This window comes from Hydractinia symbiolongicarpus, chromosome 14 (assembly GCF_029227915.1).
Source record: "Hydractinia symbiolongicarpus strain clone_291-10 chromosome 14, HSymV2.1, whole genome shotgun sequence".
Lineage (NCBI taxonomy): Eukaryota > Metazoa > Cnidaria > Hydrozoa > Anthoathecata > Hydractiniidae > Hydractinia > Hydractinia symbiolongicarpus.
Genome location: NC_079888.1, coordinates 12,112,766 through 12,401,123, shown reverse-complemented (window position 1 = coordinate 12,401,123; position 288,358 = coordinate 12,112,766). Strand labels below are relative to the sequence as shown.

General features: G+C 34.0%; 14 protein-coding genes and 2 long non-coding RNA genes across 38 annotated transcripts in view; 7 read left to right on the top strand and 9 right to left on the bottom strand.

Moving 5' to 3' along the window:
- Positions 1–31,836: 31,836 nt before the first annotated feature.
- On the top strand, positions 31,837–34,217 carry LOC130626049 (uncharacterized). Its single transcript, XR_008981799.1, has 3 exons — positions 31,837–32,919; positions 32,953–33,117; positions 33,316–34,217. It is a non-coding gene; the product is annotated as an uncharacterized LOC130626049 (long non-coding RNA).
- Positions 34,218–36,586: 2,369 nt separating this feature from the next.
- LOC130626048 (L-rhamnose-binding lectin CSL3-like) lies at positions 36,587–40,742 on the top strand. 2 transcript variants are annotated; one of them, XM_057441159.1, is made up of 5 exons: positions 36,587–36,962; positions 37,202–37,265; positions 37,791–38,094; positions 38,823–39,098; positions 39,501–40,742. In XM_057441159.1, exons 2-5 carry the CDS (start codon positions 37,208–37,210, stop codon positions 39,817–39,819), a joined length of 957 nt encoding a protein of 318 aa, XP_057297142.1. In that variant the 5' UTR covers positions 36,587–36,962; positions 37,202–37,207; the 3' UTR covers positions 39,820–40,742. The 2 variants fall into 2 exon arrangements, with proteins under 2 accessions (XP_057297142.1, XP_057297141.1); XM_057441158.1 differs by having other exon boundaries at positions 36,589–36,962; positions 37,176–37,265.
- A 38,502-nt stretch (positions 40,743–79,244) lies between these two features.
- On the top strand, positions 79,245–110,781 carry LOC130625016 (uncharacterized). 6 transcript variants are annotated; one of them, XM_057440098.1, is made up of 34 exons: positions 79,247–79,539; positions 79,622–81,883; positions 82,511–82,681; positions 83,978–84,137; positions 84,454–84,643; positions 85,705–85,764; positions 86,940–87,794; positions 88,022–88,057; positions 88,516–88,561; positions 88,653–88,724; positions 88,969–89,000; positions 89,091–89,123; positions 90,744–90,803; positions 91,341–91,391; positions 91,541–91,570; positions 91,969–92,019; positions 92,151–92,180; positions 92,733–92,786; positions 92,898–92,930; positions 93,257–93,331; positions 93,569–93,634; positions 94,024–95,098; positions 95,194–95,736; positions 96,020–96,079; positions 96,159–96,221; positions 96,670–96,732; positions 96,878–97,003; positions 97,486–97,515; positions 97,638–97,733; positions 97,925–98,253; positions 98,324–98,428; positions 108,413–109,613; positions 109,986–110,095; positions 110,464–110,781. In XM_057440098.1, exons 3-30 carry the CDS (start codon positions 82,558–82,560, stop codon positions 98,065–98,067), a joined length of 4,257 nt encoding a protein of 1,418 aa, XP_057296081.1. In that variant the 5' UTR covers positions 79,247–79,539; positions 79,622–81,883; positions 82,511–82,557; the 3' UTR covers positions 98,068–98,253; positions 98,324–98,428; positions 108,413–109,613; positions 109,986–110,095; positions 110,464–110,781. The 6 variants fall into 6 exon arrangements, with proteins under 6 accessions (XP_057296084.1, XP_057296083.1, XP_057296081.1 ...); XM_057440097.1 differs by having other exon boundaries at positions 79,247–81,883; positions 108,413–109,065; XM_057440096.1 differs by having other exon boundaries at positions 79,247–81,883.
- Positions 110,782–111,064: 283 nt separating this feature from the next.
- On the top strand, positions 111,065–124,294 carry LOC130625505 (uncharacterized). Of its 6 annotated transcripts, none has more exons than XR_008981728.1 (4): positions 111,065–111,125; positions 119,318–119,359; positions 120,307–120,415; positions 121,327–124,294. It is a non-coding gene; the product is annotated as an uncharacterized LOC130625505 (long non-coding RNA). The 6 variants fall into 6 exon arrangements; XR_008981729.1 differs by lacking the exon at positions 111,065–111,125 and having other exon boundaries at positions 112,329–119,359; positions 121,327–121,519; positions 121,856–124,294; XR_008981727.1 differs by lacking the exon at positions 111,065–111,125 and having other exon boundaries at positions 112,329–119,359; positions 121,327–121,580; positions 121,856–124,294.
- A 3,568-nt stretch (positions 124,295–127,862) lies between these two features.
- On the top strand, positions 127,863–142,045 carry LOC130625784 (cubilin-like). 8 transcript variants are annotated; one of them, XM_057440889.1, is made up of 17 exons: positions 127,863–127,910; positions 129,424–129,628; positions 132,964–133,194; positions 133,655–133,693; positions 133,881–134,018; positions 134,611–134,848; positions 134,918–135,042; positions 135,183–135,419; positions 135,677–135,805; positions 135,917–136,062; positions 136,352–136,432; positions 136,879–136,998; positions 137,385–137,547; positions 137,840–138,175; positions 138,881–139,072; positions 139,202–139,375; positions 140,973–142,045. In XM_057440889.1, the coding sequence occupies exons 2-17, from the start codon at positions 129,553–129,555 to the stop codon at positions 141,092–141,094; spliced, it is 2,547 nt and encodes an 848-aa protein (XP_057296872.1). In that variant the 5' UTR covers positions 127,863–127,910; positions 129,424–129,552; the 3' UTR covers positions 141,095–142,045. The 8 variants fall into 8 exon arrangements, with proteins under 8 accessions (XP_057296872.1, XP_057296871.1, XP_057296873.1 ...); XM_057440888.1 differs by having other exon boundaries at positions 127,864–127,984; XM_057440894.1 differs by lacking the exons at positions 127,863–127,910; positions 129,424–129,628 and adding exons at positions 129,646–131,551; positions 139,859–139,905 and having other exon boundaries at positions 140,976–142,045.
- Positions 142,046–142,674: 629 nt separating this feature from the next.
- LOC130625787 (DALR anticodon-binding domain-containing protein 3-like) lies at positions 142,675–152,999 on the bottom strand. Of its 3 annotated transcripts, none has more exons than XM_057440898.1 (15): positions 152,433–152,999; positions 151,515–151,774; positions 150,224–150,462; positions 149,442–149,474; positions 148,746–148,819; positions 148,132–148,230; positions 147,480–147,541; positions 146,147–146,205; positions 145,958–146,058; positions 145,618–145,729; positions 144,543–144,601; positions 143,750–143,851; positions 143,560–143,628; positions 143,312–143,377; positions 142,675–142,864 (listed from the first exon to the last, which is right to left on the bottom strand). In XM_057440898.1, the coding sequence occupies exons 1-15, from the start codon at positions 152,658–152,660 to the stop codon at positions 142,811–142,813; spliced, it is 1,617 nt and encodes a 538-aa protein (XP_057296881.1). In that variant the 5' UTR covers positions 152,661–152,999; the 3' UTR covers positions 142,675–142,810. The 3 variants fall into 3 exon arrangements, with proteins under 3 accessions (XP_057296881.1, XP_057296882.1, XP_057296883.1); XM_057440899.1 differs by having other exon boundaries at positions 145,958–146,040; XM_057440900.1 differs by lacking the exon at positions 151,515–151,774 and having other exon boundaries at positions 152,433–152,594.
- Positions 153,000–153,137: 138 nt separating this feature from the next.
- LOC130625789 (selenide, water dikinase 1-like) lies at positions 153,138–157,864 on the bottom strand. Its single transcript, XM_057440901.1, has 5 exons — positions 157,710–157,864; positions 156,999–157,435; positions 155,875–155,965; positions 155,280–155,592; positions 153,138–154,149 (listed from the first exon to the last, which is right to left on the bottom strand). The coding sequence occupies exons 1-5, from the start codon at positions 157,818–157,820 to the stop codon at positions 153,995–153,997; spliced, it is 1,107 nt and encodes a 368-aa protein (XP_057296884.1). The 5' UTR covers positions 157,821–157,864; the 3' UTR covers positions 153,138–153,994.
- A 495-nt stretch (positions 157,865–158,359) lies between these two features.
- On the bottom strand, positions 158,360–159,653 carry LOC130625794 (uncharacterized). Its single transcript, XM_057440905.1, has one exon. The coding sequence runs from the start codon at positions 159,474–159,476 to the stop codon at positions 158,763–158,765; it is 714 nt and encodes a 237-aa protein (XP_057296888.1). The 5' UTR covers positions 159,477–159,653; the 3' UTR covers positions 158,360–158,762.
- Positions 159,654–159,796: 143 nt separating this feature from the next.
- Positions 159,797–167,869, bottom strand: LOC130625793 (C-factor-like). Its single transcript, XM_057440904.1, has 5 exons — positions 167,491–167,869; positions 162,448–162,499; positions 161,756–161,949; positions 161,355–161,504; positions 159,797–161,057 (listed from the first exon to the last, which is right to left on the bottom strand). Exons 1-5 carry the CDS (start codon positions 167,611–167,613, stop codon positions 160,833–160,835), a joined length of 744 nt encoding a protein of 247 aa, XP_057296887.1. The 5' UTR covers positions 167,614–167,869; the 3' UTR covers positions 159,797–160,832.
- Positions 167,870–168,014: 145 nt separating this feature from the next.
- LOC130625791 (C-factor-like) lies at positions 168,015–172,160 on the bottom strand. Its single transcript, XM_057440903.1, has 5 exons — positions 171,984–172,160; positions 171,701–171,752; positions 170,274–170,467; positions 169,009–169,158; positions 168,015–168,868 (listed from the first exon to the last, which is right to left on the bottom strand). Exons 1-5 carry the CDS (start codon positions 172,104–172,106, stop codon positions 168,644–168,646), a joined length of 744 nt encoding a protein of 247 aa, XP_057296886.1. The 5' UTR covers positions 172,107–172,160; the 3' UTR covers positions 168,015–168,643.
- A 1,088-nt stretch (positions 172,161–173,248) lies between these two features.
- On the bottom strand, positions 173,249–180,659 carry LOC130625790 (C-factor-like). The gene is made up of 5 exons (XM_057440902.1): positions 180,457–180,659; positions 179,979–180,030; positions 179,122–179,315; positions 173,676–173,825; positions 173,249–173,572 (listed from the first exon to the last, which is right to left on the bottom strand). Exons 1-5 carry the CDS (start codon positions 180,598–180,600, stop codon positions 173,348–173,350), a joined length of 765 nt encoding a protein of 254 aa, XP_057296885.1. The 5' UTR covers positions 180,601–180,659; the 3' UTR covers positions 173,249–173,347.
- A 3,865-nt stretch (positions 180,660–184,524) lies between these two features.
- On the bottom strand, positions 184,525–195,275 carry LOC130625786 (TBC1 domain family member 25-like). Of its 3 annotated transcripts, none has more exons than XM_057440896.1 (5): positions 194,876–195,275; positions 194,536–194,699; positions 189,746–189,852; positions 189,251–189,408; positions 184,525–187,092 (listed from the first exon to the last, which is right to left on the bottom strand). In XM_057440896.1, the coding sequence occupies exons 3-5, from the start codon at positions 189,826–189,828 to the stop codon at positions 185,759–185,761; spliced, it is 1,575 nt and encodes a 524-aa protein (XP_057296879.1). In that variant the 5' UTR covers positions 189,829–189,852; positions 194,536–194,699; positions 194,876–195,275; the 3' UTR covers positions 184,525–185,758. The 3 variants fall into 3 exon arrangements, with proteins under 3 accessions (XP_057296879.1, XP_057296880.1, XP_057296878.1); XM_057440897.1 differs by lacking the exon at positions 194,876–195,275 and adding an exon at positions 194,842–194,861; XM_057440895.1 differs by lacking the exon at positions 194,876–195,275 and having other exon boundaries at positions 194,536–194,835.
- An 8,511-nt stretch (positions 195,276–203,786) lies between these two features.
- On the bottom strand, positions 203,787–214,886 carry LOC130625849 (uncharacterized). The gene is made up of 2 exons (XM_057440963.1): positions 214,279–214,886; positions 203,787–206,626 (listed from the first exon to the last, which is right to left on the bottom strand). The coding sequence occupies exon 2, from the start codon at positions 204,763–204,765 to the stop codon at positions 204,172–204,174; it is 594 nt and encodes a 197-aa protein (XP_057296946.1). The 5' UTR covers positions 204,766–206,626; positions 214,279–214,886; the 3' UTR covers positions 203,787–204,171.
- Positions 209,604–213,021, top strand: LOC130625848 (uncharacterized). The gene is made up of 5 exons (XM_057440962.1): positions 209,604–209,934; positions 210,178–210,406; positions 210,944–211,212; positions 211,704–212,249; positions 212,689–213,021. Exons 1-5 carry the CDS (start codon positions 209,820–209,822, stop codon positions 212,943–212,945), a joined length of 1,416 nt encoding a protein of 471 aa, XP_057296945.1. The 5' UTR covers positions 209,604–209,819; the 3' UTR covers positions 212,946–213,021.
- A 27,339-nt stretch (positions 214,887–242,225) lies between the features above and the next one.
- Positions 242,226–243,539, bottom strand: LOC130625174 (uncharacterized). Its single transcript, XM_057440241.1, has 3 exons — positions 243,408–243,539; positions 242,856–243,366; positions 242,226–242,743 (listed from the first exon to the last, which is right to left on the bottom strand). Exons 1-3 carry the CDS (start codon positions 243,537–243,539, stop codon positions 242,226–242,228), a joined length of 1,161 nt encoding a protein of 386 aa, XP_057296224.1.
- Positions 243,540–285,253: 41,714 nt separating this feature from the next.
- The window catches only part of LOC130625852 (macrophage metalloelastase-like), a 6,471-nt gene continuing 3,366 nt past the window's right edge, over positions 285,254–288,358 (top strand). The window contains exon 1 of the mRNA XM_057440966.1: positions 285,254–285,602. The gene's annotated coding sequence lies outside the window, so the exon portion shown is untranslated. The remainder of the gene's footprint in view (positions 285,603–288,358) is intronic.

Below are 288,358 nucleotides of genomic sequence, written 5' to 3'. Positions count from 1 at the left end.
TTAATACTTATTTAGTAATTAGTGCCCTGTCCAAAAATTTTTAATTGTTTTTCCAATGGTCCATCAGTTACAGTGGTCCATACCAGACCAATTACAAGAAAATATTTCACTCCAAATATAAATGCGCACGTCAAAAAGTTTTTACTTTACGACAAAAAAAATATCAAATATCTAAAAAATGCAAATACCAAGATTGTGTCTCTGTTACTTTTCGTTCTTTTTTTCGCAAAAAAAGAACAATCCATCGACAATATCGCCTTGTTATATTTGGCATGGCAAGTTTTATTATAAACCCCAGAAGTTTTTCAAACTACACTTGACACTCAACCGTCTAATCTAATTAAAAGAAATCTCACCAATTTATTTGGATTGTGCTGTTCCTCACTACCTAGTTGTTAGAGATTGTTTGTCTGGCGAGCCTGGTGTTTCCCGGAAATACAAAGACGTAAATAGATGAAGATATTGCAATCGGATTTTTTCATTGAAGAATAACAATACAGAGATGCATTTACGTAAACAAATACGTGATGTAACTGCTCAGCTTTTGAAAGAAGTTTGTAGAGACGTACGAATTAAACCGTTGCTTGCTCCACTACAAAACGAACGCTTTGACCAGAAAAGTGCAATCACATCCAATGAAGCTCGATTAGATGTTAGCGCACTTGGTTTCTGGATTCCTGGCCAACGGGTATTCTGCGATGTCAGGGTCTTTGACCTTAACGCCCAGAGGTATAGGAATACAGAAATCAATGGTTCAAGCTGCGTTAACTGGATGTCCCTGCTGTTATTCTGAAGAGGTGATGGTTCAAACTTGCAGCCTGTAGTTTTTTATTAACCCAAAATTGCGGTGGATGCAGATTATATAGAAATGTTGTGGCCGTTGTTGTTGAAGTATTATCTCCTTAAGATGTTAACGTAGTAAATATTGGTGCAGACATTGTCGAAAAATTAAACATGATAAACACAAAATAACGCATAATAAAGGCTTTGACTATGGGCATTAATAATATTACTCAATTTCTTATAATTAGCCTAACGACATAAAAACAAAGTATTTATTGGCAGTAACCCTACTTTTCTTCCATGGTCAGAGCTCAAATTTTTTTTATTAAACCTCAATAAGAGCGCTGAACAAAATAAAGATTTATCACAGCTCAAATTTTTAAGAACTGCAGGTAGTTTTCAACATGTTTTTTCTTTAGTTTTCGCAAAAAAAAGTAATACATACATTTTTTGTTATGAAAGTCGTACGCTTTCGTGCAAAATATTGCTCTTTAGTCCTTTCCTTTATTCCTCTTCCAAGAAATAAAAAAATAAAAAAACCATAAAGTCGATTTTATCGTATATGTACTTTTTATCGTAAATTTACTTTTTCTATAGTGATAATTTAGGGCCGCCAGATAACGATTTAGGGTGAGGGGGCCAAAATTGCAAAAAAGGACCTTAATATATTTTGTTTCACTATGACTTACAACTCTTTCTCGGGGGATGTAGATTCCTGACTGATATTATAAAAGTAGAAAGTCACAAGAATGATAATAATTGAAATGGAGTAAAAAGTGAAAGAAATTACGAAAAAAGAAAAACTTCTTAAAATGATGAAAAGAAACAATCATTTATGGAAAAAAAGTGCCCCCTTTTTTCCGACATTTTACTTTATCTTTCACTTGGCATTGTGAACTGCAACGTTTTGACGTTTTTATTTGGGACAGATTTTTAAGCATTTACTTCACTTTGTAATGTTTCTAAGCTTTCTCAAAATAAAGTATTTTCCGAACTAAAGTAGTGCATGAAATTGTTTCTTAATGGTTAAATTTCTTCTTGCTTTTTTATTTCCAAAAAAGAAAGAAAAAAATATAATTGGCACTTAATTTCGAACAAAATGACATTAGAAAATACTTCTTTTATGGAGTTTCGCCACCCTCGTTCCCAGTGTTTTTTGCCTTTTGTTATAAGATGCTTTAGCTGTTTGAGATTGAGGGACTTTTATTTTAATACCTTTGTGTTCTTGCTGGATGTCTTATAGCTTCAGTTACTTTAACTCTCCAATTCGTAGAATTCTGCAAATTCTAATAGCACATCACTATAAATCTAAGATGTAAAAAATTGTTAGTATAATCGCATAGAATCACTATTTGGGTTAGTATTTGTGGAGTTAAGAGTTATTCTTGGTTTTGAACGAAATTTTGATTAGTTGGACTTGGTTTCCGCTGAATTAGGACCCCAGTGAATGCAACAAAATGCGGAAAAATTTTCTTTCAACAAACCGATAACATAAAGACACATAAAAAACGGATCTGCTAAATGATCGTGACCATCTCATACACTTTTTCCAAGCAGGCTTATATTTACTTAACGTGAACTGAGCAAACGCCGATTGGATCACCACTGCAAAAGAAGTGGCAAGACTGCTTAAACGAGGGTTTTAATTGATTCTGTTTTCTTTAATATGCCTCGCTGGAAAATGCTACCTAAAGAAATATAACAATGAAGTTAATAATTATTAATAACACATACATTCCATTTCTAAATACTTAAATTTGTTGCTGGCGCTGGCTGCTGTAACACAAAACAATCCTGTGCAAAGTAATAAAAAAATAGAATCCACGCAAGAGCTTACGGAAGGTGGCAATTTACTTTTTAGGAGACGAAAAATTATTGGCTAGGCCTATAAAACGAACTGGTTTTCCATTTCGGAGGCAAGAAACTTAACATTTATCCACATACACCCAAAAGGATTTCGAGAATTCAGAGATAAACCAAATTTTTCAGTCATGCTAAAATACAATATGTCTACAGCATTAGCCCTACACGACAACCTTTTAACGCTTTTAAATACAGAAGAAAATACATTTATTTACCAATCGCAACAAACAATCGTTTGATTTTGAATAGTCACATGAATCTATAGCTAAAAAATTAGTATCAGGGAGCGTTGCAAAGTTTGGAAAGAACTTTAACAGTTTCCCTTCGTGTTACACGTAGTAAAAAACAATTTTTACCCATAATTAAAAGAACAACCACCTTTTCAGCAAAGAAGGATACATCTAGTTAAGTCATTCTTATTTTGTTGTAAGCACCATAATAAATTTTCTGAGCGATTAATGTGCAGTGGAGGTCATGTATTTGTAACCCTCATTTGTTGTCAAAAGGTAAAAATTAAGGTTTAGTCATAATCCAAAGATTGCTAGATACAACTTTGTCCTTAGGGGATCTTGTATCTGTCTGAAATCCGGGACGGTGTCAAAGTGTCAAAAAGATACAAGATCGCTTGGGATCGAGGTTGAATGAGACTAAATACATTAGCTGGACTATTCGATACGACATAAAATTTGAATCGTCGCAGATCCCTAGAGAATGTAATATGTTGACTAACAAAAATAGACAACAAAACATTTTCTTAATGGAAAGTAAGTATAGCAAATTCACGGTTGACAGATTTAATCATGATTTAAAAACTGTAGCAAAGTTTAATTTAAACTGTAACCAAGGACGTCTTGCGTTAACTGTTTTGCTTAACCATGGAACACGGATTTCAAATAGTTATGCCCTCCAACCGACCTTGTTGGCCGAGTTTTCCTTGTACCTGAGAATTTTGATCTGCAAACACCGAAACGTGCGTCGTTAATTTTTTCCAATACTTCCAAGTATTGCTTCTGATCTTTGCCTTTCTTTTACCTTTATAGATATTTTTTTAAGAACGCGTATTTAAGAGAATCTGTGTCAACTTTTATAGCATGAGGAACAACCGTTGCGTTCGTCTTTGGTTGTTAAATGTTGTAATTGTGATTTGGTAAAGGACGACTGCCTTTGATTCTTTCAACAAACCGAGATCATGCAAGTTTAAAAACGTCCCTTTTAAACGTGTCTTTACAACGCATGCAACATTTCCTTGGTTGATACTACGCTCCCTCCCATGGAAATGGAGAGCAACTTACTACTCTCCTGCGTAGAGAAGGAAATTTTCCTTTTAAAGTACTAACTAGTTTTTATATTTTGTCTTTGCGTTCAAAATACCATTGTTGTTATCACTAGTGACGTATTCCCTTGTGTATTTACGTCATTATTGACAGCATTAACAGTAATGCTATTTTTTGGAGTATCGCGATTAACAATTACACGTGTTTGATTTTTCCACAGTGTCTGGCTGGAATGCTCGGCTGCGATGACAACTTTGCTTTTTTCTGATGGTATATGGTATATAAGTAAATTTTTCTTCAGTTTGTAATCAGATCAAGGAATTTAATTATAGTTTTATCAAGTTCTATATAAGAAAAAAATATGTCACCCGAAACTTTATATATGTATATATATATATATCATACAAATCAAACATTGTCGGAGAATTAAGAAAATACCGTCCAACATGTTATCAACAAGAAGACAATTGATGCGGAAAGTTTTCTTGCAAAAAATTCCAACTTTTTTAAAAAAAGTAAAAACTAGGGACCCTATAAAATGTATATCTCAGTTTATTATTTACTACTACAAAAATGACATCAAAATGATTGATAGCGCGATGTAGTTTAGCATTCTTTATTTGCTCAATTATGGTCAATAGAGATATACAGCTAAAGAACATAAATATTGCAAAAAATATGCTTGTCGACCTAAATACTATATTTTTCACAACCTTCCAATATACACAGCGTAAAGCAAAAGTTGTCATTAAAAAAGAACAAAATAATGTGTGGCCATTAACTGTACCATTAAAGCAGCCAGATGCATAGGGGTTTCTGGCAGCATATGACTGTTGTGATAAAAATGGTTGCTTTTGTGAAAAATAATGTTTAAAATTAATGGGTGACTCAAAAACGTCGCCTTATGTTCATGGTCGTCCAAAACATTATATTTGACGTACGCAATGTCGCCATAAACTACAAATAGGTATATATATATATATATATATATATATATATATATATATATATATATATATATATATATATATATATATATATATATATATATATATATATATATATATATATATATATATATATATATATATATATGCATATATAAAAATTAGTGGGCACAAAATAAAGCCATCAAGAAAGGGCGGTAAAAAATATCGGTAAAAAAATATGTTTGGTACAAAATAACAGGCACTAAGCCAAAATTTGGTCCATCTTTTTACCAGTATAGATTGAGCTAAAGCCTTATTGCGTAATTAAGCGTAGCAAGTACTGGTACAAATGTGTGACCTTGCTATAACCCCTTAAAAATAAACACGGCAATTAGGACTGCTTGCAAGTGTATTCCAGCTAATTATCTCACTTTTGTTAAAGCAATTTTAAGAGCCGGAAGACGGAATAAAAAAGGGTTATTAAATGTAATATAAAACATTAGCAAAGTATTAAAATATAAAGCGTAAACAGTAGGTTTGAACGTTTCGTTATTTTTAATTAAGAATAATAAGATCACGATCAGTTGCTAGCATATTTATTGTATGATAGAAATGAAATATTTGAACGCACAATACAATAATTAGTTACCAAGTCATTAGCTGAGAGATAAAGAAAACGTTATGACAACTATAAATGGTCGATTCGTGGTTATTGACAACTTTGAGCCATTTTTTGTCTGAAAATGATGAAAAATTTGTTAAAATACATATTTTGATAATAAGCAACTATTGCCGTAGGAAAAGTCGCCAATCGAATAATTTATGATTCAATCATTGATCGTTCAAGCATTGATTTATTTTGTTTTAAACTTGACAGATTTATCTGATTGGATTAAATAATTTTAAATGATTAAGGCGGGAATTGTGTAAACTTCTACAAACCCATTTTTTATTTCTAAAAGCAAAAAAAAATCGATTTGAAAAGTGTTTGTTTATTTTACATAAACTCTTCTTATTTTCGAACCTTGTTCTCGATTCAATTTTCCGCTTTTTTAATATCGGAGTGAGGCTGCGCGAAAAAATGACTCTGTTCTTCCATTTGGTTGGTTTCTGAAATTCTCGTTCATTATGCTACATGTATCATAAGATTTATACATATTGACCATATCTAAACGAGAAAATTAATTTATTGATTCAAACTTTTCTTTTAAGGTGAACAATACTGGTCCAATTACACCCAAAACATGTGTACAATCGGAGAGGAATCCTATGTTGATTATGTAACAGACACAAGAAGCTTAAAAAATATGTTTTCATAAACTGGAAAGGTTAATAATCCTGAATGTCATTGTATGTTTACATGTATGTTCAAAAACTGTCTGCAATAAGATGTACTAGCTAAGACCCAGCATCGCACATGAATATGTAGACTACAGAATAAATGTATTTTCGCTATTTTAGTTTGTTCTTCCCATTTTCATGAAATAATTTCTCTCATGCATAAGTCAAGGTTTTCATCAGTAAAGCCATAGTGGTCATATCATCGTAATAGAGCGTCCCCAGGCCTATTTTATCACTATTAAAAATTCAAAACTTAAGTACAATGAGGATTGTTGACTTGAAGGTTGTTATGGGGTGCTTTTAGAACGATGTAAAGGAATAAGCATAGAAATAGTTTCGTATTAGCTATACCTTCCGAGTTCCAGAATTTAGGCCTTTTAAGGCTGGACGAAAAGACTTTTCTAAGAAAATAATGGATTTTAACCGAATAAAAAAAATGGATGCAATTTATACAGCAAAATGATGTTTTTAAAGCCTGTGCATTCGCTAAGAAAATTTCTGACTAAATGAGTTTGCCATTATTTTTTAGGCTAACTGTTGATTAAACTCAACCTGATACATTTTTATATTCCACAACACAATATGAATATGTTTATAGGGCCTGGCATTATAAGGAACATTACATTCATAGCGACTATTACTTTTCGAAGGATATCAGCTTTTCTCTCTGAACACTTTAACACACAGCTTATCAAACATATGATACTCACGATAATCTGTTAAAGATACTCAATAATTGTCATTCTACGAAAAGAGAGTGACCGCAAAATGTTTCCAGCCTTAATTGGAATAAAAACACAGACTGTCATGCTTTTGATTGGAATAAAAACAAAGGCTGTCATGCTGAATATATTTGACACAATGCGCTGCCATTTTTAAAACTATTTATCAATACCCATGAACTGCTATTTATGTCAAGTTATCAATACACTCAAATGTCTGCCTAGCCTCATTTAGTAAAAGTAGTAACATCACACATCTGAGAATTCAGTTACTTGTTTCTAGCTAGCTATAAGCTATGCTTTCATCAATAAAATTACGGGTAGTGATAATAATAAAGTACTATGTTTCAGGTAGGCTTTCAACGGTATGAAGGTGCAGAATAATTAGAAAAATAAAACGAAAGTACCTTTTTAATTTGGTCCCTAGCTTTAGTTACCTCAAAACCATAAGACTTTTTTATAGCCACGAGGTGAGCATAAAAAGTTGGAGCTACCTTTGCTAGCTAGCTAACTTTTGATCATTTATGTACGTTGCTGAGCTGATTATTTTTTTGGCTAGGATCATATCAAAATTGTTTTGCATAAATTATAGTAATATGGTGATCTCGGCAAACTAACAAATCGACAAAAATTTCTATAAATTAAAAATCAGCACAAATCGTTAATGGAATTTGAGAAACCAATCATATACAGAACGGACAAGCCTGGCCCAGGGTCATTTTTTTCTGCCATCTCGGATATCAAAAAGCGAAGAATTGGCCCGGGAACGAGGTTGGTTATTGTCTTCTTTCTTAAGAGGCTGTTGGAGCATACATAATAAAACACATATTGCATGGCCTTTCTTAAAATATCAAGACAATATTTCTCTCGAACACACCACATGAAATATTATTTACCTCGACTGGATAAATCTTGTTACTACCCGGGTAAAAGGGCGGCATCAATATTTCTGAAAATCGCGCAATGTGATTGGTTGGAACTTACGTCACAGCGGGCAATGTTCCACGGTATTGCCCGCTACCATAGCAACCGTGTTTAAAGTTTAAATATGGTAGTATTAAATGTAAATAAACAAAGAGAAAAGTAAACAAAACGCGAAACAGAAGTGAACCTTACTTTTATCTTTTAAAGAATTCTATGATGTAGCTACAATCAAAACCTGTAATGTTTACACGATATTCGATTTAAAAAAAATATATTTTTAGTTCGAATGTACGTTCCATATGGGAATAGTTTCTATAAAGACATGGTTTCTACATCCTGCTTAAAATGTTATATTTTTTGTCGTAAAATGCAGTACCCGGATAATAATCCATATTATTATATACCCGTAAGCAAAAACAGCCATTGAATAAATAATCGTATTCCACCCGTATTATTCAATGCTTGTGACGTAACAATAGTTTTGACAAAACATTCGTAAACGCATGTTTTGATTTTATCCTTTCCGCCTCATTAATTTTTATCGTAACTAACTGTGATTGGTTGTTTCTTAGTGGTCCGTTTTCTGATTGGTCGATTTCCAAACACGTGAAATGGCGGGAACTTTTTTGTCGAGAAAATTCTTTTTACAAAAACATCGATTTCACAAAAAAATGTTTCGATCTACACTATAAAATGAAACGAAAACAAGAAGCCCTGGGGGCTCTAAGAATTTCCGCGCGCTACCAAAATATTTGATGAAAACCTGCTAATTCGTTGTGTTATTGTGCTAAACATTTGAAGGGGTTTGGTGCATGAACCTCTGAAGATAAAGCCCATCAGTGACATTATATCTTAGAACAAACGCAAACAAAACGAAACGTGTCATAATAAACTCACATTTTAAAAGAAATTGCTAACAAAAAATACAGCCTATTATTCATGGTTGAAAGTCTTGCGATTGAAACGTTTATGGTCTTAAACGGCATTAGTTGACAAAAAATCAAAATTTTGATGTGACCATCATTTTCAGCATACTTTTTTTATTAACTGTGTCAATTTTTGTCGAAAATAAAGCAGTTTTAATTTTTGGATAAATGTTGGCCTGAATTGACATTTAGGTGACAAAAACCAAACTTTGTACCATCATCATTTTCAGCATACTTTATTTGTTAACTGTGCCAGATTTAGCCGAAAATGAAGTGGTTTTAATTTTTGGACCAATTTTGGCCTAAAATAGCATTTAGGTGACAAAAATCAAAATTTTGATGTCACCATTATGTTCAGCATACTTTTTTTGTTAACTTTGTAAATTTTTGTTGAAAATGAAGTAGTTTTAATTTTTGGACCAATTTTGGCCTAAAATGACATTTAAGGTGGCAAAAATCAAAATTATTATGTCACCATTATGTTCAGCATACTTTTTTTGTTAACTGTGTCAAATTTTGTCGAAAACAAATACCAATTTTGGCCTGAAGCGTCAACAGTAGTTAAGGAGCTTGGGTACGAAGTTTACATCCGTGACGGAACAACGTGAAATCCCAGGGTCGATTTTTTCTCAAAAAATGCTCCGAAAGAAAAAACGACGGTTTTAAAGAATTTCCTACGCCTTCGGGCGCGGAAATTCAACAAAACAAACACAAAACAAAATAAGTAATATTAATTATAACAATCTCTTTTGGGTATATAATAAAACATATATACAATAGGTAAACATAGGTTATTGGATTTATTAACCCTCGGTGATATTATATTCAACTCCGCTGCGCGTCGTTGAATATAAATCACCTCGGGTTAATAAATCTCAATAACCTATGTTTACCTATTGTATATCTACTTATAATAGCTGTTTATTTCGGGCAATACCTTCGAATATTGACCTCTGTCACGTATTGCCCTCACAAGCTCGGGCAATACTTTGACGTCGGTCAATATTCTCCGGTATTGACCTCATAAACAGTTATTACAGGGTTATTATTATCCACGCATAAGCAAATTAATCTGTCGAATAATTTTTGGCGGGAAAAAAGAATTGATTGTTAAATTTGTTGTGTTTAACATGAAACTTGTTTATGCATAAGTCGTCGAAGTACAATATCTGGTTAATTAATATTCAACGAATGAGCATTTAATATCTGTTTATTAGTCGCCTTGTTGTTACTTTAATAAACTTTGGTGTGTTGCTAAAGCGTCGGAATAATCCAAGTCAAGTCAAGTAAAAACATGTCTAACTTAATCATGCTTTTCGAGTATTTCTGGGCAGAAAACGAGAAAGCACTGGATAACCAAGCTTTTGTGTTCGATTTGTTCGATTCGTTTTCTTTGCTTGTTGTTGTTTGTTTTGCTTTAACTTTGAGATTTTTATTTCTTATACCGGTTGTCACTTAAAGACAAGTATGAAACTCATTCAGAACGAAATCCAATTAAAGAATTTTTAATTACAATTGTTGTAATAAAAAGCCGTACTTCTGTACAACACATGTCTTTCTTGAAAAATTTTATTTATGCGATTTTTTTACGGTACAATATAAACAATTTTGAATAGTGAAGGTGATTTCATTTGTGGAAATAAACACATCGGTCAAACGAAACTTCAACCAGCGCTCTGGGATTTGCGCTCTCTTCCAACTGAATTATAGCTTTCAACATTTAATAAATAGCCGCAATGGTCCGAATCACCAATTGTGCTCGATCCGGTGAAAGGAAAAAGCCAGCTCATCTCACTATCGGAAGTATGATAACCTTCTATCAAAAATTTAAGTCAACATTTTACAACCAGTTCTAACTCTAGGTAAATGATGTTGTGTCCAGAAGCATTGATCAAAAATCAAATAATCTTTTTACATTGTTCACCATGTTCTTATTTCAAAATACCTTATCGGGACATACCTAGGATTTGCAAAAAAAAAAAAGAATTTACTACTGCCCAAGGTTTTTGCAAATTGTAGTTTGGTTATAACAAACAAAAAAAAGACACGTTTAATGTTTAGTACAAAATACAAAGACGAGATAAGAACGTCTAAACTTTAGCTAGAAGTGCTCATTTTTTAACTAGCACATCTTTACAGTACTCTGGAAAGGACATGGATGGATGAGATACACGTATAATCTAAACTTTGTGTTTTATTTGAAAAACAGTCTGATTTACAGACGATGCTTGATTGTAAAAAATGGAAGTTCAAGCTAAGTAGGTTCCTAATGTGTTCTTAATTTTTAGCAAAATCTTGCCCCGCTGTTCTTACAACTTAGGATCTTTTTATGAAAAAGAAACAAACAAAAACAGGTATAAACAAACAAAACAGTTTTTATTCATCTCGCTTATGCCTTTAGCGCAAGTCATAATATTCTTAAACGTCAACTCGCTCAACCAAACTTCATGCCTGATTGGTTTTATAGTTTTTCTTAGTGTTCATTTTAGAGGTTGTTGCAAAAAAAATATCTACACAACCATTCTATCACGGACCAATCATATAATAACAAATCAGCGAGCAAAACAGATAACTTACCAATTGCATATTTTCTTCGTACAGAAACATGTCTATCGATCATACTGCATCATGTGCTCATACTGTTCAACAAAAAGCGTTCACATTAACGAACATAAGAAAACGATAGATTAAAACGTTTAATCTTATGAAGAGATTAGAAGAAATGAATAAAAGAATTTGGAAGCTCTTATCATAATCCACAAGGAGGTATTCATAGCGGATTACGAAATTAAGTTATTCATACTTATGTAAATGAAGAAAGTAATTGCAAACAGCTTCCAGTGTGCACACGTTGTTGACATAAACCACGATAGATCAGAGTAAGGAAAACATTTTTAACACATGTTCGTCAATTAGCCACCGTCATTTTTTTTGTCTCTTGAATCAATCTTGTACGAAAACAAATAGGCAAACCGCTTTTTTTCACTTGTCTTTAAAATGCACAGTCAGCATTAATTGGCCAAAGATCTAAATACTCCAGGCGTAGCTCTTGCAAGAAAATCGCATTCAAACTATACGCACTTTCGAGACAATGAACCCAGGACCTGAGAGGCATGCCAACTGTTAAGAATTGGACCTGACGGTTTAATTGTCGGCGTCACACCTCTCCTCTTAACTACTCGTAAATTTTAAAAATAAAAACGTTAAAACGACTTTTGCGCGCATTTAAATTTGTGAATTCGACTAAGCTTAAACATTCATGGCTTGTTTCTTGTCATACTAGCTACATTTTCAAAAAAATTTATTTTCTTTATCCGGTTTTAACTGTTTATGTTTATTTCACTAAATTATTTAAAACGTTTTTTGTGACTTACAAAAAATCTAATTCGCTCACTTCTGTTAGAGATCCTTGTTCAAAGTTTCATCTTGGTGCAGTAACAACGCATTATTTTTGATAAAAAACAGTTTATCGCCTTGGTAATATATTTTCTGTCATCATAACCAAATGAACTGGTTTATTTATTCGTTCACAATTTTGGGAGAAGTGCGGCGCCCTCTTCTCTCACACTCACCAAATAGATCAATTGTAATTGTGCTTTTGCTACTATTTGTCCATTCTTGTATATACAAAAATATTGAAAAGAGGAGTTAAGAATAGCTACATAAATACCAAAAATATCAAGAAAATAAAGAAAAAAACATTGTGTCTGAAGACATTTAAACAGATGATACTTTAAGAAAATGTGAACAACTATCCTGTAAAACGACTTTCTTTAGATGCGCATGTAAAAAATGCGAAGAAACACTAAGAAGAAAAACGCACCAAGAATATATGGATTGCGGAGCCAATAGCACACTTTCAAATTCCTGGCGGCAAGTTTATTGGCGGCTTCTAACAACGCCCGTTAAGTTGCAAAACTTTTATTACGCTAAAAATTTTCCTTGATAAAGAACCTACCGTTCAGGTGCCTACCTTTCAGGTCAGAGCTAATAAAATGCCATGTATGTAGGTTGATAAAACGATAAAGAAAGTATAATAAGATTAGTGAAGCCATTGCATTGCACTTTTAAAATTAAGGCAAAATAACTTGGAAACGAGTGGAAATAACTGACGTCATCTCATGCGTAGGTAACCTGGGACCACTTTGGGTAAGTTTCCCAAACCTGGGTCACCAAATCCGTTTTGGAATGGACGGGTTGATGACGTCACCAAAAAACCTTTAAACCCTAATATCTCTGCAACCGTTTGTCAAAAATATGCGATACTATACATTTTCTTGATCAGCATTTCAAGACCTAAACAATGAAGGCAGCAGGTATACAAATTTTTAAAAAAAAATTTTAGGGGGTTTGACTGGCCATTGTTGACGTCAGCAAAATTTTAAAACCGTTATATCTCATTAACCGCTTATCAAAAAGACACGATCATATACATTTTCTTGGTCAGCGTTTAAACCTCTGCACAGTACAGGCAACGAATAAACTAAATTGCGCCAAAAAATTTTGTAATTGCACTGCTGACGTCAGCAAAAAATCTAAAACAACCTATTTTTCCATTGTCCTTCTGCCTAAGTGGATTTTTCCACGGGCCTTATCGACCAGTATTATTAATATTTATTCAGAAATTTTAATGACGTCATTGCAGTATACGTATGATGACGTTGTTTTCCATCTGCTGTTGTTGGAAAAACAAGGGCACAAGCAAATTTTATACTTCAAGTTGTTTAATTTTCGCGCGGTCTATTATTATTATTATTAATAGACGTATATTTCAAGTATCCATGAATTCCAATGGTTCTTAATGCTGAATGTATGTGCAAACGTAAATATAAATTCAATCAATAATAAAAACAAATTGAACATGAACATGAGCAAAAAGAGCATAAGGAAGCAGTCAAATAATCATACGAAAGCTTTGAATTGTGAAAATGTATTGACAGCATTAGGATAAATAAATATTAAATAATTAAAGCTAAAACAGGCTTAGTAGTCTAGATAATGCAAATTAAGGAACAAATTAAAGTATCACGAAAGAAAAAAATATATGCAAATAAATAAAACAAAGTAAATAAACAAGAAAAAAAAACATCTTAAAACTAACAGTTTGAAATCAACATATTGTACTGTCCTTAATAGTCACGCAATTAGGTGATAAAAAAAACTGACAAATGAGAAAAGGCTAAGATAAGACAGACAAATAAAAATCAGAAAATCTGGTTGTTGCCTTATCAAAAAAATATTTCACTAAGTTATTAAATTTATTATTATTTATTTCTTTCCACTTGCCAAAGTTGGGACGGAAGGTCGTTAAAGGGGAGGGCAGCAGTGTAGGCAAAAGTGCCCTCAAAATTGTTGATCGTTTGGTTACAGGCAAAAAAGATAGTGTCGGGTAACTTAGCCAACTTTCTTTGCTGAACTGTGTGTAAGTTTTAAAAAAGAAAGAGATAATACTTTCTTCCACTGGACGCCATTGTAATGTTAGCACGTCATGATCACTGCAATGACGGCGGCAAAAGAAACGTACTTTGGTAAATTACTGAAGATGGTATTACAATAATATATCTTTGTCAAGATTAAGCTCTGTGCTAGCGATTTTCGAAGATTAAAATCTCCTGCACGTTTAAATTGATGTAAAAGCATAACCACTTTTAATAATTGCGTTCACATGTAAATTCCATGCCAAATGTTCGCTAAAATGTACTCCAAGTATTTTAAAGGTATTAACACAACCAATACATTTATAAGGTAACATCATAATCGAACAAATTATGCTTTCGCGACATTTGATTCGTTGAAAACAGCAAAGTTTCGTTTTACTGACGTTAAGACGTAATTGAAGCGTAAGAACCAATCATATAATATGTTCCATTTTCTCTTGCATTGATAATATGCCATCTTTCAACTTGTCTACTTTAACATGTCGCTGTAGTGTTGCATCGTCGGCATATTGAAGGTAAGTACTTGGCCAATTGTTGCTTAACAAAGCAAGATACAGATTAGAAAAAACAAGACCGAGTATGCTACCTTAAGGTACTCCAAACAATTTCTGCGATACTTTATCGTCAACCTGCACAAACTGGTATATGTTACTGAGACAATCATCAATCTAATGAAATGTTTCGAGAAACCTAATTGGTGAAGATGACCGATCAAGGTAGGTTAGTCGACGGTGTCAAATGCTTTAGAAAAGTCTGGAAATATGGAAACCTTCTTCATCGGATGTAAATTAACATCTTTCAGTTTTAACAAAATGGTAGTCATAGAGTGTCCTTTTCTATATCGAGATTGTGTCAAACAGTAGACTGAGCTTTTTTTGATAAAGGTCATGATTTGCATTAATATAATTTTCTTGAATAGTTTGGACAGAACTGGTAGGACACTTATTGGACGGTAGTCATTTAGATTAGAAGGATTTGTTACTTTAGGGACCGGGTAAAGACGACTAATTTACCATTGCTATGGAAAGGTGGAATTATTAATACAGCAGTTAATAATATGTGTTAACGACAAAGCAATATAGTCAGCAACATATTTTATATACCTTGCAGGAATATAATCAAATCACGTTGAACAGTCAAATCGTAACGATCTAATTGCATTTATAACATCTTCGAAAGTAGCGTGTTTTAATTGAGTGAGCTTTATCAGTAAAACTGTGTATCTGTTGATGTTGAGGTTGTTCGTTTTTTCCGGTTGTTCTTGTTGGAATTCATTAACGGCATCAGGATCTACATTGACATTTTACGGATTTGGGTGGAGGATTTTGTTAATGACTTTCCACACATCTTTTGTGTTTTATTTTTAAGTTGTTTTCTCAGAAAAATTAATTTTGTTAAGCTTATCTTCTTTTTAAGCTTGTTACGAATAGCTTTTAGCAGATTCCACTGTACGTTGTTTGTAGCCCCATGTACTTTCTTCCATAGACGTTTCCGTCCAAAAACAATGAAGGAAACATGGCATTGTATTTAAAATTAGTACACATGTTGACTAAATCATTGAAACATCATTGGGAAAAAAATGAATGACGTCATTCTGTCAGCGATGACATCATCACAAATTTCACCAGAGTAAACAATATCCTCATAAATGATTTTTAATGACTGGTCAGAAATGATGTGATCAATCATAGCAACATCCTTTCTTGTTGACTTAGAAACTTATTGTGACATGTTATACGGTTTAAGAATGTCCTCATAAAGACGGCTTTCGATTTATTTAAATCTATATTGAAGTCAGCTGTAATGATAATTGAACATAGGAACGATCTGAGACAACAAGTTATCAATTTTTTCTACCCATGATAGTTTATCGGCAGGTTTACTACTTGGCTGATACACTGTACCAAAAAGAGTTAATAAATTTTTTGCATTTACCAGAAATTTTATTCCACTGATGCTCTATTGTTTTGTCAAGTTCATGAATGTCTTTCCTCTCCTTGAACTTGATTGACGTTTTTAATGAAGAAACCAACGCCGCCACCTTTTCGTTTATCACAAAATTTGGGATTTACGCATATTTAAGAAGGTGATCTTCTTTTCTTTCAGCCAAGTATCAAAAAGTGTAATCACGTCAAATTCGTGACTTCTCAACATTGCTTCAAATTGTGGAAAGGTTGATGTTATACTCTGAGTGTTAAGATGTGCTACAGAAAAATGGTTTCGGTGCTGGTTCAATCTGTTTATGACATCTGTTGTGAAGGAGTCTTCTGAAACAACTGACATACTCGTGACATGAGCATTATAGAAGGGAAATACAGAAATAGTACACTTCGAGCATGTATAAGTTATACACTTTTTTGTCCAAAACAGCTGTTCCGACAAAACCACTTTTGAATAATTCCAATAAGTCATGTTGTTACAACGCGCACATTAAAGTTTCTTACTGTTTTTTCGCACTTTTTTCTCGCATAATTGACAAGAAGGTAGGCAAATAAGCTAAATTATCTGTCACTTTTCTAAGAAACTTTTTGTTGGCTAGAAAAACATGCAGATGACTTTTATCATGACGGGTGTTGTTTATAACCCTTAAACTTCTTACGCAAATCGACAACCAAAATAATGCAGGCAGTATGTCGTGAAATTAAAATAAATCTTACATGTAGTTTAAATTTAAAACACATATCAGTAAAAAGATGCTAGTAGCCACAGTACAAAAGTTTTAAACAATAAATTGACTTTATTCACTTAAGGTCTGCATTTTATTTGCCTGTTAATTTTTAAGATTTCTTCCGCGCATGCGCAAGAATCTCGTGAAAACACAAACATTGGAACTCGTCTATATAAGTTGCTTGGTAAATATAATAAGCTTATTTGATATACTATCCAGATCCATGGAATGCACATTAAGTGTAGCACTAAAAGTTGAACTGTGTTGGGCTTTTTTTAGTATTGCCTTTTAGATGAAAAAAGCTCTCAGAAATTCTATTCCTACTTACATATATACTTAAGGATAGATATATAGAATGGTTTCAGAATTTGAGCAATTTAAATGAGGTCGACAAACTGTAATTAAAGTTTAAATCTAGACCAGATAAAAACAAGCAAGTAAGGTTTTCTAACCAGTTAATTAAGGTCAACGTATCATACTGAGAAAATTTACCATCAAAAGGTCCTATTATTATATTTTAGGTCACCAATTGATTATGCTCCACCAGCCTATTTTCACATATATGATTATTGGAAGAGGCTTTATTACATTTTAAATTTTATAAGAGTTTGACAGTAATATTTAACTGTAGTGATCCATTTTCACTGCAGTTGATTTGTGTAGATATTTCATTGTGAAAGATTAAATGTTTTACTACTAATAGGGTCGTTTACTAGGTATATATACTTGAAATTGCATGTTTCCATAAATTTGGAAAATTTGTGTGCAACGCAACTGGAGTACCCAGCTCTTCTTCGCCAAATAGTAAAATAGTAAGATTCTGACAATTTTGCTTTGGCCAGCGTAAAATTTGTATTTCATTATCTTTGAATTTTAAAAAATGTCCAGTACATCTTGGCATTTTTGTATCACGTGACCAGCCTGTTCCAGGGTCATTGTTGGACACTCGGAATAACGGCTCAGGGGCAATAGACTCTGGGGAAGAGGATGATTTTAAGTGAACGCGATTTAGCTTATACTCTGTTAATTGCTGTGAAAATTAGAATTGTTAGTAAAATCGCTTATTGTAAAGCCTTTTAAATAAATCAAACAAACATTCGCTTGAAACGTTAAGAAATATCCGCCAACTATAGAGCAAAAATGTGTGGCGAAAATCAAAAATAATTATTTTTATCACTGGACATGAAAAAAACGTTGTGCTCTATTATAATAAGTGGTTCTTTACCATAGCTTCCCAAAATTACAATCCTTTCACCTTATAATGAAATGTTTATAACACTGATATGTTTTTTTAACCTCGATAATCTGGCTTGTAAGCTTTGTTCCCATACATTTTTCCATTGTTGCATCTGTAATCACTTGTGCGATAGATTGAGGATCCACAGTAACCATAGTAATCTCGCTTGTACAAACGTCCAGCATGACAGATGTACACGTTTTGTCGGTAGACACGTCCACCACAGACTGTCCATACTGATTTATTGTAACATCATCCTTTCCAACACAGTTCAGTGCTTCGGTTGCAAACGTTCCGTTCACAGATTCTGTAAACTCGTCGAAGGTAGCAGGTTCCCTTAAAACAAAATTAAGATCGTCGGTTGCAAACATTTTTTCCACAGACTCGATATACTCTTCTGTTGTAGCATTTTCCTGTGAGACAGAATTCTTGACCTCGTTTGCAAACATTCCATCCACAGATGCTGTAGACTCGTCGGTGGTAGCAGGTTCCTTTGAAACAGAATTGACTTTTTCGGTTGCAGACGTTTCGGTTTCCACATACTCGGTACACGCTTCGAGAATATACGGTTCCTTTGAAACAGAAATGTGTTTGAATGTCATAGATGGCGTAACCACAGGCACGGTAGTATTTCTTCACGTAAAGTTTTTCACTATGGCAAAGATGTGTGTTGACATTATATCCATATCCTCATATTGTTATTGACACCATTTTCGCTTTTTTCGATTTTTGAATTCGCTCTTGTATCCTAAAATCAATTAAGTATATTTTTAATGTAGTTACTCACAGTTATGTTTCCCAGCTCCAAGAAGTCTGCTTCCAAGATGTCCATTTCCAAGATGTCCATTTCCAAGGTGTCCATTTCCAAGATGTCCATTTCCAAGATGTCCATTTCCAAGATGCCCTCCATGATGTCCAGCGCCTGTATAACCGTAACTGGGATCTTCTACATCAAATTCATCTTCAAATTGTTCTTCAGCAAGTGCTAAGGCACTGATGCCAACAAATGCAATTAATAAATACAGCTTCATGTCTGAAATATAAAATAATAACTTAAATGAGTAAACTGGACCTATAATTTAAAAGGGTAAGGGTTGAACATTTAAATGTTTGAAATTTTTGGGGAGAATAAAGAAGAACTCTTACCGTCTCTTTGTTCTGTGTCTGTCCTGCAGTGAACAAGTGATGGCTGAATGTTGTAAATTTGCTCTCTTTTATACTATACAGTGTGCGTAAGAGTGGGTGGTAAGGATGTGTTCGGTTTAATGCCATGGTTTTTATTTAGCGTGAGCTTTTGTAATAATCCAATGCAACGTGCTTTTGAGAAATAAATCATCTCGTAATATCATACATTTAAAATAGGTTCGCCAAGTTAAAGTAATTAGTCCGTGTTGTTTTTAAACGGATATTCTAATTAACGATGTATTATATGGCCTGTTAAGAGCGTGGCTGCTTAGTGAAAACGAAGCAATCATGCCTACAATGTTTTGAACAAGTTGGAATAAGTAGACATGCTATCTCATATGATTCAAATGAATATTGAAATAAGTTAGAAATGTTGTTTATTGCTTTGTTTTGTGCTGAGGAAATCATAGATTGCCTCAATAAAATAGTATTTCCTACTGGTAAGAAAAGGGCAGGGAAATGTTAAAAAAAAGTTGTTGAAATTTTTTTTGCTTTTTTAACACTAAAATATTTTTCACTTGCAATTAGAACCATCATCTCGCCATTTTCATCGGTATGAAGTGTGAGTTAACATAGCGATTTTTAAAAGCAAAATCTTTTCACTTCTGTTAATTTGGTACTTTAGAAGCAAACAGTTGTGTTGCCCGATATCTGCAAAACGAATTTTAAATTACTTTTTATTCATAAAGAAGCTGCCTTTATAGCGAAAAAGACGATAATAAATTATAATAAATTTATTTTAAAAAACTATATACTCCTAACATTTTTTATTTTACGATGCTGGCAATGAAACAATCAAATGATGCTGCGCGTTACAGGTTTTTTTACATAGCCAAAATATACATACTAACATGTTAATGTGGTTAGTTTACAGACAATATAAGTTTCTTTCAAAGTAGTGCAAAACAAGTTTTCTACCTTCATTATTTCTGAAATTAAGTTAATTAACTTGTTAAGTGGGCTAATGTCATTACCGTTTAGTAAAACAAGAACAAAAAAGGGGATAGAAAATGGAGGAGAATGTTGCAATAAAAACAAAATTCATTCTTTGATCATCTTTTTTTATAGCCAATATTTACCACCTGTCTCATCTGTTATTCACTTAAGGCAAAATATCTTTGCAAGTTAAACTGGCTAGAGTTTAGGAAATTTAATTCAGAAAAAAAGAGCTTTTCACAAGGCAGTTTGGCCTTCTTCTTCTAAAGGTCGAGGGACACACGGATTATTCATTAAATAAAAATAAGATAGAATGAAGTGGTGGAAAGAAAACAAATAAGTTTTTTTTACTACTGCACAGACTTACTTTGCATATATACTGCTCATGTGCATATATACTGCTCATGCGCATATTTACTGCTCATGCGCATATTTACTGATTATGCGCATATTTACTGATTATGCGCATATATACTGCTCATGTGCATATTTACTGATTATGCGCATATATACTGCTCATGCGCATATTTACTGATTATGCGCATATTTACTGATTATGCGCATATATACTGCTCATGTGCATATTTACTGATTATGCGCATATTTACTGCTCATGTGCATATATACTGCTCATGCGCATATTTACTGCTCATGCGCATATTTACTGATTATGCGCATATTTACTGATTATGCGCATATATACTGCTCATGTGCATATTTACTGATTATGCGCATATATACTGCTCATGTGCATATTTACTGATTATGCGCATATATACTGCTCATGTGCATATTTACTAATTATGCGCATATATACTGCCAATGTGCATATTTACTGATTATGCGCATATATACTGCTCATGTGCATATTTACTGATTATGCGCATATATACTGCTCATGTGCATATTTACTAATTATGCGCATATATACTGCCAATGTGCATATTTACTGATTATGCGCATATATACTGCTCATGTGCATATTTACTGATTATGCGCATATATACTGCTCATGTGCATATATACTTCTCATGCGCATATATACTGCTCATGCGCATATTTACTGCTCATGGGCATATTTACTGATTATGCGCATATATACTGCTCATGTGCATATTTACTGATTATGCGCATATATACTGCTCATGTGCATATTTACTGCTCTTGCGCATATATACTGCTCATGCGCATATTTACTGCTCATGCGCATATTTACTGATTATGCGCATATTTACTGATTATGCGCATATATACTGCTCTTGTGCATATTTACTGCTCATGTGCATATTTACTGCTAATGCGCATATTTACTGATTATGCGCATATTTACTGATTATGCGCATATATACTGCTCATGCGCATATTTACTGATCATGCGCATATTTACTGATTATGCGCATATTTACTGATTATGCGCATATATACTGCTCATGCGCATATTTACTGCTCATGCGCATATTTACTGATTATGCGCATATTTACTGATTATGCGCATATATACTGCTCTTGCGCATATATACTGCTCATGCGCATATTTACTGCTCATGCGCATATTTACTGATTATGCGCATATTTACTGATTATGCGCATATATACTGCTCTTGTGCATATTTACTGCTCATGTGCATATTTACTGCTAATGCGCATATTTACTGATTATGCGCATATTTACTGATTATGCGCATATTTACTGATTATGCGCATATTTACTGATCATGCGCATATATACTGCTCATGCGCATATTTACTGATCATGCGCATATTTACTGATTATGCGCATATTTACTGATCATGCGCATATTTACTGATTATGCGCATATTTACTGCTCATGCGCATATATACTGCTCATGCGCATATTTACTGCTCATGCGCATATATACTGCTCATGCGCATATTTACTGCTCATGCGCATATTTCCTGATTATGCGCATATTTACTGAGTATACGCATATATACTGCTCAAGCGCATATATACCGCTCATGCGCATATTTACTGATTATGCGCATATTTACTGATTATGCGCATATATACTGCTCATGCGCATATTTACTGATCATGCGCATATTTACTGATTATGCGCATATATACTGCTCATGCGCATATATACTGCTCATGTACAAGATTCATGAGTTGAAATATCACTAAGTTTGCCAAAATTGTTCTGTGCAGAAAATTTTTTAACAAGGTATGTACTTATAAAAATGTAAAAACGTAATTCGTGGCTAAAATATAAGAATAACTTCAGTTAAAAAAAATCGAATTTTTCATGAAAATATTAACTTGAAAACTTGTAACACATATAAGTATATTCTATTTTTCGAGTTTGTTTAATAATCGTAACACACGTAACACGGGAAATATTTACAACAAGCGAATTTCGTGGACTTTTTTTACGAGCGAAGGACTTGTAAAGTTTTGAGCGGGAATAGGAATACCTCAAAGGACTAGTAAATTAATTATCAAGTCATTTAAATTTCATACCACATTTGAGGTGAATAACTCGCAGACATTAAATAAAAAATTATCAAATTACCATAAAATAAATCTAAATTTTATTTCATATAAAATTTCCATACAATTTAATATTGGATAATCGAGCCCATTCTGCCTCATAATGGCACCCTGAGTGCCGCTCTGCCTCTTTCGACTTATTCCCGCAAGCGAAGCAGACGAAAGTTATTTTCAAAATTTTATCTAAAGTTATCTCAGCAATTATTCCGACTACCACAATGGAAGATAATGGAAACGTTTTATTGGAAATTTCTTCGGAGAATAGTGGTGATTTAGACCACGAAGTCGGGGAGAAACATCCCCTGGAGCATAGTATCCAAGAAGATACTGATGACTACGAACCTTGCTTTAAACGACAACGGTTTGAAGCTTTATCTGATGAGAGGATGAATGAATACGAACTGCCTATTGAACTAGCAAAGTATGCTAACAAATACATGCAGCGTTTCGTCCCAGACAGGGACTTGAAAGACTGGATGAAACTGGATGAAAATCCGGTTCCTACAAATATCATCAAGCCAAAAAAATTGGATATATTCTGCAAAGAATTGTTAGAAGAAAGCAGAAAACGTATTGAGTTGAATTTGGATGAGGGATTGCAGCGAATCCAACAAAAAATATGCAATGTTATGGGGCCTTTGAGGCGTACTTGGTATGCAATTGAAGCGTCACTTGGTGCATTCTGGAAAAACCCTGAGCATATTTCCTGGAAGGATCTATCTCAATCAGTTGAGCAAACTGTACTGTTATTGGGACAAGCTTTTAATACTGTTTCATATCACCGAAGATTAAATGTATTGTCGGCTATCATGTCAGACAAAAAGAAAGCGAAAGTCACGTTGAAAAACGAGTCGCAAATTTTGGAAATTCCAACAGAAGACAATCTGTTTGGGAAAAAATTTCAGGAGCACGTAATCGACACTGCAAAGACAAAGAAGAAATCAAAAAAAGTTTATGGTTTGGCAAGAAAGTCCTCATCATCGACTTCAACAACAAACAGTTTCAAACGGCCCTTTCGAGGGAAGCCCTCATTGGACAAAAAACAATGGGGTCGTTTCAAGCCGGCCCCACGCCACAACCAACAACAAACCAGTAACTTCAAGCAGACAAGTTTTCCAAGACTTGGAGGTAAGAAATCAAAATTTGAGGGAGACCTTCACCAGGTTGACTCCATTGAGAGCAATAAACCTGAAATTTCCAGAAATAATTCCTTTAAGGATTCTGCAACACGTTCATCCCTCAGTGAGGCATTTGTTTCCCAAGAACAAAACGCTGAGTCTCGAAAATATCAATTACCCATTGGCAGGAAGACTAAAATTTTTTGTAGACAACTGGGAAATACTAACAAAAGACCCAGAAATTTTGGAGTATGTCTCAGGATTCTTTTCATGGAACAACCAAAACAACAAAAAATACCTCAGAACTTCCGAACGAATCAGAAGGGAGTTGCTCTAGTGAACGAGGAGGTGGAGAGCATTCTGGTGAAGGGCGCCATTCAGTCTATAAGTCATGTAAAAGGGGAGTTTTTGAGCAATGTATTTCTAGTTCCCAAGAAGGATGGGGGGGAACAGACCTGTGATAAATTTGAAATATCTGAACAAGTTTGTACCTTACCATCATTTCAAAATGGAGGGACTTCATCTGATACAGGAAATAATACAGGAAGGGGATTATATGTGCAAAATAGACCTGACAGATGCTTATTTTTGTGTCCCACTTCATCAGAGGTCAAGAAAATATGTACGGTTCCAGTGGCAAGGAAGCTTCTACGAATTCCTCTGCATGTGTTTCGGACTGGGGCCTGCTCCACGGATATTCACCAAATTGATGAAAATTCCAATTTCAATTTTACAAAAATCAATGTTCGAGTAATCATTTATTTAGACGACATGTTGCTTTTAAGCCAGTCGAGGGAAAAATTGTTTCATGCAAGAGATACTCTCATTTTTCTTCTACAAAATTTGGGATTTATCATCAATTTGCCCAAGTCTATTCTGGATCCAGTTCAAAAAATAGATTTCCTGGGTGTAGAGATAAATTCAGTGAACATGAGCATGAACTCGCCCCAAGAAAAAGTGAAAAGAATAGAGGAGAAATGCAAAGAGGTACTGACAAAACCCTCAACGACTGTGTGGGAACTGAATAGTCTGGTGGGCAAACTATCCTCAACCTCCCCAGCGGTCATTCCAGGAAACTTACAGATAAGATATACGCAAAAGTGCTTGATAAAAGCTTTACAATTAAACAAAAGTTACCAGGCAGTTGTTCATTTAGACCCTCAGGCTCTATGGGAAATCCGGTGGTGGCGGAACAATTTGGCACTGACCCAGGGAAAATCATTATTAAAATCCCTCCAGGGAAAATAATCCAAGCAGATGCATCCAAACAAGGTTGGGGAGCAGTTTGTCAGGGAAGGAATATAGGGGGGCAATGGTCTCTGCAAGAATCCAACCTTCACATCAACATCTTAGAATTAAAAGCGGTCTATCTAGCTACGCTAACTTTCTACAAAATGATGCCCCTAGAACATATTCACTTCCAAATAGACAATATGACAGCGCTAGCTTATATAATGAAAATGGGGGGCACCAGGGACCCTCGCTTGATTCAGTTATCGAAAGACCTGTGGACTTTTCTATTATCCAAGGAGATCACAATTACAGCAGAACATCTACCAGGGAAGCTGAATGTGAAGGCAGACTGGATGTCCAGGAACTTTGTGGACTCGAGCGAATGGCTTCTAGATCCTCGAATATTCAAGACTCTATGCAAAAGGTGGGGCACACCAGACGTAGACCTCTTTGCATCAAGACTTTTTCATCAGGTACCGAGTTACATGTTTTGGAAACCAGACCAAGGTTGCTTAGCGGTGGATGCATTGCATCCATACAACAACCGTTGGGGAACCATTACCCGTATGCATTTCCTCCGTTTTCCTTAATAGGGAGAGTGTTAGCCAAGGTCCGAAGGAAAAAAGTGTGTATGATTTGGATAACTCCTGTTTGGCAAACACAGACGTGGTATGGTCCTCTCCTAGAAATGCTAGTGACCAATCCTCCACTCCTGCCACAAAGCTTGTCACTTTTAACAAACTCTCAGGGAAAGAGCCATCCACTTCTGGAAAACCGAATTTTGAGGCTGGTGGCTTGTACAATTTCAGGAAAATTTTGGAGGGTGAGGGAATATCAGGAAAAGCTGCAGAGCTTATCACAAGTGCCAGAACAGAGGGCACACTCTCTAATTACGAATCGTCCTGGAAAAAGTGGGCTAGCTGGTGTGGTCAACAACAAGTTGATCCCGTTAAATGTTCTTTGAATTATATTTTAAATTTTTTAGCTGAAATGTTCGAACAAGGGTTTCAGTATAGCACTATTAATGGATACAAATCAGCTATCTCTGCATTTCATGCCCCTATTGATGATTTTTATGTAGGCAAACATCCGAGGGTGTGTGAATTAACCACCGGTGTGGCAAATAAGAGACCTCAACAACCCAGATTTGTGTTTGTGTGGGATGTTCAACAGGTCTTATCTTATTTAGAAAATTTTTCGGAAAAAGAACATCTAACAGATCGCCTATTAGTTTTAAAAATTGTCATGTTGTTGACATTATGTTCAGCTTCCAGAGGATCAGAACTGAAACTATTAGATATCCGCTACATGGTTAGAACACAAACTTCGTATATTTTTGAACTTTTTGAGAGAACAAAAACTCGGAAAAAAGGGAGTCCCCCCACCAAAAATTGAGTATCATGAGCTTTCAGAGAACAAAAAATTGTGCATTGTTTCTTGCTTCAACCGATACATTGTAAGATCCCAGGGTTGGCGTTGTAACCGGCAATGTCAATTGCTACTAAGTCCAGTAAAACCTTATCGTGAAGTGGTTCGCAGTACTATTGCAGGTTGGATCAAGACTATAGTTAAAAACGCAGGGGTAGACATCAAACTTTTCACGGCACACTCCTGTCGATCAGCATTTTCATCTAAAGCAAAGGTTTGTCCCTGGAAAGTATACTTGATCGGAGACAATGGTCTTCAAAATCTTCAACCTGGCAAAAACATTATCATAGACCTATTTTGAATAAGGCTAAAATATACCAGGACAAAGTGTTTGAAAATAAGCTTTGAACTAAGGCAGAGCGGCATTCGGGGTGCCATTATGAGGCAGAATGGGCTTGATTATCCAATATTAAATCGTATGGAAATTTTATATGAAATAAAATTCCCCAATTACGTAAGGCGCGTAGCGCCACAATGTAATTGAGGTTTTATGAATATAAAATTGAAATACGATTTAATATTGCCCCCCCCCCCCCCCTCACCAGCCCGATGCTTCAAATAGACAACCTAATGCATGATTTCTTCCCTTTATCTTGTTAGGTAATCGTTCAAACTATAGAAGGTGAAACCTGTGGCAGACCTGTCGTCTGTTCGAAGTCGTACACTTGGTTTTTATTGACGACATGCTTTTGTAATATTTGTATTTGTAGAACATAGCATTTTATCAACGTTTTTTATTTGGTTCTTAATTGTAACATTAGCTTCACCCAGGGTGCCATTATTCGCGAGAATGGGCTCGATTATCCAATATTAAATCGTATTTCAATTTTATATTCATAAAACCTCAATTACATTGCGGCGCTACGCGCCTTACGTAATTGGGGAATCGTCTCTTGAGATTTAGTTATAAAAGAAAAACCGGAAATCACCACGCTATTGCGGGTTTTTAAGTTTCACAGCACTTTGTTAAAATTAGTAACATCGCAATTATGCCGTAAACTTAGTTAGCCACTAAACTTCATCAGCTATTTAAGATCTATTAAATTCCAATGCAAATCAATGTTAATGGGGTTCTTCACGTGGTAAAATTAACAATACAGCAATAGTAGAGTAAAAAAAAAAAGGATTTTGATAAATAAATGATGCTAGAATAGAGATTACGAGCGAGCAACTGCACAGTGCTAGCTCTGTTCTTTTTTAGTTACATGGTTCGTTACTCATCTCATTGTACATGTGCGATCGATATACATTTCGGAGATTTACCAAGAAAAATTTTGGGTAAATTTAATTGACTAAAAATATGCAATTCCAGTGTCTTTTCCTAATATTTTTTTTATGAAATATTTTCAATTTTTCCGTCTGCAACACACTTTTCTGCTGTAAAGATTATTAATCTCCAAAATATTTTGATTAGCGTAACTGTACATAATTCCTGTAATACACCTTTCTCGAATTTCCTAAATTATTATAATTATGACGTCATCTGAAATTTTATAATGGTTTTATGCTATTATTCAGATCGAAAATCAAATTATTATGACAAAACCGAATTTTTTTAGCAATATGTTATTCTGGTTGGACTTTATTTACATTTGAAGACTCGTTTCTTTGACCGTAACTTTTACCTCGCAATTGAGGCACAACGAACAGAACTATGTGCGAAATGATGTTTTTTGTTCTACCTTTTGTAAGAAGTTAGGGATGACAATCATTTTTAGTACCAACCTCTTTAATTGAGTTTGGCATAATTAGGAAATTCGAGAGAGGTCTATTGGAGGTAGTATTTTATAGATGTAACTATGCCAGTTTTGTGATAAAGGATGACCACGTGTGATGGTGTAAGAATTTTAATAAAGGTCAACCATGTACACTGCACTGTTCTACAATAGTAAAATCTTACATATTTGTACTAGAATTGTTTTTTTCAAAGAAGAACCTTTCCCTCATATTTCGAGATAGAGAGAGGGGAGCAAAAAATTGCATGGAAATCTGCTTTTATTGTAATTTATGTTCACCATTGGTAGTTATATATATTTCATAAAGAAAAAAGTAGATGAAGATATTGTATCAGTTTGTCTTGTCGGTGTTTATATTATTATTCGTTTATCTTTGCTTGAACTTTATAGATTGGGGTTCCTTTCTTAATTCCGTCTCTTTTTATCTCCATAGATTGAGATAAAACAATTTTCTGTATGGTGCAAAAACAAAAATATTTGTACAACTTCGGTAAATACTACATATAAAGCGGTTCGTAACATTTGCTCAGAGTTCTTGCCAAACCTTAACCTTCTTTAACCAACTTTTCAAAATGACTGAGGACAAGACCGAGACTGCTCATATTTGGTACAGTTGGGTAACCCAATCATACAAAACACTTAACCTGGTCCTTAGGAGATATGGCAGTTCAACCCTTAAAATTTTTTTTAAGGATTTTGTCAGTTTTTTTGGCGTAGCTGTAACAATTAGCATCTATTATCCGTGAGAGAAAAATAGTTCGAAAGTTACAGAAAGGAATAATTTTTTTAAGCACAGAAATTTCTTTTTAGTTTGTTTGCATCAATGAATGTTCTAATGCGAATACTTTTAGAAAACCTGTTACGGATACAAAGAAAACTTGTGATATACCCACCAGTGGAAATACGCACAGGAACTCACCCATCGCTTTTCCCAGCTACAATTTTAACAAGCATTATAATATAATATTATAATATAATATAGTCGGTCAAAGTGGAAAAATCCACGGGGTCGCCGTCTTTTATATATCGTATTTTGTGTTTCCGTACCACGACGTTGTTCTAGCTTGGAAATTTTACGGAAATTTGCCGTCGCATCACAGTCGATAAAAATTGCATTTGTTATTTTTAGCTCATTTATCTCGTTATGGCCGACAGACAGACAACGGCAGGGATTATTCTACTGAAATAACCAATTACAAGGCAAACTAAACTAAACTAATAAATAACATTTCTGATATAAAAATGTCAATATTAATTTGAATCATAGATAACATGTCAACTTATTTTCTAATGAAACCTTGGTAAGAGCTTGTTAGAAATGATTGCCTAGTTTTTACTAAGCAGCCATATTCTTAGAAGGCAATTTCACACACGACTTAATTGCAATATCCGCTTCAAAATCACCAGAGCAAATTACTTTATCTTAGCGATTGCATTTGATATGTTTGATATTAGAAGACGATTTATTTCTCAAAAGCACGTTGCATTGGACTATTATGAAATCTCACGCTGAATTAAACCATGGCATTTAACCAAACACGTGTTCCCCGCCCACTCTTACGCACACTGTATAGTATAAAAGAGAGCAAATTTACAACATTCAGCCATCACTTGTTCACTGCAGGACAGACACAGAACAAAGAGTCGGTAAGAGTTCTTCTTTATTCTCCCCAAAAATTTCAAACATTTAAATGTTCAATTCATACCCTTTTAAATTAGAGGTCCAGTTTACTCATTTAAGTTACCATTTTATATTTCAGACATGAAGCTGTATTTATTAATTGCATTTGTTGGTATCAGTGCCTTAGCACTTGCTGAAGAACAATTTGAAGATGAATTTGATGTAGAAGATCCCAGTTACGGTTATACAGGCGTTGGACATCATGGAGGGCATCTTGGAAATGGACATCTTGGAAATGGACATCTTGGAAATGGACACCTTGGAAATGGACATCTTGGAAATGGACATCTTGGAAATGGACATCTTGGAAGCAGACATCTTGGAGCTGGGAAACATAACTGTGAGTAACTAAATTAAAAATATACTTAATTGATTTTAGCATACAAGAGCGAATTCAAAAATCGAAAGAAGCGAAAATGGTGTCAATAACAATCATTTTCTCATACAATATATTACCGCTTAAAATAATCTAATTATTTATATTTAGGTGGAGGATATGGATACAATGTCAACACACATCTTTGCCATAGTGGAAAACTTTACGTGAAGAAATACTACCGTGCCTGTGGTTACGCCATCTATGACATTCGAACACATTTCTGTTTCAAAGCAACCGTATATGCTCAAAGCGTCTACCAAGTATGTGGAAACCGAAACGTCTGCAACCGAAAAAGTCAATTCTGTTTCAGAGGAACTTGTTACCATAGAAGAGTCTATAACATTTGTGAAAACAATGTCTGCAACCGAAAAAGTCAATTCTGTTTCAACGGAACCTGCTACCTCCGACGAGTCTACAGCATCTGTGGATGGAATGTTTGCAAACGAGGTCAAGAATTCTGTCTCACAGGAAAATGCTACAACAGAAGAGTATATCGAGTCTGTGGAAACAATGTTTGCAACAAAAATGCCGAATTCTGTTTCAGAGGAAGATGCTACAACAGACGTGCATACCGAATCTGTGGAAACAATGTTTGCAACCGACGATCTCAATTTTGTTTTAAAGGAACCTGCTACCTTCGACGAGTTTACAGAATCTGTGAACGGAACGTTTGCAACCGAAGCACTGAACTGTGTTGGAAAGGACGATGTTACAATAAATCAGTATGGGCAGTCTGTGGTGGACGTGTCTACCGACAAAACGTGTACATCTGTCATGCTGGACGTTTGTACAAGCGAAATTACTATGGTTACTGTGGATCCTTAATCTATCGCACAAGTGATTACAGATGCGACAATGGAAAATTGTATGGGAACAAAGCTTACAAGCCAGATTATCGAGGTTAAAAAAATCTTATCAGAGTTATAAACATTTGATTATAAGGTAAAAGTATTGTAATTTTGGGAAACTGCGGTAAAGGAAAACAATACTAATTATAATACAACATAACATTTGTGCTTTTTTCTTTGCAGCAACAAAAATATAAAAAAATAAATTTTTTTTATTTTCGTAACTTAATTTTGCTCTATATGGCGAAAAATATCCCGTTTGGTAAATGCAGAAGGCTTTATAAATAATAAGCAACTCTGATACTGATTCTAATTTGTTCAGCAACTCACGACGTATAGCCTCAATCACTTGCAATAATATTTGCGGCAGAGTTAAATAAATTCATAACTGAAAAACACCACAAAAAATTAAAGACAACAAAGCCCGTAATAAACGTCAAAAACGATGACAACAAATGTTTTATGTACGCAGTAATCTCAGCGCTTCATCCACGACCAAAGGACCCACATCAATATACAAGTTATATCACAGTTCACAAGAAACGAAGACGCGTTTGACCCACTATACATATCTGGACATTATGGTTGGATTAAAACTTACAGCACTTGTCTCATCTCAAGTAAACATTCATGGCAGCAGGAAAATTATATGTAGATGCTGTTTGAGATATTTTCAGTCATGTGTTTCAAAAACATACAGAGGCCTGCAAGGGATGAATGATATTAAGCGAGGAGGAAAGATCAAAACCGAAAACCAACCTGCTGAATAAAAAAATGCAAAACTCCTACTAGAGCTAGCAACCCACAAGGAGCAATTATCCATATCCAGGATGTTATTAGTGCTTTGGACTCAATGCACTTGCTCCTGTTGCTATTTTTTTAACAAGTTTAATTTTGTGGGAGAAATTCTTCGCACCCCAGAGGATCCAATTGCGTACACCCTGAAGTGGGGCGAAGTTTTTTTTGGTTTACAGGACGTGCGCCAGGGACCTGACAACACATAACACACACATAGATTTAAGAACCACACAAATGGCTCGCTGACCCTGTGATCTCACAGTCATGCACTGCGAGACGATAATGATGAATGTTCGTTTTGATATAACTCGTTCACTTTCACGCAAATTATTACTTCTGGAGTAAAAAATTAAAATAAAAAATTCGGTGAAGAGGAATTCCCTTTTGTCTTGTTTTTGATAATATAAAACTACTAGTTAAATAAGATGAAGCTGAGACTAACCTTAACCCTAACGCTAACCCTAACCCTAACCCTACAACGAATTTTATTAAATTAGCGAAGAACCAACCGGAAACTCCGATTTAATGTACAAACACGAGTGCTTACTCTCTTTCAACATCCTAAAAATACATGTCCAACCATTAAATACACTAGTTTCCTTGTCAATAATTTTAACATCGGAACGTTGATGGAAATTAAAATGAAAAACATCTTCTGCTGATATTGGATATTTGTTGTTATTGCTGAATAAACCTTGTCCAACAACAGTAATCCCCTCTTATCCACCCTTTCATCAGCAATAACGTCATTCACAATAAACAGGACCTCACAACCTGCCAATTTCCTTAGAAAACCAATAACTTTAAACAACTTATTATCGGGTTAGGTAGTTGTGACTTGTTGGTAGTTAGATGGTTAGAGAGTTGTGATTTGTTAGCATCTAGTTGGTTAGGTAGTTTTTATTTGCTGGTAGCTCGGTGGACAGGTAGTTGTGATTTGTTAGTATCTAGTTGGTTAGGTAGTTTTGATTTGCTGGTAGCTCGGTGGACAGGTAGTTGTGATTTGTTAGTATCTAATTGGTTAGGTAGTTTTGATTTGCTGGTAGCTCGGTGGATAGGTAGTTGTGATTTGTTAGTATCTAGTTGGTTAGGTAGTTTTGATTTGCTGGTAGCTCGGTGGACAGGTAGTTGTGATTTGTTAGTATCTAGTTGGTTAGGTAGTTTTGATTTGCTGGTAGCTCGGTGGTTAGGTAGTTGTGATTTGTTAGTATCTAATTGGTTAGGTAGTTTTGATTTGCTGGTAGCTCGGTGGATAGGTAGTTGTGATTTGTTAGTATCTAATTGGTTAGGTATTTGTGATTTGTTAGTATCTTGTTGGTTAGTTAGTTGTAATTTGTTAGTATCTAGTTGGTTAGGTAGTTGTGATTTGTTAGTATCTTGTTGGTTAGGTAGTTTTGATTTGCTAGTAGCTCGGTGGATAGGTAGTTGTGATTTGTTAGTATCTAGTTGGTTAGGTATTTGTGATTTGTTAGTATCTAGTTGGTTAGGTAGTTGTGATTTGTTAGTATCTAGTTGGTTAGGTAATCGTGATCTTGATGTGCGGTAGTTGATTAGATGGTTTTTTAATAATTGAGTATTTAAATTTGTTTGTTAATGCCTGGTTGTTTGGTGGATTTTTGTATGTTTTTGAAAATTTTGAAGGTTAATCAGAATTATGGAAGGTTTAGTTGATGGTTGCGGTGTAGATAGTTGTGTTGGCTTGAAACGTGAAATATTGATTGCCTGTGTTAGTGGCGGTGGTACAAAAAAAATATCTCGGTAAATATTATACGGAGGAACAGATTGGTGCCTTGTCGTTTGTTGATGTTGAAAAATCGGTTGTTGTGCGAAAAATATAGAGAAGAGAGATTCTAATCCAAGAAAATCTAATCCAATTTACAAAACGGATTACAAAGATCCCTAAGTAAATTAGTGAAGTTAAGGAACTTCAGAATAACCTCCATCATACCAGTGAATTAAGTATTGCTAGTGCAATGTTGTTGAAGTTGTTAAGGTCCCTGCGCCGAATTTAGGTAAAGTGCATTATAGTGACCCCGTCAAGTTGTTTGGGATTTTTGGTGCGTCCATATTTACGAAAGATTCTTTTCTCAAGCAGAAGATTATTTCTGCAAATATTTAAGTAATAAAATGTTAATTTATTCTGGTTGTATGACTGTGGATCACTAACATGATTTTAATGAGGACTTAGTTAGAAAGTCATATAGCGAGACGGGATGGATGAAAGTAGGGTCAAGAAGATTATTGCTGATAAGCCAACTCCTAACTAACAAAGCGCAAAGGTAATTTTACGAATAGGTGAGAGACTAGTTTATAGGCTTCTGACATATTTTCAAGAAATATTTCTGTAAAAAACGCCGTTAAGAACCATTATGAATGTGTTGATTTGCTGGATAATTCTTTAGTTTATGTATGATCAGATAAAGTTATTGATTTCCGCCAGCGAAGGCGGAATCTTTAAAATCGCCTGAGATAGATAGATAGATAGATAGATAGATAGATAGATAGATAGATAGATAGATAGATAGATAGATAGATAGATAGATAGATAGATAGATAGATAGATAGATAGATAGATAGATAGATAGATAGATAGATAGATAGATAGATAGATAGATAGATAGATAGATAGATAGATAGATAGATAGATAGATAGATAGATAGATAGATAGATAGATAGATAGATAGATAGATAGATAGATAGATAGATAGATAGATAGATAGATAGATAGATAGATAGATAGATAGATAGATAGATAGATAGATAGATAGATAGATAGATAGATAGATAGATAGATAGATAGATAGATAGATAGATAGATAGATAGATAGATAGATAGATAGATAGATAGATAGATAGATAGATAGATAGATAGATAGATAGATAGATAGATAGATAGATAGATAGATAGATAGATAGATAGATAGATAGATAGATAGATAGATAGATAGATAGATAGATAGATAGATAGATAGATAGATAGATAGATAGATAGATAGATAGATAGATAGATAGATAGATAGATAGATAGATAGATAGATAGATAGATAGATAGATAGATAGATAGATAGATAGATAGATAGATAGATAGATAGATAGATAGATAGATAGATAGATAGATTCTATCCAATGAAAAATACTTTATTAAAAGTGCTATCGAAAGTTAAAGCTCGTGTAGTGTAGAATAATGAAGATCGTCTTATAATGCGGCATCTTTAATGTTATTAACGTTTCTCTTTAACATTATGTCATTTCCTTCTGTACAATTTTGCAAGCACGTAGACTAAAGCTATATTCAGCGGAACTAATTAATTATTTCTGACTTTTATTTTTATTTATTGTGTTGCATTTTAACATTACAGATTAGTTACAATCTCTTTAAAAATAGCCGTAGTTTGTCTGTGTGTCCGCGAAAGCCGCGTCCCGTAACGGAAACAAGAAATTTTAAAAATGCGCAAAATGCGATATATTTTGGTCCACTTTGTTGCAACGATAAAATTTAAAGGACGAGCGAACCCGTGGATTTTTCCACGGGCTAACGACTAGTCTCTTTAATAATAGCCGTATTTTGTCTGTCTGTCCGCGGAAACCGCGTCCTGTTACAGAAACACGAAATGCGATATATAAAGGACGGGCGACCCCGTGGATTTTTCCACGGGCTAACGACTAGTCTATATCATATTACTCGTATACGTCTGTCTGTCTGTCACGCAAAATGGTAACCGCGGTAGCGAGACAAACAAAATGGGGTAAATAAACAACGGCGAACCCGTGGATGTATCCACGGGCTATCGACTAGTAATAAGAGAATACTCAATGATAATTCTCCGTTTTAAAGGTCTACTTCAAATTTTAAAATCTTTCAGACTAATTCCGGAAATCTTCAAGCCCCTGGGCTTCTTTTGTTTATTTGAGATCTCTTATCGCAAAAAAAAAGCATGAAAAAAGAATTGATGTAGAATTAAAATGCATTCCATAGCCTAAAAAAAGGATAAACTTATAATGTTTGTGACCGTTTATATAAGAATGATGTTCTTAAACTTTTTAAAAAAAGGATTTGAAGTTGCAATAAAAATCCAAATACTGTATCAACTTGGGAATGAACAATAATGAAGTATTAAGAAACATTACGGAAATATGTATTTTGGTAATATTTTCAGACCATCCGATTTTTATCTAGAATTAAAAATATTTTGTGTAACAAGTAAAGCTTTTAAAACATAATCTACAAACTTCCATCGACTCAAACAGGGAATATTTGCACAACACTTGGTGACTCCTTGCATGAATTAAATGGATTGGCAAAATTGGCCAATCACAATTCAATTTTAAACAACTAAACTAACTTTCCGCGGGTAATTTTTAGATGAGTTCGTTTTCTTCAAATTCGGCACCTGTCCGTCCATCACGCATGATTACACCAGGTGTAAAGAAGATGTATCTCCTTGTCTTTTATACCTCCGTGATTGGAGTGTTTCAAGCGCAAATGAATTTGTCACTGACGAATTTTATCATATACTTTATACTTCAAACATTTGTCTGTCAAAATTGTCATCAGCTTTAATGTATTCGTTGGGTCCAAGTACATACATAACGGATGTTAAGATATCAGACTGCTCAAAGTGAAAATTTTGCGTTAGGGTTATTGTAATTAAGCTAGCTAACTGGTTAATAAGCATAATTCCTGAATTTAGCATAATCTACGTAACATATTCTGAGACAAACAGTTGAGCAATTAAAGTATTAGTTCCAATGTCACTGGCTATGTTGCTAATCTCTACATCCTTATTCATCCACTTTCGATAAAGCGGAACATTTTTCCATCGTTAAGGCTTGTTAATCTGAAGGTTGCCAGTGAACGGGAATAATTAATAATTGGTGGGTAGCCGAGAAGCAATTTGTTTTAATGAACATATGAAAGTTCATCGAAAGTTGATTCCATAGCGGAATATAAAGAAATATAATTTGTTAGAATGCAAAGATCGCAACAGCATTTATTTTAAGGTTTTGAAACGTTTATTTCGCTGTTATACGATATACATTGTGTCTTTAAAAACAACTGAAACACAGTGGTCGTTAAAATTATTTAGTTTTTTTCTTTTTTTAGATATTACAAAATTTTTTGTCAAAGTATTTGTCGTGATAAAATGATAATTTTTATTGTCATTGTTTTTTGGTTCATTTGATTCTTTTTATTTGTTTTCTTTTTATTTCTAGCTTCTGTATCTTTGTTAAACATACAGGTAATTATGGAAAAAAATAATTCAACGTTATTGATGATTTCCTGTGCACTTCTGATCCAAACAGGTATTTTTTTTGGTATATTTTTTGTTTGTTGTCTCTTTATTGTTCTGCAGCTTCTGCACGAGATTTTTGATGATTAAAAAGTATTGAAAACAACGTGACGGTTGAAGTAATTAAAGAAATTCTGCGAAAAAGCAAACAAATCCGCAGTGCTTTTGAGTCGTGAAATTTTCTTCCTACGAAAAAAATTTAAAAAAAAAGTTTCTTAACCATTAACCATTATTATATTGCTTTTTTTAAAAACTAATTCGGGCTAACTTGTTTATGAATCTCTGACTGATACTACGTACTTGTGATTTCGTTGGAATATTTTGGGCTTTGTACCTTCTTAAAAACAATTCCGACATGGATGCAAGTCTTTCAAACTACATATGTGACAGACTGTTTTGTTTGTTAAGGAGAGTTAAGACATATTCTCTTAGGGCAAGGCATTAAGTCGATTTGCTATGTGTAGAAACCGGTATCATATGTATAGGTTGGCAGCAAATTTTAGTAAGGAAGACGGTAATCATACAGCGTTTTTCTTAGGTGCATGTTTAAATTTAAAGTTCGCTTGTGAATCAACACAGTTGGAATTGAATTGTCCAAGAAATACCGTCGTCAATATAAGTACTGTTGAATACGGTCGTTCGGGTTACTTAGCAACACATGTATGTCGTGGTAAGAACTGGCAACAAAATTCAAATTGCCAAGCACCAAATTCTTTCAAAGTTGTTTCCGAGAGATGTAATGGTGGCCAGTCATGCATTGTTCCAGCTTCAAATAGTCTCTTCGGAGATCCGTGTCCTGGTGTGGAAAAAGTTTTACAAGTTAAGTACAGCTGCCTAAAGAGGTGAGAAAGGGTGTTGTTTCTTTAAGATGTTGATATACCTATTCTTGTTTCGGATTTTTTAATCAAATTCATCCACATTAAGAAAGAAACCTTATTTGATTTTAAACATTTTGAATTTTAATCCTTCCTGTTGGAGTTCGAATTAGAAAGAGAGAGAGAGAGAGAGAGAGAGAGAGAGAGAGAGAGAGAGAGAGAGAGAGAGAGAGAGAGAGATAGAGAGAGAGAGAGAGAGAGAGAGAGAGAGAGAGAGAGAGAAATCTTGTTAAAAATTAGTTAAATTTCACTCACAAATGTTTTATTTGGTATTAAATCTTTACATAATACTCACACAATAAATAGTTGTCGGTTAAGTTAAGTGCGTGAAAATAAAAAAATAAATACCGTGGATAACCACAAACGACAATTTTTAGGGGGAAATAGAACCTTGCTTTTGATTTGGTATATAACTTCTGCTTCAACAAGAAATTGTTGGTTAATAATACTGATACTAAAGTTGCTTGTCAATCTTTCAGATTCTAGTACACTTGCTTACAAACTGGTTGCTTATAAACTGGTTGCTTATAAACTTGTTGTTTACAAAAAATAAAACGTATAATATAACCTTGCTGTTTTCTTTGCAATACCTATATAAAGTACAAATGATAGGAAAATACTTCATCAGAATTGACTTAAAATATTTTTTTACTGTAATATCATTTTTATTTCCCCACTTGCAATTTTATACACAGGGTTGTAGCATGTGAAAATAAAAAAGCACATATAGAATGCCCACCTGGGACTGAGATCGAGACTGCCTATGCTAATTTCGGTCGGCTGTCATCAGAAGTTTGTCCGGGGTTAAACTCGAATGCTACCACATCGTGTCGAACAATGTACTCGCGTTATCGTGTGGGTATTGAGTGTGACTATTTCAGAAAATGTTCAGTAGATGCAACGGTTCGAAAGTTTGGTGGAGACTTGTGCCGCGGTGTTCCAAAATATTTGGAAATTCATTATCACTGCAGGTGAGAAGAAAACACCTAAATGTATCCTTCCAATTTCTTAATAAGAAAGGGTGATGTAATATTAACAAAAATATATCTCTTGTCTGTTTAAAAGCAATGGATATAATTGTCCGCCAATATCTAGACAATATAATATTTAAATCTGTATCTGATTTTCGTGAAATCTGCGACATCATCCCGAGTCTGATCTTGAGTAATTCTTAGGCTCGAGATCGCAGAAAAGGGTTCACAAAATTAATCTCCGACCTTTTTGACTAAAAGTAAATTGTAATACTAAGAATAACCTCGATTAGGTGTGTCATCTTTTCCAAGTCCGGTCGATGTTAAAAAGTTGAGAGACACATCTGTGCAAATACAAAAGAAAATGTTTAAAAACATAATTTCTCTTTTCATAATTTTCAGGAAACTTCCTATACGTGAGGTTGTGAGTTGCAATGGTAAATCACTCAACATACAGTGTTATAATCAAATCCACATCGATCACGCTGAATTTGGTCGACTTTCACCCGATTTCTGTCCAGGACTGAATTCCACAGCAACGAAAACATGTCAAACAAGCTCCGCCTTAAGTCGTGTTAAATTAAATTGTCAAGGAAGACCAGATTGTTCCTTTCGTGTACCTACAGACTTGTTTGGTGAACCTTGTCCCGGTATTCCTAAGTATCTCTTAGTTCGTTATTCTTGCGAAAGAACGCAAAATGGCGGCTCACCTGCAAAATAGAAAACAATTTATGGAACAGATACGAGCATCGTTATTGAATTTCCGCGCCCGAAGGCGTAGGAAATTCTTTAAAACCGTCGTTTTTTCTTTCGGAGCATTTTTTGAGAAAAAATCGACCCTGGGATTTCACGTTGGTCCGTCACAGATGTAAACTTCGTACTCAAGCTCCTTAACTACTGAGAAGTCTAGTATTGATGCTTCAGGCCAAAATTGGTATTTGTTTTTCGACAAAATTTGACACAGTTAACAAAAAAAGTATGCTGAACATAATGGTGACATAATAATTTTGATTTTTGTCACCTAAATGTCATTTTAGGCCAAAATTGGTCCAAAAATAAGAACTACTTTATTTTCAACAAAATTTGGCACAGTAAACAAATAAAGTATGCTGAACATGATGGTGACATCAAAATTTTGATTTCTTGTTACCTAAATGTTATTTTAGGCCAAAATTGGTCTTAAAATTAAAACTACTTTATTTTTGACAAATTTTGGCACAATTAACAAAAAAAGTATGCTGAACATGATGGTGACATCAAAATTTTGATTTCTTCTTACCTAAATGTCATTTCAGGCCAAAATTGGTCCAAAAATTAAAACTACTTTATTTTTAACAAAATTTGGCACAGTAAACAAATAAAGTATGCTAAACATGATGGTGACATCAAAATTTTGATTTCTTGTTACCTAAATGTCATTTTAGGCCAAAATTGGTCCAAAAATTAAAACTGCTTTATTTTCGACAAAAATTGACACAGTTAATAAAAAAAGTATGCTGAAAATGATGGTCACATCAAAATTTTGATTTTTTGTCAACTAATGCCGTTTAAGACCATCAACGTTTCAATCGCAAGACTTTCAACCATGAATGATAGGCTGTATTTTTTGTTAGCAATTTCTTTTAAAATGTGAGTTTATTATGACACGTTTCGTTTTATTTGCGTTTGTTCTAAGATATAATGTCACTGATGGGCTTTATCTTCAGAGGTTCATGCACCAAACCCCTTCGAATGTTTGGCACAATAACACAACGAATTAGCAGGTTTTCATCAAATATTTTGGTAGCGCTCGGAAATTCTTAGAGCCCCCAGGGCTTCTTGTTACATTTTAAAGTGTCATTGGTTTTATTTACATTTTAAAGTGTCAGGTGATTATTTTGGCAGGGCATACAGAAACTAAGAATAAAAAAATATGTCCTGCATATTCATCTTTAAATAAAATAATGTCGTTTTGATAACTGCAACAAATTCCTTCTTCTCTTGGTATTATTTACGACTGTCTTTAAGTCAAATTTTATTTAATCCTATTTTTACTGGACTTTTGTAGAATCTATCAATTTGCAGTGCGACCATTGAATCAAATATCATATTTTAAGGGTGTTTTTATCAAATAGGAGGCTCTTTTGTTAACTCTATTTGGTATAGGCTTTTTGGCATTAACTTTCACTGTCCATAAATTGTAAGAGGAATACGTATGACATAAAATGTAGCACAATTGTAGTATCAGACATAAGGCATAAATTAGTACGGGTATCTTTAGCGTGACGTTATTAGCAAAATCCAAAGAAATCCGATATACAATATGTCGGATTAGAGTTTTTAGGTATCAAAACTTAGCAAAAACGGAATTAAAAACAATTGAGCAAGTATCAGAGAAGATATTAAATTTTTTATGTAACGATTTTAGTCTTCAAGTCCTTTAAGTGCTGAGAACTGGTCGTTAATTTTGCGGGGTTTTTCCGTACATAAAGCGAGAATTTGTGAAAAAGTTACGCCCTTTTTGTCCGTAAATCTCATAAAGCTGGGGAGTGCCTGTTGGTAAATCAGTTTTTAAATTACAAAGAAACTAAAAAAGGTACATACAGATTTACATTTAGTATTCTTTCAAAAGGAAAAGCTTGTTACAAGCTCGTGAGCTTGTATTAAAACGCAAATGTGTCCTACAAGAATGGAAATTTTTGCCTCTCTGAGCACCGACACGGGAGTAGTCGTGTGTTCGAATCTCATCTTGGTAACTATTTTTACTTTTTTTTTCTTTTTACTATCTCGCCCGCGAGGACGTGTTTACAGACTGACCTAACGAAAATTGAAATTTCGAGAAATTTTCTATCAATATTATTGCCTATCCGAATAGCAAAATATGTCGTGTCTAACTTCAGCTTTTTATACACTTTTTTGGCGAGGTTGTTTGCGTATATCATACGTCTTGTTGTCTTTAATATCGATAAATTCCATAATACAAATTAACATCAACTTTTAACATCCGAGTAAGCCATGCAGTTCAGTATTCCATTAGTTCAGAAATCCAAATATTAGATTGTTAATGTTTTGGAAGTTTCAATTATTACTCGCCATTCTTACCGTTGTTGTTTCTTGGTGTGTTTTGTTTGTTTCCTGTTCATTTCTACTTGTTTTCTAACCGCTTTTGCTCGATTTTTGTATTAGCAGGTTGAAAAAAAAATGTCTCCCTTTAAGATTTCTAAGCAATATTGATAGTGCCTTTTTGATAATGGATATCTGAAAAAGAAAAAACGCTTGGTAAATTGAAACAAGAATGCAATTTTAGCATAAGTTTAATTTACACCAGATAAGCATTATTCATTTTTTCCATCAAGCTGATAATTAGTTTTAAGTTTAATTAATTATCAGAATTTACACACAAAACAAAAACATGCTCAACCGAGAGCAATAAATAATAAGAAAAAAATCCAGTTGACGAAAAAACCAAATGGTGCAATCATAAGTCATGTTTGCGCTTTCTCAGGTCCATTTAGGGAAAGTGCAATAACTCTGAAAAGATATTGATTTTGCAATGTGTATTGGCATTACTTTTCGACTTTCGATTTTCAGGATTTGGGCATTTTGAAAAAGGGCAAAATTATATTTTTTTAAGAAAATTGCATATTCTGTCCAATCAGTAACAGAGGTAAACTAGTAGAACAATTCTTTTAAATTTTATGCACATGCTGGGAAAATTAAACATACAATGGACTAGCTGTGTTTTTATATATGTATCATATATCAATTAAGTTAGACCTACGACGTTGCATTCCATAAACCAGTCATTGTATGAATAGGGTTGTTTTTGGAAGCAAGCCCCTAAATTTCTATAAAATCCTTGTGATCCGTAAAATGAAATAACTTTCGTTAGGATAATACTTGAAACTTGTAACTAACAAAATAACTTTGTTTTATCAACAAATTTCATTCTAGAAAGTTTTCACACGTGATTAACCCGATTTTTTTCGGATTCTATCTGAAGATCAGGAAAAATTGCATTTTTAAAAAATAAAAATACAGAAGTTATGTTGTTAAGCAACTTTTATTTGGCCGTCAGAAACATCAAACAGAATGGTAAAAATTCGATCTATTAATTTACTTCTAAGTAGAGTTTGTATTATTTCAAAGAAAGAAACTTTTGCGATTTTTGGCCTCAATCGCGAAAGTTTATTCCGGCAAAAACTGATACTGAATAATGTTCAAACGGGAAAGAAGGATCTAGTGAAAGTGAGCAAGAGGGAAATACAGCAATGAATACTTACTAATTGTTAGTAGACTCCAGAGACAGATTGACCAAATTAATTACTTCTGCAGAAAGGCAATTACTTGCAGACGATGACGATGAAAAAACAATGGTATGGTATAAAAAAGCGAATTAATGAGCTAAGCGTAGATCCTGTATTAAAATACACCTCGGATCATTAGATCCTGTAAAATGTGATGATACGGTGATGGGCGAAATAAAAAAAAGAGTTTTCACATTAGCCTGTTCGGAATGCCACGAAAAAATTGAGATACAATTACCTAGACCTTTGCAAAACAAACACAAGTATAGTGCACAAGACGCTGACTACAAGCAATCAGAAATGCGTGTGATGTTTTTGTGAGCAGAGAAAAACTAATTGGGCGCATAATTACTATTAACAGCCGAAGATTGCAAAATTTGGCACTTGCGGTTAGACTATCACCTGAGCCGAAAGTACAAGTTGGACAAATCTCAACGTTTCAATGTTATGCAACCACTGAGATAAAAATATGGCAGAATGGGAAACGAAGGGTCGGCGCAGAGGCACATTCGGCAAAGAAAATAATACCAGCAGAAGTAACCAATGACTACTCCAACGATGAAAGCAGTGAATGTGACTCTTATGAGTCAAAGGAAGATGAAGGTCATTTAGTGCGAAGAAATAAAGCTGCCAAAAGATATAATTCTTCTACAGCCACAAAATACCTTCCGCAAAATCTTGCACCCTAACGGAAAAATTAAAGAAGTCCTGGGGTGTAGCATCTGAGGAAAATTTACTATAAGACTAAGAAAGATTTGACGAAGGCATTTGTTGCCGAATTAAAAGCGAGTGGCAGTTACAACCGCCTAGTCAAGCAACACAGAAATCAAGTGGAGATGATTTTGGGTACCGTGGATAAAAAATTTGTAATGTTTCCAAAAAATTCACTCTCGAACAAGTACGCATTCCATGACAACTACCATCACCCCTTGTTTTTTCAAAATTGGAAAAGGTGGGGCAGAAGGTTCGACATTGCGTGCAAGGTACACTTCCTTGAATTTTTTCCTAACCTTTCTTCGTAAACGTGGTATATTTGCCGGTCTAACAAGGTTAGACATCACTAATGTATTGGAAAATATTTAAAACCTAAAGAAAGAATTGGGCCCAAAGATATCACAGCGTCGAATGGACGTTCGGCAAGATAGAAAGAAGAATTTAATGAAGCACCAAAGAAAATATTTCTACGGTAAATCATTAATTACTGGCTTTAAGATCTACATATATAAAATTTAATCTAGATCTTTTGTATTTATAATATATTTAGCAAAATGAAAGTACGCATATAACCTCTACAAAAATAGCATCTGAAAAGAGAAAAGCAGATGACGAGGCAAGTTGAGTATTATTTTTTACTGCATAATAATTGATTTGTACAAAAATAATCCAAAATTTGGATTTCTATTTCCCAGGTGTGTACAAAAGTGTATCCAAAAAGACTTCGAAACAACGTATAAAGAATTTATTAAAAATTGTCTGTGCAAGAAAGGTGTCATTTCCTCCGTTTAAACACATTAAATATTTATATAGAAAAACAAGTTGGTTTATCAGACTAAAAGAAAGAGAAGATTGCACCTCTAGCCCTTTCTTCTATGCAATTCATTTGTCTGCCGCATTGTTTTTTGTGAAAAAGTCCATAAATCCTGAAAAAATCGCAAACTATTCATCCAATAAATAGCCTACAACTGCTATATTAAAAAACAAAACTTTCTTTTGAAACAGTGTTCCCTTGACCTCCTGAAAACTAATACCCGAAGAAGTACAATGGTCTATTAGAACCACACATTACAATTCAAAACAGGTGGCATTTATATAGGTCTGTTGTGTTTATGCTTCCAGCATAATTTGTGAAAAAAGAAAAATAATTTTTAAATTTCCTGAAAGCGGTACTTAGGTCACAAAAAATGAGATTTTAATGACATCATCATATTCGGCATACTTTATTTTTTACTGTGCTAATCTTTGTCTGAAAAATCATTCTTAATTATTTTGACCAATTAGTCCCTAAAGCTTTGTTTAAATTAAAATTATGTCGAAAGCAGACATTAAGATCCAGAAACAATTCAGGGCACAATTTTGTATTTCACAATCTGTCAAAGTTGCCCTTTGGAAATGGATGACGGAGAGGTCTTGTTATCACAACAGGTTAGAATAATACTACATTATGGTAGAATAGTCCTGCTGATAGAATAATACTACTCTGTTAGAATAGTACTACTAATGTTACTACTATTAAAATAATAATAATAATAATAATAATAATAATAATAATAATAATAATAATAATAATAATAATAATAATAATAATAATAATAATAATAATAATAATAATAATAATAATAATAATAATAATAATAATAATAATAATAATAATAATAATAATAATAATAATAATAATAATAATAATAATAATAATAATAATAATAATAATAATAATAATAATAATAATAATAATAATAATAATAATAATAATAATAATAATAATAATAATAATAATAATAATAATAATAATAATAATAATAATAATAATAATAATAATAATAATAATAATAATATAAATAACAATAAAAATAACAATAACAATAAAAATAACAATAACAATAACAATAACAATAACAATAACAATAACAATAACAATAATGATAAGAATAACAATAACAATAACAATAACAATAACAATAACAATAACAATAATAATAATAATCCACTTAGACAGAGAAAAAATAAAAGGTTAGCAATGACGTCAGCAACCCATCCACACAAAAAAATTAGAACCATGTTTTCACGTTGCCTCTACTGTGTAGAGATCAAACTGCTGATCAAGAAAATATAGATGACCATGTGCTTTTTGATGAGCGGTTAATGAGATATAAGGAAGGGTTTAAAAATTTTGCTGACGTCAGCAATAGCGCTTCAAAACCCCAATAATTATTTTAGGAAATTTGTATACATGTTGGCTTTATCGTATAGATCTTAAAACGGTGATCTAGAAAATGCATAGGATCATGTACTTTTGACAAACGGTTACGGAAATATTGTGGTTTGAAGGTTTTTTGATGACATCATAAACCCGTCTATTCCGAAACGGATTGGGGGTCCCAGGTTTAAGAAACTTACCCAAATTAGTCCCAGGTGGTCCCTAGCTACCCACGCTGTGAAAAATCATTGACGTCACCACCTGGTTTTCAACTTATTTGGCCTCAAAGTTTAAAGAGCACTGTAATGACAATAATTAAATATGGGACATTGACCTTAAAGTAGCATTATTGATGTCGCGCCGTAACGTCAGAAGATTTAACATATTAAACATGCATTTTTCGGCAACATCAAAGGAAAATGAAGACATCCGCTTTGCCTGTCACGGAGACACGGAACTGGCGTATTATTATATAGAGTAGTCGATAAGGCCGTGGAGAAATCCACTTAGGCAGAAGGACAATGGAAAAATAGATTGTTTTAGATTTTTTGCTGACGTCAGTGCAAATACAACATAAAAAAATTGAGAAACTTGTTTTCATGTTTCCTCCTCCATTTTGTAGAGCTAACACTGCTGATCAAGAAAATGTATATAATCGTGTGGTTTTGATGAGCGATTAATGAAATATAAGGGTTTAAAAGTTTTGCTGACGTCAGCAATGGCCCGTCAAAACCCAAAAAAAAAATTTTAGAAATTTATATAGACTTTGCCTTCATCGTATAGATCTTGAAACGCTGATCAAGAAAATGTATAGGATCATGTACTTTTGACAAACGGTTGCAGAGATATTAGGGTTTAAAGGTTTTTTGATGAAGTCATCAACCCGTCCATTCCGAAACGGATTCGGGGACCCAGGTTTGGGAAAATTACTCAAATTGGTGCTAGGTGGTCCCTAGTTACCCACGCGGTGAAAAATCAATGACGTCACCACCTCGTTTCCAAGTTATTTGGCCTCAAAACCTCTAAACCTCGACTAAACCTAGACTTCCACAAAGTGAGGTTAACAAGGGGTTCATCATATATACAAGCACCTAAATGAATAGCCTCCAAGAAGGCCATTATTAACCCATTGAATGAAGACGAGGAGTGTTTCAAATGGTGCATCATCACTGGCCTACATCATGAGGAGATAGGGAAAAATCCAAATAGAATATCCCAGATGAGACCATACGTAGGCCAATAAAATTGGGAGGGTATAGAGTTCCCTACAAGCATCAAAAGCATAAGCAAATTCGAGGATAACAAGAAGGAGATTGCGGTAAACGTCCTCTGTTTAGATTTTTTGCTGACGTCAGTGCAAATACAACATAAAAAAATTGAGAAACTTGTTTTCATGTTTCCTCCTCCATTTTGTAGAGCTAACACTGCTGATCAAGAAAATGTATATAATCGTGTGGTTTTGATGAGCGATTAATGAAATATAAGGGTTTAAAAATTTTGCTGACGTCAGCAATGGCCCGTCAAAACCCAAAAAAAAATTTTAGAAATTTATATAAACTTTGCTTTCATCGTATAGATCTTGAAACGCTGATCAAGAAAATGTATAGGATCATGTACTTTTGACAAACGGTTTACAGGTATAAGGCTAGAGCTCCTTACAGATCCCGATATGCTCCTCATGTTCGAGAAGGGTATCCGGGGAGACATAACCCAGGCCGTACACCGATATGCCAAAGCAAATAATAAGTACATGGGAGAGCAGTACGATCCGGAGATTGAATCCTCCTACTTGCAGTACCTCGATGCCAACAACCTATACGGCTGAGCCATGAGGCAGGACTTGCCCACGGACGGTTTTAAATGAGTGCGGAATGTCGAGGCATTTACCGAAAGGCGAATCGGGAAGCTTGTTGAGGACAACAAGCATGGATACATTTTGGAGGTAGATATTGAGTATCCCGAGGAGCTGCATGAGAAACATAATGAGCTGCCTTCTCTACCCGAACGAAGGGAAGGTCCACAAGGTTGAGAAATTGATACCGAATCTGGAAAACAAATGTAAATGTGTTGTACATATTAGAGCCCTTTACGAGGCTATAAAACATGGTCAAGAAGGTGTATAGGGTGATCAGGTTCAATCAGAAGGCGTGGCTGAGGGGTACATTGATCACAACACAAGGTTGAGAACGGCTGCCAGGAATGAGTTTGAGAAGGACTTTTATAAGCTCGTGAACCTCTCGGTTTTCGGAAAGACGATGAAAAATATACGCAATCACCGCAACATTCGGCTGGTCACCAATGAGGACAAATATACGAAGCTTGTAATGAAGCCTAATTTCAAGGGTGGTAGCAGATTCAGCAAGAACCTACTAGGTGTAGAGATGGGCAAGACCGAGGTGAAAATGAATAAGGCCATATACATCGGCCAGGCCATCCTGGATATGTCAAAGCTCATCATGTACGAATTCCATAATGACTACATGCAGCCCAAATACGGCAGCAAGCTCCAACTCTGCTATATGGATACGGACAGCTTCGTTTACCACATCAGAACGGAGGAATTTTACAGGGATATAGCGCAGGATGTTGAAGCACGCTTTGATACAAGTCCCTATAATCCCGATGATAGAAGGCCCCTCCCCATAGGCAAAAATAAGAAAGTGGTAGGCCTCATGAAGGACGAATTAGGTGGAAATAATGACTGAATTCATCACCCTGAGGGCAAAACTCTATGCGTACAAGAGCCTTACCAAGAAGGGCGGTGATCGCAAAGCGAAGGGTGTGAAGAGGTGTGTCACAGAGAAATCCATCACCTTTGACGATTACAAGCAGTGCCTCCTGGAAGAGGACAATGATATCTACAGGAGCCAGGTGTTGATTCAAAACAAAGGTCATAAGGTATACACGCAAGAGGTGAATAAACTGGCACTCAACAGAGCGGATGACAAACGGATTGTACAACCAGATCAAATTACGACGCTTGCCAGAGGCTACAGGGAAATAAAATGGAGGCATGTCTGTATATAGCCATACTCATGCCTTATGCCCTGATTGCTTACATACTTTTTAGATATCGACATATAATAAAAGGAATGTCCGACATTGCACAAGTAGAATATGAAAATATTGAGAAGCCTATCGATAAACGTCAGGCTTTGAGGGAGGCCCTACGCAAGGGCAAGGGGCATCTCCTGCCAAAGAAGTGTACCGAGGTGTTTTTTAACAAGGCCCCGGAGGATGCCATCGATAAGGTACATACAAAGTATGTACAGCGGGAACTCCAGGAGAAGGGTGAGAAGACTGCAAAAGCCTTATCCCTCATGTTGTCAGCCTATATGCCAGCATGATAGGGAATTTTGTGGATATAGACAGTGTTGAGGAGCTAAGGAGAGATATTGAGGATGACCCTATTATTAAAGACTCCTTCGCGGACTTGGGCATACTGGTCTTCTGTACATTCGGCAAGTATCTTGCGCCTATTTTAATTGCTGGGCATACGGCCCGACATATCAGTACCAAAAAGAAGGATGAGCAGAAGGAGGCGGATACGACGGAGGAGACGCCCCCATAATAATAAAATGAGTGAAGAAGAACAAAAACAAGAAGAGAGAGTCATTACAAAGCCCCAAAAGCATCCGGGAAGGGTTGCGCAAGGACACAAGTTGGCGGCACTGATGAAGAAGAGGAAGGAAGAAATGAAACAACAAGAGGGTACTGTAGAGCCTGCAGTCAAAGGCTCTTCTGACACCAGCCTGCAGTCAAAGGCTCTTCTGACACCAGTTCTAGCAAGTCGATGGACAGTGTCCACATCTATGGAGTTGGAGCGATAGCCGTGATTACCATAGGCGTCGGGGTTTGGTATAGATTTGGCAGGGGTGGGAATGAACCCAACAAGCCAGCGGCTAATCCGGAGCCTCAGCAGGACAAAACCCAGCCTCTTGACATCTTCAAGATGCAATGAATTTTGCTAAAATAATATCTAATAAATGGCAAGCAACGTTACCCCAAAAGAAAAGGAGATTTTAGATATGCTTTACGAGACAGTGGTGGACCTTGGTTTCACCTTTGCCTATGCCATGGCAGGCAAGAATATTTTGATATAACAAGGCCATCTACAAAAATGGATACCAGCGATGTCATTGAGATTGTTGCATAATTTTCAGCAGGAAGAGCAAGTCGTGAAATGGCCGTATCCAAAGGATAGTTACCGGCAAGTATTGTGCCTAAACCGAAATAAGTGTCCAGTAATATTTCTATTTGTCGTAGAGACAAATAGAAAAAAATATGGAGGAGGCCAAAAAAATGTTTCGGATATTCAAAAACCCTACCCCTTAATCAGTTCGAGGCAAGGGGTAAAGGGCAACTTACAAAAACATACATTCCCTGCCTTGATCTTAGGAGAATTTCAAAGGGTCACACCAAACGTCGTATCTACATGCAGCCCTTATACGAATTAATAATTATGCTACAGGATTATATTCAAGCCCAGTTTAATGAGGGCTTTACCTGGGTGACCCCCACACGGCAATCTTTACAGGTCCTACGGGTTGTGGGAAAACACAGCGCGTCTTGGTCCTGTTGGAAAATGAGTATAGGAGGCACTTCAACAATATTATCATCCTATGCCCCACCCTGAAATGGAATAAGACATACCTGGAGAGGGCCTCATTATGGAGGGATAACTATGTATTTATGATAGACCCCGGGAATGAGTTGTTTGAATGGATAGTGAAACTATCCTCATTGCTAGCAGGCACGTTGTTTGTTATTGATGACGTGATCGCTGATGAAAGCCTCGATAAACGTCGACAATCCCTACTTAAACTTGCTATTTCGGGAAGGCATCGTGGGCATAGTCTTTGGCTCTTAACGCAGTCATATACTGCATTGCCCAAGAACCTTCGGAGGCAGAAGAAAGCCCTGTTTTTATGATACTCACACGAAAAATCAGATATGAGGCTAATTGACGAAGAGACGAATCTCATCCCGGACTGGGACGAGATCAAAGTTGAGCTGAAAAATTCCAAACATGCTTGCTTGTATGTGAGATTGGAACACCCTAGGACCTGGAGGATTCTCGAATGAGCAAGATGAAATCCTCTGGCTTACGTTGATATATTAGAAAGATGTCTCTTGCAACGATTGATTTTTTCCAAGGAAAACAAGTCCGACCATTTTAAAAGCCATCCAGCGATATGTTCCCGAGAAGTATAAAATGCGGATAGGCGACGCGGGTATTCAGGAGGTGGAGAGATCTGTCCACCTTCATTCAGACACGATTTTACTAACAGAACCCGGCCTCTATTGTTTTCTGTTGAGATGTGGTCAACCTAATGCGGAACCCTTTTTGGAATGGGTCGTGGAAGAGGTGCTGCCCAGACAAATCCAAAAGCTTGCCGCAGCAATCGAAGAAAGGGATGTTTCCTTCGCTATGCTCGAGGATGATCCTGATGTCCTTAAGCAAGACAACTGGGAACTACGGCAAAGACATGTACCACGTCGACATCAATATGATACAGTACTATGCGTTGTTGATAAAAACGACCCTAACGAGCATGGAAAGAAGGGTATACATGAGCATTATATGATACGATGCCAACGCAGGCAGCTCAGCACAAGAATAAATATATTAAAAACAATGTATCCCGACATGACGGTGAGGAAACCGGAATGTGATGATGCTAATGCCGTACATGCTTGGTGTCGATTCAGAGACGATTGTCTTGGTATTGATAACTGTTACCTCAGCTATGTTTGATATTGATATGTCGTAAGCAGGCGCTTTTCATACTCTTGCGGGTAGTGAAAATTGTATTCAAAAGTGGGGCATCTCCCATGGGCCCCCTCGATAAGTATAAAAAAGCCTCATTTAGTGGTGGGTTCCCCTACTCCATTGACCGGTTTGGCTTCGAGATAGAAGGTACTGAAATATAAGATGGAAGCCTATGTACAAAAAAGCAAGTAAGGGATTATGATATTAGGGTACCTGTGCTGCATTGCTGAATAAAGGCAGGATCAGTAACTGGTTATTACCCTACCCGCCTGGAAAATTTCAGGTATCGAAATGGGAAATACTATGAAGGTTTTGAATACCCTACGGATGATGATCTTTTACACAGGGTAGCATTAGGCGAAAAAGCATGGGCAACATTTGCAAGAAGCGAGATCGAGGATGATCTCGAGGATGATATTGAATGTCTGGGGCTCTATATTGTTTCGGTTAAGGAGAATAAGTATGGGGCACTCTGTTACAAGGTTATTAAAGATAATGCGTTGAAGTTGTCGTATTTGGCTGACAATAAGCAATATACTCAATTTTCCTAAACCAGATAGGCGATTGATTGATATTGATTTGGACATTGAGGCTGATGTCATCAAAGGTATCGTTTATGGATACCCATTCTATACCAAACCACCGTTACTGTATATAAGAGATCCGGGTAAAGAGTTGGAGGATGAACCCTTGGAGGTACTCCTGAAGATACTATCTACCCCTCCTTTACATGTTCCGGCGGTACCTGGGCATCCTCCGGAATAAACATTAGTTCTTCCGAAACGAAGCTCCTTTTAGGACCATCCTTTAGGTAGTATAAAAAACGGCTACCCGCTACAATAAGATCCAACCTGTAAGTATGTTTGCTTTAAAAGGCGTCGGTTGCACGTCTTTTAGAGTCACTATGCTTTTCTCTGGGTTGCAGCAGATAGAGGTACAGCCCATCCTCGGGTAGGGGCTTCTCTTCGGGATATTCCTCGCTTTTTGTGAGCGATACCTCATCGAGCTTGATCACCTTGTTAGGTTTCATACCGATCATGGCAGTCTTGGTATTATTTAGACTTTTGACGATGGTATAAAATGGTATAAAGGTGCTTTACCCAAATGGCACTAGACTCCCTAGAGACCAATTTCTGGGCATCCTGGGGCTTGAATAGCTTTTCCACAAGGGCTTTATTATAGCTTTCCACGAAGGCCGTGAATGTATAGTGGTACTTGGTGGTGGCCCACCTAGTTTCAACCCCCTTATCCTCCAGGATCTTCTTCACATCCGACTTGAACTCACTACCATTATCGCACTGAAAGTTTTAGGGTAATGAAGGGGTCCCGCTTTGTAAATATCTTTGATCATCTCAGCGACTTCGCTAGCTTTCTTGGTACGCAGGGGTCTTGCTACTTTGTAACACGAGGCAACGTCAATGCCTGTCAGAATATACTTGTAGGAGTTCCAATACAGCCGATCATGAGGCATATATAACAGATCGAATTGATGCATCTCATTGGGTCTCGTAATGGTAAAGTTTGGATAATCGATACGTTTTGGACCCTTGATATGCCGGAGCCATAAGAGTTGCCTACTAAGCCAATGAATTACCGGCTTTTTGGATAGGCCAATCTCCTTTGTGAGTAATTTGACGGCTTTCCGGCCGGTCCAGAGATGTTCCGGGGTATAGTAGATATTGCTCAGCCTTTCTGCTTCCTGCTCGGTAACGATATGTGGTGATTCTTCTGACATGTCTTTATTATATGTCAGAAAAAACGCACGTTGTTACATATACTTATAAGCCACGAAGCCCAGTAGGGATAGGGAGCCAAAGATTAACGTGAGTTCCCCATCTTGTTGGGTTTTTGAAGGGATGTAAAAATCCTTCAATTGTGGGCCTTTTTTGTCCGTGGCGATGTAGAACTAATACATAGAATCATCGAGCTCCTTAAGACTTTTTCCCGCCTTAAGTTGCTTCTCTCTTTCTGTCGCAAACCAGTCGAGTTTTTTCTCTCTATCCCGTATCCATTGGGCCTGGGCTGCATTGAGCTTTTCAACCGCAAGGTCATGCCGTTTACGTTCGGCCGCCCCATGCCCCCCAAGTTTAGAAAATAGATAATTTGATCCGCTGAACGCCAATGCGTTGATTGCCGCGCCTGCCACAATTACAGCGATCGTGGCCATTTATTAATATTCAACACGATTCAGCCTGCCGTCTAGGATGTTCAATTGAGCGTCTTGCAGGAGGTACACGTAGGCCATAAAATCCCCGGTTCCATCGGTTCTTTGGTGATATGTAGGCTGATCCCATCACTCAAGCGCTGCAAGGGCCTTCCACTACCATGTAGCACGTCATCGGGGGAGCTCCGGAAATCCACGAATAGGGGGTACCTCTCGTTAAAAAACTGCCCGATAGTTACATTACAGTTCCCGCGTCTGCCAAAAATGTTGACGATCTGTTTCAGATGATCCTTGGGAAGCATTGCACGAGAGTACAATTCGTTTGGCTCCCCTTCCACCGTCACGCTAATCTTCTCGATTTTTGGGTTGTAAAACGTTTCTTTAACACCGGCATAGGGTTTCACTTTTCTGGGGACCATAAACAATAAAAGGACACCCTTGAATGATTTTGATGGTAAGTCGATCTGTAAATTATAGCTTGTGTCGGCCTTTTTCATGGTAAGCACCTTCATTCTAAGTACCCTTTCATAGGGCAAGGCCAATCTTGCATACCTTGACATCATAGCGCTCGCAAGACCTTCATTAGTAATTTTATCAATTTCGAGCCTGATATTGGTAATTTTATACGCGGAGTCAGCTGCCTTAGCTGTTGTGCCGGAGCCCGTTCTGACATCCTTGATGACGTCACTGTAAGGCACGAAAGTGATGATGAATTGCAACCAGTCGTACAGGCCTGCTGGATAGAATGACATATCTCGGGCTAACTCGAACATCTTTCCAATGGGGATGCAAAAGGTGTTACCATAGGCTTTAACGATGGCTTTCTCTTCATCCGTTCCCACATGACTACTTGCCCCCACCTGCAGGGCTCTGATGGTGCCGTCATTCGGATTAATCCCCTCAAGAATAAGGTTATTGTTGCGCTCAAACTTGGATGGCCATAGATCTCGGTACAATGCCAGGATATTGTAATCTGATATGTTTTTAACCTCTCTGTTTTTTAGGGTAATACGTAGATTTTTCACCAGACTTTTCCCTATATTGCTGACTATCGTACGTGTTGTATTGGTTCCTGTTATTGCTAAATCAAATAGGAGCTTGAGACTACCCGGGATAATGACATCATTTTGTGGCATATTTGGAATGTCGACATATAGATCTTCTTTCTGGTCAATGGTTGATGGGGTATGTGAAATATGGACTCTTTGCCGGCGTCCCTTCATACCCCGGAGCTGTTTGCTTTCTGCGTAAGGGTCCATCAGTATACCGTATGCATTCATTATATATTTATTATATGGCTGTAAATAAAGATGGCTGATAATCCGATTTTTACAGCTGAGGAGGACATCGGTAAGCATGATGAGGATGATAAGTGCGACAAGGAGGATACGCAGCAATCAACGCAATTACCCGGAATATCCGGGACTTCAACGCCAGGGCAACAACAACATACCATGACGGGTATTGATACGGGCAGGGGGTTGGTAGTTCAGAGGGCCAATGAATTATATGACCAGATTAAAAAAGACCCTAGGATGGAATCGGTGGAGCTCCATGTAATCCCCTATGAAGATTTTCGCGTGGAGGGAAAACGTCTTTTTTATAAAGGTGAGGATATTACCGAAAAAATATACAAGGTTAGGGGTGGTGGCCTACGAAGCCCCGGGTCTATTATAAGTAATTTGGGGGCAGACCCCATACGTGACTTTGGATTTAAAACGTTTGTCACCACGCCCAACAAGATGGAGGTAGTCCGGAAGCTTGCGATGGAGGTTAATACTATTGTTAATGAGGGTGAGGAGGATCCCGGTGAGATAATTCAGATGAAAACTATCAATAATATCAGGAGAATTATGCATGATGTTGAGACCCTTACGGAGGAAACGCCTTTTTCCGATGCGGGAACCCTTACGGAGGAAACTTCATTTTCAGGCAAATTCACCGAGCGTGAATGGACAGGGCTTGATCTTGAACTCCAAACCTACCAAGGGAATATTAAAAGTCTGGAGAACAAAATAGCCTCATATAATGTAAGTATTAGGAATTCAGAGGATAGTATCAAAAGGATAAGTAATCAGGTAGATGCCGTTGGTGAGATCCATGAAGGCTCGAATGAAGCCATTGAAAAGCTTGAAAGGGGTATTAAGAGGATGAAGGAAGAAAGAGGTGTTTTGCAGGAGAAAGTGAAGGAGCTTAACCGTGATATTTACAGCCAACTGAGACATATTAAGGATACGCTGTTGAAGATCTTTGGGGATGATACAACTCTGCTTGAAAAATTGAAGATACTCTTCAAAGAGCAAGGCCTTACCATTGCAAGTGTGATCTCTGCTGTAGGTCTACTAATTTCCACCATCGTACTCTCTGTTACAGGGGGAAGCGCCGGGGGTGCTGTAGGAGGAAGTGCCGCAGGGGGTGGTGAAAAAGGGTACGTACAAAAGCAACTCGAGAGGCTTGGAAATTATCTCAAATATCTGGCGGGTAAAGCAGGTGCAGCATTGCCTGGAGTCATCGGTACGGTAGTCTTGTTCCTTCTGAGAGTGGTGTCAACTATCGTTACATATGCGGCTAAGCATCTGTACATGACAGCCGCTGCCGCCGTTGGATTTGTCGTGCTATACATTAAATAAGCCTTATTTTTTCAACCGAATATATGCCAGGATGATACCTACCTCTATAGTGTTTAATGAGGCCTTGGCATCCTCGTGTTGGTTTGACCCTCCTCCTCGCATACCTGATCGGGGGAGGGTGGCACCGCCCATGGCTTCTATCCCCAGCCCTGACGTTATAACACTTACGCCAAGCAATCCATGGTCGCAGAAGCGTACCCATGTATTATGCATTTCGAATTTTTTCGCCAATCTATTCCTCTTCATTATTTCATCCCTGAGATATTGTTCAATCTCCTCAATTTTTTTCAGCCAAAAAATTTGTCCCTCATCCTTATCAGAGCCTTGCGCGGGTGCACTCGGCAAACTCGGATAAAGTTTGCTGATATCACTCATCTTTATTCTATCAGAATGCACATTGTGATGTCAAAAACGTAAAACGTAACTTTCTTCTCGTGATGGTAGACGTCCGTTAGCAGAAACTCAAGACGGTCCGTGGACCCCTTTAATGGAAGGTATATAGGATTGTCCAAGGTCCAGGTTAACATATCTCTCCAGGAGTTTAGCTCCCGGGTAGGAAGTATGGCCAGAATCTTCGATTTTTTGCCATCAAATAGGCAGTCGTCTTCATCCAATTGTGGACAAGGGTCATAGCCGGAGCTTACCAAGTATGCCATCAAGCTTCCAACAAACTACCTTGATAATCCTGTTAGTGTGGGCTGGAAAGGGCAGGCGTTGGGCTATTGGAATATCCAGGTAAATTTTGCATCCCATTGTGCGACCACGGCATTAGGTATCTGTAGCAAACACATGACGGGTTCGGTACCCCTCATCAACTCAATATTCAAATTCCATGTCTATTACCACATGCGTCGTATCCTAGCAAGAATGAAGGTACCCATGCCGTATGACTATGGCTTCTCGCAGTATAAAAATCCCTACTCCACATCCGGATATGCACAGGTATGCCGCGAGTACGGTGCAGATCCGGATAGTCTGTACAAATTCAAAGCTGCCATGTCATCGTTGACAAATGGTAGATGGTGGCCGCAGGTCAACGGTGATTGGGCCAAGTACATCATGCCCACAAGCTAAGGCCTTACCTCCGAAGGGTTGACTAAGCTAAGCGAGAGTATCCGGGTTTACGTGGTTCTATTGCTGTGGTCTCAGGCAGGTGCCAAGGCATCCCTGATTGGCTCCAATGCAGATAACTGCACGGCAAGGCAAATTCTAGTACAGAAATTTGAGGCCATGGTCCAAAGGCAAGAGAATGTAAGCCATGACATTACGGAGTTTCAAAAGGTGTTGCAATATGCCCGGACCCCAGTGAATTTCGCTGTCATGCATCACGTGCACATGTTGCCCTCCGACATGAATCTGCGCATAGGAAAATTTGTCGGGTATAACAATAATATTTTGATTGCCCCTGCAAGTGCGATGATTGGTATTCAACTTGACCTAAATAACGCGAGTACCCCTGGCTTGTGCCATGGGGGTACTCGCGATTGCCGCCAGAATAGGGCAGGCAGGTCTTCGGAACGCTTCAAAACGTCTACGTGTTAAATCCAAAAAACATGAGGGTATAAGGCTGCTTGCGGAGGCGAAATAAAACTCGATTGTAGATCTGATCAGCAAGGCAATTGAAAATGGCGTTATCAGCGACCATGAGGATAGCCTAATATTAATATTTACCCACTTTAGTAAATTTGATGATATGTGATTAGCAAAAAAAGCTGAAATTAGCAATTGTTTTGATCAGTGTTGATCAAATATTGATTCTGTGTAACACTTGTGGGAAGTTTCATGTCAGCAGTAGGAATAGGGTGAAAGTGCTTTTTACAAGTCTGTGATCTGACATGAACAAAGTTTTATAAAATTTAAGATTGGGTGGAAAAAAAAAACGTTTCCGACCAGAAGCGCTACGGCCACATTTAAATTGTCGTTTAAGAGTGTATAATGTTATAATACCCCTGTCTGTTTGTGATCCAAGCATGGGAGCTGCGTGTAGCGATTGGCGAATGTTTTTGTTATTAGATACTCTTTACTCCACAAAAACGTCACTAAAAAGAAAGCACCCGTTTAATAAATTTATATATCGATACACAGAGATGACGGGGTAAATAGGGATGTTTACTAAACTGGTCAAAAGAAAAGACGGATAAAAACATTTTATAATTTCTAATTGTGAATGGTATGCTATTTTTAAATAAAATGATTGTAAAATGATATTCGAAGGGGTAGCTAATTAAAATATTTCGCTTAATAAAGAAGTGTTAATATGCCGAAAATGGAGCTACGTAGGTCTTTAACTAAGGAATAGGCCGTTTGAAATATCAAAATCTCAATTTCTTCTATATAAAAATAATGCCTGAAAATGCCCTTTTTAATTGCTTACTTTTATGTTCATATTGGAAGTTACAGTACGAAAAAAGATTCATTAAGCCATGAGTTGTCAGAAATTTGTGTAATAGAAACCTTCCAAGATAATATCGAACACAGTATGAAGTGAGCCATTCTTTCAAATTAGTTTCTTTCACTTCAAAGCTATAAAATTGATTGATCTTTGCGGTCAATTAATTACCATGTGAAATCTGTATCTATTAAAAACGAAGTATCTTATACAGTACTTTCGATGAAGCGGAAGATTTTACTTTAGAAAATTACTGATCAAGTTTTGATGTTAATGAGTATTGTTCGAATGGGCGCCCAACATATTGTTTAGATGGGCGCCCAAAATATTGTTCGGATGGGCGCCCAATATGTTGATTGTATTCTCACATGCTTGCTTTAGAAATATTTTTTTTAAAAATCATCATTTGATTGTAACGTCTTTCAACAGCTGGTAAAAGATTGCTAAATTAAAGTTAGAGCAATGGAATATAATCTAAGGTTTTTCGCCCGAAAACTGACCTTTTATGTATGTAATAAATTACGCGGTTTCATAAGAACGTAGAAGGTTAAGATTTTGCGAAGACATACTAACAACATACTCGAGTTGAAATCCTTTCTTTTTATTATTATTTTTTTTTTTTGATATCAAGACAACTTCACATTCTTTCTTTTTTAAACACTAAAAATAATTATCATAATTATTTAATCTACCCATATATTTCCCTATTTTTCAGAAAAACACAAATAAGAAGATTTGAAGCTGAAAAGTGGTAAAAATGCAGCCATCCAGCTTTACAGGTGTAAAAAGGCTTGATTTTACCTAAAAATTTTGAAAATCAGAGTATAAATAAAGCTTGGTTTTTACTACATGTATAAATAAAGCTTAGTTTTCACTACATGCTGTGTCTTAACACCAAAGGATTTCTAAGGTCAAAGTGGGAAGAAAATTAAAAAGCTAGTTCAAACCATTACAATGACGAAACTAAGTAACAACTAAACGATCTGTCCAATTAACCTATGTGGTTTTAAAAACGGTGTATTTAATTAACATATCAAAAGATCATTCCAAAGCGGAATATTTTTTCAAAGTTTTCATGAATGCAATTAGATATATCAAAATTGCAGTCCTATTCATGTTTAGCTAAAAAGGAAGTTATAAAAGTCATCTTCACTGGCTTGGAATTTGTTTTCTCTACAAGAGGCTGTTGTAAAAGCTGAACCGGATAATATATCATTGGGCTGAAGAGGTGAAAAAAAAAAACACCAGCTAAACTATGTTTTTGCTTAATAATGTTAATGAAATATTGTGTTGAAAGGATTCAGCCAGAAAACTTCCTTCTCGCTTGAAGAAGCATAGCGAGGGTTCCAGGCTAAAAAGAAGTAGAAATGTTTAATTGCTAGATTGGCAGTCGTTGCTGTTTTTATTATTTACTTGGTTGACGAATTGTTTGTTCTTTTTTTCTATATTTCTCAGTTTGTTTGTTTCATCTTTTGTCTAATTGCTTTACCTCAGGTAATTTTAGATTAATATCCGTGAAGCTGAAAAACAACTATGGAAGCAAGCATTGCAAACATAATATTTATTTCCTCTTGTATGGCTCTTTTTTTCTCAGCAGGTACATCTTTTTTTTCTTCTCCAATATTAATTCTACGACTGATTCCATTTACTTGAAATGGGTAAGCAAGAAAGAAGGCTGGTGGTTACTTCTTAATCGCCCCGATCTACAGAACTGTAAAATGTGAACAAAACATTTGATTGGCGGAGACTTGTCGCATGTTCTCGTTGTTTGAAAAAACAAAATGATAATAAACGTTCTCAAAAGCAAACTTTAAATATTATTCGCTGTAAACTTAAAGGTTATTAATTTATTACTAACAAATTTCTCTCTCAAAAGTTTGTTGGGAAGAAAAGGGAGAAGGGAGGAATAAGGCACAACGGGTTTTTCCTTTTGACAATTGTTACTCTATGGCACACAGCACGTTAGCCTATGGCACAAACACATAAGAAACGCAAAAGCATCAATTTCTGAGCCTTTTCTGAGTGGACATTATGATCGTAACCTTGTTTTTCACATTTAAAAAGTTTTACGCGGCACGGAACGGACGATAGCAGAACAGAACAAAAAATGTTTTACTGGTAATTTTCATTTTATAATACTACCCACATTTTGATACAGAAAGTATATACACTTTGTGCATTTTTCACGAAATAAAATAAGCTGATTGGCTAACTAATTTTCTAACTGTAGTTTCTGTACACAACGCAGAAAAAAGTAAAACTTTGCCCGGAAATGGACCAGAAAATTTTCCATTTACGTGATATAAACATTTTAAGTACGCATGCTCAGAAGCCTTGCTTTTCCTTCCCGTACCGCTCTGCGGAAAATATTCCTGCACTAAAAAACAGCCTTTAACTTGTGAATAATAAACTCGTGAATAATAAACTCGTGAATAATAAACTCGTGAATAATAAACTCGTGAATAATAAACTCGTGAATAATAAACTCGTAAATATTAAACTTGTGAATAATAAACTCGTGAATAATAAACTCGTGAATAATAAACTCGTGAATAATAAACTCGTGAATAATAAACTCGTAAATAATAAATTCGTGAATAATAAACTTGTGAATCAACATACCACGCGTATTTTGATTTATTGCTCTATACTTTTGGTGCCGGCGATACACGAGTCGATTAATTGCTTTCGATTAGTTTCTTCTATAAAAACGTTTCTAATTACTTTTTCTTTTTAAGCCAATAAAAACGCTTTATTTTATACTAGCAAATGCGCAAAAAGGGTTTTAACAACAATTATAAAACAACAAAAGAAAAAAGTAACAACAAGAGAAAAAACATGACCAACAAAAATGATTTTACAGAAGAGTTCATGGTATAAGGAAAAAAGTTTGTGGAATGTGGTAATGAAAGTGGAAGTTTCTCCTTTATGTGCACAATCTTTTTTTTGTGTGTGTCACCTTTCTCAAGGTCAAGAAGATGGTTAGATAAATACGTCTGGGCTCTTACGTAGAAAGAAATTCGCGCAGAAGGGTATCATATACCTCAAATGTTATTATTTCTGAGCCATCTCTATTATAAAATAACAACAGCTGTGGCATTATTCTCTTTTTCACTGTCTGAAGACATGTTGTTGAAAGACATATTTGCTCTCACCTTTTAAATCAGCAACTTTCTGTATGCGCACCATGCATTCTACTATGTCGAAAGCAATTCATTGACTTGTGTATTGCCGGCTTTAGCTATATTATTATTCGTAGGTACATGTTTAAATTTGAAGTTCGCTTGCCAATCAAAACAGTTGGAGTTAAGGTGCCCAAAAGATACAGTGATATTTATAACAAGTGCCGCATATGGTCGTTCGGGTTACTTAGCAACACATGTATGTCGTGGGTGGAACCGGCATCAAAATTTAAATTGTCGAGCACTAAATTCTTTCCAAATCGTTTCTGACAGATGCAAAAGTCGTCAATCATGCATTGTTCCAGTTTCTAATAGTATCTTTGGAGACCCGTGTCCTGGCACTCGTAAATTTTTGGAAGTAAAATATAGATGTCTCAAAAGGTAGGATTTCCATGTTTATTTCGATGTAAGTATATATTGATTGGCAAAGAAACCAATTGAAACAACTATTTATGGAAATTTTTTGTTAAAAACCCCTTTTTTGTGTTCTTCAACAGCAGTTTTCCATTGTGTTATTGTGAATATCATTCAATTTAAGTTCGAGTGTTACCACACTGATGCAAAACGACCTCAACACTGATCCCGACCTTCAATAAATTCAGATCAGAACTCCTTTTTTCCTCACTTAATCTTTACCAGTTATTGGAATTTACCTCTTCTTGTCTCTAGCAATGAGGTTCTCGAATACAATGTTTTTAAACTTTATCGGCCCAAACTATGGCGGCGTTAAGTGACGTTTTTTAAGAAAAATGTGATTAAAAGCTTAAGCAGAACCAATCTTAAACAGTTTTACTTGTAGGGTGGTGGCTTGCGAAGGTGAAAGAGCACATCTGAAGTGTCCATCTAGAAGTAGAATAGAATTTTTCCATGCAAACTTTGGACGGCTGTCATCAGAAATTTGTCCAGGTCTAAACTCGAATACTACAACGTCGTGTCGGTCTGGAATACGATGGCTTTTGACACGTCAGTGTCCATCAAATAAATGTTTGTTGGAGGCAACGGTTGATAAATTTGGAGACGCATGCCCAAATGTTTCACAATATTTAGAAATTCATTACGCATGCCGGTGAGAATTTTTGTTACAGCTAAGAATATAATATGTCCTAAAAACTGCATAAAATTTAAATATTTAGTGAATAGAATTTTTACTATAAAACTCAGTATCAAATTCCCCCAGGAAAAATTTGCTAAAGATTAAAATATTAACTTAGTGCTATTATATTAGTATAATATTGCAGAAGTTAGGCTTGTACTTATAATAACATAGCTACGAATATATTACTTATTGTTTCCAAGAAACCTTAACATCAAAACATCCAAATCTATATAAAAAAATATTCTAAAAAGAACCTACACCAAAAAATTACAATTCTTGCTTTGAAATGTTGTATATTGGTATTGTCACATGTCTAGTAGGAGTAAATAGCTTTAATGTGAGAGAATAATTACTGAGGTCCTTTAAGAAAATCAACAAAAGTAAAAAATGACAGTAAACTTTAATAATAGTACTAAATTTCCTTTTTGCTTTAAGGCTTATCTCCCGCAAAAAAAAACAAGTTAATTTCTTATAAAAGAGCTTAGACAGATGTCTTGGAATTATATATATATATATATATATATATATATATATATATATATATATATATATATATATATATATATATATATATATATATATATATATATATATATATATATATATATATATATATATATATATATATATATATATATATATATATATATATATATATATATATATATATATATATATATATATATATATATATATATATACCTATTTGTAGTTTATGGCGACATTGCGTACGTCAAATATAATGTTTTGGACGACCATGAACATAAGGCGACGTTTTTGAGTCACCCATTAATTTTAAACATTATTTTTCACAAAAGCAACCATTTTTATCACAACAGTCATATGCTGCCAGAAACCCCTATGCATCTGGCTGCTTTAATGGTACAGTTAATGGCCACACATTATTTTGTTCTTTTTTAATGACAACTTTTGCTTTACGCTGTGTATATTGGAAGGTTGTGAAAAATATAGTATTTAGGTCGACAAGCATATTTTTTGCAATATTTATGTTCTTTAGCTGTATATCTCTATTGACCATAATTGAGCAAATAAAGAATGCTAAACTACATCGCGCTATCAATCATTTTGATGTCATTTTTGTAGTAGTAAATAATAAACTGAGATATACATTTTATAGGGTCCCTAGTTTTTACTTTTTTTAAAAAAGTTGGAATTTTTTGCAAGAAAACTTTCCGCATCAATTGTCTTCTTGTTGATAACATGTTGGACGGTATTTTCTTAATTCTCCGACAATGTTTGATTTGTATGATATATATATATATACATATATAAAGTTTCGGGTGACATATTTTTTTCTTATATAGAACTTGATAAAACTATAATTAAATTCCTTGATCTGATTACAAACTGAAGAAAAATTTACTTATATACCATATACCATCAGAAAAAAGCAAAGTTGTCATCGCAGCCGAGCATTCCAGCCAGACACTGTGGAAAAATCAAACACGTGTAATTGTTAATCGCGATACTCCAAAAAATAGCATTACTGTTAATGCTGTCAATAATGACGTAAATACACAAGGGAATACGTCACTAGTGATAACAACAATGGTATTTTGAACGCAAAGACAAAATATAAAAACTAGTTAGTACTTTAAAAGGAAAATTTCCTTCTCTACGCAGGAGAGTAGTAAGTTGCTCTCCATTTCCATGGGAGGGAGCGTAGTATCAACCAAGGAAATGTTGCATGCGTTGTAAAGACACGTTTAAAAGGGACGTTTTTAAACTTGCATGATCTCGGTTTGTTGAAAGAATCAAAGGCAGTCGTCCTTTACCAAATCACAATTACAACATTTAACAACCAAAGACGAACGCAACGGTTGTTCCTCATGCTATAAAAGTTGACACAGATTCTCTTAAATACGCGTTCTTAAAAAAATATCTATAAAGGTAAAAGAAAGGCAAAGATCAGAAGCAATACTTGGAAGTATTGGAAAAAATTAACGACGCACGTTTCGGTGTTTGCAGATCAAAATTCTCAGGTACAAGGAAAACTCGGCCAACAAGGTCGGTTGGAGGGCATAACTATTTGAAATCCGTGTTCCATGGTTAAGCAAAACAGTTAACGCAAGACGTCCTTGGTTACAGTTTAAATTAAACTTTGCTACAGTTTTTAAATCATGATTAAATCTGTCAACCGTGAATTTGCTATACTTACTTTCCATTAAGAAAATGTTTTGTTGTCTATTTTTGTTAGTCAACATATTACATTCTCTAGGGATCTGCGACGATTCAAATTTTATGTCGTATCGAATAGTCCAGCTAATGTATTTAGTCTCATTCAACCTCGATCCCAAGCGATCTTGTATCTTTTTGACACTTTGACACCGTCCCGGATTTCAGACAGATACAAGATCCCCTAAGGACAAAGTTGTATCTAGCAATCTTTGGATTATGACTAAACCTTAATTTTTACCTTTTGACAACAAATGAGGGTTACAAATACATGACCTCCACTGCACATTAATCGCTCAGAAAATTTATTATGGTGCTTACAACAAAATAAGAATGACTTAACTAGATGTATCCTTCTTTGCTGAAAAGGTGGTTGTTCTTTTAATTATGGGTAAAAATTGTTTTTTACTACGTGTAACACGAAGGGAAACTGTTAAAGTTCTTTCCAAACTTTGCAACGCTCCCTGATACTAATTTTTTAGCTATAGATTCATGTGACTATTCAAAATCAAACGATTGTTTGTTGCGATTGGTAAATAAATGTATTTTCTTCTGTATTTAAAAGCGTTAAAAGGTTGTCGTGTAGGGCTAATGCTGTAGACATATTGTATTTTAGCATGACTGAAAAATTTGGTTTATCTCTGAATTCTCGAAATCCTTTTGGGTGTATGTGGATAAATGTTAAGTTTCTTGCCTCCGAAATGGAAAACCAGTTCGTTTTATAGGCCTAGCCAATAATTTTTCGTCTCCTAAAAAGTAAATTGCCACCTTCCGTAAGCTCTTGCGTGGATTCTATTTTTTTATTACTTTGCACAGGATTGTTTTGTGTTACAGCAGCCAGCGCCAGCAACAAATTTAAGTATTTAGAAATGGAATGTATGTGTTATTAATAATTATTAACTTCATTGTTATATTTCTTTAGGTAGCATTTTCCAGCGAGGCATATTAAAGAAAACAGAATCAATTAAAACCCTCGTTTAAGCAGTCTTGCCACTTCTTTTGCAGTGGTGATCCAATCGGCGTTTGCTCAGTTCACGTTAAGTAAATATAAGCCTGCTTGGAAAAAGTGTATGAGATGGTCACGATCATTTAGCAGATCCGTTTTTTATGTGTCTTTATGTTATCGGTTTGTTGAAAGAAAATTTTTCCGCATTTTGTTGCATTCACTGGGGTCCTAATTCAGCGGAAACCAAGTCCAACTAATCAAAATTTCGTTCAAAACCAAGAATAACTCTTAACTCCACAAATACTAACCCAAATAGTGATTCTATGCGATTATACTAACAATTTTTTACATCTTAGATTTATAGTGATGTGCTATTAGAATTTGCAGAATTCTACGAATTGGAGAGTTAAAGTAACTGAAGCTATAAGACATCCAGCAAGAACACAAAGGTATTAAAATAAAAGTCCCTCAATCTCAAACAGCTAAAGCATCTTATAACAAAAGGCAAAAAACACTGGGAACGAGGGTGGCGAAACTCCATAAAAGAAGTATTTTCTAATGTCATTTTGTTCGAAATTAAGTGCCAATTATATTTTTTTCTTTCTTTTTTGGAAATAAAAAAGCAAGAAGAAATTTAACCATTAAGAAACAATTTCATGCACTACTTTAGTTCGGAAAATACTTTATTTTGAGAAAGCTTAGAAACATTACAAAGTGAAGTAAATGCTTAAAAATCTGTCCCAAATAAAAACGTCAAAACGTTGCAGTTCACAATGCCAAGTGAAAGATAAAGTAAAATGTCGGAAAAAAGGGGGCACTTTTTTTCCATAAATGATTGTTTCTTTTCATCATTTTAAGAAGTTTTTCTTTTTTCGTAATTTCTTTCACTTTTTACTCCATTTCAATTATTATCATTCTTGTGACTTTCTACTTTTATAATATCAGTCAGGAATCTACATCCCCCGAGAAAGAGTTGTAAGTCATAGTGAAACAAAATATATTAAGGTCCTTTTTTGCAATTTTGGCCCCCTCACCCTAAATCGTTATCTGGCGGCCCTAAATTATCACTATAGAAAAAGTAAATTTACGATAAAAAGTACATATACGATAAAATCGACTTTATGGTTTTTTTATTTTTTTATTTCTTGGAAGAGGAATAAAGGAAAGGACTAAAGAGCAATATTTTGCACGAAAGCGTACGACTTTCATAACAAAAAATGTATGTATTACTTTTTTTTGCGAAAACTAAAGAAAAAACATGTTGAAAACTACCTGCAGTTCTTAAAAATTTGAGCTGTGATAAATCTTTATTTTGTTCAGCGCTCTTATTGAGGTTTAATAAAAAAAATTTGAGCTCTGACCATGGAAGAAAAGTAGGGTTACTGCCAATAAATACTTTGTTTTTATGTCGTTAGGCTAATTATAAGAAATTGAGTAATATTATTAATGCCCATAGTCAAAGCCTTTATTATGCGTTATTTTGTGTTTATCATGTTTAATTTTTCGACAATGTCTGCACCAATATTTACTACGTTAACATCTTAAGGAGATAATACTTCAACAACAACGGCCACAACATTTCTATATAATCTGCATCCACCGCAATTTTGGGTTAATAAAAAACTACAGGCTGCAAGTTTGAACCATCACCTCTTCAGAATAACAGCAGGGACATCCAGTTAACGCAGCTTGAACCATTGATTTCTGTATTCCTATACCTCTGGGCGTTAAGGTCAAAGACCCTGACATCGCAGAATACCCGTTGGCCAGGAATCCAGAAACCAAGTGCGCTAACATCTAATCGAGCTTCATTGGATGTGATTGCACTTTTCTGGTCAAAGCGTTCGTTTTGTAGTGGAGCAAGCAACGGTTTAATTCGTACGTCTCTACAAACTTCTTTCAAAAGCTGAGCAGTTACATCACGTATTTGTTTACGTAAATGCATCTCTGTATTGTTATTCTTCAATGAAAAAATCCGATTGCAATATCTTCATCTATTTACGTCTTTGTATTTCCGGGAAACACCAGGCTCGCCAGACAAACAATCTCTAACAACTAGGTAGTGAGGAACAGCACAATCCAAATAAATTGGTGAGATTTCTTTTAATTAGATTAGACGGTTGAGTGTCAAGTGTAGTTTGAAAAACTTCTGGGGTTTATAATAAAACTTGCCATGCCAAATATAACAAGGCGATATTGTCGATGGATTGTTCTTTTTTTGCGAAAAAAAGAACGAAAAGTAACAGAGACACAATCTTGGTATTTGCATTTTTTAGATATTTGATATTTTTTTTGTCGTAAAGTAAAAACTTTTTGACGTGCGCATTTATATTTGGAGTGAAATATTTTCTTGTAATTGGTCTGGTATGGACCACTGTAACTGATGGACCATTGGAAAAACAATTAAAAATTTTTGGACAGGGCACTAATTACTAAATAAGTATTAAGGAAGCCTCGTTCGCAGGAAATTTTCTACCGTCCTCATATATCGGAAAAAAGAAAAGTAGCCCTGGGAACGAGTCATAACGTTGATTAGGCTTACATAGAAGTAAGATTTTACTGTGGTAAACTGTCGTGGTCAGTACGTGTGCGGAGTAAAATTTCAATAAATCAATTTAAAATGGCAAGAATTTGTTTCAACAATTTTTTTAGTACATCTTTTTCTTTTGAGTTTCTGTGTTTTTAATTTATTGTCTCTCTTTTTTTCATTACTTTATGTTTCGTAACTTCCTTTCCCTCTGTATATTTCTTTCATTTTGAAGATTTTTAGAACACGTTTGTGAAGCAGGTATTTAATTACAAATGCAATACTAAACAAGTAGAAAGTATGCGGCAAGTGATAAGACACCCGCTATTAATGTACACACTTAGTTACTGATGTCTCTCGAGTTGGAATGAATAACTTGACAAAGTTGATCCATGGGTGGATTTTTAAATAGGAGATCGCGCAGTCACCGCCGAGGAAGACCGAACTCTTTAACAATCGGCTGCCAATGATCATCTCCTTGCTGAAAAAAATGTCTTCAGCAATGTATCATCAAAGCAGGGTCGATTCGAACTACGAAAACACCCTACGAGAAAAAAAAACGAGATTTGCAAGCAAACTACCCTGGCACAAGAAAAAAACCATCTGGGTACCGGGAAATCTCGGCTTAAGCTACGATTACATGTATACTCTTCAGCGCTGCCCCCGAGATATAGTTTGTCTGATAACTGAGACATATCGGGAGCCATGTTGTATACATCGCCACAGCATGAAATAGATCGATAGATCGGCTGTTCTAATAGGACCTCTTATTAGAACAGCCGATCTATCCCGGCTTCCGAGATATCTCAACAACTGGGAAGAATACGGATCATATAATCAGCTTCTAAGAAGCGCAGGAAACTAGAATGATTATAAAAAAATACTTTTAAAATATCCGACCATGTTTTTTGTAAAACTGCCGATTAGAGGATCCTGGTCAAATTGTGCTGTAATAATATTTATTAGCTTTTCAGCTTGAAAGGTTTTTTACATACTATGCTGGGGTGTTTTAAAAAACAAGAGTAGTTGCGAACGACCTACAATAAACAATAATAATAAAAAAAATTTATTCAAAAATATAATACATCAAAGACGTTTTAAAAGTAAATAAGTAATTTAAACAATATTGTTATATAGATACGATTAGTGTGTCTGTAGGTCTGTAAGAGGCAAAATGGATGTTTATTTTCACTTGATGGAGCCGAAAAATGCGTATCTCAAATGTTAATTGACAAGCTCAACGTTGCGACGTCAAAAATAATAATTTAACGTAAGTATCTAATATTAAAATTATGAAGCGATTACAATGTACTTAAAATTTTGAGGCCAAATAACCCAGAACCGAATAGGTGACGTCAGTGATTTTTCACTGCCTAGGTATCTAGGGACCGCATGGGACCAATTTTGGTAAGTTTTCCAAACCTCCCCTAATCCGTTTTTTGAATAGACAGGTTGATGACGTAATCAAAAATCCTTTGAGCCACAATATTTCTGCAACCACTTGTCAAAAGTGCATGTTCTTGTACATTTTTTTAATCAGCTTTAAATATTTATCCTTAGGCATTCGTTAAAAGCATATTAATGATTCTATACGTTATTGTGATCAGCGTTTCATATTCTACAATAAGTAAACAAATTTCTGAAAATTTTTTTTGCGTGTATTGAAGGTTTCTTGCAAACGTCATCAAAACTTAAATGATGGTTTACTTTTCCATATTTCCTACTGAATTTAATTTTTCCACAAGCCTTATCGACTAGTTTGTTTATATTGAAGGCATCAACTGTGTCAGCTCTTCATACTTTGTACTCTATAAAATCTGTTTTTATCTCATAGAAATATTAAACACATAAATATTAGTAAAGTTCGTGTAACCATAGTTTTGAAGTGCCATCTATGATAGAAAGTCAGTGCATGATCAGTTATAACGCGAAATGAGAAATTAGTATGTAGTAAAATTCATGGTTACATCATCAAAATTAACCTGGATATATCCAGGCTAAAACATCATAGTTGGACCATAGATTTATTTTTTTCTAACTTACACGTGGTACATCGTATGTGCTAAACAAGTTTTTAAATGCAGTGACGAAGACAGAGATAACGTGTGCACCCCGACATTAGCCAATTTAAAAAAGTTCAATCTGTTGGCACTTGTTTATCTTATGCTGTTTAATTCGACATTTTGAAACATTTCTTTTGCGTGACATCTTTCTTGAAGACTTTCGTTGTAGTTTAGGGCGACAATATTTGAGTCAGTGTAAATCCTAAATAAACATTCTATTGAATTTCTGTTTTTCTTATGTAGTTAACAGCGACAGTTTCAAACATTTTTTTTTATGTGACATCTTTGTTGAAGACTTTCGTTGTAGTTTAGGGCGACAATATTTGAGTCAAAAATTTGTAATTTTTAAAGACATTCTATTGTCCTTTTGTTTTTCTTATGCAGTTTACGGCGACAGTTTGAAACATTTTCTTCATTGTGACATTTTTGTTGAAGACATTTGTTGTAGTTTAGGGCGACAATATTTGGGTCAAAAATTTGTAAATTCTAAATACACATTGTATTGAATTTCTGTTTTTCTTATGCAGTTTACGTCGACATTCGGAAAACATTTCTTCATTGTGACATTTTTGTTGAAGATTTTTGTTGTAGTTTAGGGCGACAATATTTGAGTCAAAAATTTGTAATTTTTAAAGACATTCTATTGTCGTTTTGTTTTTCTTATGCTGTTTACGTCGACATTCGGAAAACTTTTCTTCATTGTGACATTTTTGTTGAAGACATTTGTTGTAGTTTAGGGCGACAATATTTGGGTCAAAAATTTGTAAATTCTAAATACACATTGTATTGAATTTCTGTTTTTCTTATGCAGTTTACGGCGACATTCTGAAAACTTTTCTTCATTGTGACATTTTTGTTGAAGACTTTTGTTGTAGTTTAGGGCGACAATATTTGGGTCAAAAATTTGTAAATTCTAAATACACATTGTATTGAATTTCTGTTTTTCTTATGCAGTTTACGGCGACATTCTGAAACCTTTTCTTCATTGTGACATTTTTGTTGAAGACTTTTGTTGTAGTTTAGGGCGACAATATTTGGGTCAAGAATTTGTAAATTCTAAATACACATTGTATTGAATTTCTGTTTTTCTTATGCAGTTTACGGCGACATTCTGAAAACTTTTCTTCATTGTGACATTTTTGTTGAAGACTTTTGTTGTAGTTTAGGGCGACAATATTTGGGTCAAGAATTTGTAAATTCTAAATACACATTGTATTGAATTTCTGTTTTTCTTATGCAGTTTACGGCGACATTCTGAAAACTTTTCTTCATTGTGACATTTTTGTTGAAGACTTTCGTTGTAGTTTAGGGCGACAATATTTAAGTCAAAAATTTGTAATTTTCAAAGACATTCTACTGTCCTTTTGTTTTTCATATGCAGTTTACGGCGACAGTTTGAAACATTTTCTTTTGTGTGACATCTTTGTTGAAGACCTTCGTTGTAGCTCGATGCAAAAATATTCGAGTCAAAAATTTGTAAATTCTAAATACACATTCTATTGAGCTCTGTCTGCACTTAGACCCCAGGCGGGCAATATTTTGCGGTGTACAGCCTTCATTTATTTGTCACATCAGAATAGAAGGGGACGTCATGAACCAGAAGTCTGTAAAAAGAAAATTTAATGCCGATAGCGTAGTTAGGAGATAAATTTCGTCTAATTTGTCTATTATAGCCCATTTAGGCGAATTAGTTTAATTTGCAGTTGTCCCTAACTTGACGTAGCAAAAGAATATAAAAAAATGAGAAGGTAGCTAGCCTTTAAGTATGTTTTAATAATTTATTTGTAAAAAAAAACACTACGTTGTTTCATTTAAGGATACAAACAATCTTATTTTCATACCTAAATAATTACCACTACTTTTGAATAATTACAAAATAATAAATAATTAGCTACCACTAGTTTTCTTTAATATGACTTCCCATAGCTACTTGTCGTCATGATCAGAGAGGTCCAATCGGGATGAAACATTTTCAGTTAAGAGAGGAGTGACAATATGGGTGCGGTATGATAAAGATTCATCTATGAACACAACACGTATTTAGATCAAATTTTTATGTGTCATTGCCATGTGGAACTGTCACATATATGCCAAGCGCTAAATTAGGCAACAATTTTACAAAACAAACTTTCAATAAAACCATACATGATTTAAAAGATGTCAAAATTATTTTTTTTATAAAAATGTTCATTATATATAATGTATATAAATATGAATAATGTTTATTTTTTAAATATTTGTGAGTTTTGGTTCTCAGGATATTAAAGATCAAAGTAGTACCTATGGTCGCTACCATGACAAAGTCAGTTGGGACTTTAAAATACTAACTTGTGTGACTTAAACACCAAACACCAAAAATTTGGAAGGATACATAAAATTTGCGATTTTTCTTTTCTGTGGAAAAACAGTCTATGAAGATGGAAAATTAAGCTCTTAAAAGATTTTACTAAATTTGAAAGAGATATGGCTTAAATCCACAATTTTTGACAATGCATATTCCAAAATTTTCCCTAGCAACCGGTTGTATATTGTGGTTGCTAGGGCGTTTTTCCCGTATTCCCTCGTGATTTCGCGCTGATTTTTTCGATAATATATAGATAAACAAGATAGCTGTACAGCTATGAAGCTGTGGAACCAATGTTATGACGGAGCTGGGTTTTTTTGTTACTCTAGGATACACAAAGCCTATTTCTAATCATCGACGTATCGCAAGCCAATAAAAAACTTAAGTCCGCTTGGCTAGCATTTGCAACAGGTGATGCTAGACTAATTACTAAATATCGTTTTTTAAACCTTCTCACAAACGCAAGACTGAAATATAATGAAATAAAGTTACATCATTTTTTGAGTAAATAAGGGTTCTAATAAAAGTTGTACCAGTAAAAGCATGTTTAAATAAAACAAAATCCATGCATAGGGGCTAGATTATGTCAATAAAATAATGCAGCACCAAGAAAACATTAAGCATGGAAGATAAGAAATTCATTAAAGCAACAAAAGGTTAGCATTGCAATTTTGGTTGACCACATAGTCCAGTTAAACCATTTCGCACAACCAGTGTGGAGTGCTTCCAGTAAAACACTTAGGGAGGTCTGCTATAGCAAAAACTATCAGACGACATAATTTATTTCACTTAATCTGTTTCCCTATAAAGGTTGCAAAACTAATGTTAAACAATGACCGGTCAAGCAGTCAATACAATAAACCACATTGACCATCAGGATACAGGTATATGTGTTACACATCCAATGAGAAGCCCTTTTACAAATGCACCCATGTAACTTCAGATCAAATAAAATAATAAACAGGCTACATCATCATCATCATCATTCTCGGCTTAGCGTCCGTTTTCCATGCTAGCATGGGTTGGACGGGGTATATTAATGACCCTCTTCCAATCTGATCTAGACTGTGTTAGATCTAAACTCAACTTCCTCTGTATCAAGTCTGCCCTTATAACCTCCTGCCAAGTCTTTCTCTGTCTGCCTCTGGGCTTTGCCCCAGGAACTATCAAGTCTCTACACTTTCTTACCCAATTATCCTCCTCCATTCTTTCCAAGTGCCCCAGCCAATTCAATCTTCTTATCTGGGTAACATCTTAAATTCTACGGAGACTTGGCCTGCTTCTTAGCTCATCTGAACTCTTTCTGTCTCTCAGACTGGCGTTACACATCCACCTAACCATTCTCATATCATTCCTTTCTAAACGGTCAAGATCTTCCTGCTTCACTGCCCATGTCTCACTACCGTGCAACATAACACTTCTTACACAGGCCTCATACAACCTACCTTTTACCTCAATTGACAGGACTCTGCTAGTCAACAAAGGAAGTAACTCTCCGAACTTTTTCCAAGCAGAACCTATCCTGCAAGTAACACTTCTTCCAACACCCCCTTCACTGCCCAAAATATCACCTAAGTAACAGAAGTTCTCAACTATCTTTAACGAGCCACTGTTGTACATCATTAAAGCTGGAAATACTTCATTCTCTATAATCTCACCTTTGCAACGCTTGCATACAAACTGTATGTCAGCTCTTAACCTTCCACTAATACTACTGCACTTCTTATGCACCCAATGCTTGCAAGTCTGAAAAAAAATTGAGTTACTACCAACCCCTTTCCTGCAAACTCCACAAGGCCACTTTCCAACTACAAGGTCACACTTGGCTGCAATGCTACTAATCATGACTTTAGACTTTGCTGTGTTTACCTTTAGCCCTTTCTCTTCTAGTCCTTTCTTCCACTTCTCAAACTTTTCAACTAATTCTTCCATCGACTCTGCTATGAGAACCAAATCATCTGCATACAATAACTCCCTTGGACAACATGTTCTGAACTCCATCGACAGCGCTTCTAAGACTAGAATAAACAACAAAGGACTAAGTACAGAACCCTGATGTACACCAACATTTACACTAAATTTATCACTAAGTGAATCGTTAATCCTGACAAGACTTCTAGCATTGCTGTACATAGACTGTACCATCGTAACTAGCCACTCATCCACACCTAATTTTCTCATAGCCCACCAAATAACTTTACGTGGCACTATATCAAAAGCTTTCTCTAAATCTACAAAGGCGAAATAGAGATTCTTTCTCTTTTCCTTTTCATACTTTTCCTGAAGCTGTCTGAGTAAAAATATTGCATCTGTAGTGCCACGCCCTGGAACAAAACCAAATTGCATCTTATATATATCAATTCTTTCTCTAAGTAACTTACCAATCACTCTTTCAATAACTTTCATTACTTGATCAACCAACTTCAAACCTCTATAGTTACCCCTTTCTAATGCATCACCCTTGCCCTTGAAACAATTCACTATTACACTCGACTGCCACTGACTCGGAATAGCACCATCCTTTATAATCTGGTTAGCAAGACTTGTAATAAGCTCAACTTCAATATATCCAGATGCTTTTACCATCTCTGCAACAATACCTGATACTCCTGCAGCCTTGCCAATCTTCAATTTCCTAATAGCCTCCACTACCCATTCTGTCTTGATCTGCATAGCTGGCCCTTCTACAACATCATCATCAGACAAATTATCCTCGTCCCAATCAAACTCAGTGTTAAGCAACCTCTGATAATGATTCTTCCTAGCTACCCTTTTCTCCTCCTCTGTGCTAGCCAAAACACCTTCATCATTACGTATACACTTCTCACCTACAACATCTTGACTAGTCTTTTTCATTTGCTTTGCTATCTTGAATACCTCATTGCGCTGGTCTTCCCTTCTTAAAACATCTGCAAATCTGTTTCTCTCTGCTTCTGATTTTGCCTTATACACTGCTGTACGAGCGCGACGCTTAGCTTCTAAGTAAATATTTTTACTACCACCTAACTTCCACTCTTTCCAAAGTTTCCTCTTTTCCTTTATACACTGGTCAACATCATTATTCCACCATCGGGTCTGTCTATGTCTAGCTGGTCCTTTCGACCACCCACAGGTATCATCAGAAGCTTCTAGAAGACAATTCTTCAAAGTAGTCCAAGTACTTTCAACATTGTCACTATCACATTGACCATTGTGGGCTAACTGCTGAACTTTTGCACTAAATTGTCCTGCTACAATCTACAGTCTGTCGTATACAATGCAAATTAATTACCTCTCACAGACAAGATTGAATATATATACTGTACACGCTGTTTTTTATAAGAAACCAGTTTTGGCTACTGAGGCTCAAGTTTTTTATTTTTTTCTGATTTTGAGGCTAAAAGTTTCTTAACAGTTCTTAATTTTGACAACATGGAAGTAGATGAGCTTACCAACGATGGAAACATTTTTGACCTATTTCATTACAGTTCAAATGATTTTGTTTGTTAAGTGATATATACTAGTGCTGTGTTAGTAGTATGAGTATTGCTTTCTGATAATTCATATCGGTTTTGGAAATGAAGGGTTGTTTCTCTCTTAATATATAGTTCTAGTTTTGTCTGCTATTTGACCAATTAAAAAAGTGCTAAGAGCTCACTGTAATATTTTCTGTAATAGTCTATGGTCTGGAGGAGTTTGAGGTACTGAGCCAAACTAAGTTTCTTAATATTTTCAAATTTTGAGCCTCTGGTTTCTTGTAAGCGTGTTTCTTACATAAAAAAGTGTGTATCACAAAAAACAGGTTCTATTTGAGCTTACATTGAAAATACTTTATTTATAGCATAACTAATAAAAAATGAGCTTTTGGTGCTTGTTTTACAGAGGAAAAATTAAACAGGCTGGCAAAATTGTAGAACCCCTCCTGTTTAGTCACTGAGCAGCATGCTCAATAAATACGTATTTTATTCAAACTGGTATAGCCGAATTGTCATTTTGTACTGAGGACGCCCGAAAAAGGGATGGCAAGTCTAAAAATATCTGAGCCAACCCTTGTTTCATGGGTTGAAGGCTAGTCCAATAGAACGCCCTTTCAGACATGGTCCGCAGAAAATTTCTACAAATCCGAGCAATTTCCCAAGATCTTTTGTGCAAATCGACAGGCAAAATAAACATGCAATAATCCATAGACCAACCAGCCTATTACAAACTTTAATTTTGAGTGGAGGCATTTTTTGGTCTTGAAATTAAAATCTAGTTTTTGCATGCAGATTAATTTACAACATACATAAGTGAAAAAATGCTACTAGCCTAACAATTTTTATCATAACTTAAACAGTCTGGAAGAACTGATAATTAGCCTTTAAAGGACAGTCAGCCAATACAGGAAATTATACGATACACAGTAAAATTAGCTGCTTATGTGGCTAATTATACGGTAGAGATCTTATTTCTTCAATTTTTACACTTTTCATCGATATCGATCTTCCAATAGTCATCTACCTAGTTTCATAGCATGGTATGCTCCAATAAAAAAGAAAAGAAGAACAAGAAACGACTGCGTTTGAAAGATATATATATATATATATATATATTCATTTTCAAACTAATACCGGCTAATTAACCTTAAAAATACTGATTTTATGGAAAAACATTGAAAAGACGTAGTCAGATGTGAAAAATATGGGAAGGCATACCCTACAATATCGACATATTGAAGAAAATTGTGGAAATTTAGGCAAAAAAGATCTCCACTGTATTATAGCCTTATAAGCATCGACTATCTTGTTACAAGCTAATTATCAGTTCTCCCCGACTGTTAATTTACTTCTTCTATATAGCTAGTCTGTATTTTATTATCCCGTCAAAACGTAAACATTGAAACTCTATTGAAACTTTATACCACTGGAATAAAATATTTTATTTTGTTGCTGTGAAGCTAACACTACAAACTATGATGTATGAAAAGATACATTGTTAAGCAGAGTATTTCAGCTAAAATTTGCAGGGTATTATTACAAGATTTATAGCTGACCTGAGCTGAAGCTAGCCACAAAAACTGAAGCTAGCTACAAAAGTAAGAAGGCATTTCTTACTTTTGTGGCTAGCTTCAAGTTGGTAAAAGATAACACAAGAAGTAATAACACGATGGATAGCACAAAATGCACTTAGCTATAGCTACCAAACTAAATGAAAAACTTTGGAGAAAAGCACAAAATAGCTGGCCTGCTATATATATACGCCAGTTATAGCCAAGATAATAAAAATGATTTTACTAAGATTTACATGGATGTGATTGTATCTTTATTAGCATATAGAAGCATAGAGAACATAGACAAAAAGAGACTATTCCAGTCTTTTCCAAACATGAGCTATGCAACTTTTAAAATCGCTGATTAAACGTCAATTTTACTAACCGCGTCCGAGATACGCATATCTTCACTTAAATCACAGAAGATCAGGATTTTGTTCGAGCTTTTAGCCGAAACTATGTGTTCCACAGCTAATAAGTAAATGAAATGAAAATATCGGCTTTGTTTCCCGCGGTATACTCAAAAGGTCACGTTTTAAAGCCAGTTGTAAATAAAAAAACTCTTAGCTAGCTAGCTGGAAGAATTTTTGCTTTTGCTGTGTTTGTTTGGTACTATTTGCTAGTTTTGTCTATATTTTAAGGAAAAATAGTTGCATTATACAAATTAATGTATGTTCTTTCAGGATACATATATATGAAATGAAAACAACAGTGAGAAAAAGAAGATATAGGAAGAAAAGGAAGTCTTGTTTCCAGAATTAATAATTAAAAATGGTTGCCAAAATATAAACTTTTAGGAAGAAAACACAGACTTTATAGTCTCCTGTGTCTATTCTGGTGATGAATTTATTTCTGAGACCCCTCATGTCTACACTGCACACGAGCAGACAAGTCAGCCTGGTCCAAAAAACTTTGTAATATGAGTAAGGCAAAGATTTTATATTCAAATAAGAACATTCTCAATCTAAGTTATACTGTAACACATGCTATTGCTGTTTGTCTTAGAATAAAAAAGACAAGGCTGGGCCAATGGCACAAGAGGATACAAAATTATCGATGTTGGTGTTTTGAAACGAGGGTGCCGATAAGCCGTAAAAAGTGCGGGCGTTTTCAGGCGAGTTTGGCGTTTTGAAAAAAATTCAAGTATTCGCCCGAAAAAACCCGTTTTTGATGGTTTTTGAAAAAGCTTACTTTATAAATAACTTATATATAAACTTTATTAACTCCTTTCTCATCAAGCGCCTTCTTCCCAAGCATCGTCCGCATGGTTTGTTACAAGGAATTGCATTTCGGGAATGTTCCGGGTGAGTTTAGGAATGTTCTGGGTGAGTTCGGGAAAGTGCGGGCGGTTTCGGGGGACAACCGCCAATTTTAGTTGAAATATCGCCTGAACTCCGTTTGTGACTTATCGGCACCCTCTTGTTTTGAACAATGCAATTTTGTAATAACATTATATGTGGCGTTTGGGAAGGTGCAAAGAGCAAGTAACGTGAAAGTTCAGCACTAAAAGAAATGGTTTAGCAAGTAAATTATCCCTTAAATGAAGCAATTGTAACAAATATAGCTACACCTTTTTTTGCTAGTAAAAAGGGGCCAATCAACAAAAGTATACCAAGCGTATTAACATAAATCTGAAATCTGTATATGCCCGCCAAACATTTAGACATGCTGGACTACAACGTTTCTGTTCTAATATGGACTCATGTACTGCCTCCATTATATAATGGTCCATGTCAAACAATTTTAAAACATTTAAGCACCAAGGTAGTTGAACTTGCTGAATTTGTTTCACGATATTAACCAATTGGAAAATTGGACTCAGACATCATTCTTTTATAATTCTATCAGAAATACCTGTTTATAAAATCTATGTGATAATTATATTGACAGCACTAGGACACTCCAAGGAACTTTTGTAAGGTTTTTTAGACTTTCACTCCAGTACATCTTTATTTTTTCATAGTCAAAGTTTTTAAACACAATTTTCTCTGTTTTCCGGAATTAGGGGGTGAAAAAGTCTGCAAATGATTAAAACCAAACGGGTGGTTTATTTTTTTTTTCAATTTTGTATATTGTTTTCTGATGTTATTTGACACAAAACGACTATCTCACTTTTTTGATTTTTTCTTTTTTTGATTTTATATTTTAAAAAACAGATTTTTGGAATTTTACCCCCTGGACGGAAAAAATTCAAAAAAATAAGACAGTCATTTTGTATACTTTTTATTTTAAAGCAACTTTGCATAGTTATTTTATTTATAAAATGTTGATTTTGTTAGTAATAATCTGCAGACAATTTTAGTCATTTTAACTTTATCAGCCTAACCCCCGTCTCCAATATTACTTTTTGGATTTTTTTTTCACTTTTCCAAAAATTTGGTCAATAATTTTTAATTTTGGAAATTTCAATTATATATGTTTAAGTTATCATGTGTAATCACAGCTGATTGTATAAAAGGGATTTTTAGAAAATTTTGGTGTTTGACCACCTTAAGTCTATGGTATTCTGAATGAACGAAGTGCAGAAATACTAAACTGTGCCACCTACAATTGTCTAGGAGTAATTTTATTTCTGATACTTTGAAATAAATGTATTTAATCAAAATAAAATCTATTTGTCACCATTTAAATCTAGTTTTGAGTTTATAAGCATTATAGACATAGTTACCACATAGTTACCACAATTTTGTGTTCTTTTAATTTGCTAAACTTGAAAATGAAACTTCAAATGATTATGCACAATAGATTATACTGAATGTGATTTTGCGATAGAAAAACGAAACAAAAACAGCCTCAAAGTTGTTTTTGCTTACCTACTTTCGCATGTTGCATGTTGTTAAATTGTTGAAAATTATATTTACGATTATGTTGTTCTACTGGAATTTATGCCCCTTACAATCCAGGCTGAGTTAACACCATCTGACATCACAAACCAACAAAATATATACAAACCAAGTTGACTTTTGTTTGATAATGGTGATTAATTAAATTATGGCTTTTTGGGGGTCAAATTTGCACATAATAAAATGTAAAATGTAAATTTTTTTTATGCCATGTTTTTTTATTTCATAAGAACACAGATATTTTCATAATAGATGTTTATTCTGACATGCAGGATATTGTTCCAATGTTTTTTATTTGTTTTGATATGATATATATCTTACTTTAGAAGAAATATATGAAAATTGGAATGAGTAATTTAGCAAGAGCAGTTAGAAACTCCTATGACTCACTGACTCCTGACTTTCGTAATAAATTTGTTAAAAGGTATGAAGTTTTAATATTGTCATTTTTGTTATAAAACGGTAAAAAGCCTTCATATAAAGCCTAAGTTTGTCTTTTTTTAACGTCCCCTGTTTGTAATTTTAAAATTTGTGGAAAAGCTCCTTAGGTAGGTCAAACACACTATTTCGCTATAAAATTATCAGTATTATTAAGTTTAATAATTCTATTAGCACAACACGTTTTGTTCAATAGAATTTTAAATGTTCAAGTATTTCAGCTTCACAAATTCCACAGATTTCACAAGAGCTTGAAAAAGGACCTTGCAAAATCGCAAAAAGTGTGTGTATTAAACAATAATTTACTTGCAAGAATTATTAAATTTGTATGTAATAAACAAAAGTCACAATGAAGTTCAGTTGTTTTTTACTCTAACTCTGAAACAGTTCCCAACTTACAATCTTTAGAAAATTAAAGGGTATGCCTTAACAAAAACTTCATTGTTTCACAATTAATTTATCATTCTGTTTGTTGTAAACAATTGTGAAACAACAGAAAACAGGTACTTCTAACACTACCCAAAGCTCATTTGCAAGAATTGTACTATATATATAATTCTATAGTTATATGTCATATAGTTAAGTATAATTTGCTTATAAAATCCGTTTTTAGTTGTTCTGTCTCATCTTCAGAAAGAAATTTCTTCAGAAAAGTTCAACATGTTAAGAAGTACTAGATCAACAAGAAGGAACACGCATTCAGCCTTTGAAGATGCAACAACCTGGATACTAAACCAACAAGACAGACCAGAGTTGTTTGTGGCCTATATTAATGAATATATTGGTAAGTATAATCAAACCACCTTGACAGAATGGTCACATTCTTTCTTCATTATATGCTTGTATAATAAGGAAAGTACTTATCTTTTTGTCTTTTTTGAATTGAAACTTATGCATAAAACTTCATCAAAAAAAATGCTTTCTTTCACACACACAAAAAAATTATTTTGCATGAATAAAACTTTTTTGTTATTTTTTTTCACCTAAGACAATATAAAGTGAACAAAAATGCGTGAAAATTAAGATAATCAGTCATTTTCTTATAGTGTCACAATGAACAACAATGTAGAAACACATTCTAATATAATATAAGTGTAAGTTGTGTGTAAATTAAAAAAAAGTTATTCCAGTCCAGAGAAGTCTCTAATAAAATATGGTAATGTTAAATTTTCTTTTTGACAATGAAATAAGACAATGTTCATGCCGTAAAATTTATTTTTAATAAAACACAGCAAATGTTTAGGCTTTGTAAAATATCTGCCGACGTGACAGCAATGTTGACAGTAAGACTACTGACGTGAGTTTTTTTTAAATTTCAAAGGATCATTGGTGATTATCTGAATTTGATTTTTTTTATGACAATAAATAATTATAAAGACATTTAACATTTCCACATAGGTTTTCTACAGTGTGACCAATAACAACAACAAAATTACGATTGTTGCAGACAGTTTTGACTGTATACATGTACAAAGTCAGTGTATAGATTTGAAAACGTTAGACTAATAATATCAGTCCCAAAATACTTTTGTTAGTCCCAACGTTTTCAGTATAGTTTTGCAATAACAATTCTATATACATCAAGATTTGCAATTTGGGGTACCTTGTTTTTTTGTAGATACTGATGTTTAAAATTTATAGAAATATATTTTATAATATTTAAAAAAAATAATTTATAGAAATTGTTAGGTTTTCCGTAAGATTAAAATAATTTTTTTAAGCAGTTTTAGGAAATTATAGTGAAAACTTTGTATATAAGTTATGCCAACATAAAACTTTGTGAGTAAGTTTGTTAATAATTTTAATTAAAATATGGCGAGGGCTTTGTATATATAAAATTTTCTTTATAATTTATGTTTAAGACCCTGTTGGTATTTTAAAGGTTTTATAAGAATACACAGAAATGTTTTTTGTAGCGTAGAAAAATGAATGGATGACTTATTATGACATACATAGAACTTCAATAATATGTAATAATATTCAATAACATGTGGCATATTTGTGTCATATTTTTAATGTAAATTTTAATGAGTATCCTAATTCGCAAAACATGTCACATATGTAATATATTGTTACTTAGGGAAGGGTGTTTTTACTAAAGAAAAAATTCCCAAGAATACATTTTTAGTCGAGTATGCAGGTGATTTAATAACGAAAGAAGAAGGAGAAATTAGAGAAATCAATTATGAAAAGGAGGGTTGCTTCCTGTACTTTTTTGAAGATAATTTGCAAAAATATTGGTAAGTAGGCCACATTCATATTGTATGTTTATTGTAAAGGGTGATCAAATTTAAGTCTGTGATAATTAAAATTGATGTCCATGGAAAAATTTTGAAATTAATATCAAATTGTGAATGGCAGATTTTTTTTCTCTTTGTGCAGCCACACAAACGTTTAGCAGCTCAATTCAGCTGGAAATGTTAAATACTAACTGTTTTTGTAAAATTCTTTTCTTTGGTATATATAAAAGGTGTTAAAAAGTTTTCTAACTGATTTAAATGTAAAAACTGGCGATTAACCAGTTTAAAATAATGCTATTCTGTGATTATACATTAGTATTGATGCTACATATTATCAAAACAGAATTGGCAGGTATGTTAATGACTCTCCAAAAGGAAATTGCAAGGTTAGAAAAATCCATTACAATGATCGAATACATCTTTGTTTGTATTCAACTGAAGAAATCCCCTCTGGAACTGAACTCAGATATGACTACTGTGCTCCTAACTTATGGTGGCGTCAGCAGGTACAATATTTCTTTTTTGTCAGTTTTATCAGTTTTAAACGATCTGCTAGTGCTTATATCTGCTTTGCTTCCTATTGTTGTTAGAGGAATCAATAGCATAAATGAAATAAAATTTTTTCATCGGAATATTAAAGCAAAGTCGATAATTTTACTGTTCCTTCGTAACCCTGAGTGGCTTTGAATAATACACAAATCCTTTTATTATTTATGTTTGAAAACCATGTTAAAATAAGAAGCTAAAAAAATTTTGTGTTTTCTAAGCTCAGGGACAGGTCCTTGAAAATGGTAGAGAAAACATGCACTATTAACAAAGTTTAGAATGTTGCATTTCTAGGCTTACATAAGTTACATAATATAACTCATTTTATAAAAAATTAAAAAAAATTATAGTTGTATAGTTTATTACTTATAAAACTTTATGCCATATATATAAGAAGAATATTTTTTTTCTATACAAGGTACCTTTATGTTTCTACTGAGGCTGAATATCTTTTCTAATTGAAATTTTTGTTACAATTAGACAAGTTTTAAATGTAAGTAAGAGTGTATTACCATACAATTAGAAAAATTTTGTACCTAGATGTGTTAAATTATAGTTGTTGTGATTTGCTGCTAATCAAACTTTATAGTTAACATGCAAATAAACACGTAAAATCTGGCTTGACTTTTAATCATACAATAATCCATGTATAAAGGGTTGTGTAGCAGAAGCAAAAGTGAAAAATTTTCATTATACTCCATGTCAAAATTTGTTGGAAGAACTTTATCTACTACAATAGACAGTTTTAAGAAATTTAAAGTTCCTCCAATAAAATGCAATCTCGTTCCTAGAGCTTCTTTTTTACTTTTTGATATCACTAGCCCCTTATTAGATTGCAAAAAACAGGCCCTGGGAAAAGATGTTAACAATATGCAGTTGGTTTTCAGAGCGTACAAACACAAACACATAATTCTATAATCAAAGAAGCACTTTGGTTTCGAATTTTTTCTTTTTGTTTGACAAAAAATCTTCAAAAATTGAAGTACGAGAATAAAAGAATTCTTGCTTTGTTATATTTTAGAATAAAAAGACGAAAATGCCATATACGGTTGCTGATTTAAAGGATGCAGAATTTCCTAGAGTAAGTGCTGTTGCATTTTAAAGAATTTATAGCCCTAACAGTCTGTTTTGTTATTTAAATTAGCTGAAGACATGAACATGAATTATTATTGTTAAGATTAAGATTGTTGTTTTCCTTTTCAACACAAATAAATGTTTGGCCTTACTGAAATTCATCAATATATATAAAAAAAGTTTCATTAAAAGCTCAATTTGACAACTTACTTTTAACAAACTTCTCATCATTTTCATCAAGAATATTGTGCTAATCATATTTTACTGTTTTACTAACTCAAATATATATGCTTAATTTTTGAATTCTACACTTCCTAATTTAAAGTTGTTCTCCGTAACTCAGGGATAGAAAAAGCAACAATCAAAATTGATGTTTTTCCTGTGTCCTTGTAAAGACTTGTACACTTTTGTTTAGAAGCTGCTATTTATTATTAGGATAAATGCAGTGGTATCAAAAGTTGCAATTTTCATTTCCTAAGAAATTTTTGAAAAGTTAGCTCTTAACCAATTTCATGTTACGCAAACTGAAGTAGGTGATTTCGTCCAGATTCGCTAAAAAGAGAATCAAATGTATGTTATTTGAAACTTTATCACACTCTCAACTTGCTTGCAATAGACAAACAAGTGACAGCTAACTCAAAAAGTTTTCGAAATTTCTTCTTGGGTAAACCATAAACATTAGTACTATCATATGTAAATAGTTCGTTGACACAAATGTGTTACAATGAAAGTATATATTCAAGCACAGTAGAAAGAAGCCTCTGTGCTATAAGTTATTTTGTGTGCATGAAAATTGAAGCTTTAGATACAAGCAGTTACGAGAAGGAGAAAATTAGGGTGCCTTTTTTATTCTTTTTAAACTCTCATTGGAAAAAAACATAGATGTAAATTACCTCAATACGAGTTCCTCCTGTGTCTGCACATTAAGCATTTTTATTCAGCAAATTAAAAACATTTTTAAACATTCTATTTGTATGTATAGCTGTACTATTGGAATCTGTTTTCTACAAGTAATCCTGCAATAGTGTGTGCAATATAGTGTAACAATAGAATTTACCCTTACTATTCAGTTAATCATGCAAAGAATTCTATATAATGATAACTGAATAGCTGCCACAACAATTTCTCCTTTCTGGATAAAGGGAGTAGAACATCATAATTTGTTTTCTTTCTTCAATTTAGAAGTTGACTGATATCTCTAAATATGAAGTTCTTGATTTAAATATGTCAATAAACCTGTCACACAAAATTGATGAAGGAATGTCTGCTGTTGTATATAAATTGCTACAGCCAAATAGATGTGCTGCTGTCAAGTGCTTTAAACAAAAAGTAATGAAGAAGAATTTAATCATTATAGCTGAGCAGTTGTGTAAATTGAAGCATGAGAATATTGTACAATTTCTTGGCTATAGCGTTCACCCATCTGCTTTCCTTTTTGAATTTTGTGAAGTATATCTTGAAGGTGAGAAAGTGAACAATTTGCGTCAGTTGTTATCAATACATAATAGCAATGGTAATTTTGTCTTTGATGAAAGATTAAATTACATTCAGCAAGCAACAAGGGGGTTGATTTTTTTGCATGAAAATAGCATAGTTCACCGGGATTTTAAACCTAGCAATCTACTAGTGACTAATAACAATAAACAAATTCAAATAAAAATTACAGACTTTGATGAAATGGTTATTTTGCAACAAACTATCACAAGCACTATCACTTTGAATAGTCTTAAAGGCATGACCCTTGCCTATACAGCACCTGAATTGTGTTCAAGAGCTGCAAAAAAGCCATCAAAAGCAACGGATACTTACTCCTTGGCTATTTCAAGCTATGAAATAATGTCTGATCTTAATTCTCCATGGCAAGATGTTTTACCTTTGCTAAATGATGGCTTGCTTTTACAAGCTCTAAAAGAAGATGAAAGACCAGATATTAGCCATGTGTCAAATTTGTACAATTTACCTGAGTGTGAATTAGTCATGGATCTTATATCGAAAGCTTGGAGTCCTAAATTTGAGGAAAGGCCAAGTACTGTGGAGGTAATTTAAAATTTTATCATTATTGTTTGATAAATTAAAAACTATTAATGTCTAAAATACCCAATTTCTTAGGCCACATATTTTAACCCAATCCTAGACAATTTTTTGTCACCTCCTGTCATATAACAAAAGTCAATGTAAGTAAGGTCAGCAATATTCCTTTTTTTGCAACATGCCTAACTACATAAAAGCTATGCTGTCCATCTTTTGTAATGTTTCTTTTCCAGTGTCTAAATCTCTTTACTGATGTGAGAAATTCCCTGGTAAGTAACTTTTTATTAGTAGTTAAAAGTTGACGGCAAATTGACTAATACCCTTTACAGTTTTCAGTAAGATATATGAGGCGCCTTAAATCTTAGACATTTTAAACTGCATAAATGTATAGAGGTGAATATTTATCATAGCGCATCTGTGTTATCATTCTCAACTGAGAATGTTCACCCCGATCGGACCTCCCATCATGACGGGCGAGCTCCCACTTCTAGGGACCGCAGATCGAATCCTTCTCACTGCCCGGCGGTATGATAGTGATAAACAAAATAGTTCTTCTTCAATATGCGTAAATGTATTTGTAAAAAAAGCTGTCTTAACATTTTTTTGTTTACAGAAACAGAAAACTAATTTGTGTAAGAATTATAAATGGATTAAGCATAAAAAGTTAAAGGATGGAATAATAACGTTTCTTAGAGGGTCACAAACTGTAAACTAAAATACACTTTAGAAAGCAAGTAATGTGGCAACGACTGTTCACATTAAATCTGAAGAAGGTATGTAAAAGTAATGAGATTGGTTTGTAGTAATTTAAGTGATATTTAATGTGGTTTTATCAAGCATCTTCTGCTCAAATTTATCATTTAGATAACATCGATTTTAATTGTGTTGAGAGTTTTAAAGTAGTAGGTGGAATAATGGAGATTACGCTGGAACCAGGTAAAAATACCTTGCTTAGTAATAATGTCTAGGTGACGAAAATACATTTATAGCACTATAATGGTAAAGACAAATAATCAAGTCCAAAAACACACAACAAAATTAAAAATAAAGTCACAACTTTATTTTCAATTTTTTTTGTGTTTTTAACTTGATATTTTTTCCTTATCATTGTGGAAGTTGTGTTTACATTACAATGTGCTACAAATGGTTTAGATGTTATTTTCTTTTTTTTTAATTATAGATGAAAAGACACACACAAATAAGCCTGTTGAGGTTAGTGATGTTATCCTTTCAAAGTTGTTACAACAATGCTAGGTGTAAGTTTTATCTTATTTTAATGTCCTTACTTTGTTTATTGTATAGGATTTTTTCACAGATGATTTACAATTTCTAATGGTAAGCTCAGTTATATATAATTAACAACAAATTTTATTGTTCTCGTTAAATTTGTCGTTATTTATATCTGTACAGTTTAATAATAACGAAAAGCCTTACAGCTCAAAGATTTCTGCCATAGCTATTATATGCCTTTTAATCATCGAAATTAAGATCTTCAAATCAGAATATTCATATAGAATAAAAAATTATTATGAAGAAACTAGAGCAACATTATATTCTGACTGCATTTTATTTATATTTGAAGAAAATAATTATTTTGAAAACGAACCTTTTCTTAGAAAGCTTGTCTATATTAAGGGTTTGGCTGCAATTTCAGCTTGCAATTAAGACATAGAAAGAATAGAAATATTTATAAATGTAAATTATTTGTTCTACTGTTTGGTAAGGAACTTAGAAATTAGAATCATTTTTAGCACCAATTTTTTTATAATTGAATTTGGAATATTTATGAAGTTCGGGAAAGTAACCTCGAAAAAAGCATCTTGTTATTTCAGCGTTGGTGCTTAGATACTTATAATGATCTGAGTTACAAGCCAATTTAACTCTCATGTAAACATCATCTAAAAAGAATATCTATATAATAATACGAAGACTGTGTCTGTGTGTCTAAGGTAATAAAGCAATTACAGTGCACTTAAAACTTTAAGGCCAAATATCTTGGAAAGAAGTGGTGACGTCAGTCATTTTTCACCGCGCAACAGTTTGTCAAAGGTTAATGATCCTATACATTTTCTTGATCAGCGTTTCGAGATCTATACGATGAATGTAACGTGTATGGAAATTTCTTAAAAAAAAATTTTTGACTTTTTTTGGGAGATGGACTTTGCTGACGTCAGCAAAATTTTAAAATCCATAGATTTCCTTAACCGTTTGTCAAGAGTTTCGAGATCTATAACATGCAAGCAGCGGGTTTGCAAATTTCTGAAGAAAAATTTTTTGTCCTTTGCAGTGGAACTTTGTTGACGTCAACAAAAGTTTTTAAACCTTTTTATCTCCTTAACCATTGTCAAAAGCGAATGATTGGATATATTTTCTTGATAGTGTTTCAAAATCTATACGATGAAGGCAACGGGTTTACAAATTTCTAATGAAATTTTTTTCTACTTTGCAGGGGTAGTTTGCTGACGTCAGCAAAATTATAAACTTCTGTATCTCCTAAACAGTTGGTCAAAAGCGCATGATTCTATTCATTTCTTCATCAGCTTTTCCACCTCTACACAATAAAATTAATGTGTAAATGAGTTTCTAATTCTTTTTTCATTTATAAACGGGTCCTGGCGGACGTTATCGAAATTCAAATGACTGTTCTTTTCCATTGCTATCCCGACTAAGTGGATTTTTCCATGGGCCTTATCGACTAATTACCTAATAATAATAAAAATAATTGCAGTAAAATTAGGTCATGTGCAAAAAGGAAAAATTCAGAAAAAAGACCCTATGAACATTGTCTGTTAAAATAAAATGAGTTAAAAAAAAACCTTCAGGAAACTATTCAGGATAATAAGATCAAGAAAATGGTTTTGCAGTCTTTTGGAATTAAAAGTAAGACAGTATTTTTGTATGCGTTTCTTTAGCTCCTGCAAAGGTGTTAAGGAATATTTTATTTACTTTCTATAGAGTGAAGACGAGGATCCTGCCCTTAGGTCCGACCTTAAGAACTGTATAGAAAGTTTTCAGGTTTGTTATGTACACAAAACGGTATGTAGTTTTTCCATGCCATAATTACACAGTTCTCCTATTTATTTTAAATTTTACTAAAAGTTTTTAACATAAAGTATAATTTGTGAGCATTTAAAACTATCGGAAAACAATCAAATAAAGCTCAAATCAAGATTTAATGCTGCTTTATATTTTTTAAGACTATCCAAACAGGATTATACAATCACATTACCTAAATACCACAGTCAGAATAATAATTAATCGCCACACATCAACAAAATTTAAGACATCAGGAATGGCAATGACTAACAATTTTATTGGGAATGTTTTGTGCATTGGTGAATTCATCTTTGTTTTGTCATTCTATTCAAATTGAAATTGTGCTTCGTTTCTTTAAGAATAAGCAAACTACCTAGTATTTACATTTACTGTGAAATGTAAATTTTTTCTAAAAAATTATGGTTTGCAGTAATTTATGTAAATGCATGCATGTAAAAATATTAAGGAATATGTGAAGTATGATTTTGTTACGTATGTGTGTATGCATGTGTTTAGAATAAAGATGAAGATCAAAACAAAGATTTTATTCTAAAAGACTGCGCACAGGTTAGATATTTACTTCATTTCATAGATAGTGTGAGTTCAACCGTACATGTATATGCTGTATGCTCACACATTAAATTGTTATTATTCTTTCAATTTAAAAATTCCCGCTTAGAAACTTTTCATGTTTTTACAATTCAGCTTCTCTTTAGGTCACTTCAACACCTGATCAGAATAAAACGGTATGTTTACCATAATGATGCAATCAGCTGTAGCATTAAATATAATGAACAAGGTGTAAGACTCTGGAATTATTTTAAATTTCACTTAAACTTCAGAAATGACAATAAGTTTATTGTAAATTGGTCATTTCATATTTGTTTTGTCATTCTCTTCAAACTGGAATTGTTGTTTTGTTTCTTTAAGAATAAGCAACCCTAAACTTGACATTTACAAAGAATTCATATCTGGTTCTAGACCTAATTGCACTGAAAAAAACAATGTTTACATTTACCGCCAAAAGTGAAGTTTTTCTAAAAAATTATGGTTTGCATTAATTTATGTAAATGCATGCATGTGAAAATATTAAGGAATATGGGAAGTATGGTTTTGTTACGTATGTGTGTATGCATGTGTTTAGAATAAAGGTGAAGACCAAAACAAAGATTTTATTCTAAAAGACTGCTTACAGGTTTGTTATGTACTTCAACCTTACATGTATATGCTGTATGCTCACACGTTACATTATTATTATTATTCTTTCAATTTACAAATTCCCGCTTATAGAACTTTTTATGTTTTTACAATTCAGCTTCTCTTTAGGTCACTTCAACACCTGATCAGAATAAAACGGTATGTTTACCATAATGATGCAATCAGCTGTAGCATTAAATATAATGAACTAGGTGTATGCCTCTGGAAGATCAACCTTTGCATAAAACGTATATATTTTCTCCCAAAACAATCAAAAAAGAAAGATGTAACGTATAAGATCTAAACACCAAATAATTATCTGCTTATGCAAGTTATCCACCGAGTGCAGTTTAAACTAGGTATCCTACTAAAGTTAGGTCATCTGTAAACCAATATTACCCCTTGTTGCATAACACTGCCACAACAAAAACACGTCAAAATCAAATTATCAGTGTTTGATATTTTCGATCTAACCAAAATGATCCTAAAAAGAGTATGAACTACTTGTGTGGACATCCTTTAAAAATTGTCCTTTCATCTATGAATATTGTATCTGATATTTTAGCTAACTCCTGTGGCCGTCTGGACTACGCCAAAAGTTTGCTTTAGTTAATTGGTTAAAAAAATTCAGTAATTAAAGACAGCTTTGATCTCGCACTTAGTATGATATTTTATTATTATCATTAAGATTGCTATGTTTTTCATTTGTAGAAATTTTGCCGAAAACGTAAAAATAAATGGCGCTTAAAAAATTTTGTTTTAAAGGTAAACATTTCTGTTTCATGTTCTTATCTTATTTGTTTGTGTTTTATCATATTTTACTTTGGTCTCGGTCAGGTTGTTTTTCCTAACGCGATCTTGTTTCAATATTTTTAGAACAGTAAGAGAAAGATTAACAATCTCAGCCAGGTAATTTACTGTAATAACAACTAAAGTTTGTATAGTATGTTGTCTATCTATGTGTGCTACTTCCAATGTGATTATTTGTTCCATAAACGGATGGCTAAAGCGTCATCCCTAAAAAAGCTGTCACTTGATGCTGGGAACGTTAAAGTGCGTGGATTTGAATCTCACTCTGTCTAAAATTTTAGTTAATATTTCGGAAGTAGCACACATCCATACTCAAATTTGGTGAACCCCTTAGCATTTCCAAATTCCAAACATTTGGATGACTAATTTATGTGCCCAACTTTATACTATATAAAAGATGGTACTACTTTTTTTGCCATCTTTAGGTGTCATTGCTAAACGATTCTGGTTTTATGATAGATACTGATGTGCATGTTGTTGATACAGACCAAAGTGCATTGGTAAAAAAAACATATTTTGAAACTTTACCAATTTAATTTTATATTCTTAGCTTTATTGTTTATTATTATAAATTTGAAACTTTTTTCTTGTTGTTTTTTTATCTTTATCTGACGAGCTAATGCTCAAAAAAAAAATCCTACAGTCCATGCTAAACTTTTTTATGGGTAGCACAAATAGACATAATCCTGCTTGTCGTTTTAACACATAGACATACATTTTACATTATTTTTCTTTAGAGCGTAAGCCGTACTTCACTTACTTCGTCAATTGAACATAAATCTGCACGGACAATAGTAAAAAAGGTTCTGCATTAATTTATCGCATTTTATTGATAATAAGTATATAATATTGTCATTTTTTCAAAGAAATGTAGACAATTTTTCAGGGTTTTGGAAGGGTTGGTCTATCAACAAAAGTTTATAAGCGTATTTTAATCAATTTTTAAATTTTTGAAAATTTCAATTTCTGTGTACCTAGCCATATTTTCCCCCAGTATAGTTTCTATTTTACTGTTAAGGGTTGAAGTCCATCGCGTCTGCTCAAAATATATCAAACTATCTAATTATTATTTTAGTGGGTTTCGTGAAATGTGTTAAAAAACCCGGGTTTTTTTCACGAAACCCTAAAATTGTAGTATTTGCAAAGTAACGCTTATGTCAAAGTATTATTAGTTACTTTTTTTTTTTTATAGCGCCGAAGAAAGAAACCGTACAGATACTGCATTTTTTGCAAAAAGAAAATGTCATATTTAAGAAGGCATATCAGATCAAAGCATAAACACCACCCTGAAGTGAAGGTTGTACTCAAACTTAAAAAAAAAGAGCAATTTGCAGCTTATGAGGACTTCAGGCGCCGAGGAATCTTTGAATATAATATGAAAGAAGCTTTAAATGAAAAACCTGAATTTGAGCGAGAGAGACGTGGAAGGGATCAAAATGATTTGGTATACTGTAATAACTGTAAGAAATTTATTTCTCGGAGATTTTGGTATCAGCATATGAAAAACTGCCAGGCTAATTCGTGTAAAAAAACTGTTCCCGTACCTATCAACTTGTTATCATTACCAGAAAACTTAAGAATAACTGATGATTTCCGTGACAATATCTTATCAAAATTCCAAAGGGATAATATTGGTGATATATGCAGGACAGATAACACCATCATTAAAGTTGGGACAGTGTTTTATCATAAAGATAAAAGAAAATGCGAGAAGTCATTTGAAGTCAGAAAGTCTGTCAGGACAGACATGCGAAGAATTGCTCACATGTACAATTTATTTCTTAAGCAAAATGACATTGAAAGGCCAAATGGAGATGCAAGTGATATGTTCAACCGTAGAAATTTTGAACATTTAAAAAATGTTATTGATGTATACACAACCAGTGAAGACAACGAACTTAAGGCTGGTTTAAAACAAAATATTTACTACTTACTAAAACGCGTTGCAAAGGTTTTGAAAGGCCATTACTTAGTTTCTAGTGACGATTCCGCTGCTGAAGAAATTGACCGATTTATTTCTGTGTTAGAAATGTATGAAGACTTTGTATTTGCAGATGCAACCTACCAACTAAACAAAAACAAGAATATAAAACTGCGAAAACCTTCCGAGCTGCCATTGGAGGAAGACATGCAACTTCTTAAGAACCATGTAATGCAAAGGATGAAAGAGCTTTTGCAAGATCCTTTCACAATATTTGATGTGTCTTCGTATGTCGAGTTGCGAGATTGTGCTTGCTGTAGATTAACTTTGCTAAATGCACGTAGAGGTAATTTATTCAGTTACGTGGCGGAACTTCTATATCTATAGTATCAGTTGTTATTTTAGTTGTAATATGCAAATGATCTATGATTAATATTTTAGGAGGAGAGCCAGCACGTATGTTGTTAGATGACTTTCAGCAGGCGATTAATGATGCTTGGATAGATAGACAACGCATTGATTACTTAGATCCTCTTGATCAATTATTAGTTGATACAATCAAGATTTCATATATGACTGGAAAAGGCAACAATCATATAGTCCCGGTTCTTATTCCACCAGATACAATAGATGCTCTAAAAAAACTGGCTGACCCAGATATAAGAAGTGACGTTGGAATTCTACCTGATAATAACTACCTTTTTGCCAGCACAAGGAAATCTGAAGGACATACGTCTGGCTGGCATGCAGTTCACAATATAATTGAAAAAATAGACCTAAAGAAGCCAGACAATATTAAAGCGACATCCAATAGGCATAGGGTCAGTACCCTTTATGCTGCACTTCACATACCAAAATCAGATCGGGATTGGTTTTACAAACACATGGGACATTCTCGTGCTATTAACGAAGGAACATATCAAGCCCCTCCTGCCCTTATGGAGATTACGAAAGTTGGAAAGCAACTCCTTCAGATAGATGCAGGTATGTTTGTCATAATTACTCTCATGCTAGTGCGACTCTTTCGTTTTGTGAACAAGTCACATTTAATCCTGTAATACGTTGAGAAATGTTCTTAAAACTGTTTGCAAATGTTTGAGCATATCGTTACGATAAAAAATATGATGCATACCTTGAGATATATAAGTAAACCTCTTTTTCAAGTTCTGATATGACATTTTAAGAACCCAAAAGGATCCTTGCCACATCAGCAAATAGAATTTAGCTAGTATTATAATTCAATCACTCGTTTTTCACATTTTTTAAGGTAACGGAGCATCACAAAGAAAATTTGAAGGACAAAGTAGAGTTAGTACAGAAACTTCATGTATGTTCCAGGATTTTCATAGTTTAGGTCAGTATACGTCACACTGCTTATCCTAATTGCATGTTTACATCGTTCTCAGGTGACGAAGCATCACAGAGATTATTCAAAGGGAACGAAAAGAAACCAAGTTCGGAAAAAACCTGTAAGTTGCATTGGATTGAATGTTTATATAGCTGGTAAGAAAAGTTAACACGTTATTTCAAATCCTTTATGAGGAAGTCACCAAAGCTAAAAATCCAGATGTATGTTAGCAGATAAGTGTGTGAAAAGACATAAAGTGAACCAAAATAAAAAAGGTTGTTTTTTTATTTATTCATTTTACGAAAATTGAGGGCTGAATTTAAACTGGATTTTATTGACTAGAATTATAACAGTTACGATAAATCCTTTCCAGTTAAGATTGATTAGAAAAATAATCATCGTCGCGTTCTGTTGGTTTAAACTTTCAAATTTGAAGTGAATTTTACATAAAATAAAAATAATCTAGACATGCATGCTCAGATATATCCGCTGTCAAACTTCTTTTACGTTAGTCGGCCGTAGTCTGTATAAAATATATGCATGTATTCATAGCTTTCCCTTTTGGTTAGGTGTAAAACAATCAGGAAAAAACGTACTATCACGAAAATCTGAGAAAAGTTACTCCATGCGCTGTAAGTTTGTATTTTTTGTCATTCGTACTAAGCAATACAATGAAAAGATTAGAAATGCTATAATGGTTATATCATTTTTCGCTTTTTTAACATATTCTCCACAAATAAGCATACGAGTTATATTTTGAATAATTCATAATTACAGCTCGGTCGAAAGTTTGTAAACGTAAACGTTATGACCACGAAGATGACGACGATTACGATGATGATGATGATGATGATTACCATCCCCAAAATAGCGTTGATTTGTCATGTGACAAAGAAAATGAATGTAAGTGGCAGTACAGAAAAATAAAATTATTTGCGGCGGTTTATATTCGCCAAGTAGTAGTTTAAAATTAAGGAGAGGTAGGCAAAGCAGTGGATGAACAGCTTCAGGACTAGCTAGCTGCAATATTACTGACAAAAAGTGACAAAAGTTTAAATTCGACTAGGCTGATTTTAAATTTTTTTCGATATTTTCTGACTAGATTTTGTAGCCATGTTTTGGCTTAGTTAAACCGGGTTTTTTGAAATACGGTTTGAAGTGTGAACTGCCTTGCGTTAGGCTTTCGACTTCAATGAAGAGACATTAGCTTGCATTTATTCAACGGAGAAATCCACGAGTCGCAATATATACAGCGTATTTCTACATCGAAATGAATTGTTTACATTGTAAATCTTTACCTTATCATTGATTTCAGACCTTTACTTTACTGAAGTCCTATGGGAAATCCAATGGTATAGCTTTTAATACGTTTTTTTATTTTATAGTATTACCGGTGAGAACCAATGCAAACATGGGTATAATATTTTTTTCAGTATATTCATATTCAGCAAAATTCCATGGATTGCTTATTATGCCTTGCATTATCCAGACATTTGTCGTCAGGAAATACATGAGTTTAGATTTTCATATATTTCAGAGCGCTCGTACTTGGCTTGGCCAGAATCTGTCCATGTGAAATTCCTGAAAATGTTTGAAAAATACATCAGAAGAGAATCGCAAAATCCAATGCCCTGTAAGTTACTCTTGTTGTTAGCTGTAACTCAAAATGTCATCTAATTAGCACAGTTGGCAATATGGTTATGGCATTAAAGTCCCAGGCAATTTCTATCTTAAGAGATTCTAAAGGTTTTTATTCTATCAGGCATGGTCATGTCTCACCCCCACTCCATTAACGTTTTCAGCCTCATTACATTTTCATTATAGCCCGTGAAGAGATGAATTTTTTTCTGGAAGAAAATAGTCTTGACATTCCCTGGCAAAAAGTTCGAACAAAGATTAATAACGAACGAGCAAAGCGTGACAGAATCAAGAAGAGTAACCTAGAAAAGATACTTAAAACCTCATAGATTTTCTTTTATATCTTTATTATATGAACGTCATCCCTTGGAAATAAAAAGTAGCAAAAAAATTTGAAACCGGTTTTTCAAATTTATTCTTTATTTTATGTTATATATTTGTAGGACCATCCCGTTCATTATCTATATTCATTGATACGAGTATTTTGTTCATTTCCATGATGTTTTGTAACATAAGTGAGTAGATTCGATATATTTAAATGTCCAATGTAATTTTTACTTTTTGCATATAGATTGTTTATTATAGAATTTCACTAAAGTGTAATAAAGTGGAAAAAACATATTGCTTTGTCGCTATTGATGCCCCCGAAATCTCGTCTTTCAAAGGATCCAAGCTAAAAAAAAATATGTGGTAGGTAAAACAGCATTTTGTGCTATTTTTGTTTTAAAAACTTTTCATGTTTATTAATATACATAAGAAAAACTTTTTAAGGCTTAGACCCACCAAGGGAGTTTTTTAAGTAAAGAAAGAATATAAAAGTTTTAGATATCCAGGGGGTAAAAACATATTCATTATAAACTCTTTAGCAAATATGCTCACCTGATCTAACTAGATACTTGTGTTTCAAAAATGCTATAAGTAACAAACCATTTTGTTGTTTTCAGTACTTTTTTCAAAAGTGTAATTAACAATTAAGGGAAAACTTACAATTTTTACCTTAAAAGCTGAGAAAATATATTGACAACAATAAAATCATGAAAATTATTTATCACTGCTTCCACCGTATTTAACGTTTACCACTTTGACTTTCAACTCTTATGGTATAACGAATTTAGTCCATTGTGCATTTTTGATACTTCTGTTATTGTTGTTCATTCAATCACCTACTTTTTTTCAACTTTCAACATCTCGGTGAGCCAGTGAAGAAAGCTCCTTGTACAAAATTTGTGCCAGGCATGAGAAGCCACGGCAGTAATTTTCTTTCCATTTTCTTCCATTTGTGGAAATACATACATACATATTTTTTACAAAAAAACGGGAATTGATTTTTCACTAGGTTATTATTTTTAGCGACGTAAACTTCATCTACTTCCGTAGTTTGTGAGCGGCTGATCTGCATTTGTCCACGGAATTTCCTTTTTCGAATTTTGTTTTGATCAGCTGCTTAAATGCAAGATTGCGTTCTCGAGAAATAGACTGATTTCGAATCAAAACTATGTACCTCAGAACACCATTGGTTTACAGCTGTAGTTAATCACGATGAAAAAAACTGTTGTAGAAACAGCTCTATGACATATGGTGTGCAAACGTTACATACATTAACCTTGTCGCTCACGCAGGGCACATGATTCATAGCTACTTTCGAAAAATAGGTGCACGTATCTTGTGAGGTGTTAAAATACTGGCTAGGCTCTTCAAGTTACTTTGTTCATTCGTGGGCAGACCATACGTGGTCTAGTATGCTTTTTGCATATCAGAAAAAAAGTCAAAAGACAATCATTTTGAAAACTGGTTTCCCTGCGAAAACTGTTTTTTTCTGTACACGCTCACATAATAATCTATATTATAATACCCGTATACGTCTGTCTGTTTGTTTGTCTGTCGCTCAAAATGTAGCTTAGCTGCGCAAGTAGCGAGAAGCACACAATGTGGTATAAAAAGGGCGGGCGAACCCGTGGATTTTTCCACGGGTTAACGACTAGTATAATATAATATTCCGTCTGGTCTGGTGATAAATTGGCTAATATTTATGTGCTAAAACATGCAATCGTAAGTGCAACGCGAGGCTAACCAAAGAAAAATGATCCCTACACAGAAGAAGTAACACGAGAATGTTATACCGACAAAGAATGTGATCTATTTTCCACAGTTTTGGGCAACATATCGTAAGTCACCCGAAACAGCAAATTCGACGTACAAAAAAAAGTGATAAGAAAAGGCGCAAATATCGTCAAAAGTGAGTGGTTGTATCCAAAATCTGACCCTGCAAGACAATAGGCCATTTTCTTAAAAAGACGGCACCGTCGACAGTTAATGTCTATCATCGATATTTTTTTTAAGGCGACATGAATATACATTTCTGAAAATTAAGGGCGACAAAAATCATTGAAATACGTAAAACGGCCAAAGGCAAAGTAAAAATCTAAAAAACCAACACATCAGCATATGTAGCATACTAAATGTGAGTTGACAAAGCTTTTTATAAGCAAAATAATTTTGTAACCCATTGCTTGTAAATTATGCCACTGTAGACCATATATTGCAAATAGGGTTATATATATATATATATATATATATATATATATATATATATATATATATATATATATATATATATATATATATATATATTTGTTTGTTTACAAAAAAGGTCTTTTTTTTCCTTAGTTTCTTTTGGGGAGCAGGTCTGTCGGGTTTGTCATCGCTTAGTCATCATTCTAACGAGGAGAAACCCTTACTTTCAAACATTGATTCACTTGACAATGCATTTTGCAATGTGAAAGAATCTGCTTTTTCAGTGCCGCTAAACGCGTGATAGCGCATTGCTATAAATAGCCATAATATTTGAATGTTGCGTTAGATATAAGAACGCACTTTTTTGGGAAACTTAGTCAGATATTGATATTTTTTTTAATCGTTTCATCCAATCGGTGCGTTATGTTTGCTATCATAACACACTGAGACCTCCCTGTGTTTAAATCAATAGTATCAATAACACTATAAAATGTTGTTTACGACAAACACAACTGCAAGGTCGTCAAAAGCATGATACTCATTTTAAATAGGTTTTTTATTTGCAGAACTGAACTTCCCAAATGCCTCACATAATTTAAATAATCCGTCTATAATGCAGCTAGGTGACTTGTTACTAATCACACCATGGTAGGTTGCTTTTATTGTCGTCCTATATGTCCAGTAATCCTATTCTATATCGCGATTCTAAAAATACTTTAGACTTGTGTGAAAAAAAACAAGACTCTAAGTCCAATCGGTTATCGGATCATTCATGTAATTAGTCGTTTAATGAATGGATTTCTTCTATGACTGTCACCATAAGAATAGGATTACATATCTCACCAGGTTAACTTGTTGATTGATTTATTAAAGGTTTCACGATACTAGGACCGTGTGTGGGAACCACGTACAACAGAATATACGAAATAGAAATAGAGAATCTTTTAAACCAAAGTTTTTTGAAAAATCTCTCGTTTTAAATGCGATTTCAGGCTACCCACATCTTCCATGTTGATTGAGTCGCCATTGCTGCTGCCAAAATTGAGTACTTATGAATAGATGTCGGTTTTTTGTCTCGCTCCGATGTATACGAACGTCATTCGGCGCCTAAGGGTTAATTATTATATGCGCGAAACAGTTTAAATTTTTCTCACGATATATGTAATATCCGAACACCCTTTTGACGTTACGATAATCAACAACTTTTAGTTTTGAAACGGAGCATAAATTCAATTCTTAAACTCTCTAAATCTGTTCGCCTGTCAAAATGTTTTTTTCACGGTAAGAAAAACAACTGCAAAGAATAAGGTTGTTATTAGTAGCCATACATCTTTCTGAGTTATGGTCTTCCATGGATATCCTTTACCTTGATTTTTAGTATAAATTTCTGGATGCTGGATATGTTTAGAGAACTTTACTTAGTAACATAACCATAAAACCAAGACAACACAAGAAAAAGTGAAAAATGCATGACAATAATCAACGATGCAAATCTTAAGTATAGCATTTAATGGAATAAATTTTCACGAGAATCAAATTTCGCGAATTTTTAAGCTTATTGCGCAATACTTTTATGCCACTATTGCCATTCGCGAAAATATGTTCTCGAGAATTTTGTCAATTCCATCATTCACAATTTAAATTCTAGCGAAATTCATTTTATCAAAATCTTGCTCTCAATAAAACTTTGAGATAAGTCATTGTGTTTGCTTAAATTCATCAATTTCTTACCCCTTTTGTGCCATATTTATATATGGTAATAACAGAAATGTTTAGGTAGATTACAGATTGCGTATTTGTTGATTTCTGTATCTCTACATCGGACGTCAGTTTTCTTTGATCAGACAGTATTTTGATCAGACAGTATTTTGATCGTTTTTTCTCTATGAATTTCCTTCTTATTGATGGGCCCAGTAATTGGCCATTAAATTGAAAATTAATTTCTCTCGGTTCTGCAATGTATTCCAGATACCTTCATACGATAAATTTTCGTGAAATTAAATTCTCTCTTGTATTTTCTACGACAGGTACTTTTACACCACTTAAGCCAATACTTTTTTAACAAGAAACCAGTTTTAGAAAAACCTAGTACCAGAGAATCCAAAAGCTTTCAAAATTAAAATCCTGTTCAAACGACTATTTGAATTAATGCTGAATTTCGGAGACCATACACAGAGCCTTCTTTATGCTAGACCCATGCATTTTGAATTTGTCAAATTTCATTCCGTAATGCTAATAACGAACGATGGATTTTATGTTATTTGGTTAGATCTAAAGCCTTAAACTATGATAATTCTTGGTGACGTTAGCATGGCCTATTCGTGTTAATTGTTCTATCATAAAGACATCGCATTTTAACATTCCCCACCCACACTACACATTTCAAAATGATGTAAGCAAAATTGATTTATGGTATGGAGAAGACGACTAAGCCAGTCGGCCTGGTTTGTAAAAAAAACCACTCATCATAACGTCTTATTCAGCAGATCAGTTCGCTTCTCCTTTAACCATATTTGCAGAAATTCATCTGCGTAAAAATACCCGGAGAGAAGTTCATTTGTGAAAGAACTTATTTGCTGAAATTATTTTTCGCACCACCACGTAAATTTGGGATTGAGACCCAAGGTGCGCTTTCATAACACTTTCCACAGGCAGTTAAGAAAATATGTGTTTGTATAATTAGCACACAACGGGCTGTTGGGTTTGTAAGCCGTCCAAGACAAAAGAATACGGCGCTGGTCAATTTCGTTGATCAAATATTTCCTGTTCTATTAGAAATTTCCGACCGATTCGGGTACACGGTCCGTCGCAAAATCGAGTTCTAATTTTTTCCTTCTGTAGAGCTAGCTAACTACTTTTTAAAGTTCAAACAGAGTGTGTTTACCCCATTCCTGTCTGTCTTGTTGTATTGAGGAGAAACCCAAGTGTAGCTTCCTCAAAGAAAAGATGACTCATTATATGTCTGTTGTTGTCGTGAGCACATAATGCAGTTTTTCTTAAATTAAGCGGAAAAACACATCGTTACTTAATTTGTGTTCAATTGTCTTTATTTTTTTGCCACAATTGAAATGCAGAAGACGTTAGTCAGAAGCACATCCACACAAAAGGGAACATGATGCTAAGACCAAAAATAACAGTTATAATTGTATCTTTGGAGCATCTTTAAGGGCACATTCCAGACATGCCAATTATTATGTGTATCAGACATAAGCTTATGCAGCAGGAAGTATCAATATCTAACCGCTTTAAAATTAATTACATCCTTTCTTGAAACTTAAATTTAATTGAACAGAGTTAAACGGCAACCTGGTGATAGTTGTAATGGAAAAATAGGATGATCTTTTCTCCATTATATTGTTTCAACTGTGAGGTTATGTTTCTTAGTAACTTTAACTGAAACACAGATATGTGTGTCCGAGACTCTTGACTTTAATTACCCTGGTAATAAGTTTCTAATACTTTAAAAAAAAATATTTGTATCAATTCTATCAGTTCCTTTGTTTGTTTTGTTTGTTTATTAATTTGTTTGTTCTTTCTCTGTTCCTTTGTTTGTTTGTTTTGTTTTGTTTGTTTGTTTGTCTTCCTATGCCTTGCATCTAGTTTTTAAGACATATTACTTAACGTTCTGAGTAATTATTATTTTAATATTTAGAATACCTATCTACTATAGCCAGTCGTCATTAACGCACTTATTAAGGCGTGAAAAAGACAAAAATTATTTTAACCAGCCTATTTTTTTTACCCACAAACCACTTAAAAAGATAGATATTTTTCAATGGACGTCAACTTAAAAATATCAATTCCCTAGAGCTTACTTTGGTGTTACTACAAATAGCATAAACTGCGAACCTTTTTGATCATTGCAAAAAATAAATAAGCGCGAAAAGAAACGGCACACAAAAAGACATTCGCAGAGTTGTTAAGAAGAGAGGCATTGCTTAATACAGAACAATGGCTAGTCGTTAGGACTGACAATTTTCTTTGCACACTGATGTAAAATTAACGAATGATTACAAAGAAGAAGAAAAATCGTCAAATTTCATAAAGTTAGACAATTTGTCCTAATATTCTTTCCACCAACTCCACCATTTCCGTTATCCGGATCCCTTATTTGATACTGTAAAGTAGAGAGAAAAAGGATGTATTTCTAGCAAATTAAGGCAGATATAGGAGTTCTTGTCTTATCCAACAAATGACACCGTAACACAGTGATCCTGCTTACATGCAAAGCAATGTTGTTCTTAAGTAATCTGGTACCTTGCCACGCTTTACTTTTTTAACATAGACCTTTATAACAATGCACTTGCATTTAAAAATGTGGAGGGATCAGGTCAAATTGAATCGTGACAAAAGATTTGCTTTGTCCAGAAGTTTGTTATTAATAATTAATTTTTCTAATAATTATAAGTTTGCAATGGTTGTGTTTTTTTTCATGTTTTTATTGTCTTCATGAGCTTTATGTGCTGCGGCACGACTAAGAAGGCCACGATAAAGCAAAGGATGTCACGCCAACCCCTTAGATTTACACTATAAGTTAAAAAAGAATCGGATGGTAGCACTCCGTATGTTCGTTGTTAATCTGAATAGAAGGAACGTCATCAGCATGAGATGGCGTAAAATCTCTCTTTTCTTGTGCTTTGAATACCAATAGCAGAATGGTTGTAAAAACCGTAGTCTGGTTTGAGTCTATTATTCTTAGTTTACCTAAAGTTCTAGCGATGTTTAAGCCGCAGTATTCTTATCTTCGCCACAGAACTTGTGGCAGCACGTATAACTCCTAGCACCGTAGTATAAAGGGAAATTCTTGCTGTGAGATAAAACGATTAGTGTTGAAATATCTCAGGAACAAAAAGATGGTAGTACAGGTTAAGGAGGTCGAACTATACTTTATATTTAATAATTGTTATATCGTTTGATAAAACAATGGAAAGATTGTCTAACCATTTTATATTTTATTACATTAAAGCTGCCAGAGTTGATCAACAAATAAAGAAAATATCAAATCCCGCGGTAAAATTGTTCTTGTTAGGAGCATGAATAATTAGCATGTAGGTTCCAATTATTGCAATTAGAATTGACAGCCATGTCGTACGACAAAAGATTTCTCGACAAATTATTGGTACGTAAAATTTTTTGACGGTATCTTTTATAAAGGTTTAATACTATGTTTTTGGTTTTAACTTCTAGGGTCCTGCATATACTATTTTTTCTGACACAAACAAAACAAGTCGTTGTTTATTTTACAGATTTGACTGTTACTTATTTGTTGCTAGTTAGATATTTACTCAGCAAGAGCGTGTTTGTTTGCTCAGTTACACTAATGAGCCAATCAAATTGAACTTCCCTTTAATTACGTTTGTTGTTGTACAAAAACTTACCTTAATCTAGGAAATTAACGAAGCACAAATTAACCATAACAAAATTACCACAAAGGAAATTAACGCAAAGTCTACAAGCACTTATAAAAAAGTAATTTAACTAACGCAATTTACCTCACCTGACTTACAAAGAGCATTGAAATGACGCGAATCAGAAGACATTTTTATCTTTATTTTAAGAATGGGTTCATTGAAAATCAATTTCTTTTGTTTTTTGAAGTGATTACTATATCAGTAGTCGTTTAGCTTGTCTTAATCACATTAGGTAAGTGAACCGTGTCAGGACGATGCTTTTAAGGCTAAGGTGCATGACTTTAGGGAAACTCTCGTAGTTGCTTACTAGGTGCTGGTAAGTAGCTAGTTGCATTGGAACTAAAGTAGCTAATGATTAAAATATACAAATTAATTATTCATGTTAACTAATGTTATGTCATATTGATGCATTATAAACGATTAACGATAATATGCGATAATATAATAGCGATAAAGTTTTCAGCATGCTGATGTCAGGAATGCATCGAATTGCATGTGAGATATAGTAATGATAAATGAAGTATAAGAAATACCTTATCACTTACTGACATCCTTACCTATTATTGACCGGGTTAAAAATGTTTTTATGAGGCATAATGTTATCGAAGAGATCGACAATCCAACGCGCATGCAGCAGCTTAAGCACGAACAAACGTACATTAAGTTTGACGTCATGAGGAAATACGCCATAACGAAAACCAGGTAATTGTGGCTTCCAGGCATTTTTACGGACAGAATGTTATTTTCTTCTACCAATGGTGTAACTGCACCCGTCGTTTGCCCCTTAAAAACGTAGTGAATTAGAAGCGCTTTCTGATCGTTCATTAAGTTTAAGTTTCTTTGTACAGCTTCGATGTATAAGTTAACAATCTTCTTGAGGGATCGATATGCAAGATTGGACCAATGATTTTATCATGTGTTAAAAGAAAACCTTAGAAAAACTTGGCGTCTCTCTGGTGGCTTGTTTTTCTTAGATATAAGTTACGGAGGTGGAAACTCCCCCTTTATGGAGACGAAATATGTTCCCAATTATTTGACGCTTATCATCGGTATTAGCATTTGCTACCTAGGAACAAACACAGACAAGTTTTTCAAATATTTCGTAATTTGTCAGATTTAATTTAAACATTAGTTAAAAGTTTGTTATCAGTTATTTATTTAATTTATGTTGCATTAATTAACTCCCGCATTAATTTATGACCTTGAGGTAATGTTGTAGATCAATAGTACACATCTTCTTTCATGTAAAGGATAAATCTGCGTACAGCTTAGGGTCCATCGTCGATTAACGTTTTGACCAATCCAGAGGCCTTTTAACCTTATGATGCCTTAAGCCCATTTGGTGGTTGATGTTATGGGTGGTGGGTGGCCTATTTGGTGGTGAATGTCGTCGTTTTTCTGCACCGCGCCGGGACATTAAGTCTAAAAACTCCTTTCCCGACAGAAAAGGTAGTTTTGTAAGAGATACCACACCCAGCTGTTCAAAGATTTTGCAGAATGATCTTTTAATCTCTGTTGTTTAAGAAATAACGATTTTCAACAATTTTGGTGGAGAAATATCTGTTTATAAAATCGTACTCGGCAACTTTTATGCAGTCGTTCAAGGTTAACTTCGTGCCAAAGAATCTAGCTTGTTTATTGGGTATTTAATTTTCCGATTTTAAATACCCATAAAGTTTACTTTTAAGGTAGATTGATTCTTTTTTCAAATGATAATTCTGTAAATACTATAACAACATTTCCTTAAAATTTAAACATTGTAAAAAAATAAATAGTGTCCTGATCTTATTTTTAAGATCAGCAATTTAAACTTATAACAATAATAATTATAATAAGCATTAACATATTTGGTGCCTTTGAATAATAAATGTATAAATAATAAATAAAACAAAAAGACTCCTCTTCGAAATTATGAAATCGACCTGACCTAAAACGAAATTTTTGTAGCCTCGAGAAGATAAGGCTAAATAGTATTAAAAACTTCATTTTTCCACTGTCATTTACTATAAGTTTATGCAGCAGGAAGTATCAATATCTAACCGTATTAAAATTAATTACATCCTTTCTTGAAACTTAAATTTAATTGAACAAAGTTAAACGGCAACCTGGTGATAGTTGTAATGGAAAAATAGGATGATCTTTTCCCCATTATATTGTTTCAACTGTGAGGTTATGTTTCTTAGTAACTTTAACTGAAGCACAGATACGTCATTTCAACTTTAATTTTTAGCAGTAGCTCGTGTGTGTGTGTGCACATAAGCGCCTTGTGGGGACCAATGTGGTGCGTGAAAGAGCCTTGTGGGGACCATTTGCCTTGTGGGGACCGAATTACATGTCCCACAAGGCTTTTGACCAAAAAATGCTTTAAAAAGCCCTCTAATGATAAAAAACAACATTAGGACAGGGGTTCTCACAAGGCATGTAAATGTAAATTTAATGCCTTGTGGGGACCACGTGTGTATGATGTCACATTCCAAAATCTGTTTTGTGGGGACAAACACACACATTTCCCTCTCGTAGGAAATATTGCAATCAGAAAAAATGATATTTTAATTTTGTCGTCTTAATTTTGATTTTGATTCGAATTGAGAGGCGAAAAAGACAGGAAATTTCCATACTGTCGGACAAAATAATTTTTTAGACAAACTATACGCTTTTTTTATAAGAACCAGTAAAATCTGACTTGAGGATGTCCTTTTTTTTTTGGAGCCTTTTTTGATCTGATTTGTTTTTATTTTGTTCTTATTAGTGACAACACAGCTTCAAAACCCTTAATAGAGATCACTTAGAACGAAGGAGTAGAAGCAGAACGTTGTTTATATCTTGTATTTGTTGACACAATGATGAATTAAATTGAAACGATTATTGAAAGTGGTGGATTCAAAATAGAAGAGTGAGTAAAGTCGGGCGTGAGTAAAAAGCAAAAAGGAACCTGTTCAGAGGTCAGTAAGAGAGGACGGGAAGACGGGAAAAAAGATTGAGTACTCCGGACGCTATATGATCCTGAAAAAGATATGTTTCAGTTTCACCCGAAAACAATGGTTAAAGGTTTCCCACCTCATACTACAAAACGGATTTTACTGTCATACGTTAATTCGTATTACGATCTGCTGGACATATTGTCACCCTAACGGTATGAGACAAAATAATGCTACGCAAACTTTTGGGTACAAGACAAAAAACTAGGATGGGACTCATTTTTTAGGAGATTCCTCTTTTGGATGAATTGAATTCAAACGGCGCATTAAACCTAATAACGCTATTGGAAATCCAACATTAGTAATAATTTCCGATGGATCAGTGGAGCCATATAGTGCAGTTATCTATGCTCATTAAAAACTTCTGGATGGAACATATGAAGCGCGTCTTCTCGCTGTAAATAATCGCATAGCGCCCAAAAAGGTATTGAAAAAAGATTACCTGATTTCATACAACAAGACTTAAATTCAAAAAAAGTCATGCATATCGTTGATCGCTAAGAAAAGTTACGGATTTAATACCGTTGCGAAAAATAGGTATGAGACAATACAACAGAGCACCCATCCTTCAAAATAGTTTTGGATCACTAAAAGTAGCCATATTGTGACTGGATAATGAAGGGGAAAAATTCCAACGAGCTCCGTTGTATAAGCGTCTAGCAAAATTGTCCTACGTTCTTAAAATCAGGAGTCTACGATTGGCCAATCGTTAGCCAATAAAATATTGAAGAATTACCGTGAAGAAATCGCAAAATATTAGTGATTTCTATGGTGTAAGGAAATCTTGATGAGGGCCTTTGTCGAATTTTTTATTTTTGTGTCGAACATAAAGGTAAAGAAAAGCCAAGGCAAGGGCAGGCAAGGCAAAGATATCCTGTATCCGTGGGATCCGACATCGGTCAGGTATCTGGCATCGGTATGCCTACTATTTCGGGAAAATATGTAGCCGATTACATGATACGCACAAACTAAGTAAGCGACTATGCAACTAATTAAACTTTCACAGTGTTCGCGGAAATTTTTTTTACGGTTTTTGGAAAATGGTCTCTGAGAATATCGATCCTATAGCCATACTTATGAAATTAGTGAAACTAATCAAAATACGACCTAAGTATAAGTATAAAATGTAAATATTTTTAAAATACACAATGAAAAAAAATATATTTTTTTAATCAATTAATTTATTTTATATTTGCAGTGAAGCTGAACCCCAACACATTCTTCCGCAATAGTCTCCCGATTATTTTCCCGATTATAAATTGCACCTTACAAGTGTTCTGCTCTGTTGACGCATCTTAGTTGTTGCACTATTTTCAGAATTAATAATAATAAATTTTTGTCTAGCGTATGGGACTGTTGAACAAACAAACGGACATATTGCCAAGGAAAACCAGTAATTCTTTGTTGTTAATTGGTATGTGACATGGAACAGTCGAGGCACGGTTTATTAAGTAGTAAGTTGATCTTGAAACCCTTAAGCCATACCTTCTATGTGTTTCTATAATGGAAAAACACATGGTAAAGTAGATAACATTTAAATTATTATCTTCACTAATAGACCAGTAATTAAATTGTACATGACCATTAACTAGACTGCATTGTGAAACGTGAAACCAATAATCGATTATGCACCAGAGAATTGCCAGTTTTTCCTGAATGAACAAAATTGCTTATGTCCTGTAATAAAAATAGCTTGTGTTTTGTTGTCTATACAACCCAGGCTAAAAAGGTTTAAACTATTTTTAGAATCACTTAAAATTGTACACCAATTTTAACCCACATCTTTTATCTGTCGTATCTGATATATCATTTTTTCTCCTAGAATCCACTGATCGAACTATACTGCTCTCAAAAGGAAACAAGTAGCCTATGATTCTAAAGAAAGCGAAATCTGCAAAAACAGTTAATAAAGGAAAGACTATTGATATAATTGAAATCGCATTGTCATAGTGGAAATTGACAAGGATACCGCAATGTATGAAGAGCGTGTTTTAATGATATGACATATGCATCAGTCGACACGGTTGTGTTGTTTTCTAAGTAACACAGATGCGGAATTACGTAGAGGAGACGTTTTTATTACATTTTGTATGTAATTTTCATAAAGGTTTTCTCAGCAATTTGATATAATGTTGTCTAAGAGCTCGTCATCCTATTGTTTGTGTTTTGTGTCCAGAGTTTATCCCTTCCTTAACATGATGACCGGGCAAGTATTCTTTCTTCAGAAAAGGTCCCGCGAAGAGTTAATCCCATGACTATTTGCAAGTTTTATTACATAGATTTCATTTAATATCTTAAGTTTTTATAACCTAGTTTCCAGGACTTTCCTTTACAACCAATCTCGTTGACAGGGCCATTTTTTTTTTCTTATATCATTTGCGGCGCGAAGAAATAAATTTATTTGCGCCGTCTCTGATATCCGTAAAATGTCCCTAGGAACGAGGTTACTCAACCACGACCAACCATGTTCACCAGAAAGTATAGGTAGGCAAAAAGGTTCTGGGAAAAAGTTGCTAATTCTAATTGACTGCTGCGCCACTAACACTTCATCAGATCGTGTTTACAAGTGTGGATAGATATAATGTGTATACATGCTTATTACCACTAAGTTTGTTTACATTGAAAATTTTGTGTTAATTGATTCTTCTGATAACGCATTGATTCCTGCACGTTTTGTTTTGTTTTTAATAGGCAACTTAAGATTTTTTAGTCAATATGTAGATCTAAAGTTGCTTAATGGTTGCTTAATTTTATTCAACTAATTTTCACAATTTATGTAAGAAGGAAAAAGAAATCATAATTTTGGTAAAAAGAAAGTTCTTGAAAATATGAACTGAAGCGTGTTGTTTTTACCTTTGAGAGCAATGATTTGAACCTGAACCTTATTCTGTTCTTATTTTCTAGCAAAATATTGGGCTCGTGTTCTTATAAAATGGTTCTTACAAAAAAGATTTACTTTTCTCTCCGCTAATTGTGTTCTTATTTCTAAAATTATTTGAGATTGTGCCGTTCCCTGTTCCTGCAAAACGGAATCATAATTTATTATTTTGCACACAAAAATCAAAACCGTGCTCTTGACCAAGGTTTTGGAATTTTACTGCATTTTAGAGTGATGCTGATGGGTGAATTGCAAAAAAATGCGTAAGATTCGCTGAGAAATTTGGCTAATGGGAGAAATATTCCTGGTTCCATTAGCCAGGAGTCCCGACGCTTATCTCTTCGATGTCGATATGTAAGAAATACTTTGAAAGATATAAACGACGGATTTTTGCGCGCTCTGGTTGGCCAAAAATCGTATGAATTATTTCAAAATTGCTGAGCGGTTTTGGTGTTGCACTTTAAAATAAAATGCCCTTAGTTAAGAGTACAAATATCGCAAGCTCGGTCGGTACTTTTGATCTCGGGCTTTGTATTTCACAGTACATTATCCACACCGTTTATTACTTTTTAACGTTTTTGTGTGAACGAGTATGTTAGTGTAGCGGTTATACATCATCACGGGTTACACCGTCTTCAAGTTGCTATAGAAAGAAATTTAATTGATGAATTTAACCAAAACAATTTTTTTATAAAGGCATATATTTCTATTACTTGGAAATTTGCTAGCGAGTGTAAAGTGGGGAAAGAAATTAAAAATTAAATTGCTCTTTTTACAATAGTGTTTTAAAGCTCAAGGAGGTATTTTGGAATACTTTATGCTTCAATTTGTTTTAATTTTCTAAATAAATTCTGGGCGTACATTTTCTTAAAGACATAATCTTTTGTTGTCTTTTATTGCAATTCTTATAGCCGCCTGACCTTTTTTCCTTTCCTATTTTTGAATTAAATTTGTTCGAGAAAATGTTCGAGATAACGCAAGATATGACCATATGATTAAACATTTTACACAAGGGTGGTCGTCCAAGTGTGCTTTAACGCTACCTAGTATAGCCAATTTATATTCTTGCTAGATTTAAATCGCCAAATTTATGCTTAAAAATATAACATAAGCTGCCATTTGTTTATGTTAAATCAAGTAGACCAATGAGAAGCATCACGTGACCAGATGGGGCCAGAGGTTGATCTCAAAGCAAAGAGCTCTTGTGTTTTTCTTAGAAACTCAAAAAATTCATAAATAAGAACAAAATGAAGCTTTATTCTGAAGCGAACAAATCAGGCTAAAAAAGGCTCAAAAAATAAGAAGTTCCAGGCTCAGGTCAGATTTTACTGTTTCAAATTTTAAACGATATGCAGGAAATGATTTGTTAAGTAGCAGCAGCAGAAATTAGTTATGTTGCTTCTAAGGACTTAGCGTCTAAAATTAAATTCAACATATATATAGGAGTGTCTCCTGGTTTTATTTTACCTTTATCATGGTTTATTATCATATAAAGTCTTGTAAGCTTAAAAGTAAAATCAATATATACTTCAAAAACTTAATACTTCTGCATACTTTTTCAATGGGAAAGTATAAACTTCATAGACCCAAAAAAAAACAGTCTGGAGGCTCGTGTCCACTCGGGTTACTACACTTTCTAGTAGCCAAACTACTTCTTATTTCTTACCTATATTTATGATTATTCCTTGTGACTATCTTATACGTAGAAAAACACGTATTTAAAAGACTCAAATCGAAAAGTGTACATTTTATCATTCTTCCTTTCAAACTACTAGAATACCTTCCTTCCTGTCGATGTGTTAGGAAGCAGTCCTACTTTTGTATTTATTCGACCGATTTCGTATAATTTTTTACCATCAAGTTTATTTTCAGTAGTTAGTAGTATATTTTCTCTGTAAGTGATTGTAGAAGATTTCTTTGCGTGGACTAATTTTTGCATGTTAATTTTCTTTAATGAAGTAATGAATATCGGAAAAAAAATATCCACGTCCAGTGCACTGGAATTTTGCCGTCAAGTTTTATTTATTAATAAATAAAATAAATTAAACCGCGACACGATTTAGAGATATCAAAAAATAGCATGTTAAAACATTTTAGGGCGTTTGGCACGTTATACTACTCACTCATTTAATTTCGTACATATCTTAGTACTATGAGTTGTTTCTAAAGAACCAAAAAAATCCTTCTTGAAGCTAGCTGTTCTACTTTTTCGAGTCTTTTCGAACCTGATTTGTTGTTGTTCTGCAGAATTCATTAATATTATTATTTTGTTTTTTATTTATATACTTTTTTAAAAGTTCTCTGGAATTTATGTTTTTATATAAAAAAATTGGGTTTTTTTGTTGCTAATTCAACTTTTATAATTATGTTTATAAACTATCAAAAACGACCCCAAGCAAAAACAATTGCTTAAGAGAGAATTGCAGGAGAGGTACATACATTGATTCTTTTTTTATTTTCCAGGGTTGTATTTATTTTATTTTATTTATTTTATTTACTATTTTTTTCTCCTTTTTTTTGAAACCGATGATTTGAGCCTTGGGCTGTTTGTTTTTTAGCAAAATTTGAGGCTGGTGTTTTTATAAAGTTGTTTTTATACAAAAATATTAGAATCTTCAATTTTATATATTATCTATATTATAATGTCCGTCCGTCTGTCTGTCTGTCACGCAAAATGGTAGCTGCGACGGGCGAACCCGTGGATTTTTCCACGGGCTAACGACTAGTATATATATATTATACATAACAAGTTTTGTTTCAGGCTTCCAGAAGTTCCCAGATTAATTTTAAAAATATCGAGTGAAAATTTTAACATTTTTTTTAAAAAATATACTATATGTAAAATCTGTAGCTTAAATATTCCATATAAATTCAGCTGTTAAGTACAATTTTCTATAAAAGCCAGGAGCTTCTGGCTGAACTGCTCTTATTTTTTTATTTTTCAGTAGGATTTTACAACTTTGCAATTGATACTGTGAAAAATGCGTTGAGTTAAATTTTTGTTGTTGATTTGATATTACCATAATAATCTAAAAATTGAATTTTAAAATTTTAACATATTCTATCAGTATTTGAAAAGGAAGGCGGTAGCAATATTTTTCGTCAGTTCATATGAAAGAAACCTGTGCAGAGATGAAGCGTTTTTACCCAACATCAAGTTTAAAATCTCAAAATTTTTTCCATGTCCTCTCCCAAAAATAAATGAAGATGTAGGTGTCAGCTACAGCCCTGAAAAAGTACCTTATTTCAATAAAAATACTGTAAAAATACTGTTAGATTCGCAAAAATAAAATCTATATTGGTTAAAAAATATCACAAAATGTGTATCTTTTTTACCTGACAACTATAGGCGTAATCCCAGGATTCTTGTCTTATCAAAAACCCTTCGCGAAAATTAGCTAATCAACATAAGGTATATCTATACCGTACATCCGTTTCTCCAGCCAGGCAAAGCTATCACTACTAAGCTATCACGTAGTAGAATACTAAATGTGACATTTTCACAATGGTCCCCACAAGGCGTGTGTATCAATGGTGACCATTTAATAGATGGTTCCCAGAAGGCGTGTGTTTGAAATGTGACATATTCAAAATGGTCCCCACAAGGCTTATGTATCAAATGTGACATTTTCACAATGGTCCCCACAAGGCGTGTGTATCAATGGTGACCATTTAATAGATGGTTCCCAGAAGGCGTGTGTTCGAAATGTGACATATTCAAAATGGTCCCCACAAGGCGTGTGTATCAAATGTGACATTTTCAAAATGATCCCCACAAGGCTTATGTATCAAATGTGACATTTTCAAAATGATCCCCACAAGGCGTGTGTGCGAAACGTGACATATTCAAAATGGTCCCCACAAGGCGTGTGTGTCAAATGTGACATTTTCACAATGGTCCCCACAAGGCGTGTGTATCAAATGGTGACCATTTAATAGATGGTTCCCAGAAGGCGTGTGTTTGAAATGTGACATATTCAAAGTGGTCCCCACAAGGCGTGTGTATCAAATGTGACATTTTCAAAATGGTCCCTACAAGGCGTATGTATGAAATGTGACATTTTTAAAATGGTCCCGAGAAGGCGTGTGTGATTCAAATGCGACCTTTACATAAATGGTCATATAAGGAGTGTGTATCAAAGATAACATTCTCATAAATGGTCCCCACAAGGCGTGTGTGTCAAAAAAAACGTTTTCATAAATGGTCCCCAAAAGGTGTGTGTGTGTCAAAAATAACGTTTTCATAAATGGTCCCCATTAGGCGTGTGTGTCGTTATTATGAATGGGCCTTAGGATTGTGTGTTAAAAGTAAGATATTCATAAATGTTCCCCAGAAGGCGTGTATGCTAAAGGTGATGTTTTCATAAATGGGCCCTAAGCGTGCATGTTAAATGTTTTTGTGAGATATATAACAATAGGCAGTAGAGTTTGGTTGTCACTAGGGATAACGATGAGTTCTGCATAGTGAGACCGCTAAGACTTCGGCCCATAGTGTGAACGTAAAAGTACCTACTTAATCACAGCTGAACTCATCGTTAGCAGAAAAGTGCCACGAATTCCTAGAAATCATATTTGCTCCGTGGCTAAATTTATTCTCAAGGGAGCAAATTTTGGCGGGAAGAAAATTTGGTCGAAGGAAAATTTGGCGGAATTAGCGATATTTAATTTGGCGGATACCAAAAAATATTACATTTAGCAGATAACGAAAATAACTAATTTTGAAGGAATTTAATTGAACGGATGACGAAAAAAATTTAAACGTATGTATTCTTATTTGTTTCTTTGTAAATCAATCGACTTTTTACATTAATAACTTAGATAAAAAAGAAAGTCGCTCGTCGCCAATACCGTCGTCAATTATAATCTTCTCATGCAAGAGCTTTGGGAACGAGAATTTCTTGCAGAAACACGAAGAAATCGACGGATAGCGAAAAAAATATCATTTCGGCAGGGATTTAAATTGACAGACTGTAATAAAGTTTAATTTTGGAGGAATTTAATTTAGCGGATTTAACATTTAGATTTAACAAAAAATCCGCGGATTTTTTGTTAAATCTGCCAATTCCGCCAAGTTTTTTTTACGCCAAAAATTTGTCCCCTTTAAGATAATAAAATAAGATAAAAATTTCTAAAATTAATAACGCGCAGAATTATGCTCCATTCACAATTTTTATGATTTATAGCGGAAATTAATACGAGTAATATTTAGTGGTCCTTTAGGGCATATTATCTCAAGTCAAAAAATTAAATAAGAAAGGGCCAGGGATTTGGATTGGGTCTGTCGTAAACCGAACGTTCTGTAAAGTACGAAAGCAGCAGATTGCGCTTAGTCAGCACTTTTGCCGTAAACAAATTTTCAAAATGACAACAAGTATGGCGAAGTTCAAGAAAAACAAAGAAAAAAAGCAGAGCCTTTTAAAGTCATGAAAACATATGCACATATCCCGCGTTATTTGCACAACTTCGATTGTGACCATTGTGAAATTTAACACACGGTCTTGTGGGGACCATAGGTAGCATGGTTGGGATTGATGTGTAAATTTACACACTTGCCTTGTGGGGACCGTTGTTGCAGTACATATTCGCGACTTCACTTTCATCTCTGACAGTCGGAAAACTAAAAGATTGGCTAAAAGATTGAGGAACTCAAGGTATGATATTTTTACTTTCCAACTGGTTCTCTAGGCAGCCTTTTTTACGCTTCCTTTTTTTTGCTGAAAATTGACTTCAAGATGAATTTTTTCCCTTTAATATATAGCTAGCTATAACTAACTACAAGCTAACTGGCAAGCTAAGTATTTTATTTAAGTCATGGCAGTTACTCTTGAGTTACTATGCACTTATAATACAAGGACAAGAATTTCTTATTTATCCATCTTCAAGTTTATGTTAATTTTCCAGGCATTTTGCCAGCTAGCATCAAAAGCAAGTGCATATAGAAATTTTATTTTTTAGAGTGGACATGATTATATTGTGTATTTGTCTATCTGAGTTGCAGCTTTTACATGATATATAACCAAGATTTTTTTGTACTAATTTCAAAGTTGCTCCATATTTTTTACACAATAAAAAATAGCGGCAGTTTGATCTTGCCTTGTACAGTCAGAGAAAACTTTTAAATATACTGTTGCAGTATAAATAGTATATATACCTTTAAATTGAACACCCAGTACACCTTAAGGAAATTACAGTGTAAATATGCTGGGTTAAACTTAGAGAGTATCTTAAAATTTAGCATTGTACGCAAAACCATGTTTATTTAACAAACGGTTAATAAGATAGCATGCTTTCAGCCAAGGTATAGGAATAATTGATTCAAAGTTGTTTCTTGCGAAAACGAGATATTTTTGAAATGGAAGTCGTGACTATCAGAACAAGTAACATAACTGATTTAAAATAATGCTGTTCGACTTTTTGTTTTTTTTGATGTTGTAGTGCCGTTATAAAGTGCCGGCAAAAATTTAATATAAATAATTTCAAGGTTCTTATATATATAAGTCACAAGTACTTTAGGCTTTTGTTGAAAATTTTAATACCACACTGCGGTTTGTCACCATTGCCTGTACATGCGGTTTTGGTTAAATGAAAGCAAGATGGATATTGTCGTCTATTTAAGCATGTGTTCCCTACATCAAATTTTTTTATTGCTTTAAAATAATTGGAGGTGGGCACGCATACTTTTCTTCTGCACACCAAAAGAAACAAGAGACTTAGTGCATGAATTTTAAAGTATTTTGTTTTTAATGGTTTAAATATATAAGTGATTTGCTGCTTATAGGATGTACCAAATGCTTAATTGATACTTAACAGCATATAGTAACGGCATATTTGAAAGTTTTCCCTGACTGTTGTATTATATTATTAAAATATATGTCCCAGAAGCAGCTACCTCAGTCTTTCAAATTCATTTTTCTCACGTTAATTCTGTAAAAATCTGTTGACCTAAAATTTAATTTGCCTATACCTGCTTTGTGCACCATCAATAATTGCAGAGAATTGTTATAGATTAGGATTTGTAAACTTTTGTAGCTGAATCTCTGTATATATCAGGTTGATTAATGAGCTCCATAGTGTTTTAACAAAGACAATATATATATTTAGGAAGAAAAATTGTTGCCTGTGAAAGTACTGTATAGGCGTTATGTTCAGCTTTTTGTTAATATTGTATGAGAATGTGAATAAAATGTGTATAAAACAGGTTTTTTGCCAATCCTGAAACAACTAAAGTATACCTTAATACCTTTTGAGCTTGGTTTTATAAATCGCGATATTTTTGGCAATAGTAAATGGAAGTTTTTTTATTTATACATTACTAAAAAGCATTTTTAAACACCTATATAATGGTATAAATATAATTTAAAGCTTTTCAAAGAATTGTGAAAGATGTATGTAAAACGATTTATTGTTCTTCACAAAGTCCCAGTTTTTTATTTATTTTACTTCTTTCAAAAATGCTATTTTTTAAGCTAAACTCTATATATGGAGAACACCTTAAGGATACAAATTTATCGTGGAAGAAATTTTTGCGGATGACCACATTTTCTTCCACAAATAATTAGTGAGGTACAAATTATTTGCTGAAAAAAATGTGGTAGGCAGTTTATTTTTTAGCAAAACAAAGTATGGAAACCAATGAAATGACAACAAAGTTATATAGTTATTGTCTAAATTAGTAATATGTATATTAAAATTCAAATATCTGAAATAATATTGAACTCCGACACCAAATTACGCTTGCTACAGTATAAAATATGTGTTCAGTTTACGACACCTAATTTATTTCTTTTTTTTCTCATAGAATCCCAGTTTTCAATTATCAATCTTAATGGCTTGTAGACAGGTTAGGCTTAGATCAGTAATGAAATGCTCTACATGCTGTAATTATATATATGACTGATTTTAATTTTTTCTGATACCACTACCCGGTTTTATAAAATTGTAAAATGTGAATACCGTTTGATTGGCGGAAGTGTTATTGTACAACGTATTTTATCAATATCGATAAAAGGAAAATATTTTTTTGATTTATTGCAAAAAAATAGATTTTTAGGAAGTTATCAGAACCGTGAAAATCTTAATTCGAAAATAATCCCAACAACACAAATCACTCTCAAATTCATGTTATTGCTATTACTAATATTTTTATTCCGATTGATATATCGCCTGTAAGATCGTAAATTAGGGGATATTTTATTGAGAAAGATTTTTACTGCTTTCCTTTATGCGGCCTATAGCCTTCTCTTGAGACACTGATTATTGAGAAACATTTTACATAATTTTAAACTACTGCTGTTTTTGGTAAAACCAGAGTGAAATCTCCACGGTATATACGTTTTTTAATCAGAACCCAGTTTATAGGAATGTTGAATCTGACATTTTGCAAAGAATTTTTTTTAAAGATTATAAGAACAAAATCAAGCGAATCTACATTTACTGCTAAGAAACAATTTTCTTTTTACAGTAGGTGCCGCTTAACTCGAATATGGGCTATTTAAACTTTTTTTGATTTCCTAAGGGTTTTGCTTATCAAACTCTTTATAATTACGCCGGATAACTCGAATACAGTTTAACTCAATCTATATTCTTTGTCTCTTAATAACTCGATAACTACAAAAAATAATGTAAAAATAAAGCAAAAAGCACAATTTACTGCTTTTAAAACAACTAAAAAACACATTGTTCGTTCTTCTTTAAGATTGTCTTGTGCACTCTATCTCCAAAGAAATAAAATTTAATAAGATTAAACTTTTTGGGCATAGTGTTAATATGAGTATTTTAATATTGTAGGGTCGCAGAAAGAGAGCCAAAATCGATCATAATGAAGTGGCAGTGGCTCATGTAACGAAAGGTGTAGATCAGGACGGGTTGAGAAAATATTACATAAATAAAGAAATAGGTATGCTGAGTATTACAAAAAACCACACATTCTTAAATGCCAAAAACAATTATCTTATGCGCACAAATTATTTGAGGAATAAATTTTTGCGAACCATATTTTTGCGGATGAGTAGTCCCCAAATACTTCATTTTGCGGAGTATATTTTTGCGGAATTAATTTTTGCGGAATTAATTTTTGTGAAGTACGAAGAAATTAAAAGAAAAATGGTGTAGAAGTTTTTGCGGATGGAAGTTTACCAACGAAAGAAAATTAGTCACTACGCATTTCTTGTATTAATAATATAACCTTTATTTTTGGGAGATAGAATTTCAAGGAATTAGTAGAAGAGGTATTTTAAAGTTAGCAGAAGCAAAATACAATGGAATACAGTATCTCGGCGGACGAAAAATTCAGGGAAGAAAAATTATCCAGCAATTTTAAGAAATTTTGCAAAATAATCTCCCCATTAATTTTCCCCTTTTTAGAACACGTGACCTCTTTGTCCTTAATTGCAAAGTGAAATAAACCTAAATGGGGCAACAGCAAAAGTACAATAAAATTTTATAGTTTGGGTGGTTTTTAAAGTTTTCGGGGCATTTAATTTCGTGGATGATCAACACGTGTTTTCGCTGTGCTTAATTTGACAAGTTCAATAAAAATTACGTAATTTGAAAAAAAAAATTCTAAGTCAATTCAAATGCTTAATAACATATCCTTTAACCTCATGAACACTGCAGTTTGCGCACAGTTGTAACTGTTTATACAAATTTTGTCCTTAATAGAATGATTATGAGATACTATTGAAACGACGCCCTTTATAAGTACAAATTAATCCGTAACTCCTTTAGAGTGCAATTTATGAAATCGTGAAAATTTACTTTTTTATTGTTAAGACATATTGTCTATGGTTACTTGATTTATTTTTTTAGCTATTGTGCTGCTTGCAAATCATAGACGATCACTAGATGATTTTTGTGACGATCGTCATAAATACTGGAATTTGATTGGTTTGGTCGCGATTGTCGTCATGACAAAAAGTTGAATTGGTTTCTACTTTTTGTCGCAAAAACTGTCGCAAATAACACCCAGTGAAGACATATCTTTTGAATCATTCTATTAGCAGTTCAGTGTCTAATCATTACCTCTTAATTGCCGGAAAATGCCTTAAATTTAGATAAAATTGGTGTGTTTTAAAGAGATTATGAAATAATATAGTTATTTTTTATGTTCCTTTTTAAAAAAACGTGTTTTCAAAAAAATGCCCCTGCGACACTGGATTTAACGTGGCACAAAGGACATTTATTACCCTGTTTTCTTTTATTTCGTTCGCTTTTATAAACTACTAACTAAAAATTAATCGCGAATTGCACTCTGTTTAGTAAATGTAGTTTTGCTTTACTACCAGGCAGCAAGTTCGCAATGTACAAAGTAGCTAATTAAGTTAAAATAATTTTTTAGGTTTCGGAGTTTTCGCAGAAAAGAATTTTACGAAGGGGGAGTTCTTATTGGAGTATCCTGGGGAACTTATTAGCGCCGAGGAAGAAGAAAAAAAGCAGCAACGCTATAACGCTAAATTTGGTTCATTCTTGTTTTTTTTCAACAAATGTTGGTAAGTATTATATACCTTATCGGTAAAAAAAGTCAGTAAGAATTTTTTGGTCGGCAAAAATGTTGTTCACTTGCACAAAATTTAGTCACTTTTTGCCGACTTTTTTTTCGTTAAACTAGAATTTGGAAAAATTTTCATGCGAGAATAATAGACGTACATCATTCTCTCGTTTCTACTCTCACATTTTTTTTTGATTATAGTATTGACGGAACCTTCTCAGAGCGGTTAGGTAAATACGTCAACGATAGCGCAGTGGCGTTTTGTAATTCGAAAATGCGCCCTATAGAAGTTAATGGCAGAGTCCATTTCTGTCTGTTCGTTCTTGTTAATCAATTGTTGTTAAGCAATCTTCCTTGGAGAACAGTTAGTTAGTTAGTTAGTTATAAAGAAAGAAACAACAAATTATAACATTTTTGTAATATTCTTATAAAATTCATCTTAGAATAAAAACACCAAGATGCCTATTACGATTGCACCAAAAGTCTCTACGGTAAGTTAAAATGCTTTAGTCTTGTCCTGTATGTTTTTTACCCTGTAAAAAAAGTCATGACAATACGCCCATAGTACATGTAGTAAGTAAGTGCGTTATTTAGCGCGACCCTGGCCACACAATGAAATATATACTTCCTCAATTGAATAAAGTTTTCTAAAAGTGTTTCTTTCACAATTATCATTAATGTCCGAAACTATGAAAATTTTACTTTCTTTTTACTTCAAAGAAGTGCTTCTTGTGTACACTTACATCTGCAACAGTCAAGGGAAGATTTTTTTTTAAACAAACAAAACAAGTTTATAAAGAAAATTAAAATATTGCGTACTTCTTTTTCTAATTTTTCAATTGTTGTACGTTCTCTATTGTTGTTTGTTGTGTAATAAAAGGGTTGGTGTGATGATTTTCACAGTAGTAAAATATTGTGTGAGGTCTGGGAAGTGTAGAAACAAAAACATGGCTGTCAAATGACAAGACTATAAATGTGCCATTATTAGACTCCATCGCATATGCTTGTTTTGACGTTCAAAGTACCTGAAACGCAAAATGTCTTAAAGCAAACAAAAATTTAAAACAGGCTGTATAGTTTTATAGTTTCATACTCCTACCGGTCTGACAGAAATTTGTTCCCTTTCTTGGCCAAAGTTTCACAGTTTTCGCAGCCAATTTACAAACATTTTGAAAGGTGTTATGTCTACTTACTAAAACATCGGCAACTTTCAAAACTATATTGTACAATATTATTTTCATTGTCACACACTATATTGAGATTGATTACTTTATAAGTAAAAAATAGGGAGGGTTGAGTCGGGAGCGTGGTCCAGAGAAACGAAGGGAAAATAAAAAACAAGTCTTTTACGAAAAGTCCTTTTCGTAGGACTTTTATGGCAGAAATTCTTTTTGGGCTGACTTCTTATAATTCGAATTTAATTTATTTGGAACATTCCGTTATCGAATTCACGAAGTTGTAAAATCTACTTTACTGAGCGCTTAAAAATTTGATTTAAATTTTAAAGAGGGCGTTTAAAGGCAGATTTTCTTTGCGCCTCGGTTCGACTTTGAGTTTGCACCGTCTTGTTAATGTAACCCTCTTGATTTCAATAGCTGTGTGTTGGCCCTGAATTCAAATGAATAAAGAGTCTAATGTATAGTGGTTGAGCCAAGAACTTCTAACCTGTATAAACGTTTATTTTGTAGAAGATAAATTATGAGGTTCGTCACTTTTAATGAAAACTGTACTTGCACCCGTTTTATTATTTTCAATGTCGTTAAAGTAGCTCATTAGAAAATCAGCACCAAAAGACTTTCTAGGTTGGTTCTTATAATCATGATTTATGCTCATCGTTTTAGCAGGTTATTTATATATATATGTTTGCTTTGTGAACTTAAAAATTTCTCTATCAAGTTTTTAGAAATTCAAGTATCACATTCTCCCAGTGACTAAAAAGCTTCAGGAAATGTCTATTAATTTTAGGCTTTGTTTTCTGATATAAATTTTATAGTGTTGACCGGTAGTTATTTTGAAAGTTTAGATAGTTTAAGTTTATTAAACGCACAGAACATTTGCATCTCACTAGTTATATTAAAAGGACGTTTGTTCCCAAAAAGTTAAATTAAATAGTTGTTCGAGAGGGAACTAAAACGGGTGTTTTACTAAATATATTATTACCAGATCAAACTGTACTGTATTAAGTTATTTTTTATTTTTAAAAACATAGTTGTAAATGAAAAAATTCTTTTAAGATTAAATACCAAATGAAAACTGTAAATGGTGTATTAATGTGTTATTTTATATTTCATTTTTTGGAAAAGCTAATTGCTTCAACCCTCACGATACTTACGTTTTATATGAAGTTAAAGATCGTACGAGTATTCAAACTAGTTTTTGTTAATTTTTTCTTATAGCAGTATTATTCTTAGAGTTCATTTCTAATTGGAACATTTTGCGCTAATAAACTTGTGCGAATTTTCCAAAAATCGCGAAAACCGCAAAAGTTTCTTCTGCAAACACTTTCTTCCCTCAAAGTATCAAGGACAGCGCTCAAAAGTCCTGGCAAAACAATGGGATACTCCTCAATTTTCCGAGTCCCGGAAAAAAAAATAAAGGTTGATTAACTTTTATTGTTCCCCTAAAAAACATTGTTTAATTAAAAACTTTAACGTAATTAAAGTAGAGCCACTTTTAGAATTGTTAACACAATGACTGGCAGTAAGCGGAATTGGTTCAGCCGTCCCAGAACTCAGAGCCGCAGACAAACTAATTACACTGCGTGTGTCAATATGTTAACAACACCCACGTTGGCGTTTCTCATGAATGCTTGTCATGGAAATTCCAGCCAAGACAAGCATTCATGAGAATTGTTCACTACGATCGAACCATTCATCATGACGGCCGAGTGTTATTGGTGTAATGTAATTGAAGTAAAGCTACTTCGTGTATTGCTAACATACTGTCTGTCAGTGAACGGGATTCAATCCATGGTCCCCAGAACAAACTTGATGCATCGCGACAGATATAAGAAAGCTATTATCATGGGAAACAATATTTGTCCCCACAAGGCACTTTGAAACTTCACAACCTTGACATGTGGCCCACAAGGCGCTTTCCAACTTTTTTGTGAACCATGCGAAAATCTGTCTAAAAAACCGTTTTATTATTATTGAGTAGGTAAGATTATATGTTTAGGAGCTATAAAACCAATTATATATAACAACCTCATGTAGAAAGGTATTTTTCATTTTTATTTTTTTACTTTCGCGTTTGGCTGGGAAGGCGCTTTCTAACTTTGGTCCCCAGAAGGCGCAGATGTGGGTATGTGTGTGTGTGTGTGTGTGTGTGTGTTTTTCTCAGTATATATTCTTAATAAATAGTAAATTATTAAAAATAAAAAATAAGAGAGTAAAAGTTATGCGTTTACATTAGTGACCGCAACTAATTATTAAAAACTGGCGAACTTCTTAAAAATTTAAAAACATAACAATTCTAAACAACTGCATATTATCTTGTTCATACACCAATAAAATTTGTAAGTAAAGTTTTGCAAAGAGTATTTATAGCAGAAATTACCTTACCCTATATTACCCTCCGTCGATTCTTATATTAAACCTGTTCTCATATTGCTAAATCTTTTCAGTATTAGACACAACTGCTCTATTTTTTTTCAATCTTCTTAACCTAAACGTTTTTTAAATTTACGGACTAGAAGTCTTCCGATTCTTGCTTCTTTGTTTTGGTGTCATATATAACTTTCTACATAGAAAGCGTTGTATACTAATAAAGGAAAAGATGCAGAACAAGCAGTTAGGAGGAGTTTTAAACAGTCCATATACTGTCTGGAAATTTGAAATAGAACGTAAGTTTTGACATGAACCTAACATTTTGAAGAAAGTTCTAAATGTGGGAACTGTGATCACTTTCAGGCCTGTCAAAAACTTTGCCTAATTTTTTTTTCTATGTATTAAAAACTAAAAATCGTAGCGTATAGGATGGATGAGACAATTCAACCGTCTATTTTGTCCAGAATAATTACTGTAAGAAAAGTGTCGGCGAAAGAAGTTACCGTACAGCTATTTACACATACTACTGACACTTCCCACAAGCATGAAGAATTGAGAATTCAACAAACGCTCAATGTGTTTGTTTAACGTAGAAAGCATTCGCCAAACAAGAATACAAATGGTGACAATTACCACACGTGTGATGGTAAATGGCTGTCATTATTTTTTAGATAAACAAACAAAAGACATAATTGCTCGTTCACGATCGCTTTTAACACATTCATTAAGCGCACGCGCTTATATTAAAATATAAACAAAAGATTTAATCTTAATTTGTGAGAAAAAGTCTGCGAACTTTTCGCGAGATAAATAATATATAGATTACAAAAACCACCAGCTCCATAAAGGTAACTTAATCTTCTTTTCTTTTTTTTACCTATTTTACCTGCTGTTCTTTTTCTGGTTTCCTGTTTAAATTTTTTTTTACGAGTAAGTGCATTTACTGTATTTAATGTCATGTTCAAATTTGACAAAAGTTATTCCACCGTAACAGCTAGATCGACGTTTGTCTACCTTTTTTTCTTGTTAATTCTGGCTTGCCACACCTTTAGAACATGCTGTTCTTGAAGATATTTGGATTACTATACCAAATCCAATAAACTCTCAGAATGTTTGTTAAATATTTTAACTCTTAACCCTTCGACTAGATAGGACGCCAATTGGCGTCACAGCAAGACCGAAATACAGACTTGGCGTCTATTAGTCATAACTCGTAATCACTGAACTTTAAGATACCTAAATAGAGGCCTATTGAAAACAAATCAAACTTTCCATACAGCAGTGGTCTACAAAATAATTAAACCGCTGCGCAGTGGCGGCTGTTGGAATGGCGGCTAAGGATAGTTGATTTATCCACTTAGAACTGTAATCACGTTTTCAAATAAGGAATCATAATCATTCTCCACCAGCTCAAAGTTTAAACCATCACTGGCGTCCTAAAAATTCAGAAACAATATGGTTTGAGATTTCAGGACGACTAAAGTGAAAAAAAACGACCATGATACTTCTACGCATTTGAGTTTAGGTTTTTGTTCCACCAAACATTTTTGCAAGAAAAAATTGGGGCCTACAAGGTTTCTGAAGCAGAAACTAGACATGGTTACCTTCCAGAACTATTCCAAGACATGTATAATTATTCGTGGACTGTGTGCTCGCAGTAGCCAGTTTTTTTTCGTCATTAATATTTTAAACCATAGTAAATAAAACCGTTTTTAAGTTTGACTTTAAATTTAATACCGTAACTAGCATTGTTTCATGTGCGAATTGTTACTGTTTTTTTAATAAAATTTATCACTGCTTTTTTACACAGGAAAAGGGTATAGCTTTAGTGGAGCCCACTTGTATAATTTATTATTTTGAAATTTGAATAATTTAATACTTGGAGTAATTTAGCTGTTTAAACAACAGGGAGATATTTCGAAGCAACTTTTTAATCAAAGGCGTGTTTTTGCGTCATAGGTGAAAATTTTTGACTCTAGTACTAAAAATAGTTATAAACTAAATAAAAATATAAAGATTAAAACAATTAAATCAATTAAAAACATGACAGTAATTTAGTCATTATTGAGATACCATTCATGTATGGTCACGTGACATCATGCTCAACGTTAAAACTCAATTGCGTGGTTATTATTTTTATTCACACGTTGACATATAAATAACAGCATTTTAAAATATATGACAAATTAAAGAGTAGAAATTTTCGACTTATAAGGCGAATCACTAGAATAAATAATTTCATGGTAAATTATTAATGTATATCATACAAGGTTCCTTTAAAATTTATAAATTTGCATAAACAAGTGGGCAGTAGAGAGATGACACATTTTAAGATAGTCGAGATTTAAAAATCGCAAGTATGTAAGTTTTTCGCGATTATTATAACAACAAAAGTGCCGCCACGGCGGAGATCGGTAAAAGATAATTATATGTTAGTAACTTTTTTACATTAGCTAATCTTAATAGCTACATGTTTGTGTGAATTTGAACGAAGGCTTCCAACGTGCTTACCTTTTTTTAATTTAAAGTATGACAGTTTTCTTGAATTGTTTTTGATTTTGTCATTTTTGAAGTTTAAAGAAGCATGCCGGTACTACTTAAAAATGAAAAAGCTTATCAAATGTTCTTATAAAGTTTGTTCTGATAGAAAAACATGCAGCAGAAAAAAGATTCTGCATTGACGTGTGAAATGAGAATTTCTACATCCTTAGAATTGTCAATAACATTCTAATGCTAATACTGTATTTGCGAAGCTAATTTTTCGGAACTTCTATTGAAGAGTTTAAGCAATTGCTGTGCTTTCACCACTTTGGTAGCTCAAATAGGAGCTTTAAATGCACTAGGACCCCCTTCGCAGGACTCTCGTTGATAGCAGTACCGTCATATTCCATCCATATTTCTGTTAATAAGTCATATCAACTGAAATATAGATGTAAAGTTTTATATATTTTTGATGTCTTCTCATTACTCAAACTAATTAGTCTACCGTGGCACAAACCATTAATATAGATAAAATCTAATTGTTTATTGAATAAACAAATCTAAAACAAAAATTTTGTAATTAAGAAGTAGAATTTAAATCAAATTAAACCGTTTATACGTAAGGCATGTAGCTCTTCCTTGCCTAAATATTACTTCTAAACAAGACTCAAAATAGTAAATAAAGCAAGCCGTGCTTCATAGTGCTGCCAAGGCATTCCAGCATTCATTAAATATAGACACATAGCTAAACTTCCTGTTTCATGTTCCTTACGATGTTATAAAAAAAGAATGGACCATTTGTTCTTTCTTACTCGATGCTCCCCTGTATCACGCAGTTTAACTACATGCATACAAGGATTTTCTCCTCCCTCCTCCGTTTGTTTCTGTTTAATGTCGCTTCCCTTCTCCGGTGGTGAGAAAAATGGGACAATATGAGAAGATACAAAACTGTCTGAAAAGCATTACCTGTGAAAACAACAGTCTTGTTTACACGAACTTTTCATGTAGGTTCCCAGCTGCGCTGCCATTATGGAAAGCAAACAAAGGGGATATATTTATAAAGGGGAGTTATTTCCACATTTATTGATCGTCCTTTTCCCAGACAAAACACGTGACTAATTACCATTCTCAACGTATATGTAGCTATAAAAAGCAAAAAAAAATCATAAAAAATATTTATGAGTTGACTCGAAAATTAAAAGTAAATATCTATCTTGCTTTGGTCATGTGATCAATATAACCGCGTGTATGAAATTACTATTGTAAAGAGAATATACTTTTTTTTAGAATTAACTTTTTGTGTATTTTCACCAGGTGTGATAGAACACAAAGAGGTTTGGATCGGTTGAAAGATTTTTGATAGATAACTGTTGAATGTTTTCTGTTTAGATTTAACGTATGAATAGGTGATGTAAAGAAATAGAAGAACGAAATAAAATAGTCACAGAAGAATTACATATGTAAAAAATTATATAGACTAGTAAAAAGTTGAAGAAGGAATTAAAAACGAAAATAAGGATGGAGATAAAGTTTATTATTTCAAAATTAACCAAGAGTATCATTTTGTTCACGTTAGTTTTAAAAATCACGACCGGTGAGTTTTCAATTTCTTATTTTCAGTTGATTTTCATACTCTTGTTTCTAACAGTCATGCATTGCGCTAGAATTGACTGTTGTCAATCCAGAAACACCATCTATAATAATACTAAAGAATTGTTCCCAAAACCACTTTTAAATGTCAAAAGTCTTACAAAATTGGTGCCTTATGGACAAAAATCTGGCGCTGTGAGAATAGTTTGTAATAAAAGTTTGCAGGAGAGAGTATTAAACTTGTCGAAAAAGAAAAAAAAAAGGAAAACTTTTAAAACAACTGATTCAAATAAAATTTAGTTTCTTTGCTCATAAAAGTTTTTTTATCCTTGGTATTTAAAAAATAATCGTTAAAAACAAGTGCTGAAACAAACAAGATCACCAGGTCCCTTCTCTCAAACGCAATATTGTATAGTTTTCTGTTGAATTGTGAAAAGGTTGTTAGTGTCTCACGTACTAAATGTTTCCAAAGGGGATGTCTCTATCCTTATAATAGGTATTGTTGGGTACAAGGAGCTTTTTGCGTAGATGGCATCCATGGTTGGGACTTAAAATGTTTGGGTTGGCAAAAAAGGGTTGGTAAGAGTGCACGGAGGAATTTAAGCACGTTTTCTGCACTTGGAATACTGTTTACTCCTTCAACTTCTTTACAAAACAATAAAATCAATGCGGTGGAGTGCATAAAAATGAAATCTAAATCTAAATCTAGCCAATCTAAAAATGATTTTTACTTTACAGACCTGAAATTTGATAAATAAAATATAAAAAAATAAATAAATTATTAAGAATATAATAAAATAAAATGACTGTTTAATCACTCGGCACTTTTTACCGATTAAATATTATGAGAATAATAAAATTGCTTGCAGCCTTTCCTAGCTACATGAAGAGAGAGGCGATATTAAACCTTCGGTGTTAATATTTTAAGTTGTAAGTAATATCTACTAGTTATTTTACTTTCTTAACATTTGGTCCTGGGAACGAAGTTGATGTCTGAAACAACAGTCACTTCATGTAGCTTAGGTGTATATATAATTGCTCCCTGACATCAAACACTTCTCAGACTTTTTATTGAACTGTTTCATACCGTTTCACTACCATGGTTGCTTAGCAACGAAGAATGATATTAAAATGGAAAATGATCACACGGAAAGGAAAGGAATAAAAAATAAACACAAAAATAAATAAATAAAATAACAATCCTTGATTCAAATCAAAATGGCGGTTGCTATATTAAAATATTCATCTTGTTTTGATCATGTTTTGATCAATTTTGTTTCTGCATAATTTAAATCAAATTCCACAAACCACGTGTTGTTGTAAACACTTCGATGTCGTTGAGTCACTGCATATAAGTTGTTTTCCTTTTCTCCTTGTTTAAACGCTGACTACAAGCTAAAAGTAAGCTTTGACCAATAGAATGTCTCTAAATAAATCATAAAGGCGGCATGTGTGAAGATCAACCTCAACTTCATAGCTTTTTGTTTTAGTTTGTTGTCCTTATAAGGAGATAAGGTGGGGTCTAGGCAGGAGGTGATAGAAAGTTAAGCGTGGCATTTGATAAGCAAGTGAATCACCTGACATATAAACTTTCTCCTAGTAGCCTCGTTTCGACTTCCAATTGGTCCTTAAAAAAAGTCAGAAAAATCTAGGAACGAGCTTGTTAGTATTTTTCTTATCATGCTCTAACTGTAGCATAAGATCGTAGTGCAGCGAGAGATAAAAAAAGTTGTTGTTGAAATTTGGAATTTATTCAGAACGTCCGAATTTTTTTCTGGGTAAAAATCGGGCAAATCAATTTATTATTTTAAAAATACAAGATAATTTGCAAACTTTCTTTTCTTTTATATGTTCTTCATGACGAATGCGTTTCTTGATTTGGAATGGTGTTCAGTCGGTGTTCAGTCAGTCAGCAATGCAACTCAAAGTAACGATAAAAGCTTGTCTCAAATTTTTGTCAGAAATACGTCTAACAAAATTAATGAACAAAAATTTAAATAAGTCTATATCTAAAACATTTTGGCTTTTTATATTCATCTCAAATACTAGTGCTAAGGCTACACACTACACAACCTTTATCCATCCTTACAGGCTTTATTAAAAGCCTAAAAAAAGGAAATAGGCAAATTCTTCTGCACATTATAATCTTAAAAGTTGTACGTTCAAAGACAGCTCAAGAGGCTTTTAGTTGCTGAAAGAGCAGCATAGATTTTGCTAACTTGCATTAAAAAGGGGGAAAATCATAGGACTATAAAGGTTTTTCTCACACGTCAGTTGCTGTTAGCAACACGTGACAGGACATTCCGTCCATTTTCCTGATGACAGTATCTTACCGGAGGTGTCTTGTCAGACAAGTCTAGCTTTTAAAAACCCAGACAGCTATTAAAATTCCTGGAATACATATCACTGTCAGAATCCTGGCAAATTTAATAACAATATTCAACATCCTTCCTTATACTCCGCTACTTATTTCCCTTTATTCGCATTTGCTTATCTTTATAATATGGTATTAACACAGACGCTTTTATTAGAAGTAAATAAATCAATACAAAGTTCAGTTGGTTTTTTGTCACGGAATGATTGACGTCAATTGGCATAGAGAAAAGTATTCCATTTCTATTTTAAAATTAAAATTAAAATTAGTAAAGTTAAAATGAATGACGCACGGTTGCAACTGGAACAAACAAAATTGTAAAAAATAAAAAGTTTTCTGAGCTTTATGTGATTTAAAATGGCTGTCTGGAATTTTAAATAGCTATTCTTTTTATGAAAAAAAATGGATGTACAATTTTTTTTGTGCAAAGCTGGGGCGCACGGTGTTGTTTTGTTATTGTTTCCATAAGAAAAAATCTGGTTAAGACATGTTGTTGTTTAGCACTTCCAAATAACAAGGACCATTCATGCGCATTTTCATGTCAGGGTTTTTTTTTTTGCAGTGTTATTTCTCGTATCCACGAAAAAGGTTAAGATATTCCTCCCTTCCCTTTCCTGACGCATTTTTTGTGACAGTTATGAGTCAGATTTGAGTACTTTATCGGGAAAAAAATGTTGACAGAAGATTTTAGCAAAGAATTTTTAGGCCGAAAATATTCACTTGCACTAAGTGTGGTCAGTTTTTTTTAATAATCCACAATAAAACAGTTTTGCGAAAATAAATTTTGTGAAATAAAAATGGATATAAAGTACTCATTTATTTATCTATCTGAAAAAGTTTAAAATTTGACATTCTGCCTCTTATAAAAGTCTGGCTTGGTTTGTAAGAATTTTAGCTGGTGAGCTTTTAAATGTGATCACATTTAAGGACGTTCTTTTAATTTAAATTATCTTTTGTTACCATAGCAACAAGCAAACAATGCAGTCAGAACTTACAAGGATCACAAGGAACAATAAGCACACCGAATTATCCCGAAAATTATCCCGCAGAAAGTTCATGCATATGGACAATTACAGTACCAAAGAAGCATTATATCGAACTCACATTCGTTGATTTTGACGTCGAACCGTACGAAGACTGTAAGACGGATGTTTTGGAAGTTAAAGATGGCGGAGATATCAACTCACCTATGATTGGTGAGAATTAATTTTACCACCAGTTATCAAACACGATAAAAATCTTCTTCATTCTTTTGAAATAAGCTCGTCTTCCAATTGATCTTTTTTTGTTAAAAACTCTAAACATTTAGCGGATTTAGCGCATACATACTGCGAAGTGTCTTCATTTTTGCTAAACAGTAGGTACATGTGCTAATTGTTTCGCCGCAAAAAAATTGACCCTCTTTGCTTCTTATTGGCCGTTTAAAAACTTTATAAAGTTCGGATTTTTTGGAAGAACTTGTAATTCTCTATAAAATTATTGTAAGAAATAAAAAAGTGCCCTGTCGTAAGCATTCGGTGAGAAGAAACAAAAGTTCTAGTAAACGTTTCACTGAAAAAAGGCCTGGCACTAATGACATCACCATATAGACAATTTAAAAAAAAATTCTATTTTAAAATGACAGAGAAAATAAAAATGAATCCTTCGGTATTTTAGGAATCATGGTTAATAACACAGAATGGGTTCGTATAAAAGGTAACTTTAAATTAAATAACACATAATTAAAGAATATATAATAATAATAAATATTAAATAAAAATAAAAAAAAATGTATAAATTAAAAACTAAATGTCATTAATCCCATAACACAAAGTATATCACAGAAAAAAAAAGAAAAAAAACACTTTTTCGCGTGTACTGATAATGTCTTATTTGCTTTTAGGCGGTCAGTATTGTAACAAACGACGTCCTCCTAAGGTAATCACCTCAACATTTAACAAACTTCGACTTTGGTTTCAATCAGACAGTACGATTGAGATGAAAGGATTCAAAGCTACCTTCGTAGCATTGAAGGAGAAAGGTATGACTTCTTGACAATCTCGTCACCACCAGAGTCAACCTTGTTCCCAAGGCCTTTTTTTCATTTTGATATTATAAATAGCGGGAAAAATTGACTATTCTTTCTGTGTCCGATATCAAAAAGCAAAAAATGTCCTGGGGACGAGATGAAATTAGAGTTAAAATGCTGCCAATAAGAGGTGGGACACTCTCTATAAAGGCTAGGAATTAATGCTTGAAAAATTTTTTATTTTAATTTCGGGGTTAGAGAAGAACGGTATTTCATTTTCGCGGTTAAAGAAACTGTCAAAAATCGTTAATATATATGTAAGTATGAGAAAAAAAGTTTCTGTAACCGACTTTTAACTGTTCTAGCTGGCTCTAACATTACTTGTTGTTCAGAAAAATGTTTTACATTAAATTCTTAAAGCATTTTAATTTTGAGGTTGACGAAACTAAATTATTGCGATATTTTAATTTCGCGGGTCAAGCAACATTTTCATGCCGCAAAATGTTCATGTTACAAAGTAAACAAGTTACTGGTAAGGTAAACAAAATAAATTAATTGCAAGATAAGCAGGCATAATCAACTGTAAGGGAATACCTATATTTAGAATGCGGTGGTGAAATAAATGCTGTGCATGGAGAAATTACGACCCCCCGGTTCCCCTTGCATTATCCACGCAATCGAAAATGCGAGTGGAAGATCAAGGTTCCCAAGGGAAAATATGTTGCTCTTCGATTTCTGTTTTTCGAAGTGGAATCAACATGCCAAAGTGGAGGCACGTGTAAATGCAGGGACTCCGTGGTAATTACTGATGGACATTCAAATAATGCAAAAACAATTGGACAGTAAGTTTATCACGCTCAAAATTTATACTTCCATATCTCTGCAAACTATAATTTATTTAATTATTAAAGGTATTGTTTTGATGCCCCTCCACCATTGGTGACTTCTGGTAACGAAGTATCAGTTAAATTTCATTCCGACCTCTACGGAAGATTGCAAGGTTTCCGAGCGATTTTCACCCAATCATCCACTGAACGTAAGTTTTTATTTAAATCAAATCAAACCAATTTTTGTAAGCATGCATTGGGAGAATATTTTCCACTGATTCATCAAGACTGATCTGGACAGCAAATTTAGCGACAAACTATAACGTGTTCTTCGTATTGTAACGTTTAGGTTGTGGTGGAGATTTCTTTATAAAAAACGGAACAATCGAGTCGCCAAACTTTAATCCAGCGAGGCACTTAACATACCCTGCGTTTAGTGAATGCGTTTGGACGATAACAACGGATAAGAATCAGTATATATCCTTACATATCGCCTACATGGATGTTCTAATGTCAAAGAGGGGCGACTGTGCTGATGACTACATTGAAATCCGTGATGGTCCTACAGAAACGTCGCCTCTTCTCGGTAAAATTTACACAAAAACAACAAACGTTGTTTTACTGTTAAATCTGCTGCTTGTATCATTAAACTTTAATTATCAATAATTTTAAATGTAACCTCGTAAGCCATTTTTGTTAGCTTAAAAACGTATAATATCCCGGGAGCAAGGTTGGTTGATTAATAATAAATAGCCAATAAATATCCATTAAAGCTTGACTATGTTCAGCTAAAAACAATTCTATTTTAGTCTTTTTCTAACTTCAGTTCTTCGTTTTTTTCAGGACATTACTGTAACATGTTTTACCCCAAAGTGATTATATCACGTGGTCAAGCCATGTACATTCGTTTCCATAGTAACGCAGAAATGGCTGGCAAGGGATTCCAAATTATGTTCAAAACGCATAAAAAGAGTAAGTGTACTTGACATTTAGAGGTGAAGATAGAGGGCGAAAAAATCCAGTGTCACGCCGTTCATACGGTCTTATCCCTTCTCAAGTATATGATTACGTTATATTTTTCAGCATGCTCCGAGTCGCTTGGTATGGAAGATGGGCGCATTGACAGACTAAATGTGTTAACATCATCAAACTTTAAAATAGCTCACAAACCTCATATACTGGGCGCAGATTTTGGGCGTTTAAATGGTCCATTCGCGTGGTGTAGCGCAGTAAGCCAGTTGGAATTGCTTTTGACAATGCTATGAAGTTGTTTGAGTTATTTACTGCAAATTAGTGACTCGTTTATTTTTTATATTACACAAACAACGAAACAAGCAGTTGAGCAGTATCGTTTTTTTTTTACCAGGAATCGAAAATCTAATTTAAGTTGCCACAACTTTGCCACAACTTGCTTAGATGATAAAAAAACCCTAAATACTCTGAGTATTGACAATCCCACCACACATAATAACGTATGAAGCTGTAAGAAAAAATAAGATTTAGATTTTCCTATTTTAGGAAAGGAAATCCAAGTTTCTTGGTGAATACTTTGAAATCACTTTTCCACAAGTAACAAAAGTCACACGTATAGCTACACAGGTAGGAAATATTTCTCGGCTTTTTTGTTTTATCTTGTATTGAAGTTTCTTACAATTTCTTTAAAATTTTATTCTGGTAGTACATATGCATGGTTTCACCAAGCCTTTCTACCACCATTGTCAATAAGCCCTTTCATTAAAGCATTCTTCGTCGTAGCTTCTAGCGTTTAGTATCGGGGTAGGCGCGGTAGATTTTTTTATGGCCGCGATGCCTGTATTTCGAAAGTAATGACAGTCAACTTTCTAGCAGACGGTCATCTCTTTAAATAACAAGTAAAAATTCAGAAAACGCTGCCATCTTTAATGTAACGGAAATTGAACGTGTTGAGCGCCGACGTTTAAACGCTAGGAGCTGCAGTTTAATGAACTTGGTATACGTTTTCGATGTAATAGTTCATAATATTCGTTCAAATCAAATTAAAATTTTGATAATAATAATATTCATAGGGCTACACGATGTATGGAAATACATATTACGTCACAAAGTACAAAGTATTGTATACAACTGGAAAGAAATTAAAACATTATGCAAGCTATGTAGATACGGAAAGAAAAAACCCGTACACAGTAGGTGCTCTTATCGTCTATAATTATACTTCTTTTTCAGAAGTCGGTTACAATGACAACTACAATAAAATTGCAGTAACAAAAGTCTAAAGATACAAATGAATAATTTTCGATAAGGCACATTAATGGTAATGTCACTATTTCTGTTCTACAGATTGTATCTGGATTGTATCTAGGAATTTAGAAAATGTATGTCAACCGTTCGTACGGTTAGGCAGTATTACCATAAAAACCAATTTATCTTTTTGCGAGGTAGATTCAATCACTAAAATCATTTCTGTCGACGTCAAGTATGTTAATGTTTGCAATGCAATTTTTGGTATATGCGTTTGCATGTGAATATGCAACATTTTTCATGGAGGTCACGTGCTTTGCTGTTTCTTTAGTTATTTGGTGGAAACAGATTTTATAACGTAACGAAGGAGAACATACTCACTCCATCGGTGGCGGTGAAAAAAATTCGTATTCAGCCATTGGATTACCAATCAGGTCGGCGAATACACGTGTGCATGCGCGTGGAAGTTTACGGCTGTAAAGTGGATACTGGAGGTAGTATGATTTTTTGTATCAAAATAGACTGAATGAAAAACAGGCGTAAATGGCGTTAGTGGTTAAAACGGGCGTACAATGGTCTTTTCTTTGGCACAATTGAATAGTGATTATTCGATAACCTTTTCACACATCTTTTTTAATGTGACGCCCGAATTAAGGAAGGCAACAGGTCCTGAGTACATGGCTGCCAACAGGTCTGAAAAAAAGAGGTGTAAAGAAAAAGAAGTTAAACATCAAAGTTCACCATTTAACTTCTGTATTTTACATTACATTGTTTAAAATCTTTTAGACAGCGGTGAAACATTGACGGAACCAGAAAAGACGATTAACTACAGCACGTACAAGAAAACCACAAGTACATGGGTAATCTCACCGGAAGCTTCTTCAAGTCGTAATACTTTATACCTGTTTCATGTTGTCGCATTACAAGCAGACTGTGCTACTTCAAGACTGCGCATATCGTATGATGGTCACACTCATACGGCAAATGAAACGTTCTGTGATTCAAAGAAGCCAGGCGTTTACGTCATGCCAATGTCTAGGCAAATATGGATGAACTTTGAAAGTTTCAAACTTCCTGAAGAAATTCAAGGTGTAAAATTCACTTACACGAGAGAAGATTTAGGTAGGTTTTGGCATTTGAAGATTTTTAGTGCGATTAACATCGTTAATTTCCTCGATGTTGATACCGGTTGTGATCCAATGCGTTTTAATTTTAGCAACCATTATTCTCGGCACTAGGGATGTGCAATTACTATGGCGTTTTTTATATTTTATTTCAAAGTTAAGAAAAGAATATACTAAAAATAATAAAGAAAGAAAGAAAGAAAGTTTGCTTTTCAATATTTTTTCGATACACCTTTCCAGCTTCTCTTGCTAACGTATATAATTTGAAGAAATATAAAAAGCATAGATAGATGAAAAGATGTGCAGCTAGCTTACAAAAATCGAGGAATATACCCTGTCTTTTATTTGCAGGAGGAACCATGGCATAGATGATGAGGTTTGGAGTATTTTATGCTCATTGTGAGCTACTCAGGCCGGCGATATGCTAGATAACTTATTGCAATATCCAACAGGTCACACAGTGTGCCTTCCCAATCATCTTTTTCACATGACTGGATTTATGGTAACACTCACTCGTCCATATTGAATTCCCGCCAAGAGGAACTGAATCTCAAGCGGTCTTCTGCGCACAATGCGAGAGTTATTGCAACAAGCTACGGTGCCACCATTAGCTTTTAATAGAATAGAAAACTTAAGACAGTGATTTTTTTGTTGTTGTAACTTCCTGGAGGTCCTAATATTTTTCTCTGCTTTCTTAACTCAGGGTTTGGTCGACTCATAACATCCCAACATGGTGTGATAAATGGAGTACATGAAATATTATCTCGAGTAAACAAGACAAGCACCTGGTTGTTCAAGCTACCAAAAGGTAGTCGAATAAATTTGGAATTTAAAAGGGTGCATTTTCCCGAAAGAAATCAAGGATCCTACCTACTAGTCAAAGCTGGCTTGACAGGTAGGCTAATAATAAAATACATACAACTCTCGCTGACAGGTATTTTAAGGTGTTTAAAATCGGAGAAGACATATTTTACAAATTGAAAACTTTCGTTTAACAGAGTATAATGTACATTGTCTCTTACAGCTTCGTCGCACATTATTCAAAATTTAGCTGGTGTACAGTCGCCTTTCGCGTTTGTGTACTCAAAGAACGAACTTCGTATTGAATACCATCCTGGCCACACGGAAACATCAAATATGAAACGTCGTGGAGAAGGATTCAACCTAAAATATTCAGTCTGGCAAGAAGGCGTTACACGTAAGTGCGTTACACTACATTTCTTGATCACTACAAAGATACCATTCTCGACACTACCATGGTTACAGATGCTAATACATCGCACTATACGTTAATACCTAAACTGCACACACCATAGACACACGCACGTACACCTCACTTTCAAGACTTTTCTTTAATGAATTACTTCGAGTCGACTATCAATTAAAGAAAATCTGTCTCTTTGGTTTAAAGTTTCCATTAAAACTCTGTCGTTTTCAGCTTTTAACGTTAAAAGAGGTAACGTGACGTGTACATTCCCGCCTTTACAACGCTACATTTATCAACACGAAACACAAACCAAAAGTAACGGCCATGCGCGTACTTAATACTCTCTTTACACGATAACATCCACTATTTTTTAATGCACTGTTCACCGTGAGAATTTAATACTAACTTTACACGATAACAACTAGTACGCACTGATTTGTATTGCACTGTTCACACTTAGTATTTATTATCTAGGTAAACAAAATACACACTGACACCATACCCAACATCATATATACTAGGTGAGTCAAACCATGGAACATTCATCCATTCATTCAATACTCATTCACTTTATTTATGCTTATGTTATGCAGACACATCATTCACTTCTTTCAAAAAAAATGCTCGCCCAAAAAAATTTTCCAAACCTCACACAATTTGTTTACGGTTGGGTGGTAAAGGGCTACTGAAAATCAAGTACCATTTAAATCACAAGACCTGTGTGACCACTGACTTCCAAAAAGTCAGTTCAAAAAGGTTTCTGCCCTTTTTTAAATAAATTTGCTCAACAAAACAGGAATTTTAATGGCGAAAACAACACACGCAAACACCTCCCATAACACGGTTATTTTGTCTGCCATCCGTTTGCATCATCTGGTGACTTAAACAGCCAAAACAAAGAAAAAAAGTTTTTTGCAACTTTCCAGGGTGTTTTTTTGGAGTATTTTATAATTGCAGTAGTAAAGTTTTTCATTGGTAATGTCCACCCTAAAAAGGCAAACCATAGGAAAACTAAAAAAAATGTGTTTGTTTTCACGACCGAGACTTTTTACAGCAATAGGATTGTTTAAAGGCGGAAAAGTGTATCGTAATTACATTTCTAGGACGTCTTCAAACGGATCATTCTCAATAAAATTCATATATTTTTTTCTGATAAAAGATTATCATCTACTAGTACTTTAACTTCGTTTTGCTACTAAGGGGCTGATTACATGAAATTTCAACCACGTCAACCAGGAGATCGCGCGCTCTTTGAGAAACCTTTATAAATTTTAAATCAAGATTACATGAGAAGCCGGAACAAAAATCACCTCGATACAAAATTTCATCCCGACAGTAGCTTGGCGAAATACTGGTTAAACGGCACGAAATGTTTCCATAAATTGTTTTACCCAGGCTAGTCGTGGAGAAGATCGTCTAAGCAGGGCAGGAGAAATTTCTTCCTGACTATATATATTTAATGTAATACTGAGTTAAAAAATTGTCCCAATAAACCGATTTAAAAATCCCCTGGCTAACCGGAATCCACGTAACCAGCCCCTAAAAAACAGATGCCGAATCAATTTTAAATAACTTGTTGTTATTTTAGAAGAAAGGAGAAAACGCCGTATCAAAAGACGACGTCGGTCGGTAAAAAGCGACAGCTATGTTCATACACAACATTTCACGTTATTACTAATATCTCTGTTGCTGTCAAGAACGCATGGTTGAACATGAATGTATGAGTAAAGATCATAAAAGTGGAGAACTGAAGAAGTTATATTCTTGAATAACCAAGGAAAGTAAATGGAAGGCTTGAAAGTAACGAAGATTTACTTTTTTTATCGGATCCTACAATACAAGACACGCAAAAAAAAACAAAAAAAAACTTATAGACAATTCGCAAAACTTGAGCCACCGTAATCCCGGTTTCCAGCTCTTTGCCTCGCTTTTATAAAAGAGGACGGCTAGCTGTAAGAGAACAAATGGTTAGTAAGAAAACAGCTAGCAGTTGGATTATGGTAAAAATTCCGTTTAGGGTAGTAAATGTACGCTTAGTGTGGTAGATAGATAGAAAACAAGAACTTTTAAATATTTTAATAAATTAAATAAATTATGCAGAATATTTATAGAAGTTTATATGCGTAACGCCATACTTGCGTTGTCACTGGCAACCAAAAAGCATGAAGGTTAGTGATCAAGCAAGTCTTTAGGAACTCCTTAAGTTCCATTTGTTTTCTTTATGCTTCTGCAGGGCAGCTTATTTCCCTGGATCATAATTAAGATTACCTTTTAAATTCTTATATATTTTTCTCCTACGCTAGTTTTGTTAGAGGAAAACTTTTTAATAACCATGTTGAAATGTGACCTACGCATTTTTAGCTAGTAACCTTGTGGAAATGAGACCTAAGCATTCCTTGTTAGCGTTTCAGTTGTTCATTTATTGCTTCTGCCCCGCGACTGTACACTTAAATTTTGCGTTTCACGCTGGCGACTTTGTTACCAGCTCTTAGTTTTTTGTTTAATCTGATTTCTCTCTATTTTTATTTTCATTTTTTTGGACCAGGAAGGTATGTATATATGAAATAGAAGTTTTTATTTAAACTTGTACATTTGCAATTTTTTAAATTCGACAGTGTAAATTATTTAAACTGGTAAAGAACAAATATACCATAAAAAATATGTCAGGCTTTATACAAGTTCTGTAAAATGAGGTTCCGTAAAATGAGGGTACCTGTCTTTTCCACGTTTTTTAGGACTGCAACTTGTCATGGACGACAAATAATTATATTCAACTGTAAAACTTTTAACATGGCGGTAAAAGGGGTGATTATGAAACAGAAATTCCGTCCGGCTGATAATAAGCTTCCATAACTGCACGGTTCAACGTTTTGAACAGTTATCACTTTAAAACAATTTCAATTATAATGAAAGAGAACTACTTTGTTCATCACTAACATACTGCCTGGCAGTGAGCGGGATTCGATCCGCGGTCCCCATAACTGTGTAGTGTAGTGGGTTCGTCTGCGGCTCCCAGTTATGGGGACCGCGGATCGAATCCCGCTCACTGCCAGGCAGTATGTTAGTGATGAACAAAGTAATTCTCTTTCATTATGACTTACACGCATTATACTCGCCCGTCATGATCAGAGGTCTGATCGGGGTGAAGCATTCTCTGTTGAGAATGAAATACGAATGTGCTATGATAAATATTCACCTATGTAATTTCAATTATGATTTAAACTTTTGTCGGCACCTCGAAAACTTTCGTGAATGATGACTGACATTATTTAGGTAAATAACACTTAACAACTTTAATAAAAGATATTTCGATTGAAAATAAAATAAAAAAATAGATAAATATTATTTTCTAGCTTGTAAAACGCAGTGCAGGTGTATTCTTTCCATCCATCACACCATTCACATTTCGCATGATTTTACCTTCAATCACATCTGCTCAGGTGGATCGATGCCAAGTAGATCGAAAGTTTCTTTCATCACCTAAGAACATCCAAAACACCTTTTTTTAGTGAGATTAACCGCAAAATGAGCTACCAAGATTGAACAAACACAAAGGATTGAAAGAAAAAAAACATCGCACACAACAGATATTTACTCCGATATGCAGCAAAAATGTCATCAATCACACCGTAAAAAGGGCGAATTAGGTAAATATAAAAATACTAGTCGTTAGCCCGCGGAAAAATCCACGGGTTCGTCCATCCTTTTTATACCGCATTGCGTGCGTCTCGCTACTTCAGCAGCTACTATTTTGCGTGACAGACAGACAGACAAGACAGACAGACAGACGTATACGGGAATTGTAATATAGATTGCGACTCAACAAATGTACATGGAATTTAATTCAGAATAAAATAAAAATAAAGTTATAGAAACCCTTAGCGTTTACTTAGAAAGGGTGTAAGTTCTATGTTTTGGAAAACCTACCTGTTTCAACGCCATAGCGAAGGATAACCTGGCAAACATAAGTGGAAACAAATGAGGTCTCGGATCCTGAAACATAACATTAAATAACTAATAAATTCAGTTTCACATAAAAATACATTTGCAAACGCAAATAAGAGTTGTCGTTTAGTTTAATTGAGAAATCTTAATTACAATTTAATTACACGTAATCAATTGCAAGCTATTATAAGAACAAGATGAAGAACTTGCTGCCAAATATATGCCATTACCAATAAAATTTTCGTTTGATGGTAATATGAACTCATATCACGTGATAAATCTGATAAGTACTTTGGCATCTAAAAAAATAAAAATGCAAGTAAATATGTCGGACGCGGCGCTATAAAATAATTTTTCTCAACGGGAGGCGCTAATTTGACGCCCGACGCTAATTGGAAATACAGCATGTAAACTACTCACCACATGCACTGTTGCATCTTTCGATGTTGTCATGGTTACACGCACATCTTTTAATAAGTTTTCAAAGGTGAGTAAATACCGCAACGTTATATTCCATTCAGCCTGTTATAATAATTCTATTAAAATTGTTTTTTCAACCCAGTAAGAAGACTCTAATGGCCGGTGCAGTAATTGCTTAGTTATCAGTACTAATTTTTGATCAGGTACATGAATTTAAGGTAATGAAGCTGCTAAACTTACGGCCTTGCTTGGTAAACTGATAAGCCAGAACTTATGCACGTTGCGGGTGGAGTCTTTACAAATTTCTTTATAATGTTCAAGAATAATAAATATAATTTTAATGCTACGTTCATGTATACATTTTTACAACTATTCCATTAGATAGCGGTTATTGCTTCAAAAACCCGGAATATTAGGGTTATAGTAAATTTAACAGTAAAGTGTGTCAAGACGAAGAATATAGAACAAAAAGGAGTGTAAAGACTTTTATTCGCAAAACATACTTTGCCAAAAATCTTTGACATTTTGTGCATTGTAATATTTAAACTTTAAACATAGTTTAGTAGAATATAAGCAAACTTTGTACAAGAATTGTTTTATGTAACCCCTTATTCGGCGTATCTGCTATAGAGGTTATTTTTAGGGACAATGTGAATAGGGACCCTAATTATTATTTCGAGGGACCCTAATTATTATTTCGAGTATGTATACAGGATAGCCACCTTTTCCGTTTCTGAGAGTCCGCTATTACGGAGGTTTCGTTGTAGTAAAATAAAGAAGCAAACATTGTCACCTCTTCTGTGAGTAGAGTGAAATCAATTTCCGCAGGACTTGGTAAAGGAGGATAAAAACCTGCAACACAATTTTTTAAATGTACGAATTTTTACAACACATTTTATAAAAAAAATAAAGTTATATAAAAATAAGAGAGGAAATCAATATATGGTGATTTTAAAATTACTTTGCAGTACAAAGTGCTGCTGACAAAAACAAGAAAAACCTCAAAAAATGATTCAGTAATGCTGACATTTTTCGAAATTAACTATTTTAACGAAATATATGTTGAGCACCACAGCTATATTTATATCACTTGCTACAATTCTATATTATTATTACCCGTCCTCCGTGTGTTTAAAATGGTAGCGAAGTCGCGAAAATTTGAGGACCGGCGAACGGGCGGATTTCTTCACGGGCTAGACTAGTCTTTATTAACTGCACTTCATCTGTGTGTGCGCGAGAAAATTGTGGTGTCACAGCCTCACGAAACTTTAATTTTTAACGTAATAATAAATGTGATAAATTTTTACTGACTTTGTTGCGCAGTAAAACAATCACAAAGCTAGACTTTTTACGAATAACTAATTAGCAAAATCGCGGCCAGCATACTGACGTGAAAATATAATACGGTAAAAGCCGGTGTGATGGTACTGAGGTTATTTTTGTGATATTTAAATTATTTTTACATGTTACGATTAATATATCACTTCGCATTTTAGCCATGTATAAATTTACAAAATCCATTTAGATTTTGGCAAGAAACATACATAGTCAGTGTCTGGCTAGCCTAGCCAGTAATTAGCATTTATGCTGTCTTTTGTGCTCAGTTTTCAAGTGGCCAATAAAAAGACAGAAGGAGTAAAAAAAACCACTGAAGAAATGTCTTCGTAAGTCTAGCCATGTCTGGCGCACTATATTTTGCGCTTCTTCCAAAAAGAAATATCACGTGTACACATTCATTTTTTACGCAAATTCAATGCGCGAATAAATTTTTTACGCGCATCTAGTTTTGGCGCGTTGGCCTTGTGCTAAAAACTGACGTTCCCAAAAATCAAGTGAAGAAAGCACACCTTCTATAAAAGAAAATATACCTTGTTTTACTTTCTCGTCAAATGTGAATTTTACATTGCACAATCGTGCGTAGTTGTATAATATGAACAAGCTGTCACGTGATACAATCTTGTTGTCTTCTCCTATTTTCAACTACAAATAAAAACAAAAAGTTTAAAGTTCGTAAATCTAAAAACTTATCTCTAATACCTTCCTTACGGCATTTATTTCATAGAATTTTAGTTTTTATAAATTTTGAAGGTGCGGCGTTAATTCAAGAAAATATGGTGCACCTTTTAATCATCATGTTTCTTTCGAGGAATGCACCTGAAGAAAAACGTAGTACTGACTAATCTGTATAAAAACGAGGCTCTGCCATACCTTACTATTAAAGGACGTTAAATATAAATCTAGTTTTAAAGAAGCAACAGCAACGCATTGAATCGTTTCATTCCATTTTTCACCTAGAGAAAAACAAAACACTGCTTCTACAGATACAATTGAACAAACAAACAAAACAAAAAACAAAAAAAAAAAAAACAAAACAAAAAAAACAAACAAGACAGATACCTGTTACTTTTCTTCCATACTTCATTTTGTATGACTGCCATAGTTCTTTTTTTCTTGCGCTTAAAAAGACCTTTAAAATTATCTAAACTGATATTGTTCAAAATAAGAAAGATAACAAATTATACCTAGGATATAATCACAAGTACCATTCTGGCTGTCACTTCAGAGCTGGTCAATTATTGCAAATAATATCAAACACAACACAACTATTTTTATGTATCACAGAATTAATTTATTCTTATTCTAAAACAATAATATGTTCTGAAAAACACTTCGCAAACTTCGTGCAGGGCGAAAGAATCTGGGCACGAATTTTTCCTTGATAGTGCTTACACTTTATCACCATAACAACCAGCAACCATTTCTAATCTCACTGAGAATCTGTTAATAAAACCTGGATTGTTACAACCTGACCCAGTACGCCAATTATATTTACGCCTAGTTTTTTCTACAGTTAGCTCCCAATAACTCGACCACCGGATAACTCGACCAATTTTTCGTCCCACCTCTGAGGTTGAATTATTCATAAAACTTGAACTTTTCAAACAAGAAAAGGAAATCAAGGACTAGATAAATGCCAGTAATTTTTTCTTAGTTTTTACTAACTCCTGATGTAATATAGAAAATAATTTTGTCTGTCAAAGAAAATTCAATTTACAAGGGACTTGCATACCTTTTTCATCGCCAAGATTGCAGACAAAGACCTTTTTCCGATAACTGTTGCCTCACCTCTTAAAAAGATCGCATTGACTCGAACTATAATCTCATTTCAGACTAAATTCGATTTAACTCGAACATTCGTAAGTCGAACTATTTTCCTCGGTTTCTTGGAGGTTCGAGTTACCGGGAGTTAACTGTATATGCTGCCGCCCCTTGGAAAGGAAATTATAGCCGCCAGTTGAGAATTGATCCTGATAGCTGGCTCTACCATTTTGACTGTGCCTATAAAACATTACATTATTAATATGGAGTCGGAAGATGCTTCCAAACGGGCTGACACTACATTTAAAGTTCGCTAGAGTAAGAACATAAGCCTATTACAAGTAGATTTTTGCCAACTCTGTACCATCATTGTTCATTCTCGATGATTCAAAAATAAGATCGCCACACACACAAGCAGGACTTTTGACTAATAGATTTCAGTGGAAACTGTCGGCATTAATGGACGATTATAAAAGATTAGACGCAGGGAATCTGTAACTCGCTCAAATCAGCTCCAGGGAAAAGAAATTCATCACAAAATACATTAAAGTCAAAGAGTTTTTGAAGATTCTTTGCAAAAAATATAAAAAAGGGTGTGATTGCTGTTATATAAGCTCTCAACATAACCTACCTGAGTAAAGTATGAATATTATGTGACTCGGCTGAAGTGTCTCCTCCACAACAACAGAACACCTAACAAAAACATTAACAGATTACATTGTACTAAACAAATGTTAAGTAAAAACGCAGGCCTTACAATCCCTCAACAACAAACATGACATAACTTTGTCAGTTTTTAGTCTTTTTACTGTGTAAAAGTCAACTCGGCGCTGACCTATTTACAGTAAACACAATGCTGACAGAAGGGGGAGGAGGCGTGGTCATTTTTAAATGTCTTTCAAGAAACGCCGAATAATATTGGCAGTACATTTCGCCAGTTAAAGTTTTAAATATATATTATTTTTTAGTACATGTGTCAGTTTTTTAGCGATGATCGTTCATTGTGATAATTACACTTTTAGTCAAGTTCCTTTCGGTTATCATTATTAAATTCTCAATATCCACTTGCATTTTATCATACATGTTTTCAACTAATAACCACACAATTAATTTTATAATTTAAAGCATATGACTAATGCTATATTTACATATAGCACTAGGTTATAGAAAAAAGTGAAAAGAACCATATATTATATATTAGAATGTAGACCATATATTATATTAGAATGTAGAAAACATACGAGAAGAAGAATAGTAGAGAAATATTGTTTTAGGCAAATTACCTGTTTAACTGTTTGCGTGGTTGAATGTTGTAGCAGCAAAGACGAACACTGCAATCTGTACAGTTGTTTATATGGTGTCAAATGTAGCGTAAGATCAGACTATATGATATATAAACAAAGGTGAGGAAGACAAATCACACTGTTTGCGAAAGGATAGTATATTTTCAGAACAGTTGTTAGCCGATCAGATATTAGCGTATTCGTTACAGAATTCAGAGTGTCTATGCTAATTCACGTAGATTTTTAAAGCAAAATAACATTCCAGTTTTAAGGCTGGTTTCTTATGTGCACAAATAACTTTTCAAACATAGCAATTTCAGTTCATTTTTTAAAGTTTTTGTTCCTTCTTTAAGGAAATAATGTTTGAATATATTTCGGAGTAAGGCTTTGATTGGTTAAATTAAAACCTTCTTAATAGTCAATTTACATTTTACAATCGTGTTTTTCAACGCATACATTTTTTTTTGTTTTTATCGTATTTATGGCTGGAACGCAGTATTTACACAGCATTACCATATCTTTAAATCGATACTACGTATAGACGAAACATTTTTGTGTCCAGAAAAGCGCTCCTACTTTGCCAGACAACAACATACACACAAACAAATGTGTACCTTTAATTCTGTTGCAGGCTTCATTCTGGCAGCGTAACTTAAAGTTTCGGTAGGTTCGCCATTTTTGTCGACCACTAAAAACCAATCAATCCCCAACATACAGCACAAGTGTTATTAGATAAAATTTATATCTTATAAGAATCGAGTATGGTCTGAAATAACAGTTTCATATCGCTTTCTATGGGTGCACAGAAAAAAGAAATTTGCTGAAAGCACAACTAAGTAACCCAGTACATCAGCGTATATTTTATGATTTTCGTTAAGATGAATATAATTATAAAATATTTATACACTGTGCCAAAGACCGTGTTGAAACGTGACTAGTTAACAATACAAAACCTCTAAAAGTAAGAAGTAAGAATAACAAAATGATTTGAACAGTCAGGGAAAGGAGATTTAGACCTCATTTCTCTCCCTGTTGCTCATAAAAAATTAGACAACTGGTGGCTATTCAATTCCATCGTTTAAAAGTGCGGAGATGGAAAAGCTCTCTCCCACTTCATCTCCCTGAGATCATTCACAGAGAAAGTCGGTGGATGCTAAGAACATGCATTACTAAGTATTTAAAGGGAAACTGAAATTGAAACAATGAACGATGAATGATAATAGTGTGTCTAATAATAACATATCAGAATAAAAGATAAATGCTACGAAAAATAACAGGTCAAAGTAAATGAAAAAGTAAAATATGCGTACCTTCAATTGTGTCAATTTCTTGCAAATATGTACCTAATTGGAAGAATATTAATAAGTTCATTCCGGTGAGACAGGAGATTAGATTCCAGAGATTTAATTCTCTAGAAAAACGAGGACCTTCTAGTCACCCCCCTAATCCTTACCTCTATCTGAACTACATTACCTATTAATAAAATCACACTGTGTCATGTTATTATAGCCTAAGTAGTTTTCCTTAGAAAAGAAATTGCATAAAAAAATAACTCCATTACACAAAGTGCTTAGAACTCGTGCAGTCAACCATTATCGATTTTAAAAATCGTGACGACGAAAAACTTAAGGCAATACTTCAAAGCTGCACCAAATGTAAACAAACAGGAGAATGCTTGATAAATGGCTATATTTAATATTTTGCATTGACTGAAGTATGGTTTAAGCGATCTGGCTCAAATGTTTTATGTTAAAGCAGCAAAGAGAGTCTGCAGCTAAAACCCATCTACATAATAATGCAGTACATGTGAAAGAGAATTTGCTTTTTTATTATTCTGGCTAAACAAGGTAAAAAAAAATGGGAAACCATTAAAAACACCATAGCAGATAACTTACCAGTAACAAGTAACATTCAGCCACCCCCCCCCCCTCCATTACCAATGTTTTCAGCGTAACATGGCTGCAGGACAATAATGGGGAACAGGCAAAGGAGTATGAATGCTCGGGCGAAATGCCAAGGTGCAAAATCATTCATCACATTAACCACTGGACATCAAACAAAAAACTAGAATAAAAGAAGACGAGCCTTTTACCTCTGTTGCTGTGCAATGTTGCAATGCACATTCTGGCATCAAAACATATTCTTTTCCCTTGGGCTTGGTTTGTATAAATACATTGCTTTAATTTTTCTATTATTTTCAAGTTGACACTGTCGCATACATCATTGCTTGTTTCTGCATTAACTGCGACTATATTGTCTATTGTTTGTTGTATGGCGTCACTCACAAGTGTGCAACCATCTCCAGACGTACTGTAAATATTACAGTTGTAACTGAAACATAAAATAACAGAGACAAATATGACTACCCATTTGGCTTATTTATCCAAGTCAATCTGATCAAAAACATTTCTGTTTAAACAATATAAACATAAAGGACTATATAACAGAGCACATTTATTCATAAAACAAAAAGTCAGTCTATTATTGTTCTGATACAACACTTGACATATTTTTACATCCTATTGAACTGTATTGTTTGCGTTTGGTGAGCATTATAAAGAGGGTGCGATAGTCAGTGCATTACTACGATTGAAAGATGAGTCCTAAATTCCAGGGAAGTCCATGTTAGGACAAAACTTTTTTCTAAAAAGATTCAGGACTTTTAGTCCTACTTTAAGTTCTTAAACTCACGCCCATGTGAGGTGTATACAGCTTTTATATTAAACTCACGCCCATGTGAGGTGTATACAGCTTTTATATTAAACTCACGCCCATGTGAGGTGTATACAGCTTTTATATTAAACTCACGCCCATGTGAGGTGTATACAGCTTTTATATTAAACTCACGCCCATGTGAGGTGTATACAGCTTTTATATTAAACTCACGCCCATGTGAGGTGTATACAGCTTTTATATTAAACTCACGCCCATGTGAGGTGTAAACAGCTTTTATATTAAACTCACGCCCATGTGAGGTGTAAACAGCTTTTATATTAAACTCACGCCCATGTGAGGTGTATACAGCTTTTATATTAAACTCACGCCCATGTGAGGTGTATACAGCTTTTATATTAAACTCACGCCCATGTGAGGTGTATACAGCTTTTATATTAAACTCACGCCCATGTGAGGTGTATACAGCTTTTATATTAAACTCACGCCCATGTGAGGTGTATACAGCTTTTATATTAAACTCACGCCCATGTGAGGTGTAAACAGCTTTTATATTAAACTCACGCCCATGTGAGGTGTAAACAGCTTTTATATTAAACTCACGCCCATGTGAGGTGTAAACAGCTTTTATATTTACACACCAAGTCAAATCACGTAAACACATTAATAAGATTTACAAAAATTATAAAAATCGAAATTGAATAAATTACTCTTTCTGAAGCATTCTTTTATAAACAAAAGCGGTAAGAAAAATTCTTCTATTTGTAATGTTGTTCAAGGCACCTCCTACATGACACAACAACGTCATATCTTTTTTCTTTGAGTTCGGTTTTGTTTCTTCTGCGAGTGCGTTGCTTTGAAACACCCCTCGCATAAAAGTTGTTAACACAGCTTTGTGATTCAGTGACACGTGTACAACAGTTTTTGAAGTATTTAGTTTTAAATTTTCGATGAACGGGATGTATGCAACCTAGAAAACGATTGAAGAAAATCACCATGTTGCAAATATGCATGTGTAACTAAATAGAGACGATGAGACAGCAATTTACCCTTCCCTTCCTGTTAGGTCTAACCTCAACCTTTGCATTTATTGTTTACTGATAGCGTAGGATGTCCCTAGCGGTCAATATATCATATACATCAAACAGATGCAAAAATACATTTTGAAATTGCATTTTGCAATCAACCTAGAATACTTAAACTTTCAAGGCTCTTTAATGTGAAACGACCTTGCTTTTTTTGCGACAGATGAACTTTAACCAATACGATACAATATTAAAAAAATTCATAGTTCGGAATCAAAAAACATAGTTTGACCCCCCTACCCTTTTTTCCAAAATCCTTTCCTTTTTTCCTTACTTTTCCTCCTTTCTTAGAAATGTTTAAACTCCACCTTTCAAAGCATTCAAGTCTCAAACACCACACTGCTGTCCTTTGATAAGACATGTGAAGCAAAAATCAAAATAAATAGTGTCACAAATTTAAAAGGGTTTTAGGAACTAACACTAGTGAATGGTACATCATTAGAAACATGCAGTGTTAATGTGTGGCGTATATCAAATTTACTAGACAGATAGACAGACAGACAAGCAGACAAACAGATAGACAGACAGATATACAAAAGTAACCTCATTTTTCTCTGCACAACCATAGTTTAACGCCTTCAGAGAAAACCCAAGATCGCTTTCACTCGAAAGTTTCTTTTTTAGAACAAAGCCTGCAAACACATCACTTCCTGTATCGTGACCACATTCTATAGTGTTAGCGCGAACTTGGATATTTTCTTTATTCAGTTGCATATACGTTTGCTTCTGAATTTCTTGAAGTATAAACAAACCGTGTTGAAAATCGCACATTATGACGAAGTGATACTAACTTTGCCAAAAATATTTCAGATGTATATTCTAAAATGTTGTAAAAAACAAACATTTGACGCTAAAAAGTGTAGAAAACAGGTGCCTATCTGAAAACAGGCGCCCATCTTTTAGTTTATTGGCCTACATAGAATCAAAACAATGTCAAAACAATGTCTTAAATAATATATAGAATTATTAAGGAGAGACATTCCGCAGCCGTTTTTTTAAATATTGGGTTGAATTTGGTCATCATATACAATCTACATGAAAAGTTTTAGTTTACAGAAAACTTACTTTAACACTTTAATGTTTAAAACTCCCAAATGACAATACTAATATAGAACAGGTATGCCATTAGGGCAAAATAATTACCGGTACTGACAAAAAATAGCAAATGAAGAAGATGAAATTACTTCTCAAACAAATTACTTGTAAATATGATGAAGAAAAAAAATCTGAAAAAAAACACAAAAAACATAGAATAACCAGCAAGCATTCTTTCGTAAAAACAACATCAGTACAATTCAGTCACAATTCGTGATTTCAAAATTGACTTCAAGTGAAAGAAATATGACAAGTTACTGGATTGACTTTTACATGAAAAAACACAGCAGCTCAAACTGTATCTAACGTTAAAGTGAAAATTAAAATTTAAAAGATATACACAACATTAACATTATATTAATAAAAAACGTGTTCTGCCATTAAGCAGCTAGAAAAACCAGTTGAAAAATTGTTCCATTTACCTTGTTTAGAAATCAAACTAAAACATTATTTTCGATAACGTAAATACATTTTATTGAATATTGCAAAACCCTCCATAAACGCCCACGAAAAAATAAACGCCCTGGTAAATAAAGCAGAAGGAAAAACCTTAGAAATCAACTATCTTAACCCTTCTTAAATGAACGCCATAGCAATGAAAAAGAGGAATATCTTATCTTCCATTTTTGTCGAAAAAAAAGAAATCGTCTAATGTTCTTAGTTAAACATATTTGGGCGTCAATACCACGTTCTAGAAAAAAATCTTGGCTCAAATTCAAATAACGCTTCCTTAAAATGCTTAAATAAAAAAATTGATGTTATAATAAACACACAGGGCGTTGATGTGAGCGTTAAGTGACTTCTTAAAAAAAGTGACACAAATAATTTTTTATGTAAACAGACTTCTCGAAAAAAATTAGTAGTAAATTTGGTCACATGTTGACATTGCTCCACCAGAAAAGGGAAAAAAAGATAATACAGAAGAAAACGTACAGATAATTTTTGTTATCCCACTCCATAAAAAAATATATTCAAAAGAAATTTATTTTATATCTAACTTCATATACTCTTTATACTTCCAATATTTTGTAATCCTCTGAAATCTTGGCAGTTTTTAATCCTTTTACAACATCTCCAATAATCCACGCAGGATGGCCATCTAGTTCTTGCAACTCCTCGCAGAACTTGATGGCATTTTCTTTGGATAAACATACAAAGAGTCCACCTGACAAAAAAAAGATGGTGTCATAAATATTCTAGGAATAAGGATAAAGGATATTGTGAATCCAACACTACAGAGGGCAGGTACACAAAAAACCCAGAACAATACAGGAGAAAAGTGAGATAAAAAAAATTAGGTTTTTAATCGAGCAAAGCATAACAAAACGGACATTTGACAAAGTTTACAACGTCTAGTTTTTTAAAAAACACTGTAATTTTACCGGCGTATGCTCAAATGACTAAAAAGGAAGTATTACCGCAAACTATAAATGTATATTCTCGTGGCATTTCAACAATTTTCTTTAAACTTAGAGAGTAGGAGACGAAAGACATAAAGGCATCTGGAAAGATGTTTGTTCACTGGTATCTGTGATAAGATGGGGGTAGTTGGGTCAACTTGTTCTGTTTCTGTACAAAACCAGACACCTCCAATAATCTGACCATCAACCAAAAAGGCCACATCTCCCTTACAATGATAGAACAAAATCTCACAGATACAACAAACTGTTTGGAAACCAGAGTTCGTGTTCTGACAGTTTAAGCAATTGTCTGCAAATTGTTTACAAACTTTTTGCCTACACGTACAATGCTAACTTATCCAACAAAAAACCTGTTTCAAGTCCAATAATAATTCTCATCAAAGAACGGACAACCTCATAAGACACGACTTTTCTGTTTCCATGAAAGAGTAACAGTCTTTGGGAAATTTAGACACTGACAAATTTTAAAGTCTTTACAAATCCAATTAAGTAAAAACAACATGCAATGTTGACTAATTTATAACAGTCTAAAGATTTGATCACCTGTAAGTGTTATCTTTCTTAATGTCACATGGAGCGCCTTTTAACAGGCACGCATAAATTCCTTATAATTAGTGAGAAAGTTATTTAATGTTCGCAACAGAAACAACACAACATAGGGAAAACTCCACATTTTTCACAATTTTAGGGACGCATAAACAATGTCTCAAAAGGATAAGTGGGTTCCACGCTGCGACAAAGTTAAAAAACCCCTCACATTTATGATTATTTTATTTTACAAAAAAGCTGATTGATTTCTTTATTTCTCACATTTGTTTAAAAACATTTTCCGACAAACGTAGCGGTACAGCGGAATACCATTCGAAATAAATACCTGAAGTTTCAGCAGAGTAACCATCGAGCAGCTTGAAATTAATGCCACACGCTTTATAAACTTTGGCCATATTCGCTATAATTGGCAATGTATGAATATGAAAGCACACATCGTTTTTTTGACTTTCAACAAGATTTTTTGCATGACCAAGTATTCCAAACCCAGTAACGTCAGTTGCAGCATGCGCATTGAATTTGTGCATCAACATTGCTGCATTCTTGTTAAGTTTGGCCATAGAAAACATGGCGTCCTGATAAGCCTTTTCAACTTGTGCTATTGTTGTGATGTCTCGAAATTTTTGCCACTGTTCAGGCTACATTATAAAAAATATTTTACATATATTATCAGATCAGGAAAAAGTTAGGTAAAACAAACAATACTGTCAACATAGAGATAGCATCTATTTTGAACTTGCAGCTAGCAATACCAAACCCAAATATCATTATACAAATCCAAAGAACTTAAAAATATTTGACAGGCTTATCTCCAAGCTAAAACCAACTGTAATAAATGCTATAAATTGCTGCATAAGGAGCAAAATGTTAATAGTGTTAACAAAAATAAACGACCGAAAAACAAATAAACTAAAAAATACCTGTTCTATCCATTGATGTGCATTGACTGCAATTTGTGTACCTAATGGTTTTGTTAGGACTATAACATCGCCCTCCTCTGCACCGTCTGGCCTAAGCATGAAGATAATACATTCGACACAAAAAGCCATGCACATGTGCTGTAGAAAATACGCACAATCCCATCCAACCAAATAATTTTCACATCATTCACAAAGCAAAAAGCCCACCCAAAAGTTCTCATTGAAGCAACTGTCAACACGACACAGTTGAGATAAATTCGCATGAAAAATATTATTTAACTATTTACTTGCATAGAAAAAACTCTGTTCTTAAGCAAAAACATACCACACAAAATTAATTTATCAAAGATATGCCTTCAAATAAATTTTTACGTACCAAAAAATTGAAAAAATGAGAAAAATCACAGAAATTCATCAAATTTAGAAACTTAACCTAAATTTATAGTAAACAAGGCCACAATGCTTCTATATTCTTCTATATGGAGTTATTTGTAGGACAATATTCGTGTATAGTCTTTGGCGTGTCCTATCTTTCTTGGTTGTGTGAATTTACTAACTGTTGAGGTTGTGACCGTGTTCGTAATTTCAAAATGCGCCTTATCGGTAGAATGAGCGTCCGTTGTGCGCTGTATTTTGCTTTGTGGCGTATTTTATTTCGTGTTAAAATATTTATGCTTTTTTTACACAGTAGCACTTACAAAAACTTCAAGTCAACTAACATTAAAAAAAAATTAGAAAGACACAAAACTTAGAAATTGATAATTAACACAGAGTTAGTTTTCCATGTGATTATGAATAAAAATTGCGCTGTGTAAGTCTATGTAATAATTTATGTTTATGTGTTTATGTGGTTAGTTTTATACAAAGAGTTTAGTGGAGAGATTTAGCTAGCTAGATAATACAAATAACATTCTATTTATAACTAGAAAAACATATATATTGTGTATTACTAGTCGAAAAAAAAACCACGCTACAAATAAAGATACGACACAACGAAAAGCATTACGACGCGACGAAAACTATACACGAATATTGTCTCACATACTTATAAAACACCACTAAGTTAGTGATGGTTAGTTTATTTAACAAAACCATAACAGTAGCAGCAATGTCAATGCACTAACCTGATGTATTCATCATCTTTCACTACACTGGAAGCCACACCTCCTACAATAAACCAGGGATTTAAGACAGTTTGTCCACCATTTATACTAGTGCCAGCCTCCTTTGCCAAATCATTGAAACCTTTAATAACAAGCTTGGTGACTACTTCACGTTCCTTTAGTTGAAGTTGTGTACTTACTCCTAACAGCATCAACATATTATCGCACTCGTATACGCCAGTTGCATACAAGTCGCTTAGAACGTTGGCGCAGGCAATTTTGCCCTGCATGTATGGGTCATCGACTAGAGGATAAAAAAAATCTGTTGTTTGCACCAGTCTGATGTCTTTGTGTCGAGTTGGTAAGACACAAGAGTCCAAACCAACACCAAGAAAACTAAATTCCGAATTCTCGTCAGTTTCGTCACGTTTCAGTCCCTGCAACAAGTTGAGCAACTCCTGGAATCAAAGAAAATGAGAAGCTACACATTTCCTAAATATTTAGTTAATTTCCAACTGAGATTAGCTTGAACACACAATGCAAAAGATACATTGTGGTGAAAATTTTAGGCAATTTTGTAAAATTTAGTATTCCGACACCTGAGTGTTAGAAATTAGAAATTGTTTTCTGCACTTCTTTCTATCCTTTTAAAGATGAACTAGTTGTTCGAAAATAAATTAATTCTATTCAAAATCTTGTGGTTACAATAGTTGCGAAATTAACTGCACACACCTGTTGAGGGACCTTGCAACCTCATCCTTTTAACTTGGTGTAGCTTGTAAACCTGAACGACTTATCAAGTCCATAATCTTCAGGTTGAAAGTTTTTTCCTTCACTTGCCATTTAATTTTTCTACACATACAATATGACTAATGTACTTAAAATACTGTGCGTTCAGCTACGATGAGCGTTTTTTTATTATCTTATTTTTTAACTTAGTTTTAACATGCTTAAAAAAAACTTCTACAAAATATATGCATTCCTGTCGGGTTAAGAAAATGCACATGAGCTCATAACTTTATATTTCTGTCAATAAACATGGTATTAATCTCAGAAGCAGAAAAGCTAAAGAGATGAAATCTTCACAGAAATCCTAATTAATCTTAGTCTTATCACTGGTACAAAGTTGCAGATATGACCTGACATACATTTGTAAACAACCCTTACTGTAGTTTTCGTGCTATGTTTGAAAACTTCAACCATTGGAATGGGAATATATGCTAGAGTACACTCTACTATTCCTGTATTTTGAGCCAATGGTTATAAAAATATGAGTGATCATACATTTATTATCCCTCTAACAAATATGACCAATGTTTAATCTTTCGAGATTCTTACTGCAGATTAATTCACAACCTTCCTAACTAACATAAAAGCACAGCTCTGCCGATTTTATATTTTCCACACTATTAGGGAATTTTGTCCTCGTAAATTTTTAAAAATTGTATTTACAATTACAAAAAACCAATGTTTAAGCAGATTTTACTTCAATATGTCTGACCACAGTGCAGTGCCAATTATACGACAAGATTGAGATACACAGAGAACACGTGCAAAACTAAAAACATTATAACGGAATGCTGAATTCAGATATAAACCACAATAGCCCACAACACCTGACAAATTTAGAGAAAACTTTACCTTGAAAATGAAAAAAAAAAAAAAATAGAAAAGTATGGTTTAAGAGAGTGAAGGTTAAAAGATATTTGCACCCTTAACCACCGCTATCTGTAAAATTTACATAAACAAAAACATTTCGACATACATTCTTCTCGTATTATATCACTACCGGTCCAATGGTATGCCTAACACATTACAAAATAGTTCCTTATTGTACAATTTTCCATGCCTAAGTGAGTAAATATAATTCCAGCGCTTGCCATTTTTGTCTTCAATATACAAACGTTGAAAGATATTCTTCAAATTTCCTTCTGATGACTCATCATTCCACGGTATCAAATGCGAGCATTCATATGTATTTTCAATTCTCGAGCCATAAAAATTTAGCGTAGACAGTCTAATTGCAGTCTTAGTATTGTTAATATTCATCTGACCGATAACTTTTGTTGAGAAATAACTGAATATTAAAAAAACTACACTAGTTCCCGCACAACCTCCAATTGCTGAAAAAAATGCTGTCTTACTGATTAAATTCTCCATATACCAACCATATAACGGGTAACAAAGGCCACACATTATCAGGATTTGATATACTTTAAATCGTGATATCAGCCTGATGTATTTTATTGTCGGACACTTATACATGACGCTCCACGTCTCTGATGACAGCTTATTGTTCTCAACTGTAAAACTCTGATCAGGACAATTGATCCTACACAGCGTGCTGATTGCACGCTGTATAGGATAAATTCTTAGCATCACGTTGTTGCTCTGCAGTGTGAAAGTTGATTTGGGTGAAATAACTTTTAAGCATTGCGACAAATGCTGTACATTTTTATAGCAAATATTTAGAGAAGAAATCTTTGTGCATACCAGCATGTTCTCTATCTAAAACGAAGGCTAGTGAAAATAATGTTGTATGAAAAAAAACGTTTATTTTTTGAAGAAAGGAATTAATCACTACTGTTTATCAACTCGTAGCATTATTTCTTTCTACCCTGACATGAAGACAAACACACACGAAAAATCTAACTAAAGAATACAACTGACAAATTATTTGTCCACTGATTATGATTAAATACAGCACACAAGTTTTTTGCTACTATTAAACACATCACAATATACTGAAGTTAAAGACACTCGAAGGACCATAAATTGGATGGTAGGATCACATAGTAATCAAAAAAAAAATAAATAAATAAATAAAACAGAAAAAAGATATTGTCATATTTATACTAAAATATAATTTTATATATGAATAATTATAAAAATTGCACAGGTTAAATGTACCCCAAAATGTAGTAGTAAAAAACAATAATGGTGAATGCTGATTCACTTAACGTAACATTGGTACATTGCCAAGTAATGGTCATTTAACTAACAATGATATCAAAGTTACAGAGAGGTTAAAACATGATAACATAAAATATTTATTGATGAGGAAATTGAGTATGTAGGAATAACTTCGTTCTTGACAACAGTATCATTTATAAGTATTTTAACAGATGAAGAAGTTGAAAATAAAAAAAAAATTACTTCAGCGAAGGTAAATCAAGGACTTCAGTTAAGAACTCAATTTGTGCTTTAAATACTATCCCTTTGCCTTAAGACATTTTTTTTTGCATCAAAATAAGATTTATTTTTCCCATGCTAGATTATTTATTTGATCAGCTCGCTTAATTTTTACACAAAATAACTTCTCTTTTCTTGTAAAAAATACTTTGATGTCCTTTGTTTGTAAGTCGCAAATATTATTGGTCACCGTTGAGACTAAATAAAAAACTTTATATTCATAATAAACACTTGAACAAAAATGAAGTATCGAAGAATTTACTTTACATGTTTACCACAAGGTAAAGTTAAGTCTGAACCACAACAAATATCATAGGAGGTATTAAATTACATAATAAAAATAGGTAATCTATTATTAAAATGTATATATTCTCAAAATCTGAAATTCTTAAAATATTTCTACGTTGCCAGTCCATAAATATGAAAAAATTCTCCAATAAGCACTGTGCTTGTTATTTTTTTTATAACAAACACACCAATCATAACAAAAATTTAGATCAATCAATACATTTTCATGTTAACAAAAATTTAGATCAATCAATACATTTTCGTGTTAAGAAAAATTTAGATCAATCAATACATTTTCGTGTTATGAAAAATTTAGATTTAATATGCAACACTTTTCATCGAAATAAAACACTATGCAGTCATTCCTACTACTTACTACCATGGCAAAATTTCTCCTTCCCAGGAGTAAAGAAGTCCATTACTCGTCTCAGTAAAGTTCACTGTTACATTTATTAATTTCTCCACAGAGTCAAACACTTTAACACGAGCACGCTTCCCTCCCATATCTGTTTTAACCCATCCTGGATGCAAACTGACAGCCAGGATACGATGTTGCTTTAACTCGATGCTTAAGTTCATAGTTAACATGTTCAAAGCTATCTAGAAAAAAACAAGCAAAAGTTTATAAACAACATCGTACTGTGCTGTCTTCTGGTTAAAATACATAACCCTGCTAATGTTTACATATAGCAAGCAAGTATGAATATTGAAAACCCAGAAGAAATAGAATTTAATTGACTGATTTAGAATAGAATGATAACTAATTGTTTAGTTGTAGGAAACATAGGAACAAATTTTGTTCAGTAGTCACATAAACAGGATTTGTTGTGGCATTATCAAGTTATCATCGACCTACAATATTTACCTACAATTAATCGAATAAACTATGGATTTTACCTTTGACATGCGGTAGCCATACACACCAGCTTTGATATTTTTTTCGATTGAACTTAACTCGCTAGACACGTTCAATACAGCTGCCCTCGATACACTCATTACATCACCACCACATGTAGATGAAGCTTGTTTAAGCAGTGGAAGGAATGCCTAAAAGGTTGAAACACGCAGGATACCAGCAAGTTTCTCAAGGTTAGAATCGTACAGAATCAGAGAGATTCAGGAAAAAAATGTTTTATTTTTGAGGCTAACTTTTTACTGGGACAAGGAGAATGAAGAAGATTTAATAATATGAAGGCGAATGAAAAACAGCTAATAATCAATAAAAGTATACATAGTAATACTTTAATTCGATTCATAGTAATACTTTAATTCGATGAAACTTGACCAAAGAAAATTACCTTAACCATCATTGCAGGTGCTACAGCATTCACCTCATACAGATCACGCAACCCTTTTGAAGTTATTGTATGTATTTGACTTTCACCTTTATTTGTTACACCAGCATTGTTTATCAAACAATTCAAACCATTTTTACCAACTGTGCTTGATACTTTTTTCACCGCTGTTTGAATAGAATGTTCATTGGTAACATCTAAACAGTGCATATAAATATTTTCAGCAAATGATTCACATCTCGACAATCTCTTAATTGTGTTACTAACAGATATAGCTAACTGGAAAATTATAGTCGAATAGTAAATAGTAGTAAAGTTTTTATCAGTATAATCTGCTCAAAGTTGTTAGCACAGACATAAATCATAGTTGGAAGATCATAGATAATAATTGATGCATGATGGGCGATGGGTAATGGATGCAGGTTAACGATTTTTGATCAACTTTGGTACTCACTAGGCATATAGTCACCTTTAGTTGCGTCTAGAGCATGCTAGAGGCAGTTAAACGTTAATAGACACTCTTAAGGGGTTGACGGTGTAAATGATGGCTGATGGATGACGTTGCTTGGGTAAATGAGAATTGTTACTGGATGAGAAAGGACAATGGTTGATAAGAAATCATACAATCTAATGACATTTACAATCTCTATCACAACCATACCTATACACAAATTACTTTCTTTTTTCATACATACCCAGCTCTAATACACTAATATTTTTGTGACATTCAGCAATTTCTAACAACTCCTGCAAATAAAATTAAAAAGGGGGCTAAAATAAACATCATACTTTAGAACCCACAGAGTTAAAGTCTGTTGCAAGGACAATGTTTTACAAACTTTTCACAATTAATAAGGCATACAACCTTACGAAATTGGAATTTAATAAGTTAATAAATTTAATAAGTACAACCTTTAACAAAAAAAACTTTAAAAGAAGATACCCAAAAATTACTTTATAAAATAAGGTGCCAAAAGCACATGTTTTGTTGACCATATGACAAGAGTTCAAGATTTTTCTATCAAAAAACTTCTTATATTATTCTTTGGTGTAGTTAAATAGCAACAAGACATATAATATACGTGAAGTAGCTTGAAAAACAACAGTCTAAATTAGTTTTACTTTACTGTAATAGCATACGAGCTAGCCAAGGTTCTTAACCCTATTCGGTCCGGGGGGGGGGGGGGGGACGGATTCCATCCCCCCTGACGGTTTTTTTTAATAACTCCTTATTGCTACGTTATATGGCTATGAAACTTACTGAGTTTCAATTTATTTATTAGACACCTGCATGCCAAATTTTTAGGTCCCATACCGTTCAGAGGCTGTGATATTGGCCATTACTCGAAACTACCCCTAAAAATCTCTATGAAATCCTTATAATGGGGAAAATTTAATAACTTCTGTTAGGATTACCCTTAGAACTTGAAACTTGCAACACAACTTTGTTTTATTAAGAAGAATTATTTTGCATAATTTGGACACGTGATTAATCCGATTTCCCGATTGTGTCGGATTTTACCCAAAAATCGGAAAAAAACGGAAAATATGTTAAATAACTTTATTTAGCTTTCAGAAAACTTCAAACAAAATGCAAAAATTCGCTCTGGAACAAAAGTAATTAAATTTTAAGCAGATAGTTTAAATTTAGATAGATAAATTTAAAGCTTCTGATGACGTCACAGAAAATGTGCTGACGCAAGCAAAAAATTATTGCTGCCATTTTGTTTTTTTTATGACGTAATTGCAAAAAAAAATTGAGTGCATATTCATTCACACTTCACCAAAAACACAACAAAGGTCACAAAAAATTACGGGCATCGATCAGCATTGGGCACCAATCGTGTGCATGTGCAAAATACTTTAAGTGGAGTAAAAAGCACTGGGAAGGAATTTGTTGACAATTTGTGTGTTCCTGTAAGGAAAACATCAAGAGACTCAGTGACGAACTTAGTTGTATCAATCCACGTGTTTGTGCATAGGCAGTTCAGCAATTTTGCTTGAAACTTATTTTAGTTTTTGCTGCAGCTATGTGTTACCAAAAAATTAAAGTATAAAAAAACGTCGTTAATGAATAAATTATACTTCAACATTTGTTCTTGTTCATATTATGCCAGCATCGGGTTCAGTATGATATGCTTGTACAGTGTACCAACATTTAATTTCAATCGAAGCACTCGATCGCATTATTGTTTGTGAGAAATTCCCTACACATCTAAATTCTTTGTTTACGGGATATCCCTTATACACATTATCAGTCAACCAAAATGTTTGTTCCACAAGCAGAAATAATGGTTAATATGATACATAAGAGATATTGACGTGAAAAATCTCTAAAAAAGCATGAGAGACATGAAAAAAAATTACTTTCGGAAAAGTTCACGCAATGTTTAGAATATTAAAGAGAAAAATAGCGTTTTAGTTTCATATAGAAGGGTCAAATCAGTAAAAGTATTTATTAAGAAAAAAAAACAGAAGAGGTTTTCTTTAAAATACAGAATTGCGAGGTTTCCAAAAGTCTAATTAAAACTAATGGTACTCTTACCAAACTTTTCCTTGTTGATGCCTGTGATCTTGCTGCAAAAATTTTAGGAGCAAATAAAAGTTACTAATAATAAAACGCACATCCACAATAAACGATTTTAGGGAATTTTAGTCGAAATAAATATTTTGGATCAAATTTTATGTTATATAGGAGATTCTAGGTGTAGCCAACCTAGTTTTATGCCAGATAAGATATATTGACACAACTTTCTTTTTAACAACGTTTTTTAAAATTGCGAACATACAAAGTATACATACACTGATAAATTTAGAAGAGTCAAATGAAACTTAAAAAGGTTTCTTTTTACAGTGCCTATGGGGACCTCCTTTAGGGAGTCATTAAGAGCACATTAAAGGAGTCAAAATAAGTGCTCAAATGACTCCTTTGAAGTTGTCATGATTAATGACTCCTTCTTGTTACTCATTTCGACCTATATTCAAAACGACTCCTTTACAGGAGTCAATTTTTCTATTACTCTTTTATGTACTCCCCACAGACACCCCGTCAATGAGTCTGTAAAGGTATTTAATGAGTAATAATAGTTGCCGTTACACGTTCATCGCGCAGAAAAAACATCAGATATATCATTGGAGTTTTTATTGCCTTGTTAATTCAGGCTAAAAAATGTACATAAATTTATTAATATATTGGGAACAAAAAATATTAATTATTATCAATAACGAAAAATAAATAAATATTAGGAACGAAAAAAATTAATTATTATCAAGAACTAAAAATATTAATTATCAAAAACGAAAAATAAATACTAGGACCGAAAAATATTGTATTACATGTGCGTGGACAAACACTAACTCAGAGAACCTAAATTCGCACAAGCAAATTTCAATTACAAAGCCAACACTCTGAAGATTTGAGGAAGGACGTTTTTGGGTGACAATTTTTAGAAATGTTTTTCGGGAATTTATAATATATACATATACAAGTATAAAAACTAAACACTAAGTAAAACAGTTACTAGAATCTCAAAAATATGCTACATATATAATTTTTTTCTTTTTTCCTGTGAATTTTTTTGAAAAGCAGCATAGAGGAATCTCCCCACTATTAAAAATCTAGGGCAGTTCTTAAGATATCAAATTTCAAAAACTTGCATGAGCACATAGGAAATTGACATGTTTTTCACAGGTGTAAATATTTTTTTATAATATATTAAAGATAAAAATAGGACTACGCAACGTTTATGTATACATTAATTTTAAGAATAATTTCAGAGTGAAACTTTTCAAGCAGGTTTTTGTGTGGTATGTATATAAAATATACAAGTAGGATGTCATACTCATTGCTTTTTTGCTAAGACGTTGAAAGACAGAGATCGATAGAACGTTTACACGAGCACCAGTGTCTATTTTATACATAACCATTATATCATTGGTTGAGAGATCGATAAGCCAGTCTGGATGGTCTGATGCAGTTGGAACGGACATTTCGTTGATGTCGTTCGCCTTCGGAGGTTGGTTCAAGTTCGATTGATCTCAGAAAGAATTCATTGTCTGAACTGTCTGTGTCTGAATTAGATTGATGTTCTTGTTCAACTGAGCCAACTGGTTTTGATGGAAGTTGTGAGTATCTCTTTGGTTTATTATTACGTGGAGATAAGTTTTGATTAGATTTTCGACATTATTTAGAAAAGTGTCCTTAACTTTCACAGGTATTGCATATTTGCCGTATGCTGGGCATGAACTACGAGGATGACTTCCAGCACAGAATTTGTATTTCATAATTTCTTTGCTTTTTTGATGATGGATCATCTGCTTGATATCAGAATTAGCAGTTGATGACGATGGAGTTGAGTCAGGTTTGTTGTGAGAATAGACTTAGTTTGCAACTTTGAGACCTCACTTAGCTCTGCAGTTAGATAGTACTTTTTCGAATGTGATGTCGTTTTCGCAGAGTAGGCATTCTTTAAATTTTTGTCTCTTAAACCGATAATGATCATGTTTTGATGAGAGAACCCCGGAGTTGACTGAGTTCACACAGTCTTTGCTCAATTTACATAATCTAGTGCAGTATTCGTCAAATTTCTCAAAGTCTTCCTGACGAACAGTAAAGAAAGTAAATCTCATAAAAGTCAATTTTTTTCTCGGTTTAAAGTGATCATCAAATTTCTGGAGAATAATGTTACTATTTCATTTCATCTCCTTCGTGGAATTCAAAGGTATCGTAAATTTCTTTGCATTGCTTACCTATGCAGTGAAAAAGGATTGATGATTTGGCAATATCTGGCTTATCAGCAGATTCGGTTTGAAATGCCTGCTTCCATGATTTCCAGAGTTTGGCAACGTTTTTTGAATGTCCAAGTTTAGTGCCTTTGGAGCCTTGAGACAATCCATTATCATTAAAATACTGTGAGTATTGTGAAATATTACGAGTTAAGGTTCTTGTGTAACAAATTCAATATTCTGACACCATGTTATATACAGATATGAGTGGATGTAAAGAGAGTGAACAAGTAGAGCTTTTCAGCTTGAGTCAGCCATCTTTGATAAAAATAACATGAGTAAAAACTACGTACAGGTCTAATCGATATATAGGGTTATAAAGCTATGTACAGGTGTAGGCAGGGCTTATAGATAGCTAGTTTATCTCAATAAAAAACATAATATAACAAAATGTTTCTTAAATTTTCCTTTATTTGACCCTGAAAAATCTTTGATTTACAAGGCATGTATACCTTTCTTCATAGCGGAATCGAGAAGGAATTACAGACGTTTCCAATATTAAAAGGCGCATTTTTATAATCTCAAAGTGAGTGTATTTTCTTATAAAAAAGTCTAATACAGCAGAAATCAATAAATGCGATATTCCCGATGAAACCTTTTGAGGAATCACGTAAGCACACTACAAAACAATCATTGAACGCACAACAATCATTGAACGCACAACAATCATTGAACGCAATAATGACTCCTTCAAGGAGTCAAGCAAAGAATAAAACCCTAAAGGAGTCAAATAAGGACCTCAAAATGGAGTCATTGCGGGTTGACTCCTTCTTGCGTCTCAATTTGACTCCTTTTTGACTCCCTAAGGGAGTCTTTGTGAAATGATTGCATTTAAGGTTTCATTTGACTCTTCCAAATTTATCAGTGTATACTATCAGATACTTTTCAACACACAGATGAAAAATTAATACGTTTATATATAACACATAATGCATAATACTTTCTATATATACCTTAGCTGCATCTGGTTTCCTACAACCTGCAAATAAAGCTTCTGTTTTGTTCGCCAGCTGTTTCACAAGCTCAAGCCCAATCCCCCTGTTACAACCGGTAATGAGAACAGATTGTGCATACATTGTTAGTTGTACGTGTGCACGCGAAAGTTAGATATCTATTAAGAAAAAAATAGAAATATAAACATAAAAAAGCAAACAGACAAATTAAATGCATAAAGGTCTTGACATTCCAGAACTATGTTAAATTGTACCTAATTTTTTGAGCAACTGGTTCAAGACGTTTTTATGTACATATGATTGAATTACACCATAATAAAAGTGAGCTACACACTGACAAATCTTTAACAGGTCATGCAAGATAAAAGAGGATGAAAAGTTAAACATGACATTGAGTGATCCGGGAAATATCCTTAAACTTCTCACATTATGAAAATCAAATTTGGACTAACTTCATGACTTTCAGAAAAGGTTGACATACTGAACTCATGACACAGAAATTACTGATATAATTGACAACAAAGTGTATAGAGACAAGTTTTCACCAACAAATGTTACACGTTCTAAGTTTTAAGTAAGATTTTACGTGTTATAAACATTAGAATTATGCATAAATGATTTGTAAAATATAAACTCCAAGTTCGCATTAAATAATATGATTGTGCATATATGTTATAATATACTATTATATAGTTCTATGTGCAAGTGTAAATATACCTTCCAGATGACAGAGGTTTGAGTAAGACTTTACCTCCTTTTAATCAAATATTGGTTGACTAATTGATAAAAAGGCATTTGGAAATAGCAGAATCAACAACTGCTACACAATCAAGACATTTTGAAAAATGGAAATAACTCTTAAAATAGGTGATCCCAAAATTATTTTGTTTTACCTTTTACTATAAGATTAATAATAATAAACCATTAATCTTATAGTAAAAGTGTTGCAAAAGTTACAAGATACATACAAGATGCATTCATTACGCTGAAAAAAGTGCATTTAAAAACAAGCTTGAAAAATACAACAGGGATTAAAAAAAAATGTTTGATGCTAAATTCCCTCTCTGTCACCTTATTCGTATCAACAAAATAGAAAAAAAATTCATTTTAATACAAAATAAAAAGTATAAGTTCATTTTGTTATTCGTTAAAGTTACCATGGAAACACCTTTCCATCCCAACTGTAAAACATAGCATTGTCTTTTTCTGTAAACTTGGCAGCTAGCTCCAACATCTTTTCTGCAGATTTTTTAGGCGTGATCAGCGCACCTTCTCCACCAATCTCTGTTTGTACCCAACCAGGATGCAGATTTATGGCTAGTATGCGATCTGGTTTCAATTCAATACTTAAGTTTTTAGTAAGCATGTTTAGAGCTGTCTGAAAAAGCAGAAAGTAGTAAAAAAAAATAAGCAAAATAAGAAAATATATTCATTGACAATTTATTGTATTCTAAACAAGGGACTACCGGAATTGCCAAAAAAAATTAAAAAAGAAAATTTGGCTAACAATTATATTACCTTAGACATCCTATAGCTATGAGATTTTCCCATTGCATTATCTGCTATGGATCCAAACTGCGATGACATATTCAGTATGGATGCACGATCTGTGCTCATACTATCATCTGCAGCTTGAGACGATGCTTGTTTGATCAATGGCAGGAAAGTCTAAATAACAATACAACATAACACAAATTGATGGAAACTAAAGCGAAGAGAAAACTCAGGCTGTTAATAAAGACAAACCAAGACCTGCCTTGTAAAGTAATTTTTTTACAGTGCTTTTTCCACCTCTTAATGAAATGATGGGTCCCTTCTTGAAGTTGTGGAATTTTAATACATTTGTATTATTTAATCTTTGTCAAAAAATGTTTACAAAAAGAAAAATCATAATAACATGATAAAAACATGAATAAAAACTGTATGCCCGTAGACTAGCGGTAATGGTAAGTTTTTTCATTGTTTTTGTATAGTTTAAGCAAAATGGTGATGAAACTTGAAAGAAAATTGGTGCATCTAGACTTTAAACCAAAAACAATGTCACAAGAATACAACTGGATATAACACATCAACACAACCATAATTTTACTTTTGGATTAGTCATAAAATAAAAAATAAAACCCTAACAACATAATTTTACAGCCTATTATCTATTTCACAAAAAAGGAAAATTTACCCGAATAAAATATATTTCTGCCAGAATTCTAAATGGGCGATCCATGTGATAATGTTTATGATTGCGAAGCCAATCATAACACTTAGTGATGAGTATGCAAAAGCAAAACTAAATTCTTTGGTTAGTGCATGCAATTACAAAGGCATTGTTTTAGAATATAAATGATATGTAATTATATACTTTCTAAACCATTGAATACAAGGAAGTAAATACTGAGAGTAGATAGTTCAGACACTCTGTTTTTGCTTGGGGTTCACAAATTTAAACGTCTCCCACTTTATCATGTAAAAAAGAACACAAGCCTTTGGTAAGCAAGATGTACATACTTGCCATCTATTAGTTTATTTTGAAAGAATAAATCATTTTAATGCTATGCGATCACAAACATTCATACTAGTATCTAAAATTGCCTGGAAAAATATGAAATGTCGACCCTTCCTCAACAAGTACTTTATTGAGCTTTCAGATTGTATTCAGAAAACTTTAGGAACCTAGTCTTTGCTGGTGATTTTTTATATTTTTTGAGAATTACTTTGTAATTCTTAAATGGAATGCTTCTTTACAAGTCTCTTCAGGTTTTCACCTAAAAACCAAAATAAAAAATCACCTTGATCACCATGGCAGGGCCAATAGTATTTACTTCATAAATTTTCCTTAGAACTTCTGCTGTTACTTTCTCCATACTTGTCTCGCCCCAGTCTGCCATCCCTGCATTATTGATTAAGCAGTTTAAACCTTTTTTTCCAACTGTTGTTTGGACAGTTTCTTTCGCCGAATCAATAGTGGACTGATCTGTCACATCTGAAAAAAATTAAGTCAATATTTAAAAACTCCTAGTGGGATATCCGTCACGCAGGCTTTCAGTGAAAGCTTTCTTGGCTCTGAGAAACAAATTTTATTTAAAAAGAAAACAAACAAACAATTATCAAATTGACATTCCTTCAGAGAAAAAATATACATTGTCTGTGGTAACAAATTCGCATGGAAATTCCCTTAATTAGTAGATAAAAACCTCTCAGTGCATGTCAGACAAATATAGAGGATTGCTAATTTCCCTTGTTTAAAAGAATTTCAATCAATTTAAAAGAAGAAAAAGTATTATTACGTTTAAGTCTGTAAAAACTGTCTGATAATTTCTAGCGAGATGTCAACATTTTAGGAAATTTTTGAAGAAGTTTAAAAAAAATATATATTTTTTATGCAAACAATAATACTTGTGATAGTAATTCTTGCAATTTTTTTAAATTATTTAGCAAATATAATTTTTTTTTCTTATTGTTTAGGATTATCACTAAAAAAACTCTTTGAATCAATCTAAAATTATGTGGTGAGTTCAAATTGTATTTTAAACTTTAAACAAATAATACCTAATTTATTGCAAAATTTATTTTTTCGAGAAAAAAGTTAATAATAATCCAAGAAAGTTTCTTCTTGCAAAAATATTTACCTTGATTATACGGCTTTTGACTTGCAAAAGTTTCTTTTATGAAACTGTTATTGTGTAAAGGAGCAACTTATTTTTTAAAACTTAAATTATATCAACCATAAATCCCTATGCAAGTCTGATCTATTCATATCCTTCTCGTGAAAAAAGTTTTTTTGCCAGTTTTTTATGCAATTTTACTTTCTTGTGGCTGTAACTGTGTTATGTGTTTTTTCGCTCAGAGATTCCTTCTATGTTGATTTTCAATGTAATATATATTATTAATATTATTTTTAATAAGTGACGTATTATGTAACATAGGTAAGTACAGTTAATTTGATATTTATAAATCGAAGGCAAAGCCTTTAGCAGTAATAATTTAATTTTAATCTGATCAGCAGATATATAACTAAGGAAGTGCCAAAAATTTATTGCGCTTAATGTCAATTCATAATGCTTTGTGGTGTTAATCCCCATCATATGTCACTACAAAACAGAATATTTGTAATATTTCTTGCTCGCAAACACATTAGAGACAAGTGATTCATTCTGTGCAATACCATTGGTTTTACTTGCGAATTAAAAATAAACTTAACACGCTTTTAACATACCTAGTTTTAAAACTACAACATTCTTTTTTTCTGCAGCAAAGACATTCAACTCCTAAAACAGATTTACAAAAAAAAATAGCTGCAAGAAATGTGAAACAATTACAACTCAAATTTATCACATTCTCCTAATAACAAACTTACATAAAAAATAAGCAGCATTTCTGAGTTTAAAACAAAGATTTACATCAATACCTCCTATTACACAATCAAAATCAGTGTGAACATTTATAATATACAATCACTTCCCGCAAATTTAAAATATCCTGACATAAATAACGCTTACTGTAGCACTTTGAGGTGATCGACAAGCAGCAAACAAGTGTTCACATTGATCAACCAACAACTTTACAAGCTCAAGTCCGATTCCTCTGTTAGAACCAGTGATCAAAATAGACTTTGCAAACATGATTTTTGCAGTGTATATTTTCCTTCTTCTTAAAATAAAAATAATTGTATTAGCAAGTTAAGGATCTTAACCTTTTTAGTCCTGAGGTATTTTTTCTCTATTCCTGTGCAATATTATCACAATTTTACAATGCCATACTTAAATTGTTTTAAATTGTGCAATCATTATCCTTCTTGGCTCAAATTTTCACCCATTTTCATAAGACAACTTGCAACCAAAATTTAAAAAAAAATTATATATGCATAATTATTTCAGGTCACATGATCAAAAGTGGCAGAAATTTTTGTTTGAAAAGTTATAAAAATCAAATTCAACTCGACATAAAATATTTTCTAGCAATGATATAGAGCTAAAATTCATCTATGATTTACTCATATATATAATAAACAAGCTGTGAAAATTTCATGAATGCAGTGTACAGCAAAATGCAGTTGTCAGCATTTTTTAGTCACATCTTATAACTGCTGAAAATTGTCCGGATAAAAGGAGCTCTGGATGTTCCTTTAAAATTCAAAAGGAATTGATGGCAAAATATATAATTGCAGTAAGTAATAAGTGTTTGTACAGCACTTGGAAAGACTTTCACCTGCTTTCGCAAAATATATTGCTCACAGAATGAGTTTTCAATTGTTTGAATACAAACTCATTTTATCACCATCAATCAACAAAATGACTAATGTAAATAATTTCTATGGAACAAAACATTCTGATTTTTATTAAAGGAAACCCAAGGTATAAAATGATGTTGGAGAGCTTCAAAAGTTAGCTAACAAGTCTTTTTAAATTTTTAAAAAGCTCTTTTCGTTCTTAAGATATTCACATTTAAAGAATTTCAGATTTAATTATGCTGCATGAATTATGATGTCATATTTCAGTAATAAAAAATTTGGACATTTTCTTTCTTCAGTAATTTTAGACCTGTTAAGGGGTTGTATTCAAACTTTATCAATGCTTAGATATTATAAAGGTTAATTGATTACCATAAATTTTTTTGCCAAAATTTAAATTTTATTTCTTATTGCAAAACTTAAGATCAATTCCCTTGGACAATATTTGAAATTCTCAAATCTTCCTTGATTTACTTTAAATATTTTATAAAGCTTGCATTTATATTAAAGGTGTTTACAAAGATACAAAAAGAATCACAAAATTATTAAATTTTAAGATATGTGGACATACAGATCAACAAAAGAAATTATAAAATTTACAGCAACATAGCCAAATTTCTGTCCATCATTACACTACCATGGTATTAGCTCGCCATCCCAACTATAAAATAGTGCATTATCTTTCTCTGTAAACATAGCAGCTGTTTCCAACAATCTTTTAGCAGATGTCTCTGATGAGATTAATGCATTAGGTCCACCCATGTCAGTTTGTACCCAACCAGGATGTAAGTTTACAGCTAATATGCGATCCGGTTTTAACTCGATGCTCAGGTTTTTCGTAAGCATGTTTAGGGCAATCTAAAGATATAAATAAAAATTTATTAAACCCTACATAAATCTCAGGAAAAATACATGCAGAAATTGTTAACTGTGTTTTAATGAACAGATCCAAAAAACTCACCTTGGACATTCTGTAACTATAAGCTCTTCCTGATTTATTATCATCCATTGATGCTACTTTACTAGACATGTTTAGTATGGATGCTCGAGCTGTGTTCATACCATCACCTTCAACTTGTGATGAAGCTTGTTTGATTAATGGCAGGAAAGTCTAAATAAGATTGGTTATATCTGAAGAAGTGAATTACTGCCATTGGAATTAGTTTTTTTCAAAATAAGTTATTAAATTGACCAATCAGACATTTTAATATAAATGTATTATTTATAAGTAATTAACATTTCAATTAATTATTGTAATTTTGAATCTATCATGAGTAGAATGGCAATCACCTGTTGGGGAAATCCACAGGAATCCACCTGTCAGAGAAATCCTCAGGAATGGCCAACACTACTCCCAGTGTCTGCAAATGTCCGTTAAATCAACTTGTATGGATGTACATGTTGTACGGATGCTTGAAATAATAATGCGCAAAATAACTGACTAAAAATCCCAGTAACAAAATCATTAATTTTAAGTCTTAAAAATGATTTATTTTATAGCAAATTTAGGAGGAAATGAAAGAATAATCAAGCCTTTACTTTTAGAAATGCCAGAAGTCTTTTATTTAATGTATCTTGCAATAGTTGTGTACAACTCACTTCTACATACTAATCAGCCTTGTTATAAGGTAAACGTGTTTTATTTGTTGTCACACTGGTATGTTGATTTTTCACAAAATACTAAGTCTAAAACAATACAGTAGATAATAATTACTGAAGGTAAAAATATAAAAATTAAAAAAAAAACGCATGCAAATATAAGCAATTTTAGATGAATTAACCAACCCAATAAAATTAAGGATAGCTTTTTAAGTTGGTTTACATTTACATGACTTACATTTAGAAGATTATTTTTATCTACCTTGTAGAGGCTATAGATATTGATAAGAAGCTGATGTGTCTGTCCCACAATGAAAATTTTCACTGATTTTAAGCGTGTTTGACGTAGGAGCAAACCCCATCTTAGTCAAATTTTTTTGTTAGGATTTTATAGGAAAGTCGCAAATATTTTTTCATTCCAAAGCTTAACAATCTGTTTCCCTGAAACATAAACCAAAAAAAATGAGAAAAAGAGAAGAAAAAATATTGTCATTTCCAACTACCCGGCACTGCCGCAGTAATTAAAAGTGTTTATTTTCCAATTAAAACAACAAATTTATAACAATTTGATACTAAAAGTCGCGTGTGTATTGGTTGGTTGTTGCTTTTTTTATAGCTCGGCCCATAAGTGGGAACAAAGTTGGGTTAAAGAGTAGCATGCGCCAGTCAAGGGAATCTTATAGCCTAGCCCTGTAATCAAACCCAGCTTAGATAAACTTAGAAATGGTTCGTTTAATTGTAAATAGTAAAACAAAAAAAAAAACTGGCCAGGTGCATGTATAGAAATGTCTGTATAAAATATGGGAAAAAATGTAACGTTACCGGTTTCGATCTCGGAACCATCAACCTCCAAAGCAAGAACGTTACCACTTAGCTAATTAAATACATGGTGATGAAACTATTAAACCAGATTCGAAAACTGCAGACTTGTAGTCTTAAAGTATCAGAGTGACATTTATGAGCAGTTTTAAAGTTATGGAATCGCAGTGGCACAAGTTATGAACATTGAGCGCCATCTTTGGTTGCTCAAAATTGATTATGACTGTTAACATCTGTGTTTTGCAAGCTAGTTTACGTATATCATGTCTTATTTATCTTTATTTAAATTTTTCTGCCAAGACATTCACATAACGACTAAACCCAACCATCGTAAGAAGTTATTTTTTAAAAGCATTATGCTGAACTAAATATACTACTAATGAAATTAAACTTTACTTACTCATATCAAATAGCTCAAGACGCATAGACTCAAAGTAGTATTTACCTCTAATATGCACCTGAGTAATTATTTATCATTCAAAGATCCTATACCGAAACTTTTATGCTCCGGACTTGTTTATAAGTTTACGTGTAATGACTGCAAAGTCACTTATTTTAACTGGTAAGACTGACTGGTAAGAAAGTTAAGGTTTCACAACCTACTGCTGTATTACAACCTATTTTGGAATCTCCTTCATGCTCCCCAATATCTTTAAGCATTTTAATATTCTAACAAGCTAATAATTTTAAAATCACAGTGAAGGAGAGTCTGCTCATTGAGCGAGACTGACTATTCCTTAATAGGTCGGTTAAGTCTATGCCCCTTAAGCCAATTTGATTTTTCACCCAGATACCGTCGAACTTACGCTGAAACATTGATTTAAACTTTACTGGTATTAGATCTGTATACACAACTAGTCTCCAGTACTTACTTTAATCAAAGAAACTAAATTTTTTGCAATTTCAGGCTTTTTTCACAAATATCTCCAGTACAAACTCTCTAATTTTTGATGACAGTTTGACTACTAGAATTCTTTGTTAATTGTAATAAATGTTGATGATTTTTTTATGGGTATGGAGGATCACAAATTTTTTAAGTGAAGATCATTGCACCCATCAGAAAATTTTTCCATGTTTGGTTGGAAGATTGCAGTAATTTTAAGTATATCAGATTCAACATAAAAGAATTCTATTGAAAAAAAAAACTATGTGACAAGCATTGAACAAGTCGAGATTCTAAGCACCAACGACAGACATCGCAAACTCTCACATGAAGAGCAAGTTTCGATGCATTTGTAGTCAATTAAATTGGGTATCATCTCAATCAAGGCCAAATATTTCATTTGATGTGTCAGCTGAGCACAAAGTTTAACTATGCAATTGTTAACAATATCATAAGAGCCAATAATAAAAATGGAATCCCAGCATCAATCAAAAGGAGGTTGAATTGAAGTAGACTTCCAACAAACAGTTAGCAGATGTGTTAACAAAAGAGGAACAAATAGCACACTTCTAACGAATGTGCTACAAAATAGTCATGCAGAGTATTAGTGACTAAGTAAATGTTGTGGTATGGCCAGTTTATTATAAATGGCCAACACTGTTGTGAAAAACGTTTAATCAAAATGTTTTCTTGAGTTTTTATTTCTTCAGACATTATTGCTGAAATACCACTTGACACTTGGCACCACACAAGTAAGAAGCAAAGAAAAAATAGTCTTTAGTGACCGTATAATCAAGACTAATATAGCAGAGAGCACTGGCAAAAAAACAATGTCTCCCGAAGACCACTATACTGAGTAGGAGTCGCTATAATTAGCATTTTCAAACTCCAATCATTGTCGAGACAAAATAGAAAGTAATTGATAGATGTAGGAAGAAAAATACACATTGAAAAGAAAACTGTGACAACATAAACTTTCAGTTTCAGTGACTATAACTTTACGCTTTTTGCACTGGTACCACAGATTTTTAGCTTCCACGTTGCAGCTTTAAGCACTGCTGTTTTTTCAAAATCTCCAACTTACAGCTAATTCACTTTGACTGTGTTCTGGTTGAAAGAAAAGGAGATAAACCAAATTCTTCATCTTCCTTAAAATTCACATTAGAAGAGTAGGATAACATGATCACTTCAAAACACATTAAAGCAAGAAAGTTCCTACAGCACATGTTGTTGTCACGAATGTCGCAAAAAGTATTGATATCCAAAGTACTTGTTGCAACAAAATACTAAGATGAAAGTGAAAGAGAACTGTTTTTTTAATTTTTGATTGTAAGAATTTTTTAACTGAAAATTTTTTCCAGCATATAAAATGATTCTACAATTTTTTTAAAAAAAAGGATTTGATTTTCCACCTAACTCTAAGGAGTGGATCTGCCAATAGTCTTGAAAAGAAGTTTGTAATAAAGAAACTGTTAGCAAAACATTCCACAAAACTACATCCATGCAGAAAATCAGTAAACTATTAAAAGTCAAAATATGTTAAATACGAGGACAATGTATGTGATTGTGCATGAAAATGTGATAACAAACACTTAGCGTTAATTAGTGTTTGAAGCGCTAATATTCCAATAGTAAATAATGTTAAAACTACGCTATTAACATAAAAAACATTGTATGCTAAGGTCAATCTGGATTTAAGCCATTTTGACAATGCTGCAGAAGTGTCCTTCCAAGTTTTTCGGGAATCGTAAAATGTGACAGAGAGAGTGATTAAATATAGAGTTTTAGTCAAATATTGAAAGATGAAATAACCAGAGTATTACCATTGTGGCCTCTATTAACTAATAAGGCTTCATTAACGATGTGTTAAGGTCTACCTTTTTACCTATGTCCACCGAATGATTGATCATCTCTTAATACAAGTCTGTACAGGGAATCAATGTTACCCTTGACTTGCAATTGTATGAAAAATGTTAAACTTCTGAGAGACGAAAAAATATGGGGAAAAATATGTAATTCCGATTGGTGAACTACATTATTGTACTTACAATGCAAGCTTTATTCCTAGCTTTAAAAGCTTCTGTAACAAATTCAACAACAAGTTCATTAAATATTTCTTTGTGCACGATCAAATAAATTATGTAAGGTTGTCTCAAGTGTATGTTGCTTTGATGTTGGAGCTTGAGGAAACAGATCCTACAACATCAGAATATCTTAAAGAGAATACTTAATTCCATTTACATCTATTGGACCAGTCCATGCTTTGAAGCAAGATAACAGAATGATGAAAGTTGCTGGAGGTTTTATCAGTCTATCACGAAATCCACTAAATCATTTTTTCTTAATTGCACATGTTTGAAATTCCCTGTCAGAACAGTTTATCTTCCAGTACAGTACAAAATTATTAACAAAGAATAACTGATATTATCAGTTAACTGGTTTGTACTTGTCAAGGTTGATTGGGAAAATTAAGAAAATACTGGAATTAATAAATACCTTTGAGGTCAGTTTCAAAGATGGTGTTATCAAAGTGGTTTCAAAGGCTGTTTTACCTAATGCTGCAGCAGAAGAGATATTAATCCACCAAAAAATTGTAGTTACAAAGTTTTTTTTTACAAAGAACGATTGCATGGTGACACTTCAGTATGTGCTCCATTGAAAAGAAAGAATTTGAAATATTTCAAGATGGAACAAGTAAAACTTTTAAATCAAATAAAATGGGAAAATTAAAAGAAGGCAAGTCCTTACTTGCAAGGTTCCTATTAACCTTTTGAAAGCATCCAGAAATCAAATTCTGTATCAGCAATTTTGATTTTTCTATAGTACCAAAAGCCTTGTTCACAACAAGTTGTGAACCACTGTTGTGCACAGACAAAGCTAAAATGATGCATCTAATTGAAGCAATAATCGACAATGACTGACAAGTAGTTATGAGAGAAGATAAGGCTTCTAAACAACAACAACACCCTTTCACGAGGGTGAAAACTTGCTAGCTTAAACATTTTTATTCTGTAATTTTTTATGTAATTTAAAAATAATAATAATACAGTTTTTACATCCTAGGACTTGTTTGATCGACATCTCCAATGTAAATCTGAAACAATACCTTAATAACCATGGCAGGGCCCACAGTGTTTACTTCATAAACACTTTTCATTGACTCAGCTGTAACATCATTAATGCTGTTCTCGCCCGTTTTAAGAACGCCAGCATTATTAATTAAACAGTTTAACCCTTTCTCTCCAACTGTGTTTTGCACAACTTCCTTTGCAGCATCAATAGTAAATTGATCTGTTACATCTGCAAAAAAAAGTGATTAAAAAAACATCATAGTAGTTAGCCAAAATCTTTTATTCTTGATAAAGGGCTTTTTAAACATTTAAATACAAGATAAAGACAAAAATAATGCTTTGGAGCATAACATACATAATAAATTAAGATACTCATCAGTGAGTGTTTCATTGTTAATTTTTAAATTATAATGGCCATTTTAAAAAAAAGTTTTCTTTTCTTCTGTTTATTAACTGCTTTTCAAACAAGCAAAACTTTAACCTGGATTTTGACTCATTTTGCTCACAAATCCACAATTACTAGGCTGGAAAAAAGGTTCTAAGAGATCTGGCTGCGTTACATTTGAGGGTCTATTGTTCCCTGTCATTGTGCAGAAAATCAGAAAAAACTAATGATTTATGCCTGAGAACAGCTAGTAACGAATGGATATACGCACATGCACTGGCTCACGGATGGACGGACAAACACAGGGCATTTTATATCACCTGTACTAGGCTGGCAGGTCCAAAAGTTTGTAAATATTCCTTTTTAATTAATCCTAGTGAAAAAACAAAATCAACAAAAGAAATATTTACAGATCAAAGGCGATCTGAACTCTTTTAAAAATAACTATACTTGAATAAAGTTTATTTAGTCTGCTGGCTGCCTTGAAGCAATGTAAGAACACAATACCTATTTTAATGACAACTATATTTTTATTTTCTTCCGCAATAGAATTTAAATCCTACAAAAAATTAACAACTTGACCATCAATCTATCAAGACTATCAATCAAAAATTTTTCTAAAATCCCAAAAACAACAACATACTAGTTAAAAGGACTTGTGGAAAAATCCACATAGGCAGAAGAACAATAAAAACACACTGTTGTTTGATGATGTATGCAATGACCTGTCCATACACAATAAATTAAATACAACGGGTGAAGTAATTATTTTTTGAATTTATTCACCTGTTGACTCTTTTGCGCAGAGCTTGAAACACTGATCAAGAAAATATATAGGAGATCATGTACTTTTGATGAAGAGTTAGAAGATGACTTAATTTATTTCCACTTGGTTCCAAGTTATTTGGCCTTAAACTTATAAGTGAACTGCAAGTAAACTGTCATCATTTACAAAATGAGCAAAATATTTTGTAGGACAACTTACAGTGGCATCCTGTGGTGAACGACAAGCAGCAAACAAATGCTCACATTGACCAGCCAACAACTTTACAAGTTCAAGTCCGATTCCTCTGTTAGAACCAGTTATCAAAATGGTCTTTGCGAACATGATTTTTTTATTTTTCAGCATATAGTTAGTTTACCTCTTTAAGAAAAAAAAGCTAAGTAAACACAATGAGATAAAGCTATTTATTTGTTAATTAAGGATAACCAAATCAATTTATAAATATTTCTACACTACAAGTCAATATCAACATAAAAAGTACTAGTTATCAAACGGTTCCTAGTGCAATACATTAAATATCTACAACAGAAGACTAACAGAAATTAGGATCTTAATCAACTCTGCATTTTTATCAATTTTTTTTTATATATTATGACTTTCTTTTCATGAAAACTGTACAGAATTGTTTATTGCAATATAGTGCAAAAAATATTGCATGTGGCTCTTGTTTTTAACACTTGAATTCCTTTAGCAAGGCTTAGGAAATTGATGCTATATACTAATGAATTGTGGTCAACAACTGGATACTAAATATAGGTTAGTAACTCTGTGTTCTAACTCTGAAATGTTAACTAAATTTTCTGACAGAGTTGGATTCATTAGCAATATATAAAAAAGATCAACAATAGCAAATTACAAAATATATCAAAATACAACTTGTTACAATCCTTGTGCCAATGCTGAAACTACCAAGGCAACATCTGCCCATTCCACCTATAAATCGCTCCATTATCTTTTTCTGTAAATTTACGATAGATGCTCGAGCTGTGTTCATACTGTCACCCTCAACTTGTAACAAAGCTTGTTTGATTAATGGAAGGAGGTCTAAATGAGATAATACAATTTTTTCTTAGAATGAGTCTCTGCAGAGTATAAAAAAGTCTAAGCCTATTTATCAGTAAAGGCAAAATGTTTCAAAGAAAAAGTGAGAGATTGTCATTCCCACTGTATTTATAACTGTTTAAAGCTGCTGGATAGAAGACATAACAAAAAAATTAATCAGGCTTAAGTTGTCATCTATGCACTCTGTAGATATAACTGTGTGTAAACAGGCTAACAAGTTTGAGGTAAACAAATATTTACATTTGGGTTTCTAGGAATTATGATGATTTATAATGATGATTTATATTGAATTTATTGTTTTTCCGCAATTTTCTGCTAAAAAAATTACACTATCTCTTTAAGCCTTCAGGATATTTCCTTTGGCAAAAGTACCCATGTTTGGCAAAAGAAACACACATCAAAAATTAAGTTTGTTTAGACAAATGATAAAGGGTTGAATTTCTTATCGAATTATACATGATCTGAAAAGTACAATTTGAAACTAAACATTGTGGTATTTAGTTTTTATTTATACAAGCTACCATAAAGTACTGCATCTTAAAGGGGCTACAAAATGAGATGTTGATTTTTTACTTTAGTGACTTACACGAAAGTCAAGCTTATGACAGGGAAAAAGTTTTTGAGAAATATAAGGAACAAAACACCTTGGATATTTTATTGACACCTAAATATAACTAAAAACAACAAAAGTACCTTACAAATATTCAATATCCATAATTCATTCTACATAAATACTTACCTTGCTTTGAAATTAAGTTTCTGGTAAAAGACTTTAAAAATTTTTGAACTAGCTAGCTAGCTATTTTCTTCTAAATTCTGCACAAAAACATACCAAATAACTATTACATTTAGAGCGAGTTGAAGGAACAACAATTTACCGATTTACCTTAGTGACCCTAGCAGGACCTATAACATTTACTTCATAAATCTTTCTTATAGTGTCAGCCGTGACTTTTGAAATGCTTTTCTCACCAAATTTGGCGACGCCGGCATTATTAATTAAACAATTTAATCCATGTGTCCCAATTGTCTTTTGTATTGTCTCCTTTGACGCATCAATAGTACACTGATCAGTTACATCTGAAAAAAAGAAAAACGTTGTACAAATACCATAAAATTATTTCTCTTGTAAAAATTATACCAATAAAATAGATTTCAAGTATTGTATATAATACTTTGCGTTAATTAAGCATTGATTTTGTAAAGGTATAAACCAGATTTCTTAGTAGCTATCAAAATATTATTTCCTAATTGGAATTTATCCTTCATTTTATTAGTTTGCTAGACCCATGAAGATACCTTTTATTCAATCATCATCATCACCATCATCCATCATCCATCATCCATCATCCATCATCCATCATCCATCATCCATCATCCATCATCATCATCTCTGTAAATTCACTTTAGAATCAAACTTAGAAACAAGGTAGTGACATCAGTCCAGTCATTTTTATGGGGACCATTCAAGACCAAAATAGGACCAGTTTTCTATGGTTGGGCTAATTCACTTATTTTTGGAACAGACAGGTTGATAACATAATCAAAAATACAATAGAGCCAAGGGGTAAACATATGTTTTAAAAAAATTATGGTTTCTTTTCATTGTTCTTGGACCTTGGATTTTTCCACCAGCCTGTCAAAGGAGTAACATTTTTATTAATGTCTTAAACCACCAAATTAGGCATTCTGTTTCCAATTCTTACTCACACAAAATCCAATGGTACTTGTGCAATATTTCTCTCCTTGTGGTTAAACAAAGTGTGCCAAAATTTAAAAATGTTTATAGTTTTTCACAAAAATAAAGCTACTGAAAGAATTTTGTTACTGACAACTACAATTATATCAACAGAAGAAATATAAGTCAAATGTGACCGCATAAAAAAAGCATTTAAACTGTGAATCAACAGTACATGTGTAAAATGTTTTCTGAGAGTGCCTAACGGTGCCTAAAGTTGTTTGCAATTAATACATTCAGATAAATATGCAAAATTTATTCTCAAGCATTTCCATGTGACAAATTTGTTTAAAACCTTGTATCAAACAACTTTTTAGGATACCACTATTTAATTGCACATGCAAATCAATGTTTTGTATGTTTCCCCAGCTTTCCAAAATTATTAAAATTACGTAGAAACAAAAGTCATTAAAGGAAATTTGCAACCCTTATCATTGACTTAAATTGTTATTTTCAGAAACCTATATTTAATTGATTTGTTTTTATTTGTGCCTGCACTAATTATTAAAAATATTTTGTTAACAGGATACAGTGATATTATGTTTCATTCAGTAGTGTTTTTGTAATTTATAACTCAAGCCTTCTATAAAATCTTATTAATAAAATATTGCAATCTTTTTATGGTCATCTTTCAAAGAATTAAAATTGAAAATAAACTAAAAGAAAATAATTAAAAAATCACAAAAAAATCTTTGACAATAACAGAACATATCAGGGCTTGAAATCTGACGCGAGTCCGACTCGCGCTGAGACTAAGTCAGGGTAATGGGAGTCCAAAGGGACTCTCGCAAAAAGTTTAGAATGAAGCTTAGCTAATTAGATTTTTTCAAGGATATTTTATTGTGCATTTTTAATTTACTTTATTTACTAAATGTTCTAGTTATTCCTTGAACTAAACTTATTTAGGTTAAATGCTGTATTTCCATGTGTAAAAAGTATAGTTGATATAAAAAAAACTTAGTAGAGATTATATTATTTTAAATATGTTTAATCATGTCATTTTGTTAATCATGAAGTAAACAAATAACATTAAAAAAAATTAAACGCTTGTTACTTATTTTTACGGGAGTCTAAAAAGACTCGGTGGACTTGTGCAATGTATTTGACGCGAGTCTGTAAAGACTCGCCTGAAATGGGTTGGATTTCAAGCCCTGCATAATAACTTCAGTCACAATTTTTCGTACATGGGTTTAAATCCCCCTATGTGAATTTGATGGAATAATGCTTTTCATATGTTCCCCAGACCAACACAGTAGCCCTTGCGCTGTGTAACAGAATTTTGATCTTACTTTTGCCTTTAAAAAATTTAATTTTTTAAGAAGATCACACATGCACGTCAGTGCACACTGCACACACAGAATTATTGTGCATCGTACGCCTACCTAAAATCTTACAGAATGGCAAAAATTATAGTCATGTCAAGTTAAACCTTATTTTCATGCCAACAACAAATAGAAGCAATAAATGGATTTTGAAGATAAAATCAATTACTGCTTGTTTTTTAAAATATACATAATACAATAATTAAAATTTACACAAGAAAATATCACAATATACTTTCGTTATTAGTAAAAATCATTTAGTTGCCACTAAAATTGCATCCAAATAATTCATAAATTCCAACCTCTCTGTTTCACACTGACATCTAAGTTTAGAATTCTGTCCATAAAGAGCATTGGATACCATATTCTCTGAGAATTATGAAAATCATTAAATCAGGAAAAATAATTTTGTAAGTTTTCATAAATTTAGGTGCAGAAACAAAATTTGAGGCATTTCTTTAAATTAACTTTGCAAAATCCAATGATTTATTAGTTTTTTGATACAAAAACATAACATAAAAACTACTTTCTTATACATTAAAAATTCTCCTATAATCATTTCAAAAAAAGGTTATATAAATAATTGTTAATATGTTTAATTCATAATTTTGTACAATTCAAAAAAAAATTAAGGGTAGCCAAGGTATGCCTATACCCAAACCTCCTGGTCTTCCAGACTTTCTCTCAATCAATTTACCCTTCAAGAGAAAACTAAATAATATGAAAATGCTAGATGGATACTAGCAGAATTTTTTTTTTAATTTTAAACCAAATGACCCCAGAATATCTTTCAGTGCCCTATGAAATTCAAAAAGAAATTCTGGCCAGGACAGGCCACCCAAATTTCTCATGGTTTTTTTAACAATTTTGTTAATTATCATAACTGACTGGCAGAGTGAACATTCAGTATTAAAACAAGCAATATCTACACATGTATTATTATACACAAGCATTATATTATATTTTTTTAATCAATTCTTTAAGCTCTAACTTTTGTGAAGGTAAAACAATTATTATTGTGTGTAACATTTGGTAAAAGGAGGTACCCTATATCAGTATCTGCAGTGTGCTTTGACAAAAAAAAACAATATTTCATAACTGACAACAAATGTACAATATTCAATGGCCTCATCTCTGTTACCGAAAGCAATTCCTATTGATTTTAAGCTCTACCATATGCCTTTTATAGCAAAATAAATTTCATTGGCTATTATGATAAATCTACATAAAACATGAACACATACAAACATCAAAAACAAACTTTTTTTTATCTGCATTCCTCCAAGCACCATTTTTTATTTATAGAACATAAGACACACAGAAAACTTTGACAGAAATGGATGTACATCATGTTTCGGAACAACAGGTGATGTATAAAAGTCTAACACTGAGCAGCGATTGAACTTATCCCATGAGCACTTTCCATGGTCTTTCTCTCCTTTTCATTAGGATTTACTGTTTGACCATCTAAATAAGCTTTGATATATTCAAAATATAAATTTCTTGCTTTAGATAAAATTTTTCCTGACTCGTGCTTTCGTGACAGTTTATCAAAAAACATTGCTAACATAGCATAATCCATTTGATTATTTAAAACATGATCTCTGTTGATTAAAAGTATTGCTAAACATAAAAACAGAGGGAACGGGGATCCATCATTTAAATATCTAGGATGTGGAAGTGGTTCTAATTTGACAAAGTCTTCTTCAATAGAATTATCACAGGAGTAATTCGGCCTAAACAGTCCTTCCACTGCTGGTGATACCCGACCGTTACTTGCAGTTTTATCAGATTGAAGTAATCCATAGTAAAAACTTAATTGTGATTCCTCGTCAGAATCAGGAGGAATAGAACTCCAGATGATTTCCATTACACGAAGTGCTTCTACAAATGGAAATTCCCTCTTTAGTTCCAACAAAAGCATGCGGTAACAAAAATACAAATTGCCACCATCAATATCTTGCAAATATTTATAAAATTTTTCATCTGTTCTCTGCAGAAGCAATGACAACTGACCAAACTTTTGCAGAAGTGCAGTCCCTTTCAATAAAAAGTTACACCTAAGTCTTTGCATTACCTTACAAAAACATAAATACGCCATAGTTTCATCTTCAGTTACAACTAATAGTGGTGCAGCAAGGTCACTCATCCCTTGACAGTAGGATATTTCAGGATTATTTAATGCAAAAGTTGTGAGAATATTATATAACGATAAAATATTGGGATGGTCCTCAGGTACATTAAAGAAATGATGTGTTCTGTCTGTCCGTAAAACATCCTTGTGCACCATATGCGTGACAGGCTCTATTTCTTGTGGATTTCTAGCTTGCCAATTTTCTTTCAAATGCTTGTATACTTGTTTTTTCATAAAAAGAAATCGTGTACGCTCCTCAACTGACAAATCTGATGGGTAAACACCTAGCAAGTGCACCCATGCTTCACGTCTTAATCCTGGCTCCAATCCTCCATGGAAAACACGAATACGAAAGTCTTTTGGAGACATAATACGACCATTACCATCAAAAAAATTAGTCCATTCTTTCTCTGACAATGGGGTTCTCTTGTTAGGATCGACAAAAACATCCAGAACTTTATTAAACTTTTTGCTAACTTCATGCTTAAGTGACACAGTTAGAGGTAATTGTAGATAATTCGATTTTATATCTTTCACGGGAGGAGCATCTATGGGTTCTAAAACATGCCAATCAGCAACATCTAAACAAAAAGCCAGAATAAAAACAAAAGCTATCATCATTATCAAAAGGCGTACATATAAACTTTTTTATCCGTATAGTCTGTCTGGCGGTAGCCATTTTAAATGCCCCTTTTTGATCTTTTAAACGGGATGTAAATGCAAAATATTTGTTTTTATATGTTTTTGCAGTGCATAAATCTTTAACAAACCAATATTAAGATTTTGGGCACCAATGTATACTTTGTATCAGGCACTAGCAATCTTCGGCAAGGGTAGCTACTGAAAAATTATTTTGCTAAGAAAATGGGTAAACCAACGTAACCTAATTCACCCCATATTTAAGTTGATGTTCAATAGACATGACACAAGTGCAGCACAAGCAGTAACAACTGAATCAAAAGAAATCGCTGTCAGCAATTTTGCAAGACATCAAAGTGGGTAAAAAAATTTGAGATATGTACAATTATTCGAATAATTGCTATGCATTTAGTCACACCAACGTGACAGACAACTAAAAATAATGTATCAATATAAAAGAACACCCATAAACTTCGGAAAAATTTCTCTCAATTTGAAAATTTGGATGTCATGGCAACACTGGCATATTTTCCACTTTTTGTTAAAACTTCTTATTACTCCAGATGTAGCTTTTTAAATAATTAAGTTTTCTACACACTCAACTGCCTTTTTAGCCTTTTTCACAAAAAATTTTTAAACTAGCACCAGTATTTTTTGTGGCACGTGATCCTATTACGTATTGTTTAGGACTCCTTAATTATTACTGACTGTTATAGCTAGAACAGATGCCTTCTCACAGCAAAGTGAAACAAAAGTTCTCTACAAACAATTATTTTTTATAAAAAAAAAATAATGTGCATAATTTGTATTTTAAAGGATTTTATTTCTGATATGGACTGATCATTCAACTTGCAGCACATTTGTGTATGATTTTTATTTTAAAAGGATTTATTTTGAAAGGGGAATAAAAGTGAGCAAAATTAACAAAATATCAAAGTGTCACACAGGCCCATAAAAGTTATGGAAAAAAAGAAGCCAAAAATCACTACGAAATAAGTAATTGTTTTTTTAGAATATAGTTTAGTTGCCTCCTACAGCAATGCACAAACATTAAAAGCTCTTAGTGAAAAATCGATTAACATAATTTTAGTGCTTCAACTTCATAATTAAAGAAAGGTTTGTCACCAGTAGTGGTTAAATTAAACCATTGCGAAAAACCTTAAATTTATTTAATTAAATGTTGTTTTTTCTGTGTTAAACTTTAATATATATTTATGCTTTTAACTGTTTTTTTTTTTTTTATTGTATATCATTCTATAGTTTTTTTAAATATAATACCTTTCTAGGAAAAAAAAATTAATTTAGAGGAGAGCTAAAACATAAAAGCTTGCATTTTACTCACAAAACAAACCATTACCTAAAATTAAAAGACTACATAAAGAGCAAGGTGTTTTGTAACTAAGAAAGCTATAAAGGTGTTGTGTGGAAGCATAAATTGCTAACGAAAGTAATGTAGCCAATGTTTTTTAGTTAAAAAAAATTACATCAGCTAAATTTTGCCGCTGTGAGTTACAAATCTGTCGAAATTTTCTAATAAGTGTGGTAACTGCACAGCAATTTAAATGCTGAGCTAAAGGGGCTGTGGTTGACATTAATGTTCCATACATGTTTTTGAAAGTTTTATTGATGGAAGTGCAGTGCAGAAGAAAAAGGCCTGGGGACGAGGTTGGTATACTCTGAATTCAAAATTGGCTTTCAAATCAATAATGTACTCATGATTATTCAAAAACATAATTAGTGGTGTCTCCACACCAACAAATTACACATCACTAATTCCTAATTAAAATTTGTAAAGTCTTACACTCACATATAACTTAATACTTAAATATTCACCTCTGTAATAGGAGCGATAGCTGGAAAAGTAGTCTGATCTCTTAAAAAAGGGGTCTGTCAATTCTTAAACTTCAAAACCTACAGGTTGATGTCATCTTAATCCAAAATATTTCCTCCAAGAGGGCTATAGCAAAGCAAATCTTTGATAAAAATAACATTGTATAGGAATGAGCCATTGACTTCACTCAAACATAATTCTGGAACTGATTGCCTCCCTAATCGGGTGGATATTGCATTGAATGTCCAGGTAGTATAATCCTAACTTACCACCTTTCACAACAGGTATTACTCTTATCTCTAACCAAGGATAAGAAGCTGTATGAAAAGCCGCATCTAAGTCCCAGTCAGATGACAATGAAAGAAAAATGTCAGGACGTGTTGTGTTTTCTACAGATTTCGGTAGAAGATATGAAATGTCAAAATCACTAAAAAGATAGATAAATAAGGACAGCTACAAAAACAAGAATTAAGCTATGCTGAGTCATTATGAGGATTGCAATTACATGTCAGACCTACAAACACTGGCACTAGGATTCATCTCTTCCATTTGGGTTTTAAGTAGTTCAGGAAACAAAACATAAGGACAAGCAAGATTACACAAAAAATTGTAAACAACAAATTAATTCTCAAAATAAATTTCTCTTTGCAATGTGAAAACCGAACATGGACTATACACATTGTAAATAACCTTTACATAGTTCCTTTTATTTAACTATATTCTTTTTTTCTATTTCTTTTACCTTTGATGCTTGATGTACTTACTTTGACAGACTGAAAGCTTTCTTTAACAACAGATAAATGCTAGCAAAGGATGTGATATTTGGATCAACTGTCATTGACTTCATTTCAATATTGCCATTTATGGCGCACTAAATAAAAGGAGGATACATGGATGCTACAAAACATGTCATCATCCTGTAGTTTTATGCTTTTGGGAACAAGATATTTCATTGATAAACTTATAGGAAATTGACCTGCTCTGGATTACATGTAGAGTTTTCTGACGTTGCCTTCTGTCAAAAAAAAGAGCTACTTTATAAACTTTGTTTTCATCACATCCAAACAAGAAAATAAGAAACAGCTTTCAGGCCATTCCTTGAGACGAGTGCGATTGCACGCGCACTCGCCCGCACACTCGTAAAAAAAGTTACGAGTGCTTTTTATCGCACTCGTGAATTTTTTCGTTTTCTAAAATGTTATAGAGCGATGAAAAAGGCTATTACGCTGATTACTCCTCGTGATTGATTTTGTTTCAAAGACGTGGATCAGTTATTTATTAGAAGTGATTTTCATATCTTTTTAGTTCTCATCTTTTCATTGTTTTTTGTTAGAAAAAGACCTTGTAATATTTTATTTTTACTAGAAAAGAACATTATCTTTTTAACTTTTTTTGCACAGCAGGAAAAAAGGTGTTGCGCAATAATTGAAATGTATTTTTATACTTTCACCACCAGGTAGATTAAAATACCTTTTGGTGGCCCTCAAATATAAAAACGAAAGAAACTGTTTTTAAACAAATAATTGTTTGTACACAAGGAGAGTATGACGTGAATATTAGGCCAAAAATAAATACTAAAAAAAGTTGCTTAATAAAACAAAATTTTGTTCATACACAATCAGAGTGCACAAAAGTATATCGTATTTAAAAAAAAGTCCGGAAGTTCTCTCTCCAACAAGACACAGCAGGCAATAAGTCAGCCCTGCCCTCGGTTTTGTGAGGAGAGATGTTCTGCGAAGACTCTATCACCTGTACAGTTTTCTTCATGTTGAACTGTGCCCGTGATAAGCATTTTCGACGCATGTCACCGGTGACTTCTGCGATATACAACCTAAAGATGCCCTGACCTTCAGTTCGTAAAGAGCACGTGCTACGTCCATTTGCCGTGTGCGGACTTGAATTAGAAAGGCTGTTGATTTGCATGCGCAACAAATATTCCTGAAAAAGCCTGACGTGTAGTAGCACACTGTTTTATTGAAAATGTAAGATATCATATTATCCTTGTTGCTGTTCTGTTTGTATTGAATAAATTTCCTTTTAAAGGAAAAATTTTGATTTTAGTCTTGAAATTGCTAATAAGTTACTTGCTAGTTTTAAGTTTTAATGTTATTATTGATTAAGACAAAAAAGTACATTATTTTAAAAAACTGCTTTGCAGGTTGCTTTTTAGAATATCCATAAAAATTTTAGCCTGACCTTGCAGTTTTTGAGCCAATTCTCAGCCTAAGTTCTTAGCAACTATGTCCTAATAGTCTACTGTATAAAAATATATAGTAAAATATAACTCATGTAACTCCTCCCTTTATTGATTTTTAGAAAAGTTTAATGCTATGCAAACTTTATATCACACTGAAACAATATTCTTTAAACAATTTTAAACACTTGATTTTCTTATAAACAAAACTATGTGGCAAACATCAGGCCTATCAATAAGGGGAGAGCTATCACTCAGTCTTTTTCAGGAATATTTGAGTAGGTGTTCGACAATTCGCACGTGTAAATCAAGTAAGGCGTGCGATTTAAAACGCACGTGCAAAGGAATGTTACGCGTGCGATACGGATTCCAAGGTAAATCTTTTCTACACGTTTATTTTACGGTAGAAAAGTGGGGGATGTTTTGAATCGTGAACCCCAAACACGATGATCGAGCGTCTACGTATAGCGACTCTCTCAATCTTAACTTCCTTTTCTACATGTCCGAAATAGTATGCATGACTAAACTGTCATTTTCATAAATTTATTGTTTATTTTGCAGGTCATCACAAGCAAATAGGAAAAAATATGCTTCCTTTTTTAAATTAAAAAAAAATCTTTATCCACGTGGCTTCAAAACTTCGTTTTTAAAACTGTTTGAATAAAAATAACACTTGTGGTATAAAGAAAAAAATCAATCAAATTCAAACCTCCTATGGTCTCCAATTGTTTTGTCAAATGAAGAAATTATCTACAATTAAATCCATGATAAAATGTCTGTTCTGCCTGTAAGTGCAGCTTTGCAGACTTGCTTTATCCGTGCTCCGTCGGCGTTCACCTCCCCATTAGTTTAAGAACTGCATGGCTTGATTTCGTATGTAAGACCTGGTTACCAACGACGAAGGGGCCAGGCAAGAGAGATTTATGTCTACGTAGTTCTTTTAACTAAGTCAGGAGTCGGTGAATTAGCTAGGACGGGCAGGTTGGCTATAAATAGGCTTGCTCGTGGATTAAAAAGACCAGGACTATTTAATAATTCTGGGATCTAAAAGTGTTCGACCAAAACGGAAATCTATCAGACGTTTTGTTCGACAAAAGTTTGAAACAAGCTACGACATGTCCGACCAAACTGCAAATGTAGCAGACATTTTGTCTGACAAGTCTTCAAAAATTATTTCGAGGGCTGCCATTGCACGCTACAAAATGGATTTTACAGGTTGGTTTTAAAAACTCAATATTTATTTTTCAGGCGTGCGATTAATCACACGCTGAAACGATTTAGGCGTGTACCAAGGCATGCGCGTGCGATCGCACACCTCTCCTGAAAATGACTATATCACTCCTGCACACTCAAACACACACCTAATTTGAAGAAATGGCATAATATAGCTAAGCCATTAACTGCTGCCCCAGTTCCACAAAATTTTTGTCTAGCTGAGTAATCTTGATTTCTGAATTTGTTTTCCTAATAATTACTTTTTTCATTTAGATTAACATGGAGCATTTTTTAGTTTCAAAATTTAAAAAATAAATTTAAATGAAATAATGCCTATGATACATTGCTGTTCCGCTTGTAAGTCCAATTACACAGACTTGTTTTATATGTGTCTAATTGGAGCTCACCTCTGCAACAGTAAAGTATCGCATAGCTAGGTTTCATCTATAATCCGTGATTACCAACTACGAAGGAGCTGTGTTGATGATATCTTAGGCTACATAATTCTTTATCAGTTGGGAGTCAGTGTATTAGCTAGGATGTACAGGTTGGCTTTAAATAGGCTTTCTTTGGTTACTTTTACAAAAATGATTATTATTCTGGGGGTCCAGCGTGCGTGATCATTTTGTTTGTTAGTAAAGTATAAAAAATGGTTCAAGGAGAACATAACACGGGGCAAACTTTTAGAAAAAAGAAATATTTTATTTAATTTATTTTTTCCATCTAGGTCTGTAAAACAGTTAATTACTTTATTTGCTGTGATATGATTAGTTGATTTCAATCTTCTAATTAATATTTTCCGTGAATGACAGCTGTAGCTGTCAAAACATTGTTCAAGACATGATAATATCTTATTATTCAAAAAGGATACAACTTTTTGTTTTGATGTACTTTATTAATGACATTTTGGTCGTTCTACTGCCATTTTCAAGTACAGAACCACTTTCCGAAATGCAAAAAATATTTCCTGATTTGGAAATCTCATAATTTTTTCATGGGTTATAATTTTTCAATATACAAATAATTTCCTGATAGGGGAATAATCTACATTTCTGTAAATTCACCTGAACTGTATAGGACCAATATCGATAACATTCATGTCTTGTTTAAAGGGATCTTGAGGTACTTTTACAAGTTGGACTGACCTAAAAGATTTGCATGAGAAGTTCTAAATATATATTTTTAATATAGCATTTTAATTTTTTTTATTTTCTTGCTTGACCATCATCTGGGCTATCTTCAACCTTTTTCGTTAATAATTTTTATTCTAGCTCGTCTTTTTTTGTTGCACTTAGTTAACTAGACTTTACTGCAAACTTCTGGGTATAATGGACAATTGTAAAATTATGTGGGCATCGTGACTTTTTGGTTTAATGGCTATGACACTCTTGCAAATAAACAAGTCAGGTTCGAATCCTGGACAGGGATAGGAAAAACATAATTATAACTAGCTATGTATCTAGCTATATAACTAGCTCTGTGATGAAGGGGAGAATGCATAGAGCTCTATCCTCATAGCTTTCATTAAAAAAATATAAAAATGCCATATTAAACAGTGTTTTAGTCCATCCCAAGAAAATGTAGCTAGTTTGTGCAGCATAGTATGTATTTAGCTAACCATAATCTGTTATATAGTAGTAGTAGTAGTATTTATTTGCTGCTATATAGATTGTACAGTATATATATAATATATAAATGTATATAGAGAACTTTATATGTATTTATATGTGCTTTGTATGTTGAAAAATAAAAATAAAAATGAAAATAATATAATAAAATATATAATATATATATTCCGTCTACTGGGAAAGCTTTTTTCTTGCAACCTATAGATGGGCATCCTGTCCCCCTCTCCGCAACCCTTTCTATATTGATTTCTTTTGTGGCGAAATTGCAGCTAACTATTATGACAAAATTTTACACCCTACAAAGAAATTCGTTCCTACTTCCCAAACATATATATTGATTTCTTTTGTGGCGAAATTGCAGCTAACTATTATGACAAAATTTTACACCCTACAAAGAAATTCGTTCCTACTTCCCCCAAACATATTGATTTGCTGACAGCCCCTAAATACCATGGGATTTAGCATGCAGTGATTTTAAATAAATTTTCTGACAAAGATAAAAACAACACGCACATACCCAGGCCTTGATCTTAATTGCCTCTCTTTCTGACAATAAAGGTTGTTCGTTGTTGCTATTCACAAACTCAAAGGAACTATTTGAGCTTCTACGGCTGCTCACAAAACTGCTTCCTCCTCCAGAATTTCTTCCATCCTTATTGTTATCCAGGTCTTGCTGGGAGTCTGATATAAATTTAAAAAGGCTTGAACTAAATGGCATCATCATTAAATAATAACTAAACTAAAAACAATAAAACGATTTCTAGGACGATAACCCCGACACTACGCAGCAAGTGCCGCCATGAGTTACAAAGGAACACCTTACTTTGCCCGTCAGACTTTTTGAATAAATGTCTTACCAGCAGGTTAAGATAGGTGAGACAAATTTAAAGGAATGCTGAAAGGTGGATTGATGCGCTGATTTGCTGACCCCTCTCTAACCGATTTTTTTTTTTGGATCTGCACAGGACAGACACTTTTTCACCAGCGAGACCGATCAAGATCAATATATAAAGGGTTACGGAGCGAAAACAGGTCCCTATGTTCGCAAGCGAAATATTTACATCCTACTCCACGACAAATATGGAGAGAACTTTTAACTGCGCCAATAGACAGTTTAAATAAGATCTTAACAGGGGCGCCGCCACAATTTTCAAAGTGGGGGGGCTTAGGCAAAGTGGTAGATTTTAAGATTTTAGTGACAATCAACGAGCGAAGCGAGTTGCCGAAACAACTGGGTTCCAGGGGGCGCTGTAAGCCCCCTGGTGGGGCCGAGGGACAAAGGCACTGGAAGCCAACGAATATTTAGAGTCCTAAAACAAGAGATAGGGAAATGTTCCTTCTGGCGCAATTGCACATCACGCGCACGCACATCGCGCACATCAAGTACTTCCCACGGTCAAACACAACAAATCGATACCATGCAGTGCTTATCCATGTAAAGTCCCTAATCGTCAGTGCTTAGCCATGTCTAGCAGTGACGTCATCAAATCATACAAAAATGAGTCAAAAATTTCTAGCGCAACTAGTAGGGCAATTCCGTTGTGATGACGTCTCAAAAATCAACGGATGCGCAGTAACATCAGTGCTATCATACGCAAGTGGAGTAAAGTCCCTCACATACAACAAATGAGCCCACAACGCATGCGCAGTAAAGACGTGAACTGTGTGTTATAAAAATACTACTAATAAATGTGCATCAAACAAAATTCAATATATTTGGAAGTGCAGTAGTCATGACCTTCATGGCTGGCATCGGTCTCTCCCTACCCCTTATGGCCCTAGCAATAGTGAAAGAATCAGAGAAGGAGAAGGAGATTGGACGAAGCATTCAAGACCTAGAGGTTCGTCTTTATACCTTAGAATCATAAGATAAAGGGAACAATGTAGGAACTGTGAACGTATCTTGGATGTGCACGACAGGAGCACCTGTGGTCGGAGGTTCGAAGTAAATGGTAAACTTTTATGCTGGTACTGCTACCAGGACTATATCACATATAACGGGGGTGGCTGCGTATGTACAATGACATGCAATCCTCTGAAATCGTTTCAATTTCAATGAAGAAGATGCTACAATTTGAGAATGAGCTTGTCAACCCTAAATTATTCTACTCGTTTGCTGCTACCTTTACAGACATCAACAATATCAACGTGGACTATCTGACAATGTCGGACCCCATTCCTGCTAATGGGGGTAAGGATAATCGGTACATTATAGGATACCATGCACGAGACCTCGTAGTAGCCCTCAGGGTAAAAACACCCAAAATATGGTCCCCGCATGGAGTCAGCCGGTACAACGCCAATGCAGTACCGGCGATGAGTCTTGATTTTGAAGAGTACCCCGATTGGGTTGCAAAGTATCGCCAAATCTGGTCGAAGATCGAGGAGTTGATATCTGAGCAATTGACTACAGAGCCTTTGAAAAAGGACCGTTACATCAACGCTAAACTTAAATACTATAAGAATGCAATCACGACACTACGATGAACCATGCCAAGCCAGTGCCATCCTGGCACTATCATCGGTGTATGTGCAAGGTAAAAACTACTACCCCCAGGTACATGTTGTGGAATGTCGATATAAGAACTTTAAAAAAGAATGGTTGCTGAGCGAGGATTAAAAAACCATATATTTCATAGGCCTTGTAGGACCTATGAAATATACCAAATTAAGGTTTATACTCAGGAGGAGGCTCTACGTAGCGCTTACATACTGCGCAGATCGAACGTTTTTTAAAATTTCAGCATGTGTCTTTTGCCTCCCCTTCGCAATTAGCTTAGCACGCTCCCGCTCATTGATGGCGTTCACGATCTGTTTAACACGTTGACGTATCTGCTTCTTATATTCTTGTATAATGAGGGTGAACTCATACTCGCCGATGATTCCATTTTCAAATGATTTTGAAATAAGATCAATTATGGAATTCAGCTTTGTCTCCGCCAACAGGCTTATAGTCTCATGTTTTATGGATTTCACAATCCAATCAGTACAAAAATCCCAACTCAACCTCTGGATATGCACAGGTATGTAGGGAATACGGTGCAGATCCTAATAGTCTGTACAAGTTCAAGGCTGTCATGTCGTCATTGACAAATGGTAGATGGTGGCCACAAGTCGCAGGCGACTGGGCCAAGTTCATCATCCACACAAGTCAGTGTTTAACGTCGGAAGGTCTAACCAAGCTGAGTGAAAGTATCCGGGTTTACGTGGTCTTGTTACTCGGGTTGCAGGCAGGAGCCAAAGCATCCTTAATCGGGTCTGGGGCGGACAACTATACGGCAAGGCAGATCCCATGGTACCAGCGTCAGGAGAATGTAGGGCATGACATCACAAAATTCGAAAAGGTACTTCAATATGCTCGAACTCCGGTGAATTTTGCTGTTATGCCAAGCGTGTACATGCTGCCTTCTGACATGAACCTGCGCTTAGGCAAAGTTGTAGGGTATAACAACAACATCCTCATCGCACCTGCCAATGTAAATGTGGGGTCCAGGTTAATGTGAATAACACGCCTATTGTCAAGCATACGGAGAGGGCTATCAAACCACCTCCAAAGCATATCGAGCCCCCTAGGCATACCATACCTCCCAAGCATGTCATACCTACCAAACATTCCATACCACCTGCACCTCCTATACATGCTCGCGATCATACTATACAGGCTATACCATATACACTCCCCAAGCATGCCATAATACCTACGCCTCCTGATCATATTACATCGCCTGAACAACCAACACAAAACCAGCACGAGGATACCAAGGCCGTGTTGATTACAACAGGGGTAGGCCTCATCATTGCTTACATGTGGCTGAAATAAGCCACACTTACTTCCTCTTCCAACATATAGCACGACAAAACCAGCAGCAGCCACGATTGCCATGTACAGATGTTTTGTTGCGTATTCGACGATAGTTGCCGCTACCCTCAGGAAGAACGAGACTATGGTACCTATAATCCCGGGTAATGCTGCACCTGCTTTACCTACCAGGTATTTGAGGAATTTACCCAATCTTTCCAGCTGCTTCTCTACAAAGCCCTTCCCCTCCAGCGGCACCTCCAACGCTTCCCCCTGTAGCTACAAGTACGATGGTGCTTATCAGTAGACCAATAGCAGAGACTATACTGGCTATGGTTATACCCTGCTCTTTGAAGAGGATCTTTAGCTTCTCCAGCAAAGACGTGTCATCTCCGGCAATTTTCATCAATGTTTCCTTGATATTCTTCAGCTGGCTGTAGATATCAGAGGATAGTAAATTATGGGCATTTTGCGTGGCCTCTTTTAAATCGTTCAATTTTTCAATTTTTTCCTCAAGTTTTGCTATTTCCCTCTCAAGATTAGCCCTTTGTCCTTCGTCTACCCAAACTTTCTGCTTCTCGAGTTCTTTCACCTTGCCCTCCGCCTTGTCGATCTCGCTATTGTATAAGATCATCTTGCTTTTCAAGATTTTCAAGCTACCCCTTATAGTTTGAAGTTCGAGGTTTAATCCTCGCCTCTCGCGCTCGGTGAATACTTCATCAGTACCACCAAATGAAGTTTCTTCCATAAAGCTCTCCGTGGCATCTACAAATTACTCTATCGTTTCCATCGAAATGATATCTTCAGCCATGTCCTTCCTCACAATGTCATCAACCTTTTGCCCAAGTGCCTGGGCCGCTGCCTTACCCCTGTTGGGTGTAGTAACATAGTCGGGAAAACCCAGGGCTCGCACGAGATCTGCCTTCAATCTCTTGATCATATCCCCGGCAGCTCGCAACCCACCCTTATCTTTTGTAATTAATGCCGTAAGGTCTATATCGTTGAAAAAAAGACGTTTCCCTTCCAGCCTCAACTCGTTGTAGAGTGTCGCGATAGGCTTCCCCAGCCTCTCCTCAAAACGTTCGTAGAGCTCGTCGACCTTTGATTTTAATATTTTCTGCCTCTGCTCTGAAATGCCAGCCCCCTGGGACACCCTGTTGTTCTCCTGACGTTGAAGGCCCAGGCGTTGCCGGAGGTTTTGGCGTTGATAAAGGAGCTTCGGGTTTATCATCTGGACGGCCCTCCTCATCCGGACGATCGTGAACAAATACTGGATTAGTTGGCATTTATTTAAAGATTTCCCTTATATAATAAAATGAGTAACGTATTTGGAACGCCATTGGACCCCTACGCGGAAACAAAACAGCTCTTTGGGATCAAAGGACGGAAGCAACAGGTTCAGATATCTAACATACCCTCTACAATCAATCAAAATGAGGACTTGTACGTGGATATCCCCAACATGCGACAGGACGAGGTTATATTTCCCGGATCCATCAAACTCCTGTTTGACCTGGAAGTGAGGGGGCTAACACGAAACGTACTATCGTGTCGAATATCGGCAAAAGCCTGGTGCAGGACTTACGCATTACTTTGAATGGCAACGAGGTGCAAAATATCAGCGATTTCAACACATTCGCAGTCTACAAAGACCTCTGGCTACCCAAGTTTGACACGGACAATAATCTCATTTTGGAGGGGATCAACCCCAACGACGGGACCATCCGGGCCCTGCAAGTCAAGGCCACTGACCATGTAGGTACCGACGAGGAGAAGGCTATTGTTGCAGCCTATGGCTTTTGCATACTTCTCGGCAAGATGTTTGAACTCACCGGAGACCTACCCTTTTATCCAGTGGGTTTATATGACCGCCTCCAATTTTTCCTACATTTTGCGCCGCATAGCGACGTCATCAAAGATGCGGGTACGGCAGCCTCTGGATCTACGGCAGCCAATGCAGCGGATGCAGCCTACAAGATCACCAACATCAAGCTAGAGTTTGACAAGTGAGCCATAAAGGCCTCGCGAGCGCTATGATGTCACGGTATGCAAGATTGGCACTACCCTATGAACAGATCCTGAGAAGCAAGGTGGTGACCATGAAAAAAGCTGATACCAGCTACAACCTTAGATTGACACCCCGGCGAAGAGTTTGAAAGCCGTCCTGCTACTCTTTGTATATCCCGGGAAGGTTAAAGCTTATTCCGGTGTCAACGAGGTCTTTTACAATCCAAAAATTGAAAAGATCAGCGTCACCGTTGAGAGAGAGCCCAATAAACTGCTTAGCCATGCCATCTTACCCAAAGACCACCTCGAACAGATCGTGAACCTCTTCGGCAGTCATGACTCTTCGGTAACGATTGGCCAATTCTTCAATAAACGGTATGCGTTGTTTATCGATTTCCGGGCGTCTCCCGATCATACCCTACATGGTAGTGGGAGGCCCCTACAAAGGCTTAGTGACGGCATCACGTTGCACATGACTAAGAAGGTTGACGGAACCGGAGATTTCAGGTGCTATGTGTACTTGCTTGAGGATGCGCAATTGAACATCCTAGATGGCCGTTATCATTCTGTGGAGTATTAGTGACCACAACTCGTGTTTGTCCTCCAAGGGCAAAAACGAGTCAATATGGAAAACAAGAGCTGCTCAAATTGTAACAAGAGTCTTTTGCTAGATGCATTTAGAGTGCTGGGAAATGGTCAAACCACAAATACATGCATCAAATGCTTGGATAAAAAGAAACAGCGGCGTGCCAAAAACAAATGCCTCTATGGTAGGCGGGGGGAGCAATGTAAAGACTGTGGAGGAAATCAAATATGCTACCATGAAAGGGTGAGGCCCTATTGTAAGGAGTGCAGGAGGAGTCAGATTTGTCCCTATGAGAGACAGAGGGCTTGCTGCAAAGATTGCAAGGGTAGTCAGTTTTGCAAACATGAAAGGATAAGATCTCAGTGTAAAGAATGCAAGGGTAGTCAAATCTGCCAGCATGAAAGGAAGAGAGCTTGCTGTAAGGAATGCAAGGGCAGTCAAATATGCCAGCATGAGAAATTGAGGTATGGCTACAAGGAATACAAGAAGAGCAAACACTTGGAGGGAACCAGGAGCTGCCCGAAGTGTAAGAAAGTGTGGCCGTAGATTCATTTAGGGTGTTGAAAAATGGAAAGACGGCAACAAGTTGCCTAGTTTGCCTGGATAAAAAGAAGGCGTCACGGGAACGTAACAGATGCCCCATGGTAGGCGGAGATCCCAGTGTAAAGAATGCGGTGGTAGAGATATGTGCCAGCATGAAAAAAGGAGGGCCTATTGTAAGGACTGTAAGGGCAGTCAGATTTGTCACCATGAAAAACAGAGGGCTTGCTGCAAAGACTGCAAGAAGGGCAAACAATAAATGGCAACGATTGCTGTTATTGTTGCAGGCGCTGCTATCAACGCCCCAGCATTCAGCGGCACGAACCTCTTGTTTTCTAAACTTACGGGACATGGCGAAGCGGAACGGAAAATGTATGACCAAGCTATGGAAAAACTACAAGCAGCCCAGGCCCAATGAGTACAAGATCAACAAGCCAAGCTGGACTGGTTTAACAAGCAATGGGAATTGCAGCTACAGGCGGGTAAGAGCCTTCGCGAGCTGGACGATGACCTCTATAAATATTATATAGCCTCAAATAGTAAGGTACCTAAACTGTCCGACTATTACATACCCTCCAAGCAGCAACAAGATGACGAACTCTCCTTCATCCTTGGCTCCCTGTCCCCACTAGGCTTCGTAGCATATATTTGTACATTTGTAAAACCTTTTTAACATGTATAATAAAGACATGTCAAAAGCATCACATATCGTTACTGAAGAGGAGCCTGAAAAGCTAAGCAATATCTACTATACCCCCCCCCCCCCCAGAACATGTGTGGACCAGACGCAAGGCTATCAAATTGCTCGCAAAGGAGAGAAGTCTATCCAAAAAGCTAGTAACCTACTGGCTGAGTAGGCAACTCTTATTTCTCCGACACATTAAAGGCCCAAAACATATTGATTACCCTCATTTCACCATTACAATACCCAATGAGATGCATGAGTTTGATCTACTCTACATGCCACATGACAAATATGGTAGCACCTACAAATATATCCTTACAGGTATTGACGTGGCCACGAGGTACATTGCGTAGCAAAAAGGCTAGCGAAGTCGCGGATATGATCAAAGACATTTACAGGGCAGGACCTTTACGATACCCCAAGATTTTTCAGTGTGACAATGGTTCTGAATTCAAGTCAAATGTAACCAAGCTGCTGAAGGATAAGTGGGTTGAAATTAAGAGGGCCACCACCAAGTACCACCATACGTTTACAGCCTTTGTAGAGTACTACAACAAGGTACTTGCCGAAAGACTCTTCAAACCTCAAGTTGCGCAAGAGTTGGTTTCTGGGGAGACGTCAAGCATTTGGGTCAAGCACCTGTACACTCTCGTAAAAAGTCTAAACAACAGCAAAACTGCCATGATCGGTATAAAGCCTAACAAGGCGATTAAACTCGAAGATATACCGCTTGAAAAAAGTCAGCAATATCCCGAGGAAAACCCCCTATCCTTACATTCGGATCTTCGCCTACCATGATCGATGCATATTTCTCTGCCACCGCATTCCCAACATCTTGATATAAACTTTTGATGGTGGCACATATTGCGTTCCTTTGACGCCTTGGCTATATTCAAGCATCTGGCGCATGTTTTTGTCTTTTGACTGTTACGCTTGATTCTAAAATTGTCCAGAGAAAGATAATGCTTACAGTGTGAACATTTCCTGGCCTCCTCCATCTTTTGATATTTCACTGCTAGAATTAGCTTTTTTGTATGGACAAATCCTCCATACAAAAATGTTTAAGTCATATCATTCCGCGAGCTCTAGGAGACGTTCATACGTGTAGTGTTCACCAAGCCTAAAATGTCTCACACGCTCGGGGTTGTACCTCCGGATGTTATCAAGGAGTGGTAATAGTTCTTCATGAGTTCCCCTAGGTCACCCAGATCTATTTCGTCATCCTCGTCATCATCTTTATTCGGATCCCTTAAATAATCTCTTGGATGTAGGGTGTGGAACGGGTATCCAATCCATAGACGATACCTTTGATAACATTAGGTTCATTTTCCAAATCAATATCGACTAGACTAGACAAAGTTAAGTATATTGCCTATTGTTGCTATATCAGCCAAATCCGATAGCTTCAAGTCCTTATCCTTGACGATCTGGTAACAGAGTGCTCCATAGTTGTTCCTATCCTTTTGAACAATATGGAGCCCTAGACGTTCAATATCATCCTCTAAATCCTCGTCGATCTCGCTTCTTATAAATGTACCCCATGCTTTTTCGCCTGACGCTACCCTGTTTAAAAGCTTTTCGTCAGTGGAGTATTCAAACCCCTCGTAGTATACTCCATCTCGATATTTAAAATTTTCCAGGAAGGTAGGGCAATATCCATTCTTTGACCCTGCCTTGATACAGCAATGTAGCACAGGTACTTTTATCTCGTAGTTCACTGTAAATTGATTTTGTTTTATGTATGCTTCCATCTTTTTGATATTTCAATACCTTTTAACATACAGCTGAAAGGGTCAAAAATAATATCCCATAGGGAGGGGTTGGGAACCCACCACTAAAAGAGGCCTTTGATGCTACATGATGTGAGGATAATTCTACTACCCACAAGAGTAGTAGAATTAGTTCCCGCTTACGACATAGCAATATCAAACATCCCCTCGAATAGATCCCGCGTATCATCGTCGGGTAACGTGAAGTGATTTAGGTAATAATTCTTAATGCCCAGGGTATCGTCCCTGAATCGGCACCAGGCATGTACAGCATTCGGATCGTCGCATTCCGGTTTCCTCACAGTCATCTCGGGGTACATCTCCTCTAACGTGCTTATTCTTGCACCGAGTTGCCTGCGCTGGCATCGGATCATATAGTGCTTATGTATGCCTTTTTTTTTCCATGCTCGTGGGGATCGTTTTTATCAACCACACATAGCACGGTATCATATTGATATCGGTGTGGAACATGCCTATGCTGTAGTTCCGAGTTGTCGTGTTTAAGAGCACCAAGTTTTTCATCCCTATCCTCGAGCTCATCCCCGAGTGCCACGAGTTAGTTGTCCCTATCTCATGGCGTGCAAGGGTGGAAATATCTCGATAAGACTACGCAATCTTTTCAATACACAAGAACCGTCCCAAATCGCCGCGTTTAAACATAGGTTGATCCTGGTTGTTGGATAGGGTCTCGATGGCTCCTGCGTTGAACATAACTTGCAACGACATCTTTCTAATATATCAACGTAAGCCAGAGGTTTTCATCGTGGTCACTTGAGGATTTTCCACGTCCTAGGATGTTCCAACCTCACCATCAAGCGTGCGTGCTTGGACTTTTTCAGATTAGCTTTGATATCATCCCGGTCCGGGATCAAATTCGTCTCTTCATCGATCATTTTCATGTCACTGCGTTCATTAGGGTACCACAAAAACAAGGCCTTTTTCTGCTTTCTGAAGTTATTGGGGAAAGCTGTATACGACTGGGTTAATAGCCAAAGACTGTGTTTGCGATGCTTTCCCGAAATAGCCAATTCAAGCAGGGACTGTCGACGCTTATCGAGGCCCTCGTCAGATATCATGTCGTCCACGACAAACAAACTCTCCTCGCCTGCCAGTAACAAGGACAATTTCGCTATCCATTCAAACAATTGATCCTTAGGATCGATTAGAAAGACATAGGGGTCTTTCCATAGCGATGCCCTCTCTAAACAGGTGGTATTCCACCGTATGATAGGGCACAGTATCATAATATTGTGATAGTGTCCCCTATACTCATTTTCCAATAGGTCCAAGACACGTTGTGTCTTGCCACAACTTGTCGGGCCGGTGAAGATTGCCGTGTGGGAGTCTTTTAAAGAATCCATCTATTAATAGTTCGACCATTTTCTATCATGAATTTTAGGGTATATCGCGGCACATGTTGAACAAATCAACACGCCGCCGTGATTATTTACCAAAGACCCTCGACATGCAGGGCAGAGTTTGGTCTTTTGGGTCTTATATTCGAGGGGTAGCGGAGTATATGTTAATTTTCCATGTAGGAAACGCAGTACCTTGACGAGCCATACCTTTTCCTGGCTCTCGTAGGGTGCTCCGATGAATTCGGCGTACCTGGATATAATATTGTACGTGAACAGGGTATAGAGGAGCAGGTAATTCTCATTCTGTTGAAACCCTCTAATTTCCCTATCAATGGTAAGAGGGTCTACTTTGTGTTCGATAACATGGTCCTTGCATTTGGTACGCCGCTTCCCCTTCGCTTTGTGCAAGCAACCTATACAACTCTTCGTTCGACTATTCCCCCTAATCTTGAACTTGTCCAGGGTTAAAACGTGCTTGCACTTCGAACAACATTTGGCCTCCATTTACTATGAAGAGACCCTCCTTGTGTAATGCCTTGGCAACATCAGCATGCGTCGGATACCTCCCGGTTTCTATATACTTAAACGGTACCTTGTGATGTATATGCAAAAACTTATAGACTTTCCATGTCGTACCCACGGAAAACTGGGCTTAAATATGAGCCCTACAGATAGTCATGAGCTTGTATAGAGGCTGGTTGCCGGGGCGGCACTTTGTTGTACGCTCCTTTGACGCCTTTTTTTTATCGAGGCATTTGATGCATGTCCTCGTTGGTTGACCATTACACTTCATCTTAAAATGGTTCAAGGGTAGATAGTGTTTGCATCTCTGGCAACTCCTGGTTCCTTCTATGTTTCTATTTGTCCTTAGGGACAAATAGAAATTCTACTGGACGCTCATTTAGGTTTCGGCACGATACTCGCGGGTAACCACTCCTTTTTAACAGCCATTTCACGACTCGCCCTACCTGCCGCGAAGTACGCCAGCATCTTAAGAACATCATTGGTATCCATTTTGGTAGATGACCTTGTTATACTCAAGAATTTCTCACCTGCCATGGCATAGGCAAAGGTGAAACTAAGATCTACAACGGTTTCGTAGAGCATGCCCAGGATCTCCTTTTCTTTCGGGGTTACGTTTGCATGAGGTGTTGCCATTTATATTATAACATTTTGAAAATCTCGATATTTGGCTGGGCTTTGCCCTGTTGGGGCTCTGGGGTCACCGGCTTGTATACGCATGCCTATACGAAGCCATACTCCGTATAGCTGCACACTCCGAATGGAACATAAACAGCAAACACTTTGCAGCATAGATTATCTTATAGGTTTCCATAATTAAACACACTTTTCCGTTTCCTGGGTTTTTCTGTTTGTTTAAAAAAAAGTCTAGAAAATCAGAGAAGGAGAATCAAAAAATCCGAATACGCGCTTAGTAAAATACCTTGAAAAAGTTTTCATGCAAAGTAGAAATAAAGGTTAACTGAGATGTTATGTGTACTCTCATAGAGCCTTCTGGCTAATGACCTGCATTGCAGTGTCTTCAAATTCGATGAATCGAACAAAACATCGATGAATCGAACAAAAGCATAACGTAACGGACAACATTGTTTTTAGGAGCTTTTTTCTTGTTGTACAAACAGTAAAAACAACATCATTATTTTTCACAGTCTTAAATATTATATTTTCCGAGTTAAATTATAAAAAAAATGAATAAACACACTAAAAGGATGTGTTTAAATTTTACAATAACAAATTTAAAGTTCCTCTCCTCTTAACAACTGATGTTGCAGTTTAAAAATTTCACGAGGACTATATATTCTTCCCAAAACAACCGGCCATCGTTATGTTCAGGTTGCTCAATCTGTATAAAGATACAAAAAAAGAAAAAGTAGATTCGGACAATTCATGTTATATGTATAGATGATTTTTTTTTTATCTTCACTGTTTTATTCGTTATCACAAAAGTCGAAAGAAAATTGTTAAATATCTTAATTTATTTATCTAGCTAATCTATACTTATCAGAAATTACAAAATATAATTCCAATAATTTGTGGTTCTTTGTGACGTATTACATGAGCCTGTTGTTGTTACCAACACAAACTTAACTTATGCAACCCATATAAACATCACAACTTTTTTAGTTTGTTTTGTTTTTTGACAGTTTTATTCGAATGATACTTTCGAATGGAACGATGTTATTAAAAATACCGACCTCGTTCCCAGAGCGTAGAGTTTGCAGAAAAAATTTTGGGATAACCGAGACTGAGGGAATTTGACTTATCGAGTGAAAAAAGTGACACTTTTGTCAAAATGTTTTTAAAAGTTTGATTTTCTCCCGCTGGTATAGTAATGGGCTTTTCTATTATATTCTTTATCAAACTTTTCATATTTTTATTCGATCTTTTTTAAATAAAACAAGACGTATGATATACGTAAACAACCTCGCGAATAAAGTTTACAAAAAGCTGTCTATCAAATTGTGATTTCTGTTACGAAGTTAGACACGACATATCTTGCTCTTCAGGATAGGCAATAATATTTGTTACACACTACGTAGTTATTTTTTAAAATTGATTTGTGAGATCTTCTTGAACGGAAAATTCCTCGAAATTTCAATTTTCGTTGGGTCAGTCTGGAGTAAACTGACTGACAGGAAGAAGAAAGACCACAAGCTCCACCTAAAATTTTCGAAATTCAGTAATTCAATAACAAAAGAAAAAGCAAAATAAAGAAAAATAATATACGATCTTAATTGTTCGAAAAAGGAAATAGCTGTAGTTAAAAAAATATATTACCAGAACTGTCACAAACAGCAAACTTCGTTAAAAAGAATCCTGTGCACTTATAGCGCGGAGAAAAATAAGAACGAGGGAATCGGAAAATTTACGTTTTTTCGGAGTGTTTCCGAAATCATATTTCACTATGTTGGCGCGTCATTAGCGTAGCGAAAAGAATTTCGTTCTCGTCATTATTTATATATGGTGGAGCATCTTCGTTTTTCTCTTACGTATTTTTGTAGAAATTTTATTTTTTGCAGACTACCTTCCAGGCATTTGGGGAGACCTTAACTCTGCCTACATTCACTTTGGAAAACTTTGGTGGAACACCTTTACTTTACCAGTTAGTTAAATAAATCTTTTCAACAGTAATCTTTTTAAAAAATACACAAGATGCAGGCGCTGCTTAAACTATCTCGCTATTAAAAATGCACAACTATGAAACATCGAAAATGCAACCCAATTCCACAATTTCTGCTAACAAAAATACAGCCTATCATGGTTGAAAGTCGCGCGATTGAAACGTTTATGGTCTTAAACGGCATTTAGTTGACAAAAAATTAACATTTTGATGTCACTATCATGTTCAGCATACTTTTTTTGTTAACTTTACCAAATTTTGTCGAAAATAAAGTAATTTTAATTTTTGGACCAATTTTGGCCTAAAATGACATTTAGGTGACAAAAAATCAAAATTTTGATGTCACCATCATGTTCAGCATACTTTTTTTTGTTAACTGTGGTAAGTTTTGTCGAATTAAAATAGTTTTAATTTTCGGACCAATTTTGGCCTAAAATGACATTTAAGTGACAAAAAGCAAAATTTTGATGTCACCATCATGTTCGGCATTCTTTTTCTGTTAACTTTGTCAAATTTTGTCGAAAATAAAGTAGTTTTAATTTTCAGGCCAGTTTTGGCCTGAAATGACATTTAGGTCACAAAAATTATGATGTCACTATTATGTTCAGCATAATTTTTTTGTTAACTGTGCCAAATTTTGTCGAAAAAAAAATACGAATTTTGGCCTGAAACGTCATTTAGATGACTTTCAAGTACTTAGAGAGTTTAGGGACGAGGTTTAAATCTGTGACGTTGCAATTGACCATTTGGTTAGTTAGTTACGAGTTGGAAACACATCCTCGCAGGCAAGATAGTAAAAAGAAAAAAATAGTTACCAAGATGAGATTCGAACACACGACTACTCCCGTGTCGGTGCTCAGAGAGGCAAAAATTTCCATTTTTGTAGGACAAATTAGCGTTTTAATACAAGCTCGCGAGCTTGTACGAGCTTGTAAAAAATCTGAAACATTTTCTAGGTTTGTGTTTACTTCACGTGGATACCTATATCTGTGTACTTTAATTTTAGTTAGCGCATTTTTTATAAAAGGCGGAAAAGTTAATGAGTCCAACTTTTCATTTCGCACAGAGCGGACTTATCCCAACCCCCGTCCTCTTGATTTAGAGTACCTTCTCAAAAATTACGTTAGAGCCTTTTGACCATTACTTTTTGCTATCCAATAACGTTAAGGTCGAATCAATCCAAATTCTTAAGATGTATGTGTCTATCTTGATGTTCCACTTTTTCTCTCGTATCATTTTTTTTTTAAAAAACACGATCTCATCTGTTGTGGAAATGATCCTCGTTGCCAAGAGATTTAGCTTTTCACTAGCTTCTTGACTGACTTTAGGCGATATTGTTTTGTAAATAAACTTTTTTCGATGTGTTTGCAAATTTAAATACTTCCAAGGTCACGTTGAGATGAAACTATTTTTAGAAATATTCGTAGTATTGAGTGGAAACAAATGTGTTCTCCACATTTTTTGTTATTCCTTACATTTGTGCGAAACTGCAAAATTTTAGGCATATTTTTCGTGTGTTTTAATTCCTAAAAAGCTTAACAAATGAAAGAAAGGAGTATCGCCATCATAAAGAAAACATTTTTGCATAGAAATGTCTTTTTAAAATCATAACAAAATATAAAATAATTTTCATCAGTGTGCTGATGATTTTCATGTACATTCAGCTGAAAAATATCATTAAAAACATCATATTTTTGTTATAAAATATGTATTTTAAGGCTCCAAGATTTTATATTAAACAGCTGAGCAATTATATTAATTACAGCTTTGCATTTATTTTGGTACCGTTAGAAAAGGTTTATTTACACTGCAGAGATCTGGTAATAAAGCACGCACAACTATCAATAATATATACTATGTAAAAAATTGTAGTTTTTGAAGCGTTGAATTAAATTTTGGGTTGTTGTGAATTGTCATGTTATATTTTTTGCGTATCGTTGTTGTTTTCTCTCTTTTGGGTAATAATGTCTACGGGAGAAGATACGAAGAAGTTGACGTACTAATTGTTGGTGCTGGTTACTCTGGACTGTGTAAGCAAAATGTTTTATATTAACTGCGAGTAAATAACACCGGTATAGCGTAAAAGTTTAAAATTGTAACGTAAAACATAAAAACGCATACTGTGAAACGTTAAAAGTGTAACGTAAACGTGAAAACGCGCAAAGTGTAAATCTCAAAGGATAAAGCGCAAAGAGCAACATGAAAGATAAAACAAAATTACAACAATTATTTTAAAGGTTGTTTTTGTAAACATATTCTGTTGTTCTCTATAGCTGCTGCGCTCCACTTCCACCGCAGCAATATCACTAATTTTGTTGTTTTGGAAGCAGAGGATGACATTTGTGGCCGGGTTAAGGAAATTAAATTCGCTGGTGTAACACTTCCATATGGAGCTGGTTGGATTCATCATACAGAGAAGGATCACATAATCCAAAGGCTTGCGTTAAAGTATAAATTGAAAACGAGAGTTGACGATTACAGCTACAAAAACGTGCTCTTCAGGTGTTCTTTTATTGTGGATTTACATTGAATTAGGTAGTTTATGCTCAGTGCAAAAATATTTTAGAAATTTTCTTACTATTGGCATTAGGTAATGATTTTTTAATTTTTTTTTTGCGCACAGTAGCTGCATACTTATAAGCCTTAATGGTACAAATCTTCGTGGAAAGATATTTTTAAAAGTTAAAAAAATATCGACGGGTATTAAATTTCTTGGATGAGTGTTTGTTAAAGGTTTCGTGGGTGTCAGTATGCACTCAAGTAAACTTTTTTCTTTATAATGATGCGGTGATTTGTAATGGTCATTTTGTTTTTTGTGTAAATAAAAAAGCGTTGTTTTCCACTTAGGGATAAAATTTCACAAGCTATTGGCATTTCTAGATATTTTTCGTGGGTGTTAATTTTCGTATCTCGAGTAATATTAGGCAGGTACCTAATTTCGCAAATTTGGCGAAAAGCGCGAAAATAAATACAACGAAAATTACTAATATTATACTAATAACTTTTTCTAAGCTTAAACGTCATTTATATGACTTTCAGAGATGCTGCCAATGGATCTATGTATCCACAACAAATGATCAAATCGAAGTTTGCTGACATACACACAAAAATGAGGACCATGGATACAATAATTGAGAACAGAATCAAAAATGGTCGCAGTGATGTTGACTTGAAAACAGGTCTGAGAATGGCGGGCTGGAAGATAAAATCCAACCTCGAAAGGGCTATTGAATATTTTATGTTTGACTTTGAAAACGGCATCGAGCCTGACGTTATAAGTGCATCAGCATACAGCTCGACAGGAACTGGTAATTTTTTTGTTTGGTATATTAAGGAGAATTTCTGAAGATCTCTAATAAAATAAATTCACGACATTTAAGTAATTCACATTAGTTAGTGCCTAAAAAAGAAAGTTGTTTTACTGAATTTGAGACTATAAAGACTTACGTTGTTGCTACTTAAGTATGATAGATTAATGATGGAATAATCACTGATCTCACTTTTTCTTCGCATAAAATTCTTTTGACAGAATATGCTTTCTAAGTTTTCATGCTAGTAAGCAAAAAGTCATCGTCTGATCAAACATACTTTTCATTAATTCTAATTCTATACGAGAGTGTAGAATTGTTTTAATAGAGAGTGTCATGTATTTTAAGCTGGTTTACTCTGAATACTATGGTCGAGCAGATTTCATGAAAGTTAAAGCGACTTTCATCACGAAACTACAACATGGTTATTAAATAATTTTAATTTAAGAAAAAAACATTGTAGACACGTGAATGCTTTCCTATTTTCTTAGGAAATGACAGCATTGTTACAGACACGAGAGGATACAGTTATCCGATCAGGCAAGAGATTCTTCCAATTAGAAATAAAATCGAAACTAAAACAGAAGTCAAGTCGATCACAAGGGTTCCGAGATTAAAGAACAAATATCGAGTTATCACAGCCAACAACAAGATCTATCTTACGAAACATGTCCTTATCACTGTCAGCTCTGGTGTATTACAAGCTGGAAACATAAAGATACATCCGGCTTTGCCAATTTGGAAAACGCAAGCACTTGACATGGCTCCAATGAGTCATTACTGCAAAATCATCCTCAGATTTTCGAAACAATTCTGGGACTCAGATGAGTTTATTCTGTTAGCTACAAGCTCTCGTGGAAAATACAGTCACTGGCAAAATTTCAACAGGCCGAATTTAGTTCCTGGCAAACATATTTTGCTTGGAACATTGACAGGTGACTTTTGTCATGACCATCAAAAGAAGACAGATGAGGAAGTTAAGAAAGAAATTTATAAAGTGCTAAAAAATGTTTACCCCCAGGCTTCTATGCCAATAGGTATGTTGTTTTAACACTTTTTGTGTCAACATAATAAACAGAATTTTGGGTATGAATTGGCTTTATACGAAGCAGGCCTTTTTTCTGTTCGTTTTTGTGAAACAGGCAGGTTTATAACTCCAGGGTATCTTGCATCATTTTGAATTTCGGATTTCAATACACACACTCCGACCAATTCCAGCACAGATCCAACAGGCCTTCGCTAGGGTCATTTTTGCCTTTTGTACTTATAAATTACTAAAACTAAATAACAGGATTAGCAAAAGTGGATTTTATTGCTACGTCGAATATTATAACATCAAATTCTTCTATGTATTTTGCAGCAACTCAACACCGATTTGTAGAATGCAATCAATCCCCAGCTTTTTAACAGGCTTTAACGCTTTTATAAATAAATTTGCGTATTTGCGTAATAAAATTGACTCTGCGTTTTTTGTAGAAATGGTACGCAATAAATGGAGTTTAAATCCACATTTTATGGGTGCATATTCCTATCAAGTGACTGGCATCACTGAAAGCGATCATGCAGCTCTAAAACACCCTGTGGATCAATCACTTTGGTTCGCAGGTGAATATGCTAATGGGTGGTATTTTGGTTACACACATGGTGCCTTTGCATCTGGATGGAAGACTGCTGGTGATATTATGAAATGCATGAAAGGGGTGTGCCCACCGCTAAAGCCTATAAGTTGGTAAAACTGTATTTTGTTGTTTTGGTGATGATCTCAATGTAAATGTAAATCTTCTTTATTATGGAAAACAGTACCCATAATATTTTTTCTTTCTTACTCTTAAGAGCTACATGATAGAGATAATGTTTTTGGTATTATAAGTACCACAACAAGGGAAAGAAACTGAGAAAAGTGAAACCAAAACATATTTGCTGGGTAATAAAATATTTCATACAGTTATTTATATGTGAAAACACATTATTTCATCGGTTACTCTTTGTCCAACTGAAATGCTCATGAATAAAAAACGCCAAAAAAAAAAAGATTCTAATAATGAAATTTACCTACAGAAAATTTTCTCTTTAGCGAGTATCTGCCCTAGAAATTATTTCACCCTTCTATAATATAACAGACGTTGTTTCAAGTTCTCAATTTACGTTTTTGATTAACCCTATTTAGCGTAAAGCCCCGCTGTAAATTTAATTCTTCTCTGAATTACTCTTTTAATTGTTATGTCACTTAGTGACTGCTAACAAGGTAATCACTTTAAGCGAGAAATTCGACAAGGCTCGCTACTTCTTCCAATTACGGTAGTAAGACAAAGTGCCTCATTGTACATGTTAACCTGCAAAATGTTAACTTGAAATTTCCAGACTACAGTTCTGCTCAAAATGGTAGCCAATTCGCTACTTTATGCTAGGGATGCACGAAATATTTGGGATATGTATCACAGGCTAACACGTGGATTTTCCCACAGGCTAACGACATTGTCGGTTGTTTGTAAAATAAATGAAAATGATGATGCAAGTTGATATAAAATATGCTAGTTGATTATACCAAATAACAGGGAAGAAGTTAATGACAACATTTTTATTTTTTTTAAAAAAGACAAACATTAAAAATATCATCAAAAACTAAAATATTTTTTTGGCTCTATGTACAACTAAGTCAACTTTATGAATGCGTTCGTAATTTTCAAATTAAGCATAGCTATATTAGCGTGTTGGCATGGAAATTAAAGTTAACTCATTCCCCACTTAACTACACTTTTGTCATTCTCCTTAATATCTCATCTGTTCATCCAGTTTATTTGAATACTGAGAATTAAAAGACGTTGTCAAGTTTTGTAAACAAATATCCTTAACGTGGCACAATTTTATCTTCATATTTCCAAGATTTTACTCTCGTTTAAAACGTACGGAAACTAACGACGTTGTCAATGACTTTTTGACGAAGAGACTGACAAAAAACCGTTGAACACAAATTTAAATTTAAAACTTATATGCAATTTTTCTGCTAGCTTTTATCAGTAGTATTCCTATATGACAATTTTACTTAATATTTGAAGTTCTACCCACCTCAAAATTTTTGAAGGGTTACATTGATCTGCAAATTCGCATTGAAAAAAAATCAATTTTCTTCTCCATAGAAATTCTATTCTTGTTTTTCTTTTATTTATTCTTGCAAGTTTGCTATAACCTGCACACAAAACACATGCGGATATAACAGCAAAACAATGTTACGAATAATAATAAAGGGATGAAATATAACCGAATAATTTTAGGTCATTTAATAAAATATACTATTGAATTCCGCCCCTCCCCCTGCCTTTTTTTTATATACTGCATGGTTGTGATATTTACGTAGTTTCTATACTTTTTTAATAGACATAACATGCGAAATTTTTGGGTGTCATACCTCTCAGGAGCTTGGATATTGGCCATTAGTCGAAACTACTAATGACAATTCTATCAAATCCTTTCGTTAGGATGATCCTTAGAACTTAGAAAGTCACAACACAACTTTGTTTCACTAAAGGGAGTCGGTCTGTAAATTTTGGATTAAACCGATTTCCCGTTCTCTTTAAATGTAAGTTACCAAGTCTGAATAAATTTGGAAAATCCTATCAAAATTCCTTCCTCCCTCTTCGGTCACAATACATTCGCAAACCTGGACCGAATAGGTATAAAAGAGCACAAGTTTTTTATCAGGGAATTTACGCCTTATTCAGCGTATGTTATACAACTATATAAGATAATCTAATATAAGAAAAATAAAACATCAGCGGAAAATAATCTAGCCTACCCTTTAGCGGGGGATGATCACGCTTGTTAGTTTTTAGCAAAAGATATTTTGCTTTTTTTGTGTTTTTGGCCTTATGAAAAGATAAGCCACATGCACATTTGCAGTCCCGCCAGAGCTGGTTGTTTTATAAGGTTATCATCTAATAATTGTCAATATATACATATGCTCTGTATTTGTGCCACAATTATACGGCAAAAGTGTTGTTTCTAAATACCTAATCAAAATCGCCAACGGATTTGTTCAATCGGGCGACAACAGAAAGTGAGTATTTAGAAAATTTACAAAGTTGTCTTATACTATAGCCTTTCTCTGCATTATCTTTATTTTGCTTCGATGTTACTATTGCTTATTTTGAAAATATATCTTACGTAAAATATTGCGTTTCTATATTTGTATATATAATTTTCTTTCCTCTTTATAAAGGTTTTCGAGCGCAATACTTTGGAATTTGAAGCATGTTTTAGTCAATCTAGGGGACCAAAAGTTAAAAAATTTTCTTACTCCGTTGGCCCCAACCATGATGGTCGGACCTCCTTTGATACAGAATAATTTAGCCCCTCCACTTTCAAAATTGCTCTGATTTGTGTGCAATTTTTTAACACATGTGGCAACACGTTTTTTTCCTTAAAAATTGTCACTATCAGTATAAAAAATGTTAATAACAAACGGGCGACAAAGTGACTATCAAGGTCTGCAAGTAAAACGTAAACATTTACATGGTAAACTAGTTAGGTCCACGAGCGTCGATTACCTAAACAAATTGTAATCCTGTTCAAAGTAATATTAAAAATGGGTCAAGTATTGCATATTCTCTTTCTTAATTAACCACTGCGCACTTTAAACTTTTTAATGCACGAACATGAACCATTAGAATTATTAATATTTGGCTACGCAAGCAAAAAGGTAGAGCTTTTCATGACTTCTTTTAGTATAAATGCTATAGCTACTTCTTTGACCTGTCGCGCTGTCTAGCTAGCTCTAATGTTTTTTCTTATGGCTAAAGCATCTGAGAAGCGTCAACGTTCAAACTAAATAATTTATGTAAATAGAAAAAGTGACCAACAAGCTAACTTTCGAAAATTCGATAGATGTAAACTAATTTTAATCTACATTCTACACAACGCAATATTTTCGTTAACTTATAAGAACAACCACGTTATTGCCCACAGTCTAAGGCTAGATATGTTAGCCTAAATACCGTCAGTTCTTTAAAAATAAAATAGTCGATTTTGATGCTCAGTTAAGTTGCTCTACTTAGAATATTTTAAAGAAATAATTATTTAGAAGAATGCTTCTCTATAATAATAGCTGTATTTTGTCTGTCTGTCTGCGAGAAAAGCGCCATGCAACAGTTTCACGATTAGCGTGTAATTTAAAGATGAGCAACCCCGTGGATATTTCCACGGGAAAACGACGAGTTGAATGCTGCCTTTAGGAACAATTGGTTATACTTTCCACAATGACGTTTAAAATTAAAGAAACGACTACAAATAATCCCCCTTTTACCAATTTTAACATGTCTCAAGTTGCCCCAAAGATGTTGTGCTGGTTCAAACAATTTATACCGCATGATTGTAAATTGCTAGAAATGAAAGTAAGACACTTGTTTTTTTAAAAGTTTTGCATTTACACAAAGTCGTGTTAAATTTAATTGTTAAGTGTGGCCGATTAGTAAAGATAATTAGGCTTTGAAAGCCAGTTGTTCAAAATAAACCGGATGTCTCAGAGATTCATTCTTACTTACTTACTTTTTACTTACTTGTTAGGCAAGCTTTGACGAAAAAAATCACGCACAAGTGACTTGGGTAGAATAACTTATTCTGAAGATATTCAATTAAGATCACTGCTGTTAAAAGCGCAATAAATTAAATCTATACAACTAACCTAAAGTAGTGAATAATTTATAAAACAGGAAGCATTGGAACAAAACAGTTACATTGATTTTGTTTTGTTTGTTGATTTACGGTCTAACAAAAGAAGTTAGACGCAGCTAAGTATTACGGGGTCAAGCAATTTTAAGATGTCCCTTCGAAGAAATAATTTCATAAAAGTATTTCCAGCTATATTTCCGTCAAAGTTAAAAGGCGAAAACGTTATTCGATTTCCACAACACCAAAGACCTGTCACTTTCAAATAAAAGCATTGTATCACATTACCAGTGGTTGTTGCATTTAGCTTTCATTATGATCATACGGTCTTGTAGCTAACATTCATGAGACTGTTTTACCTAAAACCCTGCCTTAACTAAAAAAGTGGACACTTTCTAATTTTGCAGTTAGAAGGGAGAATACACGAATCGTTTTAATTAAAAAAATTAAAAAATATAAAAATTAAAAAGAAATTAAAAAAATAAAAATTAAGTAGTAAAAGAAGAATTAGCTAAAACACAGTACCCCATTAATAACCTCTGGATTGTCATTAAAAAATGACTAAAAAGCCCACGAACACTGTATTAATATAAAAACTTCCAATCCTACCATACCGAATGGCCTAACTAGCATCCCACTTCACAACATAACAGTTCTTAGCAACTCGCATAGCAACTTATGAAATAATTAACTGATTAGTCAGAGCCTCTAATATTCAAAAAATACAATGTATACAAAATATATATTCTGCCCACAAACCAACTGATTGTGCTATAAAAGTAAACACTCGAAGACGTCAGTGCCAAGGTCTGCGATCAAAGAGGAGGATATAAATAGGAAATAGTGGAAAATTCGTCAAACAAAAATTTGCTGGGATTAAATATAGAAGCTTTTTTTTATAAAAAGTAGTAAAAATTCTTATCCTGTGAGTAGGTGTAGAGATAACTTATAAAGAAAGTCAAACTTAATTCGTTCTTTCTTTATGTCCATACTTTTTATAGTTTTTATATTTTTATCTTGCTGTGTGGCTAAGTAAAGTGAACGAAATAAATTATGTTAAATAATTTATCCAGCAAAATAAACTTTGACACGAGCGTTATCTAATTTTATACATACCTGGACGGTCTTGCAACAAGCATGTTAACGCGACTTTTTTGGATATTACTGCTATGTGTCATAGTTACTGTGGAATTCACTGAATGCATGGCTAGTGGATTTCTTGCACCAAGCAAAGAGAAAAAAAGCAGAGAAAAAGCTGGGGTAGGTATCTGGTTCGTTTTGTTGCACCTTTACCAGACTAAAACGAAACGATTCAGGAGAATAACATGCGCATGTCAAAAACAATGTTAGAGCCTTTTTCCTATAATACCAACCTGGTAGAGTATGCGCATTTTGAGCAGGAAAGCAATTTTTGTAGAAAATCTATAAAAAATTGTTGCTTCTTACTTGTAGCGATCTGCTTCCGCGTGCAGAATTTTTTTAGAGGATAAAAAATCGCAAACACTCGCGAGAGAGCATTTTTTTTTCAAATTTTGTAGCAAAATTTTTTTTTCCGCATAAATAAAAGTTTTGCGATTAAAGCAAAAAAATATGTGATAAAACTTCAGAAATACAATTAAACAAGTCAATCATCTCTTTCTAGTAACCTCTTATCGCGGCCACTTTCATCGTGATTCAGACTTTTCGGGAGGTAAAAAGGAAGCATTCAAATGTGTGATGATGCGAGAGATTAAAGACGGGGGTACTTATTCGACAAGAAGGACTTTGCGAAACTTTATGCTCTTACTGTTGAAATAATTTAAAAAATAAAACTAGAAAAGAGTCCGCGGGAGCCGAATATAGCCGCATATTTAATGTAAAAATTATCTATATTTTTATTTAGCACCATAAAATCATCAACTTCTGCAAAACCCATAAAGCCCTCTGCAACGAGCTGCTGAAATTAAACGGAGTAAAAGATAAGAAACCAAGAAAAGTAGCTTCAGCTAAACTTGGTATCAAAAAAAAAAGCTCCAAAACCATTAGAAAAGCAAAAAGAAAATTCATCAAGGCGAAGAACTTTAGTGCTTTTAAATTCGTTTAAATATTCATCAGTTCTTTTCAGCAGAATGAATGGAACTCTGTGTTAGTTATTGTATTATTCAGATTTTTATTTTTATTTATTGACAATTTGTTGCGTATGATAAATATTTTAGTATTTAATGACATTTTAATTTACTGATAAAGCAACACTAAATGCAAGTCTCTCCTCTACAACACTCTTCTTAGAAATAATGTTATTATCTTAACTATAGAACGTGGAGAAAGGGGCGAAAAGTTCAGTGAGACAAAAGACGCGAAATTAGGGGTTTCGGAGGGAGATAATGTGTTTTTGCACTTTGTAAGAAACAGTTGAGTGGAAAAAAACTTTCAAGTGCAATTTTTTTCATTTTACGTAAAAATCTTTAAAAACGATTAAACCAAAAATATGGGAAAAAGCTAAAATTTTGATGATAAATGAGTTTCTGGTAATACATAGTCGTGTTTTCAACACACTTTATAAACGTCAAATATGTGTTCGGTAAGGATTGGAGATCGCGTGTTCTTTTTACCAAAAAAATAAATTATCAAAGATGTCGCGCCGCTTAAAATAATTAAAAGTTTAGAAATGGGCAGTTTTGCAAAGTTAAATTTTTTGCAATAAAATCTTAAACTTTGTTTTTTAAAAAATAAACTTCCAACAGATTTCGGTTTTTGAAAAAATGAGAAGTTAATATTCCCCTCAACACATTTTCAACAAACAATTTTATTTCATTATATCTGCCTAAGTTAGATAAATCCCAGTGAGTTTAGTTCAATCGTCATCTATCAAATCAATTTTATATTCCCGTGCAATCATATCATGCAGCAGTTTTTAACTGTTAAGCCGGGGAGGGCATAATTTCTGATTCGATGTTTTTGACTTGTTATTTTATTGCTGCTCGTGTATAATGCTTATAAAATATGAATATTTAAATATATGTAAGTATACACCTAAAATATATTGTTACATCACTTTGCAGTTATTGTTAAATAGATTTAGTCTGGAACTAATGGTTTACTTTACATTTTTTTTTTTTCCAAGATTATTTTTGTCCTTCGGTTTCACCTACAAACAAGAAGCCCTGGGGGCTCTAAGAATTTCCGCTCGCTACCAAAATATTTGATGACAACCTGCTAATTCGTTGTGTTATCGTGCCAAACATTCGAAAAGTTTGGTGCTTGAAGACACACAAGTGACATTACATCTTACAACAAACAACCAAATTGCGAACAAAAATTATAGCCTATCATTCATGGTTGAAAGTGGTCTTCCGATTGAAACGTTTATGGTCTTAAACGGCATTTAGTTGACAAAAAAACAAAATTTTGATGATGCCACCATCATGTTCAGCATACTTTTTTTGTTAACTGTGCCAAATTTTGTGGAAAATAAAGTAGTTTTAATTTTTGGACCAATTTTGGCCTAAAATAACACTTAGGTGGCCAAAAATCGAAATTTTGATGTCACCATCATGTTTAGCATGCTTTTTTTGTTAACTGTGCCAAATTTTGTGGAAAATAAAGTAGTTTTAATTTTTGGACCAATTTTGGCCTAAAATGACATTTAAGGTGGCCAAAAATCGAAATTTTGATGTCACCATCATGTTCAGCATAATTTTTTTGTTAACTGTGCCAAATTTTGTGGAAAATAAAGTAGTTTTAATTTTTTGGACCAATTTTGGCCTAAAATGACATTTAAAGTGGCCAAAAATAGAAATTTTGATGTCACCATCATGTTCGGCATACTTTCTTTGTTAACTATGCCAAATATTGTGGAAAATAAAGTAGTTCTAATTTTTGGACCAATTTTGGCCTAAAATGACATTTAAGGTGGCCAAAAATCGAAATTTTGATGTCACCATCATGTTCAGTGTACTTTTTTTGTTAACTGTGCCAAATATTGTGGAAGATAAAGTAGTTTTAATTTTTGAACCAATTTTGGCCTAAAATGACATTTAGGTAACAAAAAATCAGAGGAACGTGAAATCCCAGGGTCGATTTTTTCTCAAAAAATGCTCCAAAAGAAAAAACGACGGTTTTAAAGAATTTCCTACGCCTTCGGGCGCGGAAATTCAAAAAGTAAACTATAAGAACAAGCTCTACAATAGCAAAACCTGCAAAACTACTTTGAGACAATATAAATTATCCAAGTTGATAGTGTATTAAAATGCTGATTTTATTTTATATAATTCTAAACAAACCCGTCATTTTTCGCAAAAAGTTTCTTTGAGGCGCACTATAGTGCTGTAGCTACAAGCACCGACGTTAAATCTTTTTTGACAATTTAACTAAACAGGGTACTAATCGAGAAAGAAGTGTTTAGGGGATGGGTATGAGGCCTGAGGGTTGGTAAGAAGGTTGCTTAATTTTTAGCATAATTTCAGGCCTAGATCCTGTCTTACTTGTAAAAAAAAACGTGTGTTTTATGTACATTAAATTGGTAAATAATCAACCAAAATAGAACGCACACCGTTAGTTTATTAACAGAGAACATTAATTATTCACAAAATCTTAGGCCAATGGAGAATCCTAGGAAAAAATTAGAATAAAGTATTTGTTTTGTGAACTCTGTTTAAAGCAAAAAATTAATCAGATTTAAAAGATTTACATGAAATTTCGGGCCTTACGCTTGTTTTACACCGACCATCTGTTAACTGCACCTGTGCATTAGTACTTCCTTTACACAATTTTTTTTTTGGTTTGCTGATGTTGTAACCCAAGTGAAATATTAAACCAAGTTGTCCAAAAATACAACTCGGTTTAAACGAATCGGAAATTCCCAACTTGGTTTAACTGCGAGTATCTTATTTTATTCACTCACCTCGTGGTGTTCAAAATGGCGGAACAAAAGCTTGACGAGCACAGAAAAAGTTTTGAAGAATGATTAGCTGAAGTGAAAACAAATTCAAAATTTATTAGTCGTACTGATTTAGGGGAAGTAAAAAGATATTTATTGTCATGTGAGGGAGGTGGATATTCAATCAGTCCAGTTATGAAGAAAAGAATAAAACAGACTTCTCCACAGATAGTGACATCGACTTTTTACCAGAGTTTGTTTTGGGCGAAAATCCTCCGAAATTGTCAGAAGGTAGTCCTCCAAAAAAATGAAACTTGAAACGCTTCTGGAAGAAGCAAAACAATGGGATGAACAAGTTAAACCTATGCCTCAGAGTGTTTCTTCTAACGATGAAGCAGACGATGCAGAACGCGATAGAAGTGACACTGATAATAAAAAATAATAGTGATCAATCCAGACCTGAAGAAACTTAACGTTGACATTGAGGAACTGAAATCCTATGTGAAGGATAATATTTATCAGATTCTTAGCCTACTGTATGAGAAGGACAGCTTGCGGGATGATGTCGAATTACACGATTACTTGTTGCTGTATGACCAGGAAAGTGAAGTTATAACATCAATAATTTGTGAAAATCAACCTGCATTGAAGGTGTACAATACCTTTCTCATGGACAAGGTTTTGTATTTATCAGGTAAAGCATTGATGGCATTTCTTAAGTTTAAAGAAACTGGAAAGAGCATTATGAAGAGCTAGAAACATCACCACGTAGAACAAAGGAAGATCTGCGATGAAGTACGAAAAAACACTAACATCAACGCAATAAGAATGAAAAAACAGTTCTCAAAACTCGGACATTTGAAGTAGGTGATAATGTTGCTGTGAAAGTCCCTATAATTGATAGGGCGAAAGTTGCAATGAAGAGAGTACCTGCGATGATTGTCAAACTTAAAAACACAACACCGCCAATGTACAAAGTCGCTTGCCAGCATGGAGGATATTTTCCACATCTGAAATTGTTTCGTACCCTGGGAAATGTGTGTGACAAAATTGTGTCTGTGTAAAAAAAGGAAAAAAATATGTCACTCCAGATGTCACCAGGGGAAGAAATGTGGAAACTCGGTTTCAAGTGAAGAAAAAAATAATGGATCGGTATCGCAGGAAAAACCTTTATCTAATCTTCCTACTTTTGGTGAATCATCTGTTCGCGACAACGAAAGAGTTTATCTTTCAAATACTTGTTCAGTTGACAATTGGCTTGCTCTTATAAGCACTATAAGTAGAAGCAAAAATATTTTGTTTACCAATTTGTTGGAATACACTTCTCTGCGAATTAAAGAATTGGCCGAAGTGTTAGAGTTAGCAGCACTTAATGATTTCATGCAAGCTAAAATAAACCTGGCAGAGATGTGTGGAATTGAGGAATCGAATGGTTAGTTAGACTTTTTTGGCGACGAAACCACCCGATTCACACGATTTGTGAAGTTTCTTTTGGACTATGACATCCAGTCCAACTGCAGTAGTGAGTTTTGTCAGTCAAAGAATCTTAGTCAAGCAGCCTCTGTTTTCCACAAATGAACACTGGTGACGGTGCGAGTGCATCCTTATTCACAACTGCCGTCATTGAATGGTTGGTTGGATCATTTGAGGCGCCATGTGTGCGACCACTGGAAAAACCATTACCCAAACGGAGATTCATTCATTGGGATAAAAATAGCTTGACGTAATTCATATTTCACCATGTGAATTTGATGTCTATTTTTAGAGGAAAAAACAACCCGTGGTGCAACGGAAAATAATCCTATGATCCAAAAAAATTTAGATCCCACTTATTTTGCCGATATCTGTGGAAAGCTTTGATGGGACAGGATTAAAGAACATTCCGCGAGAAATCATCCTTCCGGAGGGAGAAAGGTAACTAAAATTGATAGTAAATTTGACAAGTTTGCAAAATTTAATCGACTCTCCATATTTGTTTTACACAAGTCGTTAACTATTTCAGGTATAAGGATGCTATAAATTGTTTTATTATGATCACGTTCATAGGTATTTTTTTCGAATTTCAGGTATACATGGATGGGCACTACGCTACACCGTAGAGAAAGCGTAGCTCACTACACTTCATTGTTGAACATAGACGGCAAAGTGAAGTTTTACGATTGCTTGAAAAACGGTCCAATTTCGCCAAATTGGAAGAGTTTGTTGAAAGAATTTCAGCCACAACACAACTCTTTTTGTACTTGAAATGTAAAATCGTTGTACATATAATTTAGCTTGAAAAATACATCTGTTTACCTTTAAATCTCTCATCAAACAATTAACCCTATCATGAACCAAATTTAGTCTGTTACCTTATTATCCAGACTTTAATAGATCGGGAACTTTACTAAGTACAATGGAGTGAGTTAAATTGATGCATGGAGTCAACTAAGTTAAAAAAAACAAGAAGCCCTGGGGGCTCTAAGAATTTCCGCTCGCTACCAAAATATTTGATGACAACCTGCTAATTCTTTGTGTTATCGTGCCAAACATTCGAAGAGGTTTGGTGCATAAAACTCTGAAGATAAAGCACACAAGTAACATTATATCTTACAACAAACGCAAACAAAACAAAACGTGTCATAATAAACTCACATTTTAAAAGAAATTGCTAACAAAAAATACAGCCTAACATTCATGGTTGAAAGTCTTGCGATTGAAACGTTTATGGTCTTAAACTGAATTTTGTTGACAAAAAATCAAAATTTTGATGTGACCATCATGTTCAGCATACTTTTTTATTAACTGTGCCTATTTTTGTCGAAAATAAAAACCAATTTTGGCCTGAAACGTCATTTAGATGACTTCCAAGTACTTAAGGAGTTTGGGTACGAAGTTTAAATCTGTGACGTTGCAATTGACCATTTAAGACGGGGTTAGTTAGTTAAGGGGGATTTTCACGAAGCGAATTGAACGGCGAATTCGACGGCGAATTCGATGGCAAATTCGCTTTTTAATTTTCACGACAAAATAAATAAGGCGCCAAATTCATTGTTTACATTAGTTAACCGCGTTCTGATTGGTCAAAAACTAGCAGCGAAACTTTAGCCGCTAAAAAGTAGGAGCTGTTACTACTTTTCAGCGAAGCGAATATTTCGATGTAAAATCAAAACAAACAAAACTGCGCATGCTCAGATACAATTCGCCGTCGAATTCGCCGTTCAATTCGCTTCGTGAAAATCCCCCTTTAGTCAGTTATACCTACACACGTGAAATCCCAGGGTCGATTTTTTCTCAAAAAATGCTCCGAAAAAAAACAACGACGGTTTTAAAGAATTTCCTACGCCTTCGGGCATGGAAATTCAAAAAAAAAAAAAAAAAAACTCGAAATAGTTAACTTGGTTTACTATAATACGCGCAGGACTACTTGGTTTGAACCAACTTGGCTTTTGGTCAACTTGGTTGGTTTACAACACTGGCATAGAGTTTTAAACTTGCTTTGCCGTTTCACTTGTGTTAAAAAATAGTGGTGTGGAATTCAGGCGGAAGTGATTTTCACTCTGCGGTATGAGCAGTACAAAGTTTTACAGCTGAAAACAATAGATTTGATTTCCCTTTTCGCGAAATGAAACTTGTATGTAAACGCATGCTTTTAACGAAATGTAACTTCAGACTGCGCAATATGACATGCACAGACACGTAACATCTTGGATGTAAAAACAGTATACAAAAGTTTCATATATACGACTGCGTCATTGAAATTGTACGTTACATATTTCTTTGGATTATCACCAAGAACAAAATAATAAGAGTGACCCAGAACTGTCAGTCTTGTTTAACCTCCTTGCTAAAATATGGTGCAGGAACTTAAAATTTTGTGATAAATTGTTTCAGTGAATATACAAACGACTTCATCTTTTAATGCATGATTTTAATTAAGTTCATTAGGAAATTTTATTACATATTTTTTCGCCATGCCAGTATTATCGTAGTAAATTTTTTATTATCTACTCTAATTAGGTTCCCTTTTCTATTTTTTAATAAGAATAGGCATAACCTAGCAGGATGAAGAATGGAAAAGATAAGTCTTTATACTAGCAATAAATCTCTTATTGTTAAATCATGTATGAGACACTTGACATGTCAATGTTCTTTAACCTGTTTTGATTGTTGTCATGGTTTAGTGTTTTGACATAATGAAAAAAGCATTGCTTATTGATGACATGAATTTAATAATGCATTCATTTAATTAGTTGCTTTTGATTGAAATCATGATGAGATTGTGACTGCATTGTGACAAGTTACTTGCAAAAGAAAAGAAAATTAAAAATGTAAGTGACACCATTGGATAATTGTTTTAGGGTTTACAAAAAAAGAGAAAGTTTTCACCTTATCATAACGCATACGTGCAAGTAGCAAATATTGTTTTGACGAGGCATAAATTTTCGTAACTCTTTTGGGTTTTTTCATGCGCTGGGAGTATTCTATTACTTTTTTCTCCTTTTTGGATTCTAAGCAATAGAAACATCGTAGCTATATAGTTTAACAGATGTTGAAACTGCAAACGCACATTCTCAAGACTTCAGACGTTTTAAATTTAAAATCAAGCGCGACTTAAAACTATACATTTACTTTATTAAAATGTCGCCTCAAATAATTTTAATCAATCTACTATGATATCAATCCTATCATCGTGCTGAAAGCTAAGGAAATACGATAGATTCGCACTTTTATGGTCTCTGGCATCTCTGAATCTAGATCTTTTGCACTGGAAGCGAACGCTCCAGCACGAGGCAAGCAGTTGTTCAAATCACAATTATACAAACGCTTCATAATAAAAATAAGTACGAGAAGTTTGATTGATGATGACATCTTTTTTATTTTATTTTAACGGATATTTCGTCTTGTTACTACAAGACATTATCAACGTAAATTGTTACAATTATCTTACAATTTTTTTTAAATATAATTTTCAACAACTACATAATACACAGAGGACGTATAAAACAATACTTAACAAAACATATAACACATAACGGCAAACCCAAGAGTATTTAAATTATATACCGTTGGTAAGGGTAACGTCCACCGCGCGGAGCACAAATGCACTCCTCCCCTTGTTGATAGTAAATAATATTTATCCTAAAACAATTTTAATGGAACAGACAATTCCTGTACATTAAGCGTGGGACTGTTATCGCGAATATACATGGCCTCAGCTATTTCCTCTTTTTAAAGTGGTGAACATTATCTATTAAAATACTGAAGTTTTTTTGTTCAGCAAGTGGGTGATTCTCAGTGACTGAATGTTTTAGGATGTGAGAGTTCTTATCGCGCTTTTGGTGATCTATCATTCTTTCATTTAGCCTTCTCGCTGTTTCACCAATGTATGTAGCATCGCACGATTCCACCGGACAAATGTATTTGTACACAACACCATGTTTGTGTTCATCCTTGGTTCTATCTTTCACAGAAAATAGCGAAGATAACTTTCGACATTGATAAGCAATGCGTGGCTTGACATTGGCAGGTAGAAACTGTTTGAAAGTTTTATTTAGACGCTTTACTAAGCAGTTACCATGATCTCCTTTGTATGGTAGAACCATGAAAGGTGTTATTGGAGATTCATTGATGTCTTCATTAGACACAGTGTCGGCATTTTGAATGTTGAAATTTCGCCGTGTGTTATTAATTACATTGGATACAACTGCTTCTGGATAACCATTGATATTTATAAACACATTTTTTTAATTGATTTAGTTCGTATTTCAGATCTTGTGATGAAGAACATATATTAAACGCTCTCAACACCAACGATTTAACTTTTCCAACTTTCCATGCGCGTGGTGCAAATGAATTCCAGTGCATGTATATGTCAGTGTTCGTGTCTTTTCGATAACTGGATGTGTTAAATGAACCATCATTCATACGTTTCACTTTAACATCAAGAAAGGCTATGTAATTGTCGTTTTCAACTTCATATGTGAACTGGATATTCGAATGGTAACTATTAAGTGTGACCAGAACATTGTTTATCTGGTTATCTGGTTCCTTAACAAAACATATAGTGTCATCTACATATCGCTTCCAAAATTTTACTGAATTTTCTAATTTTGGGACTATTTCATTCTCCAACTCAACCATGAAGATATTTGCTAGGACTGGTCCTAGAGGCGAGCCCATTGTTACACCATCAACCTGAATATACAGTTGGTTGTTAAAACTGAAATGTACATGTTTTGTACATAAGATTAATAGATGTTTCATTTCCCCTTGCTTAATTTTTGTTTCTATAACTTTTTCAACATATACACACACACACACACAAACACACACATACACATATACATACAACGCTTCATCATTTTATAGTGGCGAAACGATCGATCTCCAGTTATATTTTCATTAAGACTCGACAAATCATAAACAACACGGCCTCACATTGTAAAAAGTCATTCAGTTAAAAAAAAACGAGTATTATAACAGTCATTATTTTATTTTTCACGTAAGGTAATAGTTGTATTTCACATTTGTTTGTTTGTTCTTTTTATTCTCGTTTATTTTCGTTTAATTTCGTTTATTCTGGTTCATTCTCGTTTATTGTTGCTCACTCCTGCTAATTCTTACATCTTTAGTCTTGATCATTTTCGTTTACTCTTTTTTATTTTTCTTAAATAACCTTCGTTCTTGTTTTTACAAACTTCAAAAAATAGCATCCTGTTTCCTCAACATTCGCAACTTTACTATCGCCTTGTTCAATTTGTGATTGTTATTCCGTTCTTTTATTTCGATGTTTTTGGCTCTCTTTAACAACCGTTTGCAAATTGTTGGATTTGATTGGCAGAATCGTTGTAACTTTAGTTTCTAAACGAAATCATTACACAGATAACAACACCACCTGCTCTAAGTTCAGGAAGATTGACATTCGCGAATAAATTTTGCAAACTTCTGAAAAAAAAAAGATTTATTGCTTTTTTCCCTCTTGGTATCCTCAGTAATTTTTCTTTCTTATGGCTGAAAAATAATGGTCTGGTTATGCCATATGAGCAATTTCAATTGAAAGCTACCTTTTTTCGATTATTAACCCTAGAATAATTTAAACATTGCAGAGAAGTGCCGGTAGAGTCGTGAAAATAATTCTTCGAAAACAGCTTTAAAAGGATTCGTTCGCAAAAATTAATCCTGCAAAATAAACTTTTTTATCCGCATGGAAATAAGCTCGCAAACGTCTAAAATCATTCAAGCATAAAGAGATACTCTAAATTATAGTACACCGTCTACTATGCCTACTTTTGAATTATTTTACTGACAACAAACGAACTTAGTAGAAATTTTCTTACTGCAAGTTTAATCAGATATTCTTTTCTCTTTGGTTTTCCTTTATGATCCAATATTTTTGTGGAATATCCGCTAGCCATGCAGTCCCCAACTCCTATATTTTCTATCAGCACAAATATGATAACAAGGAGGAATGATGTCTTCATTTTAGTAAAAAAAGAACGAGATCTCGTTTCGTATGAATCCTAGAAAATCAAAATATTGTATTTAAAAAACAAATCTTAATTTTTACGCATAAATAAACCGAGATTATGTAAAAGTATGAACAATAAATTATTTTAATGCGATACTGTGTATACAGGAAGAAGTTAATGACAAGTTGATGACAAGTTAACAACAAGTTGATCAAAAACATTTAACTGCAATAACAATTGGTGCTTCATTTTTTGAACAGATGTGCCTTGTTGTGTGTCGTCCGCCGCGTATCCCTTTTACACAGCAACAGACAGTAAATTATGTCCACCAAATTAATAAATTATGAATGAGTTCAGGGATTCATATTAAAACACATACTGAATGTACGTGCTATTAGCCAAAATTCTTCTATATGTCCTGTTGAGACTTCTCTATTAATCTGTTACTTCGTTCATTTCTGAAAATCTTCATCATAATTCTACGGTAGGCGCTTGTTCATGTTAGCGATGGTTTGAAAAGTATTTTTACATAAAGTTGCTTGTACAATCATAATCATAGCACAAAAAATTCAAAAAGATGCCAAATTAGTTAGCAATACTTACTTCTAGAAACCCATACCTTTGTTGGAGTAGATGGTGTTTCTTTGATGAAATCTTGGAAAGTATAACAATTTAGTGAATAGTTTGTTTTTTGTACTGATGAGATGTTACCATGGTACCAACTATTGTTTAGTTACAGAACAGCACGAGCACTATAAATTTTTAATAGGTCTTTATTAACCTTTCGTTCAGCAATCACGAAAAAGCAATTGTTTTTGGACAGCATGAAGTTTGTTGAAATGTATAGGTTTCTTTGTGATCCCAATTAAAAAGTCATTATAGAGAGGAAAGGATTTTCGTTAAAATTAAAAAAATAGCACAAACATATTATTACTTCGTTAAATTCTTACAAAAATCTGAAAACAGGAATTATGGTACACAGTAAAACTTGTAAGCAGAACAAAATCTTTGTAATACAGAGGGATTCGAATTTAAAAGGTTTTTCTATATATTGTTCTGATTGATAGACATGACATAAAAATAATAATTAGGAAGTCAAAATATTAACACAGGTACAATGGTAGCAAGGGAGCGTGCTTAATTAAAAGGGATGTTTTCTCTCCATGAGTTACAAGATTTTCAATGCATCAGATTAGACAGGGAACAGTTAAGGAAATAGAAATATTGAAACTTCTTTCACGTTCCCATATGCAGAGCAGAAACAAATGAACAAATAATGCATTTATAATGTATTAAATTAATTCAATAATTATAATTTATATGTCCATGTGTGTCCAATATATATAATTTATATGTCCATGTGTGGGCGTGTGTTAAATAATGATGGTTGCAACTCCAAACCATAATGTAATGGCAAAGCAAGTAGAAAATAAAATTTTAGAAGTAATTAACTAATATATGTGTAATAAACAATCTATTATAGTAATACGATGCGTCTGTCTGTCTGTGACTTTTGCAAAGTGGATTATACTTTTCATAATTTTCTTTAACAAAGTCTATAAAACATCACCTATAAAATTGTTCTGTAATTTATCAAACTTTGACTTTAGAACACTATTGACGTCAAAGGGACGTATTATTAAGATTAGTGAAGCCATTGCATTGCACTTTTTGGCTTGAGAGTAAATAACTGGAAACCTTATTGATCAGCGTTTTAAGCTCTATAGCGTCAATAAATTAAAAAAAAATATTTTTTTGGTACATTGGCTTATCGGCTAGTATACATATTATGTTCAAAAAACTCTTCTGAGAGTTATACAATACAAAATTCAGTGATCGCAGGAAGTAAACAGTTTTGTTGAAGGATGAATGTATTCGTCTAAATTCACTTTAATAACCTATTCCACTATAAAGCATTTAAAGAACGACAACATTACATAATATGTTGTTATCTATCATTGTAAGAAGATATGAGAAGAACCAATCTTAGTAACCGTTCTCATTAAGAAGTTTTTTCAATAAAGCTACAATGGTTCCCTGCAGATAAATAGATCTTAAGTGCCATTGCTTCGGCGAAGTAAACAAGGTTTTAATTAACTCATGACTCGTTAACAAAATGGTGGTTGGATGACATGAATGAGAGGATCAAAGTAGGCGTGTTTAGGATTTGCTGACATTGTATATTTGAAAGAAAGGTATGTGGTGAACTTATATATACATTTTTATATAATGCAGTTTATAGTTAAACAAATAATGCGCTCTAATACATGTGTGGGCACGGAAATGTTTATAATATTATCATTTGTTTACTTAACACGTTTCATGTCCATTTGCACAATTTGCCAAAACTGTTAAAAAAGCACCTTCTTCTGTTGCACTCACACCGAGTTGTTATGCCTTAAAATTCTGGCGCTAAAACAACAAACTGGTTTGTGATAATATCCTACTTTTTAACATTAACTTGTACAGAACTTGCCACTCGATAAATTTGCGTTTAAGAAAACGTTTAGCGTAACCATAGACTGTCTGTTCAAGAGACTGTAATACTTCGTCATGTTGGGAGGGACATTGGCTATGGATATATTTAATTCTTTGAATGAATCAAGCACAGCTGTAGTCATATGACCAGTAAATACGTCCAATATAATTTATTTATTTATTTATTTATTTATTTAGCGAATGTTTATACAGGATTTGCATGTCAGTATATAAAACACTGTTATAAATATGCGTCCTGAAAATAAAATGTTAAAAATATTAATATTCATTTAAAATGGTTATATACAATAGATAAAAAGTAAATATGTAATGTGAAGATTATGTATATTTGTACGGGATAAAATGAGAGACAAAAAGAGAGAAAGACTATATCGAGAAAAACAGGGAAACAAACTAAGAAACTGTCACAAAACGGTGCACTATATAGAGTCCTCAGTTGAAAAAAAATGTTAACACAAAACTCAAAAAGATTGTGTCAAAAGCTAAACCAGGCTGTATGGAAAACACACTCACAAATACACTTATCAAACAAAATGTGCTTGACACAAAGCTTTAAATTCCTCAAAAATTTCACATTGCCTAATTCCAATGGGTAAAGAGTTGAATAAACTCACACCCATTGAAAAGAAGCTTCCCTTTGCAAATTCTAATTTCACTTTAGGTATAAATAAAAGAAAACCGTTGTTTCTTGTTGTTCTTTGATGACGCTTCACAGTGAAGTAGTCTTGAAAGTTATCACAGACATTACCATCCAAACATTTTTTAACAAACAGCACAGCTCGTTTTTCAATTTCTTTTCTGATCTCAGGAACATTTTGTTGAGTCAGAATTCTAGCACGATTGTCAATGGATTCGAGTCTCTTTATTTGAGTATCACTGAATTTGAGCTGAACGTTACTGCAATAGGATAATCCTGGTAAAATAATAGCTGTGTAGATCTTTCTAACAGCATCCGCAGTAAGACCCATTTTGAGTGAACTTAACAAACGTAGCTTGTTCGAAGCTCTTTTATAAATCGTGTTGAAGTTTTCGTTCATGTTCAAAGATGGATCCAAAACAGTACCAAGATACTTATAATGTGTAGTTGAAGAGATTGGAACGTCATTGTAATATAAATTCATTTGTCGTGAATACATCGAGAGTCGTTTTTGAGTTCCAAATACCATTGACTCGGTCTTTCCTTTTCTGAGATTTATTACTAATTCGTTATCTTTGAGATATTCGGCTATCTTCTCGAGATCGTAATTGAACTTGTCTTCGATGTCTTGTAACCATTTGCTCGCAAAATATAACACCGTGTCATCTGCAAACTCTATGACTTCAGAATATTTAACGCACTCTTCAAAGTCATTGAAATAAAGTAAAAACAAGATAGGTCCTAAGATGGATCCTTGTGGTACACCACAGACAATACTTTTCTCTTCGGATGCTACGTTGTTTACTACGCAATACTGCTTTCTATTGAAGAGGTAGTCTGAGAACCAATTTAAAGCAATTCCTTTAATACCATAAGAACATAATTTTGACAGTAATAATCCATGACTAAGAGTGTCAAATGCTTTTGACAAGTCAACAAAAATTGCACCAACTAGATTGCCACTGTCTACTTCTTTCCTGATGTTGTCCGTTAATAACGTAGTCGCCATCTCCGTTGATCGTTTTCGACGGTACCCAAATTGATTTCGAGAAAGTAAGTTATTTGATTCTAGATAATCAATTAATTGGTGATTAACAGCACGTTCTAGAATCTTGGAAACTATAGGAAGAACTGAGATAGGTCGATAGTTTGTTTCTTCAGATGAATTTCCTCCCTTAAAAAGTGGCGTAACTTTTGCGATTTTCCAGTCCGACGGTATTGTACTGGTACGCAGCGACAGGTTTATAATGAATGCTAATGGTTGAGAAAGGAGTGTAGCAGCATCTTTCAAAACACCCGGTGGTATGTCATCTGCACCGGTGGCTTTCTTTCTCTTCAAAGATTTTAATTCTTTTTCGACAAACACTTTCGTAACGTAATGAAAATGAAAGAGTTTATCAGTCCTGGTCGAAATTATTGGAGTATATCTCCATATAAGGTTTCGTAATGGAAAAGCGACGTCCTTCAATTTTTTAGCGCAATCTGAAAAGTATCGACAAAATTTGTTAGCGTAAAGAAGTTTCTCAGCTGCATCCGGCTGATCACTATTTGTTGGAGATGATGACTTTTCTGCAGGAAATATGCTTTTGATTGTTTTCCAAAACTTACGAGGATTATGCCGGTTTTCCACTAACAAGTTTTTCTGATAACCATTTCTTGCAACTCGAATTTTGTTGTTACAAAGATTTTTTAATTGTCTGTACAAACACCAATCTGACGCTTTCTTCGTTTTTCGTGCCTTTCTCAAGAGTTTATCTCGATTGTTCATATGTTTCTTAATTTCAGCACTCAACCACGGACAGGAACGTCCTTTTACCATTTTGGTTATAACGGGAGCGTGCTTGTCGATTATAGCATGTACTGTTGTTTTAAAATATTCCCAGGAACTTTCCACGGAACTCATTTCATACATAGGTTGCCAATCATGATTATTTATGTCTGTGTTCAATTTTTCAGGGTCATATTTGTTGTAATTTCGACATCGTGTGGTGCGCGATTTAAACTTTTGATGGTTAACTTTTCTTACGCAACCAATACAATCGTGATCACTCAGACTCAGAGGTAGAACGTCCGTGTGGGAGATCGTCGAACTTTTGTTAGTAAATATCACATCAATTAATGTTTCAGTGTCTTGCGTTATTCTCGTGGGCTTTTTTACGAGCTGTACAAATGATTGCAATTTGAATATATCTTTGATTTCACGATGATCACCTTGTTTCAAATAATTCACATTAACATCGCCCATAATGATTGTTTCTAGTGTTAATTTATTAACAGCTATTAACATTTCTCTTAAAATTTCGTTAAAACGAGAATTCAGATATAGAGATGAGTCAGGGGGTCTATACATACAGCATATAAGAAAATTTTTTGCGTTTTTCGGAAAAATTTCAAGCCAGATACATTCAATGTCATTCACCTCTAGATCTTCCCTCCTTTTCCATGTCAATTGTTCCGATATATAAGTGGCCACACCTCCACCTTTCCCAATTTCTCTACAACGTGAAATGAAGTTGTACCCCGGTATTGTGTATAAATCGTTGTTATCAAACCCACTCTGTGCTTCGATGTGAGTTTCAGATAATGTCAAAATGTCTATACGATTTTCATAAGATAATAATGCAGTAAGATTTGCCATGTTATGAAAAATTCCTCTGATATTTTGGTGTAAGAACTTTATACCTTTCATGTTTGTAAACGATTTCATCTGTTCATATTGCGGTCCTGGACAACTTTCGACATCTCCGCAAGCCAGTAATAACAAACAAATCAAACTTCTTTTTCTGTATCGAGCTATGGACTTCGATCTAACTGCAAACAGTGACGAATAAACGAATGTTTCTTCTTGTTCTTTACACAAACCAGTAATAGTGATACTGATCCCATCTGGTTGACAAAAGCAACTTTTTCTGATGCAAAAACATGTATAAATAAAAATGAACAACAGGAGCAAGCAAAACACGTCCGCACGCCTTGCCGCCATTATGTCCAATGGTGAAAAAAACTAGAGCTTTTTTGTCGACAGAGCGTTTAAGGAGCTCCCGTTGCTTCTTTACGTACGGTTTGATTATTTCTTTTAGAAACTTCTGGGATTTATTGGTATTCAAAAAATGCTTTGGATTTGTACTGAGTAAAGAACTGCTAGGAAGTTTAAATCTTGGCAAACTTTGACTCGTTTTGCCCACATAAACAAATTGCATTGGCAGAAATTCACCATGTAATGTAATGTCAAAAATTTCTGTTATTGAGTGCTTATCCGCACTTCCTTTGGTGGTTACAGACGTCTCTCCTCTAGGTGCAAGAGTTTTATTTTCACCAGGGACGTATTTTAATGGTGTTTGATTAATATTGATAAATTAATGCAGGAGGTATCTTGTACTTATCTACAATAGATACAATAAAAAAACAATAAAAAAATCGATTTCTTTGCGACCACCATCTAGAATGCTAACTTTTGACGACGTCGTTCATCGTCGTTTAACCCTAGTACAAGGAGGACTAAAAATTTAGTGCGAAATCGTGCTTACATCGCGTGCAACAATGCTACAGTCAAGGCTGACTGTCTGTTATATGGAATTGGTCACGGATCTTTATATCGAGCCTGCAGAAGACTGAGCTGTTGGCAACCTTTTTAATTTTGTAATTAAATTCGTCAACACTTCACTTGTTTTAGCGCAATATAGAAAAAAAAGGGAGAAATATGTGACAAGTACTTGAGGAAGAAAAGATATTAGAGAAATGTGGGACAAAAATATTGTAATAAATTGATAGACTAAAAAATAGAAAATATTGTGCACGCATTAATAAGATCCATGTCATTAATTTTTTTGATAATAAGGAATTCCAAGGAGGGGCCTTAAATTTGCTTGGGAAAAAGTTTCTTTCGCGTTTTTAAAATTGGCTATAATATGATATGACAATTCTACATTTAACCTGAAACCATATGATTTCAAACCAAATACGCTACCACTACACCATCTGCGCTATACCTGTAGTAGTAAAAAAAAACGACTTCCTTCAGATTGCAGGAAACGCGACTAACTGAAAAGTTTTTATTTACTTCTAAAATTTAACGACTGGTATATTGCTCCTTGATAAGAACAATCAAAATATAAAAAAAAGAATTCCACACAGTAGCGGACGTGAATTTTTTTCAACGCCAGACAATAGTTAAAAATACATTTTTCTGCGAAAGGAAAATAATATCAAGTTTAAAGCAACTTTTAGATTCAGCGTAAACTTTTTGTTATAAAGAGAAGTTTCATCAACATAACTACCTACTTAGCTAGCTTCCTACCACTGCCAGTCAAAACAGACAATAAAATATCCAGTTTTGTCAAAAATATATATAATTCCCCTCTATTATCAGACCGAACCTTTTAGTGTTTTTTTGGTCACTTTCAGTTAACTATATGATTCACTGCCCATATAACATCACACACATTTCTGTTCTAAAGCAGTCCACTATAGGGACATTTGAATTCTGCTTTTGTTTTAGCGGAAACGTTTTATTTTCTATTTACTTTATTCCGAGTTTCGAAACATGTATATCATACAATTATAACAAAACTCACAATAATATTTTCACTTATCTGATTACAGAGTAGTAATTGGTGTGGCTGTTTTTCTACGATGGATCCGAAGGGTCAAGATTTCCAAGATTTTTTTCAACTTTTCCGATATTTTTTCAACTTTTCCGATATCTTTTTCAACTTTTCCGATATTTTTTTCAACTTTTCCGATATATTTTCAACTTTTCCGGAAATCTTTCAACTTCTTTGACTTTTTTTTATCTCTGCCAATTTTTATTTTTTCCGTGTTTCCGTATTCTGGATACCGTTTTGTACCTTTCCGGATTATCCAGGCTATCAATCTGTAAACAAGATGGAGGACGTTGTAAAGCGTGCAGTAGAAGAGTACATGACAAGAATGGAGGACAAGGAACAGAAAGCAAAAGACAAAAATAAACGAAATTCTCATGAAACAAGACTTAGTGGACTACTAAGCAAAATTAGGGGTAAATCAAACTCTGTGTCAACAAAACAGAACTTAATGTGCAGAGTGCAAATAAAGTGGTACAGACGTAATGAATTTTTGAGCTCTTACCAGCTGATAAGAGTAAATCAAGGTGGTGCCTGTAGATCTCTAGAAATCGACGAAAACAGCTCATTTAAAGACATCAAATCTAAGTCGACCGAATTATTTTTGAAAATTGTTTTAAGAATTCGTTTGGAGAAAACACGTTAGAATGTACATTATCAATCAACATTGACACAGTTAGATGAAGAATTGAATGTCTTTGAGTATGTCAGAAAAAAAGGATTTCAACTTAGTAAAATCTTCTTTGTGCTAAAATCAGAATTAACAAGTTTCAATGATGACTTTGTCAGTAATGATTTGTCAGGAAAATGTGATGATGATGGTGATGATGTAGCACAACAAAATAATAATGATGTTTCATCTGATGCAGCTCTTTCTGTCACAAGAAAGAGAAAAATATGTGTTGTATGTGGTTGCACTTACATAGATTGCTGCCTTGTTTGTGTACAAAATACTGCATTTAACGAATCATTGTCTGCAGACCAAAGAAAAAATCAACAAGAAATACCAAGTAGTATCACTGACTTGACCACATATGATGTTTTTAATGGTGAAATTGCTGCTCCACCCACACCGGAAAAAAATGAGGCAAATACAAATTCTTGTAATCTTGAACATCCCGCAACTTCGTAGGAGCTAAGATTACTAAGAGTAGAACACTTTGAACCAATTACTCCAAAAATAAAGAAATATACCTTTCACATTCATCGCACAAAACTTTCAACAGATTTACTAAATCATTATATCAAGAACAATGTATATATGAATTTAACATTCTTATATCCAATTTTATATTCCCCAATGTTTAACCGTTGTTTTAGTCATCCTCAGGCAACACTGCATACACAAAATACACAAAGCTAGTTAAGCTAGTATAATATAAACAATTACATGTTGTTACACATTTGTAAGAAAATGTTAGAAATACAGAAATAACCTAAATCTAGTAGCAAAAATATTTTCTATTATTATTTCTATTTAAAACTAAATTATATGGCTTGATTTCTTGTTGTAGGTAAACATTGCAGACGAAATTGACATGTGTTTATTGATCCCCCTGGAAAGGAAGAAATTGGAGCTGAAAGCGGCATTAGGCGAGACGTATATACTGCATTTTGGCAGGAAGTTTCGAACAGTTTTTTTATTGGTGAGGCAGAACGCGTGCCATTTGTTACGCATGACATGTACCTTGCAGAGTGGCTGGCAATTGGAATGATCCTAGCAAAGGGTTATATTGATGTTGGCTATTTCCCTACAGTTCTTAGTCGATGTTTCATAACCTATTGTATGTTAGGGTGTGTGAATGATGATGAGCTAATTGATTCCTTCAAGAGATATGTTTCTGATGATGAGGCTAAATTAATTAATAACATATTCTCCAAAGTTTAATGGAGATTTTGAGGAAAATGAAGATTTAAAGATTCTCTTGAGGTTTTTAAGTGTCGTACTTTAGTATGCAAGGAGAATGTTCATGCAGTGATTTGTGAAATTACCAGGCAGGAATTAATTCAAAAGCCTCATATCATGGCCTCGTGCTGGAGGGAAGTATTTATTGACTTGAAAGATAAATTTCCAGATACAAGGGCTATTGAACATTTATTTGCAGAAATTGAACCAACCACCAAAAAAGTGCTTAGTTTATTTTCAGCAAATCCTGTCACTGAAGCAGAAAAGGAAGCGTTTGCATATTTCAAACGGTTTGTTTAAAGCCTTCATGTAATAATCTTAAAGAAATTGTTGCAATTTTTAACAGGTTCTGACCTGATTACTGTTACTGAAATCAAAGTGACTTTCTATTTACCAACATCTGACTTTGGGAGACGCCCAATTGCACATACATGCAGTCCTACTTTGGAACTACCTGCAACTTATAATAACTTCTGCGAATTGAGGGAAGAATTTGCCGATATTTTAAATGAAAATACATGGGAAATAAACATTGTTTAATTAGTAGAGTTCATGTAGAAAAAGATTTTGTTTAGATGTTTGTTGTGATGCAGTGTATAATATAGGAAGATTCTCAATTATGGGCACTCTCATAATCACCAGACAGTGTCAATGGTCTTTTGACTCTTTTTATTTATGTTTTTTTAAATGTGACTTTTTGAATGATTGTCATCATCTTTATACTTTATGTTAATTTTACAGATTTATAAAGTTGTTATTATGTTAGATACTCTGTTGTTATTGTCTGTTATTATTGATGGTGAGTTAGGATAATATACTTTTCAACTGATTCAATATGTTATTTTGTCTTCAAAAAAATCTAAGAATATTCATCAATTTTCTGAAGTAGAAATAAAAAGTCTAAAGCTTCTGTTGGATAACTGTGGTAGCAAAATCTTAAAATTCTTCAGAATAATCTAAAACATTAGCAGTGACATTCGAATAAAATTCATTTATCTCCACTGCATCTACTTTAATGATCATGTTTTCTGCTTCAAAAAGGTGGGACAAGTAAAACATACTGTCTGGTCTTCCCCGCGGTCCAGCGTTGCGACTTTTTGAGATTATGTGCGAATTCCACTGAGTCCTGATTGAATTAAGATCATTACGAATTAATTCCATAAAAGAAAATCTAATACAATCAACTAAAACCGGGTCATTATTTGAAAACAAATCCATGTCAGAAATATCTCTTAAGAATCTTCGCCACCATCATATTCTGTCCCTCTGTAAGATAGACCAGTAAGCTTCTATCCTTTGGTTTTGAGGTGATATTATGATACTAAATGATTCCATTGCCTCTTCATCGTCAGCGTCGAGGTTTCTGAGAAGTATGTGTATCGGTTCAATCAAAGCATGCTCTGTACCATCATCAGCTTTGATCTGCATTGGAATACCACCAATTTTCTTAACTGTGTCAAGGTAATACTTTGCCACAATTTCCGGCATTTTATTTGTAGGTCTAACTTCGAGCCACATTACCTTTCTTGAGAATCCATCAAGACATCCATGTATGCTGAATCCAAATGGTTTAAGTTTATCGTGTCCATCAATGTGCCAAACAAGTTCGGTCCTTGGGATATATACTTTCTCCTATGCAATCTTCTACGCTGTCTCCTAGTTACACCGTCGGGATCAATACTTTTAATAATTCTTCGAACATCTGCTTGTCGACATATGAGGCCTTGAGAAACTAGGGAACGATACACTCGTCGATAACCTATATCAGATCCACTACACGATAATTCTTGCCGGACAGCCATCTCAACATCTTGTATCGGACTACGAACATTTTGAAGTGCTCTTTTTTTATTCCTAAAAGTCTCAATCTTCTTTTCAGTGTAGATAAACTTATTGAATATTCATGCCGATGTTTTAGGAGCTCGATTATCTCCAGATATGTAAACTGACGTACTGCTTAATTAAAGCATCCATGTTCTTCTTCGTGATACAAGTAGCAAGTGGTAAAGCCCAGAAAAAACTTATTAGAAAAAAAATTCTCAGAAAAAAGTTCTTAGAAAAAAATTCTTAGAAAAAAGTTCTTAGAAAAACATTCTCAGAAAAAAGTTCTCAGAAAAAAATTCTTAGAAAAAATATCGGAAAAGTTGAAAAAGATATTGGAAAAGTTGAAAAAAATTCGTGGAAATTTTGACCCTTCGGGTCCATCGTATTTTTCGTATATTTCATGGTGTAACAAATAATGCGAGGTTCTTTTGGTTAATTAGACCGAAAAAACGGGTCCAGCTAAGTAAAATCTCCACTTTTCGTGTCCTGTTACGCATAGTGTTTCACAAACTACTGTTATTGTGGTTTAATTTGGCAAGGAGGTTTAAGGGACATAAAAAATTGCATTTAGAATAAAACCCACTTATCCAGGGTCTTACTTGATGTGAGTATACTCTAACCTTTTCCAGACTTTTTACCTTCTCTCAAAAGAAAACAATGCATCGTTTTTAGCTGGTTACATACTTAAATAGTTTTGACTTGCAAGGAGTTCTCACGTTATGTAATATTCCTACAAGCGAATTTACATTTGAAAGAATGCATTTGTATGAGGTTATTTAGCTTTCTTATTCCGTACAGACAGTTTAATAATGCCAAATACTAATGCAATGTTTTTCTAATCTAGTTATATTCTTCATGGCGATCCTCGAACGTTTGTTCTATCTTTGATTTCTTCCTTGATTCGCATAAAGTAATTCCTTTTCCGATATACAGTAGACGTCCGTTAATTCGAACACGCAAGGGACTAAAATATTTGTTCGAATTAACGAATGTTCGGATTATCGGAAGTTCAGAAAAAGCAAGAATTTTAATAAACTTTTAAAGGTTTTATGCAAATATAACTTTATTACAACTTTACTACAACATTTTATAAAAATCTTTTTATGTTGTTTTTTGGCAATAGGCAAGGCCTCTGTTGGATCCCGGGAAAAGAATTACGATCAGACTGTATATTAAGTTTTCTTTCTCAAACATAAAGTTTCAACTATTACCTAGTTCACTACACTCAAATATATCCAAAGTGAGGGAGGCTCTCCACCAGAGAGATCTGACACACTCCCCCCTTGAACAAAAGTGTTCAACAAGTACTACGTTAAGATACATAAAAACTAAAGAGTATATACTGTCAGGTTTGCCCCAGAATACGTCGTATAAGAATGCTATTGTCTGCTGCAATCCTTCTGGGGCGTTTCGTTGCAATGTCATCGGCTATAACTGTCATATCACTGTCCATAATTTTCATACTTTCTTGTTTCTCCTCGTAACTCACAGATTCAACGCTCTTTACCTCTAAGGGATACAATTTTTTAATTGGTCGCTTCATATAGTTAATGACTTTGGTATACGGCGTGAACACTTAAACTATAGCTGCACGGACGTTATTGTCTCTGCTCGTAATAAGGTACGTCACCTTTCCCATACGCCAATTAATGCGCTTCTTAACAGAATGAATAATGACTATTTCTCCAAGCTCAACAGAACGACTGTGACTTGGTCCTTGTGCGTGAAACTCTCTCAGATTGGTTATATATTCGTTACTGAATCGATTCCAAAAATGCTCCTTTAAGGTTTTTATGTACATCATTCGTTTTGAAAGTTTTGCCTTGCTATCAAGTTCGTCCGCATCTCCAGACTGAACACAAGGCCTACATATGTTGCGACCATGCATTAATTGTGATAGAGTGAGCATCTCTTCGATGTCATCGTTATAGACGTATGTTAAAGGTCTATAGTTAAGAAGGCTTTCAACTTCGTATAGCACCGTTTGAAGTTCTTCATAAGATATACTACTTCGAAACAAGGCCTTTGTTAATGACCTTTTAACAGATTGAACCAAACGTTCCCAAAATCCGCCCCACCATGGGGCTGCTTTAACTATATATTTCCATTTTACGTTTAATTTCGATTTCGTTTTTAAAGCACGTTGCGTTGTCGGAAATCATTAACGTAGGTATGCCGCGTCTAGCTATAAATCGTTTTAAAGTACGTATAAACGACGAGGCTGACTGATGGGGTACTATATCCAGATGGACTGCACGAGTAACAGCGCAGGTAAATAGTGCAACATGTACCGGAAACATTGCGCTTCGATCCTCGTTAAATATAGGTTTGACCATGAGTGGTGCCAAGTAATCCACTCCTGTAGATTGAAATGGATAGCTTGCAGAAACACGAAAGGGGGGTAAGTTGGCAGATTCTGTAGACTTGTAAACCTTCCCAAACAACCTTTTACAGTAAACACATTTGTTTACAATAGCACGTACATATTTTCGACATTGCAGAATCCAATATTTTTCTCGAATGCGACAAAGCGTGTGTTTCACACCTGCATGAAAGGTTTGTTGGTGGACTCTTCGTATAATTAACGTTGATAGGTACGAGTCACCAGGCAACAAGATGGGATATTTAGAGTCGTACGGCAAGTTGGCATGCAGGAGCCGTCCTTTGCAGCGGATGATGTCATCTTTGTCAATAAAAAGCCCAAGAGTATTTTTTAACTGATTTAAACGGCTTGTTAAGTCCTTTTGACATGTTTAACCCACAAAAGTTCTGCATGTTCGAGATCTTCAGTTGACAACAAGGTTTGTTTCGATACGTTACCATTAATTCGAGATTTTAGACAATCAATAAATTTAATCACGTAAGCTGTAACGCGCAAAAGTTTGTGCATTGAGCTGAATCGTTTGGCGTCAAATATGCGTCGTAGGTTTACAGATGTGGAGTTGACAAGCTCCTCGATAGGTAGAGTTCTTGGATTTATTATGCTACCTGAAAAATAGGGCTGTTGACCTCAGTCCGTTGTCTAAGGCTGGGCCGTTGATCTTGAAGATGATCCTCAAGGTCCACGGTCCGTTTGCAAATAACAAGACATTCATCAGATAGAATAGGCTTGGTAGAACAAACATTTTTTACAGTGTCTAAGTTCTGGTGGGACAGTACAGAATGCAGGATAGAAAATTTATTAGGAACACTGTTGGAACGTTGATCCTTGACTGACTGCCCAGGATCCACGGTCCCGGGATTAACACTTGTAATTTTATGATTATTTGGTTTATTTTATTTTATTATTATTTGATTCTTCCGGCCATTGTAATTGATCTTCATATACAAAACTAGGTCCGACAGTCCATGTTTGAAACCAATTGTTTTTATTCGCCTTGTTCACACCACGAGATGGTAAATCAGCAGGATTCAACTTTCCGGGACAAAATCTCCACATAGCTGGAGGCGTTAAATCCCTAATTTTTGTCACTCTGTTCTTAACAAATTGCTTACTAGAATTATTATTTCTAACCCAACATAGGGCATTAATTGAGTCGCTCCAATAAAATTTCAAAGCTACTGGAACGGCGCTACCTAACGACTGACTAATGCACGCAAATAAGGAAGAAAGAAGTAAGCATGAGAGAAGCTCCAGTCTAGGGATAGACAGTTCATTGAGAGGGGATACTTTTTTTTACTACACACAATGCGTCCAACAGAGCGTCCGCTTGATAACGTTCCAATGATGTAGACAACAGCAGCGTATGATCTTTTACTTGCATCACAAAACCCATGCAGGGTGATGTCTTTCAAGTCACTTAAAGGATAGTTAGCGAAGTAATAACGTTGCAATCGATATTTCGACGAGATTGAAAATAACTGTATTAACGAATTCCATTCGTCCTTTAATTCCTCACTAACCTCAGTGTCCCAATCGTTTACGGTTGTGCATATCTTCTGAAAGAATACCTTAAACGGTACAACGAGGGGCGAAACCAAACCGACTGTGTCGTAAATCGATGCGATGATTTTTAGGACGTTGCGTTTAGTTAGAAGGACGTCGGATTGAGGTAACGGCCCTGCGGCATTTTACGAGTAATATCAAGTTTAAAATCGCCTGGTAGTTTATTTATTACAATAGAAATTAAGACTGGACCATACGCCTTGGATTCAACGTCAAGAGATTGTGAAAAAATTGTGCGCAATTCTGCCGTATCACAACTTTTAGCATGTGCGATATTGAGGAGCGCATCCATGTGAGCACTGATAATAGTTTGAGTATCGCCAAATATTTTCTTTAGAATTTTTACAGCCACCTTGTAATTGTCAGTTGTAAGCGCCAATCCTTGAAGGCTCAAACTAGCGCTTCCTTCAAGCAGTCCTTTTAAGTAATTAAATCTCGAAATATCATCAAGTATTTCATTTGAGTGTATGGCGCTCTCAAATCCGTCCCAAAATGACTGGAAGCCTAAAGGGTCGCCGCTAAACTTTTGCAAGGTTAATTTAGGAAGCTTCGCGGACTTAGAGAAAGAAAGTGGCAGAATGAAAACTACGCGCTTCGTCAGCCGATATAGTAGACACGCTCAAGTATATATATATATATATATATATATATATATATATATATATATATATATATATATATATATATATATATATATATATATATATATATATATATATATATATATATATATAGGATTCCTACAAATTCCTAGACAATTTTGCAGGCCTTTAACGACCTTCTTTTAAATTAAATGAATTTGTTTCAAAGAGGTAAGCTTCATGGCAAATTATTCCATAGTATTGTTATCGAGTGTCTTGAGTTACGTTATTCAAGGTTTTCATTTCACATCTCCCAGGAGTTCAATATACTAGGGAAAACTAATTAAAAGAGTGACTGCTCATATAATTAGTAAATAAATATATATTTTCAGGAATAAAGTATAAAAAAAATAACAAACAAACACGATGTTCTATGTAATCAACATCGTCCTGCTGCTGGTAGGAAGAAGGTTGATTCGTAATTTTTGCTTCATCTTGATCATTTTTCTTAGGGCCTGTGTATGTCTAGGAATCCAGTCTAGGCTATATAAGCAACATATATACTCCATTAAAAACAGTCTAGTTGAATTTTGGGCGTGGTGACCACAAACCAGTTCCAGATATAAAAACTAATGTGTTCAGATCAACTAGCACTGTAACTTAACACTTACCACTAGTATTGCCCAACGAAATACATCGTCACAACAAACTTCAAAACATGGAATCTTCACGACGTGACAAAAGCTGTCCACCATGGTAAAATACGCCAACTTTACTCATCGGAAAGATTATTAACAAACAAGTAAACAAAGACAATGTATGATAATGTGAAGAAGCAATTAAATGTCGCTAAGTTCTGCAGATGAAAGCATTTTATTGGCACTAGAATGTTTTTACTTATATATTTTTCTAAACAATCCATTAAAGTAAAAATACCTGCTTTGTATACTATACAAAAATAAATTACAAGGGTAGAAATGCCACAATGTTCACTTCGTGGTATTTGAGATGAGTGTTGTCAGTCAACTTTGAGTAATCTACTGACCTCCACGTGACTAGTGTAACAGGGGAATACCACCCAATCAAAAGACAGGTGTGCCGCTAAATTATTCCTGGCCTTCTATCACCACTTTACTGCGCTACTATACTATCGCCTGGAAGGTGTTTATTTATAGTATCTGGAGTTATACATACCCACAGGATGATAATTTATTTAGATGTTTACTAAAATGTGTAAGTGAGGTTAAATGTTATCACATCTTGGGCATGAAATGATCGATATTGGGCGTAAAATGATCCATATTGGACATGAAACTGAACATTTGCTTTAGTTCTTTAAGACATGCGCAATTAGCTTTTATTTCCAATAAACCCTGTTTTCGTAAGTATAAAAATGTAAAGTGGGCAGTAAAATTTCCATTTGAATACGATGCGACGAGTTATTAACTTTGCAGGGCTAAATGCTTTGTAAAGTTTTTTTTTCTTTAAAAAAAAGTTTTCATTGTATTGTTATTATATAGCTAAGTAAGTAAACTTGATGAAAAAATAAATCAACCACGAACAATCTACGTTTTAGTTTCTTAAGCAACAATCCAAATTCCGTAACAAATCTCCCGAAATGTTTTAACTTTTAAATGACATTGCATGTTTTAAATTGAATTTTACTCAAATATCGTCTGCGTGTGCGATAAGAGACGTGCTATAGCTAATACAATAAATTATTACCCCTTGTAGAGATCGCTGCCTTATGCATGGAATGCATGAAATACTACCAAGGATTTCTTCACGGGCAAAGAACTAGTCATGTAATGAAAGAAATTTAAATAACGGCTACCTCTTTGTGACTTAATCACATGGACACGTGAAATTTCACGTGACCATGTGACTAAGTCACAAAATGCGACGACTAAATTTTGCGTAAGTGACTATTATTTTTTCTGACTAAAACTTTTTACCGACCATCTTTCCTACCAACTTTTTAAACCTTTAAATTAATATAACAATTGCAACAGTTGGATTAAAATTAAAATGTTTAAAGTCACGTAGTACACAAATCCAATCCAACACGTTGGAAGAATAGTATTAAATTGGCGTCAATAAATAATTTTTTTATCTTTTCTATCACATGACAACAATGACATGATAAGCTGCACTGGGAACAATATTGCGTGCCTAACAGCATATATATATATGACGCAAAGGCTAAATACTATAATTTACTACGCTATCTGCTTGTTTACCCTATCCTCCTAGGTTTACTTAAACCCGTTGAAGTAAATTGAATTGCTTCTTTATTTTATGGTACGTGCACGAAGCAATAAATTTAAATTTGTGTCTAGACAGTTTTGGTTAGCCTTCTGCTTGACTGTACCAAAACACTGTTGTGAGTTTCAACTATGATTTTATTTTTTCGAAGTTTATCTTACCTATTCTCAATCTTCTCAGTTACCAAGTTAGAAGTGTTCATGGTTTTGCCGTTTTATGGTTTTTCATCGGAAAAGCTGAAAAAGTGTTTCCTCTAGTTGAGTTAAAGCACGTTTTTCGCACAACATGCAGGCTTGAACATCTGTTTAAGTTCAAGGTCAAGATGTCTTGAAGATTTAAGTCAAATTTGGTGTGCGGAGTACATTGCACAGATTGCTCGTCCGTTTATGTGGGGAAAACAAAACGACACCTACAGACCTGCTTCAATGAGCATATAAACATTGAAAAACCATGTGCGGTATCAGAGCACATGATGACAACAATTATTTATTTAATTTGGAAAAAAAGGTTAAATATTCGCAACGGGCAGGAGTTATACAGAATTATACATCAAGGATTCGTTTAGGTTTATAATATTCAGTAGTGGAGGTGATCTCTATCGCCACTACTTTGCCAACTGTTCTATTCGTCCGATAGTGAGACGTGTTTGGAATTGCTTTTTTGCACACCACAGGATCAGACCCCGTTGGTGGTTCGAGCGCATCTTGATAAGCCTTCACTTCCGCCAATCACGGCCACGTGTCAAGCTGCGTGTTTCGCTACATTACCTTCATTAGCCCATATATACTTTCGTCTTCTGGGTACAGTATTACACACTACACAATTCATAGAACAGTAGCAGAACAACAGTAGTAGAACACAGCACCGGGCATATATACATAAAACAATATTCAGTAGTGGAGGTAATCCCCACTACTAATATTGTATTTAGCACTCCACTGCTTTCAATTTTAACTTTCTCCGATAGAGTGCTAATCCAATTGAAAATATGAAAAAGTCTAAGCTCTTGCGCTAGATAATAATACATTTACCTTGTTTTGTATGGACCGAAAATCCACTAACAATTTGTGTAAATGTAGGGGGAGGCCCAAACTTAGTAACATGGTGTGATAAGAGTCTCTTGTTTTGAGTTAACGTAAACATTAGGCCTACCCACGGTCAATTTGATCACAAAAATTGTAGATAGGCAAAGAGAAAGCACTTTGGAATTGTTTTAGTTTATAGTTTTGTCTTTTCACACTACTTTTTTGAACAAGGATAAGCGAAATAGAAAAACACAAGTCTACATAAATATTAACCATAAAGATCAATGTTTACAAAATAAACATAGCTACTCGTCAAAAAAATCTTGCATCAGAAAAAAATTTCCACTTAATATTCTCTCAAAGTGTTTTTCTCGTGTTTTAATGCACACAATTCGCCGACCTAAATAAAACAAGCAAACAACTTTTCCTTTCTCAATAAGTCACGCCTGAAGAAGTAACAGTTATTCCGCAAAGTTATACAGTGTGAAACACAGTTTTTTTGTTCCTCTACTTCATGGAGGTAGAAAAAGAGAAGGAGTATACATTTTTTTGTATCTATTCAAATCATCTGTGATGCGACCAGTTGTAAACGCATTAATTTTGTCCTTTTAAGGTTCAGGTTGCAAAGAAGAGAACAGCACAACAGCTACACTATGTTTGTAATAGTATGGAGCGGTCGTATAGTCGGCCAAAAGGTCTGTTAATAGATGACGTATTTTTAATTTTTTTTTTACTTTTCTGTAAAAATCTTGTAAAATGCGTATCGTTCACGGACATCAGGGGGGTGTAGAAACAATAGCAATTTTAGTATTTCAATAGACTTTAACAGTGCATTGAAATGGAGTTCAATCTTTTCTTTTTCTACCTCTTTGTCTAACCTTAGAATAAGTTGTCTAGCAGAAGCAATTTGCTTTAGAAATAAGATAAGATTACATCTCTTTACCATTAGTCATTAAAGCCAATCCATTATTCGTTGCACATGTTTAAGTAATGCAGGATCGAATACAACAAGAAAAGATATAAATGTTAGACGATAAAAAATATACCAACTCTCTTAATTACTTTAAAATCTTAAACCATTTCTGCGGACATAATCAGTATTACAACATTTTTTAGAAAAAGTTACAAATTTATATACTAAGTTATATATAAACTAACTATATATGAATATATTCCCAGACAAATAAATTGTCAAAATTATAACGGAGATGACATGGCGTTCTTACTAAATTCTTATAAAGTGTCAAGTTTTCCTTAATTCGTAAAAGAAAATCTTTTATAAATTAAGATTTAAAGATTTTTTTTGTGATCGAGTTTGCTTTAATGATTTTAGAAAAATGACAATGCGCCTGAGATGCTCTATGACTATAAGCGCTCCCTTGGATTTATTACAAAACTTATACCTGTGCTAGGGGTCCTGCTCAGTTTAGTTACAGTATACCTGTATTCACCAAGTGCTCAATTTAGCCTGCCACGCTGGATTTTTGAGCAACTTAAGTAAAATAGGCTATCAAACCGGACAACAGAAATAAATACTGTCTATTATTTATTACTGGGTTCCAAATTTTTTTTTATTAATGAAAAATACATTTCTAATCAATTCACGTTTACAGGAATCATTGTGTATAATCAAGTAACATCTATACATAATATAGTTGGTTATGGAACTTGTTAGAAAAATGCTGGTTTCTTATAATTCTTCGTCGAAATTCTGTATACAGTTAGGAACAGTTCATATGAAAATAATTACCCCAGAAAGATAATATTTTTATCGTTATGCGCGCCGACATCTCCGCGGGAAAGTAATATTTTTCCTATATGAAATTTCAACAACTGAGATTCTATTTTATTTACACGTTTTATCTATATATAATACAATATATTTACTGCAAATGCTTGCGAATAATTTATTGCCAGAGCTTTTAGTAAAATAATTTTCTTATAATCAACTTTAATAATCACTTTAATGTTGCTCAGTAATCAATTTAACAACTGGTGGGAAATAAAAAGTTTGCATCATCAGTAAGTAGAACCTAATTGTCAGTAACATGCGACATTGGAGGAATAAGACATAGGACAGACTTTTGAGGATCGCCGTAAGAAATATAACTAGATTAAAAACAATCGTGTTAGTATTTGGCATTGCGTCTGTATAATTAAATGTTAATGCAGAAACTAGATGACTTGCCAATGCTTACAAAAGTTAAAAGGTTTGCGGTTTTTTTGCACATGCGCAAGCATTTCTGTAGAAAATATAAGCAACAGACTACAGTAATCAAAAAAATCCCCCCCCCCCCCCCCCCCACAAAAAAAAAAAAAGAAATATTTGGTTAAAATTAGTGAAATTTTTTAAAAAAAATTAAAAGTTTATATAAATTTAATTCCAGTTCCTCTTGGATCTTAAATTACCTAAAAAAGCTTTCATTTTCATTAATAGCCATGTTACACTGTGTGAGTCCTGCTTTTTTACCACACAAAAGTGCGCGAACCCATTGTTCTCAAAATGAAATCAAAACAACTACGTCACTCCGAAAGTGGTCTATTGTCATATTGTTCCCATTTTTAGCTACCATTTTTCTTGACGAAGGGTACCATCTGCTGATTTAATCTTGTTGTCAAAAGTTAAACCAATGAGAATGCGTAAAGAAGGCTTAAAAATACATGTTTTTACATGGTAACGAATATAAGGTGAATATAAACTTGCTAAAGACAATTTTTCGTTTAGTCGAAATTCTAGCAATTTGAAGGAAGCCGCGAATTTTATTTCATTTCATTACAGGTCAGTTTTTTGTTCACAATATGGATTTGAATTAGTTATTTGTTTGCTACAAATATGTCGTGAGACTTGAAGTACAACAAAAATTAAATTTTAAAAGCATATTTTACGATGGTAAGGTTAATGCAGCTTTGAATAGTGGAATATACTTTTAATGAATTTTATAAATCACGTTTCTCGTTTTTAAATGCAAGTTAGTTCTTCTTGTTATGGCTATATCGCAATGTGAAAAACTGAATTACCTAATATATTTTTACAAATAAGTTAGTATGTTGCCATGGATATTTCTCCTTTGTCACATAACTACTCACAGTGCTATAGAAGGTTGAAAGAGATCCTTTTAAAATCTTGGCTGACCGAAACATTAAATTTATATTCGTGAATGTACTTTTATCCCACTTAGGACAAACGTATTATAAGTCATTAAATATTATTTTGACTTTGCGTGCGTCGCGTTACATTGTTAGTACGTTGGTAAAATATTCGACACCTACAAAATAATTGAATTTATTTTCGTATGTACGGCCAAGGCAGGTCACGTGGTTTCTTAAGTTTTTTAAAGGGCATACAAGGCACGAAAGCGCTCGCATGTCAATTAGTTCTTGAACCGTACACATTAAAGCTGTTTGATTACCTGTAAGATAAGCAGTTTTATTTTGAATAGTTTATAATGTTGTTGTTAATATCGGTGTATTTTTTAACGATACCCTTAAGTGGGCGCAAACCGGCCAATATGTTGGGCAACATTTTCGACCAACATTTCTGCCAACATGTTGGTACAGTTTGCGTTGGCATATATTTTTTTAAAAAACAAGTAGCCAACATTACGAAATGTTCATTCATTTGTTTTTGACTTCCAATGAAGAAGGATGTCAGAGTCTGAAGCAGCTAACGCTTGTTCTTTTACGTCTTTCTTGGAATATGTGGAATCAGCCCCGTCCCAAAGGCATGATCTTGCCTCATACATGTCCATAAGTGTCTCTTCATTATCATTCCAAGTGCGTTTTTTATTTGCAGCTGCAGCAGCAGACTTTTTGGTACTACTCACTTCCTTGTTGTCAGCCATTTTGAAATGAACAGAGTGCTATAAGGACATGCCCGCCAAATGTAAAATATATATAAACATTCGAATCAATTAAGAACATTCGATTTGTAGTTCGAATTTTAAAAAATTCGAATTAAACATTCGAAAGCTAAAATGTTGGTCGAAATGTTGGCCAACATGTTGGTTACCCAGCGCAAACCGACAAACATGCTACCAACATGCAAATTTTGGCGGAAATGTTGGCCAACATTTTTTCAGATTTGTTGGTCAGTCGATGTTGGTCAAAATGTTGGCCGGTTTGCACCCCCCCCCCCTCCCTTTAACCTTGGAGGGTTAGTGGCTGTAGTGGGCCTAACGATATGTTTCCCCATAGAATAGGGTTTTTCGCATCCGGCTTAGCCACGATTTCGGAAACGTTTTGAATGTAAATTAGTGGTTGTAATTTAGTTCGTAGGAAATATAGATGTATTATATTGTGTTATGACTACCGATAGCACACGGTTCCTAAAGATGACACTACACATAACTACTACTACTGGTCGAAGTTCTTTGAGTCTTCCCTGTCGCAAAAATAAGAAAATAAATAAGGTTATTTTCGTTTGAGCGCAGCGGGTTAGAAATTAAATGTTATTGTTTATCAAGGAAACATATAGTAACTTTTTCTTTAGTTGGATTATTTGTTTTTAGGCACATAAAAACACTCAAAAATATTCGTATTAATTATTCTATTATCATTGAGACTGGCATTTCCTTAATTATTTGCAACTCAATATCGCTGACTTTCTTGACTCTCTATAAATCTATGGTCTAAGTTCAAATAGATATAATCTAAGGATACTTTCAAGCACGAAATACCAACTACTGCCCAAAAAGCAAATATAAATTCGTCAGTAAAAATTAGTCGTGGTAAAAAAAGCTCCTCGGCAAAAAGTATAAGTCGGTGAAAAATTTTCCTCGGTAAAAAATTTCTTCTTTAAAGGGTGATTGGTCATTTTCTGCCATCAAAACGAGTATACAGTCTTAAAATAAAAACCAAATTTTAAACACGCCTTTTTTATCACCATATACTATCATTTATTTTATTAATAACCATTAATCATGACTTAATTAAAATCTTGTTTACTTTGCTGAATCCAAGAGAGTTTATTCATCTGCAGGGAGCTATTGTAAGATCAATGAGAAACGTTTCAAAGTGATTAAAGGGCCCATGGGTACTAACAGAAAGTAAAAAAAAAATTAATAAAAAAACGAAGCTTAGTTCTCCTCACACAAACAACGTAAAGATTAAAGCTTTTGGTTGTCTGAACCGAAAGAGAGTTTCATCAAGAAAAAAGGTATTGATTTTACTCACCATTATTAGACGATCCCTTTATTTATCCAATACCCTAGAGCAAATCATGTGGTAAAACAAAATGATTGCGTTATTAGGAATTTTATTGCGTGCTAATTTAAATTTATTGTGCTTTGTTATAAATTGTTGTACCAGTATAGTCACAAGCAATTAAAGAAGATGCGAACAAAAAATTATTTTGTGGCAGCCAGAAAATAAGTTTTAAAGATAATTAACTCCTATATGTACGGTGGTGTGGCACCCGAGGGCCAAAATATGCTGATATCAGCAGCAAATATCTGAAAATCAGAAGGTAGAACCACATTTTTTTAAAGTTACCCAGAGTTCCTCAAAGTTGTCCATCATTTTGGCTAGCGCTGAAACTTGTGACTGAGACGGGGTTGGAAGCTCAGGGATCGTGGCTTAAAACTAAAGACATACAAAGAAATGCCATGAGTAGTGCAAGGGAAAGAAGAGGAATTCTTAAGTAATTTTTTTTCATTGGATTTACAAGAATTTGAGGTACCCCACAATGAGAAGTAAAGAACAGAAACGCCTTTCCGATGTCTGATGATGAGGGATGGTCACATCTGGATAATATTTATTTTGTGATTTTAAGCTACCTAGCCAGTACCATGCCAGCACTCCAGGGCACATTTGTGATTAAATAATTAAGTGATAAAGTACAAGAGCTAAATATATTACTTTAGTGTAGCTAGCTGCACAAAAGATTTTTCAAGGCATTCTCTCATTTTAAATAAAAATAGCTAGGTAGTTATTTTGACCTCCCATAGCAGTGAACATTCAAGACTTGAGTATATATAGCTAGTTAGGTATGCAAGACATTGCATGTTGGTAAGCATGTTTCCACGACAAACTGAAATCTATATTTCATAAATAAAATATGTAGATTTTCAGTTTTATTTTATGAAATAACAAAATTTGGGGAAGTATATCCAGAAGTAATATTCGCTTGAAGTGGGATGACCTAAAGTCTTCAGGTTATGACTTGTTGAGCGTAAACTGTTTCACATGGAGGACACTTAGTGTAATGTGTTACAAATCCAGTGGAGCACTTATAGCATTAAGAATCTTTTTCATAAACCAACATTCACAGGACTTATGATAAAGATAAGCCTTTTGTTACTTCTGCAAAGCAAATACAGTTGTTTAGCATTTTTCATTTTGCATGAAAAGTTCCTGTGGATATTTAAAAATTAATTGTGAGTGGCAGCAGACTGAGCGATCAGTGCAAAGTAAACGTGTTGCAGATCCAGGTGGACAAAAAATAACTTTCTAACCACTTTGTATTTATATGGCATAAAATTTAGATTATGTATTTAGCACTGTGCTTTAGAAGCACATTCCCACTTTCTCTGAGCTGGATAAGGTATTTGGTCCTAAACCTGGGACACATTTTATTTGTTTGAATTATTTTTAATCCTGACAATCACTTAGAATGTTTTCTGTACACATGGCTTGTCAAAATTGATATGCTGTCAAAAAAAGTTTATCGGCGTCTCCAAAAATGGCGAAATTAAGAACTCAGAAACTATGATAGTAGTAAAAAAAAATTTTGGGTTCATTTCATCAAACTAGTCTAAAAACATGTAATACTAAGTTTCAAGTCATTATTTCAATTTTTACTGAAGTAATAGGACTTTTACTTAGTATAGTTTTGCATAATTTTTCATACCGCTGACACCAAAATGACTGCAGGGACTAACCGGTTTGAAATTATTTATAATATTTTAATAACAAACTTTTTCTCGTGGTGTGTTTTCATTTTTCTGCAAAAGTTCTTGCATAGCTTATGTATTAACATTAGGATAAGAACGAAGTTACTGTGAGACATGGGTTTTAAACTTTAAAAATTTCCAGCGAGAAATTTGAAAACTAATGAATGACAAAATCGCCAAAGTTTATCTTCAAATTTTTAATTTTTGTTAATGTAAAAGTAATCCACATGAAAAAAGTTTCTGATGCTTTTTATGAAGAAATCTTCCATATTAGCCATATGGGGTAACTTGATGAACAATGCATTTTCCTGCAGGTGATCTAAAACATGTGTAGTATAATCTTAAAAAATCTGATGTAATTTTCCTCTTTAAGTTTTGACTTTTAACCCAGCTAAAAAGCTCAGCCTTGTCCTTTCATGTTTAGTCTAGCTAGCTATAGCGAAAAAGTTTAATATTCAAACTTGACCTATTTTACTGAGTATTAAGTAATAAATGCTAGTTTAATCCTAAATGTAACTATAGTAGCTAAGCTACCTGTAAGAACAACATCAAACAACATCGAGGTTGTTCTCTTTTGCAAACAAACGCATTGGTATTTTTGTAATAAGTACCAAATTTTATGTGTTCATTTCTTGCGCTTATGAGTGTAACCAAAGTGCCCTGTACGTAAGTCCTAAAAATTTATGTCATTGGCTCACTCTTTACGAATGACACCACGTAACAAAGGAAAACCATGCTTTGCTATTTCCCGTAACCTATACCGAGATTTGGTTGTTATATATATCAGAATTAATTGTCTTTAAAATTTAAGAACCTGTTAGATTATTATAATGTTTTGTGAAGCTTGACTAAAAAAATTTTTTTTAATAAAAATATTTAAAAAATATAACAAATCCAAGTGCTACACTCTGTAGCAATTATCAACGAATTACGGTAATACCGTAAATTACAGAATAACCGCCCCCTGCTAAATAAGCACTACTTCTAATTGACTGCCCTGCCAATTAAGCGCCCTTTTTAATGGCCGAAATTAAAAGGTCCCAGCCCGGGTGCTTATTCGTCATTTATGGTAAATTAAGAAAATCCCAAGAATATTTATAGGCTAAAAACGTTAAAAACATTGCAAGGCTTTCTTCCATTTTATTCGTATAGTCTATGAAGGTATTCAAAAATCAGCCTTTCTAATCCAATTTATTTCTTGTTGGCAAGAAATCTCAACATGAACCACTATTTGCCTGCTCTAAGTTGGAAAACTTGTGTTTCATGTGGGCAAATTATGTTTTGTTTGTGATTGTATTGTGATTGAAATTTATAGGAAAATGAGAACAAAACTTATATATGTAAATTAAGTCACATCCAACTGCAATAAAAATCATGTCGGCAAATACATGCCAACGTAAATCGAGAATTTTTGTTAACACCTTGGCCAATGCAGGCCTTCTCAGGAAAGTTTTAATACGTTTGTGGCAAAAAACATGCCTGAAGTATTTCAGGTGTGTTAACTTTGATGTGTGTGTGGAGGTGTGACGCGCTATTGCACGCTTCTCCTGGAAAGGCCTGCAATTGCAGTGTCGACGTGAATTATAAAGTCTGGTCTGGATTTTATCAGTTTAGGGAAAAACATATATGCCCCAGTTATAATATAGATGTAAAAAACGATTATAACATAGTATATAAGTAAGCAATGCACAAATCTTGCAAATAAAGTTTAAAATAAACTAGTCTATTCTTGCGGTCGGAATGTTCTGCTTCGATGGAGTACAAAATGGACTTTTCACGGTCAAACCTTCACAGTAGCAACATTAATTAAACAGAATTTACAAGCAAAACGACGTTAAAATGTCGCAAAATGGCACAAATTAAGCAGTATTTAAAACATATTTCTTGAAAAATGCAGTATTGTAGTTATGAAGGTTTCACCACAAAAACATTATGATTACGGCATTTGTACACCATTTCATAATGGCTGCTTAACCTGAATACGCGAATCCGACCGCAAGAATGGCTTATCACCTGCATTTTCTAGCCTTTCAATTTGCGTTTGGGGTCTGGAAATATAAACACCATCATGTCACGATGAAACATGTCTAGCTAGCTAGCTATATACTATATAATAGGGTTAACTGTAGCTAGGGACAAGTGATTTTAGAAAAGCCTGAAAAATATTTTGTGAATGCTTAGGGAATTTACCAAGCAAGTTCGACAAAGTGCCCAAGCTTTCAGATAAAAAATATGAAAGTTACCGAAATAGGTAATTAAAACCCTTGTAAAACTAAAGAAAAAGGGGTAGCTACCTACGTCCAGTTGGCTAACTATCAACACAACTAAATACTTTGCTCTTCTGGTAGCTATAGCTATAGCTTGGTGACTAGACAAAGACATGTGCAGATCAGCCAAAGAACACAACACCAGCCAGCTAATCGAAATACAATGAATTTTACCTTATATCAAGTATACTATAATATAAACTACTCTGAAGTTCCCACAAGCAAGCCAGCAAGACAATCCTAAAAGGAAAACCCAACAAGCACAGCCAAAGGACGATCTCCGTACAACCAGAATTCAAAATGCTTTTGAATACTAGAAGGTCGTGAAGATCAGATTATTTGCATTCTGTATTCTTACTAGTTGCAAACGAAACAAAGCTTTTCTATTGGCTTTTCAGTTATTAACAATTAATAATCAATTAATAATTCAGTTAATAATAATTTCAGTTAATAAAAATAAAAAAAAATAACAACGGTAGGGTCCGCGCAAATATCATAGCCTAAAGCCAAAATATCATAACCCAGTGCGTCCAGCCTAGCTGCACTGTCTCTCCCCGTATCCGTCAAGGCGATTTTAAAGATTCCGCCTCGCGTAGCGGTCGGCGGAAATCAATAAGTTTCTCGCACGAGTTTTTATAACTAGTCATGGTAATAAACCTTTTATACTTGTGAATTATTTATTGAATTTCCGCGCCCGAAGGCGTAGGAAATTCTTTAAAACCGTCGTTTTTTGCTTTCGGAGCATTTTTTGAGAAAAAATCGACCCTGGGATTTCACGTTGGACCGTCACAGATGTAAACTTCGTACCCAAGCTCCTTAACTACTGGGAAGTCTAGTATTGACGCTTCAGGCCAAAATTGGTATTTGTTTTCGACAAAATTTGGCACAGTTAACAAAAAAAGTATGCTGAACATAATGGTGACATAAAAATTTTGATTTTTGTCACCTAAATGCCATTTTAGGCCAAAATTGGTCTAAAAATTAAAACTACTTCATTTTCAACAAAAATTGACACAGTTAAAAAAAAGTATGCTGAAAATGATGGTTACATCAAAATTTTGATTTTTGTCAACTAATGCCGTTTAAGACCATAAACGTCTCAATCGCAAGACTTTCAACCATGAATGATAGGCTGTATTTTTTGTTAGCAATTTCTTTTAAAATGTGAGTTTATCATGACACGTTTCGTTTTGTTTGCGTTTGTTATAAGATATAATGTCACTGATGGGCTTTATCTTCAGAGGTTCATGCACCAAACCCCTTCGAATGTTTGGCACAATAACACAACGAATTAGCAGGTTTTCATCAAATATTTTGGTAGCGCGCGGAAATTCTTAGAGCCCCCAGGGCTTCTTGTTCTTTGTTGATACAGAGAAGGGTCCTATGCAAGCCACTTTTTACGGCTTATTATAATGCTGAAAGCACATAGCAGAAAATAAAACAAGCAGCGCTGCGCGCTGCAACAATCGAGATACTGCAAAACAAAAAAACACTCAAGAAGCCTTCACAATAGGGTACTAAATGTCAGTCATCTGTGTAGATTCGCTTAAAGAATACAGCACAAAAAACGCAAAGAAATACACTGTGTAGGTAATGAGAATAGTATTACTGATGGACGGCTTGGTGTCAACGAATATGTAGAGAAATTTGTACAATTTTCTAAACTTGAATAGGGCTTTGGAACTATACAGGGCGTTAAATAGCATTTTCACTAAAGCGCTGAAAGAAGGGGTAGGATTGGATTTCAATCTTTTTATTAAGATTGTAAACTCTTTGTGCGAACACACCAGGAAAGATTTTTTTAAAAAAAATTACGTATTCAAGACGAAGTCTCTGCGTTTGAGAGCATATTTCAAATGATTTCTGCTGAATGAATATCAGTTGTGCTTTTGCAAATGACTGTTAAAAAAACAGAAACAAAATGTGAAGTATAATATATATATATAAACTTTCGTGCCAAAATAACGTTTTTAATTATTAAAGTACAAGGATAATGATAAAAACCTACTTTTACATACATGTATTAAGATATGCAGTAACCGATAATTTTTTCCCCGGATATTTAGGTACTGCTTATGTGGGGGCGGGCTGACTCGGCAAACCGAGCTGACTTACTTGCCGGGTTGGCTTTTAATTTGTGTTTATAGGCAAAATAAGCTACCTCGGTCAGGCGGGCTTGCTCTAAACAATAAAAACATTAAATAATGTGGGACAAAAGAAATCTTTTTATAACAAAATAACTTAATTACTTAGGCCTAATAACCCACCTCGCCTAGGCGGGCTAGCCGGCTTTGTTACTGTTTATATGAAGTTTTATTTAGCCCACTTACCAAGACGGACGGCAGACCCTGCAACTGGGCTGCCTCTATTTAAGGCGAAAATACAGTAGACTCCCGGAAAATCGAACACCGCTTAACTCGAACTTTTATAAGCTCGAACTGTTTTCTACACTCCCTTGGACATTTCTAATACTTCCTTATAAACACTACTCGTTAACTCGAACCCCGGTAACTCAAACATTTGTTTTCTCAAACCGTTTTTTGGTTCCCCTGAAGTTAATTTCTTCAGATACTCGAACTTTTTAGTGTCTAAGTAGAAAATAAATGTTTGAAAAATGAATACTGGTATGTAATGTAGCCAGAAATTTCGAAAAAGCTGCTCTTAAATGGTTCTCTTTACAAAAGAGCCAAAAAGTCTGAAGAAAAAATTAACTCGAACTAATAACTCATTTTTGTGTAAGTTCGAAATAACGGGAGCTTCGCTTAACTCGGACATTCGTTAAGTTGAAGTCCCTTGAAGGTTCGAGTTACTGGGAGTTAACTGTACTCGGTAAGTTTGAACGGACCGTTTATTTGTAGGAAAAAACTTAAAAAAAGCCTTTGTGATTAGAAACAGAGAATATATGCTCAAATCTTTAGTTTGAACAATAGCTCATTGATCATTCTGAAAAACTTAGCAAAAGTTGAATATGTCCAACAAAAAAAACTTAAAAAACCGAAAAAAGTTGTACATCTTTCCTGTTTACACGGTAAGTTTTTTTTATCTTACATTTGAACGGTCCGTTTAAACTTACTGTGTATTTTAGCCTTTACTTAAACAGTTTTTATTTGTACTGTTTGTAATAAGGGTTCTGCGAAGGATATCCTCTTGTGTTTTAAAGGTATTAAAGCCATCTAAGAACATCAACCTCTCAACTAAACAACTTTTCATGGTTAACACCAAATAGAAAAGATAAATTTCCGGTAGAGACTATAAGTCTCTACCGGAAATTGAACCCAAGGTTCTTCCGCACTGTAAGGCGATCCTTCTGCTATTACGGTTAGCAGTTGGATTAAATATCTATATATAGAAGCTTGAAATTTGTTAAAAATGCCACTATCAGCTTAAAATTTAATTAGTTTTGTTCCAGAGCGAATTTTTGCATTCTGTTTGAAGTTTCTGAAAGCTAAATAAAAGTTCGGGTAAAATCCGACAAAATCGAGAAATCGGATTAATCACGTGTCCAAATTATGCAAAATGATTCTTCTTATTAAAACAAAGTTGTGTTACAAGTTTAAAGTTTTAAGGATAATTCTAACAGAAGTTATTAAATTTTCCCCATTATAAGGATTTCATAGAGATTTTTAGGTGTAGTTTCGAGTAATGGCCAATATCAGGGCCTCTGAAAGGTATGGGACCTAAAAATTTCACATGCAGGTGTCTAATAGATAAATATTGAAACTCAGTAAGTTTCATAGCCATATAACATAGCAATAAGGAGTTATTAAAAAAAAGCCGTCAGGGGGGGGGGGGGGGGGGCGCAATCCGCCGGATCCCCCGGACCGAATAGGAGGGTTAAACAAAACAGTACCAAATCAAGAGGAATTTATAATATAAGTTTTCGAATGTCTTTACTTCAATTCCCCCTATCTTTATTAAAAATATTATTTTAAGCCGGAAGCAGATAAATAAGTTGCAAGTGTACCATTTTCTCTTTTAGACCTTTCTCGAGATTAAAATCTTTGTTCCTCTTTTATTGAAATGAAGATATCAATCCTTTTTCTTGTTATCATGTTGATGCTTATGGAAAATATTGGAGTTGCAAAATGTTTGGCTAGCGGATATTCGACCAAAACATTACATCATAAAGGAAGACCAGAAAGAAAAAACTATCTCATGACGCTTGTGGTAAGACAATGTATTCTTTAATGAAAATATATTTTGTACTTTTGTGTTTTGATGTAGACATGGTAGATATTGTAATATACAGTGTTTCTTTATTTAGAAAATGAAGGTGCAGCGATTCTGTCGTGCAAATCCAGAGACTTGCAAACGATTATTGAAGAAAGCAAAAAACATTGAAATAAAAGATATGGATAAGAATCAGCAATTTAAAAAGTCGATATTTAAGTTACGAATGTTGAAAAAACAGGGTGTTATTTATTAAAGTTAATAAGTGCGACAGGTTTATGATTAAATGAAACTAAACAGGAATAAAAAGGAATTAAAAAGAATTAACAAGAAAAAGAATGAGATATGCATCTATTGTTTCGTTTGAGAAATGAAATTACACAGTGGTAATACTTTTAGTTTATAAGTCAATATATTGCGAAAGTATTATCAAGAAAATACTTAGTCTTATTGACAAACACTTTTCTGAAATTATAACTAATAGAGGTATGTTAGTTTGTGTCTGATATGAGGTGTTTCACTGTGTGTCGATGGACGCAGCGAATACTAGATTTTCAATGATGCAGTGATATGTTACTTTCGATACTATGTTATAACTGAAAGATGCTGGACGCAAAGTGTGCAGCTGTGTTCACAATTAATAAACTGTTTTTGAACACCTGAATATTTTTAAGAGAACTATAAAACACTTTTGGCATGCCTTATATTCTTTCTTAACATATTTACAGAGTAAACGAACAACGTGCATTTTGTAGTTTTGTTTTTCTCACCCTTTTTTTAGTTTTTATTTTAGTTTTATGTTCCACTCGTTAGCTAGAACTAAAAATTTTTTATACAAGTATATGATATATAAGGGCTTATGGTAACCCAATTTTTTTTAAATCCTAAATTTTTTAACCATTAAACATAAACGCACATCTGGTAAACACTCAGACAGTCGTACTTTTGCGAAACAGTAGCGTTTTCTTCAATCTATCAACAAGACAAAATAATATACTACACACGTTGTTCGGTTGATATACTTGTTTTCATAAGGTTTTTTTTATCTTCAGTCAAATGTTGAGGGTTAATCATATTTTAAACAAAACAAAAAATTATGCGAAGATCAAGTCCTAAAAGTGGAAATGCAGAAAATGAGTTTCAATATGTAAACTTTGTTTCTCGAATCTCCGCAACATAATATAGAATTGTCCCTAACCCAGTTTTAAATTCAACAAACGTATACTTTCTTAACATATGCGATAAAAAACTAGCAGTTGACGGCAGGTGTGGTGATCGAATCCAGCAACGCAAGCCCCTTGTATGGCACCCAAAAGTTGTGCAGCCGATAATAAGCCATCCTGAGCTATTTAAGTATTCGCTTTTAATATAAGGCCAAGCTTTCACTGTTCACGCTTTCTTTTTCTTTTCATAGACATAGGTAAATTAATCTTTGTGTCGTTTAAGAATTGTTTAAAACTTTATTTGGAAGTAAAATGGAAAATTTGGTGGAATCACGCCAAAGAGAATCCAAATTATCAGTACAATGTTAATTCACCTTCAGATACATTTTAGATAAAAATCTATTATAATAAAACTCTTTCCATCTACATTTTCTGTATATCAAAAGAGAAGATTCTTATTTCATTTTTAATTTGCAGAATAGGTTTCCTTGAAAATATGTCTTGAATCTATGTGGAGTACTTACAACAGTGCGCTCTTTTATGTGCAATCCTGTTTCATTAAATAATTTGCAGTTAAGACAGTCACCCAACAACTTAATTTTGTGAATAAGTTTTTATCAAAGTTTATAAATTAATCGTCGGTTTCAATAAAAGCGCAGAGACTATTTTTATAAAGAATTAACAAAATTAGTTGCGAGCGAAAATAAAGCTATCCACAAACCAAACTGCAGCTTAGTAAATATCAAATTGGTGAAGATATTAAAAAAAAGTGATGTTGGCAAGGATATCTACTAAATGAACAATATAAATATAGCTATAGCTTGGAACTTTGCTTTTTCATGATTCACATTTATAGTCAAAAGTTTAAAATTAGCGTCTTTAAGTTTTGTGGCTAAAAAAGGCGACGAGATATTTATCTTAACATATAAAATACATATAAAAGGGCATATTCCTTATTAACGGATAAAGGGGTACTTATCTTATTTAGAATGGAGTAGTAAGATTTTACAGCTTTTTACTTAAGTAGAACCGCCATCTTTTAAGTGACTTCCAGGAAAGATAAAAAGTTATCACTGTTCTAGTACCATTTTGCGTACAAACAGACAAACGTCCGTGGAAAGATCCACTCAGACAGAAGAACAATAGGAAATATAAAAGGTTTTAGGAAATTTGATGACGTCAGCACGGCATAAACAACAAAAAAAACTTAAAAAAACTTATTTTTTTTAGCCTAATGCTTTTATTGTGTTAAAACGTAGATCAAGAAAGGGTATAGAGTATTGTATGCTTTCGACGAGAGGTTACAGAGATAATGATGTTTACAGGTTAATTTAATGATTTCCTTAACCTATCTGTTCTGAAATTGATGGGTTGATCCTACTTCAGAAAATTGGTCCCTAACTACTCGTGCATGAGATAACCTGAGTTTTGGCCTCAAACGTAAAAGTGCAATGCTATAACCTTTAATTTTAAAAAACACTATTGACATTTAATACACTGTAGGCACGTAATATTGAACTCACATATTAGGTATGTTTTTTCGGCTACTTCAAAGAAAATAAGCACATCCACTATGCCTGTCACAAACCATTTTTGTAGTATTTTATTTCGGATTATCATGACATTAGGAAAAACCAGTTGTATAAAGCTTGTAGAAAGCATTATACAACTGGTTTTTCTTAAAATCATGATGATCCGAAATAAAATACTACGAAAATGCTACGAATTTACTTAAGGATAACAAAAATTCGTATGACCGTAATACATGCCATAAGCATTCCACCCAAAAGTTCGACTGGACTGCAGTGTAAAGATTCGACGTTTTCTAAAAATCCTTGTTTACAAGAATAGACGAGTTTCGCACAAATTAAAACGGTAAATGTTGGGTCGGACAGGGTATAAAGAACGAGAGAAAACATAGTCAGAATAATCAGAAGTACCATCAACCAACATTTCCAATTCGATAATAAAGCAAAATTAACAAGGAAATTATTGCTAATTATCGAAAGTAAACCTGTAATACCAGTGCAGCATACTCCTTTACTTTGACACTTTTTAAAACACGATGTTAGAAGGTAACTAAATATTGCGTAGCCAATCAATGGTGCGATAAAATAGGTGTATCCAAACAGTTGCCAATCACCAAAATAGGCACAATCACTGCTTGATCTAAATTGCCAAAAAAATAATAATGCCACAATTGCAAGAACCCGTGGCTGTTAATATTTCTTTAGCGTGTGGAAAGTGGATACCTTGCTAAAAATTTTCTCCTTTTCAAACGTATTTGTTGTGTCTGCTTTCGTTTTATATTCTCTTGACAAGTCATGTGCAAAAAAACACTATTAGGAAAAGCAGAAAAATCGTTGTTATGAAACATAGCAATACAAGGTGCAGATGTGTACCTAAACGTAATCATCTAAGAACACACAAAATAGAAGTATGACAAAGGAAGAAATAAATAAAGGGAACGGTGACGAAACTTTCCTTTAACTTTCCTCTAAACAATCGCTATGATTGGTTCTTCTTGCCAAATTTCGGACTGTTGAAACTCTTTGTAGGAGCGTTAAAACTAAACAACAGAGACAAGGGAGCCATAATTCCTACTTAGCACTTTTTCAAAAATCTAATCGCCTCTTCTTTTTTACATAGAGGGGATTAGTGGGTGCGTTTTTTTTTAAGTTTTTTTTTAAATTTCTATCTTATTTAAATCTAATCGGTCCGGGTTTTTTCGAACATACTATGACCGGGGGGATTCCCCCCCCTCCTTAATAACTTTTCAAAGGGTTGTTCAAATTGAATGAAACTTGGCCCACTTATAGTACGTCAAAAAAGGAACAAAATTGTAATAAATTTCTGCCTGCGGCAGCACATTTTCTGTGACGTCATCAGAAGCTTGGTGTTGGTATACTTATGTGTGTATATATATATATAAGATATATACAAGAATAAATTTCTACAGTGGAATATATATATATATATATATATATATATATATATATATATATATATATATATATATATATATATATATATATATATATATATATATATATATATATATATATATATATATATATATATATATATATATATATATATATATATATATATATATATATATATATATATATATATATATATATATATATATATATATATATATATATATATATATATATATATATATATATATATATATATATATATATATATATATATATATATACAGATTCAGAAAATTTTAAAAGCTATTCTAACCTCAGAAATAGGTCAGATAAGATTCAACCTAAAATTATGCCAGTAAACAAAAAATTTAGTTGCAAGGAATATCTATTTGCTGATATCTTTTTGTGATAGGATGCTCTTATGAGAATACTGAATTAATCTTCACGGTTAGCTAGTTTGGCATTTTAAATATTTTCCTAGCAGAATGATAACAATAAATAGATGTATATATCAATTAAAAATCGATATTTGAACAGCAGCAGAATTTTGATGAGCTCTAAAAAGTGCGAATTTATAAAACTAATTTTGGCCCAAAATCCCCAAAATAATTTCCTCAAAAAATTATTCCGAAACATTTTTTTCTCAAGGTAGCAATACTTTGCTGTTGGTAAATTCGTTACAATTCTTTCTAAACTATTAAGGCAGTGATACATTAAATCGAGAAAACAGATCACACGTAAACTTGTCGATTTCAATTTTCAAACCAGCATAACGCTTTTGATAAAAGTTTTGGATTATTACAAGCTCGTGAGCTTGTATTAAAACGCAAATGTGTCCTACAAGAATGGAAATTTTTGCCTCTCTGAGCACCGACACGGGAGTCGTCGTGTGTTCGAATCTCATCTTGGTAACTATTTTTACTTTTGTTTTACTTTTTCTTTTTTAAAAAGATAAGACAAGTGTTCAAAACACTTATTTAACTAGCTAGTAAATAAAGGTGTTTCCACCAAACTTTTTAAAAGTGAATGTAGGCAGAATTAACTGAATTAATGAATTTCGCAAATTTTGCAAATTTTGGGGTTTGTGGGTTTGTGGTCTTTCTTCTTCCTGTCAGTCGGTTCACCCAAGACGGACCCATCGAAAATTAAAATTTCGAGGAATTTTCCGTTCAGGAAGATCTCACAAATCAATTTTGAAAAATAACTGCGTAGTGTGTAACAAATATTATTGCGTATCTGAATAGTAAAATATGTCGTGTCTAACTTCGTAACAAAAATCCCAATTTGATAGACAGCTTTTTGTAAACTTTATTCGCGAGGTTGTTTGCGTATATCATACGTCTTGTTTATGTTTTAAACAGAAAAAACCTTGTTTTTGTATATCTGTGTGTGCAAATTAAATGTGAGCTTGTTGAGTAAAAAATAAAAAAGCTGCAAGGCGTTTTAAAAACATGTCATTAAGAAAAGAAAAAGCAGAATTTATCACTAATGGGTGGCTTTTTGGAAATGTTAAGGCCACAAATGTAAAAGAAAAAAATACTTCTGAAGTAAATACTTTTCTGAAGCCTTTTTCACCCAATATAACTGCAAGCAGTGAGTCCACTATATATGAATTCAGTTTCAATTAAGTATTGTTTAAATACAGCAAAATCTTTGTCATCCTATAAAAGCAGTAATGCAGACACAGATATGAACTCACAGTAAATGAGAATTCTAAAGTTCAGTTAAATGAATAAAAAATGTAAATGTTAATATGAGGTTAAATTTCTGCCTAGCTACTTTCAGTCAGGCACCTAGAATGATACGCACATTTGAAAATTATGTAGCCTTATTTGCACCTTAGAGAACCAAGGAAGTGCTATGTTCAGATGGGCAAATCATTTACTAATTTCCAAGTTTCCCCTGGCTACAAGTTTTGCAACCAAGTGCTTGCTAGTCAACCAATTCAGTGAAATACACATAACTAAATTGCTTGAATTTCTTCAAGTAAACAGCAGCCCAAATAACATTATTATATACTTATACATTTACACAAAACAATCAAGGGCAATATGCTTGAAATTTGTGTGTTGCGATGAGAGGAATCGAAACAAACTCGCCGCACGTATCTGTGACGTAAAACGCCGATCTCGCTTAGCTCTACAAGGTTATATATAAAACTTTGGCACATTGAGACAAAGCTCATTAAATATTATACACAGAAATACTGTGTATTGGAGGGTCACGTGACGAGGCCTCCTCCAGGGCCATGTTCGTATCGCCGTCCCGGGGTCAGAAAAGATACAAGATGCCCTGGGGACGAGGTTGATGAATTATATTCTATAATTGGAAGTGATAACTGCATGCAACTCTTCCCTCTCATGGTTATCTGGTCGTTATAGGTGCAAAACTTTTTTTTCTACTCCCTGTATACCATTAGAGCAATAGGATATACCCTAACAAAATGTAAGGTCTCGTTAACTAAGCTTACAAGGATATCGAAATTAAGGTTTCACAGCAAACACGAAGTTTAAACCAACCGATGCACACCTAATTTCAGATGAGCACAAAGCCACAGCGAATTTACATTTCTTCATATATACTTCATTCAAAAGGCAAGTTCAGACAGTATGTGGATGTTAAGAAGTCTCATTGCGCATAAGGAATTAAAACAAAGTATGGGTTTGAAGTCATGGTAATTTTCAGGGTCTGCAGCGTTCTTTGAGGTATACTTAATAATCAGTGTTCTTCTTGATTATTGAAATACATCGTGTTATCCCGTGAAACTATTTAGATTTTCTTTTCCTTCACTACGAGATGGTAAAAAGTACAAAATATTTGGAAAGTGTCAAAGCGAGATTTTATATTATGTAAATTGTTTTTATCAACATCCAAGTCCTTTTGAATGACCCCCGAAAAACAATACCATAACCATTATGTTCTTTCCTATGTGCAGATGCACATCTTCCCAAAATAAGCGTGTAGAGCAGCGGCTAAATTGTTATAATTCCCAAATCAGTTACAAGCTTCACAGGGCAACCACCACAATCCTTCACGTAACATAAAAACAAGTTTGCTACGGTACGGGGACAGTTTAACCATAGGACCTTTCTCCTATAACCATCTTTCACCTCATGTATTGGAAAACCGAAGGGAGTTAAGCTTATCATAGCCACCTACATGCTACATATAGTCTGGCCCAGGATTACTGTAAGTTCGTCTTTTGAGACGATGTTTTCTTTTAGTTTAACACCAAACACCGAGGCACGTGTATTCCTTTAGACAAAATGACTGCCATATAGCTGGATACTCATTTGATGACTGAATACCCATAATGTCAGTTCTTTGTAATCATTATGTAGATCTAACCTAACCATCTAACCTAACCATCTGTTTAAACAGTACAGTTAAATCGACGTAAGAGTGTGCTGCTAATTGTGGCAATCTTTAAAGGAGAGGCGAACTGCGCTGCGGCACGGCTGCTGAATAAAAGTTTATGATAAGTGTTGATTTTAAAGACCAGACTGATTGGCTTGCTCGCTTGCTCGAGTGCTGAATTATTTATAATTGAGTTTTTTTACGCATTTGTCAAACGGGTGGCTAAATTAAAAAAAACAATGGGATATATTTCTCTTTATTGTGATGGTCACGGGGTCAATGTACACAAAGTTGAAGATCAAAATGGCGGAAATGTTGAACAACATGTAAAGAACATATTTTTATTATTTTGTACTACTTAACTTGCCAATAAAATAGCGAGTAAAGATAAAGAAAGTAAAAAACCAAGGAAGAAAGATGAAGCCACCATATTGCACGTTCGATTTGTTATTGAATGTTTCCGGTCTGTATATTTATTCAAATTTGGCGCCATCTCATGACAACAAACTTTATCGTTCGAAGTTGGTAGTATGTTGTGGAAAAGGGTCTCAAAACATGAAAAAATATTGTTGTTGGTTATGACAGGTATTTCTTAAGTTCAAAGAAGTTTAAACGAAGGTTATAAAAAGCTGTTACTACTATAGTACGTAAAATATTCATGGTTATCTCAAGTAAAAGATGTTACTTGTGTTGCCTACTAAAAAGTACATTTAAAACCTACTTATTTTCACCCCACAGTCATGGAATTTTTATAAAAATGTTGTTAGAAAGATATATAGGTAGTTAGTCGTGAAATATAGTTTTATATTTGGCATTATAGTAGTTATCTTAGCAGATTTTAGGATTTGGAAATCTATATATATTTTTCTCTCGCTTAAGATTTATTTTCTGGCTGCCACAAAATAGTTTCTTGTTCGCCTCTCCTTTAAGGAATTTTAAATTTCCATCATACTCATAACCATGTTCAAAGTAGTACCTTATCAAACTCTGTTCATCACGTTCGGCCACTTGAAAATGGTATAACTAACAAATTAAGGGGCTGTTCACATGGAGGCGGGCTGGCTCGGTTACGCGGGCTGGCTCGGCTAGCCGGGGTGATTTTCATCTCGTGTTCATATGAAGTTTTTTACATCTCGGCCAGCCGGGGTGGAAAAATTGTTTACATTTCACAAAAGATCCATAAACAATGAAGACAAAAGAATATATTTCGAATTTAAATAATTGATGAGAATTTTTTTTAAATCTATTGTTAATTTCATCTCGCCAATGCAGGCTCGCCTGTCATATGAACACATTTTTATTTTTTCATGTGTTTCAGCCGAGCCAGCACGGTCAACCGAGTCAGCCCGCCTCAATTAGGTTATAAAGTATTTAATAGTACTTTCATACAAAGAACGTGCCAGGATATTGGAATTTTATTAACTATACATATCCACTACTACCCACACAGCTAGATGACAAGTGAATTGATATTATTTTCTGAACTTTCTTGTTTTGCCGAGATCTTTTTTTCTTTTGCCGTGAAACTTGTGAGCCACTGTATTAAAGATCTGTCATTCGTCATATTTAAAATCTTAAAAAGTCTTTTCACGCTCATGCGTCGCGAATAACTGAGGAGAAACTTTATATTTTCGTAATCACTGATATTTATCACCACAATTTTGAGCTATCCTTAAACAAATAAACTTGACCAAAACAAACTTAACCAAAAAAAACGCGAGCTTTTCCCTGTCGCTACTCCCAGCCAATATTTTTGGCTCACAGACAGAAATTTGAGTATTATAATACACATGTATTTTATAGAGTACCGAGCCTGTTTTGTTGATTATTTGGTTCTTTGTTGCCCCTCACATTTCACTTGATTACCTAGTCCCAGAAGACCTCCATAATTTAAAAGCCTCTATAATATCTAGGGATGATGTGGCTAAGAAAGATTTATCCTTATAGATTAACGGTGCCTATACCAGTGGAATACTATTGAGCCACGGGCCTTTGAGGGCGATAATACTGCATAGATGTATAGTTAAATCGCGTTGTAGGAAAAATATTTTCCAATGACAGATTTTGAAACTTATTTTTTTTCCTTTAATCAAATAAACCGGACATTATTAACAGGCAAAAGATAATAAAAGAGATGCTTGTTACTTAATCCAACTATTTCATGTGCGGCATGTTATATTTGAAAGCACATATTTACGTGACTTACAACACTTTAAAAATCCTGAAATAATAGCGAGAAGGAAGACATATTATTTCTGTGACAAAGCAGTCTTAATTAACAATTGATAGAAAACTAAACTTTATAGCACTGACATGTCCAGCATGAATGGTCAGAACGTCATTTCTAAAACTAGAGTAAGGAAACTTAACGCCGTTACCGTGAAACGCACCAGAAACGCCACCTTAACTAAATTTACAACAAAAAGGCTTTCTAGAAAGAGATAACATTTACAAAAGCATGTTCTCCTGTTAACCAAGTGACTTCTTTTATAGTGTTTTTTATTATTATTATTATTAAAGACTACTTTAGGGGCAGAAACTTTCGCGGGCATTAACTTTTGCGTTTTTCGCGTTTGCGTTTTTTGGTCATTTTTGCGACTTTGGAAATTCTAAATCATCAAAACGCGAAAGTTTTTTCACACAAAATCATGGATATTTTTCAGAACGCGAAAGTTTTTTCACCATAAAAAAAATCATAAAAACGGGGAATTGTCAAAAGTAATGATTTATTTCTACTTTATTCGTCGTCAACTACAATAACACTTGGTGTTTTTTCTTCTTTGGAGCTGCGAGCATTTCTCGGGTGTCCCGATTATTTGAAACAGTGCTTGTGGATGCAGACTTTTCTTTCTTTTGCCGGGGCTTGCGGTGTAACGACTGTAGGCGGCGACGTCATGACAAAATTAAACAGATTTCCAACCGCTATCTCTTCTGTTGGTTTTGTTCGGTTCAGGCAAAATGCCATCGATTGATCCTTTCCAAGATATAGATCCGATGCTGAGTAATGATGTTGGGCAATCTGATGATAGCCATCTCTTAGCAATTTCTGATGTCACAGTTGAGGAATTTGAAGTATTATGTGGAAGCAATTTCGGGCAACTTACGGAACGTCTGGAATTATTTCGGGTAAAGCACGTATATACCGCGTTTTTCACAATTTTATACCGCGTTTTGCTATCTGACGTGTTTGTTTTGACGTGTGTTTTTGTGTATGACTACATCGATGATGAGCCAATTTTTTAAGTTTGTGAAGGAAGGCACCGCCATCTTCAGGAACGTAACGTTGACAAAGGTACCCGTAGTGATTACACAGAAAATCAAGGTTTGTTAAATTATAACTAATATATATTTAAACTACTAGTAAAAGCATAATTAAAGTTATATATATATTTAATTAATAATACCTGGAAATGTCGTAGATCACAGCAGATTAGCTAGCTAAAATAGTTGTGGGTGCAAGTCCCACCTCTGTACAAAAAGAGAAGCTTAATTAGAAAAGCAATTTAGCTAGTATTCTCTTAGATTAAGTATAGCCAGTAAGTAAATACATTAAAGCTATATATGTTTAAAAAAGCTATATTTTACATTAGAAATTTTCAAAAGACTCAAAAATTCTTAGCTATATATTATTTCAAAAAATGTGTCTAAAAAAGTTTGAGAAAATTTCTAATGTGAAAGTTTATTATCATTAAATATCTTTCCACTGGCAAAGTATTTTTTTACCAACATATGCAACTTTATACTTTTTCATATAATTATCATTTGTCTTTAAGTCTTTGATGTTTGGTACTCTGGAATTCTTTATAACAAATTCTTTCTCCCATTGTTTTATAAAGGTTTCTGCTTCACTTTCGGCATCTAAAACTAACTTTCGAAAATGTGTAATCAACACTTTACACTTTTTTCTAGAATATTCACGTTTCGTGTCTTTGTATACACTATGATGATAGTCGAATTCTTTCAATTTATCACAATAGCCAATGACAAACTTTAACTTTCGTGCAATTTCTGATTCCAACGGAATTTCTTGTTCAACCTGCATGACTTGCTTGTCAACTTTCTTTTCCATGTGATGACCTTAGCTGTCAAAATCATTTTTTTCATCTGCCATATTCAGAAAACCAGGTTGCTGCTCCATTGATATATCAATCACAGTGTTTTCATCCTCTTCAGTTTGAATATTATCATCAGTATTAAGTAGTGTTAACTCATCATTATGAATGACCTGAATTTAAATTAAAGTTAAAATCTTAGCCATGAATTTTTGCAAATTGGTATATATTTATATACATAATCGACTACACGACTAAAAACTTTTTATTGTTAAATGTATATATAGGTTTTGTTTCACTTGTCAGCAAATTGAGATCCATATATGAAACAACGTAAGCCAGTAAAAAATTGGCTTAAAAATGGAGAAAAATTGAAGGAGAATAACTAACAAATTAAAATCAAACCTTGCAATTTTCAAAATCACCGTCCTTGTTATAAATATTTATTTTTGTGATAGGCAAATCAATGTCTTCTGTAATGCACCTTTTCCAACAGGCTTGCACTTCATTCGCGACTGATTGAAGGTTGTGTGTTTTAAAATTTGTCATTTCAGGACCCTCCCATTTAAAATCATCGTCCTTCTCGTCATCATGGAATACAAATTTTCCATTCTCCCTATGCCACCAAACACCAATGCCACATACCAGAAAGTCACCTATCCTTTCTAAGTGAGCCTGGTAATCTCTCAATGGCATATCTATGTCAAAACAGCTCCGTTCATGCCCATCTAAAATACCATATAGCATTTAGAGAAATACTTTGTTCTTTAACATGGAAATGTTTCAATAATAGTTAGCAATATATAGTTTTTAAATAAAATTCAATATTATTAATGCACGGGTTTTTGTGATTTTTGTCATCAAAGCTGTCATACAATAACTTAACTTACCAACCACTTTTGAAAATGCAGATATCTTGGAAGAGGTTGACTTTACAAGCTTTTCTTTAGCATTGAACTTTTGCTCCTCCTGGATACGTATGATGCTGTTATCACGTATTGCCTCCAAAGTTCTTGACGATGTTCTTAAGCTTATTGATTTGATTTTGCTGAACAGCTGTTCTTCGTTCTCTGTGTGTAAGGAACTTGGAGCAACGATTCGCGAAACTTCTGGCAAATGTGTTGTAAGTGAATGATAGTATATACCATACAACTTTTCTTTTGAGATACTTTTCAACTTTGTACCCAGTACTGATTGGCATAGTATCATGTGACGGAAGCAGATATTGTGCAAGCGTAAAATATATTTTGGCGATCGTTTCAGAGATTTCCCATACGCTAACCGTACAATCTCCATTAAAGTGTATAGGAGATCTTCAACTGCTTCATGACACTTATTTTTCATTGCTTGGTATGCAACTATTGTTGATAAGCGGTAGTCTGATCCTCTTACTTGATCTTTGTATCCATATGTTGCTTCCAAGGATTGTTGAAAAATCTTATTTTCGTCAGTACTGAGAACTTCGTGTAGAACATCCCAAATATTTTTTATATGTCCTTTGCAATCATGCAATGGTTCGATTGGCATTACTTCATATTTTCCAAGATTAAGGGCAGCCATTTCTGTGTGTTCGTTACCAAAGCTAAGAGCTGGAACACGAGCAATACCTGTTGTGAAAAGACATTCAAAAACTAGTTTTATAAATGGTTTTTTATATAATGAATCAATTTTCTTTTATAAATTTTGTGCTAACCTGCCAAATCATTCTTTAATATTAAACCTAAATTCTTTTTGAGCATTTTTTCATGAATAGACGTATGTCGGTCAAGGTTACGATAGTTGACTTCCAAACTCAAATCTTCAATGTTAAGTTGATGAAATGGGGAAACAGCTTTTTTTTTACAACCAGCTGGTCCAGCAATTGTCTGTAAACATATACACATATATATATATACACATATATATATATAGAGATATAGATATAGATATATTATATATATATATATATATGTGTGTGTATATGTGTATATGTAGATATATATACCTTTTGCCTTCTCTCATCAAGAGACATCATATTTGTACTGTAAACATGTGCTATATCAGTGAATCGGCTCTTCCTACACCCACATGGGCATGGAAAGTTACCTCCATGTAAATTACCACTCTCATACTGTATTTCAGGATGATCACCTACAAAAAAATCTTCAATTTACGATGTTGTTTTCAGTGCAATTTTTTTAAACAAATGTATGTCAATAAAAGTTAAAAGTTTCACAATTACTGTAAAGTATTATACACACCATGAAAAAACCTCATTACGTGCGAAACATTTGTGTCATTGATGATAAGTGGTTTTGCCATCGCCTCTATATCACCAAGCCTTGTTTCAACATATGACAATTTCTCTGCAATACTATCTTTACAAAATCCCAATATATATATAGAAGGACATTCAACAAGTTCCTGAACATCATATAACATACCTAAAAATAGAAACAAACTAGTGTAACTTATAATTTCATTTATCAAGTTGGTTATGTAAAAGCTTTTTGAAATTATCTTTTCTCAAATTCTAATAGAATTAACCTCTACCTGTCCTTGTATATATTTCCTGATCTGTGTAAAATATATCAGTATCATATACAACTTTCACAGTGAGCAATAAGTGACCAGCACTAAGTATGGATGAATGATCAGACCATAAAATAAAGTATCTCGTAAGATTTTTTTTTGATGTTTCTCTCAGGATTCCTAATCTGTCATGTTCAATAAAAATATTGTAACGTATTTGATCTATTGGGATACGACGTCCGAAAACAGTGAATTCCTCTGCTTGTATTATCCCATTTTTTATGATCACTTTTTTGTAGGTTTTTGGTTCTATTAATGATCCCAATAAAATTTCACCATTTTCAATTTTTTTTAATACTTCTTCTTTTATTTTTTCATATGTTGGAGGCAAAGGTGTTGAAACTCCACTACCATCTAGAAAATACATTTTATGTAATGTTTAACAAATAAGGATGTAAGAAGAAAATAAATAACTCAAGTGCATTTATTTTTGAAATACGTAAACTGTTACTCTTAAACATTGTTCCTTTATCTTTCAATTCCTAAATTTCAATATGAATTTCAATATATTTGAGCGAAATTACTCAAACCAATATTAATTTTTTTTAGTGACTCACCTGAAAATTTTTCATATCTTCGACGAGCACGAAATGGATTGGTGAAGTTGTTGTTAAACTTGGTCAAATCAACATTGTTGCGTTGTAGATATTCTTTTACGATCATATTTCCAGTGGTATGTTGTATATTGTACTTGCGTGCTAATTCTGAGTAGTTTATCTAAAATTAGTTATTGATTTTGTATTGTATGCTTCAATTAATTTAACTGGAGGAAAGTTTGTAGCTTTTGAATTTTCACAAGAATCCATTGATTTTACATGAGCTTATCTTTGCTGTACTGAATGATTAAAACTGCAAAAACGTAAAAAAATTTCCAGTGCAAATCTGCTATTATAATAAATTATTATATATATATATATATATAAATTTTATGTCCATTGGAAGGAAACTGCCAAGTGACGTCTGTCATATACAAATGCGAAGTTACAGCACCCACTCACCAAAAGAAAGTCTACATTGGTCTGACTGAGAAATCGTTTAAGACAAGATTCAATGGCCACAAACAGTCTTTTAGCAACAAAAAGTACAAGAACAGCACGTCACTTTCATCATACGTTTGGGACTTGAAAGAGAAAAGCAACGTCACCCCGACGCTCAAATGGTCGACCATCAGCAAGTACAAAGCTACACTAACAATTCACGAAATTGTCCTCTTTGTCTTCAAGAAAAATTTGAAATCCTCTTTTACAAAGACAAAAGTGAGCTTTTAAACAAACGCAGTGAACTCATTGCTAAATGTCGTCACACAAATAAGTTTCTTTTGGCTAATTATAAATCTAAGGACTGATAATTACTTAGCCAATTATCTATTCACATGTTTATAACACCACGCATTTAATGATGTCTCTTAGGAATTTGTCAAATAGATAGATACGAATTTTTTTGTTTACTTTTTTCACTTGTATAATTTGGCTGATGAGTGTATAACACGAAACTCGGAGTACCGAACCAATGTCAAGTTAATTTTTACTTCCTTTACTAATAAGCTCTAAACTTGTATGTTTATTGAGCACTGTTATTGGCTAACTGCACGACAGTTTTGTATAAATTTTATTAATTAAATTAAAAAATTTCTTCCTGGAAAAGTACACAATTGCATGCATATATATACCTTGGTTCCTTTTTCCATGTTATTTACTTCTTCCAATAACGCAGCTTTATCAAAATTTATTTTATTAGGATCTGGGCTATGCCGCTTCTTTTTACCTAGTGCTGCATCTACTTCTCCACATTGATGTTTTTTTCCTAAACATGTGAATATAAATAATTAGTTTTTACAAAGAAATTGATATGAAAGAGAAAAAAAAGGAATGAGTAATGATTACCTATCATTCTCTGGACAGCTTCATCCTTTGTCTCAAAATACTGGATCGATCGTGATTTTCTGTATGAAGATGCAGACTGCCTGATCCCGAAAACAGTTTCCATTGCCTTGCCATTTCCATAACATTTGCTTTCCAAGGACTTTTTTATTCTGCTGTTCCGCTGTCTTAATTCCTTTTTTTTCTGCAAATCAGACTTGGCCTCAACTAAATTTACAGATCTAATTTTTGTGAGGACTTTAGTGAACGGTGTGTCATATATGCTATCCCACTTCGAATTTATTGATTTAAGTGCTCCTTCTGCATTAATTTTCATATATTTCATGTCATTTTTTGTTGACTGTATTTCAAATGAGATGGTGACAGAGCTGTCTCCTGTTTTTTTCTTATTTATTGGTGTGTTCATTTTATTAGGTGTGTTAGCACTCACCAATTCTGTCCTGTTGGGTGAGTTTATATCTATTGGCTTGTTTGTATTTAAAGGTGTATTTATGTTCACTGCTTCTGGTGTATTTCGCTTGCACACAATTGGTGTGTTTATAGACATATTTTTATTTAACGGTGTGTTTGTATTGATAGCTGTATTTGTAATACTGTCTAATGTGTTTGTTATGTCCAAGAAAACCTTTTTTGATGTTTTATATTTTTTATTTCTGTGTCCAGTTGCAGTAGGAAACGTATTTTTTTCTTCTAGTTGTAAAAAAGAACATCCTTCACAATTATGGATTGTGTGTTTATTTTTTTCTACATTGCTGAATTTGTTCCAAACATCTCTGGAAAAGTCCTTTAAGTACTTAACCCTGATATTGCCATGCCATTTTCTTTTTCTAACAAAGGAAACAAGCTCTTTAGCCTTCCTGTTAAAGTGAGATTTCTTCAAGTTTACACAAGAAGGGAACATAGATATGAAGGCATTATATCTGTCTTCATGGTGGTAACTTACACTCTGGATCTCACGTAAAACCTCTCCTCGCATAAAGGCGCATTGGAAATAATTTGCCATTTAACTATAGAATGAATTTCTCTGCCTCCAATTCCCGCTGAATATCCGCCATTTCTATTTAAAATTCTCCCGCGCGTTTTACATCTGCTGGCATCACGGAAAAGTATCGACGCAGGCACGGCAATAACGTCAAAACTGTGAATTTTTGCCGACACATTCTATTTCTGACAAATATTCTTGTGAAAGTGACGGAAAAGCATGATCGCACTATGCGCACAGGACTTACGACATATTTTTTTGACGTAATTCATCCACAAAATGATTACGAACGGTAAAAAAGCCGTTCAAAGACTGTCGTATTTCTATTTTTTGAGATATTCGCGAAAAGAGGATTGTTTAAAAACCTTCAAATCGAGGCTGTGACGTCATAATATTTATTTTACATTTAAAACACCTTTTTTCAGGAAGCCCTAAAGTCATGTTAACTATTGGACATTCATCTGTTATTGTGACTAGTACCCTTATAGTGCGCCGATGAATTTAACAAATCCCAGACGTTCCGTAAGTTGCCCGAGAAGAAAGGGACGACGATACTGACTCAGAATGGGAAGAGGCAGATAATTAAATTTACTTCGCCTTGTATATTTTATACATTTTTGATTACGGTAAATACCCGAGATGTTATTTAACGAATAAATTTTTTTCTTGGATTTTACCCATTCGCGAAAGTTTTTTCACGCGAATATAACCTTATTTTAAATTCGCGAAAGTTTTTTCCGGGAAATTTGTTTCAAAAATTGGCAAACGCAAAAGTTTTTGTCAAATAATTCGCGTTTTATTTGACATGCGAAAGTTAATGCCCGCGAAAGTTTCTGCCCCTAAAGTATCAATATGTAGCTATGCAACGCACTGTTTAGAAAGTAAGAAAAACTAATTCCTTCTGCTTATATAAAAACAAATCAAAAAATTCATATAGGAAATAAAAAAAAGAAATATGATCGTTGTCAATGTTGACGTCATACAACATATTGGTGAATTGTCACTTTCAACCTTATGAATAACAAATGATTTTCTTAAAAAAAATAAAGTCATCGCTGAAGTAGTTATATGAACATATATACTCATAACAGCATACGCTTCTCGGCTTGTAATCAACCAACTTATAAACTCTTAACAGCGCAATATGCTTCTCGGCCAACCGAGGAGGAATTCCTTATCAGCATTGCAAGGCGATTTAGTAATAAACAAAGGTTTCTAGTGACACTCGCTACATACAAACAAGTGTTTAGGGGTGTTTGTAAAGATGATCCATTCTTTAAACAGTAGCTATAAAGAATTTAAAAAACATTTAGTACCACAACAATTCAGACTTTTAGGTGCCCCTTTTTGCCCCTGTACAGTTCCTTCTTTTTTTGGTTTAAATGTTCTACGGTGTTTAAACCGTTAAAACCTTGAAATAGATTTCTTTATGTTGCCGTTTTTACTTTCAAAACTAAAGTACGAATGGTAACAGTCTAGTGTGGTAACACCGAAATTGTTCTTGTCGAGCGTTGTGAAGTATATTACTTTGTTAGGCAAAGTACAGAAACGTACAATTATAAATAAATCATTTGCACTTCATGTTCAGTTGGAAAATATCATCTACAACAATCGCTGCTTGACTTTTTACTGATCTGAAACTTATGAAGCTAGATTTTATTGGTTTTTAAGGATTAACTAAGGACTAATTCGAATTCTACTTCCCCTACATGCATATACATATGTATGTAGATATACATATCTCTTGTAGATATACACATCTATTGTACATATCTCACTCTATCTTTTATACATCAACTTGACAAGCATATCATAACGCTATTTGCGGTGTTCTTTGTTTCGCATGTAAAGGAGTTTTGTTAACAAAATCTTGCAAAATAAATTAGCATTAAAACACAATAAAAAGCTTTCTTATACAATAAAGACATTCAATCAAATTACTACATCATATAGGAAGAAAAATCTTCTTTAGAAAAGAACGCCTAAAGAGCAAAAGCATTCATTCTTGCCTCTTAGATTATACCAATCTGTCATAAAATAAGTATTCCCAGCCGGCACAAGACGTTTTAAAGACGCCTTTTCTGGAGCTTTTTTGCGCATGAAATATGCGCGCACCCGAAATACGTCTTTTAAACGTCTTTAAAACGCATGTGTCAGACGCGCATTTTAAAGGCGTCTTTAATGCGTCTTTTTCAGGCACGGTCTTTTTCATTTGTGATAAAAGACGTCTTTAAGACGTCTTTTTCGTGCATAATTAAGACGCGCATTTGAAAGACGCAAAAAAGATCGAGAAAAGACCGGTTTTTATTCGTGATATAATTGGTCTACCATTTCTCCGCGGGTAACATGTTTAATTACTTCTTTCATGTAAAAACGATAATGCCAATAAAAAAAATATATCTTACAATAACTTGATTTTAAAAACTTGTATTGTATTAAAATAGCAGAGTAAATCTGCATTTATCATTCAAAAGAGTGGTTAAAGAGTAAAAAACTTAATTATTACCCCCGTCTGTACAATTTTAAACGTCTGAAGTGGCGGTAACTTTTAAACAAAACCAAGTCGAGAAAGGAAACCGGTTGATTGCAGAGAGTAAGTTAAAATTGTTTTTGTTTTTATTTGCATTATCCATCAAATGAGTTCTGGCAATATGGTAGCCCAATGAGCTGAGGCTTGTTTCTTCTTAAAACTGATCGTGTTTTTTCATAAGCACCAAAAAAGTTATCTTTTTATTTTGTGAAGCGAGTTTGGGGACTAAGAGCTATGGATCGTATACAGTTAAGGTCATGTATATATATTTATTTTCTTGTTTACTTTTTTTACTGTTAAAGCTAGTAGTTATGCTAGTTGCAACCCTGAAAAAATAGTGAAAATGTTTTTTTCCAGGGTTGTAGCTAGGTGTTTCTAGCCAGGTAGTGTAACCATAAGTCTCATAAAGCCAAGTTTTAGATGCTATCTAAAGAGGAAATACCTAGTCACAAAAGTTTATAGTTATACCAGCTAGCTAGCAAACATTTATAAGCCTTTTACACCCAAAAGCCACCACGCCACCCACACACAAACCCTGTTGATTCTGCGTGACTTGTACAATTGAATTTTAAAATTAAACAAAAGTATTTACATCACAAAAAGTACCTGTGTCTTAATAAAATTTCCAAATTAAGATTATTAGAAAGTCATACAAAATGCAGAGAAATATTTGTGATATCTTGCAGCTATTTCTTAAGGGAAAATGACATATACTTTGCCGGTCACAGACACGTTTCTGTAACTTGACCTGAACTAAAAACTGACGTTTCTTAAAAATGGATAAGTCAAAGAGGCGGAATGAACGACGGAGGTTGCAACAAAAAGTTGCCTATTTCAAATTTTAGAATTAAAATAAGAAAAATAAATCTCACAATCGTCTTTTTTTTTCTTTTTTTTTTTAGATGCTATTGCACGAAAGTACCCTGCAGCCACGGAAAACGATGTGCGCAATCAAATTGCAATAAAGCTAAAAAACGCCCCTGATCAAAAGGGCGGTGCCGGTCGCCAAAAAAGCAAACCAGCCAGAATGAAATATTTAATATTTTTGTTATTGTTTTTCTGTTTGTTTATTTCGCTCCACAGGATTTGGAACTGTTAGTCTTTATTTATTTATCACGAGCATTTATACAGGATAGTCATTCAAAAACTACCGTAGTTTGTCTAATTTAACACTCCCTCTTATTAACGCGCATAGGCCATTTTTAGCAAAAATTGTAGTTTATTACCAAAACAGACTTATTCTTTTTACATATCAGTACAGTACGCTCTGGGAAAGTGGAACCTACCTGTGGCGGAAAACATTGAAAGAGCCCGAAAAAAATTCCGACTTAGTGGAAGTACCATGGTTCTTCTAACAAGATTTATAAAAAAAGTAAAAAAACAAATTATGTTTGGTCACAGTATTTCTATAACATAAGGCAGATAATATAATTTGAAAAAAATTCTTATTTTCCGGGCTTATAAATTTTTTGCCTTTTATTAACGCGTGTTTAGTTTCGTTCCAGTTTCTATTTTATTTCCCTTTAATTATTAACGCGTGAAAATAATTATTTTTATATTTAGAAAAACTACGGTATTTTAACTTGTAAGTATTCGAATATAATTATCGATTCTAGACTCACATTATTTGGTCCTTAATCTATGGGGGAATTCAGACTGAGTACTAATCCTCAACGTTCTTTTAAACTAGGTTCTCATAAAAAGAAAAACGTGTAGTAACTAACTAATTTGAGCAAATACTGATGTTTAACTGCTGTGAATAAAATTATTGTAAATTTGTTGATAATATAGAATTATTTATGATATTTATGATTTTAAAGAAAATATTACAAAAAGATAAAGTTATACAGTTTTACTGCATTTCTAACCCCTCTAAGGACAAAGGTTGTTTGAACAGCTTTCTAGAATGACTTTATTTAGAGTTTACGTCTTATTTGCCACTAAAAAAGACGCACAAAAAAGACGCAAACATTTAAGACCTATAAAAGACGCACTTAAGACGCATTTAAAAAAACGTCTTTAAAAAGCATTACAAAGACGTCTTTAAGACTGCGAAAAAGACGTCTTTAAGACGCACAAAAAGACGCCATAAAGACGTCGGAAAAGCGGACATTTAAGACCTAGAAAAGACGCATTTAAGACGCATTTGAAAGATGTCTTTAAAACGCATTTGGAAGACGTCTTAAAAACTTAAAAAAAAGACGTCTTTACGACGCATAGAAAAGACGTCGTGAAGACGCACGAAAAAAGACGTCAGGAAAGCGGACATTTAAGACCAAAATAAGACGCCAAAAAGACGCACGAAAATGCGTCTTAAAGACGTCTTAAAGACGTTTTTTTGCCGGCTGGGTTATTATTGCAGCCAGTTCTTTCGTCAGATCATCATCAAGATTGCAAACATCATAGCAAGGTATTTTAACCGTATTCTATTTAATGCTTGTATTTATAATGATGCTCAAATCCCTTTTATCAAAATCCTTTTGATAATAACATTCATAGCGCTAATTGTTACTTGAAAAAAATGTTATTAAAAAAATGCTAATTTGTTGTGAATTGTGTTATACTGCTTGAAAGTAGGCGATATCGTGTCCTGTGTAGTTAATTTTATGAAAATTTGTTGATACTAACACTAATCATGTTAATTTGCGTAGCAGTTATGAACTAACAACACTAAGGAATTACTTTTAACTAAAAAAAATGAACGCCCATAATTATCATTAGGGCTAATGATTAGACAAATATTATTAATTAGAATCAAGAGCTCTTTGTAACTAACTGTATTAATAATTCACAACCACCACTTTATCCCCACGCTTCCCTAAAATATTTTACACCCACCCAAATTCACTTGCTCAACTACTATCTTTACCCGACCAAAATATTTACCATCGATCTCCTCCCAACCCAAATGTATAGTAACAACGACCAAAAAGCTAGTTTCCACTGCTATAATATATTGGACACAATTAATTGTCACATTAAACCAGATTGATTTGATGAAACTAATATCTACTGAATCAATTCCAAAAGAATTGAATATGTCTTTTGTTTACTGCCCATTTAAGCATTATCAGCATTGAAGCATTAAAGTGAGGACTATTTAAATTCTTCTTGTGTATAATTGTACAGATTTTTACACTAGTTACTAACTACAGTAAATTGCACGCTAATCATGGTGGTCTTTTTCTTTAGTACTTTGCTGACGCATTAACGATGATGTTTTCCACATGTTCCACAACTGTTTTTAATAAATAAGTAAAAAATTAATATAAATAAATAAATAAAAAATAAATAAATAAATAAAATAAAAAATAAATATTCAACTTTGAAGAAAATTTCTCAGTTGATGCTACAATCTTTTCAGATAATCATTTTTGATTTTCATTTGTTTGTGGAGATTCAAAAAAGAAAAAAAAGTATTTTGAAAAAGACGCTTTACTAATAGTTGGTTAATAAAAAAACTATGTACAGAGTTTTCTTTCAGTCATAAATTCTTAATAAGTCGTGAAGTTTAGTTTTGTCGCTTTTACAAGTTTCAGCGCTAGCCAATACTATGGGCAACGTCGCGAAGCCCTGGGTAATTTGAAAAAAATTGCTGTAGATATCAGCAAATTTTAGCCCTCGAATTCCACCCTGCGTATATATTGGGAAAAAATTTGCACGATGTCTTCACCATTCTCCAAACAAAACAGAGCGCTACCAAAAAACATGGGTTTCTCCCGTACGAGAAATGGTATGTTTCACAGTTATGCCTGGAAACATTATAAACTAGCTTTGTCGACTTTAATGTAATCTGGTGGTGTAATGCCAGTCTTATTGTTAATAATTCGATAATGTGCTAACAACAGAAGTATAAATGATATGACACATTTTTTTAGTTTAGATCAAACTTTTTTTGTAAGAGGAAATCCTATTATGGGATTTTGTATTATATGAATGGCGCTTAAATTTACTTTCCTGTTTGCAATTACCAGTAGTCTCATTAAAATACTGCTGTTTTATCCCCAATACGTTTTGTTCTATAGAGCGGAATCTTGGTGTTTGAATTACCGTAAAGACTCTCTATCTCATCTTTTTTTCTGCTGATGTATTCATAAAAGGACTAATCCTATAAAAAACAACTTTAAAACTTGCTGAAACTTCTAAATACTACTTTTATACAGGTGCACTGTTTTTCCATAAGGTATATCTAATTACGGAATTACGGTTTTATCCGCTTAACTTAAAAGAATTGTCAAGACATTTATAGTTGATTACCTAAGTTTAGTTAGTCGCAGCACAATACCACCTTATTAAAACGAACTGATTTGAAGCTAAAAGGGACGCGAGGTAAAACTACATATAAGGGATATGATAAACAATCAACTCTAGTTAGTTCAAAATTAAGTGTTGAGCATATTGATTACAACGATAAAGTAGCTAGGGAAGTTTTTTTACATAACAAATTACAACCTTGGACAAGGATGTTGAGACAACGACAGTTTTTTTGGTCGTTTTTTAAATATGGGCAAAGGCGTCAAGCAGTCAATGCTCTGCGACCGGTAGATTTCAAAGACGCTACTTTTGGTAGATTGCGAAGTCGCTACTTTTGGTAGATTGCAAAGTCGCTACTTTTGGTAGATTGCGAAGTCGCTACTTTTGGTAGATTGCGAAGTGGCTACTTTTGGTAGATTTCAAAGTCGCTACTTTTGGTAGATTGCGAAGTCGCTACTTTTGGTAGATTGCGAAGTCGCTACTTTTGGTAGATTGCGAAGTGGCTACTTTTGGTAGATTGCGAAGTGGCTACTTTTGGTAGATTGCGAAGTGGCTACTTTTGGTAGATTGCGAAGTCGCTACTTTTGGTAGATTGCGAAGTCGCTACTTTTGGTAGATTTCAAAGTCGCTACTTTTGGTAGATTGCGAAGTCGCTACTTTTGGTAGATTTCAAAGTCGCTACTTTTGGTAGATTTCAAAGTCGCTACTTTTGGTAGATTTCAAAGTCGCTACTTTTGGTAGATTTCAAAGTGGCTACTTTTGGTAGATTTCAAAGTCGCTACTTTCGGTAGATTTCAAAGTCGCTACTTTTGGTAGATTTCAAAGTCGCTACTTTTGGTAGATTTCAAAGTCGCTACTTTTGGTAGATTTCAAAGTGGCTACTTTTGGTAGATTTCAAAGTCGCTACTTTCGGTAGATTTCAAAGTCGCTACTTTTGGTAGATTTCAAAGTGGCTACTTTTGGTAGATTTCAAAGACGCTACTTTTGGTAGATTGCGAAGTCGCTACTTTTGGTAGATTTCAAAGTCGCTACTTTTGGTAGATTGCGAAGTCGCTACTTTTGGTAGATTTCAAAGTCGCTACTTTTGGTAGATTGCGAAGTCGCTACTTTTGGTAGATTTCAAAGTCGCTACTTTTGGTAGATTTCAAAGTCGCTACTTTTGGTAGATTTCAAAGTCGCTACTTTTGGTAGATTTCAAAGTGGCTACTTTTGGTAGATTTCAAAGTCGCTACTTTCGGTAGATTTCAAAGTCGCTACTTTTGGTAGATTGCGAAGTCGCTACTTTTGGTAGATTGCGAAGTCGCTACTTTTGGTAGATTTCAAAGTCACTACTTTTGGTAGATTTCAAAGTCGCTACTTTTGGTAGATTTCAAAGTCACTACTTTTGGTAGATTGCGAAGTCGCTACTTTTGGTAGATTGCGAAGTCGCTACTTTTGGTAGATTTCAAAGTCGCTACTTTCGGTAGATTTCAAAGTCGCTACTTTTGGTAGATTTCAAAGTCGCTACTTTTGGTAGATTGCGAAGTCGCTACTTTTGGTAGATTTCAAAGTCGCTACTTTTGGTAGATTTCAAAGTCGCTACTTTCGGTAGATTTCAAAGTCGCTACTTTCGGTAGATTTCAAAGTCACTACTTTTGGTAGATTGCGAAGTCGCTACTTTTGGTAGATTGCGAAGTCGCTACTTTTGGTAGATTTCAAAGTCGCTACTTTCGGTAGATTTCAAAGTCGCTACTTTTGGTAGATTTCAAAGTCGCTACTTTTGGTAGATTGCGAAGTCGCTACTTTTGGTAGATTTCAAAGTCGCTACTTTTGGTAGATTGCGAAGTCGCTACTTTTGGTAGATTTCAAAGTCGCTACTTTTGGTAGATTTCAAAGTCGCTACTTTTGGTAGATTTCAAAGTCGCTACTTTTGGTAGATTTCAAAGTGGCTACTTTTGGTAGATTTCAAAGTCGCTACTTTCGGTAGATTTCAAAGTCGCTACTTTTGGTAGATTGCAAAGTCGCTACTTTTGGTAGATTGCGAAGTGGCTACTTTTGGTAGATTTCAAAGTCGCTACTTTTTGTAGATTGCGAAGTGGCTACTTTTGGTAGATTGCAAGGTCGCTACTTTTAATTAATTGCAAAGTAGCTACTTTTGCACATATGTAGGCCAGGCAAAAAGAGCTTAAATTTGTCAGTTTGCTGACGTCAGTAACAATTAGAACATTTCGAGAGTTTGGATTTAATCAAAAACCTAATATCAAGATCTAAGTCCACTTTGAATGTTAAAAAGTAAACTTTAAAAAGTTCAGAATAAAATTAGCTTATGCAATACTTGTTGTGGCGGACATATTGTGACCAAGAATGCAGATACTCAGCTTCGATTTATACATGAATCCATAGATCACAAGGAGAATATTTTTCGTTACAATTGGTAATTATATATGTCAGCATATATAAATGTCGAATTACGTTGTAAACTGTTCCATTGTATAACTTTTTAATGAGTATATATGTAAGTGTGTTGCATATTAATATTTCAATTCCTGCTAGAACTACTAAATTGTATGGCTTGTTGCAGTGCCTAATAACAGAAATAATTAACTGAAAGCAATGGACTTTCTACAATTTAAAATCTAGAAATGTCGGTTTTCATTAAATTCAGTAATTGTCTTGCAACAGTTTTTGTGTAATTGTTGTGAAGATAGAAAAACTTTTTAACCCTCCAACATTATTTGCGGAACATCTCTTGTGTCACTTTGTTGGACAACAGATTTTTCCATTAAAGTCGTAAAAAACATTGTTGGACAACTGTTTCTAAACACTTTTTTTATGCTAATGAAAACCGACCT

Excerpts from the sequence above, each read along its gene's own strand:
- LOC130625174 (XM_057440241.1), bottom strand. The coding sequence starts at position 243,539 with ATGCACAAACTTTTGCGCGTTACAGCTTACGTGATTAAATTTATTGAT. Across the intron at positions 243,367-243,407 it reads AACATGCAGAACTTTTGTGG|TTAAAAAATACTCTTGGGCT; the intron begins GTTAAACATGTC and ends CGTTTAAATCAG. Across the intron at positions 242,744-242,855 it reads GTCAGCCTCGTCGTTTATAC|TTAAAGCAGCCCCATGGTGG; the intron begins GTACTTTAAAAC and ends GGAAATATATAG.
- LOC130625016 (XM_057440098.1), top strand. The coding sequence starts at position 82,558 with ATGTTAAGAAGTACTAGATCAACAAGAAGGAACACGCATTCAGCCTTT. Across the intron at positions 85,765-86,939 it reads AGGATGCAGAATTTCCTAGA|AAGTTGACTGATATCTCTAA; the intron begins GTAAGTGCTGTT and ends TCTTCAATTTAG. Across the intron at positions 92,787-92,897 it reads TAAAAAATTTTGTTTTAAAG|AACAGTAAGAGAAAGATTAA; the intron begins GTAAACATTTCT and ends CAATATTTTTAG.
- LOC130625784 (XM_057440887.1), top strand. The coding sequence starts at position 131,473 with ATGTTCTTCATGACGAATGCGTTTCTTGATTTGGAATGGTGTTCAGTC. Across the intron at positions 136,063-136,351 it reads CATTCGCGTGGTGTAGCGCA|GAAAGGAAATCCAAGTTTCT; the intron begins GTAAGCCAGTTG and ends TTCCTATTTTAG. Across the intron at positions 136,433-136,878 it reads TCACACGTATAGCTACACAG|GGCTACACGATGTATGGAAA; the intron begins GTAGGAAATATT and ends TAATATTCATAG.
- LOC130625793 (XM_057440904.1), bottom strand. The coding sequence starts at position 167,613 with ATGTATGCACAATCTGTTCTCATTACCGGTTGTAACAGGGGGATTGGG. Across the intron at positions 162,500-167,490 it reads GGAAACCAGATGCAGCTAAG|GAGTTGTTAGAAATTGCTGA; the intron begins GTATATATAGAA and ends TTTTATTTGCAG. Across the intron at positions 161,950-162,447 it reads TATTAGTGTATTAGAGCTGG|ATGTTACCAATGAACATTCT; the intron begins GTATGTATGAAA and ends TGCACTGTTTAG.
- LOC130625794 (XM_057440905.1), bottom strand. The coding sequence starts at position 159,476 with ATGCTGGTATGCACAAAGATTTCTTCTCTAAATATTTGCTATAAAAAT.
- LOC130625790 (XM_057440902.1), bottom strand. The coding sequence starts at position 180,600 with ATGCTGAAAAATAAAAAAATCATGTTCGCAAAGACCATTTTGATAACT. Across the intron at positions 179,316-179,978 it reads TATAGTTGTCATTAAAATAG|ATGTAACAGATCAATTTACT; the intron begins GTATTGTGTTCT and ends TTTTTTTTGCAG. Across the intron at positions 173,573-173,675 it reads ATAGTTACAGAATGTCCAAG|ATTGCCCTAAACATGCTTAC; the intron begins GTGAGTTTTTTG and ends TTATATCTTTAG.
- LOC130626048 (XM_057441159.1), top strand. The coding sequence starts at position 37,208 with ATGGAAAAAAATAATTCAACGTTATTGATGATTTCCTGTGCACTTCTG. Across the intron at positions 37,266-37,790 it reads TGCACTTCTGATCCAAACAG|GTGCATGTTTAAATTTAAAG; the intron begins GTATTTTTTTTG and ends CGTTTTTCTTAG. Across the intron at positions 38,095-38,822 it reads AAGTACAGCTGCCTAAAGAG|GGTTGTAGCATGTGAAAATA; the intron begins GTGAGAAAGGGT and ends TTTTATACACAG.
- LOC130625791 (XM_057440903.1), bottom strand. The coding sequence starts at position 172,106 with ATGTTTGCAAAGTCTATTTTGATCACTGGTTCTAACAGAGGAATCGGA. Across the intron at positions 170,468-171,700 it reads TGTTGTAGTTTTAAAACTAG|ATGTGACAGATCAGTCCACT; the intron begins GTATGTTAAAAG and ends AATTTTTTTCAG. Across the intron at positions 168,869-169,008 it reads ATAGCTATAGGATGTCTAAG|ACAGCTCTAAACATGCTTAC; the intron begins GTAATATAATTG and ends CTGCTTTTTCAG.
- LOC130625849 (XM_057440963.1), bottom strand. The coding sequence starts at position 204,765 with ATGGATTCTTTAAAAGACTCCCACACGGCAATCTTCACCGGCCCGACA.
- LOC130625787 (XM_057440898.1), bottom strand. The coding sequence starts at position 152,660 with ATGTGCGATTTTCAACACGGTTTGTTTATACTTCAAGAAATTCAGAAG. Across the intron at positions 147,542-148,131 it reads CCACGCAAACAGTTAAACAG|GTGTTCTGTTGTTGTGGAGG; the intron begins GTAATTTGCCTA and ends TGTTTTTGTTAG. Across the intron at positions 146,206-147,479 it reads AATATTCATACTTTACTCAG|CGCAAGAAAAAAAGAACTAT; the intron begins GTAGGTTATGTT and ends GGTCTTTTTAAG.
- LOC130625786 (XM_057440895.1), bottom strand. The coding sequence starts at position 194,742 with ATGATGATGCCATTTAGTTCAAGCCTTTTTAAATTTATATCAGACTCC. Across the intron at positions 189,853-194,535 it reads CAATTAAGATCAAGGCCTGG|TGCGCCATAAATGGCAATAT; the intron begins GTATGTGCGTGT and ends CCTTTTATTTAG. Across the intron at positions 187,093-189,250 it reads AATACCTGTTGTGAAAGGTG|ATGTTGCTGATTGGCATGTT; the intron begins GTAAGTTAGGAT and ends CTTTTTGTTTAG.
- LOC130625848 (XM_057440962.1), top strand. The coding sequence starts at position 209,820 with ATGTTATATTTTTTGCGTATCGTTGTTGTTTTCTCTCTTTTGGGTAAT. Across the intron at positions 209,935-210,177 it reads TGCTGGTTACTCTGGACTGT|CTGCTGCGCTCCACTTCCAC; the intron begins GTAAGCAAAATG and ends TGTTCTCTATAG. Across the intron at positions 212,250-212,688 it reads CCAGGCTTCTATGCCAATAG|AAATGGTACGCAATAAATGG; the intron begins GTATGTTGTTTT and ends CGTTTTTTGTAG.